The 277,261-nt window shown below is 40.6% G+C and overlaps 3 protein-coding genes and 2 non-coding genes across 6 annotated transcripts; 2 read left to right on the top strand and 3 right to left on the bottom strand.

The window, feature by feature from the left end:
• Positions 1-8,130: 8,130 nt before the first annotated feature.
• Positions 8,131-8,202, bottom strand: TRNAS-GGA (transfer RNA serine (anticodon GGA)). The gene has a single exon. It is a non-coding gene; the product is annotated as a tRNA-Ser (tRNA).
• Positions 8,203-42,592: 34,390 nt separating this feature from the next.
• On the top strand, positions 42,593-43,164 carry MPC1L (mitochondrial pyruvate carrier 1 like). Its single transcript, XM_052663771.1, is given in 2 exon segments — positions 42,593-42,653; positions 42,656-43,164. Coding segments are annotated over 2 exon segments (570 nt in total).
• A 3,322-nt stretch (positions 43,165-46,486) lies between these two features.
• Positions 46,487-73,818, bottom strand: CXHXorf38 (chromosome X CXorf38 homolog). Of its 2 annotated transcripts, XM_052663221.1 has the most exons (7): positions 73,581-73,818; positions 73,279-73,413; positions 66,794-66,913; positions 64,917-65,066; positions 63,352-63,525; positions 49,492-49,654; positions 46,487-49,052 (listed from the first exon to the last, which is right to left on the bottom strand). In XM_052663221.1, the coding sequence occupies exons 1-6, from the start codon at positions 73,794-73,796 to the stop codon at positions 49,493-49,495; spliced, it is 957 nt and encodes a 318-aa protein (XP_052519181.1). In that variant the 5' UTR covers positions 73,797-73,818; the 3' UTR covers positions 46,487-49,052; position 49,492. The 2 variants fall into 2 exon arrangements, with proteins under 2 accessions (XP_052519181.1, XP_052519184.1); XM_052663224.1 differs by lacking the exon at positions 73,279-73,413.
• A 3,848-nt stretch (positions 73,819-77,666) lies between these two features.
• On the bottom strand, positions 77,667-137,899 carry MED14 (mediator complex subunit 14). Its single transcript, XM_052663015.1, has 31 exons — positions 137,691-137,899; positions 133,660-133,686; positions 130,419-130,524; positions 124,602-124,775; positions 123,840-123,969; positions 123,247-123,375; positions 122,818-122,925; positions 121,936-122,068; positions 121,075-121,225; positions 120,465-120,576; positions 116,276-116,401; positions 113,911-113,989; positions 110,334-110,493; positions 107,163-107,357; positions 106,630-106,764; positions 103,800-103,876; positions 99,868-100,028; positions 99,611-99,757; positions 98,846-98,937; positions 97,953-98,105; positions 97,467-97,736; positions 94,076-94,216; positions 92,424-92,535; positions 89,531-89,662; positions 86,583-86,765; positions 85,465-85,700; positions 82,921-83,100; positions 82,718-82,825; positions 81,301-81,426; positions 80,838-81,030; positions 77,667-78,290 (listed from the first exon to the last, which is right to left on the bottom strand). Exons 1-31 carry the CDS (start codon positions 137,897-137,899, stop codon positions 78,217-78,219), a joined length of 4,359 nt encoding a protein of 1,452 aa, XP_052518975.1. The 3' UTR covers positions 77,667-78,216.
• A 17,874-nt stretch (positions 137,900-155,773) lies between these two features.
• Positions 155,774-155,846, top strand: TRNAE-UUC (transfer RNA glutamic acid (anticodon UUC)). Its single transcript has one exon. It is a non-coding gene; the product is annotated as a tRNA-Glu (tRNA).
• The last annotated feature ends 121,415 nt before the right edge of the window (positions 155,847-277,261 follow it).

Here is a 277,261-nt window from a genome sequence, read left to right as displayed (position 1 = left end):
TTTCCTATTTGGAACCAGTCTGTTGTTCCATGTCCAGTTCTAACTGTTGCTTCCTGACCTGCATATAGATTTCTCAAGGGGCAGGTCAGGTGGTCTGGTATTCCCATCTCTTGAAGAATTTTCCAGTTTGTGGTGATCCACACAAAGGCAATAAAGCAGAAACAGATGTTTTTCTGGAACTCTCTTGCTTTTTTGACGATCCAGTTGATGTTGGCAATTTGATCTCTGGTTCTTCTGCCTTTTCTAAAACCAGCTTGAACATCGGGGAGTTCACGGTTCACGTATTGCTGAAGCCTGGACTGGAGAATTTTGAGCATTACTTTACTAGCGTGTGAGATGAGTGCAATAAGTAACATAGTGGTAAAGAATCCAATTACCAATGCAGAAGACAAAAGAGGTGTGGGTTCAATCCCTGGTAGGGAAGATCCCCTGGAGTGGTAAATGGCAATCCACTCCAGTATTCTTGCCTGGGACAGAGGAACCTGGTGGGCTACAGTCCATGGGGTCGCAAAGAGTCAGACATGACTGAACATGCATACACGCACTTGCCGGGAATGCTCTCTGCCACTCCCAATGAAACTACACAACACTGTCAACCAGCTAAACTACAATGCAAAATTAAGTATTTAAATTGAAAAGCAACTACACTGAGCACATCAACTTTGATGGCTGCAACAAAAATGACAGAGAATAACAAGGGTCAGTGAGGCCATTGGAACCCTTGTACGCTGCTAGTAGGAATGTAAGACATTGAAGCCCACTTTGGAAAAATAGTCTGGCAGTTTTTCAAAAGACTAAAGATAGAGTTACATATGACCCAGTCATTCCACTCTTAGGGATCTACCCAAGAGAAATGAAAACATACAACCAAATAAAACAACCCAATCGAAAAATGGACAGAAAACCTTAACTGATATTTCTCCAAAGAAGATATACAGATGGCCAGCAGGCACATGAAAAGGTGCTCAATATCACTAATTATTAGAGAAACGTAAATCAAAACTACAGTGAAGGACTACCTCACACCTGTCAGTAATAACAAATGCTAGAGAGGGTGTGGAGAAAAGGGAACCTTCCCACACTGCTGGTGGGAATGCAAACTGGTACAACCATTATGGAAAACAGTGTCGAGGTTCCTAGAAAACTAAAAACAGAATTATCATATGACTCAGCACGCTCACTCCTGGGCATATACCCAGACAAAACTGTAATTCAAAAAGATACATGTGAGGAAATATTTGAACAGATTATAATCGAAAACTTCCCTAACATGGGAAAGGAAATAGAAACCCAAGTCCAGGAAGCACAGAGAGTCGCAACAAGAAACACACAACACACATATTGAACTAACAAAAACTAAATTCAAAGGGAAAATGTTAAAAGCAGCAAGTGAAAAGCAACAAATAACATACAAGGGAAACTTCATTAACTTATCAGCTGATTTTTCAGCAGAAACTCTGCAGTCCAGAAGAGAGTAGCAGCATACATTTAAAGTGATGAAAGGGAAAAAAACTACAACCAAGATTAGTCTAACCATCGAGGATATCATTCAGATTCAACAGAGAAATCAAAAGTTTTACAGACAAGCCAAAACTAAGAGAATTCAGTATCACAAAATCAGCTTTACAACAAATGCTAAAGGAACTTCTCTAGGCAGGATATATAAGAAAAAGACTTACAAAAACAAACCCAAAAGAATTAAGAAAATGGTAACAGGAACATACATACTGATAATTACTTTAAATGTAAATGGATTAAATGCTCCGACCAAATGACACAGGCTGGATGAATGGATACAAAAATAAGACCCCTATATATGCTGTTGACAAGGGACCCACTTCAGACCTAGGAACATATACAGACTGAAAGTGAGGGCATGGAAAAAGATATTCCATGCAAATGAAAATCAAAAGAAAGCTGGAGTAGCAATACTTATATCAGGCAAAACAGACCTCAAAATAAAGACTGTTAAAAGAGACAAGGAATGACACCACATAACAATTGTAAACATGCACCCAACATAAGGTAAATGCTAACAGCCATAAAGGGGAATCAACAGTAACACAAAAATAGTGCAGGACTTTAGCACTCCACTTACACCAATGGACAGAGCATCCAGAAAGAAAATTAATAAGGAAACACAAGTCTTAAATGACACACTACACCAGATAGACTTAATTGACACATATAAGACATTCCATCTGAAAGCAGCAGAATACACTTTCTTCTCAAGTGCACATGGAACATTCTCCAGGATTGATCACATCTTGGGTCACAAATCAAGACATGGTAAGTTTAAGAAAACTGAAATTGTATCAAGTATCTTTTCAGACCACACCACCATGAGATTAGAAATGAATTACAGGGAAAAAGGTAAAGCGTCTGCCTGCAATGTGGGAGACCTGGGTTCGATTCCTGGGTCGGGAAGATCCCTTGGAGAAGGAAATGGCAATCCATGCCAGCACTCTTGCCTGGAAAATCCCATGGATGGAGGAGCCTGATAGGCTACAGTCTATGGGGTCGCAAAGAGTTGGACACGACTGAGCAATTTCACTTTCACTTTCACAGGGGAAAAAAACTGTAAAAAACACAAATACATGGAGGCTAAGTAATATGCCACTAAATAACCAAGAGATCACTGAAGAAATCAAAGCGGAAATAAAAAACACATAGAAACAAATGACAATGAAAACACACAAAATCCATGAGATGTAGTAAAAGCAAATCTAAGAGGGAAGTTTATAGCAATAAAATTCTAAACAACAAAATCTCAAATTAACAACCTCAACTTACACTTAAGACAACTAGAGAAAGAAGTACAAACAAAACCCAAAGTTAGTAGAAGCAAAGAATTCATAAAAATCAAAGCAGAAATAGATGAAATTGAAACATAATATTGGCAAAGATCAACGAAACTAAAAGCTAGTTTTTTGAGAAGACAAAACTGATGAATGTTTAGCCAGACACATTAAGAAAAAACAGGAGAGAACTCAAATCACTAAAATTAGAAAGGTTGAAGGAGAAATTACAAGTGATACTGCAGAAATACAAAGGATCATTAAGAGTCTGAGTGAGTAAAAGTCACTCAGTCTTGTCCAGCTCTTTGCAACCCCATGGACTATACAGTCCATGGAATTCTCCAGGCTGGAATACTGGAGTGGGTAGCCTTTCCGTTCTCCAGGGAATCTTCCCAACCCAGGGATCAAACCCACGTCTCCCACATTACAGGTGGATTCACTTACAAGCAACTATGAGGCTTCCCAGATGGCTCAGCGGGTAAAGGATCCGCCTGCCAATGCAGAAGACGTAGGTTCGATTTCTGGGTTGGGAGGATCCCCTGGAGAAAGGAACTGCAACCCACTCCAGTATTCTTACCTGGAGAATCCCATGGACAGAGGGGCCTGGCAGGCTACACTCCAGGAGATCACAGAGTCAGACATGACTGAGTGACTGAGCAGGCATGCACAAGCAATAATATGTCACTAAAATGGATTAACTAGAAACAAAAGAAGGATGTCTAATTAGTCAACATAGCTTTGGAAGTCCTAGTCACATCAACAGAGAAGAAAAATAAATAAAAGGAATCCAAATTGGAAAAGAAGAAGTAAAACTGTTACTGTTTGCAGATGACATACTACACAGAAAATCCTGAAGAAGACACGAGAAAACTACTGCTGCTAATCAACGAATTTAGTAAAGTTGCAGGATACAAAATTAATGCACAGTAATTTCTTGCATTCCTATAGACTAGCAATAAACGCTCAGAAAGAGAAATTAAGGAAACAATCTCATTTATCACTGCAACAAAAAGAATAAAATACTTAGGAATAAACCTACCTAAGGAGGCAAAAAAATGTGCCCTGAGAAGACTATAAGATACCAATGAAAGAAATCAAAGAAGACACAAACAGATGGAGGGAGATACAGTGTTCTTGGATTGGAAGAGTCAATATTGTGAAAACGACAATAATTACTCAAAGCAAGCTACAGATTCAATGCAATCCCTATCAAATTACCAATGGCATTTTTCACAGAATAAGAACAAAAAACTGTACAATTTCTATGGAAACACAAAAGACCTAAAATAGCCAAAGCAATCTTGAGAAAGGAAAATAGAACTGGGGGAATCAGGCTTCCTGACTTCAGATTATACTATAAACCTACAGTCATCAAGACAATAGGGTGAAAAGTGAAAGTTGCTCAGTTGTGTCACACTCTTAGTGACCCCATGGACTATAGAGTCCATGGAATTCACCAGGCCAGAATACTAGAGTGGGTAGCCTTTCCCTTCTCCAGGGGCTCTTCCCAACTCAGAGACTGAACCCAGGTCTCCCGCATTGCAGGCGGATTCTTTACCAGCTGAGCCACCAGGAAGCCCAGAGACAACAGGGTACTGGCACAAAAACAGAAATATAGGTCAATGGGACAGGACAGAAAGCCCAGCGAATAAACCCATGCACCTATGGCCACTTCATCTTTGACAAAGGAGGCAAGAATATACAATGGAGAAAAGACAGCCTCTTCAATAAGTGGTGCTGGGAAAACTGGGCAGCTACATGTAAAAGAATGAAATTAGAACACTTCCTAAAACCATACACCAAAATAAACTCAAAATGGATTAAAGACCTAAATATAAGGCCAGACAGCATAAGACTTTTAAAGGAAAAACAAAGGCAGAACACTTTGGCATACGTTGCAGCAAGATCTTTTTTGACTCATCCCATAAAATTATGAAAATAAAACCAAAATAAACAAATGGGACCGAATTAAATTTAAAAGCTTTTGCACAGCAAAGAAAACCATCAACAGGATGAAAAGAAGACCCTCAGAATGGGACAAAATATTTCCAAATGAAGCAACTGACAAGGGGGTAATCTCTAAAATATACAAACAATTCATGCAGCTCAATATAAAAAAAAAATCCCAATCAAAAGATGGGTGGTAGCCCTAAATCAGGGCGTCCCAGGTGGCGAAGAACCCACCTGCCAATGCAGGAGATAAGAGACACAGGTTCAGTTCCCTGGGTCGGGAGGATCCCCTGAAGGAGGGCATGGCAACCCACTCCAGTGTTCTTGCCTGGCTGACAAACATATGAAAGATGCTTAACATCACTAATAGTCAGAGAAATGCAAATGAAAACTATAGTAAGTGGAGAAGGAAATGGTAACCTTCTCCAGTAATTTGCCTGGAAAATTCCATGGACAGAAGAGCCCAGCAGGCTACAGTCCATGGGATCACAAGAATCAGACATGACTAAAACACCACGACCACAGATGAAACCACGAAAAGCAAAAACCTTGGATAATAAAGTTTATTATCCAGTACTATTTACAATAGCTAGGACACAGAAGCAACCTAAATGTCCATGAACACATGACTAAAGAAGATGTGGTACACACACACACACACACACACACACACACAGGAATATTACACAGGCATGAAAAGGAACAAAACTGTGTCATTTGTAGAGACTGTATTGCCTTTTAAGTATAAAATGATTCTCCAAGAGAATAAATGAAGAAATAATTTTTCCCCAGAATTTGTCAGCATAAACTTAAAGTCTTAAGAATCTCAGGAATGAGAAAAAAAGTTAACACTAATTCCAAGTTTTCAGTTAGGACACAAAAGGTGATTTTACAGTCTCCTACGTGTTGTACTCCAATGGACTTACTCAAATGTTCTGGTTATCCTTCAACATTTCTTCTCAAAATTTTCTTCTAAAAATCTCACTGAAACCTTATCGAATCAAGTATAGCTGGAAACTCTATACATCTGCTTCCAGGTCACAAGTCGTTCAGAGTAGGTAGACTTCGGTCACAGTGAAGCATCTCCAACCACAGATTACTGGAAATGAAGGTGAATTGAGGGGTGTTCTATTTCACCCTCTTTCCCACGGGGACAGAGATAACCATAGCACTCACAGATGACCTTCAGGACTGACTGGTTGGCCAAGTGATTTTGCTACATACTTATTTAGCTTAAATGGCAAATGTCTTCACATCTATTTGTAAAGAAACATTTTTCATTCAGTATCTTTTACAATGTAACATGCACACATACACACAAAACCAATACCACCTATACCTCATTTAAGTAGTACAAATCCCAAATATTTCTTTAGAAGGAGAACTACCCATTGCAGGCCTTCTGTCTAAGGATTATAGAAGTTTGCCACCTACTGATCTTTCACTGAAGCACCTTGTCCTCCATGAAATGGAGATTGCTAATACAGTGTATGGAGTGACATACACTGACACGCACTGACATACGCTGTTAACATTCTGCAAGTATTTCCCAATAAAATGTTAAGTTCTTTAAAAAATAAAATTACAGTGACTTACTACCTCACACCAGCAGAATGGTCATCATCAAAAACTGAACAAACAATAAAGGCTTCAGAGAATGTGGAAAAAGAGAGCCCTCTTGGACTGTTGGTGAGACTGTAAACCTGTACAATCACTAAAGAGAATAGCAGAGAGGTTCCTCAAAAACTAAAACTAGAACTACCATGTGACCCAACCATCCCACTCTTGGGCATTTATCCAGGAAAAAACCCATAATTTCAAAATACATGAACCCCAATGTTCACTGCAGCACTATTTCCAATAGCTAGGACATGGGAGCAACCTAAATGTCCATGAACAGATGAATGGATAAAGACGATGTAGTATGCATATATATCAGTTCAGTTCAGTCGCTCAGTCGCGTCCGACTCTTTGCGACCCCATGAATCGCAGCACGCCAGGCCTCCCTGCCCATCACCAACTCCCGGAGTTCACTCAGACTCACGTCCATCGAGTCCGTGATGCCATCCAGCCATCTCATCCTCGGTCGTCCCCGTCTCCTCCTGCCCCCAATCCCTCCCAGCATCAGAATCTTTTCCAATGAGTCAACTCTTCGCATGAGGTGGCCAAAGTACTGGAGTTTCAGCTTTAGCATCATTTCTTCCAAAGAAATCCCAGCATTGATCTCCTTCAGAATGGACTGGTTGGGTCTCCTTGCAGTCCAAGGGACTCTCAAGAGTCTTCTCCAAACCACAGTTCAAAAGCATCAATTCTTCGGCGCTCAGCCTTCTTCACAGTCCAACACTCACATCCATACATGACTACTGGAAAAACCATAGCCTTGACTAGACGAACCTTAGTTGGCAAAGTAATGTCTCTGCTTTTAAATATGCTATCTAGGTTGGTCATAACTTTTCTTCCAAGGAGTAAGCATCTTTTAATTTCATGGCTGTAGTCACCACCTGCAGTGATTTTGGAGCCCCCAAAAATAAAGTCTGACACTGTTTCCCCATCTATCTATATCTATATCTTTATATATATATATATATATATATACACACACACACACACAGAAACACACACACAATGGAATAATACTCACTCATAAAAAGGAACAAAATTGTGCCATTTGTGGAGACTGTGGAAGGACCTAGAGTCTGTCATACAGAGTGAAGGCAAAAAGAGAAAAACAATTATTGTGTATTAATATATGCATATATAAAAAACATGTATTTCTGCTTTATTGACTATGCCAAAGCCTCTGACTGTGTAGATCACAATAAACTGTGGAAAATTCTGAAAGAGATGAGAATACCAGACCACCTGACCTGCCTCTTGAGAAACCTGTATGCAGGTCAGGAAGCAACAGTTAGAACTGGACATAGAACAACAGACTGGTTCCAAATTGGGAAAGGAGTACGTCAAGGCTGTATATTGTCACCCTGCTTATTTAACTTATATGCAGAGTACATCATGAGAAACGCTGGGCTGGAAGCACAAGCTGGAATGAAGATTGCCGGGAGAAATATCAATAACCTCAGATATGCAGATGACACCACCCTTATGGCAGAAAGCGAAGAAGAACTAAAGAGCCTCTTGATGAAAGTGAAAGCAGAGAGTGAAAAACTTGGCTTAAAGCTCAACATTCAGAAAACGAAGATCATGGCATCTGGTCCCATCACTTCATGGCAAATAGATGGGGAAACAGTGGAAACAGCAGCTGACTTTATTTTTCTGGGCTCCAAAATCACTGCAGATGGTGATTGCAGCCATGAAATTAAAAGACGCTTGCTCCTTGGAAGGAAAGTTATGACCAACCATACATTTCCTTCTCCAGGGGATCTTCCCGACCCAGGGATCGAACCCGGGTCTCCTGCATTCCAGGCAGATGCTTTAACCTCTGAGCTACCAGGGAAGCCCGTGACCAACCTAGATAGCATATTCAAAAGCAGAGACATTGCTTTGCCGACAAAGGTCCATCTAGTCAAGGTTACGGTTTTTCTAGTGGTCATGTATGGATGTGAGAGTTGGACTATGAAGAAAGCTGAGCACAGAAGAATTGATGCTTTTGAACTGTGGTTTGGAGAAGACTCTTGAGAGTCCCTTGGACTGCAAGGAGATCCAACCAGTCCATCCTAAAGGAGATCAGTCCTGAGTGTTCATTGGAGGGACTGATGTTGAAGCTGAAACTCCAATACTTTGGCCACCTGATGCGAACAGCTGACTCATTTGAAAAAAACCCTGACGCTGGGAAAGATTGAGGGCAGGAGGAGAAGGGGACGACAGAGAATGAGATAGTCGGATGGCATCACCGACTCAGTGGACATGGGTTTGGGTGGTCTCTGGGAGTTGGTGATGGACAGGGAGGCCTGGCGTGCTGCGGTTCATGGGGTCACAAAGAGTCAGACACGACTGAGCAACTAAACTGAATGCATATATGTGGAATCTGTACATGGTACAAATGAACCTATTTGCAAAGCAAAAATAGAGTCACAGGCAAAGAGAACAAATGTATGGACACTAAGGGGGAAGGGATAAATTGGGAGACTTGGATTGATACATATATGCTACTATGTATAAAATAAATATCTAATGAGAACGTACTGTCCAGCACAGGGGGAAAGGAAGGTGCAATCTATTTGCAGAACATACATTGTTGTTTAGTCGCTAAGTCACAGCCAACTCTTTTGCCACCCCACAGACTGCAGCCCACCAGGATCCTCTGTCCATGGGATTTCCCACACAAGAATACTGGAGTGGGTTTGCATTTCCTTCTCCAGGGGATCTTCCTGATCCAGGGATCAAACCCACATCTCCTGCATTGGCAGTCAGGTTCTTTACCACTGAGCCACCTGGGAAGCCCAAGACATATCAGGTTTAAAAATGTAGCATTTATAAGGTGCAAACAAATACTGTATGATTCCACTTAAAAGAGGTACCTAGAATAGTCAAATTGGTAAGAGTGAAAGTACATTGGTAGTTATCAGGGGCCTGGGGGTGAGGAGTTGGTTTAATGGGGATAGACTTTCAGTCTAGTAAGGTCAAAAACTTTGGAGATGGGGCGATGCTGAGAGTTGTACAATGTGAATGTATTTATTGCCACTGAACTGTACAATTAAATGTGGTTGAAATAGTATGTTTTATATTATGTGATGGCTTTTACCATAACAAAAAAACATTAAAAAAGATACATGGACCTCTATGTTCACAGAAGCACTAAGCTTGGAAACCTGAATGCCCATTGACAGAGGAATGGATAAAAAGAAGATGTGGTGCATATGTACAATAGAATATTACTCAGCCATAAAAAAGAATGAAATAATGCCATCTGCAGCAACATGAATTGACGTAGAGATTGTCATACTGAGTGAAGTGAGAAAAAAACCACCGTATTATGTCACTTATATGTGGACTCTAAAATGTGGCACAAATAAACTTATCTACAAACGGAAACAGACTCACAGACATAGGCTTGTGGTTGCCAAAGGGCAGGCGAGTGACACAGGGAAAGACTGGAAGTTTGGGGCTACAGATGTAAACTATTACATACAGGATGAATAAGGAGCAAGGTCCTCTGTGTAGCACAAGGAACGGATTCAATATTCTGTGACAAACCATAATGGAAAAGAGTTTTTAAAAAGAATGTCTATATGTGTATAACTGAGTCACTCTGCTATATAGTGGAGATTGGCACAACATTGTAAACGAAGTATACATACTGAAATTTAAAATTTTTCAAAAATAAAAAAATGAAAAAATTAAAAAACCTTGTACACAACTGTTCACAGCAGCACTATTCACGATAACCCAAAACTGGAAACAACCCAAATGTCCATCAGCTGATGAACAAATGAACAGATTGTGGTCTATCCCCATAGTATATGAGTGTTCCACCATAAAAAGGAATGACATACTGACACACACCACATGGACAAACCTTGAAAACATAATGGTAAGTGAAAGAAGCCAGATCAAAATGCCACATATATGAGATGTCCAGAATAGGCAACTCCTTAGAGTCAGGAAGGCATTGAGAGGTTGCCAGGGGCTCTAGGGAGGGGACACAGGAGGAACTATTAATGGGTATGGAGTTTCTTTTTGGTGTAATGAAAATGTTCTAGGATTGATTACCTCAATGCTGGCACAATCTGTGCGTATACTAAAAACCACTGTACATTTTAAATGGGTGCACTGTATTATATGTGAATTATACCACAATACAGCTGTTTATACTGTTGACAAGGCTGTGGGGTAACACACACTCTTGAACATTGTGAGAATGCACAATGGAAGGTGAATTGTCAGTATCTAACAAAACTAGATTTGTATTAATATTTAGCCTTTGACCCAGAAATACCATTTCTAGTGCCTTCCTCTTAAAACACACCAGTAACAACAAGAAAATACACAGGCATAAGGATACTCAGCATTACTCATGCTTACAAAATAGTAGAAACTACTCAAGTGTGCAAATCAAGGCTATTGGCTAAATAAATGATGATACACCCACAATACGGAGTACTATGTCGCTGTAGGAAGAGAGTGTGGATGATCTCTATGAGGTGGTGTGGGGTGGATTCCAGGGTCTACTTGTCTATATACACAAAAATATATAAATCATCCATTCCCATTTATTTAACAATGGGGAAAGAAGTAAATATGCATATATCTCCATACTTTTGCAAAAGGAAACAGGAAGGATGAACCAGAAAACAATTCACCTATAAGTTTAGGGGTGGATGTGAACAATATGGAATAAATCAAAAGGAAGCTGGCCCTTGCAGGGTATATCTTTGTGTATAGTTTAATGGTGAAAGGTCAGAAGAGAGAGCTTCTAGGGGCTCTCAGTGTCCATACATGGGCCAACTGGGGCATCAAATAAAGGTGACAGTAAAGGATTATTTCAAGGGATTAGATCTGGTAGACAGAGTGCCTGAAGCACGATGGACAGAAGCTCGTAACACGTACAAGAGGTGGTGACCAAAATCATCCCCAAGAAAAAAGAAATGTAAGAAAGCAAAGTGGTTGGTCTGAGGAGGCCTTGCAAGCAGCTGGGAAAAGAAGAGAAGCGAAAAGCAAAGAAGAAAGGAAAGGTATACCCAACTGAATGTAGAGTTCCAGAGAATAGCGAGGAGAAGAAAACACTCCTGAGTGAACAGTGCGAAGGAATAGAGGAAAACTATAGAATGGCAAAGACTAAAGAGCCCTTCAAAAAAACTTGAGGTGCAAAGGGAACATTTCATGCAAAAATGTGCACAATAAAGGAGAGAAACCACAAGGACCTAACAGAAGCAAAAGAAATTAAGAAGAGGTGGTAAGAATACACATAAGAACTACACAAGAAAGGTCTTCATGACCCGGATAACCACAATTGTGTGGTCACTCACCTAGAGCCAGATATCCTGGAGTGTGAAGTCAAATGGGCCTTAGGAAGCATCACTACGAAAAGGCTAGTGGAGGCAATGGAATTCAAGCTGAGCCATTTCAAATCCTAAAAGATGATGCTGTTGAAGTGCTGCATTCAATATGTCGGCAAATTTGGAAAACTCAGCAGTGGCTACAGGACTGGAAAAGGTTAATTTTCATTCTAATCCCAAAGAAAGGTAATGCCAAAGAATGTGCAAACTACTGTACAATGCAACCATTTAACATGCTAGCAAGGTAATTCTCAGAATTCAAGCTAGGCTTCAACAATACATGAACCGAGGACTTCCAGATGTACAAGCTGGAGTTAGAAAAGGCAGAGGAACCAGAGATCTTCAAATTGCCAACATCTGTTGGATCACAGAAAAAGTAACAGAATTCCAAAAACAACTACTTCTAAAAAAAAAAGAAAAGAAAAACAACTACTTCTGCTTCACTGACTACACTAAAGCCTTTGTGTGGATTACAACAAACTGTGGAAAATTCGTAGAGATGGGAATACCAGACCACCTTACCTGTCTCCTGAGAAATTTATATGCAGGACAAGAAGTAACAGTTATAATCAGACATGGGACAACAGACTGGTTCAAAATTCAGAAAAGAGTATGTCAAGGCTGAATATTGTCACCCTGCTTACTTAACATCTATGCAGAATACATTATGTGAAATGGGCTGGATGACTCACAAGATGGAATCGATTGCTGGGAGAAATATCAACAACCTCAGATATGCAGATGATACCACTCTAATGGCAGACAGTGAAGAGGAACTAAAAAGCCTCTTGATGGGAGTGAAAGCAGAGAGTTAAAAAGCTGGCTTAAAATTCAACATTCAAAAAACAAAGATCAGGGCACCCGGCCACATCACTTCATGGCAAGTAGATCGGGAAAAAATGGAAACAGTGACACATTTTCTTTTCTTGGGCTCCAAAATCACTGCTGATGGTGACTGCAGCCATGAAATTAAAAGACTCTTGCTACTTGGAAGAAAAGGTATGGGAAACCTAGACAGCATATTAAAAAAAGAGACATCACTTTGCCAACAAAGGTCTGTATAGTCAAAGCTATGGTTTTTCCAGTGGTCACGTACGGATGTGAGAGTTGGACCATAAAGAAGGCTAAGTGCTGAAGAATTGATGCTTTCAAACTGTGGTGCTGGAGGACTCTTGAGAGTCCCTTGGATAGAAAGGAGATCAAACCAGCCTATCCAAAAAGAAATCAACCCTGAATACTTATTGGAAGGACTGATGCTGAAGATCCAGTACCTTGGCCACCTGATGTGAATAGTGAACTCATTGGAAAAGACCCTCATGCTAGGAAAGATTGAGGGCAAGAGGAGAAGGGGGCAAGAGAGGATGAGATGGTTGGATGGCATCACCGATTCAGTGTACATGAGTACAGCTCAAGAACCTCCCTGAGATTCACCTCTAGGCTGTAGTCTCAGGATCTGGAAAAAATCTGACCCTGAAAATCTTAGAAAGCAAAGGCTCACATTCTTTTTGCAACAAAACCTGGAACCGGTACAAATTGAGGAAATATGAAAAATGGCCTCTGAATGGCACACTAAATTATAACACAATCCTCCAACTTGGTCTCTTTTGCTGTTCCTCATGCTCAAACCTTATAGCACTTCGTGTGAGTCTTTCTGTTGCCACCTTATCCCCTCACCTCCCTCTGGCTCTCCCTCTCTGTTAGATTTCTGAGCCCAGGACTTTCTCCTATAATCAAAAGCCTGGGAAAACGCTCCTAACATTCTAAAGAATCCCCTTCTCACTCCTCCTACCTCTTGGGGGCAGGGTTGGGGGGAGGGAGAAGAAAATGGGAAAGAAACCAAGCTTCCCCTCTTTCTGCAAGTTCCCTTACTCCTCCAAATTCTTCTGATCAAACTAAGATCCCACCTCCCCAGAGGAACAATCGCTGCTGGGACAACATCAGTCAGTCTGCCCCTGTCATCAGAGCCAATTTGAGCACTCTCTAAGTTAAATGTTATCTATGAAACTATGACTACAAAACAGAGAGATGACATTTTTGACATTGGATGGCCATGATATTCTTTAGACCCCGAAAAAAAAACTGGTTAAAATGAAATCTTTTTGAAATTGCAAAACTGGTTCTTTTTGCTATTGCAATTAGGAAAAAGCTGGTTTGTTAAAATCTCTTTTTCTTTTTTTAGCTCTGACCCAGCCTGAGAAAACAGAAACATACCTAGGAAAAAGCCTGAAGTTAACTCTTACCATGCCCTGAAATATACACCCCACTCTGCCTGAGACTCCAGCCATGAGCAAGTTAGCAAAACTTCAAGCCAAGGATAAAAAGGGGCAAAGAGACATGTTAAATCTCAAGCGGAAAACTGTGAGATCTCTGTCCAGATTTATGTATGTCACAGTGTGTGTCTGTATCTTTGGATAATATTGCTGAGGTTATTCTGTCAATGGGCTCTATTTAATATGCCTAAAGAAAAGTAAGCACTTACAAATCATACAATTCTTAAGTCAAGAAAAAAATCAAACTGAATGAATTTCAGGTTCATATGAACTGGAAAATATTCACTATTAAGTTAATACCTGGTATTAACGTTTATTTGTTAATCTAATGAACATAGACATTGTGAAGGTACTTTTAAGAAAATGCAAACGACCTAAGAGTTTTGGGTGATTTATGTTTACCCATCTACGGAATGCTTATATAAAGGACAGTCCATGCTGAAGGAAAGTAGGATATACGTTTTCACTAAAAAGGTATAAGAAATGAAATTACATTCTATTAAGGGAAAAGGAAGTTAAGTCTAAACTTACAGGTGCCTGTTCTCTGACTGAGCAAGTGATGTATTTACAGAAAGCATAAAAAATGTTTGTGGGACATGGACCCTGAGAAGAGAGCTTTGTGCATGGTACAAGTTTCTTAAGATGTTAAACTGCATTTGAAATCTTATTGTTACTTTGGCTAAGTGAATAACTATTGTTTCACAGTGAATATAAGCTGGTACCAAACTGGAATTTGGTTTTCTCTCCCTGTTAAAAGAATAAACTTTTCTTGGAATATGGCCTTTAATAACAGATTATGTAAATTTCTTCATCTTTAAGTGATTTATATTTGCTTTCGAAACTTACTGTTACTTTGGCAAAATGAGTATTATTTCACTATGATCTATGAAGACTGTGACACACATAGACAAAGCTCATTCTGCTCCTACAAAAATTAACCCCTCATCAACTCCTAAGTCAGGGAATTTAAAATGGATAAAGAATGGCTGTAAATCAAACAGTCAGGGCTATGAGAAATCCAAGATGGCTGTTTGGCTTTTCCTGGCTCCCTGACAAACCTCACTTTCATTTGATGCAATAAAGCCTTTCCTGGCTGCAGATTTGATGCTCTTACAATGAAAAAAAAAAGTTTAAAATGCTTCTTCCACTTGGATATATGTTCTACAATCTCCAGTGATCAAGGCACCCACCTCACTGGACAAATCATACAAGCATTAACAAAAACTTCACAAACTTCTTAAAAACTATCACTGTCATCCCCAATCATCAGGCAAGGACAACAGAACAAGATTAATTACATAGGATTAAATAAACTGCTAAATATGATTACCATTTTCATGACTTTTTTGTCTGACATACCACTGGCTTCTAGTCTTTGTTTTCAGATATAAAGAAGCTCTTCTCCTCAAACTACTTGTGGTCTAAAACAATTTGGCAATTTACACCTATGGGTAAAATTAAAACTTTTTTCTCTCTGCCTTATCCCTCTAGAAATTTGAGACACTTGAGCTCTGAATAACCTTATCAGGTAAATGAAAAGACTGTCTCCTGGCATATACAGAGATTTCAAAGTGTAGTAGGGACCTCTAGAAGAAAATATCCACCTTACAAAAACTCATGACAGGTGTACGGTGTCTATAGTCAATGGACCAAACTTATTTTAAAAAGAAATTAGTCTTGACTGTGTTTAATAAAAATGGGGGCAGAAAAATTTATGTTTCACTGAATATCAAATTCTAGTTTTGTTAATTTAAGGTCTGTGTTTACCAAGACTCGCTTCCCAGTTAGTCCCTTGCTGTTATGTTTTACTATTATAAGATCTAATTGAGTTGATAAAAGGACACTCTAAGGTTGTTTCTGAAGCCTAACTTCATAATCAATCTTTGGATAAAGATCAGGTGCCTCATGACCTACAACCAGGAGATGAACATCAGCCTACAGTCGTTCAACAAAGTCAGACAACATGGTATATACTGGGCTGCATCTCATAAAAGTTCTTAAATTCTTACTTGTGAACTTACTACTAGCATATTGTTTTCTTTTTTAAATTAATTGGAGGATAATTTCTTTACAATATCGTGGTGGTTTTTGCCATACATCGACATGAATCACCCACAGGTATACACGTGTCCCCCACGTCCTGAATCCCACCAGCATCTCCCTCCCCACCCCATCCCTCTGGGCTGTCCCAGAGCACTGGCTTTGGGTGCCCTGCTTCATGCATCGAGCTTGCACTGGCCATCTGTTTTACATATGGTAATAGACGTGTTTCAATGCTGTTCTCTCAAATCATCCTACCCTCCCCTTCTCCCACAGAGTCCAAAAGTCTGATCTTTACATCTGTGTCTCTTTTGCTGCCTCGCATATAGGATCATTGTTACCATCTTTCTAAATTCCATATATATGCGTTAGTATACTGTATTGGTATTTCTCTTTCTGGCTTACTTCACTCTGTATAATAGGCTCCAGTTTCATCCACCTCATTAGAACTGACTCAAATGCATTCTTTTTTATAGCTGAGTAATACTCCATTGTGTATATGTACCACAGCTTCCTTATCCATTCGTCTGCCAGTGCACATCTAGGCTGCTTCCACGTCCTGGCTATTGTGAGCAGTGCTAGCATCTTGTTTGCTATATTGCACAGTTTACAAAACTGTTGTCTCTTACATCACCAAACGTGTGACTGAGCCGCTAATAAACTGATGATATACAGTTCCATATGAGATCGGTCAATGATTGTAATAATGTTGACTCTAGATATGGGAAGAAGCAACACGAGGGAATATTTTCCTGGACTGTAAGAGACTAGCAAGGCAGATATGGTCCAGGACTTCTGTTCCTTTCACGGCCTAGCCCAGTAATGGCATACTGAGTGACCTATCGAAAATAAATCTTCACCAGACCTGAGCACTGCTACCACCGTGGGACAAAATGGACCATGAGTTGCCCCCAAAACCAAGGTCAAATCCATAGCCATGAAGGAGCCCTGCCGACTGGGAACTGGCACTTGCTGTTTGCCTCTACGGAGATAAAATCAGGAGCCACTGCAGCTACTGACCTTCAACAGCCCCTGAAAGCAGTTCAGGGTAGCGGTCACAACTGAGGCACTTTGTGCTCTGGGGAAAACTGGCAGAACAGGCCTTCAGATAATTAGATAAAGTTTTCATGAGTTTTCATGAGTCCCAATTCTTGCATCTTCGCACACCTAGAGAAACACCAACATCATGGGCCAATGTCTGATGCTAGTTCTCCTGACTAGCCCCTCTTCTAGGCCCCGTGGCAGCTTCTCTACTTCTATTTATCTCTGGGCCACGTTATCTCTAACCATCCTGATAAGTTTGTTTTTTTTTTTCTAGAAGACACCTCCAGATGCTGTTGCAAGAAGGATACCAGCTGGGTAACACATTGGAACAAGCGGCTTTGTCATTCTGTGGACTCTCAACTCCCTGAGCAGATGCACCCTGACAGGGAGCGGGCACTGGGACCCAGGACCCCACAATGCCCCTGTCCAGCAGGAAGAAGCCAGAGTGGTCTGTGCCCCTTACCCCAATGACCTGGGTCCCCACGTCCCAAGACCAGGATAGGCAGGTAGTTAGACATGAGCAGGGTGTTGGCCCATTCATAAGAAGAGGGACGAATGTTGAGTTCCTGCCCCCAAGGCCACAGGTGCAAGGCCTTGCACCAAGGCCACAGAAGCGGAGCCCAGAACCAAGGACACCTCTGAAACTGACTGAACCCCTTTGAGATCACTGAACCCCTTTGAAATCCCTGATCACTAACAAGCTTCCTGATTCCCAATTAGGTCTTAGGAGTCTTTGGAAGACTTGGGAAGGTGTCTTGGGAGGACTCCTACTCCAGTAAACACCCTAAGGCACCCCAACTAATCACCTAATGTCAACCATCCAGCAGGAATTTTGTCTTGAGGCTATAAAAATTGGCTATTAACTCACAAAAACTATCGACTCTCCCTGGCCTGTCAAGAGGATGGCTCACTGCACTCACGGTGCCCATGTTATCTCTGCTCTTTGTTCTTAATAAACTAACTCCCTTCTCAAATGCTCTGTGTCTGGAAGTTCTTTTCCAGCCCTGACTCAACAAATACTATCTACAATGATGAGAAGACTTTGGCTGGTTAGGCTCATCTGTTAAAATACAGGGAAACATACAGCAGGCCTAATTTCCCTGTGAGGAAAGGTAACTGCAGACCAGCATTACTGATGTTCTCTACTCCTAAAACTGTTTCATAACTATCTCTGCCAGGCAGGATTCTCTACATGTTTGTTCAGTTTTCACCTGGTATCCTTCTCGAGTCTCACCAAGCTGCATTGAAATGTCTTATTCTCCACTTGGGCCATTGATTCCAACAGTAAGAACCAACGAATATCTCCTGGGCACAAACCTTATACAAAGACTACATTTAGCTAGGCATCTACCAGCTGGGGTTCTACTAGGAAAGTCACTGAAAACTTTGTCTGTACCTCCATTTCTCTGCTTTAAAATAGCCCCCATGAACAGGAAGATCTTGTCTTCAATTTGGGCCACGTCCAGACAACACATCAGAGAAGGCAATGGCACCCCACTCCAGTACTCTTGCCTGGAAAATCCCATGGACGGAGGAGCCTGGTAGGCTGCAGTCCATGGGGTCGCTAAGAGTTGGACATGACTGAGCGACTTCACTTTCACTTTTCACTTTCATGCATTGGAGAAGGAAATGGCACCCCACTCCAGTGTTCTTGCCTGGAGCATCCCACAGACGGCGGAGCCTGGTGGGAGGCCGTCTATGGGGTCGCACAGAGTTGGACACAACTGAAGCGACTTAGCAGCAGCAGCAGACAACACATTGGAAACGCTTGTGGGGAGAAGGAGTATTTCATTTGGTGATACTTCCCTAGCCTAAGGGAACTTACAACACAGCTGGAAAGACAGAAACACATCAGACATTAAAGTGATTTGTGCAGAGGATTGATGTGAGCAAAGGAAATTTTAATCCTGGTCTACCATGAATTCCCTGTGTCACCATGGCACATGATACAATCTCTTGAACCTTCCTGTCTCATTTGTAAACTGAGAAGGCTGGACTGGATGATGATAATAATAACAGCTCAAATTCACTGAGCATTTCTTATATACCAGGTCCTATATTAAGTACTGACCATGGATTAACACACTGACACCTCACAATACTGCTGAGGTCGGTACCATTATCGCCCCTATTCTGCAGATAATCCATGAGATCCAATGTTCTATAATTATGTGGTTTCAAGTTAAAGATTATGGTGGACTGTATTTTCCAAAGGTGGCCCAAACAATAGTTCCCATTCCACGTGCTCTTCTTAGAAAGCATGACTTTGACACTCCTGCTTTAGAGAGGTCAGTCTATGTCCCCTCTCACTGAATCTGGGTGGGCTTTTGTCTGGAGAAAGTTATGTTATGGGACTTCTGAGAAGAGATCATAAAAGCCAATTAATACAGCTTATATTAGTTTTTAACTGCTGCACAACAGATTATCAGAAACAGTGGCTTAAAATAAGACATTTGATCATCAAAAAATCTATAAACAAATGTTGGAGAGGATGTGAAGAGAAGGAAACCCTTCTACATTAGTGGTGGGAATGTACATTGGTACAGTCACTATGGAGAACAGTATAGAGTTCCTTAAAAAACTAAAATATAGAGCTACCATATGACCCTGCAATTCAACTCCTAGCCATATAGTTGGAGAAAAATACGATCCAAAAGGATACATCCACCTCAGCATTCACTGCAGCACTGTTTACCACTGCCAAGACACAGAAGCAACCAAGACCCAGAGGAATGGATACAGAAAATGTGGTACATATATATACAATGGCATATTATTCATCTAATAAAAGAATGAAATAATACCATTTGCAACAACATGGATGGACCTAGACACTGTCATACTGAATGAAATCAGAAAAAGAAATACCTGCAGACTCTAAAGACAAATGATAGAAATGAACTTATTACAAAATAGAAACTGTAATACTGAGTGAAGTTAGTCAGACAAAGAGAAATATATGTGGAATCTAAAGACAAATGATAGAAATGAACTTATTTACAAAATAGAAACAAATTCATAGAATGAATTTATGGTTACTAGGGAAGGGTTGGGGGGAAGATATAGTTGTGGAGTTTGGGATTGATATGTACACACTGCTATATTTAAAATGGGTAACCAACAAGGACCTACTGTATAGCACAGGAAGGTCTATTCAATGTCATGTGCCAGACTGGATGGGAGGGACGTTTGGGGGAGAATGGATCCATGTATATGCATGGGTGGGCAACTCTGCAGTCCACCTGGAACTTAGGTGGTGTAGCAGTAAAGAATCCAGCTACCAAGGCAGGAGACGCGAGAGACGTGGGTTCAATCCGTGGGTCGCTAAGATCCCCTGGAGTAGGAAATAGGAACTCCCTTTAGTAATCTTGCCTGAAAAATTCCATGGACAGAGGAGCCTGGCGGGCTACAGTCCATGGGGTCTCAAAGAGTCAGACATGACTGAGCATCCACACACGCACTTGCCTGGAATACTCTTCCCCACCTCCAGTGAAACTATCACAACATTGTTAACTGGCTAAACTCCAATATAAAATTAAACATTTAATAAAGAAACTACACAGAGAACATCAATTAGGATGTCTGCAACAAAAATGACAGAGAATATCAAGTGTCAGTGAGGTTGTGGAGACACTGGAACCCAAATACATCACTGGTGGCAATGTAAGAAAGACACTGAAGCCCACTTTGGAAAAACAGTCTGGCAGCTTTCAAAAGACTAAACATAGAGTTACTTATGACCCAGTCATTTCACTCCTAGGGGTCTACCCAAGAGATGTGAAAACATACAACCACATAAAACAACCCAATCAAAAAGTGGGCAGAAAGCCTTAACAGACATTTCTTCAAAGAAGATATACAGATGTCAGTAGGCACATGAAAAGGTGCTCAACGTCACTAATTATTAGAGAAATGTAAATCAAAAGTACAATGAGGTACCACCTCACACCTGTCAGAATGGCCATCATTAAAAAGCCTACAAATAACAAATGTTGGAGACGGTGTGGAGAAAAGGGAACCCTCCTACACTGCTGATGGGAATGTAAACTGGCACAACCATTATGGAAAACAGTGTGGCATTTCCTCAGAAAACTAACAACAGAATTACCATATGATCTAGCAATCTCATTCCTGGGCATATACCCACACAAAACTATAATTCAAAAAAGATACCTGCAAGAAAACACTTGAAGACATTATAGTCAAAAACTTCCAAACATGAGAAAGGAAATAACCAGCCAAGTCCAGGAAGCACAGAGTCCCATACAGGATAAACCCGAGGAGAAACACGTGGACACACATATTAAACTAAAAAATATAAATTCAAAGAAAAAGCATTAAAAGCAGCAAGGGAAAAGTAACAAATAATATACAAGGGAAACCTCATTAGTTTATCAGCTGATGTTTCAGCAGAAACTCTGCAGTCCAGAAGAGAGTAGCAGCATACATTTAAAGTGGTGAAAAGGAAAAAACTACAACCAGGATTACCCTACCCAGCAAGGTTATTGTCCGGATTCAATAGAGAAATCAAAAGTTTTACAGATAAGCCAAAACTAAGAGAATTCAGTACCACAAAATCAGCTTTACAACAAATGCTAAAGGAACTTCTCCAGGCATGAAATATAAGAAAAAGACTTACAAAAACAAACTCAAGAGAATTAAGAAAATGGTAACAGGAACATATACTGTGATAATCATCTTAAATATAAATGAATTAAATGCTCCAACCAAATGGCACAGGCTGGCTGCATGGATACAAAAACAAGACCACTATATATGCTGTCTACAAGAGACCCACTTCAGATCTAGGAACACATACAGACTGAAAGTGAGGGCATGGAAAAAGATATTCCATGCAAATGGAGATCAAAAGAAAACTGGAGTAGCAATATTTATATCAGACATAATAGACCTTAAATTAAAGACTCTTGCAAGAGACAAGGAAGCACATTACATAATGATTAAGGAGAATCCAAGAAGATACAACAATTGTAAATACATATGCACCAAACATCAGAGCACCTCAATGCATAAGGCAAATTCTAACGGCCATAAAAGGGGAAATTGACAGCAACACAATAATAGTGGGGGACTTTAGCACTCCACTTACACCAATGGATAGATCATCAAGAAAGAAAGTTAATAAGGAAACACAAGTCTTAAATGACACACTAGACCAGATAGACTTAATTGATACATATAAGACATTCCATCCGACAGCAGTAGAATATACTTTCTTTTTAAGTGCACATAGAACATTCTGCAGCACAGATCACATCTTGGGTGAAAAATCAAGACATGGTAAATTTAAGAAGACTGAAAGCAGATCAAGCATCTTTTCAAACCATAATGCCATGAGATTAGACATCTATTACAGGGGAAAAAACTGTAAAAAAAAAAAAAAAAACCCACAAAAACATGAGGGCTACATGATATGCTACTAAATAACCAAGAGATCATGGAAGAAATCAAAGAGGAAATAAAAAATACATAGAAACAAATGACAATGAAAACACACACAAAACCTATGGGATGCAGTAAGAGCAATTCTAAGAGGGAAATTTATAGCTGCCTGAAGAAACATGAAAAATCTCAAATAAATGACCTAACCTTACACCTAAAGCAAGTAGAGAAAGAAGTACAAACAAAACCCAAAGTTACTAGAAGGGAAGAAATCGTAAAAATCAGAACAGAAATAAATGAAATAGAAACAAATAAAATAGGGGTAAAGATGAATGAAACTAAAAGCTGATTCTTTGAGAAGATAAACAAAATTGATAAACCTTTAGCCAGACTCATCAAGAAAAAATGGAAAAGGACACAATATATAAAACTATAAATGGAAAAGAAGAAATTACAACTGACATTGCAGAAATAGCATCATAAGGGACTACTTACAAGCAACTGTGAGGCTTCCCAGGCGGCTCAGTGTAAAGAATCTGCCTGCCAATGCAGGAGATGCGGGTTCAATCCCTGGGTTGGGAATATCCCCTGGAGAAGGGAATGGCAACCACTCCAGTATTCTTGCCCGGAAACTCCCATGGAAAGAGGGATCTGATAGGCTACTGAATGACTGAGCATGCATGGACAAGTAAGTATATGTCAATAAAATGGATAACCTGAAGGAAATGGACAAACTCTTAGAAACGTACAATCTTCCAACTGAACCAGTAAGAAACAGAAAATATGCACTGGCCAATCACAAGTATGAAATTGAAACTATGTTTAAAAATCTTCCAACAAACAAAAGTCCAGGACCAGATGGCATCACAGGTGAATTCTATCAAACACTTGGGGTAGAGCTGGGGAAAGGCAATTTTTAAAACGTACTTGTAAGTAAAACACAGAAGAACATTTAAGAAATCTCACCGTCTAGAGATAGCGGTGGCTTGGCGTTTTGCTCTTTATCTTGCTAGTGTTCTATCTGTATGCATTATGTCTGAGAAAGACATGGTCTCCAGACAGGCATGCTGCTGCTGCTGCTAAGTCACTTCAGTCGTGTCCGACTCTGTGCGACCCCATAGACGGCAGCCCACCAGGCTCCCCCATCCCTGGGATTCTCTAGGCAAGAACACTGGAGTGGGTTGCCATTTCCTTCTCCAATGCATGAAAGTGAAAAGTGAAAGTGAAGTCTCTCAGTCGTGTCCGACTCTTAGCGACCCTGTGGACTGCAGCCCACCAGGCTCCTCCATCCATGGGATTTTCCAGGCAGGAGTACTGGAGTGGGGTGCCATTGCCTTCTCCATAGAAGGGATATATTGTCCATGGTGTTTTGCCGTCTACTCTTTCACTTTATGTTGTGAACACTTCTCATTTCTTTTAAGTCTGCTTCTCCAGCAGGGTTTATAATGGATACTACACCTTCTCAGCTATTGCTCGTCACTTTTAACAGCTGCAATAGTAATCCTCAGTTAACGGAACAATGTCTATCTTTCTGCTGGACATTTAATTTTTTTTTAGGGTTTTTTTCCTTGTTCCTAATAATGCTTTGCTTTATTCCCCAAGTGTTCATTTATAATGTTCTAGGTACCAAGCATTCCTATTTTAGCACCCAAGAGAGAACAAGTGAACAAAAACAACCTCTGCCCTGAAGGTTCTTACAGTCCAGCTAGTATCTGTAGCTCGCCATTGTATGTATCTTCCTTTGTTTGTTGGGGTTCACTGTGCCCTGTGCTTTCTCCTATACCTGTCTGTTGTCCCCCACTCCAATTTCCTTCACTCTTCTGGACAGCAGCTTTGTCGTGTACAAGCTCAGTCTCAGTGAAAGGGAAGCCGTAGAATCTGCTTGCTTGTGAGATTAGAATTAGCCTTGGCTCAGACTGCTCCCGGTTTTCTAGTGAAATCCGCACGAGTCAGAATCTACGGGAAACAGCATGTGTATGCTTGGTTGACTGGGGGAGCTGTCAGGAAACATGTAACGCTAATTAAGGAATTTAGTCTGTTATTATTACAAAGACAGTGACTGAATGGTGTCTTTCTTGACCTGCTTTCTTGGCGGGGCCTCATGGGAAGCCCCGTGCAGCACGGGAGAGGCATGAAGAGGGTGTGACGTTGCATGCCTTTCCTGAGTCTTTGACCTTGGCAAATAACTTAGTCTCTTTGGGCCTCAGTTTACTCTTGTGCCTCTTAGAGTTGTTGCCAGATGTGGATCGGATGTGGGAGTTGCATTTGGAATGGGGTCTGGGAAGTGGTGATCACTCGAGAAAATGGAGACTGGTCTTGTTCCCATTGGACAGCATTTTGCATCACCCTGTGAGTGCCGGCTGTGGACAAGCTGTAGAGCAGATATTTGCCATTCTTTCTTCCTTTTTTTTTTTTTTTAATGGACCATTTTTTAAGTCTTTATTGAATTTTTTACAATGTTGTTTTGTTTTGTTTTGGGGGCCTTGTGCCGTGTGAGATCTTACCTCACCAGAGATTGAACCCACACCCTCTGCACTGGAAAGTGAAGTCTTAACCACTGGACCACCAGTAAAGTCCCTTGACATGCATTCTCATAGCAGATCAACATAGGCAGAATTCTGTCCATTTTTGCTTCATATATTTCGAGGCTCAGTTGTTAGTGAATATACATTTGTAACATCTTTCTGGAGAAGGCAATGACACCCCACTCCAGTACTCTTGCCTGGAAAATCTCATGGATGGAGGAGCCTGGAAGGCTGCAGTCCATGGGGTCGCTGAGGGTCAGACACGACTGAGCGACTTCACTTTCACTTTTCACCTTCATGCATTGGAGAAGGAAATGGCAACCCACTCCAGTGTTCTTGCCTGGAGAATCCCAGGGACAGTGGAGCCTGATGGGCTGCTGTCTCTGGGGTCACACAGAGTCGGACACAACTGAAGTGACTTAGCAGTAGCAGTAACATCCATCCTTCTGAAACTCTTCCAAAAAAATTGCAGAGGAAGGAACATTCCCAATCTTATTCTACAAGGCCACCATCACACTGATACCAAAGCCAGATTAAAATATCACAAAAAATTATAGACCAACATCACTGATGAACATGGATGCAAAAATCCTCAACAAAATACTAGCAAAAAGAATTCAACAACACAGTAAAAGGACCATAGAACCATGATCAAGTGGGATTTATCCCAGGGATGCAATAATTCTTCAATAAACACAAATCAGTGTGATACACTGTATTAATAAATTGAAGTATAAAAACCATATGATCGTGTCAACAGATGTAGAAAAAACTTTTGAAAAAATTCAGTACCCATTTAGACACTGAGGGAAACTACCTCGACATAATAAAGGCCATATACAACAAAAACAAAGGAAACATCATTCTCAATGGTGAAAAATTGAAAGCATATTCTTCAAGATCAGGAACAAGAGGATGTCCACTCTCATAACTATTATTCAAAAATAGTTGTGGAAGCACTAGCCAGGTCGGCAGATAAGAAAAGTAATGAAATCCAAATTGGGAAAGAAGTTGTAAAACTGTCACTGTTTGCAAATGACATACTATACATAGAAAATCCTGAAGATACCACCAGAACATTACTGGTACTAATCAACAAATTTAGTAAAGTTGTAGGATACAAAATTAATCCACAAAAATCTGTTGCATTCCTATACATTAGCAATGAATGATTGGAAAGAGAAATTAAGGAAACAATCCCATTTATCACTGCAACAAAAAGAATAAAATACCAAGGAATAGACTTACATTAAGGAGACAAAAGACCTGTACTGAGAAGACAATAAGATACTAATAAAAGAAATCAAAGATGACACAGATGGAGAAACATACCATGTTCTTGCAATGGAAAAATCAATATCGTCATGAAAATGACGATAACTACCCAAAGCAATAAACAGATTCAATGTAATCCCAATCAAATTACCAACAGCATTCTGCACAAAATTAAGACAAAAAAATCTCACAATTCATATGGATACACAAAAGACACCAAATAGCCACAGCAATCTTGAGAAAGGAAAATGCAACTAGAGGAATCAGGCTTCCTGACTTCAGATTATACTACAGACCTACAGTCATCAAGACAGTAGAGTACTGGCACAAAAACAGAAATACATATCAATGGAACAGAATGGAAAGCCCAGTGATCAACCCATGCACCTATGGTCACCTCATCTTTGACAACGGACACAAAAATACACCATGGAGAAAAGACAGCCTCTTCAATTAGAGGTGCGTGGAAAACTGGACAGCTACATGTAAAGCAACAAAATTAGAACACTTTCTAAAACCATACACAAAAAATAAACTCAAAATGGATTAAAGACCTAAATATAAGGCCCGACAGATAAGACTTCTACGGGAATACAAAGACAGAACACTCTTTAGTATAAATTCCAGCAAGATCTTTTTTGACCCACCCTACAGAATAATGAAAATAAAAACAATATAAACAAATGGAACCTAGTTAAACTTTAAAGTTTTGCACAGCAGAGGAAACCATCAACAAGACAAAATGATGACCCTCAGAAAGGTGCAAAGTACTTGCAAAGTAAGCAAATGAGAAGGGAGTAATCTTCAAAATATACAAACAGCTCATGTAGATCAATATTTTAAAAAAGCCAATCAAAAAATGGGTGGTATCCCTAAACATGCAGTTCTCCAAAGAAGACATACACATGAAAATATGCTTAACATCACTATTTATTAGAGAAATGTAAATCAGAACTACAGTGAGGTACCACCTGACACTGGTCTGAATGGCCATCATGAAAAAATCTACAAGAAATGAATGCAGCTGAGGGTGTGGAAAAAAGAGAACACTCCTGCACTGTTGGTGGGAATATTTATTTGTACAATCACTAAAGAGAACAGTATGGAGTTTCCTTAAAAAACTAAAAGTAGAACTACCACATGACCCAGCCATCCCATTCTTGGGCACATGCCTGAGAAAAACCACAATTCCAAAAGATGCACGGACCCCAGTGTTCACGGCAGTACTATTTACAAGAGCTAGGATATGGCAGAAAGTAGAGAAGAACAAAGGAGCCTCTTGATGAAAGTGAAAGACGAGAGTAAAAAAGTTGGCTTAAAATTCAACATTCAGAAACCTAAGATCATGGCATCCGGTCCCATAACTTCATGGCAAATAGATGGGGAAACAGTGGAAACAGTGGCTGACTTTAGTTTTTGGAGTTCCAAAATCACTGCAGATGGTGACTGCAGCCATGAAATTAAAAGACGCTTACTCCTTGGAAGAAAAGCTATGACAAACCTAGACAGTGTATTAAAAAGTAGAGACATCACTTTGCCAACATAGGTCCATCTAGTCAAAGCTACGGTTTTTCCAGTAATCATGTATCAATGTGAGGGTTGGACTATATAGAAAGCTGAGCACCGAAGAATTAATGCTTTTGAACTGTGGTGTTGGAGAAGACTCTTGAGAGTCCCTTGGACTGCAAGGAGATCCAACCAGTCTATCCTAAAGGAAATCCGTCCTGAACATTCATTGGAAGGACTGATGTTGAAGCTGAAACTCCAATACTCTGGCCACATGATACAAAGAACTGACTCATTTGAAAAGACCCTGGTGCTGGGAAAGATTGAAGGCAGGAGGAGAAAGGGACAACAGAGGATGAGACGGTTGGATGGCATCACCAACTCGATGGACATGTGTTTGAATAAGCTCCGGGAGCTGGTGATGGACAGGGAAGCCTGTGTGCTGCAGTCCATGGGGTTGCAAAGAGTTGGACATGACTGAGTGACTGAACTGAACTGAGGATATGGAACCAACCAGAATGTCCATGAAGAGATGAATGGATAAAGAAGATGTGGTACACAGATACAGTGGAATATTACTCAGCCATAAAAAGGAGCAAAATTGTGCCATCTGTAGAGACATGGATGGACCAAGAGCTTGTCATACAGAGTGAAGTAAGTCAGAAAAAACAACTATCTATCATATATTAATGCATATATGTGGAGTCTTAAAAAAATGGTACAAATGAACCTAACTGCAAAGCCAAAATAGAGACACAGATGTGGAGAAGAAACGTATGGACAACCAGAGGGGAAAATGGGGGCTGGGATAAATTCGGAGACTGGGATTGACATATATATGCTACTATATATAAAATAAATAAGTAATGAGAACCTAGTACACAGTACAGAGGGGAAAATGTACAATCTGTTTCAACACATAGGTTATTGTTGTTCTTTAGTTGCTAAGTCATGTCCCCATAGACTATAGCCCGCCAGGCTCCTCCGTCCATGAGATTCCCAGGCGAAAATACTAGAGGAGATTTCCATTTCCTTCTCCAAGGGATCTTCCCAACCAAGGGGTCAAACCCACATGTTGTGCTTTGGCAGGGGGGTTCTTTACCACTGAGCCACCTGGGAAGCCCAAGACATATATTAACTTTAAAAATGCAGTGTTTACTAGGTGCAGATAAATAGTTTGATTCCACTTATATGAGGTACTTAGAATAGTCAAATCATAGAGTCAGAAAGTACACTTGTAGATGTCAGGGGCCCTGGGGTGGGAAGTGAGAGTGGGGAGTGTTTAATGGGGACAGACTTTCAGTTTAGTGAGGTGAAAAATTTGGGAGATGGGTGATGTTGAGAATTGCACAACAACATGAATGTATTTCTTGCCACTGAGCTGGACAGTTAAATATGGTTAAAATACTATGATTTAGACCCAGATAATCATGATGATGTGATCACTAATCTAGAGCCAGACATCTTGGAATGTGAAGTCAAGTGGGCCTTAGAAAGCATCACTATGAACAAACCTAGTGGAGGTGATGGAATTCCAGTTGAGCTGTTTCAAATCCTGAATGATGATGCTGTGAAAGTGCTGCACTCAATATGCCAGCAACTTTGGAAAACTCAGCAGTGGCCACAGGACTGGAAAAGGTCCATTTTCATTCCAATCCCAAAGAAAGGCAATGCCAAAGAATGCTCAAACTACCACACAATTGCACTCATCTCACATGCTAGTAAAGTAATGCTCAAAATTCTCCAAGCCAGGCTTCAGCAATACATGAACTGTGAACTCTCTGATGTTCAAGCTGGTTTTAGAAAAGGCAGAGGAACCAGAGATCAAATGGCCAACATCCGCTAGATCATGGAAAAAGCAAGAGAGTTCCAGAAAAACATCTATTTCTGCTTTATTGACTATGCCAAAGCCTTTGACTGTGTGGATCACAATAAACTGTGGAAAATTCTGAAAGAGATGGGAATACCAGACCACCTAACCTGCCTCTTGAGAAATCTGTATGCAGGTCAGGAAGCAACAGTTAGAACTGGACATGGAACAACAGACTGGTTCCAAATAGGAAAAGGAGTACGTCAAGGCTGTATATTGTCACCCTGCTTATTGAACTTATATGCAGAGTACATTATGAGAAACGCTGGACTGGAAGAAGCACAAGCTGGAATCAAGATTGCCGGGAGAAATATCAATAACCTCAGATATGCAGATGACACCACCCTTATGGCAGAAAGTGAAGAGGAACTTAAAAGCCTCTTGATGAAAGTGAAAGAGGAGAGCGAAAAAGTTGGCTTAAAGCTCAACATTCAGAAAACCAAGATCATGGCATCTGGTCCCATCACTTCATGGCAAATAGATGGGGAAACAGTGGAAACAGTGTCAGACTTTATTTTTGGGGGCACCAAAATCACTGCAGATGGTGACTGCAGCCATGAAATTAAAAGATGCTTACTCCTCGGAAGAAAAGTTATGACCAACCTAGATAGTATATTCAAAAGCAGAGACATTACTTTGCCAACTAAGGTCCGTCTAGTCAAAGCTATGGTTTTTCCTGTGGTCATGTATGGATGTGAGAGTTGGACTGTGAAGAAGGCTGAGTGCCGAAGAATTGATGTGTTTAAACTGTGGTATTGGAGAAGACTCTTGAGAGTCCCTTGGACTGCAAGGAGATCCAACCAGTCCATTCTGAAGGAGATCAGCCCTGGGATTTCTTTGGAAGGAATGATGCTAAAGCTGAAACTCCAGTACTTTGACTACCTCATGCGAAGAGTTGACTCATTGGAAAAGACTCTGATGCTGGGAAGGATTGGGGGCAGGAAGAGAAGGGGACGACAGAGGATGAGATGGCTGGATGGCATCACAGACTCGACGAACGTGAGTCTGAGTGAACTCCAGGAGATGGTGATGGACAGGGAGGCCTGGCGTGCTGCAATTCATGGGGTCGCAAAGAGTCAGACACGACTGAGCAACCGAACTGAACTGAACTATGATTTATATTATGTGATTATTTTTACTACAATAGAAAACATTCAAAAAGATACACACACCCCTATATTCATAGGAATACTAACCATGGAAACAAGCTAGATGCCCACTGACAGATGAATGGATAAAGAAGACATGATGCATATATACAATGGAATATTATTCAGCCATAAAAAGAATGAAATAATGGCATTTGCAGCAACATGCATGGACACAGAGATTGTCATACTGAGTAAAGTAAGTCAAAAAGAGAAAAATATCCTATGATGTCACGTAAATGTGGAATCTAAAAGCTGGTACAAATGAACTTGTTGACAAAACATAAACAGACTCACAGACATAGAGAACAGACTTGTGTTTGCCAAAGGGGAGGGGATTAAGAGAGGGAAGGGTTAGGAGTTTGGGACTCCAGATGTAAGCAATTGCATATAGAATGAATAAGCAACAAGGCCCTAGTGTATAGCAAAAGGAAATGTATTCAACATTCAATGATAAACTGCAACAAAAAATAATTTGAAAAAGAATGCCTATATGTGTAAAACTGAGTCACTCTGCTGTACAGTGGAGATTGGCACCGCATTGAAAATCAAGTATACTTCAATTTAAATTTTTTCAAAAATAAAAATTTGAAACAGCCTTGTACACAAATGTTCACAGCAGCACTGTTCACAGTAACTGAAAAGTGGAAACAACCCCCATGTCCGTCAACTGCTGAACAGATGAACACAATGTGGTCTGTCCCCATACCAGAAGAGTGTTTCACCATAAAAAGGAAGGCAGCCCTGACAACAGAATGCTAAGCGAAAGAAGCCAGACCAAAGTGAGGTGTCCAGAACAGGCAACTCTTCAGAGTCAGGACGGAGAAGGCAATGGCACCCCACTCCAGTCCTCTTGCCTGGAAAATCCCATGGACAGAGAAGCCTGGTGGGCTGCAGTCCATGGGGTCGCTGAGGGTTGGACACGACTGAGCGACTTCATTTTACTTTTCACTTTCATGCATTGAAGAGGGAAATGACAACCCACTCCAGTGTTCTTGCCTGGAGAATCCCAGAGACAGGGGAGCCTGGTGGGCTGCCGTCTATGGGGTCGCAAGAGTGGGACACGACTTAAGCGGCTTAGCAGCAGCAGCAGAATCAGGAATGTGTCAGAAGGTTGTCAGAGGCGCTGGGGAGAGTATCAGGAAGGAGGAAGTACTAATGGGCATCGAGTTTCCTTTTGGGTGGCGAAAACGTTCTAGGATTGATGACCATGCCGATAGCACAGCTCTGAGCATATACTAAAAACCAGTGTACGTTTTAAAGGGGTGAATTGTATTATATGTGAACTATACCTCAATACAGCTGTTTATACACTGCTGACAAGGCTGTGGGGTAAAATACACTCTTGAACATTGTGAGAATGCACAATGGAAGGTGAATTGCCAGTATCTAACAAAACTAGATCTGTATTAACATCTAGCCTTTAACCCAGAAATACCATTTCTAGTGCCTTCCTCTTAAAATACACCAGTATTGGGGCTGGTGCACGGAGATGATCCAGAGAGATGATATGCGGTGGGAGGTGGGAGGGGGGATCAGGATTGGGAACTCATGTATACCCGTGGCGGATTCATGTCAATGTATGGCAAAACCAATACAGTATTGTAAAGTAGAATAAAGGAAAAATTAAATTAAAAAAAAATATATATATAAAATACACCAGTAACAACAAGAAAATACACAGACATAAGGTTATTCAGCATTACTCATACAATATGGCAGAAACTATGCAAGTGTGCAAATCAAAGCTATTGGCTAAATAAATGATGATACACCCACAATACGGAGTACTATGTAGCTGTAGTGGTGTGGGGTGGTTTCCAGGATACATTGTAACACAAAAAGTATATAAATCATCCATTCCCATTTGTTTAACAAAGGGGAAATAAGTAAATATGCATATATCTCCTTATGTTTGCAAAAGAAAACACAGAAAGGATGAACCGGAAAACGATGAAGTTTTCTACTTATAAGTTTGGGGGTGAGGGTGGACAACATGAACTAAATCAGAAGGAAGATGGCCCCTGTAGGGTATATCTTTGTGTGTATTTTAAAGTTGAAAGGTCAGAGGAGACAGCTTCAAGGGGCTCTCACTGCCCAAATGTGGGCCAACTGGGGCATCAAACAATGGAAACAGTGACAGACTTTATTATCTTGGGCTCCAAAACCACTGTTGACGGTGACTGCAGCCATGAAACTAAAAGACGCTTGCTCCTTGGAAGGAAAGCTATGACAAACCTAGACAGCATATTAAAAAGCAGAGACATAACTTTGCTGACAAAGGCCTGTATAGTCAAAGCTATGGTTTTTCCAGTAGTCTTTGTATGGATGTGAGTGTTGGACAATAAAGAAGACTGAGTGCCGAAGAATCGATGCTTTCGAACTGTGGTGTTGGAGAAGACTATTCAGAGTCCCCTGGACAGCAAAGAGATCAAACCAATTAATCCCAAAGGAAATCAATCCTGAATATTCACTGGAAGGACTGATGCTGAAGCTGAAACTCCAATACTTTGGCTACCTGATGTGAACAGTCAACTCATCAGAAAAGATCCTGATCCTGGGAAAGAATGAGGGCAAGAGGAGAAGGGGGCAACAGAGGATGAGATGTGTGGATGGCATCACCGACTCAATGGACATGAGTTTGAGCAAACTCCGGGACATAGTGAAAGACAGGGAAGCCTGGTGTGCTGCAGTTCATGGGGTTGCCAAGAGTTGGACACTACCTAGTGACTGAACAACAAAGGATTATAACCCAGTAAATAAAATATGAATCCGTGAGATCACTTTAATAATAAATAGGTAAGTATATAAATGGGCTTCCCATGTGGCATAAAGAACCCTCCTGCCAATGTAGGAGACATCAGGAGACCTGGGTTCCACCCCTGGGTCAAGAAGATTCACTAGAGGAGGGCATAGTAACCCACTCCAGTATTCTTGCCTAGAGAATCCTGTGGACAGGGGAGCCTGGTGGGCTATATAGTCCATGGGGCTGCAAAGAGTTGAACATGACTGAAGGGATTTAGCACATGGGCAAGTATATACCCCCCTTTGCCCCTCCCCAGGCTCACACGAGACTCCTGGCCAGTCTCTCTTCAGGGCCTAGGGCCCGCTTTGGCTCCTTACACTGACTGGCTGGCAACTTCTCCTCACTCCAGGTCCCCCATCACATCATCTCCCCAGCTTCATCTGCTGCAACAAACCCCTTCTTAAGCTCAGTGGCCTTGCTTCCCAGATAGAACCCTAAGGCTGGTTGATCTCAGGAAAGGGTATGTGAGAATTTTTTGCATTCTTGCAACGTTTTTTGTTAAGTGTGAAATATTTTCAAAATAATGTCTTAAAAAACTGAATTTTTCTAAGATTTACTTGAGGATGCTTTCAGTAAAAGGTTAATAACAGAAGGTTTTCATTTCTGGTGCCAAGACTAAGTATGAGTAACAGGCACTGTATATTTCCTATGACAGGACCCTGGGAATGAGGCCCTGGCAGGAGGGAGACGGGGGAGTCCTGCAGCCTTTTGCTTGTTTCACCACTGACCTGATCTGAGGACATAGGAATCAGGCAGAAATGAAACAGAAGATGACAAGGAAGCCATGGTCCACTGGGGGCTGGAACCAATGACCCCCTCCTGCCACTCGACCATAACGAGGGGACCAGACCAGAACACGGGGTGTTTTATAGCTAGAGAAGCTGAGCTATAACACACTTGATTGATATTTCTGAGTTACAGGAATACGCTGGGTAACCACCCAGCCTTCAGCCATTGTATTTACACATGGGGGAAAAGAAAAATAGCATAAGAAGGCAAAAGATTAGAATCAGGGCCACAGATGGCCTAATATTAATTTTTGCAGTAACTGAAAATAGCACAACCAATATATCCACCTACTGTCTTATTTATCCAGCTTTTCTGGAGGCACTATTCTATTTATTCCCTTTGGTAGAAGGTGAGAGCAAATAGTCCAAGGAAATCAGCATCAAATGTGGCCCCCAAATTTTATAAAATACCTAAATCATAAATGTTCAGTTTTAGGAATTCAGGAATATTCTCATGTTTTATAAATGTTGGCCAGCATGCCAGGCAGCTCTAAAGAAATACAATTTCTGATTTTTGTTTTAAACCATAAGACAGAAAATCATTTAAAAAATAATAAAATGTTGCCATCATGACTGTAATTCTTTTTTTTTGCCTGCACTGTGTGGCTTGCAGGATCTTAGTTCCCCGAGCAGGGATTGAACCTGGGCCGCTGCAGTGAGAGCACTGAGTCCTAACCACTGGACCACCAAGGAATTCCCACCCATGATAGTAATTCTTGATTCAGGCAGAATCATCAATGGATGCTAAAACTAGTAGTTAAATATTCGATGAGGAAATGGATATTTACATAGGCTCAAAGCATCTCCCCACAAATTATGAATTACAAAGGGGAAAATATTGTGTTTTTGAGAAATCTAGGGAACATCACTTCAGTCTCATGCGTCACCAGAACGCCACCTGTCTCACTAAAAACAGTCACGTGCCTCCTAAGGTGCCTTGCTGGGCATAGGACGTCATTTTTGTGGGGCTCCCAGGAAACATGAACTTCCTGCAGGCAGTCATGAAGAAACATGCAGTGAACCCAAACTGAGGGACATTCTAGGAAACAGCTGGCCTGTACTCTTCTCAAATGTCAAGGTCATGAACACTGGGGAAAGGCTGAAGAACTGTTGTAGATTACAAGAGATTACAGAGACAGCTGTCTTATTAACAGATTAACAGAGACAATTAAAAACAATGTGTGACCCTGCTCTGGATCCTGGACTAGAAACAGAAGATTGTTATACAGGACATTACTGGGACAATTGGCAAAATGAGAATAAGGATTGTAGATTACAGTACTATATCAATGGTAAACGCCTTGCTTTTGATGGGTGTATTGCGGTAATGTAAGAGAAACTCCATGAGCATCCAGATGCTTAGGAAATAGACACTGAAGTTCATCTGAAGTTCTTAGGGGCAAACAAAACCATAAAGCAAATGTGTCAAAATGTTAACAGCACTGGTAAGTCTTGGTAAAGGATATACATGAGGTCTTTTCACACTTTCTGCTTTGTTATTCTTGTTTTAAACTATTTTCACTTTTCTGTGAATTTCAGATTATTTCAGAATAAAAAATTTTAAAGAAAATAAAATCAAAAGGTGTGCTCTCCATGGCCCACCTCACTGGAACCCCCTGAGGAGTACCATGGGTCCAGGTCCTTAATGTCAAGGAAGACGGCAAGAGACCTATGACCTGGAATCTTTGTTGGAAGAAAGTATGCAATGGCGCGTTTTCAATAGACTGCAGAAAGGTAGAAAATCGATCTTAGTATTTGCCAGTCTTCTCCAATTGTCTTCCTTTCTTTTTTTTAATTATTAATTAATCTGGCTGCATTGGGTGTTAGTGGTGGAGTGCAGGCTCTGTAGGTGTGGCACACAGCCTTAGTTGCCGTGAAGCATGTAGGATCTTAGTTTGCTGACCAGGGATTGAACCAGTGTCCCCTGAATTGCAAGGTGGATTCTTAACCACTGGACCACCAGGGAAGTCCCCAGTGTTTTCCTTTGAAAGGTGATAGTGAACTTGCCCTCCACGTTCATGTGTCTCGAGGTGGAGCCACACAGGAGACCCTGAATGCTTTATGTTGGCAAGGCGGCACAGACTGTAGAAAAGCCACTTTCAATGATATTAATGATAATATTATCTACAATACTATCTACAATAATCATAAATCTTTAGCTGCTTTGTCTCGTCTATTAAAATACAGTGAAATATACAGCAAGTCTAACTTCTCTATGGGGAAAGGTAATCCCAGGACAGCATTACTGATATTCTCTCATTCTAAAACTGATCATTATCTTTGCTAGGTAGGATTCTCTACAGCTTTGTTCATTCCTTGCCCTGTATCTTTCTCAAGTCCACCCAAGTTGCATTACGATGTCTTACCCTCCATTTGGCTCATTCATTTCAACTGCAAAAACCAACAAATATCTTCCAGGCACAAACCTTATACAAAGACTATATTAAGCTAAGCATCTACCAACTGGGATTCTATTAGGGATGTCACTTAAACTTCGTCTCTATCTCCATTTCTCTGCTTTAAAATGCTCCCCGTGAATGGGCTTCCCTGATAGCTCAGTTGGTAAAGAATCCGCCTGCAATGCAGAAGATCCCGGTTCTATTCCTGGGTTGGAAAGATCCACTGGAGAAGGGATAGGCTACCCACTTCCAGTATTCTTGGGCTTCCCTTGTGGTTCAGCTGGTAAAGAATCCACCTGCAATGTGGAAGACCTGGCTTCGATCCCTGGGTTGGGAAGATCCCCTGAAGAAGGGAAAGGCTACCCACTCCACTATTCTGGCCTGGAGAATTCCATGGACTGTGTAGTCCATGGGGTCACAAAGAGTCGGAGACGACTGAGTGCCTTTCACAACACAAAACAACATGAACAGGCAGATCTTATCTTCTTCAGTTTGGGCCACATCCAGGTAATACAGTAGAAAGGTTTGTGGGGAGAAGGAATATTTCACTTGGTGATACTTCCCTGGTGGCCTAAGGGAACTTAGAACACAGTTGGAAAGACAGAAACACATCAGACGTTAAAGTGATCTGTGCAGAGCGTTGATGTGAGAAAAGGAAATTTCAATTCAGGTCTACCATGTGTCACCACGGCACATAACACAACCTCTTAAAGCTTCCTGCCTTATTTGTAAACTGAGAAGGCTGGACTGGATGATGATAACAATAACAGCTAAAATTCACTGAGCATTTCTTATATACCAGGTCCTATATTAAGTACTGACCATGGATTAACACACTGAAACCTCACAATACTGCTGAGGTCGGTACCATTATCGCCCCTATTTTACAGATAATCCATGAGATCCAATGTCCTATAATTATGTCATTTCAGGTTAAAAAATATGGTAGCAGTATTTTCCAAAGGTGGCCCCAACAATAGTTCCCATTCCACGTGCTCTTCTTAGAAAGTATGACTTCAACATTTCTGCCTTAGAGAGGTGGGTCTATGTTCCCTCTCCTTGAACCTGGGTGGGCTTTTGTCTGGAGAAAGTTACGTTATGGGACTTCTGAGAAGAGATCATAAAAGTCAATTAATATAGCTTATATTAGTTTTCTACTGCTGCACACAAGATTATCACATATTTAGTGGCTTAAAATAACAGCCATTTAATCATTAAAAAGTTTACAAACAACTATTTGCAAAAACAAAACAAACAACAAAAAACCTGCTAGAGAGGCTGTGGAGAGAAGGAAACTCTCCTACACTGTTGGTGGGAATGTAAATTGGTATGGCCACTATGGAGAACAGTATGGAGGTTCCATGAGAACTAAAAACAGAGGTATCATATGACCTTGCAATCCCACTCCTGGGCATATATCTGGAAAAAAAAAACATGATCCGAAAGGATACATGCACCCCAATGTTCACTGCAGCCCTGTTTACAAGAGCCAAGACATGGAAGCAACCTAAATGTCCATCCACACAGGAATGGATACAGAAGATGTGGTATATATATAAATGGAATATTCAGTTCAGTTCAGTTCAGTTCAGTTCAGTTGCTCAGTCGTGTCCGACTCTTTGCAACCCCATGAATCGCAGCACGCCAGGCCTCCCTGTCCATCACCATCTCCCGGAGTTCACTCAGACTCACGTCCATCGAGTCCGTGATGCCATCCAGCCATCTCATCCTCGGTCGTCCCCTTCTCCTCCTGCCCCCAATCCCTCCCAGCACCAGAGTCTTTTCCAATGAGTCAATATTACTCAGCCATTATAAAGAATGAAATAATGCCATTTGCAGCAGCGTGGAAGGACCTAGAGTGTCATATTGAATGAAGTCAGACAAAGAGAAATATCATATGACATCCCTGATATGTGGAATCTAAAAAGAAATGATATAAATGAACTTACTTACAAAATAGAAAGAGACTCACAGACTTGGAAAAAGAACTTATAGTTGCCCATTTGAGGAAGGGATAATTAGGGAGTTGGTAAGGTTATGTATACACTGCTATACTCAAAATGGGTAACCAACAAGAACCAGTTGCATAGCACATGGAACTTTACTCAATGCCATGTGCCTGCCTGGATGGGAGGGGGATGGGAAGAGAATGCGGATGTGCTTAGTCACTCAGTCATGTCCAACTCTGAAACCCCATGGACTATAGCCCACCAGGCTCCTCTGTCCATGGGGATAATCCAGGCAAGAATACCGGAGTAGGGGAGTGGGTTGCCATTTCCTTCGCCAGAATATCTTCCCGATCCAGGGATGGAACCTGCGTCTCTTGTCTCCTACACTGGCAGGCGGGTTCTTTACCACGACCGCCACCTGCATGGATATATGTGTGTGTATGACTGAGTTCCTTTGCTGTTCACCAGAAACTACTACAACATTTGTAATCGGCTACACCCCAATACAAAATAAAAAACCTCAAGTATGAAAAGAAAACCCCAGCCATTTACCCCAGCTCATAGTCTGTAGGTTGGGATTCTGGGCAGAGCATGGCTAGGCTCTCTGCTCAGGGTCTCACCAGGTGTGCGTGTTGTCGGAGGAATTCAGTTCCTTGTGGCTACAGGGCTCTGGTCTGCCTCTCCTCACTGGCAGCCAGCTGAGGATGCACTCAGCTCCTAGAGGCTGCCTACATTCCCTGCCAGGTGGCCATTCCGCGCTCCAAGTCGGCCAGAGAGACTCTCCCTCATGTCAAGTCCCACTCAGTTTCGATCTCTGGCTTTCTCTGTCTCTAACAGACCCAGATTCAAATGGCTCATATGAGACAGAAGACACTCAGAAGAGGAGGCGGCAATGTTGCCCCAGAGGCAGAGTCTGGAGTAATATGGCCACAAGCCTAGGTATGGAAGATGAAAGAGGCTGAAGTTTGGACTTTTAGCCTTCAGAACTGTGAGAAAATAAATTTCTGTTGTCTTAAGCCCAAAACAAAACACCTCATGTGATCAGATCAGGCCCGCTTAGAGAATCTCCCCATGTTAAGGTCAACTGATTTGGGACTTTAATCTTATCTTCAAATTCCCTTTCGTCATATAATCATGGGAATGATATTAAATCATATTCATGCATTCTGCCCACACTTGAGGGGAGATTATGTAAGATTATGCCTACAACACATCTTCTTAGGCACCAGGCTGTGAAGAAACAAGTGGCTTTAATAGTTCCAGCTGAGCTCCCAGTAACAACCAGTATCAACTTGCCTGCCTTGTTAGTGAATCATTTTGAAAGTGGATCTTCCAGCCCCAAGCTGAGCTGCCTCAGGTGGATCAGATAAGCTGGCTTTATTTAGTCTCACCCAAATTGAAAATATCTGAGTACAATAAAAGATTGTTGTTCTAAGCCACTATATTTTGGGATGATTTATTACACAGTAACAGGTAATCAAAACCAAATAGCAATCTATGGGAGATGATCTCCAAGTACCAACAGCTTCTAATGGACAAGGTGTGGCAACTTACATTTATTTTAGGACACTGGAGCATCTGGCAGTGTAGACCTAAAATGTCATTCCATTCATGGTTTGCTAATTTATTAATTCCAATTTATAATGAATTGACTCACACCAGTGTATCAGTCATCCGTATCTGGAAGCCCAGTACTTTAAAAGGGTTATATAAATATAATGCTGCTTTCCTTTTGAACAATGGTTATACTGTGTGTTTTAAAACTATATTTGTAAAACATCTGGGATGTAAATGAACACAGATAATGAATGTATTCATTTTTAAAAGTATAGCGGGCTCATTATAAATCACTGCATGTATGTTCACCTGCTAAGTCATGTTTGACTCTATGACTTCATGGACTGTAGCCAGCCAGGTTCCTCTGTCCAGGGGATTCTCCAGGCAAGAATACTGGAGTGGGTTGCCTCCTCCAAGGGATCTTTCCGACCCAGGATCAAACCAGTGTCTCCTGCATTGCAGGCAGATTCTTTACCACCGAGCCACCTGGGATGCCCTATAAATTACTACATAAGTACGGACTATACAGTCCGTGGAATTCTCCAGGCCAGAATACTGGAGTGGGTAGCCTTTCCCTTCTCAGGAGATCATCCCAACCCAGGGATCGAACCCAGGTCTCCCGCATTGCGGGCGGATTCTTTACCAACTGAGCTATCAGGGAAGCCCATAAAATGAAAGTCACTCAGTCGTGTCTGACTTTTTCCCACTGTATAGTCCATGGAATTCTTCAGGCCAGAATACTGGAGTGGGTATCCGTTCCTTTCTCCAGGGGATCTTCTCAATCTAGGGATCAAACCCAGGTCTCCGGTATTGCAGGAGGATTCTTTACCAGCTGAGCCACCAGGGAAGCCCATTAATATTTCAATGTATACTTAATTACTTTTCAACTCATCATTTTTACTGGAAAAAGTAGAAAACACTGGGAAGACCACCATCAGTTTTGTCATTAAGAATTTTCATCAATGGATATTAACTGTTAGGTGAAAGACTTGGGAGAACAGAATATTCATCCACTCTCAAAAGAGGCTCCAGAGAGGAGAGGAAAAGGTACCTTTATAATGGAGAAACCTGACAGGCAATTCCTTAACCACATGATCAAACTCAGTCACCAATGATGGAAACAAATGATATCAGGTGCCTCCCATTGTAATGCATTAAAGACAACCACACCTGTATAGTATTCTTACCAAAAAACATTCAATTTAAATTTAATTAAGATAAAACTGACTAATCCAAATTAAGGACATTCTGAAAAACCACTGACTTGTACTTTTCAAAAATATCACATCACAGAAGAAAAAAAAAGCTGGGGAACTCTTCTAGATTAAGGGAGGTTAATCTAAAAAATATAACTACATGCGAATCTTGAGTGGATCCTGAATTTTCCCCCTCCAACAAAAAAGAAAAAAACAGCCATAAAACTATTTAAATATGCACTGCTTATTAGATGATAATGCTGTACTAAATGTTAAGCATCTGAGCGGATTATTGTGGTTTGGAGAATGTCTGTGAAGAGCCAGACACTGAAATATATAGAGGTGAAATATTCGCAGGTAACTCAGGCAAATTGTACAGAGAAAATTCTGTACTTCAAGAATTTTACATCAACATCTAGTCAATGCAATGGCAACCCACTCCAGTACTCTTGCCTGGGAAATCCCATGGATGGAAGAGCCTGGTAGGCTATAGTCCATGGGGTCGCGAAGAGTTGGACACGACTGAGCGACTTTGCTTTCACTTTTCACTTTCATGCACTGGAGAAGGAAATGGCAACCCACTCCAGTGTTCTTGCCTGGAGAATCCCAGGGACGGGAGCCTGCTGGGCCACCGTCTATGGGGTCGCACAGAGTCGGACACGACTGATGTGACTTAGCAGCAGCAGTCAATGCAGTCCACAGACTAGAGAGAGCAAGCAGAGTTTCCCTTGTACCTGAGAAGTGGTAAGCTAGACCACCGTCTCCCCCGGCGGCACCTAGAGCACTGAAAGGTTTCAAGTGGCGGCAGCACACCACGGAGGGAAAGACAAGGTTATATGCGCATCTTTGCTTAAATCACTATTGCGCGCACAAACATGTGTGCACATTCTACACGCTTTACGGCAGTCACGCAAAGGCACGAAGGCGAGGCCCCACTTCCCGTTCCCAAAGACGGACATGACAGTGGCACGTGCCCTCTGGTGCACTTTACGGCAGAAACACAAAGTCACGAGGGCAGGCCACGCCTCTACCCGCAAAGGAACGCAGGACAGTGGCACGTGCAGTCTGGCATGCTTTACGGCTGTCGCGTGTAGGTGCGAGACTTGGGGCTAATGCAGCTTCAAGATAGGCTGAGGTTCCAGGTTCTACGCCCCACGTCAGTGTCGGTTAGCTGTCCGTTTGTTGGTGCTCACAAGCCTTAGCGATCATGGCAGCGGTGGTGGCTCTGTGCCGGAAGGCGATGGAGACCGTGAAGACTAAGGAGTTCCGAGATTACCTGACCAGCACTCACTTCTGGGGTCCAGTGGCCAACTGGGGCCTCCCGCTGGCTGCCTTCAGGGACATGAGGGCATCACCAGACATCATCAGTGGCCGCATGACGACTGCGCTCATCTTCTACTCGATGGCCTTTATGCGCTTCGCCTACCGTGTACAGCCTCGCAATTTGCTGCTGATGGCATGTCACGGCACCAACATGGTGGCACAGAGTATTCAGGCGGCCCGCTACCTGAATTACCACTATGGCGGTGGCACCCCGGCAACCACCACTGCTGCTGTCTCTGCCACCTCTACCGGCTCTGTGGATTCTTCTGCAGCTACCACCCCTGCAGCTGAAGACCCTATGGCTGACAGCAACTGCCCGGAGATCACCTGCTGTTATCTAGTGACCTGGGACCGTGATTGAGTGGCCTGATCGAATCTCTGCAGCTTCCATGCACTGAACTAATCTTCCTAAAGAAAAATTAAAAAGTTTGGTTTTGACTCTGAAACAGTGCAAATTTGATTGAAACCTGCAGTTCGGTTAATAAAACATGGCAAATAGCACAGAACTGACACTGTTGAGTATCATTTATTTCATGGAGAAATAAAATGGTTGTTAGAAGTTGAGGGTAGATTGGCTAGTCTTCCTCTACGCCGGGCCTGCAACTCGAGGGTTAATTTATGTAGGGGAGGAAGAGTGAATGAAAAACACTTCAAAGTATTGATTATTTTTAAAAAAAGCTCTCTTGAGAACATGTTTTTGGTACTTGTTTTGGGTGTTCAGGTTTAAATAAGGGTGCTTAGTAGAATATGACTTTAAAAACTTGATATAGCCACAATCTCTTTATACCAATAAATTCAAGGGCTATTTCTACTGAGGTAAATATTTCCAAGTGGGTTTAAATGAATTCAGTGATATCCAGCTTAGACTTTTAAGGTGTACTTAGCAAGAGACCATAGAATCTCTTGGTGACCGAGAACAATGCTAGAACCTTCCATGGAAACAAGATTAACAACTCTGAGGTCAGTGGCTATCAAACCGGAATTCTTGGTAAATAGAAAATAAAAACAAATCATAATCCTTTCCTCTTTTCCTCATGCCCCAAAATGGGGGAAATGGCAGTTTGTAAAACTGGTGAACTTACCACCCAGTGTTGCATGCTAGCGAGGGTTGGGGGTGAGGGTCAGTGGTCAACAGCATTAGCCCAGGGTATCCCTCTCTAGGAGGACTTCCTAAATGGCTTGGCGGTAAGGAATCCACCTGCCAGTGCAGGAGATGCAGAAGACATGGGTTTGATCCCTGGGTCAGGAAGATTCCCTGGAGAAGAAAATGGCAACTGACCCCAGTATTCTTGCCTGGGAATCCCATGGACCGAGGAGCCTGGCGGGCTACAGTAGTCCATGGGGTCTCAAAGAATCAGACATGACTAAGCACACACACATCCATGCTAGTCCATGGGGTCACAAAGAATTGGATATGACTAAGTGCATGCACGTGCACACACACACACACACACGCGCACACACCCAGGCTAGGAATCCTATGAGTGCTCAAGGATTTGCTTAAACCTGGGAGCGTGAGAAGGGAAAAAGATAAGGATGGGGTTGTGGGTGTGAGGCCATTACCTCTACAGCAGAGGCTGCCCTCTAGGATTTGATCCCAAATCCCCCAAATCCCTTGGGAGAATGCAGGAGGTTCCAAAGGGATCTACTGGGGAACCTCAATCAATGCAAGTGTTCAAAGGTGCTTACACCCTGCTTCCATCAAAGATTTCAAATGCAAAGACACTGAAAACAACTCTGAAAGCTTCTGAAGACATCAGGTTTTGGACAAGACAGGCCCAAGTTTACCTTCTGTGGCATCTAAGCAACAGTCCTCTTTGGAGGCAGTCTCTGCATTTCACATTTTGCATACAGGGTAAAAAACAAACTCTGCAAAATGACAGCGTATGAGTTATCTGATTCTGTGTAACAGATCACCCCCACACTTAGCTTAAAACAACAAATATCTCACACAGAGTTTTGGAGGGTCAGCTATCTGGGAGGGGCTTAAGTGCTTCTGGCTTGGTCTTTCAGCTGTCGGCTGGGGCTGCAGTCTCTGAAAACTTGCCTGGGGCTGGAGGATTCACTTCCAAGCTCATTCACACAGTTGTTTGCAGGAGGCTTCACTTCCTTGTCATGTGGGCCATAGGGCTGCTCACAACATGGCTTCCCCCAGAGAAGGTGTTTCAAGAGACAGAAAGTCCAAGATGGAAGTTGTAGACTTTTATAGCTTAACCTGGGAGGTGACATACTATCACTTCAGCTGTGTTTGCTTGGTCACATGGACCAACCTTGGTGCACTATGGGAAGAGAGCAGAAGGGTAGGGATAGCAGGAGGAAGGGATCATCAGGGGCCATCTTGGAGGCTGGCTACCACACGGTTCTGAAGTAAAAATTTTCATACCTTTCTGAAACTCAGTAGAAAGTAATAAATCATGCAAGATCATTGCCCACCTTCCCCAAGAGATGTCACAAAATGCTCAGTTTATAATTGTGCAATCATTACAAACAAGCATATATCATAGAGGATGGTTTTTGAGAAGCAGGAAAGAAGTCTCTGGAAGACATGGTAGCTTCTAATATTTCAGATAGTTCAGACATACCATAATAAAAAGCAGTTCTAAAAGTTCTGAAATGAATCATAACCTTGGTATCAAGATTTTTATTGAAACTTTAAAGGATTTTCCCCCTTCGCTCTCACGAGTAGAAATTAATATATTTCTAGATTTGTTTTACAAAATATATTTTGTAATTTGAGTATTGCATTTCAGTCAAGGGCCACTGTCTGTTGAAGACATATGAGAGCAGGGAGGTTTCTAATTAACCGGGTAAGGGGAAAGGGAGTAATCCCTGCTGATAATTTTCTGTTACTCTACATTTATAATTTAGAAGCCAAAACAGAGAAAAAAATCCCAAAGACTGCAATGCCTCCATTCTAATGCAAGGCTTCACTTACAGGATCTAATTTGTAGTACGCCCACCCAGCTCAGAGCTCCAAGCCTTTGTTGTCTAGGATATTAGTGTTTACAGCCATGTAAGTGATTAATACTTTAATAAAAACACACTCTTCAAATCATTAGGGTAATAATCATTTCATAATCCCCCCAAACTCTCAAACATAATCCTTTCTGTCCTTGACAATTTGACTTAAAACTGTCTACAGGTCTCTACCATTGCTTTATGAAGCAATAACATTTTCCAAATTGGCAGAGCTCTTGTTCCAGAAGTTTTCGTTACTGACACACTTCAGTTATTTCCCAGCATTGTGGTTTTGTATTGAGTTTAATACATAAACGTCTTTGTCTTGAGGTCTTCTGACTTTCCCGGCAAAGCCCAGGATAAAATCCAAAGAACTGCATTATCCTTGCAACTTGAATGCTACAACCATTTTGCTCCTCCAATTCTTTCAAAACTATTAACCTTATACCATGTACCAGGGAGAGGCCAGGTGCGCATAGCACTGCTGGACCCAAACAAGCCATCTGGAGATGAAACAGCGCTGTGTGGGAAGGAAGCCACTTCCTGGGCTTCTCCTGACCCTGACTACTCACAAATGCCCCTGGAGGGGGAGCTGACACCCACAATAATGTAGACCACAATATATTCCAGCAAATGTGACACATAGGTCTTGCAGCTTGAGTTTATGTCTATTATTTTGAAATACAAAACTTTAATGAAAAAATTTCAAAATACAGGAGTGCACGTTGTCATTCAAATTCCATATGGGAGTGTGCCAAGGACAGAAAAGCCAAATTTGACCCCAATTCTTCTCGCAGAGGTGACCTGGGAAAAAAGCTTGGGAAAAGCACACAGCTTTCCAGATCTCCGTTATCTGAAAGCGCCATAGTTTTATAGCATGCTATGCATTGTTATACATTCTGCTTTTCTATCTGTATGTCTTAGACATCATTTCCTATCAAAGCATGGCAGCCTTACCTCCTCCTTTTTTAACAGTTGTGCAATTCTCGGCAACATGGATGTGCTGTGATTATTTAACCGGTCCTCTCTCCATGGCCGCCTGCCAAGACTGCTGTGAACACCCTTCTGTGCACGCTCTGTGCCCTCGTACAGAGATCCAGAAGGTTGATGTTCCTGTACACACAGTTTGCTTTAAAGCCCCCTCTGGACGTGTCTTCTTATATTAAATGGTGGCCACACCTCGTGGGTCACAGGATCTTAGTCCCTCACACCAGGGATTGAACCTGGGGCTCATGCAGTGAAAGTACTGAGTCCTAACCACTGGACCACCAGGGAATTCCCTGAATTCATTCAATTCATCAGAGCAGACAATAAATCCAGTAAGATGAGAGCTCGCATACCATTGTCCATACTGTACAAATCTTCACTTTTGCATCTACTTCAGTGCCTGACATGTGGCTGACACTTGATAAATGTTTGTTTGGTAGATAAGGAAAAACTAAATAGATACAAGAGGAATGAAATGAAAGTATTCATAACCCAAAGTTCCTAAGGTGAGAAACCAGATCTTAAATTGGTTAGTGAGTCAATATTTGATTTGATCACAAGTTTTGTTACTTTATATCTAGAAACTATGAAACATTTCATGAAGTTTCTTAGTTTGGTTGGAGGGGGGGGTTCCAAGATGAAAGAAAATTGCCACTGTATTACTGAAGTCTTCTAAAGGTATTCCATGAAATAAAGGGAGAAAGAAAAAGCAAGATTAAAGACCAAATAGTAGCATGAAAGATGAAAGCAGGAAGTTACAGGCATATGTGCATTCATCCAGGTTTTACACAATTACATTCAATGCATTTTAATGTAAAAATACACCAAATATATCCCCTACCCCCATTCCCTAAAAATCACATCCTTGATGGGCAGCTGAGTAAGCAAAGGAGCAGGGCTTCACTTGGGCTCGGACTGGAAGCACTTTCTCCAGGCAGCAGGGAATGTGGCAAGTCTGTCCCTGAAGATCCAGGGGCAACATGGCCTAGCTCAGCACCGCTGTGCTTTTGTGCTTAGTCACTCAGCCATCTCCAACTCTTTGCGACCCCATGGACTATAGCCCACCAGGCTCCTCTTTCCATGGGGATTCTCTAGGCAAGAATACTAGAGTGGGTTGCCATTTCCTCCTCCAGGGGATCTTCCCAACCCAGGGATCAAACCCAGGTCTCCTGCACTGCAGGTGGATTCTTTACCATCTGAGCTACTAGGGAAGCCCAAGAATATTACAGTGGGTAGCCTATCCCTTCTCCAGGGGATCTTCCCAATCCAGGAATCAAACCTGGGTCTCCTGCATTGCAGGCAGATTCTTTACCAGCCGAGCTACAAGGGAAGCCCACTGGCTTTGAAGATGAGCAGACGTGGGGGAAGGTGAGGGTAAAGCTAATCCCACAGACTACTGCACACAACAGGACAGGGATTTGCAGTTCAAGAAACAAATAGGACAAAGCTGAAAGTGGATGACTTTTGGGGTAAGAGGAACAGAGTGAATCTGTGAAGTTGCTGAAAGAAAATGACGTCTTTGAACTTCCATAAGAATGTTCAAATTTCCTTCTTAAACCTCATAACAAAGGACCAATCTTGGTTAACAATGTAATGAATATTTATATCTATGAATACCTCTACACTATCAGCTGACCCTTTAGTTAAGGAATATTCATCAAGCACACACGGACCACACCCTGCACTCAGCACTTGGAATAACTGAACAGAAAGAGCTGTGATACCAGCCTGGGCCCTCCCCCTATGCTGTCAGTCAAGTTACTGTGTTCTCAGCCCAGCTCTCTGTCTTACTGTCTCAGGCTACCAGAAAGGGGAACTCACAGTTCTGTACTAACTGGAAATGCTGGCAAGAAGGAAGGATTTCTATCTCAACATCAATACATCACAGCCCACCTGTGGGCATCCTCACGACTGAGACTTTGAGGCAAGGGTGTGTGTTTACTGTTGAAGCAGTTAGAGTTTTAGGAGCAGAAAAGAATGTCACCTTTTAAAGAGCAACACAAAACGAAAAACAAAACCTGAAAAACAAACCACAACAAAAAAAAACCCTGGATGATACCAAGTTTGGTACAAGAGTATCTAATATTTTTTGGTTGGTACAGATAACACCACCAAGCTTGTGAATGTTAAAAAAAAATAATACTCCCAAAGAGTCAAAGGAAAGTCCAGGAGAAGACAATACAAATCCCTTTTTGTTTGAGTGGAGTACTCGGGAGAGTTTTTCCTTTTGCCCAGAAAAGGATGCCTGAGATGGAAGCCTGGGCAACTTTCATAGAACACGCCTGATCTTTGTGGAAGGTCGACCTAAAATAGAAGAGAACATTTAATTTTCTTCATGAGGGAAAAAAGTAAAACACTGAATACCATTACTTTAATGAGCTTTTCTTATGAAAAGTAACAAGTTGCCATTATTAACGTCACAGCTAAGAGCAAGGCATCACTGCTATCATTTTAGGACTGAAGCGCTTTTTGATTGTCATAAAGTTGATTCATGTCAGGCTAGCCGAATGACTTCAGGTATACTTGACTAAACAAAGCTGTCAGGGAGTTTATTTTGAATCAGTTCAGATGTGAGACCCATCAATTAGAAAGAGCACAAAGCTCCGTGTTCTTTCTTTCAAATAACAAGGACACAGTGAAACTTCAGATGAGACCATGTGTGCTATGGCCTTACCTAAGGGAACAGACATCAAAGAGACAAGGCCATTCAGTCCTTATTTAAATATCATATGCTTAAACTCACCTCAGGCCTTCCCTTCAGGTGTCTGTACCCCAGGTTCCTTTGAATCTGGTTTTAGATGCTGTTGACGGAGGCTGTCCAGCTTCTGCATATCTTCTGTCAGACCATTTCTAAGATCCTCATTGTTTCTTAGAAATTCTTTCACCACTTCCAGTTGGTTTAAGATCTGTATGAAGAAACCATACAATGCACAGCTTAGCTAATTTTATAGCAGACTTGAAATTCAGATGAAAAACTTAACTAGCTCCAAGACTGAGTCCTGCTCCTGTGTCTACCCATAGCTGGTTTGGGGACCATACAAGTGAGTGTTTACTTGCCTCCTTAAAAATTTTTGCTTTTAGGGGTTAATATCCAAAATATATAAAGAACTCATATGATTCAATAGCACAAAAACTACCCAAGTTAAAAATGGACAAAGGACCTAAACAGGCTTTTTCCCAAAGAAAACATACAAATGGCCAACAGGTACATGAAAAAGTGCTCAATAGCACTAATCATCAGCGAAATGCAAGTTAAAACCACAATGAGGTATCACCCCATACCTGTTAGAATGGTCATCCTCAAAAAGAGAGAACAGATGCTGGTGAAGGTGTGGAGAAAAGGGGTGCATGAGCACTGTTCATAAAAAAGTAAATTGGTGCACACACTTTGGAAAACAGTATGGAGGATCTTCAAAAAATTCAAAGAGGAACTACCATATGATTTAAAAAGGAACATACCATACGTTTAAGGTCAGGAGGGGCGGTGGTGAGGAGATACCCCTCGTCCAATGTAGGGAGCAGCGGCTGCGCTTTGCTGGAGCAGCCGTGAAGAGATATCCCATGTCCAAGGTAAGAGAAACCCAAGTAAGACGGTAGGTGTTGCAAGAGGGTATCAGAGGGCAGACGCACTGAAACCATAATCACAGATAACTAGCCAATCTGGTCACACTAGAACCATGGTCTTGTCTAACTCGATGAAACTAAGCCATGCCCATGGGGCCACCCAGGACGGGCGGGTCATGGTGGAGAGGTCTGTCAGAATGTGGTCCACTGGAGAAGGGAATGGCAAACCACTTCAGTATTCTTGCCTTGAGAACCCCATGAACAGTATGAAAAGGCAAAATAATAGGATACTGAAAGAGGAACTCCCCGGGTCAGTAGGTGCACAATATGCTACTGGAGATCAGTGGAAAAATAACTCCAGAAAGAATGAAGGGATGGAGCCAAAGCAAAAACAATACCCAGTTGTGGATGTGACTGGTGATAGAAGCAAGGTCCAATGCTGTAATGAGCAATATTGCATAGGAAACTGGAATGTCAGGTCCATGAATCAAGGCAAATTCGAAGTGGTCAAACAGGAGATAGTAAGAGTGAACGTCGACATTCTAGGAATCAGCAAACTAAAATGGACTGGAATGGGTGAATTTAAGTCAAATGACCATTATATCTACTACTGTGGGCAGGAATCCCTTAGAAGAAATGGAGTAGCCATCATGGTCAACAAAAGAGTCCGAAATGCAGTACTTGGATGCAATCTCAAAAACGACAGAATGATCTCTGTTCGTTTCCAAGGCAAACCATTCAATATCAGGGTAATCCAAGTCTATGCTCCAACCAGTAACGCTGAAGAAGCTGAAGTTGAACAGTTCTATGAAGACCTACAAGAACTTTTAGAACTAACACCCCAAAAAGATGTTCTTTTCATGATAGGGGACTGGAATGCAAAAGTAGGAAGTCAAGAAATACCTGGAGTAACAGGCAAATTTGGCCTTGGAATATGGAATGAAGCAGAGCAAACACTAATAGAGTCTTGCCAAGAAAACGCACTGATCATAGCAAACACCCTCTTCCAACAACACAAGAGAAGACTCTACACATGGACATCATCAGATGGTCAACACCGAAATCAGATTGATTATATTCTTTGCAGCCAAAGATGGAGAAGTTCTATACAGTCAACAAAAACAAGATCGGGAGCTGACTGCGGCTCAGATCATGAACTCCTTATTGCCAAATTCAGACTGAAATTGAAGAAAGTGGGGAAAACCACTAGACCATTCAGGTATGACCTAAATCAAATCCCTTATGATTATACAGTGGAAGTGAGAAATAGATTTAAGGGACTAGATCTGATAGAGTGCCTGATGAACTATGGAATGAGGTTCGTGACATTGTACAGGAGACAGAGATCAAGACCATCCCCATGGAAAAGAAATGCAAAAAAGCAAAATGGCTGTCTGGGGAGGCCTTACAAATAGCTGTGAAAAGAAGAGAAGCAAAAAGCAAAGGAGAAAAGGAAAGATATAAGCATCTGAATACAAAGTTCCAAAGAATAGCAAGAAGGGATAAGGAAGCCTTCCTCAGCGATCAATGCAAAGAAATAGAGGAAAAGAACAGAATGGGAAAGACTAGAGATCTCTTCAAGAAAATTAGAGATACCAAGGGGACATTTCATGCAAAGATGGGCTCGACAAAGGACAGAAATGGTATGGACCTAACAGAAGCAGAAGACATTAAGAAGAGGTGGCAAGAATACACAGAAGAACTGTACAAAAAAGATCTTCACATCCAAGATAATCACGATAGTGTGATCACTCATGTAAAGCCAGACATACTGGAATGTGAAGTCAAGTGGGCCTTAGAAAGCATCACTATGAACAAAGCTAGTGGAGGTGATGGAATTCCAGTTGAGCTATTTCAAATCCAGAAAGATGATGCTGTGAAAGTGCTGCACTCAATATGCCAGCAAATTTGGAAAACTCAGCAGTGGCCACAGGACTGGAAAAGGTCAGTTTTTCAGTCTAATCCCAAAGAAAGGCAATGCCAAAGAGGGTTCAAACTACCACACAATTGCACTCATCTCACACACTAGTAAAGTAATGCTCAAAATTCTCCAAGCCAGGCTTCAGCAAACATTAACCGTGAACTTCCAGATGTTCAAGCTGGTTTTAGAAAAGGCAGAGGAACCAGAGATCAAATGGCCAACATCTGCTGGATCATGGAAAAAGCAAGAGAGTTCCAGAAAAACATCTATTTCTGCTTTATTGACTATGCCAAAGCCTTTGACTGTGTGGATCACAATAAACTGTGGAAAATTCTGAAAGAGATGGGAAAACCAGACCACCTGACCTGCCTCTTGAGAAACCTATATGCAGGTCAGGAAGCAACAGTTGGAACTGGACATGGAACAACAGACTGGCTCCAAATAGGAAAAGGAGTACATCAAGGCTATATATTGTCACCCTGCTTATTTAAGTTATATGCAGAGTACATCACAAGAAATGATGTACAAGCTGGAATCAAGATTGCCAGGAGAAATATCAATAACCTCAGATATGCAGATGACACCACCCTTATGGCAGAAAGTGAAGAGGAACTAAAAAGCCTCTTGAGGAAAGTGAAAGAGGAGAGTGAAAAAGTTGGCTTCAAGCTCAACATTCAGAAAACAAAGATCATGGCATCTGGTCCCATCACTTCATGGCAAATAGATGGGGAAACAGTGGAAACAATGTCAGACTTTATTTTTGGGGGCTCCAAAACCACTGCAGATGGTGACTGCAGCCATGAAATTAAAAGACACTTGCTCCTTGGAAGAAAAGTTATGACCAACCTAGATAGCATATTCAAAAGCAGAGACATTACTTTGCCAACTAAGGTCCGTCTAGTCAAGGCTATGGTTTTTCCAGTGGTCATGTATGGATGTGAGAGTTGGACTGTGAAGAAAGCTGAGCGCCAAAGAATTGATGCTTTTGAACTGTGGTGTTGGAGAAAACTCTTGAGAGTCCCTTGGACTGCAAGGAGATCCAACCAATCCATTCTGAAGGAGATCAGCCCTGGGATTTCTTTGGAAGGAGAGCGAGGTGGGAGGGGGGTTCAGGATTGGGAACTCATGTACACCTGTGGCGGATTCATGTCAATGTATGGCAAAAGCAATACAGTATTGTAAAGTAAAATAAAGTAAAATTTTAAAAATAAATAAATAAATAAAAGAGACTGAAAATGCAAATAAATAAATAAAGCTGAAACTCCAATACTTTGGCCACCTCATGCGAAGAATTGACTCATTGGAAAAGACTCTGATGCTGGGAGGGATTGGGGGCAGGAGGCGAAGGGGACGACAGAGGATGAGATGGCTGGATGGCATCATGGACTCGATGAACCTGAGTCTGAGTGAACTCCGGGAGATGGTGATGGACAGGGAGGCCTGGCGTGCTGCAATTCATGGGGTCGCAAAGAGTTGGACACGACTGAGCGACTGAACTGAACTGAACTGAACCATATGATTTAGAAATTTGACCTCTGGGAAGGTATCTGAAGAAAATGAAAACATCATGCTGAAGAGATATCTACATCTACATGTTAATAGCAGCATAATTCACAATAGCTAAGACAAGGAAACAACTTGAGTGTCCATAAACTTATGAATGGATAAAGAAGTAATGGTATATATACACAATGGAATATTACTTGGCCATAAAAAGATGGAAATCCTATCATTTGAGACAACATGGATGGACCTGGAGGGCATTATGATAAGTTAAATAAGTCAAGCAGAGAGAGACAAACACTCCATGATCTCACTTATATGTGGAATCTAAAACAAAAACAAAAATATAAATTCTTAAGAAAAGAGAGCAGATTTGCAGTTACCAGAGGTGGGAATGGGTAAGTGAGTAAATCTTAAGTGATCTTACCACAAGGTAAAAAACATCTTTTTCCCTTTTTGGGGCATCTATATGAAATGATGTCATATAGGAAGTCCCCTAGAAAAAAACTTTTAAAGATTTTTTTTTTTGCTGTAAAACTTCCTGAATAGGTATATACCTATATGTGTGTGTTTATATACATATATAAATATACATATCTACATATGTATACATATACATATAAATATGATATATATGTATATAAAAAATAAAATGAAGCCCTTTCATTTTGAATTTTGTATCCATTTATTATAATTAAATATATATACACACATACATATGAGGGCTTCCCTGGAGGCTCAGTGGTAAAGAATCTACCTGTCAATGCAAGAGATGCACATACATACACATATATGTATGTACACACATACACAAATATATACACAAACACATATAAGTGTATACAGTCACACATATAGAGCTCTTTCATTTTGAATTTTGTACACATGTATGACTATTAAAGTCAGCCAAGGCTGTGGTCCTAGTGTGATTAGATTGACTAGTTTTCTGTGAGTATGGTTTCAGTGTGTGTTTCAGACTGGTTTCTAATAGGAAAAAGAGTACGTCAAGGCTGTATATTGTCACCCTGCTTATTTAACTTATATGCAGAGTACATCATGAGAAATGCTGGACTGGAAGAAACACAAGCTGGAATGAAGATTGCCGGGAGAAATATCGATAACCTCAGATATGCAGATGACACCACCCTTATGGCAGAAAGTGAAGAGGAACTAAAAAGCCTCTTGAGGAAAGTGAAAGAGTTGGCTTCAAGCTCAACATTCAGAAAATGAAGATCATGGCATCCGGTCCCATCACTTCATGGAAAATAGATGGGGAAACAGTGGAAACAGTGTCAGACTTTATTTTTTGGGTTCTAAAATCATTGCAGATGGTGACTGCAGCCATGAAATTAAAAGACGCTTATCTTCCCTGGTGACTCAGAGGTTAAAGCGTCTGCCTCCAATGCAGGAGACCCGGGTTCGATCCCTGGGTCGGGAAGATCCCCTGGAGAAGAAAATGGCAATCCACTCCAGTATTCTTGCCTGGAGAATCCCATGGACGGAGAAGCCTAGTAGGTTACAGTCCACGGGGTCGCAAAGAGTCGGATACGACTGAGTGACTTCACCTCACCTACTCCTTGGAAGAAAAGTTATGACCAACCTAGATAGCATATTCAAAAGCAGAGACATTACTTTGCCGACTAAGGTCCGTCTAGTCAAGGCTATGGTTTTTCCTGTGGTCATGTATGGGTGTGAGAGTTGGACTGCGAAGAAAGCTGAGTGCCGAAGAATTGATGCTTTTGAACTGTGGTGTTGGAGAAGACTCTTGAGAGTCCCTTGGACTGCAAGGAGATCCAACCAGTCCATTCTGAAGGAGATCAGCCCTGGGATTCCTTTGGAAGGACTGATGCTACAGCTGAAACTCCAGTACTTTGGCCACCTCATGCAAAGAGTTGACTCATTGGAAAAGACTGTGATGCTGGGAGGGATTGGGGGCAGGAGGAGAAGGGGATGACAGAGGATGAGACGGCTGGATGGCATCACTGACTCGATGGACATGAGTCTGGGTGAACTCCGTGAGTTGGTGATGGACAGGGAGGCCTGGCGTGCTGCGATTCATGGGGTCGCAAAGAGTCAGACATGACTGAGCGACTGAACTGAACTGATGACTATTAAAAATGTCTACATATGTACATTTATTACTATTCAGTATTTATAAAATATATATACCTATTCACTAGTAGTAAATATACTGGTATAAAATTCCAAATGAACACAGGGTACAAGGTAAAAAGTTGGTTCTCTTTCACATCCTGTCCCCAGTCACTCAGCTCCTCTTAGAGGTGACCACAGTGAAGTTTCTTGTATCTCTTCCAGAGATACTCCATGCATTTACATGTGAACACATGTATATGTGCACACATTTTTAAAATTCCAGTTTTACTGAGATGTAATGGGCACATATACATCTTACAAAAACACAAATGGCAGCATATTAGATGTTATGCAACTGATTTTTTTTCTGTATCAGAATATAAAGAGTGGCTTCATTTTTTTTAATGGCTAAACAGTTTTTTAGTTATGGATGTTTCATATTTTAACATATTATTTCAAGCCTTCTGCTAAGAGAAGTGCTGCTGTAGTAACTAACCTGGGACATGTGTCATTTTGCATAAAGTGACAGGTTACTTCTAGGATCGACTTTTAGAAGCAGAATGGAGTTTTAATTAATAAGAGTTTTGTTTTAATGTTAATAGATTTTGCCAAAACTGTCATCTCTAGAGGTTACAGCAATTTAAACTCCCATCAGTAACATACTTCCTGACATTTAAACTTAATAAAAGTATGTACTCTCAGAATAGTACCACAGACACGTTTTCACTCAGCTTATCCCAGGAGACCCTCAACTGGTCACTGTGCTTATCACAAAGAGGAAAGTTATTAACCTTTTGGGGGTATGGTGAATTTTTTTTTCAAATAAGGGACCCCTCAATTCCAAACTAGGTCAAGATGATCAAAAAGTGATGGAGTACCCTACTCCTAGCAGAGTGGTGGTTCTTAAATTTTAGAGATGTACCCAATTGATTCTGGTTCCGGACGCCTAGTGGAGAACACAAGCAGGCACCAGGTTATTGTGATGTGAGAGAATGAGAAAGTCAGATGCAGAATAATGGCTGCCAAAGATGGGAAGGAGGGGAAGACTGGCAGGGACTTGGGGCCAGGATGAACAGGGAACAAAGCTGAGGTCTTCAGGTAGGTTACTAAGTAGATGGGGATGTTCCCTTCAGCTGGAGCTGGGTTTTGTTTTGTTTTTTTCAATTTATTTTTATTTTTTGGCCAGGCATATGCGATCTCAGTTCCCTGACCAGGGAATGAACTCGAGGCCTTGCAGTGGAAGCTCAGAGTCTTAACCACTGAACCACCAGGAAGTCCTAGCTGGAACTGTTTATTACATGGCTAGAAACAAGCCTACAGCCCCTGAAAGACTGCTGTTGCTGTTGTTGTTTAGTCACTAAGTTGTGTCTAACTCTTCGTGACGCTATGGACTGTAGCCCACCAGGCTCCTCCGTCCATGCGATTTCTCAGGCAAGAATACAGGAGTGGGTTGCCATTTCCTCCTCCAGCAGATCTTTCTGACCCAGGGATCAAACTCTCCTCTCCTGCTTGGCAGGTGGATTCTTTACCACTGAGCCACCTGGGAAGCCCCGCCTGAAAGATGTGTGCTGTGCTTAGTCGCTCAGTCATGTCTGACTCTTTGCGACCCCATGGACTGCAGCTAGCCAGGCTCCTCTGTCCTCAGGAATTCTCCACGGAAGAATACATGCCCTCCAGGGCATCTTCCTGACTCAGGAATCGAATCGGGGTCTCTCACATTGCAGGAGGATTCTTTACCGGTGAGCCACCAGGGAAGCCCCTTAAATAAATTTGGAAACCATAAAGATGTGCAACGAAGCTTATATCAATGATGTTATTCACAGTGGACGTTAGTCACTGTGGGTACAGCACTGTTAGCGCTTTTTGCCTGTGCCAGGCATTCTAGATGCAGCCCAGGGTCCTTCCCATTACTGCATTCTCGTCAGATGCCTGAGACCATGCTGGCCTAGTCTCTGCACTAAGATGGACTGGGGTCCTCCCTCCCCAGAGACCTTCTCATTTGATGTCTTGAGAGCTATGATCCTTTATGCTGTTACCTCCTGACCCTCTCTGCTCTTGAAATGTGCTTCACAGAGGTGATTATTTTAGCTTGGGGGGAGGATAGAGTCAAAAGGAGTTTTTTTTAATTATTAAGAATGGGGAAGTCTTGTGCACCTTTATATGTTAAGTGGGAAGAGGAAGTAAAGGTGGAAAAACTAAGTACTAGAAAAGTATGGAATGCAGTTGGACAGACTTGGGTATTGAAACCCAGCTCTGTCACTTAACTAGCTGTGTGACTTTGGGCAAGACTTGACCTCTCTGAGCTTATTTCCATATATGCAAATATAGGATGACCATACATTTGCCAACCAGGATTCTTGCAAGGGTTAGATATAATCTACTAAAAGCACATCGCACTACATCTGGTACATTCCTTCCTTCAGACAATCATTTAACAAAAGTATCGTGAGAGTTAAATGGATAACTCGGAAGCTGGAATGAAGACTGCCAAGGGGAATTATCAACAACCTCAGATATGTAGATGATACTACTGTAATGGCAGAAAGCAAAGAGGAAGTAAAAAGCCTCTTGATGAGTGTGAAAGAAGAGAGTGAAAAAGCTGGCTTAAAAGTCAACATTGAAAAAACTAAGATGGATCCAGTCCCATCACTTCATGGCAAATAGATGGGGAAAAAGTGGAAGCAGTGACAGATTGTATTTTCTTGGGCTCCAAAATCATTGCGGTCAGTGACTGTAGCCATGAAATTAAAAGATGCTTGCTCCTTGGAAGAAAAGCTATGACAAACCCAGACAGTGTTATTAAAAAGTGGAGATACCACTTTGCCAACAAAGATCCATGCAGTCAAAGTTATGGTTTTTCCAACAGTCATGTACGGAAGTGAGAGGTGGACCATAAAGAAGGCTCAGTGCCAAAGAATTGATGCTTGTGAATTGTGCTGAAGACTCTTGAAAGTCCCTTGGACTACAAGATCAAACCAGTCAATCCTAAAGGAAACCAATTCTGAATGTTCATTAGAAGGACTGATGTGGAAGCTGAAACTCCAATATTTTGGCCACCTGATGCGAAGAGCTGACTCATCGGAGAGGACCCTGATGCTGAGAAAGAATGAGGGCAGAAGGAGAAGGGAGCGACAGAGGATGAGATGGTTGGATGGCATCACCGACTCAATGGACATGAATCTGAGCAAACTCCGGGAGACAGTGAAAGACAGGGAAGCCTGGCGTGCTGCAGTTCATGGGGTAGCAAAGAGTCAGACGTGACTGTGTGATTGAACAATTCTGAGCCTACTATGTGCCTGGTAGGCACTATTCTAGGCAAAAGATGGTTAATGAGTACTCTCAGCATGTAAGCCAAAACCCCTGCACTTGTCTTTGACGCCTTTCCTTCTCTCACACGCCATGTGTGCCCCCTCTTCTCATCACCTCTACTCTTCACCCTTCCACCCTGGCCCGAACTACCACCCTCTGACCAGGTAACTGTGGCAGCCTCCTAACATCTCCCTAGTTCCATCTTTGGTCCCCGGACAGCATTCTCTACATGGCAGCCAGTGTACTCCTTTTATTGTCCTGCAGCGTTGCTGCCATCTCAGGAGGAAGAGCCTGAGTCCACCCAATGGCTCACAAGGCTTCCCTTCTATCTGCTCCTACCACACTCCCCCTATGCTGCTCATATCGCCGTGCCCTCGGCCTGAATGCTCCTCCTCCAGATCTGCCACCTGTCACAGTCCAACACCTGTCCCCATTCGGCCACTCCTGATCCCCACACTCTGCTCCACACAGTCCTCCTCTTTCTAAATGCCCCATCATTACTTATTACATGGACCGTTTACCATCTGTCTCCCCCATGGGGACCTTTGTTTTGTTCACTGATGCACGCCAAGCTTCTAGAACTGTGCCTTGCACACGTCAGCACTCACTCATGAACTAAATCTGGACTTTAACGAATGGAGTGTCAATTACATCCTTTCCCCACCTGCCTCGACTGCATTCTGTTGCTGTCCTTTCTCCCCAAGCTTCCCTATGAAAGTGGCTCCCCCACCAGGGTTTAAAAAATCAGTAATGATTTTAAAGAACAAACACATGGACACAGAGGGGTAGGACTGACATATATACACTACGGTGTGTAAACCAGATGGCTGGCGGGGAGCTGCTGTATATAGCACAGGAAGCTCAGCTCGGTGCTCTGCGATGACCCAGAGGGACGGAAAAGGACAGTGGGGGTGGGAGGGAGGCTCAAGAGGGACAGCATATATATATACATAGAGCTGATTCACGTCATTGCACAGCAGAAACTAACACAACATGGCAAAGCAATTATTCTCCAATTTAAAAAAAACGATGTGCAAGGTCTTTACATGTTTGTTAGCCACTTATGGCGCTCGACGTTCTTTTGCTGAACTTTGAGCCCCCGAGATCCTAACAAAGCAGATGTGTGTGAAGGGCTCTTGGGTGGCACCTGCTGCTCCGATTTGCCTCTGAGGTGAACCACCCTAGCCCTGCAGCTCTAACGAACACCAGAAACATTCACCAAAAGAGTCCCATGCTCATAATACAACCACTGTCTTTCTTGATTCCTTACTGCACGTTTTCTCATATTTTAACATCTCAAATGAGATTGCACTTTACGATTCATAGCACGAGCTTGCGTGCTAAGTTGCTTCAGTCGTGTCCAGCTCTTTGCAACCCTATGGGCTATAGCCCTCTGGGCTCCTCTGTCCATGGGATTCTCCAGGCAAGAATGCTGGAGTGGGTTGCCATGTCCTCCTCTAGGGGTCTTCCTGACCCAGGGATCGAATCTGTCTCTTAGTCTCCTGCATTGGCAGGTAGGTTCTTTACCACTAGCACCACCTGGGAAGCCCACCATGTATCTTACAGTAAATGAGCAGCGTTTTTTTTCTTTGAAAGTAACTGAATCAGTGATGCGTCATGCAATTCATAGTGTTTTACAGTCACTGAAATTTGGTTTATCAAATCCTGACTTTGGAAACTAACCCGAAAGAATGTGAATAATCATACATGGTGCTAAAATTTCAAAAGAAGTCCTTTCCATGCATCGTGGATAGACAACCTGCAGCTTCTGAGATAATGTGCCAATCAAGCCAAACTTACATTGTGATCAATTGAAATATCAAAAGAAATGCCATGGTCTACTGAACAGAAAGCATGAAAAATGAGAATTTATCACCCCTATCTAGAGACTTTGGGACCCAGAGGACAAGTCAATTAACCCCAATTTCTTCTCTGTGAAATAGAGATAATGAGGGGTCAAAATTTCCAATTGCTAGCTCCTTGATGACATGACAGGAGACAGGATAACCACTGCGTGGCATGTGGGAAGGCAGGCTCAGGGTCAGAGGGGGGCAACCCCTGGGCCAGCCCTCATGCCCGAGCCCTGAGGCCTCTCACGCAGCAGCACATGCTCCTCAGGGTTGCTGTAAAGCAGCAAATTGCCAGGGTCCCTTCTTACTCTCAACTGGCAGAGACTCCTGGTTTCAGTGTGTTGCTACTGATGCATTTTGCTCTTTGTTACGCAAACAGGAAAAGAACTGCAGCTCCCTCAAGGAAGAAGACAGAATTTCTGATGACCTGGGGGTCCATGAGCCTGAGCGCCTGGTTTTCATCTGTTGGCCGACTTTGGGGGTTAGTTCTAATGGCATTTTCAAATAAAGCCAGATGAAACAGACGGATTTAGAAAATAGATTTCACAGTCTTACTCATCATCTTAAATACCTATTGTGTGCCACGGTGGGTGTGCCCCCAAACCAGTGGTATCCAGTCCCTGTGCCAAAGGAGTCCATCAAGCTGAGTGAAACACCTGGGTCAGGGTCGGGCGACTTAACAAAGGCACATGGACCAGTACCGAGCATGGCCTCAAAAAGGAAGTACATGCTTCAGACTAAAATATGCTGTGTTTTATACGAGAGCCTAGATGGAGGCGAGTTTGCGGGACGTGCGCGTGCTGTCACTTTAGTCACATCCGACTCTTTGTGACCCCACTGACTGTAGCCCACCAGGCTCCTCTGTCCATGGGATTCTCCAGGCAAGAATACCGGAGTGGGTTGCCATGCCCTTCTCTAGGGGATCTTCCTGACCCAGGGATTGAACTTGCGTCTCTGTCTCCCGCATTGGCAGGTAGGTTCTTCACCACTACAGCCACCTGGAAAGCACTTGGGGGAGAACAGATATAAGTATATGCATGGCTGAGTCCCTTTGCTATTCACCTGAAACTAGGATAACATTGTTAATTGGCTATATTCCAACACAAAATAAACAAGTTAAAAGAAAGTAAAGTTCAAAATCAGCCTATTAAAAAAATAAATAAAACACGCTGTGTTTAATGAGGTAATCAGCAAAACTTTCCTCGGACAAAGTGGAATGGACAGATAAAACGACCTGTCCAAGATCTCCTGGGAATCTGGAATTCTAATCCAGCAGGATATTTCTAAACCTTACAATTTAATTCTATTATTCTTAACTTTTTAAAATACCTTGCCTGTAACAAAGGAGATTCCTAGCTCCTGTACTTGAGACCCTCATTAGCCTGCAGTGTCCAGAGCTAGAAGCCTTGTTGATCCTTTAAACTTTGCCACCTCCTGCTGAGTCCAAGAAATCTCACCGGCAACTACAAGCCATCAGCTTTGCCCGGCAGTGCCTCCAGAACTTGGCTCCCTGTCCCCTGCACACCTCTAGCTTATGTCCTTTTTCTCTCATCCTCACACAACTGCAAGAGCCTCCTGGCTTGTTTTCAACCTCTGATTGCACTAAGACTTCACTTTGCAAAAGCCATGATCTAATCTGTTTCATTTACTCTCTCTTGCTTTAAAACCTCTGTCGGCTGCCAACTGCTTTGAGGGAATAAGGTCCAAACCTCTCAGTGCGGCACAGAAAACCTTTCAAAATGTGGCCTTGAGTTGCCAGACCACCCTCACACCTGACCACACCTCCCTCCTACACTGCTTTGTCACTGTCCAGCCCAGGCTAGTCTTTCATGCCTTGGCAAGTGCTGTTTCTTCTGCCAAGAACGCCCTTCTGCTCTTGCCAATTTTCCAAACTCTGATTTGATTCTTAGTCCCAGTGATGGACAAGGAGGTCTGGCTGCAGTCCATGGGGCTGCAAACAGTCGGACACGACTGAGTGACTGAACCACCACCACCACCACCACCACCACCCAGTGAAACAGCATCTCTCAGCAAAGCTGGTTTTGCAACCCCTCCTCCCCACCTTGACCTGCAGACACTCCCCAGAGCCTGAGGCTCAGGATTCCATGGTCACCCTTCCTGTAGTTTTCCACTCAGTGGCACATACTAGGCACCCAAATGTTTGCTGATCAAGTGAAAATATTTAAGGGTAACAGTATTTTATGCCAAAAGAATATTCATGTCTGGAAATTATTTGACTTTTCAATCAGAAACATAACCAGTGACAAGTTTAAATGAGCTACTCTTCCTCCCTGGGGCCTTTCTTTACTTTGTTTACTCACATAAAGGATATAGTGAGTTTTTGGTTTTGTATTTTTTTTACCTCTTCGGGCAACACCTCTTGTTCTTTTACTTGAAGATAGAGCTCTTGAAGTTTTTCCTTTAGTAATTCCATTTCTATCTCGTTTACTTGGCTCTCACTCAGGTAAACTCCTTTGTCACACCCATCTCGCTGATCTTCCTCAGGGATGTAAACAGCCCAGTCAGATGTCAACAGCTGTTGGGTTACCAAACAAATAGATGAACTGAATGGAAAATATATTTTTAAAAAAAGAGAGAGAGATTCCACTGGGTTACATAAATGTGAAAGGGAAAGTCACTCAAGTCATGTCCAACTCTTTGCAACCCCATGGACTATACAGGACTATACATTCTCCAGGCAAGAACACTGGAGTGGGTAGCCGTTTTCTTCTCCAGGGGATCGTCCCAACCCAGGAATTGAACCCAGGTCTCCCACATTGCAGGAGGATTCTTTACTGTCTGAGCCACCAGGGAAGCCCAAGAATACTGGAGTGGGTAGCCTATCCCTTCTCCAGGGGATTTTCCCGACCTAGGAATCGAATCCGGAGAAGGCAATGGCAACCCACTCCAGTACTCTTGCCTGGAAAACCCCATGGGTGGAGGAGCCTGGTGGGCTGCAGTCCGTGGGGTCGCTGAGAGTCGGACATGACTGAGCGACTTCACTTTCACTTTTCACTTTCATGCACTGGAGAAGGAAATGGCAATCCACTCCAGTGTTCTTGCCTGGAGAATCCCAGGGACAGGGGAGCCTGGTGGGCTGCCGTCTATGGGGTTGCACAGAGTTGGACGTGACTGAAGCGACTTTGCAGCAGCAGCAACAGGAATCAAATCAGGGTCTCCTGCATTGCAGGTGGATGCTTTACCAGCTGCCCTACCAAGGAAGAATTTATAATTAAACATTGTTGACTGGATCCATTCTAATATCATCCCGTGACCACAGAAAAGCTGCTCAGATGAATCACAATTCTGACTTCATGTCAACATGCTTACTTTCTAAAATTTTGTTTAAATCTAATAAGCTTTAAATCTAAATAAGTGACTGTGAACTGTAATATATGATGATCTTTTACTTCTATCTAGCTTGTTTCATTTTTTCTATTTCATATTCAATACTCCCACTTGATTTTGTTTCTATTTTCCAATTTCTCCATGTCTTTGTTTTTTGATATTTTTCTCAAGCTTTGGTATACATATATATAAATAATTTGTATAATATATATATTTTAAGAAAACATGAATTTTTGCCTAAAAACTTAATGACATTTTGATTCCACTTGTTTGACTTAGTATGAATAGAATGCTAGATTTCTAATTTAAAAAATAGATATGCAACAAGTAACAAAGGTTTACTGTATAGTACAGGGAACCACAGTCAATATCTTGTAATAACATATAATTGAAAATAATTTCAAAAATAACATACGTGTACATGTATAACTGAATCATCTTGCTGTGCACCTGAAACATTGTATGTCAACTATACTTCAATAAAAAATATATATTAAGAAAAATAAATAAATAAGTGACTGTGGCTTCTTTTACCTCCCCTTAGTTCTTTATACCAGAACTGCTAAATGTAATTTTTACCTGTTCTATTTGGGAGTATACTGCCACAATCTCTGGGATATTCTTGAATTCATTTAGAAAATTTTGGATCTTCATCTGAAAATCTCGTAGCCATACAGAAGATACTTTCATCTCTGAAGAATGCATGATCTCGTTACGACACTTAATCACCTACAGAAAGGCAAAAAAAAAAAGAGAGAGAGAGAGAGAAACCTTCAAAATCCAACAGTGGGGTACACTGAGATTTTGGAGCTCCAGAGAAAAATCACAGAAAGGCCTCATTCTAAAATCCACAAGTGTGTGGCCTGCAGGTGTTGCCAAGGCTTATTCAACCCCCTGTCATTTGAAGACTAAATTAATCAAGGTAAGAAATATAAACTAGAGTACAACTGTCCTGAGTCCTTGAACTCTTGGGTGAATCTCTCTTACACAATCCTCCAAATGCCCTAACTTAAAAACACCCGCCAGGGTTTTCATAGTGGTTCTGTGGTTAAGAATCAGCCTTGCAATGCAGGGGACACTGGTTCGATCCCTGGTCTGGGAAGATCCCACATGTGTCCATGGTGATGGGCATGGGCAGCTGAGCCCATGGCCTTACTACTGACCCTGCATTCTGGATCCCATGAGCTGCAACAACTGAGCCCATGCACCACAACTACTGAAGCCCCAGAGCCCACGCTCCACGAGAGGCCACCACAATGAGAAGCCCGCACACTGTAACTAGAGAGGAGCCCCTGCTTGCTGCAACTAGAGAAAAGCCCACACAGCAACGAAACCCCAGCAGAGCCAAAAATAAATACGCATTTTTTAAAACACCTGCCAAAGAGCAAGAGTATTGGCTACTGGCTCTGAAAATACCCAAAGGCTGAAGCAGACAATGCAAAACTCTTTTAATGTTAATATATAATTCCTGCCCAGTCTTCCACATTCCTGATGAAAAGCTATCAAAGGGGTCAGTTTTTTATTGTGACAGTTTTTGTCTTTGCTGATGGTAAAGGACTCTCAGTCCCTTTGGCCGCTGGCATGCTAGCAAAATATAATCTGTGTGTGCCATATACACTTTTTAATGATCCTCAGAGTAACAAATGCACCAGCGCTGTCCTCTGGTGAAACAGAGACAGCTGAAATCTCCCAGAGGATGTCTGACAAGCACAGTGATCTGTTCTGACACTGTTTATCTACTCATGTTTATATTTTCTTTAGGTCAAAGTAACTTGGTCTTTCAACTGTTTACACTTCCCTGGTGGCTCAGATGGTAAAAACCTGCCTGCAATTTGGGAGACCCAGGTTCAATCCCTGGGTCTGGAAGATCCCCTGGAGAAGGTAATGGCTACCCACTCCAGTATTGCCTGGGAAATTCCATGGACAGAGGAGCCTGGAGGCCTGTAGTCCATAGGGTTGCAAAGAGTCAGACACAACTGAATGACTAACACTTTTACTTTCAACTTGGTCTTTCAACTGTTAGCCAATGAGATTGAGAAGGGCAGGACTCAAATACTAGCATCTAATGGAGAGAATGATGCATTGCTCTGTATTTGTTTTTTTAATATGGAAAATTACTTTGCCTCAGTTTATGACAGAACAGGGAGGAGAAATTTGAGGTTTGCCAGTTTAGTGACACACAGTACAACGGCAAGTTGTTTAACAACTTGGGAAAGTTCAATCAGGGAGAGCTGAAGGGTCAGCTGCTTTCACACAGGGGTTCCAGACATCACAGCAGGTACATGTGACAAGAGCGCTGCTCACCTGCTCAGCAATGCCAACGGTGGACCCAAGTCTAACTCCTCTGTGCACCACTGTCTGGGGGAAAGACTGAGCTCCACCCACGTGGCTGCTTTAGCAACACAGGGTGTGGTTCCTGCTTGGCAGCATCTGCTTGGCAATGTGAGGGTTCTTACCTCTGTGACTTTTCTTCGATCAACCACGAAGTGATCGCAGGAGTTGATGAGATTCAGAAGAGCAACTGCGTCACATTCCTCAGGTCCTGTTTTGTCTGCCAGTCCTCGGGGCATGAAGGCCTGCAGCAGGGGAGGCCCAAGAGGCTCGTGAGTCTCCTCCAAGCCAGAGACATCTATCTACACGGGGCTAGTGGAACAAAAAACGTTATCTGCCTGTTCCCCCAAGGACAACTGAAACTCTCTTGCTGAAGTTAAATTAGAGCCTCATGAGTCCACAATGCAAGTCAGCAAACACTGCGGCAGCCAAGCCTCAGCCCAGGGCAGTAACTGAAGATCTGCTTTATCTGTCCCCCTGCTGGTAGAGACACTTCCACACCTGAGCTAACTGTCCTTTCTTAACGGCATATAATAAGCAGGAGGCAGGCGTAGGAAGCAGGCTTCCCCGGTGGCTCAGTGGTAAAAGAATCTGCCTGCAAGGCAGGAAACCAGGGTTCGATCCCTGGGCTGGGAAGATTCCCCTGGAGAAGAGAATGGCTACCCACTCCAGTGTTCTTGCCTGGAGAATTCCCATAAACAGAAGAGCCTGGCGGGCTACATTCCACAGCGGAGTGCAAAGAATCAGACAGGACTGAGCATGCAAAGAAAGAAAGGAGTAGAAAACACCCATTTATTCCCCCTTAAGTTTCAGTGGCTGAGTTGTTAAGATAATTTAAAACTAATACTTTGCTCCAAAGTGAAAGCTCAGTATGGTGGTAGAATGTGAAGAGTTTGGGCTTTGGAATGTGACAGAGCTGGGCTGCAAAACACTCTTCTGCCACTTGTCAACTGCGTGACCTTGGGCTAGTTATCTATCCTCAGATCTCTCATCAGTAAACGGGGGTAACTGTCCTCATCTACCTTGAAGGATGTTTTGAGAATTAAATGAGTCAATGCAGGTAAAGCACTTGCATGGTGCCTGGCACATCAGGATGCAGCTGCTGCTAAGTCACTTCAGTCGTGGCCGACTCTGTGTGACCCCATAGACGGCAGCCCATCAGGCTCCCCCGTCCCTGGGATTCTCCAGGCAAGAACACTGGAGTGGGTTGCCATTTCCCTCTCCAATGCATGAAAGGGAAAAGTGAAAGTGAAGTCGCTCGGTCGTGTCCGACTCTTCGCAATCCCATGGACTGCAGCCCACCAAGGTCCTCTGCCCATGGGATTTTCCATGCAAGAGTACTGGAGTGGAGTACCATTGCCTTCTCCGGGCACATGAGAATACACAGGCCACAAATGTTGGCAGTTATGATGCTGATGGTGTAAGGTAAGCAGAACCTACATAGGCATTACAGATGGAGTCCCAGGGTGTGAGATACTAGATACAACAGAACGGCCTCATTCTAGCATGATCTTGACTTTGGTAGGATTTTATGGTGTGGACCCACAAAATGGTGTTTTAACAAGGCTTGAGTATATTTCTTTCCTGAAATATTTCCAAATTTCTGTCTGAATGCACCAACTTTACCAAGCCACAAAAGAGTACATTCCTGCTAAGGGACTAAAAGAGATGACATATGAAAAATGACTCACGAGAAGAACTCTAAATAAAGAGACCTGCTGCCTTGACTACAAACACGTTTCTGTAGGCAGGCAGCCAGCCACTTCCTATAGTGCTGCTCATAGTGCTATTTTGAAAAAGGCATGTGGCCGGGGCCAACGCCCAGCAAGGAGAATCAGGGTTCTGCTCCTGATAGTGGTTGAATGACACACCCTGGCTTCATATGACTGAGAATTTGTATACTGTACACTACGTGAAAGTGTTAGTTGCTCAGTTGTGTCCGACTCTGCGACCTCCTGGACTGTAAGGGACTATAGCCCTCTAGGCTCCTCTGTCCATGGAATTCTCCAGGGTATCTTTCCAACCCAGGGATCGAACCCACATCTCCCACATCTCCTACACTGCAGGCGGATTCTTTACCATCTTAGCCACCAGGGAAGCCCCCATCACTGTCTCTATCTTAACAGACACTGCCATGTCCCAACCCACTGAAAGAAATTGATTATGGATGCTGCAAATGTTAACCAAAAACTTAACTAATGTATCACAGGCCAACTAATTTGAAGAAATGATGAAATGGAGAGGAAATGAAGAAAAGAAACATGGTTGAGAGGGCCATCCAAAGTGAGAGGGGCCTTAGCTGACTTAAGACCAGGCAGTTTCTCTTGCCCCTTACAAGGTATGTCCAGTCTGGCATTTTCTCACCAAAATAAACCCCATGAAGGTTTCTCCACATGAAGGTTTTATTCTAGTACTTTTTCCATTCTTCAGAACCAGAAGCCAATGAGGAGGCTCCACTGCCTCCTTGCTGCTGACATCTGTTTCTTAAAATGGCATTGATCACTGCTGCTTTCCAAATGTGACAGGCACAGGGTGAGAGACACACCTGACTGCCTCTCACTACCCACTCCTGAAGGGCTTCCCAGGAGGCACACTGCTAAAGAACCTGCCTGCCAATGCAGGAGACATAAGAGACCCGGGTTTGATCCCTGGGTTGGGAAGATCCCCCAGAGGAGGGCATGGCAACCCACTCCAACATTCTTGCCGGGAGAATCCCATGGACAGAGGAGCCTGGTGGGCTACAGTCTACGGGGTCACAAAGAGTCAGACATGATTTAACATGCATGCATGGACCCCCTTCTGTCTCCTCACTGAGTAGTTGGAGAAATAAACAGGGGCCAGAACATGCTGGGCCTTACTGGCCTTGACATGGAGTCTGGAGTTTATTCTAAGGACATCAGGAAGCCATCCAAGGATTCTGGGCAAGGGAAGAAAGTGATCTAATTCCCACATGAAGACTGCACATCCTCCATCAAGGGTGAACAGAGCAGCAGAGGCAGGCAGGTGGGAGGCTGGCAGGAGAAGAGGTCCAGAGCCATGACCTAGAAAGGGTGAGGAAGATTCCAAAAATAATCTGCAAGTACAAATATGAGGGGGAGAGGGGGGAAGAGATGAAGCAAGAATGATTGTAGGTGGTTGGTGGTGGAGCATGGGGACAGGCTGGGAGGGGGAGATGAAGAATCCTGCTTGAGAAGACAAAGTGCCCAGGAAGTGAGGAAGTGAAAGCGTCACGTAACAGAAATGGGCCTCCAGAGCACAGAAGACAGCAGAGAGCTGTTCTGTTGGCAGAAATGTAGTATTTAATATCTCACTCCACGGGCCTGGGCAATATCCACGAGGGGAGGAGAAGTGGGGAACAGAAGAGGCCCAAGGAAGGCTAACCGACATTCAGAAGGAGCCTGAGGAGGAAGAGTTGGGGGGACAGGAGGATACTCAGAGAGGAAGATGTCTCATGGCCGGGACGGTTTCAGGAAGAGGAGTGGCCGGCAGTGTGGCAGTGCTGAATGTCTGAGAGGTAGGAAGGAGGAAGCTGGAGAGCTGAAGGTCACATGTGCCCGACAAGACAGATGCAGTGGAGGGGCAGGGGCGGCAGAAGCCAGGGGGTAGTGGGTTGAAGAGTCAATGGGACTGGAGGAAAAGAGAATTAGGCATAATGCACTTTTTGAGAGGTTCTACTGGGAATACATATGGGAGGCAGTTAGAGAAATGGGGAGACAGCAGAAGGGAATGGATAAGGGGAGCTTTCATTTCCTTCTACAGTTTATTTTCCAAGTGTTTATTCAAATTTTTTTTAAAAGCAGCTTTACTAAGATGTAATTCATATACCATTATAATTCACCCACTTAAAAGTATACAGTTCTTTGCAATGACATGGATGGACTGTGAGGGCATTATGCTAAGTGAAATGTCACAGAAAGACAAATACCATATGATCTCACTATATCTGGAACCTAAAATAAACCCCCAAACCCGAGCTCACAGATGCAGAGAAGAGACTGGTGGTTGCCAGAGGTTGGAGAGGGTGGAGGAAGGGGGCAAAATGGGTGAAGCAAAAGTTACCAACTTCCAGTCTTAAAATAAGTAAGTCCTGGGGATGTAGTATTTGAAAGTTGCTAAGAGAACAGGTCTTAAAAGTTTGCATCAGAAGAAAAAAAGATTGTAACCACACATAGTAATGGATGTTAACTAGACTTATCATGATAACCATTTCACAAAGCATATATCAAATCATTATGTTGTATGCTTGAAACTACACCTCATTAAAAAAAATTAAGCATTTACAGTTCACTGGTTTTTGGTATATTCAAAGTTGTGCAACCATTGCCACAGTTGATTTTAGGACATTTTCATCACCCCCCAAAAGAAACCCTCTACCCATCAACTATTGCCCCCTCTTCTCCTCCAGGCCCTGGCAACACTAGTCTACTGTCTGCCGCTATAGATTTGCCTGTTCTAGACACTGCATATAAATGGAATCATACACTAACTATATGACTGGCTTCTTCCACTTAGCATGTTTTCAAGGTTCAAGAAAAGATAGGGCATGTATCAGTACTTCACCCTCTGCCCCCATTAGTATCTTTATGTTACAAATACTTAATTTCTTTTTATGGCTAAATAATATTCCATTGTCTGGACAGACCACATTTCACTTACCCGTTCATCAGTTGATGGACATTTGTGTTGTTTCAACCTCTTGGCTAGTGTGTATAGTACTACTTCTTTGAATATCTGTGCACAGGTTTTTGGGCAGCTGTATGTTTCAATTTCACTGGGTATGTGCCTAGGAATGGCACTGCTAAGTCATATAGTAACTCTTTAGTCATATAGTAACTCTATATTGAATCTCTTTTCTTTTAAAAAACTGAATAGACCAAGGCAATACTAAGACTATTTGGAGTAAGACTATAGGAGTAAGCTGGCAGGTCAGAAGAGTAGATAACTGGAGATTCAAAGTCGTTGGGCAGGTGGGAGGGGATAAGGTCCAACACTCAAGTGGAGGGACAGGGCAGTAAGAGGAGAGATGCCCTTCCTTCTTTGTAGCAGAAGGAAGAAGATGGTGCACACAGAGATAGGTTGGTAAGTCTGGCAGAAAGACGAGGAAGCACGTATCTGGGGCTATCCGTGAACTCCAGGAAGCGAGAGCAAGATTAGAAACTGGGATCGAGGGTGGAGGGAAGGGCAGTAACAGTAGTCTCTGGGAAAGAGGAGCCCAGGGAGAGACAGAGCCTGAGGGCAGGGTGTTGGGCGGGGGCTGGTGATTAAGAACTGAAATCGAAACTGATCAGCTCCCTTCGAGCTGAAGTAGATGATGCTGTCAGGAAGGCTGGAGTTGGGGCCTGGCCAATGCAGAGAAAGGAGAATAAAGGCCGAGAAAACTGCAAAGGACTAAACAGAATGATGGACCATGGAATCTGGGCTAGCCGAGGAGACAAAGGACGTGGGGAAGGCCAAGGCTGCTGGGGACTGGGAAAGCAGGGGAAACCTCAGAGCTGTGAACATTGTATAGGGACAAGGGAGATGGGGCGGGATATGTTAACAAGAGTGCTAAGAATAAGGAGGCTGCTGGACACCACAGCTCCCTGTGCTGACACGGCCCCAGATGTGAGCCTGCAAGTGGGAGGCTGAGGTGGATGAAATCAGAGGATGCTCAAGCGGGGAGTCTAGAAACTGAGAAGATGGGGTTTGACTAGGTCTGCGGGTGACAGCAGTGATGAGGGGAAAGAGTGGCAGAAACAGGTGGCAAGGGCTTCAAGTGGATTCTGAGGGCATGAAAGCAGCAGCTGAGGGACCTTCACTCTACACCAGTAAAGGGTAGAGTTTTAAGTCTTCTTCTCCAGGTAAAAGTAGAAGCTGGCAATTCTATGGCAGCAAGGAAAAAAAAAAGAGAGAGAGAGGAAGAGGGTGTAATGACTGCTCCGTGATAGCCAAAAGTCTGGGGGTCACTGATATAGTCCAATTTCCTCATTTTTGAGGTTAGGGAACAGAGGCTGGCCCAGGACTGCACTTCTGATTCCGGTTTCCCAGGCACCTCCAAAGGTGAATGCAGGTTCGGAGGTGACTTCAACAGGCCCCTCCCACCCCCTACTGGGCTTCTGGCAAATACCAAAAAGTCAAAAAAATTCCTCCATCTGCCCAGCTAGTGAGTCACAGCGCCAAGACCTGAAAGCAGGCCTAATAAACCCCCTTCTATCTTGCTGCCTACCCCAACCATCCTCCCCAAAGTTTTATGCCTTAGCTGCGCACTCATGGTCCTTTCTATCTTTGCCCCAACTTTCTTTGCTTTATTCTGCCATCTACATGGCACCCTACAGACAGAACAAGCAATTCAGGAAGCCTACTCTCATAAACGCCTTGCCTGCTCTTTCCTCTGTGCCTGTGTTCACACCTTGCCCCAGCCACACCTGTTGAAATCTTCTACTTCACCAAGCTGCGCTGGGTCCGATATAACAGCCCTGAACCACCTAGACACTAGATCAAAAGCCCAATCTCTCTCTGCATCCGCTTGTGAGGCTTCAGCTTCTATAGAGACCGGACAGAAGCCCCGGGCTCCAGGTAACGCCTACTTGGTAGGCCAACTCCTTCTACCCTCCCGACCGCAGATGCTTACCTTGGCCACCTCCCAGGCGTCGACCGGCCACAGGGCCGGCCGGCAGTTTCCCCAGTGGACGTCTCCATTTCTGTTGGTGTGATGTTTCAAAATCTCCCGTTTCCACTCTGCGCACACCTGACACTGAGGCTGAAACTACAGGGGGCGGCGGTGAGGAGGGGCCCGGGAGGGAGGGGCGGCATCTGGGCTTCGGAGCCTCGGGTAACGCGGTCGGTTCGGCTCCGGGGAGGGCACGAGATACTGCACCCAGGGAAGGGGACGGGGTGAGGGGCGACGGTCAAGACCGCGGGCCAGGTGCTCACCTGGCGGGCGCGAGGGCTGCACCGCGAGCCGCTGCTGCAGGCGGCGTGGGGACCCAGGCCGGGGGCGGCGGCGAGCAGGCTGCTGTGGAAGGCGAGCACCTCGCGGCCGACGAAGCCCTGCAAACAGCCGCGCAGCAGCAAAAGACAGTGGCCCGCTTTCACCCAGTTCTTATACTCGGCGCAGTTGAGGCGCACGGCCAGCTCAGAGAGCACCATGTCCAGACCTGGCCGGCGCGGCTACCGGGTGAGGGGCGGGGTGGACTGCCGTGCGCAGGCGCAGAAGCCTGGGAGCGCCGGAGGCAACAGAGGAGCCTGGGGCGTGGCCCCGCCCCCTTCCCGTGACTGGGTGTCCTAGTTTCCGGGGCAAGTCGGCCCCACCCCAGTCTTATAAGACAGCAGACACGTAAGTTCTTTGTCTGGTGCTTGCCCAGAAAGCCTCTACCTAAAACTGTCTCCCTCTTCTCTGTTCCCCGAAACTGAAACCTCACCAGGCCCGATTTTAGCTCCCTCTCCTTGAGCCTGTGCTCCAGTTCTCTTACTGTAAAGCTGTAGGCGGTGCTCGGGCTTCCCTGGTGGCTCAGATGGTAAAGCGTCTGCCTGCAACCTGGGAGACCTGGGTTCAATCCCTAGGTTGGGAAGATCCCCTGGAGAAGGAAATGGCAACCCACTCCAGTACTCTTGCCTGAAAAATCCCATGGACGGAGGAGCCTGGTAGGCTAGTCCATGGGGTTGACTGAGACTTCACTTTCACTTTCTAGACGGTGCTCAAGGCCCAGTTCTTGGATTACATATGTTCCTTGCGTTATATAGTTCTAGGAAGTTTACTTAACTGGATCCTAAACCTGCAGATTGACTGCAGCAAATCTGGACATTAGTTAAACTTGACCGCTGGCTGTCTGGACCGCGCACTTGTTTATGTGCCTGCTGTGTGCCAAGGTGACACAAAGCTCAAAAACTTCCGCCATTGGGCCACCTAGCAGAGGCAAACAGGACACCACATCACCTGGATTCTGGAGGGCTGCATCGTCCCAAGTGGGATGAGGACTTCTTCCACTATGGTTCTGAAGCATCGTTCTTAGATGATGATGATTTTGGTTATATGATAGCTGGAGCTCCTTGCATAGGGTAAGCTAAGTTCCAAATCAGTGCTGTAAGGGTCAGAAGGCAATGGCTTGTCAACTCTAAATGACAAGAAGTCATCTCAATTTTAGTTGCTTTTAGTGAGCTTCTTGACCTTGGAAAACATGTTAAAATTGCATGTAGTCAAAAGGCTCTGAGGGAAGAGTGTAAACGTTTGAAGTCTTCCCCTGACTTTGTTTCACAGCAAAGTGGCAGTGCTTGCTTTGACTCAAAATGCTGCTTCTTAGCTGTTTGATCTTAAGCAATGTTGATTTGATCTCAGCAAATTACTTCATTTCTCTGGGCCTCAGTTTATTCATCAGAAAAAGGAGGCCTACCCTGTTGGGTGGTTGTGACAAAGACACTGCAATAGTTAGAACAGTGCCTGGATATAGTAAGCTCTCAGTAAATATCATCTATTATTTTATATTGAGCTAAATGTGCCCTTTCGGTCAGTCATTCCTGGGCAAGATATTTTAACAAATCACTGGCTACCTGAAAATGGAGGCATTTTATAGAAAACTGTGAGCAGATCAGTCTCCTGGAATTGTGCAGCACACAATGCTGGCTAGCCTCTAATTTTCCCTTAAAAACCTCAATGTTAAATCCATCCCAAGTAAATTTAAAATCATTTCCTTAGACAAAGTGTCCATTCCCATTAAACCAAAGGAAGAGGGAAATTCCACAGGGTACAATGAAATATACATTAACGTTTTTCCTTTCTGTTCCTTAAATTACCTGAATATAAGTTCTCTTGTAGCTTCCTGTGTATGATTTTGTATCAGGAACACTTTGATGATACTAAATGATTAAAGTAAAATGTAATAGGTATTTCTTCTGGGGAAGAAACCATGAAAGGGATTTCTTTTTTATGTTGAAATTGGATACAAATTTATAGTGGCAAAATTTTATTTCTTGAAGTTATCAAATCAATCATGACCCAAAAAATGACTAACAAACCATTTAGTATCCTTGCTTTACAGGTTACTGTGCTAACTGCAACATAGTAAAGTTATTAGTGGAATTTAAATACAAAATCATGTATATTTTAGTTATGCCTGCACTTAGCTCACCTCGGTGTTAATTTTCAAACAAAAGGTTCAGCTCTTGCTATTAATAACTTGGTATGTTCTGGTAAAGTTTTTGCTTTCTTCCTAATTCTGAAAATACTTATACATTCTGAAATGGCATTTCAGCAGGTGGAAAAAAGATGTGGCAAATTAGGACCAATTTCTTTAAGGTTAAACCAGACTATTAGCCAAAACATATTCATGAAAATTAACTAAAGAGTTGTTAGTTCTCTGAAACTTGTATAAATTTCATTTATTACTGAAATTACTATAATCACATTGAAACACACTAAAAATCCAAACCATCAATTAGGAAAAACTCCTATGGGTATCCAGTCCCTTTGATTGAACTTGGTTAACAAAAGAGGTAAAAGACATAGTTTGTGATGAAACTTAAGATCCAAATGCTAAGCATTTTCAAGCTGTAATAATAAAGTATCAAGTATGATAGCAAAATTCTAATTCATGGATTTACTCTTAATAAGCATCAAAACCAAATTCTGTTCACTGACTCCTATCTTACTTTTGATTTGTACAATGCATTCAGAGATGAGTTATTAATAAGGAAAAAAGTATTCACTGAATGCATGTTAAAAATGCAATTAGTATTTCAAAACCACCCTTAAAAGGGAAACTCTTAATAAAATTATTTGAGACAATATTATCCTGCAGATAAAAATACATTTCTTGTATACACATGTATAATTCTACATGAAAGAAAGGATTCAACTCCAAATAGAAAAGAGCTGACCCTGGATAAAATCTCAGACTGCCAAACTGATGTGATTACCATTGTAAGTTGAACCAAATACAGAAGGATAAAAGCTAAGTTATGGGAAGGATACAAGTTTAGTCACCTGCTTCCACATAGTGGCAGAGTTGGGGGTGAAAAGCAGGAAATGAAGGCAGAAATAAGACATAGAAGAAAAGGCAAAGAAGGCCTCAACTCTGACCAGAAATGAATGGAGTCAAGCAAAGCTGAGGACAGATATAACTGCAATGAGATGCCTGAAACTAGAATTTGGTAATTGACAGTCACAGAAGCTCAATTAAATCATCTTAAAGTAGAATTAGACAAAAGCATCTAAAATTTCATGGAGAACAGTAGTACAGTGACCAGACAACTCAGCATGGTATTACCATTTTAAAAACTTTCCCAAATAACATCAAGTCTTCAGAAGACCTTTGCTTTGGATCATTCTCTTTGAAGCTTAAAAAAGTTCCCGACTGACTGGGAGAGGCAGTACATTGCTCCAAAAAGAAAACTGCTGAGATGGGTCAGTAACAGAACCCCCATTTGACCCTGGACAGACCCTGGGTCTTGGATTCTTCAAACTGAGTGGACTGTACCAGGTTTTTTCCAAGTAAAACATTTTATCATTTTGTTGACAATAAATTAAATTGGGATTGTTTAGAACCACCCCAGTTTTGGTGAGGAAGGCAAGGGGAAGAAGTTACTCAAGATAAAGAAACGTCACAGAAATTTCATGCAAGGGTCAGCATTCAAGTTCTTGGTTTCCTAATGAATGCTGTGTGCAGAAGTATCCTGTAAACTACATTTGCCTAACAGAAAAGTTCCCACATCCTCAGCAGAGAATGACTGCATTATTTGGAATCTTTGATTAATATGAACTACTCATTGTCTCTTCTCAAAGACTGAGTTCTTTTTTTTTAAACCCAAATCCTACACTGAAAGACAACCAAGGTGCTAAATGTTAACCACCAGTCAAGTTAAGAATGTTTGAAGAAAATAAATTAATCTTGAAACAAAGAAGCAGATGTTTTGGTCAAATTTCAGACATATATTATTAGAAATTAATTACTGGCCCCACTAGGTTAAAGATAAAGGGAGGCTGAGAAGTCTACAGAACTGATATACACACAAGTGAGTGTCACTGTTTTTTTTGTTTTGTTTTGTTTTTTTAAACCTAGTTTTATTAAATATTGCTTCCTTGGGGTGTGTTTATAACAACTCCCAGAACATTTTCATGTAAGGATTCAAAGCGGTCATATTAAAATACAGCTTCAATATAAAGTTTATCACAGTTTTACAGTATTCAAAAATGACAGACCTGCCTTAAAAAACAAAACGAAAAAATGACTATTACACCCAAAACATAAGAAAACAATTAAATAAACAAATTTGGCATTTCCGTAACTTTATAGTATAAAACAGAATATTAAACCTATTACTGGCAAACGGACACTGATATATTACCTAGTTTGAAACGTGTCCCATTTAAACACACTATACAAGTTAGCTATACAAAAGATTGATGGTCTTTTTGATGAAAGAAGTGCACCCTGAAAATTTTTGCCAGTTTAGAATATTTAGCTCTTAAAGTCAAAAAGTCCTTTTTTCTTTTTTAAACTGAAGGCTGAATTCAGATTTTTTTTTTGTTGTTTTGTTTCTTTTGTCAGCCTTCCTGGTTTAAAAACAATAGTGTCTATGGACGCCCACCAGGGGGCAGTGTAAGATTAGCCATTAAATCACGAACAGCTGCAAATATTGTGCATTCACCTGCAACAGAGAAAAATGGTCATTAGCTATTCGCAATACAGGAAAGATGATAACACACTGGTGGGGTAGGGGTAGTTAAATCTAAAATTAGTAAGAACTTTAAAGATCAAAACGAAAGACTAAATTTTAACTGCACAGGTTATAGGGGATTATAGGTGTTAAGTATTTATTAGATGATAACTTGGTTTGGGTTTTTTCATCATGAAGACATTTTGGGCAACTCCCAGTTAGATGTGAATTTAAGCTAATATGCCTAGAGTTTCTTTACAGAAACACTGGAGCATTGGATAAGCCTCTGAAGCTGGACTTCAAGGCTACTGATGACCTGGTTCTTGAAACTAATGAAAGATCTAGTTTTATATTTATGCATTAGTTACAACATCAATGATATCCTTCTGCTGTTACACTGAAGGCCAGGTAACACCTGTGATAGCACTGTCTTAACAGAATCTTCTGTGATGACAGAAATATTCTATATGTGTGCTGTGGCTACTGAGTACTTGTAATATAGCCAGTGACTGAGGAGCTGAATTTTATACTTTTTATCTGATTTTAATTAACTTAAATTTAAACAGCCAAATCTGGAGAGTGGCAGTTATACTGGACAGTGTAAGTCTGTGACATCTATTGGAGTTTTCCCCCAAATTTCAAGGAATTGATCAACTTCTAGAGTTCAATATTAAAATCAATTAATAAAGTGATTCCTCCTTCACCAGGGGAGGAAGTGATGAGTCTGGAAGGAGGGAAGGGAGGCTAAAATATGGCATACCAACAATCCAAAAACAAGATTTGTGCGTGTGGGGTGGGGGGGGGTGGGGGGGCGGATTGTAGGAGGTTAATGATTCATCCTCTCAATTTCTCCTTTGTTCCAAGAACCAAAGAGCCTATGCCTCTTACTTCTTGTATATGTAAATTAAAAATAGTTCAATACAGTTAACCAAAACCAGTTGTAAATACGATAAATCCCAAACCAGATCCTTTCCCTGGAGCATGGTCTAATGCTGAGAGGCTGTGAGTGAGGGAAGTGAAGACCTCAACTGAATAACGCCCCTCGGGCAAAGAGCAGGATGTGCAGTGACCCTGTGCAAGTCACTGCAACCTTCTCTCCAACCACTGGCAAATTAAGGTACAGAAAAAAAAAAACCCAAAGGTTTAACCAGGCCAAGATAAATAAAAGAAAACTACTTCCAAAATATCTCAACAATTTCTTAAATAAAAGAAGTTACATCTTTTTCTTTTTTTAATACACATTTTCATTATTGATAGGGAGAAAAGTTGTTTGATCCCAAACAGGATCAAAACATTTGCTCCTTTAAATTTTAAATTCCATGAGACATGATGGTCATCTGCTTGTGAAAGAATGGTGTTTGTGATCAAGGTTATATTGAAAATATAATGCATGCTTTGAAAATGCTGATAGCTTTAAACTTTGATACTGAAGGACGACCTATTTTGAGCTGAAAGAAGAGATAAGTCAAAGGATGAAAGCAGAAAATTATAAGAAGTGGAAGAAGCATTACAACAAAAGCAGCACACCCTTCTCTACTGCCCAGTGCATTCCTTATAAACTATACTTAGGTAGAACTTGTCTTTGTACATAATGTGGGGTAACAAATAGCTGAAAATGTAACTTCTCCCATGATCCTGTGTCTAGTAAAATTTTGACACTGTGGTAACTAAAAAATGTTTCAGAGAACAACTTCCCCTCATTTAAAAAAAATGAATTCTGTTATCATACTAATCTGAACAGAAAGATATAGAGGACTTCCTTAATATTAGATATAAGCAAAATGTACTTTAATTTCCTTAGTGTTAGAAACAAGCAGAATGGAAGATAAGTTCTCTTTGCTGAGCATTATGTTTTAATACCAAAAATTTAGCACTGCCAGGAGTTCCAGGTTAAGCATAGGCTACTCCAGTATTGAAGGGACCGTGTTTATCTGCCAGAATCATTCTGGTCTCCTCGAAAATGTTCCGTTTGAGAGCTTCACTGTGCACTTGGTGAAAAGGTTCACTTGCACCCACCTAACACTTATATAAGAAGCCCAAAAAGCAGGAAGCCATTTGTATCAGCTTTTATTCTTCACAAAACATTTAGGAGATACAGAAATTTGGATGATATTATTCTATTCATGACTGAACCATGAAATATGAGAAACCAACATGCATTTCAACTTGGTGACATACAGAGTGGCAGGTATCGATGGTGGGGCAGGAATTCACAGCCATGGAAAATTCTATCATCCTAACCTACGGCTTAGTAGCAATGTGTGCTATAAATACAAGCTTCTGGCATTAGCAACTGGGTCAGTCCTAATCACGAACAAAAATAAAGTCCAGGCAGCAGAGACGTGGACAAAACTGAAGAGCCAGTGAGAAAGGAAGAAAGCGACAGGCAGACATTAAGAGGGCCACGGCAACCACAGCTCTACTACTAGGATTGGAGGGGTGAGGTGGGTAAGGAAGAAGCAGAGGGGAGAAAGGGGGATCTCTCAGAAGAACGTTTATAACATATATGCAATAAAATATCATCTACTGGTCATGTACCTTGTCGTGGTGGGTTCATCTCTGCAAACCTCTTCAGAATGTTGCTGACCATCATGGGAGCAGCAACAGAAGAGTTCTGCTGCCTGGGAATGTCTGCCTGCTGGGTGGTACCTGAAGCCATGTCATAAATGATTGGAACTATAATACTAACAGGTTCTTGGGGAGGGACTGATGTCTTCTGAGTCAGCTGAAGCTGTTGACATACAACACATACAAAAGAAAATAAAAACACAGTAAGAAAACAAAATACTTACTGAAAATGATTCAAAGGTACAGTCATTTACTCAGATTAAAGATACAACAAGTAAAAGAAAATTAAATATAACAAATGAAATGACCAACAACTAAATACCATGATTAAGACGCAACTGTGTCACACAATTACCAGGATCAGTAAACTTCTTACTACAGAAACCAAGATTACATGAAGTCTAAACTCACACACACACCAGGTGGTACTTACAAAAAACAGCATTTTGGATTTCAGCACCACAGCAGGTGTCCCAGGAGGTGCAATTGGTGGTGCACTGGGAGGGATCGTCAGGCAAAACTGAACGTTCCATTTTAGCTGTGTTGCCTGGTCAGGAAACTATTTCGGAAAAAAAAAAAATCATGATAAAATCATATTAATGTTTAAAATTATACTGTAGTGTAGGAGCCTGAAACTGGAATTCTATACTCACTTATCAACAGATCGTGAAGTTGATAACCTGCATTTTTTCAAAGGAAATACACGTGAAGTTGCTAACTGAAGAGTCAAGCTCTCGGTTTATGAATATGTTCCCTTTCCTTTCCTCCCACTTCATTAATCCCCAAGGCCTGCGGGTTCTGCTTCCTTGTTGTCTCTGACACCCGTTCCCGCCTCTCTATTTTCACTGATGCCAAGGAGCTGAGGGATCCATAACTTCTCCCATGGCCCCTGTAACGGTCCCTTCTGGTGGCTGCCTCTCCCAGTCTACCCTTACAACACTGCCAGACAAATGTCCTAGAGCATAGTTCTGATTTAGCTTACAAATTCTCAGTGACACTCAGGGATCCATGCTGCCCCAAGCACCCCGACCCTGCCACCCAGGGACCAACACTGGCATTCAAGACACTTCCTAACTGGGGCCAATCTAGACTTTCCAGTCTCATTTCCACCTCCTTCCCTAAAAGCAACTGGTCAAACGGTATTACTCATTTTAAATTATATCTACTGGAGCTTTTTTAGTGACAATATTTACTCCTTTAAAAAAACTCAAATGGATTTTTTTTAACATAAATAATGTTTCCTATAGCCTATCAGAGCAGAAGCCAAATGCTGAGACTATTAGCAAAGAGACAGTGCCGTCCCAATATTAACGGTAAAACACCAACTGAAAAAAGGATTGAGGTATTTACAGTTACCCGAAGCAATGCTAGAAACATTAAAATGAAGGACTACTGTAAAACTGGAAAAATAAAATTAGCTTCCACCTGGATTCCAGCTATATAATTATATACTTTCATAGGAAAGAAGCGGCATTAAAAATTTCCCCAGAGAAAACAGCTTTTTCAATAAATGGTATTAGGCATGGGAGGATTACTTCATGATCTAAGAATAGGAAGAAGATATTAAATGTATTTGTTTTTGTAAGAGGGAAGTTGCTGGCAACTTAGGTTACCTATGGGGAAGAGGACTAGACAGCTGGACAAGGAAGGATGTGAAATTTCCCACTGTCTCACTGTAAACTCTAAAGATACAAGAGGATTGTATTACCTACCCAAAGACAAATAAAATTTAATTTAAAAATGTAAGAGGAAAATGCAGGTACATAATGGTGAAAACCAACATATGCTCTCCCACCAACTCCAACCTCCTCTGATTGACCTGGCCAGAAAAGTTTGTCTCTGTAACTTACCAGCTCTAGCTTCATAATATGCACACAGTCCCTGAGGATGTGTGTAGGAGCTCCTAACAGCTTGGTGAAAGCTATTAATGTATTGGCTTTAAATGGTGGTCCTGCAACCTATAAGGATAAATAAAGCAAGTTAAGTTACTCTTTATTCTACCTTGATTCTATTTCACTGAGTGTATTAAAATTATGCATTAAGAAACACATACTCTTGTTTCGAAGAATTTCTCCAAAACTTGAAGTTCATCAGGTTTCCACTGTCCTGCATTTTCGGGTGTCACTTTTAGCTGAAGTGTTTGGTTGGTTTTAGGACTAAGGGCTACTCTGCATTTCAGCGCATCAGTCTTAAACATGATCACCCCGGGTTCATTGGAATTTATCAGCTGTAGCTGCAAAAATAAGAAGCACGCATCAAATTAACATATGAGGCAATATGTAAGTCAAAGAGAAAATGTAATTATAAGTAGATAATTGTTTCAAAAGGAAAACAACTAAGTTGAGACCTGTTCCAAAATGAAGGTATCTAGGCCTTGAGCACCAGCAACTGCTACCTAACCACATGGCAGAGAGAGAGGTGATCAAACATTATGTGCCTCTTGATGGAAGAACATAACACCACCTATCAAATGCTCTTGAAAAACAACGAACTTGAGCCTGAATTCAGTAGTCAGATCCACAGGACTGATCGACATTACAAAAATATGGGGGTCAAAACAGCATGTCAGGTGATTCAAAAGGGATGTGATCACCAAGGTCCAGACTGTGAGAAATTCTAGAGGACAAATGATATGGCTTCTTCAACAAATAGATTATTTAATGAGAAATAGAGATTGAACCTATAATTTAAAAAGGACTTAAAAATGTGTATGGATTCTGACTCAAATGGTTAAAAACTGTGACAACTTGGGAAATACGGACACCAACCAGATGGTTGATTATAAAGAAACCATATTTATGATGAAATGGTATCAGGAATTTGCTGTCAAACAATCTGAGAGGAGGAGTTATAGATGAAATAATATTAATGTCAGTTCACTGTTGAAGATGGGTATGAGAACAGACAGGTTCATTGTATAAGAGAATTATGTATTCTCTCTACTTCTGTATATGCTTAAAATTGTCCACAATAAGTTTAAAAGAAACGGTCCATTAGAAAAAAAAAGAATAAAAAGTTCAATTACAAAATGTTAGATCTGGGTTGGGACGTTATGCTAGCCCAGGATTGGTAAATATAAGTTCTATGGTTTCTGCTGCAACCACTCAATGATGCCATCATACGTGAAAGCAGCCACAGGTAACAGGCAACTGAATGCGTGCGGCTGTGTTCCAATAAAACTTTACAAAGACAGATGGAGGGCAGGACTTTGCCCCTAAGGCACATAGTTTACTGACCTCTGCTCTATCATAATGTATTGATTATGCACATGAGCAAAATGAGGTTCAAAGGCTTTGTGGCAGAGGTGAGGCTAGATAAGGGGTCTGCTGAATACCATTTTAAATGCTAATTTATTCAACTTATGTTAAAACTTATTTCTTTCAAATTCAAATGTAAAGGTTGCAAAATAGCTTGGTGCCATCTGTGGAGAGGCTATTTTAAGCATTCACCATTCTGACTACCTCATTAACATAACTATTAATAACAATAAGTATTATAAATAATATATAACTGAATACCAAGACATTATGTAAAGAAAGGTTTTATATAAAGTTATCTCAGACTCCCACTACTGCCAGGAATTAGGTAGATACTACTATCTATTATCATCAAAAAAGTGAAAAAATTTGCCCAAGCTTAAACCAGCCAGTAGCATGTCCTGGCTACAAACTGGGGTAGCCTGATTCTAGAACTAGAATATTCCAGTTATAGTTCAACTCTGAACTGTATAGATTATATATATACAATTATTATTAGATATTATTCATATTAATATTTATAGTATTTTTATATAGTATATATTTATAATAAAATAGTGATCATATTATTATATAATTATAAATAAAATATATAATATTATATATACAACTCTGAACTATATATATTATAGATTCTAGAATAGTTCAACTCTGAACTATTTCCTAATGGTTATCACCACAGGATAGAAGTCTTTCTACAGGAGTTTGAAATCCATTCAATTGCTCATGTATTTATGAAGCAGCTTTCAGGGCTTTTTCCTGGTAGCTCAGCGGTAAAGAATCAGCTTGTCAATGCAGAAGACACAGGTTCAATCCCTGATGCAGGAAGATCCCACATGTCGCAGAGCAACTAAGCCCGTGTGCCACAACTATTGAGCCTGTGCTCTATGGCCTGGGAACCACAACTACTGAAGCCCACATGGGCTAGAGCCCATGCTCCACACACAGAAAAGCAGCTTTCATCCTTTTGTGATCATAAATAACTTCAGGATCACAGATTCAGAGTCAGCCTGCCTGCAGAAGCATTCCAGAAGGCAAGTAATTACTCATGTGCTATTCTCTGCCAAATCAGATCCTGGGTACACTTGTCTCATGGTATAGTGGAGATGTCTCTCCAGATTCATGTTAGCCACAGTACAGCTAATGATAGAATCAGCAACTTGTTAATATAAGAAGGTAAAGAAAACAGTGGATCCACTTTCAATGCTAGGGTGGGGAGAAAGCGTAATTCTAACGAGCTGGTTAAAGGAGGTGAGGGAACAGTTCAGACCCTATTCTGGGAGGCATCTGAGCATTGACTCAACAATCACCACTCAGGAATTCACCAGGTACCCACATACCGTTTCCTGCTGAATAATTCTTTGAAGGTGGCGTCTCATGATGACTGATCCAAGGAATCTCTCAAGCGGAGAACAAAGGTAACTGCCTGCCAGGCCGGGCACGAGGCCTGGCGTTGGAGAGGGCAGCAGCAAAATGTTCAAGGCACTGTGAGTGAGGATGGTAGGGATGGAGGCTGCCCAGGAGCGCTGAGGTAGTTTACGAGGTGGAGGCATGTTTGTTGGCATCGTTTGGGAACCTTTGGGGAAGGAAAACATCATTTTTTTTTTAAACAAACGCATACTACCTCACTGTTCCCCGTTTTGCTTTGCTTTTATATAGCAGTCTGTACTGTTTCTGTTACTCCTTGTGGTGTAACAATCACATATAAGCTTCTTACAGTTAACTTTCCTCCCTGCAGCCAGGTCCCTTGCAGTGTGACTTTATGGCAACTGCTTCAAGGAGTGATGTCTACTTCTTCACTTGTATTCTGGGCTCACCCTGTCAGTTGCTGTGGCCTACAGAAGGCACTGGAAGTGACACAGTGCCAGCTGTCGACCTAAGCTTTTACTCACTCTCTTGGAACCCTGTCCAGCCCAGGCGACCAAGCCCATATTAAGTATGAGACCACACGAAGCAGAGAGAAGCCAGGCCCCCGCCAACCCAGGAGCTGACCACAGATGCACAAGTGAGCCCAGCAGAGCCTGGAAGCTCATCCAGCTGGGCTCAGCCCAAACTGCCAACCTGCAGAACAGCAAGCTGACATATAATTGTTGCTTTAAGCCACAAAAAGTCATGCGGCAAAAGCTAATTAAGATATCTGTACAATTCTTCTGTAGTAATCTGCATAACTATGCCAGTTACCTTGAGGTTATCTTTCAAGGTCCAGTACTGCAGCTAAGTTAGCAGTCATAACAGAGATACAAGACTCTCCTCCAAATCTGGAGAAAACACTCCCCTTCTTCTGCCTAACTTTGCAAATTAACTATCGTTACAACCAACTTACTAAATGGATAAGTTTAAGTTGTTAAGTATCCTTATTAAGTCATGACTTTCAAATGTGAGGATGGGATAGGATGATTAAAATACGTCATTTGTTGGTTATCCTAAAAGCTCACATAAAAATGTTGATGACACTCACTTGTTCCAGCTCGAGGGGAATGAGAAGCATCTGGAACTGGAGAATGTAGTGATGGGTTGGCTGGTGACATCCCAGGCATGCGTGTCGCTGGTGAGGGGCCAGACACTTGAGGAGACCCTGGCCAGTTCCCTGCTCGGCCACTTGGTGACACCATAGTGTATGGAGAACTAGGGTCCAGGGTTCCTGCAAACAAGTAAACAAATGGTTTTCAAAACCTGTATTTTAATACCTGAAAAGTATTTGACAATATTCACGTGCTTATACCCTATGTAGTGATAATTTTATTTTTTCTTTCAGAAAGATATTTCACTAAAGCCTGATGGACATGGCACATTTGATCTCTACTTGGTGTAGTTTTTGTATTTTTTAACGTGATACAAAAATTAGGAACATTGAGAAAGGATAAAATTTACCTTTACATAAGGTTCAAGATGTATAATACATAACAGTCTCCATTAGACTATATAGGAAATACTATGGTTGAAAAGATAAAGAAAAAAAAACACCTCAAAGCTCCATTAAGGGCAGAAATCTTTTATTTTTAAACTAACCCTGACAAATTATGTTTTCAATCTATTCAGAGAAGGCTGAAGAGAGGGAATTTTCCATTTTCTTTATTTAGTAAAAGACACAGTAGCTAAGAAATGAACCAAGAATCAAGCTTTGAAAGCAGTGACTTCCTGAACAATATAAAATTAAAATTTCATCCTGCAGATACTTTTAACATAATTACACCCTTTTGTAACCATCATGAGAAATGCTGGGCTGGAAGAAGCACAAGCTGGAATCAAGATTGTCGGGAGAAATATCAATAACCTCAGATATGCAGATGACACCACCCTTATGGCAGAAAGTAAAGAGGAACTAAAAAGCCTCTTGATGAAAGTGAAAGAGGAGAGTGAAAAAGTTGGCTTAAAGCTCAATATTCAGAAAACGAAGATCATGGCATCTGGTCCCATCACTTCATGGGAAATAGATGGGGAAACAGCGTCAGACTTTATTTTTTGGGGTTCCAAAATCACTGCAGATGGTGACTGCAGCCATGAAATTAAAAGACGCTTACTCCTTGGAAGGAAAGTTATGACCAACAAAGATAGCATATTAAAAAGCAGAGACATTACTTTGCCAACAAAGGTCCGTCTAGTCAAGGCTATGGTTTTTCCAGTAGTCATGTGTGGATGTGAGAGTTGGACTGTGAAGAAAGTTGAGCGCCGAAGAATTGATGCTTTTGAACTGTGGTTCAAAAGAGAAGACTCTTGAGGGTCCCTTGGACTGCAAGGAGATCCAACCAGTCCATTCTAAAGGAGATCAGTCCTGGGTGTTCTTTGGAAGGAATGATGCTAAAGCTGAAACTCCCAATACTTTGGCCACCTCACGTGAAGAGTTGACTCACTGGAAAAGACCCTGACGCTGGGAGGGATTGGGAGCAGCAGGGGACGACAGAGGATGAGATGGCTGGATGGCATCACTGACTCGATGGACGTGAGTTTGGGTAAACTCCGGGAGTTGGTGATGGACAGGGAGGCCTGGCGTGCTGCAACTCATGGGGTCGCAAAGAGTCGAAGACGACTGAGCGACTGAACTGAACCGCACTTGTAACCAAATGACAAAATGAGAAAATACTACCATATATCAGAGAGTAAATGTTCCTTAATCTTACAAATTGGTAAGAAAAAACACAAGAATATAGGCAAAAGATATAAACTAGCAGGTGTAAAATAAGAGACATGAAAAGACTAATGAACATAAGAACTTCACTAATAATCAAAAAAAACACACACTGAACAGTAAGATGCCATTTTTTACTTATCAAAGTTACTGAGACTTCTTTAAAAATCACAATACCCTGTGCTGCCAATGATGCAGGAAAACAGACACTCTTGTACGATACTAGGGGAGATTGGCACAGCCTTTCAGGTGAGCAATCTGCAATGTTTCAAAAGCTTTAGAATTTCTCAAACCCTAGCAATTCCACTTCTAGGAACTTACCTAAGAAAGTAATCCTGTGAGCAGAGAAGATACCACTTTCAGTTGTGAAAAAATAGAAACATTCTAAACATATATTAGGAGAGCAGTTAAATCATGGTATGCCCAGACAAGGGGATACTATGAAGCCATTAGTATGATGATATAGAGTTTTTACTAACAGAAATGCTCCTGCAAATATTCATAGTAAAGAGTAGAATCACAGGTGCTACCCAGCTGTACAACCTGAGGAAGCTCTTTATGTTCAGAACTGGCACGGGATTCATGATACAGTTAAGTGACGAAAGTAAGGCACTGAACATGGTGTACAGTATGCTGCCATGTACATAAAAGAGAGGGAGAGACCACTCCACATAAAACATCTCGCCAAGAATTCATGAGAAATTAATAATGCCTTTGGGAAGAGGAACTAGGTGGTTTTGGTCAAAGGGAAGGGAAACACCTCACTGGCTACCTCTTCTTTATCTGAACAAATTCAAAATAGAAATTTTGAGTTAAAAAATTCAAGTCTCAAAGCAATACATATGATAGGGTCCCAATTTTTTTTGACGGGGTGGTGTTTGAGCAGAGAGACAAGAAGATGGGTAGAGAGCAAGCTACAGCAACAGAGATTCAGGCAAGCAGCAGGTACATGACAGGTCACGTGATGGGGGAAAGAGTTCAAAGCAGACAGACTAACTGGTAGATCTCTTGGTGGTGTTATTAGCAAAACCCTAGTGTTTTCATTTTTGGGGGGGCTGAGCCACGCAGCATGTGGGATCTTAGTTTTGAACCTGCGCCCCCTGCAGTGGAAGTGCAGAGTCCTAACCATTGGACTGCAGGGGAATTGCCAGGAAAAATATTTTCTTTTGCTATTCCCCCAATATGTAAGTGCTAATTTTGCAAAAAGAAAACTTTTACTTCACAAAAACTACTTTCACATCAAACTCTTATGCTCTAACGATTTCTATGTATGGACTCACCATGTGGACTAGCAAAACTGGCCCCTGGTCCTATTGAGATTCCATGCGAGGATGGGGGAGGAGTTGGAACAAATGATGCTGGTGATGGGGCTCTCAAAGCCCCACTCGGGGAGCTGGCAGCATGCAGATTTCCTAATAAAGGAAAATAATTATAGATGATCTTGCAGGACACATATTATGTCCTGACCAAGGACCCCGAGTTAAGACTATCTACAGACTAAAGAAACAAGTAATAAAGCTCCCAGAAGTAGCACAAAGAAAAACTGGAACAATTTCACCACTAAAAGAGAGATCAATTCCATGGGGCCCCAATTCTAGCTCTTACACTGACTAATTTTTTTAAAAAAAATATATGCAGTGTAGCAGTGCACTTTTTATTCATTCATTCAACAAGAAGGCATGAACATCAATGTCATGCCAAGCACTGTTGTAGGTACTGGGGATGCAGCAGTTAACAAGAAAGAAAAATTCTTGCCCTCATGGGAGCTTATATTCCAGCACAATGAGAAAGACAAATACATGTCAGGTTATGCTAAGTGCTATGGAGAAAAACAGGGCAACATAAGGGGGATCTATTGTGTGGTGGTGGAGGTAAGTGCTGCTTTTTATATAGAGCAACTTCTTCAAGAAGGGGCTATGTGGGCTGAGACATAAGTGAAGGATGAGGCATGAGGATATCCAGGGAATCACACACTGAAGGCAAACAGAGGAGCTAGTGCAAAGGCCCCAACAGTAGCAGCAGTTAAAAATAACAGGGGGAGGCCAGCGTGGCTGGAACAGCGTGAGCAAGGTGGGGAAGGGGAAATGGAAGACAATTAGGTCAGAGAGGTGGGAGGAGGGTCCCAGATTTCACAGGGACTTGTAGGCCGCTTTAAGGACTTAGGGTTTACCCTGAAAGAGATGGGAAGCCACTGCAGAGTTTGGAGCAGAGGAGTCATGACCTAACTTCTGTACCCCAAGGATCATTCTAGCTGCTACTGAAAAACAAGACTATAGGGCAGGGGGCAGGGAAACCAGTCAGAGGCAACTGCAATTACCTAGGTAAAGATGGTTAGTGACTCGGGAAAGGGTGAGGCCGAGACATTGAAAAGTGGTTAGGTTCTAGATAAAGTCTGAAGACAGAGCTGACAATATTTGGTAACTGACTGACTGTGGATGTGAGAGAAAGGAGTCCAAGACGACTCCTACAGCTTTGGCCCAAGTAACATGAAGGAAGAAGCTGCCACTTGCTGAAATGGGGTGTCTATGGGAGCAGTAGTGGGAATAGCTGGAGGGTGTTAGGAATTTAGTTTCAGCTGTACCGAGTTTCAGATGTTGGTTAAACATCTATCGATACATGGAAATGCTGAACAGATAGCTAGAAAATAATAGGACTCGAGTTTAGCAGAGTGGCCTAGATGGAGATATAAAAAACTGGGAGACATGAGCTTAAGGATGGTGTTTAGCCACAGGACAAACTTTAATTTAGAATTATGAAGGGCAGGGGCTATGACTACCAAAACTATGAATGCAACATTAAAATACTTGCTACATTACCATAATTATCCTCATACCAGCAGTTAGTTTTCAAATTCTCCACTATTATGTAAGAGAACTTCATATTTTTAATGTTATATAATACCTAATGCAGTATTAGTTCAATACAGTATGAATTCAATATTAACATATTTACATTCAAGAAATATGTTAACTGACTTGGTTAATCTTTAAGTATTATATTTACATCTAGCTGTGTAACCTGTACAAGTGACTTAACTTCTCCATGCCTCATTTTTCCTCTGTTAAATGTGAAATAATAGGACCTATCCCACGGGTTTGCTGTGGAGACTAAAGGGGTAAAGTACTTAGAACAGGGCCTGGTGCACAGGAAGCACTATAGAACTGTCTGCTACCATAATTATTTCAAAATAATCATCTCTCCTTCTATGCGAAACCAGTCTCAACTCACATCCTAGAAACCCCCTCCCCTCGGGTGCTGGGTCCCCGCTTCCCATTCTCTCCCTTGCTCCCCAGCTGCTCCTCCCTAGGCCCCCACACTGTCTACTGTTGGAACTTCACAGGGGCTGAGTCCCCCACCAGCTCAGCCTTTGGGAACCTTCAGTGACACAATGATCCAAGTCTTCATCGGGGGTGCCACCAATTCTGATGAGCAGGGAAGAGCTCATCTACCCCCAAATCTCATACCAGTCCTCCTTGCTAACTTGAGCTAGCAGGGTAAGCTTGAGGAGCAGGGCTGTTATTGGGCTCACTGCTGAATCCCCAGCACCCAGCAGCATTAGACACACAGCAAGTGCTTAAAACATACTGTTTTAACATTTCAGTTAAAAGTCTAAATCTGGCATTCTCCAGCAATTTTTACAGTGCACTTCATGAGGCTGCTCACAGAGCCATTTTGTTCGTACAAGCAGGTTGTGCCCTGCTTGACTCTGAGGGCGGGGCACCGTTCACATACACCGGGGCTCTGTCAGCTCCTTCTGTAAGGGAGCTTTTCTGTAAGCAGTCATCGCAGCAGGAAAGCAGTCCCACACACTACATACATGGGTGTGGTTGTGTTCCCATGAAACTATTTATAAAAGCAGGTGGTGGGTAGGACATGGCCCACAGGCCTGAGTGTGTCAACCTCTGACATAGATCACGCTGTGATTCCTGGAGTGGCACCATGAGTCTGGTTCCGGGTGACAACTCTGCCACTTAATTCAAACCTTTAAAAAGTGCTCCTGAATCACAAACACAGATTTCACAACCCTGCAATAATGAATGAAGAGCAAATATCTGGCCATAGACTAGCAAAGCAGTTCTCTCTGAAGTCTCAGGCTATATGTGTAGGATTTCTCACTGTATGTGTGTCTATTTGGGATTTGAAAGTTGCACATGACAAGAGTTAGTATCTTACCTGGAGACTGTGTATGCATCATAGAGGGAGACTGGTTGACTGTGCTGTGGTAAGATGTAGGGGGTGAAGTAAGAGGATAAGCACCTGATGATCCTGGCTGCTTTGGAAATGGCTGAAAAGAAGAAAATTCCTTGTTGGTAAAATGGCCAACCATGTAGCATATGTGGGCGTGGCTTTCCCCAATCAAGAGCTACAGTGTTAATTAACATTTACATGTCACTGGTTATCAAATAGGAAAGGTGAGGTGTGAAAATGCCCCAAATTCACACCAGTATTGCAAATTTTAAAAAGCGCCCTTTCAAAGTGTTTTAAAATAGCAACGTCCCCATTCCCAACTTTGCAGTACCACTACTTTATCCCTCAAGATCTTTTTTTGCTCATTTTATCTACCAAATCACTGATTTATCAGTATTATTTATCTACCATTTTACTGATTCTAAGATCAACTCCCCCCACATTTTAACATCTCTGAAATTATGGTATGTCTTCCAATTCATGGCATGCTGCAGTCGAACTAGCAGCGCTATTTCAGGCAGGACATAAAAACAGTGCACCTTACATTGGTGGCATTTTAGAGTCAGTGAAATATGATAGTTCAACCTGGTCCCTACTCACCTTCACCTTCATCTCCAGTAACAACAATCCTAGGACAACTCTTCCTAGTGTATTTTTTTAACTAGAGTATGAGTCACATACAACAAAGCACACAAATGCGTAGTCTGATGAGGGTTTATAAATGTAACTGCCACATAAGTCAAGATACTGATGGACATTACCAGAACCCCAGAGGCCTCCCTCCTTCCAAATCTCTTATCGCCTCCCAAAAGGTAAGCAGTACTCTGACTTCCATCACTCAAGCTTGGTTTTGCATCTCATCTAAATACTGAATATACTCATTAGTGTCTGGCTTCTTTTGTTCAACACTGTCAGTGAAAACCGTTGTTTTGCTGCATGGAGCAACAGCATTTTTCTTTTCTGTGAAGTATTTCTACGTATTCCAGTTTACTCACTCATTCTTCTGTTGTCGGTTATTTGGGTTGTTTGTAATTTTTTGCATAAATAATGTTGCTATGAACATTCTTGTATTCTCCGGCTGCATTTCCGTTGTGCATATACCCAAAGTAAAACTGTTAAATCACAGGCATGCATAATGTTCAGCTTTAGCACTCTGAATACTGCTAAACACCACTGCAAGGTAGCTGTACCATTTTATACACCTTCCAGTAGTAAGTGAGTGTTTCAGGGGTCCTGATACCAAATGTTGGCAAGGATTACTGATTTTTTTCCTTAAAGCCATTTTTGTGGGTATGGGGTATTAACTCACCATGGTTTTAATGTATAATTCTGTGGTGCCAATGACAATGTTCACCTTTTCTGTGCTTACTGGCCATTTGGACGTCATCTTTTATGACCTCATGGGTGATCACCCGACATTATTTTAAGTGCATGAGTCTACAGTTAGTGCTGTCTCTGGTACTATTTCCTTCCCTTCACTGGAAGCCTCCCCCTGTCTCCCTTTGTCATTATTTTTCATATGGCGATCTTGGGTCCACCAAGGACCTCCTCGCCTTTTAACACAGAAGAGCAGACGCCTGTAGAACCTGTTAAGTAACAGAAATGTGATGCCATGTGCAGTATCAGTTAGACATCACCTGTTGCTGCGGCGGTGGTTGGAGTTGTGAGATTAAAGAATCCATCATATCTCCTCCAATGGGAGAAGGGGGATTATCGTCCTCATTTACAGACCTTCTTCGAGCATCCTGATTGCTGTCAACAAACATATTCAGGAATGTCTATGGATATAAACAGGTAAAATTTAGATTATTTTACCTAACTTTAGTAAGATATTCTTAATCATTTAGCATGTGTCAATAGAAACAAACATATCATGTCCATCTCTGAAATACAAGTTTGACACATGGCCACCATCATTAGGCCAACCTAGAAGAGACAGTCATTGTTTTGAAGGAAAGAGGGAAAATTGAGGAAAATGGTTAAACACAACAATAAAAAAATCTAAGTGCTGTTATGTGAACAAAAGTTAAAGAAAGAAGTACATCCTGGTCAAAATATTTTATTAATTTCTGAATCAGAAATGTGGAAAAGAATAAAAAGTTGCATGGTAGGCATGTAAACAACTTCAATGACTTGGAAAATTTCCTGTTTGGTGAGAGTTCTCACTTTTTAAGCCAGCAAATATGAAAGAGGAAAACTGAATAAAGAAATGAAGCCATCTTTTTCCTTTTTATTTTATGTAACAATCTTGAACTATCAAGAATGGGATAAGCGTGTGTTTTATAGAGTATGTCATCAAAAATTAGGTGAGGCTACCAGAATTTGTGTCTCAATCACAGATTCTTTTTAATACCCTCTACCTGCCCAATCTTCAAAAATATAGATTATAAACTTATCAGAATTACTGAAAAGCTTTTAAAGGTACATAAGTCTGACTTCTAAGTAAAGGTAATAGATTATTCACAATACTGATTTCATCTTCTCTCAACAACCCCCTGAAACTCCTAAAAAATTTTTTTAAGCAAAAGTCACAAAGACAGAAAGAATGGGATAAGAGAGAAATAGCAACAAATTCTAGGAGGCTGCAGAACAGATGGCTGAATGGTAACTGAACTATCCAATGTGAGGAAGTCGTTTCCTAAGCAAGCAGTGGGGAAAGCCAAGAAGCAAAGCTATTTCCACCCAGATCTCCAAGATACACAGGAACTGACAGCATCAGACACCTCTGGAAATGAGAATGAAAGAGACTAAAAGCAGAAGGACTGGGTGATCATCTCTTTCCAAGACAGTGAAACCCTCCAGAGCCTCTGTCCTCCCAGTGAATGAAGCTGACCTCTACCACTTGGCAGAAGGTCTCTGATTTGCGGGGACTCTAGGATCAATTGAGAGCTGGGGTACCATATTAAAAACGAAGATTAAAGTTTCCATATTGAATGCTGAGAATCCCAGTTTCCTTCTCTTATTTGCCAAAAATTGGGAGCCAGTGCACAACAGCTATGCAGAGTTTTGATATTCTTCTCCTGGTCCTCACACTGGCCCAACAAAGAGATCTAAAGCTACTGACACTGGGAGCTACACCCAATGAAATGGCCCAAGCAGATCGTCCCGCAGTGAAGATCACAGTCAAGTGTCACCTTCAACAGAGGACAATGTAGCCATATAGAACAGATGTCATAAAATGAACTTTGAGAAACAAAGAGAGCTGTCGAATTTTTTCTAAAAAAGATGGCAAAAAAAGTTCTTGATGGAAACGAAAAAGTAAAAGGATTGGAGGGAAAATGAGGAAATCTCCTAGAAACAAAGAGATAAAAAAACAGAAAAGATAAGAAAATCAGAGGATATGTCCAGGATCCCCGACATCAGAATAGCGGGGGTACCAAAAAGAGCTCACAGAGAACACAAAGAAAAAGACTTGAGGAATAGCATAAGGAAGTTCCCTAGAACAAAAGGATGTAAGTTTCCAGACTGAAGGAGTCCACTTGTTCACATAAGGTTGAAGAAGTGGAATGGATTAAACGTCTCAATGGTCACAATAGAAGCTAGGGGACAGTGGAGCAATGCTTTCAAAATTCTTACAGAAAATGACTGCAATCTAGAATTCTACATCAAGCCCCTCCCTCAACTAGATGAGGTTAACTAAAGCCACTTGCCAACACACAAGGTCTCAAATTAACCTTCCGTGTATCTTCTCCAGGGAGCAACATAGAGTATTCCACCAAAACAATGAAGTAAACCAAGAAAAAAAAGTGGGGTTCAAGTTACAGGGCAAGCAACACAAGAGAAATGAAGGACTCTCCTGCTTCACCACCGTTTTTGCAGATCCCTAAATCAAAATTAGGCAAAAGGTCTGGAGCGTTTAGAGGTCAGAGACTGTGGAAGAGATGGCTTCAAGATGAAACTGATAAGGTATCTGATTTTTGAACAGACTGAGGGGAGAGTTACATACATGGGAGAGACTTTAAGGCTGTTAGTGGTAAATACAGAGAGAGCTAATAATTGTAATTAATTATGAATTTTAAAAAAATTAATAATTCCCAGGAAAATAAAATGTTGAGCAAGAAAGAAAAAGTAATCATAGTAAACTTGGTAGAATAGTGTTATAATATTCATAATAATGTGAACACTGAAAAATTGTCTAATTGAAACTGCTACCCTAACCATATTGCAAGGCTGGAGGAAAAGAAGGCAAATGTGTACTGAGAGTAGCCTGGAAAGTGGAAGGGGTATACAAGAAAGAGCTAAAAAAGAATTAAATCCTCATCTTCCATTAGAGTCAGATAATGCCCTTAACTAAGAAGTCAACAGGGGACAACAGAGGATGAGATGGCTGGATGGCATCACTGACTCGGTGGACATGAGTTTGAGTAAAGTCTGGGAGTTGGTGATGGACAGGGAGGCCTGGCGTGCTGCGATTCATGGGGTTGTAAAGAGTCTGACACGACTGAGCGACTGAACTGAAGAAGTCAACAAAGAGCAATGAAAGAATGCTATTTAGAGGTAAAGGTGTGAACTGTACAGAGTAGGAGAACAGCAAGAGTGGGATTAATTTTCAATATAAACTATTAGACTCTAAACTATAAGAACACACAATTGAGCTATCATACCAATATCTCCAGGGATTGTGGCCTAGGACTCTACATTAAAAAAAAAAAAAATTTCACAGTTGAACTGATGCTCAAAGCTTCTCAATATTCACTGATAAAGGCTACTTTTAAAGTTCCCAGAAACTCCAAATAGCGAACAGGACTCTCTTGAGTACCTTCCACCTTACTCATTACATTGTAAGGAAATAAAAGGACATTTTATCATTTCATATACATAGGCACAGAACTTCTAGCTCCTTCAGAACAAAGCTACAGAGATGATGAATTACTACTAGAAGTAGTTACTACTACAGGGAGTAGTAACATGGCTACTCATAAAATTTAAACAGGAAATTGATGCTTTCCCTCATTATTTCCCTCTCAAAGGAATTGTTTTAGGGATCCCATTTATATTTAGTAATTCTGCAACACTAAAGTCCATTACCTTGAGTCCTGGTGCAGGATAAAAACCTTCAACTAACTTGCTATTATCGAAAAGACTATAGGCCCCATCCCGTATTGCCACAACACCTCGACTTCGGCAGTATATATCAATGCAATACATGTTCCTGAAGGCCAGTCGGATGTGGGTGGACGACTGTGGTAGGATGGAGAAGCACTGGTAGGCAGTGTTGGTTCTCTGGGTCAAGCCCAACATCGGCACAGTGGGCAGTTTGTTGATGGCATTCAACGGTGCCTGAGTATCAAACAGTACCTACAAGGAACAAACACAGTGAGAGCAGCCAGTTTCTGTACAGATGCTAAAACCTCAGAATCTTCAAGGTAAAAATCATCACAATGAGACAATCTCCTTCTGGCACATTCGGTAAAAACGTTCATCATTAAAGATGAATTAAGTCCACATGATTTTTTGAGGAGTTTTATATGACACACAGAGTCTTATTTTTAAACAGAAAATAAAGTTAATTACCTGTAATAACTGAACCACATTTGGTGTTTTGTTGAACATTTCTTGAAGCTGATGGAGAATGGTATTGTGACAGTTACTGCATCCTGAGTTTGGACCCACAGTTCCCAAAGAAATGTGAAATTTCTGATGAATGGAATTCCACTGGATACTAATCTAAATCAAAAAGATTATGTTTCAGAAACCAAGAAAGGAAGATACAAGGAGAAGAAAAAATAATCTTTAAACACTAAGGCAAAATGCCAAAGATCTAAATAAGGTCTTTTTGGGAAGCAACTTGTTAAGATTAGACTCTGTAAATTCCGGATGTGCTGTCACTATGGATCAGTACATTCACTGAGCGTGTGTGTTAGCCCACTTCTACTAAATTTCTGATATTACTTTATGTGGAAGAGTTCAGAAAGAAACTAGATAGCTGAAATTTGTATACTAAATTTCTAGGACTTTACATATGGGGTGGGGGAAAAATAAGAACTACAGATTATGGGGAATACCTTCAAGATTAATATAGGATCAAATAATGTTAACAATCATGTGACTAAAAGCGTAGACATACCGTACTGTTCAAGACCATTTGTACATAATCTTCATTATAGTAATCACGCTGCTAAGTAGATTTGAAATCAGTGAAGAAAGAAACACAAATACCAAAAGTACATTACGTTGCCAAAACTCTTTATGAATACACACTCTTAAGAGGGTATAATTTTTGTTTTCAATTTTTAAGAGTTAACCATTACAAAATACTATAACAAAGTATTTAAAAATATCATTTTATCCCTAATTTTTACTTGTAGCCTCAATTATTTCAAGGAAGTTTTCATAACTATTGAGTTCTTGATTTTTTAAAAAGACTTACAAAAGGAACTTTAGTTTTAAGTAATTCATAAACTTACTGAACTTCCCTTGGTGGTTCCGTAACACAAGATAAGTTTTCGGTAATTATAAACACGAACTTCTGAGAAAATGTTTAGATGAGTGGGTATGTCTAAACAGAAAGAAAACAAAAAGGAATTTAAGATTATACATGCAAAACTTTAAAATATATATGTGAAAAAGAAGAGATCTTGGTAATATTATATGCCTAGATAGAAAGGTCTCTCTCTTTTTTTTAAACTAGGTTATAAAGAAAGAGAAATAAAACAAAAAAAGATCAACAGCATAAATAGTTAGTAGGCTCAAATTTCCATTTAGACAGACAGGGGCAGAGCTGGGCAGTGGGGGAGATGTACTGAAGCACAGTGGTTCAGGGGTTCCAATTCCAGCCCTGTCTTTTACTAGCTATGTGAACTTCAGCAAGTTTCTTAAGTCTCTGATTTGTTGTCTTCATTTCTGACACGAGGAATGGTAAATTACTTCCCTCATAGGGTTACTGTGAGGAATGAATGAGTTAATACAAGCAAAGTTGTTACTACATTTACGGCACCTAATAAATTCTCAATAAGCACTACTATAATCTTGTATACCTTTGTGTAAATATTTCTGAATATATACAAATTGTAACAGTAGCTGTCTCCTGGGGAAGGAAACTAAGTCGGAGGTAAAACAGAAAACTTTTGCCTCAGGATTTTTTTTTTTAACAATGTACATGTTTTACTTCCTCCAAAGGCATTGGCACAGGGAGGGATACCTGCCCTCCCCCACAAGATGATCACTTGTACCTGGTAGAGAACGTGCAAATTCCAACACACACTCATATAATCGTGCAATGCTATTCCAATCATTAAGGAACATTTCAACCACTTTTCTACCACCAACAGGTTCAGACAACAGGTTTTCATATGTCAGATAAACATGCCGGGATGGTCCTACAAGATTAAGAGAGAAGATTAATAGGAATCAATACTAAAAAAAAAAAAAAAACCCAAAAAAACAGAAATAGAAACATGCAAAGACAAAAGTGTGTGAAGCATCTCACCTTGTTCCCTGGTAGAAGTGCCATTAAGTGGGCAATTTGCAAACACTAGCTCTGCCACCCACGTGCGGTTATTTCTGCCTTGTAATCGGAAAGTGCAGTCAAGGAGAGAGCGGTCCAGAGCCTTTTGGGTTTCCTCATTTACACCCTTACAGGGAGGAATTCTGGTGATGAAAGATAGCATATGAAGTGTACTCCACATCACAGAAAGACAAAAGCACAATTTACACAATGACAGGCAGGGTATCACAGTAGAGCTTCAGTTCAAACTCTACTACGAGGTACCTTCTGCAAGAGGAGGAAGCAATTCACAGCAATTCACAACAATTAATAGCATTTAACCCACTTTCATTCCTATCAACGTGGATTAGGACTCTCATTTTAATGGTGATGTTTGCCTTTGTCGTTAATCTGGTTATTAGAAAAGACCACAATTTCTCAGAAAATCAAATATGCTGGCTTTCTACGAAATCTACCTAGAATATCCTCAAGGAAAAGTTAAGGAGAACAAAATATTTTAAGACCAGACTTTGAAGGCAGCATGATCTAGTGAAAAGGACAAGGCTCTGGAATCAGGCACCTGCATCCTAATTCTGGCTCAGCCACATTCACCCTCTCTGAATTTGTTTTGCAAGTATAAAATGAAGATACATAATTACCTTCTGGGTCACTGATTTTAAAACATGATGAAACATATATATAAAGTGCTTACAGTGGTTGGTTCAGCAGGTATTCAGATATGTTAAGTTTCTCCTTGCAGTAAAACCAAGTCTTAATCACTAACCACCATGACAAAATTTCAGGTTCATTATCTCCCCCGCCTAATTATTTCATTATTTCCCCTCCTCCACTGTAGAGGCAACTCATTGTGATGGAGCTATTCATGTATAAATTCATTTACCATACATACTGTCTCTTATATATACCACATATATAAGAGGAATGTATTAGCTTTGGTGTTTTAAAATACCCATCTATCTCTTCTCCTCTTGCAGCTTTATGAACTATTTTGTCATAAAACATTATGAGGTAATATATTTTAGCAGTTTTTTCAGTACTGGATGAAATAATGAGATAATATTTAATTACACACTATCCTTTAACTCATAGGAAAGAAAGAGGAGTTAATCAGATTTGATATAATTATTATCAAAATCTAAGGCAAAAAACAACAAACATAACTAGAAATATGGAATTTAGGTTCAGGCCTCTTAAAAACACCTAAAACAGGACTCCTCAATGTCAGCAATACTGACTTTCTGGGAGGGAGAATTCTTTGTTGTTGGGGGGCGGTTGTCCTGTGCAGCCTTGGCCTCTATCTACCAGGTGCCAGTAGCATCTCCCACCCCTTCTCAGTCAATAATAACCAAGAATATCTCCAAACATTGCTAAATGTTCCCTGGCAGGGAAAATTGTTCTGAGGTTGAGAACCACTGACCTAGAATAAACAATTTAAGAGAGCAAAAAGGGTGGAAAGTTTGCTCAAGAGCTCATAACCAGGCACTGCAAGCATGCTGCTCTCGAGACTTGTGTCATCTGTGTGGTGTGATCAAGGCTCTTTTGAATCTGCACAAGGCAACAGCTCCATGAACCAGAGCAGCCTAAGGTGTTTACCATGATATTTTCAGAAATACAGCAAGGAGACCTGCTCAACAGATTTTCATGGAGATAAGTTGAAGAACAGACTACATCTTTAGCAAAAGAGGAGAAAAATGTGCTCAGTTTTAAAGCTTTGGAGTATCTACTCATATTTCCACTTAATATGAAAATACCTAGGACTAAAAGCTTAAAAGTTTCTGAAGATTAAATGTATTAAAGCAATTACTTAATAATTAGATCTAGACCAGATTTTAATAAAATCATATTTAGACATTATTTTTTTCCTTCTTCACACCTATGAAGAAAATACCCCCAATAATGGACATCATGTGCCAGACAAACAGATCTCTTTATCTGTTTCTATATATTTTCCTAAGTTTTAAATAAAGAAAACAATAGCCAGGATATAGTAAAAACTTTCTTAAAAATTACTGTGAAAGGAAAATTTAAAAATATGAAGTGCTTTCTTTCTAGGTAAGGACTATAATGAATTCTCTTGAGCACAAGAAGAAAGGGGACTGAAATTTCTTTCATAAAAATGCTGAGAGCAGGACATTTTAAGATTGCTGTAAAACATGAAAAAATAAGAGAACACAAATGTTATCATCTATTAATCTGCAATTGTCAAGAAGAGTAAAAAGAAACACCCCATATTTTAGGCAGCAGTAATATAAAACCAAAGGCAAATAAACTAAAAGTATTACATTTCCTTTTGATGTCTATTGTAAAACCAGCTCGCTCTCTAGAAATCATTTTGTGGACATGGCACTATGGTAGCCAGGCAGGGCAGCTTTTCTAGTTCTTCAACTCTTTATCTAAAGTAAGCACCACGACACGTGGGTGGAGTGCATGCTATCTGCTAGACCTTCCCATCTTCCACAGGACAAACTGATTTGCAAGCAACAAACTGGTTACAAATTGATTCCTGCTGGCTCAAACTGCAGAGCCGTCATGTCTTGGTAGACAGAGAAATTCAATAAATAAAAATTGCTTCTGTGGTGTATATTATTAAGCAACATCTAAGAAACAATACAAATGCAAAAAAGAAAACTGCTTTCTGCACCAAAAAGGCTGACCTTTTAAAAATGGCATTTGAGCTTTGCAAGCCCATCCTGGTCAACTCATAAATCACACATGCTGCCTTAGTTTTCCCTCTAAGCATCCACTGGCCCCTAGTCCTCTACCCATTTAGAACCAAGCCCTCTGCACATCTCCTACCATGTACTTTTTCCCAGTGATCTAAGTTACTATCCCAGTTTAATTACTTCCACCTTGGTAGTGACTCATCTATTTCCCCTGCCCAGACCTGTCACCTGAGTTTGAGACACATCCTTGCCTGCCCAAAGAGATGTCTAGACACCTCAAACTTAGCAAAACCTCTTCAAACTCACATCTTCATTCCCTTGTCTCAATAAACACCACCACCGTCCATCATCTGCCCAAGATAAAACTAAGAGTCATCTCTGCCACCTTCTATTCTCTCTCTCTCTCTTTCAGTATCACTTATAAAGACTTCATCCCCTAAGTCTTTATGGAACTTGCCCTGGTCCAAGCTACCAACAACTCTGGTGTGAACCATTTCAGCAACTGGTTTTTCTACTTCAGTGTTGTTCCTCTCCCATTTATTCTCCATGTTGCTATCAGGGCGAGCTTTCAAAAAAAGAAAAAAAAAAACACCTATCGAATGATGTCAGTTTCTGCTTAAAACCATCTGATGGCCACTTACTGCCATTCGGATAAAGTGAATTCCTTAAGGACATTTACACCAAGGCCCTATAGGATCTGACCCTTCCTGTGTACATCTGCAGGCTCATCTCCCCTAATTCCTGCCATGCCCTACTTCTTTCAGTTCCAGGATGCCGAGCTTTCTCTCCCCTCTAAGCCTTCATTTTAGCAGTTACTCCTTCTGGTTGGGACACCCACTCCCAGTGTAGCTCCCTTTCCTCTGGCTAATTCTCACCTTTCCTTCAGTCCAGGTACAGCTGGTACTTCTGTGGGGATACCCTTCCTGATTTTCAAACTAGCCCAGATCCCCCTGCTATGTGAACCCACAGCATCCTGAAGGGCTCTATCAGAATTCAAGCCTGACACATATACTCAGAAAACATCTGCTGAATGAAGAAAGAAAGCCAGGGGAAGGACATCCTAAAATACCAACAGGTGCTGGATGCCCACTTCGCAGGTAAAAGAGAATCCTCTCCTAGACTGTGTAATTCCATACAGAAACCTGTGACATCCGCAGATTCTGAACTCTGCTTCATGCTGACTCGCAGGAGTAGCACTGGCGATATGGCTGCAGTGTGTGGCACCATATCAGACGCATGACAGGGACTTACTTCAGTAAGCGAATTGCGTGGCTGAAGCCATCACCTTCCATTTGCACTCCTTGATGTGGAATCTCCAGATTGGACAACTGGAAAGAGAAAGGTACAGTTATATGAGACCACTTTTCTAAGTACTATTGTCTCTCTTCTCATGGCATCTGTTCTAGAGTCGTGAGCATTGTCCCCCCTCATCTGATTTCCTGGGGAACTAAGTAAGACTGGTTTCCTTGCATGATGCAATTAACGTCTATCTGAAAACAAAGTATGAGTCATAGCCACATCTCATTTTTAATCACAAAAAGTATTTTTCAGTTTATAACTTTTCTGGAATACATTTTTTTAAATAACTATTTCCTCTGTGAAACTCGAAAAGAAAAGATTTTCAGTTGATGCATTTACCCAGAGACCCAGTCAGTGGAACTACAGGTTATTTGGGTATGCTGGGAAGTCATTCTAGTCACCTAGCAGAGGAACACACTTGCCTTCAAGCAGATATTTCCAGGTCTTCTCTGACAGACTATATATTTATATCCACCTTATCCCAGAAAGGATTTAAGGCAGCCTTAAGCATATCACTGAGCCCTGCTCTTTGGGCCTGGGAAGAGCAGAGGTGTAGAAAAACAGCTGCTGACCATGAACTAGGGCCCCAGATTCAAAAGACAGCAAAGTGTGGGAGAGCTCAAAAACACTGCCTCTGTTCTATGGATCACAAATATCAACATTCCTGCTAAGATCAGATTTAGTTATTCACATCTCAGTGTAAATTACCTTAAGCAGAAAATGTGCTTGCTTTTGCCTTTATCATCTTTTTCAATGAGAGAAGAGAAAGTTTTTAAGAGCTTAACTGAGTTCAATAGAGTACTACAGAATGTTGAATAGCCTACATGTGCAACAGGTACAGGAACACAGAGAAGGAGAAAAGAGGCCAATACGCTTACAGGTGTCTATATGGGCACTACAAAGACACAAGCTTTTGCAACTTCTGGCCTGTGGGTAATGAGGATGAGAGCAGACAATGACTGAGGCATTCCCCCTGGGTATCATGTAGCCTCCCATTCCACTGCAAGGGAGTAACTGAATGACATTCATGTAATCCACCCACGGGTTGTGCTTGGTCACTCAGTCATGTCCAGCTCTTTGCGACCCCATGGACTGTAGCCTGCCAGACTCCTCTTTCCATGGATTCTCCAGGCAAGAATACTGGAGTGGGTTGCCATGCCCTCCTCTAGGGGATCTTCCGAACCCACGGATTGAACCCAGGTCTCCCTCATTGCAGGCAGATTCTTTATTGTCTGAGCCATCAGGGAAGCCCAATCAATCCATGTAGCATGATGAAAAACCCCAACAACAGAGTCAAATAGTTGGAAGCACAGACACTGTAGGAGCTCTGGACAGTTTCCAGACAAGAGGACACTCATCAGGCTCACAGTTGTAGCAGCTGGGACATCGAGGACATGAGTTTCTACTTTAGTCACCTATTTCTGGGCTTGGATTTTCTGGGCTACTGCTGCTCCTCAGAATTTCACACCTTATTTTCTGCCTTTAGATCCTGAAGCCCTATAAAGCAGCAACTGGCATACCATAGCTCATGGGCCAAATCTAGCCACTGCCTGTTTTGGTAAATAAAGTTTTATTGGAACACAGCCACACTCATTTGTTTAAATATCAACTATGGCTGGTTCACACTACAACAGCAGAACTGAAGAGCTAAAAAAGAGATGGACTGATGCTGAAGCTCCAATACTTTGGCCACCTGATGCGAAGAGCTGACTCAGTCAAAAAGATCCTGATGCTGGGAAAGATTGAAAGCAAAAGGAGAAGGGGATGACAGAGGACAAGATGGTTGGATGGCATCACCATCTCAATGGACATGAGTTTGAGCAAACTCTAGGAGATGGCAAAGGACAGGGAAGACTGGCGTGCTGCAGTCCATGGGGTCGCAAAGAGTTGGACAAAACTTAGTGACTCAACAACAACAATAAATGACCCACAAGGCCTAAAATATTTACCATCTGCCCCTTGATAGAAAAAGTCTGCTGATTCCTGCTCTAAAGCATCAGAGTGTTTTCAACAAGTCTTCCCAAGACTATTATCATCAGCCTAACAAACAATCCACTTCCACATTTCTAGGTCTTTCCTTCATCACCAATAATTTACAGAAGGGAGGAGTCTTACAAAAAGTAAAACTTTAAACTAGAGGGAAATAATTAAGATTTTCATGTATTACTTTTTAATTGTTGCCAATCCTTGGCCAAAGCCCTTTTTGGAAATACAAAAATGCAGGTTCTGTTACCTCCCTTTCCTTTCATGCTTGGGGATCATGCTGAATATCACACAATTGTGTACTCTTGAAAGACACTAACTGGGGCTAAGTCTATTGCTTCTTCCATGGGAAAAAAGTAAAAACTTAGTTTAATACTCTTTCTGACCTGCTTCTCACAAAGGAACCCAGTTTTATTAGTAAGCAATATGTAGAGCTTCACCAACTGAAAAATAAGCAACCCCTTTAACTATTAACCATCTCTTTAAAAAAGGTAAATAATGCTCCTTCGAGGTATACAAGTAAGGTTCTCAAAAGTTGTCTTTATTTTTTTTTTTAACTTGGAAGAATTTACTTCCCATTTCCACAAAGAACAGAAGGCCTACAATTTGGAATCAGAGATAAGTAATTTAATAATTTCATGGTATACATGTATACCATGAGATGTTGTGATTTCAACCCCAACCCTCCCCAAATAAATAAGATCACAACCATCTGGTTCTCCTAATGGAATTCATGTAGCTTTAGCAAGGCATTTAAAACATTACTCTTTGGGTACCCAAAATTGTTCCAAAAAATTACCTCCAACCGAAGTCCTACAAATGGCATGTTTGTATCACACATAGCGACAAAGTGAGCTAGAACTTTATTGAAGGCACGCATTTCTCCTGATCGTTTGGTTTTCTTGGATTCTACCGGACATACATCATCAGACAACTAGAATTTAAGTGAAGAACACAAGTGGGTTAAAAAAAGAAAAAGTATGTGATGCAATCAGTTAAGCACTTGGACTACTATAACAAAAGTCAAAGTTAACCAAAACAAACCTTAATTCATTCAACAAATGTTTACTGAGCAAATACTGACCTAAACACTGGAAATTTAGTAGTAAATATTATGTACTTAACCAGCTGCCTTGTGGGAAAGAGTGTACAATTAATTATTAATTAAAGGAGAAGCATTTTCAAGAATGTGTAAACATTTGTTACCTAAACCTTATTGTTGACCAGCCTCTTAAAAACCATACTTAATTCTTTCCCATTTAAAAATAGTTAAAAGAGTACAGCAAAGTTAATAGACACAAACCCTGGGCTCATTTCTGTTTGTGAACGTACCTTGCGCTTGGTACTGGTTCTAGGCTGTTTCCCATTTTTTGTACGATAAACTGATTCCTGGAGGTTTTCCTTAAACTGCTGCAGCAAGAGGGCCATGAGAGGGCTGTCTTCACGATCCACTGCATTCACAGACAAGAAGTAGTACTTGTACGACAGTTGTGTGGGTTTGTTGGGAACTTCCAACATCTCTACAACCTAAAAAGGTCCAAATCAGAAATGAGACTCAGAGACATAACTAACTGTTAAGTGTTGAATATTTTCCTCCTTGTATCAAGTAGGGCTCAGAATTAAGGACAAATCAGTCATGATCTCAAAAAAAGCACTGCAATTAAATATGTAATTTGTTTTCTAAAAAACAGATCAGACTAAAGAACAATGATGAAAAAAAAATGACAACTGTATCTCATACTTGGAAGGATATAAAAATAAACCCTGATTTTTCAACTGAAATATACAGTCACTATGAGGATGAGGATAACAAGAACATGAACAATAGTTAATACCGATGGAGTTTATCATGCGCCACGTACTCTCCTAGTGAGTGAAGTAAGTGAAAGCTGCTCAGCTGTTTGAAAGTTGCTCTGACTCTTTTGGGACCCCATGGTCTATTCAGTTCATGAAATTCAGTTCATGAAATTCTTCAGACCAGAATACTGGGGTGGGTAGCCGTTCCCTTCTCCAGGGTATGAAATTCAGTTCATGGAATTCTTCAGACCAGAATACCGGGGTGGGTAGCCGTTCCCTTCTCCAGGGTATCTTCCCAATCCAGGAATCAAACCCAGGTCTCTCGCATTGGAGGCAGATTCTTTACCAGCTAAGCCACCAGGGAAGCCCTATTACTCTCCTAAGTACTTGACAGATGTTAACACATTTAATCCCAGTAACTCAATGAAGTAGGGATTCTTATCTTCACTTTTCTGATAAAGTTAGGCACAAAAAGCTTAGATTAATTGTCAAAGGTCTCAGCGCTAAGAAGTGACAGACTCACGCTTTGATCCTAGAAGTCTGGATCCAGAGACCTTGCTCTCACTATAGAGGCTTACTATTGTCAAGGTCTACCTAAAATTTAAGAAGAGTCCCCTAAATACTTGAGTGAAAGAAATAAATGCCACTGTACAGGGCTCTTGACCAACACACACTTATCTGTCTCTGTTCCTGTCTCTCTCCTCTCTCTACCCTACACCTCCCCACATAGTCTCTTCAGGAAATTGTTTGGCCAACACCTAAGAATCAACACTGAGGAAATGAATTAAAAGTAAAATGGAACTTCACCTAAGATATATGGACGGCAAATCAGCAGATGAAAAGATATTCAATATCATCAGTCATCAAGGCAGCGTAAATTAAGACTACAATAAGATACCACTACACATCTATCAGAATGGCTAACTTTAAAAAAAAAAAATCGCAATAACAAGTACTGGCAAGAATGCAGAGCAACTACAAATTCTCACGTATTGCTGGCAGGAATGCAAATGGTCTGGCCACTTTGGAGAACAGTTTAGCAGTTTCTTATAAAGCCAAACATACACTTAGTGTGTGACCCAACATTCCCACTTTTACTTATCCAAAAGAAATCACCAAAAAAATCTATATGCAAATACTTATAGCAGCTTTATTCACAACTGCCCAAAACTAGAAACAATGCAGATGGCCTTCGACGAGAGGCTAAACAAACTGTGATACATTCATACCACGGAACACTACTTAGCAATAAAAAGAATGAACTATTGTAAATACAACAATATGGATGAAAATCAAAGGCATTATGCCAAGTGAAAGAAACGACTGAAAGGCTAAACTGTAGAGACAAAAAACAGGTCAGTGGTCACTAGAGAGAGTAGATGGAAAGTCTGATTATAGAGAGGAAGCATGAAGAATTCTAGCAGGTGACGGATAGCTTTTGTGTCTTACTAAGATGGCAGTTACAAAACTGTATGCATTTATTAAACTCCAGACACTTAAAAGTCTGAATTTTTACTGTGTGTAAATTATATCTTAATAAAGCCAGCAAAAGTAAAATAGCAAAGACATTTAAGGGCAATAAGACTTTCCTCTATTCTTCTTAAAGGCTATGGTAGTTTTCACCACTATTATGTACTCCTAAGTGAGAAGGATGAAGCGTGATATACATTCAGTTTGGTCTAAACCATGTGAAACAAATTATTGCTTTATAATAAACCACTAGTTATTGAAACTGAAAGCCTGGCATTTTGTTGATACTAAATAAAGTCAGAAAATACATGTAGATCAGGCAGCACATGGAGAACTGAAACAACAATCCTGTCACATGCCAAATCCAGCTCCACAGCTGGGGCTTTACAATTCAGAAAACAGTGAATTCATATCAATGACAGACTTATTTGTCAACATAAGTAACCCTAACTTAAGATATATCAGGCTACACAGAGTACCTTTTGATGATAGTATCTTTTTAAAAGTACAGCTTAAAGCTTCAAAAAAATTCACTCCCATTGAATTAAGTTTTCCAAACACCTTAGAATCTTAGCCAAAAGTATCTACTTGGTGTACACAAAAACTTCTACATGCAGGAAATACATTTATGAAACATATGAGTACATATTTCAAGCTCTTGCAAATTTTAACCAGTTCAATAATCTGAAAGAAACTACTAGAAAAATCTAGAAAGGGTGAAAAAATGAGGGTTTTACTGTGTACTGAAAAGTACATGCAATCAACAAAATGGATACATATACCTTCAATTAAGGATGAGAAAATAAAGCTAATTTAGTCCATCATGTTTAAAAAGCAGCATTATGCAAGCTAACACTTGATTAAAACCAAACAAGTTTATCTGACACCAAAACATCTCCAAATCTTCACAATAGTTGCTTTCAAATTTTTTTTTTTACATAGAGGAGATGCCTAATTCCAAGCAGAAACTAGGCCTCACTATAGGACAGATCCTGGGTTGCGGGACGGGGCATACCTTATATTCCCCAAACCCGCCTAATCATTGTATTATTTCCTACAGATAAGATTTTCTCTCTGCCCCATCCCTACCAACTCTCCCCTCTCTTGGCTTCAGAATCATTATACAAAATTCAAATATCCAATAAAAAATACATTTGCAAATTAAACAATAAATGATTCAAGATACAAATAGAATTATTGAATTCAATCACCAAAATCACCCCTTTGCATACTTACAATGTAGTATTGTGGAAGACGGGTAAGTCTGACAAACAGCTTATTCTTAGAAAGGTTTCCTATGGGATGAGTTGAATAATTGGACAGCTGCAATGTTTCACTGGTTATTGTAGGCAGGTGTTTTATAGATTGTTTGCAACGCTGCTGTCCAAGCCAAAACCTTAGTTTAAAAGAGATCATCCACATCACAAAATCAGACTTCTGATTAACTGTGTGCTACTGTTTTACAAATAGATTATTAAAACCCACTAAAAAACCAATTAATATATGAAACTTAACTGAACTACTAAAAGGACATATGACCATAATGATGAATCATTTCTCTAATCTTGTACTGGACCACTAATTTTAGTTTAAAGAGTTTAAGCTGCAGTGTGAATGACCTTAATTAGTTATAAGGTAGAATCCACTAGTATTAAGGCTGAGAAAGTATCAGTTTATTATAGGAGATGAAAGATCTCCTGTGGTTTATAAGACAACACAAACTAATCTCAACATCTTTTATAAAATGCCTGAAGTGTTTATAAACCAAAATAGAACAATAAATAAATATAAAAGTATCTCATTTTCCTGGTTATCACTGGAGATCTCCAGTTCCAGTTTTTATCCTGCTCGTATAAAAGTGATGGGTATGTCTAGCAGGTGCCAGTAAGTGTTCATTACCTTCCTCTCTCAGTTAAGCCACTAGATTTCTTTGTTGCTTTTACTGTAGTACCCCTCTCATTCCTTTTATCTGGTTATCTATCCTAGAGACCAATATCATATTAACATGTGTAAAAGGTAAAATGATAGGTACACAAACTCACTGATCCACCATGAGACAACTAAAAAAGTAAGAATACACATTTAGAAGCTTTTCATAGCAATATAACAATGCCACAACATCCAAGCTCATGATCAGTTGGCTTGTCTTACATAACAGGGTACAGACCATTTTGGGTGCTGTTGCATTTGAGTGATGAGCTACGTGTGATACAAAGTGCGTGCTAGCTCTGTGCAGTAAGAAGAAGTGAAGTGAACTGAAGTCGCTCAGTCGTGTCCGACTCTTTGCGACTCCATGGACTGTAGCCTATCAGGCTCCTCCGTCCATGGGATTTTCCAGGCGAGAGTCCTGGAGTGGGTTGCCATTTCCTTCTCCAGGGGATCTTCCTGACCCAGGAATCGAACCCAGGTCTCCCGCATTGCGGGCAGACGCTTTACCGTCTGAGCCCCATAGTTAATGTGTAATATTTTAAAAACAGTTTGAAAACTATTACCCCAAAAATGTATAAAATCTGAAAACTGCTTTTTTATACTGAAAAACAAATTTAACTATAGCTTCACAGGATCAATTGCTAGAACTATTAATAAAGGAATGACGATAAATTTTTTAAATATACCAAAACATACTTCATTTTGGAAGACAGTTAAAAACAAATACCCTGAACTTGCCAAAATTGCTTTCAAATCTCTACTTCCAGTCTTATCAACATATTTTGTGAGACTGGTATCTCTACTATGTATGTTATTTTTAAAAAAACACAGAAACATTTAAGATAAACATTATCTCCTTTAATTATCATCACCAATCCAACTTAGATTAGTTACAACAAACCAGAAGCTCTTTTGCCACATTAAAAATTCTAAATATATTACAAGTATAATATATACAAATTATAAACATGAATAATAAATGCAAGATATTCTTTCAGAGCACATAAGGAATTGCTATTTCACTCAACTTTTTTGTTATGACTTTGTGGAACAGAAAGATTAAGTGATGAGTAACTTGTCTATACATGTGTACTTTCAATGAAAAACGTACAGATTTTGAATTTTTTATTATTTTTTGTTCTGACCTTATTTATTGCAATGCAATTTTATGACTGTTGACTCTAATAAAAAATTGGGGCTTATATTTTGAACATGTTTTTTCATCTCTTTTTTCCTAGATTTTGTTTTAAGTGAATATTATTTTAAAAATTAATCACATGAACAGATGCCCAATACTAATAGTCCCTAGAAAATATAAATTAAAACCACAGTCATACCTCGTCATACTCACTAGGGTGGCTATGGTCAAAGACAGTAACAAAGGCTGACAAGGATGTAGAGAAATGGAAACCCTCATACACTGTTTGATGTGACTGTAAAATGGTACAGTTACTTTGGAAACTAGTATGGTAGCTTCTTAAATAATTCCACTCCTAGTGGAATGCAAAGTGCACACATATATTTGCACATGAATACTCACAGCTGCATTATTCATAAGAGTCAAAAAGTGGAAGCAATTCAAATGTCCATCAAACGATGACTGAATAAATAAACGGTGGCCTAGTCATACCATGGAATGTTAGTTAAGCATAAAAAGGAATGAAGAATTGGTACATGCTTCAACATGGTTGAATCTGGAAACATTACGCTAAATCAAAGAAGCCAGTCACAGAAGACCACATACTTTATGATTCCATTTTTATGAAATGTTCAGAAGGGGAAAATCTACAAAAACAGAAAGCAGATTCATAGTTGCCTGGGGTGAGGCTGGGAATGGGGATTAACTGTAAATGAGCATCTTTTTGAGGCAATAGAAATGTTAAGTGTTCTGAGACTGGATTGTGGTTATGGCTGTTACAAAACTCAGTAAATTTATGACAAGACATTGAATGGTACACTTAAAACAATTGAGGTTTATGCTATGCAAATTTTATTTCAATAAAGTTATTTCAAAAAATTAATGTCCCATGATAGATTAGTGATAAACTGATCAAAGATCATCTGAGAGGCATTATAAGTGACAGACCTTTCCTATAAATAATGTAAGTTTAAGTACAGGTACATATTTGATAAGTTTAAAGCTTTAGGGACTTGATGTCTTTGGTTTTAGGCTATATTTCTACTAGCTGGAACTGCCCAACAACCTCAAATTATGCAAGATGTGAACTATTAAGACTTAAGTATTAAAATCCCACTGAACAGTCTGCCCCACCCCCACCACACCATTTGCCAGTTTGGTTTTAATCTCTGATATTTATTTTTATTCCTTGGAATTCTGTTTTACTGATTTGAAGAGTCTATTAGAGTTGCCATAATGATACCTTTGTGTACCAGGGTGGTAATGAAACCTCAAACAATTATCTCTAGCATCATTTTCAATTTTATTTAGTGTAGCAGTCTGAAGCATTCAAAGAATTCTGAGACAAACTGAATGAAGCAGACGACTACTCTGAAAGTATCAGCTGGTCGATTCATACCATGAAGATTATCCTAGGAAGAATCTACTGCACAGAACACTAGATACAATAAAATTCATTGTGTAAGTGATTTGCAGAGTGCTTATACAGGAGATAACATGACAAGGAATCAAAGTTGAGTGTCATGCCCTTCATACCTATATTTGCTTTCGAGAGGAATTTGATATGAAGCACTGCCATCTCAGACCTAATTCAAGAAAATTTAGATTCTAAGTACCAAAAGGGGCTCAAGTTTCACATCATAAATATTAAGGATAGTGGCTGACCAAGAATAATGATGGGGAAGAAAATGTATCTTGTCAAAGTAAGTTTCCATTTTTAGTTCTGAGCTAAATAAATAGCCTTACTTAAGTTGTTGAATCCAAGGAATGATCCGTTTCATATCATCATTCACAGACTTCTCCATGTCATCCAGTGTGGCTTGGTCTATAGCATAAAGTACTTCATTAATTAATGGCTTACACGAGACACAAGATATCCAGGTAACCCAAAATTTAAATGAAAGTTACTGTTTCAGGCAGAAAGTAGTGTTATTTTAAGTTAGAGAAAAGCTAAATGATAATGCATTATGAGGCATAAATTAATCTAATTTGTTTTCCGTCTTTAATTTTTAGGGAGAGTTATAGTTAAGATAATTAATAGCAAGTGTACATTAGCAGGAAGAATGAGTAACAAATACATTAAATTATTTGCCCATATTTTAATTACCCAAACTCTTAGTCTAGTTAGTTAACATTATAAATGTGTATGTATTTAAAACTCATAGTATCACTAGACTTAGAATTTTAAAAATTATAAAAACTATAAAACTTCATTAAAATGTTTATTTATTAAACACAAATGATCTCTGGCATAAGCAAGAGCTGTTGGTTGAAGATTAGCTTGCTAAATAAGCAAGAGCTGTTGGCTGAAGATTAGCTTGCTATATGTCACTTAGAATTTTTAATGACATGAGAAAATGCTAATAATAGAATGCTGAATAGAATGCTAGATTTCTAATTTAATAAAATAGATATGCAACAAGCAACAAAAGTTTACTGTATACACAGGGAACTATAGTCAATATCTCATATTAACCTATAATGGAAAATAATTTCAAAAATAATACATGTGTAAATGTATAACTAAATCACCTTGCTGTGCACCTGAAACACTAAGTCAACTATACTTCAATAAAATACTTATATTCAGAAAAGGAATGTTGAACAAAAAGCAAAATATAAAATGATTTCAACTAAAAACAAGTAGAGAAAAAATTAGAAGAGCACTGCTATGGGCTGAATTGTGTGCGTGCTCTGTCAGTCGTGTCTCACTCTGTGACCCCATGGACTGTAGCCTGCCGGGCTCTTCTGTCCATGAGATTTCCCAGGCAAGAATGCTGGAGTTGGTTGCCATTTCCTTCTCCAGGGGATCTTCCTGACTCAGGGATTGAATCTGCATCTCCTGCATTGGGAGGTGGATTCTTTACCACTGAGCCACCTGGGAAGTCCATGGACTTCCTCCCAAATTCATATGTTGAAGCCCTACCTCCTAATGTGATAGTGTTTAGAGGTGGAGCCTTTGGGAGATAATTAGGTTTGGATAAGGTCATGAGGGTGGGGCCCTCATATAAGATTAGTGCCCTTATAGAGACACCAGAGAGCTTGCTCTCTCTCTCTCTCTTCCTGCCATGTGAGGACACAGCAAGAAGGCTGACAACTATAAGCCAGGAAGAGAGCTCTTACCATAACTTGACCATGCTGGCAACCTTATCTCATACTTCCAATCTCCAAAACTGTGAGAAAATAAATTTCTGTTGTTTAAGTCACCCATTCTGTGGTTCTCTGTTATGGCAGCCTGAGCTAAGACAAGCATACATCCCTTAAAAACAATGATTACCAACAGGCAACTGTTCACTGCTTCTCTCATTTTTACACATTTAGTTTTTCTACTTATATGAGTATGTACTATTTTAATTATCAAGAAAACCATTAAAGTTTTGAAGAACAATTTCCTAACATGTCACTTATCATTTAGCCATCATAAATGTGATGTAATTCAAAGTAGTGAGGCCAGTTTTTCCCACGAGCAGTTCATAGAAAAATCTATCTTTATAGCCATGTAATATAACCAGAAAGGATTTTTATTTTCATAAATCTGGCTTAAAACTAATTTCAAATGGGAAATGTGCTAACATATTCAAGAATACTATATCATTAGCAACACAAAACCCCTAAGTTTCCAGTGTTTCATCATTTCAGAACACCAACTTGGTAACAGAAAATGCCAGAAATCAAATTTCAATTTCTATTGTGTTTAAGCCAGAAAAAAAAATTCTTTCCTCCAGGATTCTGTATTCAAGTCATCTTGAGACATTTATACTATCATAAATTTGTTCTTCAGTCACAAATGACATTAGATTGTAGTCTTCTCCATGACACCCAACTATTAGTGGTAAAACAGTTAATCTAAGAAAAGATCAGCCATCAACATTATTACTTTTACATAAGAGAAACAACATGAATGGACTTCATATTGGGAAGTTTAACTTCTTGTACAAGAGAGTTAAAATGGGCCCCAAGGAACAGACACCAGTCAGTTATTTCTTCCATATCTACTTTCTATATACTGTTTATACCACCCTTCCCAATACCTAATGGCAAAAATTTTTATTCTGCTTTTGTTAAAAATATTTTTCTTTATACTGAGTGAGTCTATCATTTAGTAACTTACCAAGTCCATAAAGCATCAACTGGAACATTCCAGAATGCAAATCGACAAAAATATGTAGACACTCTGAATTACCACAGGGCTCCAAGATGGGAACAACAAGAGCTGGAAGTGCAGTCTCTATGGAAGCTGCAAAATTAAAAATTAATTATATTTCTATCTGAATATTTCCCCCCCAAAAAATATATATATATTTCTCAGCAAGTAGAAACAAACCAACTACTGAAATGTTCTGAATGTTAGAGAAAAGACATAACTTTGCTAACCTAGATTAGTACTATTATGTCAATTAATAACTCAAAGGAAGAATGTAACCTACAAGGTGACCTGAAACAAACATACCCATCCCAAATACTATAGCCAAAAAAAAAACCCCTCCAAGATTCCTTTAGAAAGGTTAAAATAGCTAACGAAAATTTAACCTTATCAATGAGGTGTGTTCTAGCTTTGCTTTCAGTCAGTAATTACGAATAAGCTAATTTTAAGGATTTTCTTTTTGATATGTGTGCTTCATTGCTCAGTCGTGTCTTTGCAACCCCATGGACTGTAACCCACCAGGCTCCTCTGTCCATTCTCCAGGGGATTCTCCAGGCAAGAATACTGGAGTAGGTTGCCATGCCCTCCTCCAGGGAATCTTCCCAACCCAGGGATTGAACCCAGGTCTCCTGCATTGCAGGCGGATTCTTTACCATCTGAGCCACCAGGGAAGTCCCTTTTTGATATAGTGGGGGAAAAAAGTTGTTTGGTAAATAAAGTATATTTCATTCACAACCTAAATATTTTTAATGCCATTCTTCATAAAGAGATTTTTCTGGCAATTAGGGCCCATATATTTAAAAAACATTTGAAAGCTATTAAGCATTATTTATTATATAGGACAAAGTTTTTTCAAGTTATTTATGTACCTCATTTTCAAGTCACAGATAAAATAAGAACAGAGGCAAACTACTAAACACAAATTCCCAATACTCATTCTAGAGTTTCAAAGTATTTCCACCAGGCCCAATTAACTTTCTCCTTAATCTCACAAGTTAACATAACAAAATCCAGTAGGGAAGCAAAGTACCAAAAGCACACCCACCGTGTGCTAATCAGACTGATGACCTGCCAAAGGAATAGGCTCTCCTGGTTACCACATTCCTCTAGAACTACAGTGCAGAAGGCAGGCAGGCAGGGAGGAGAGTGGTAATGTAGGCTCAGCCTTTCACCAGGGTGACTTCTCTATGCTACTTCATTAAAGAAGGGCAAAGACATCTTCCTGTCTACACCATGGGTTCTCAGGAAGAAGCAATGACAAGCTTGTAAGGGTGCTTTGAAAAGCAAAGTGCTCAATAATATACATTATCTGTATTCCTTTCTGAACCAAAGGAAAAAACCAAAACCTCCCGCTATATAGTCTGCAACAAGTAAAATGGGAGGTGTTGCCATTGGTGCTGTCTATACAAATTACTAAAGCAAAAAAGATTGCAGGAAACATATTTAATCAGATGAAAACTAACTGCTTTCAAGTATATCTAATGTATTTGCATACAAGTCTTTAACATGCAGGTCCAGCTTAACTCTCACCTAAAACAAAAACAAAAAAACAGGACAGAAAGGCACAAACAGGAATTTCTTTTACAATATTCTATATTCAGATTAACGTGAAAAATTTTAAAAGTGCTTACAGACTTGAAGCAGACTTGCTGATTTTTAAAACACATCTGTATGTCTTAAATCCTAATAAGTTAGGAAGGTATTCTTTAAAGCAAAACTATTTTTAAAGTGTAGTAATAGAGTAAAACTAACTCTTGACAATTGGGATAACAATGATAATTTCAATCTAATTAACAAAATTAAATATTTTTGAAACAACAGGGAATCAGAGAAGAATACAGAGAACACAGTCCAAAAGATATTAATAGAAAATATGTTCATATGTATCTCTGAACATATTTTATGGTTACCAGTGTCTGTATTTTTCTTTACAGAAAATACTGATAAAATACGTTAAGGCCCTGAGCATTTAAAGGCTACAGGTTTTAACGGAGAAACTTATAAAGAAACAATTAAAGGCTGTGCAAGATAACCAGGCTGCACACTACTTTTTCCTGCAGCAGGAATATACACACATCTCCTCTTTCATTTCTCCCTGTTTACTGAGGACAAGAGGAATGGACCAATAGATAGTAATACAAAGTGGGAAAACTAAGAGAAGCAATTAAGCCCCATTAGGAATTGCTGTGTGTGGTTCACAGCTTCTGAAACTCATCTCGAGACCCTGAATCTGGCACTGACAGAGGACAACTCGAGGGAGAGCATCCTGGTTTCCTCGAGTCAGGTGATGCTGAGAAGGAGCCGCAGGACAAGTTACCTTTAGTGCCTTACATTGCCTTTTAAAAATTTCTCTCCCAAAGTCTTGCCTACTCTCCCCTAAGACTATCTCACCCCTATCTCCCACCCTCAAGAAACCACACACTACCCCTTGGGCTATGCAAAACCTGCAGTCTGTGCTCTCTCTAGCCCTTTCTTGAAATGCTCCATTCTCTGAGCGACTAATTTCCTCGCGTATCCTAGTGAGGAGCTGGAAGAAAAGACAGCTAATGAAGGGTTACTGCACGAAGAGATTCCCAGAACAGACTATGGCCCCTCGTCCCAGCAAAGGATCTGACTAAAGCATGCTTTCCCATCACAAAAGCGATCAAGTGAGGTTATGCTGTGTATAAATGCGTGAACGTGAATCAAAAAAAAAAAAAACAACTTAAAGCATATGTCCTAAAATGGTGAGTCAGCAGACCTTTTCCGCATTTCCAGAACTGCTCTGATTCAAGTAGGACTGAGGGGCCCAACCTCACATGCAAGATCCTCCCTCTCCTCCAAAACTTAAGTCTCCAAAGCACCCTTCTCTAACACTGAGGACTCAACAGACTCACGGGGCTTGAAAACCACTGCTATAGCACACTCCTACTAGAATCAGAGATTCAGGAAGAGCCTGGAGTAACACCCTCAAATACAGATGAGGAGAATGAGGCCCAGAGAATTTAAGTGACTTGTTCAAGAGCACATGAGCAGCTATACCAACATCTTCTGACTACTCAAGCAGTGATATTGCTACAAAGTGCCACTCAAGAAAAATCTTCACAACTTCCTTGAAAAACACACAAAATTATTCCCAGATAAACACATTTTCAGAGTTCAGTTTTCAAAGTAATTTAAATATCCCCCAGGCAATCATACTGAGCTTTTTTTTAACTTACTAAGCCTTGTTTACAGATGATACTAAAGTAAACCAGAGCCTATCAAAAGATCATAAACCCCAAATTTCTACAATCCCAATGATACTATTTTGAAAAAATTGAAATTAAAATTAGAAAAATTAAGACTGTGAAAATACTATGGGCACAAGGTAATACCACTCAAAAACAATTGGGGGTTGGGATAGTAAATGTTCTCATCATGATACTGGAAACTGTATTCCTGGAATGAAAACACTTACTTTCTAAATGACTGACCGTTCGTCTCCTAACGCTCTGAATATACTAGGTAATTAGAAGATTTTTCACTCTGTGTACACCTGTATTTCTTATTTTGAACTCTGTTGATATATTACCAATTTAAAAAAATTATTTTGAAGACATGGGATAAATTTAGCTTCATTTCAAGAGGCATATTTTATAAACACATTATAAATATTTGCAAAGCTGCCTTATTAACCTTTTAGAAGAAAAATTGGAAGCATGAGATTCATATTAAAATGTTAAGTTAGCTTCTGTTTCAATAGGGAAGTTTTAAGCAGAGTCAATATGCATACATTTCAAAAATAAGGTCAAGCTAAATGAGAAAGAAGTAAGGAGAAAATTAGGACAAGCTTGATAGATCATAAATTAAAAGGCAGAAATGCCCAGCTTTTACAACAAAATCAATACATCAGGGAAAAAAGTCATTTAAAAAAAGACTCTTCATAAAATAAAAGCAGATGCTAATTTAAACAAAAGAAAGCCATGCATGCTAAGTTGCTTCCCGTCAAGCTCCTCTGTCCATGGGATTCTCCCGGTAAGAACACTAGAGTGGGTTGCCATGCCCTCCCTCCAGGGGATCTTTCCTATCCAGGGATTGAACCCACATCTCTTTATGCCTCCTGCACTGGCAGCTGGATTCTTTACCGCTAGGGCCACCTGGAAAGCCCCAGAAATGTCAATTTAAAAGAACCTACAGTTTTCATTAGCATTGACGCCTCTAAGAATGGCCTTCAGTTCCTGAAGCTTCTGATGAGCTCGTGCATGGACACTGTCAATCAGGAGTTTTTCTATTGATAAATGATCAATCTGCATAAACAAGAACAGAATCGTTATGTACAATTCGAACATTTTTACTTTAAAAGTCTGAGAGTAGATTACTATGCTTCAAGATACTTCCTTTTAGAATCACAGTGATGAAGTGTTAACCGATAAAAGAAAGCAAACTTAAAACAATGGTACTGATAGCTTAAAGTCTATAGTTAACATCTGGCAAGTATAGATCAAGACACTGTTAATCATAGTTATTATAGTGATTAAACGGCAGATCTTAACAAAAATTAAAATGGTGATCTGATCTAAATTAAAAAATTTGAAAGAATATCTTAAAAATTATACCTTACCATATTAGATGTTAAAACAACCACAACAAACCTACCAGCATAACATTCATTTAAAATAAGTTTCATAAAGGGTTTTAGGAACCATTAGATATTTTAAAGCATTTATGCTAAAAGCTTAAGTAGAAATAAGTTACGTTATATTCATTTAATCAAGCCAATATTAAAATATATTGAGTTCTTTTACCTTCATGGCTCTTTCTACTAATTTGGAATCAGAAGCTGGCAAAGGAGGATCATGAAAAATCTGTAAAGGCTTGGAGGCATCATTCTCATCAATTTTAATTGTAACTTTGTGAACAGATGCTGTCCCTGTTTTTCTCCCAAGAACCTGTTGACTAAAGAGAAAAAGAATATTAAGAATTTTTTCCAACAATCTGTTAACTTCTGGAATAAAAGAGATTCTACTGTGCACCTTATCCGAAGTCTAGAACATGGCAGGCCCTCACTCTTTGTTGAGGGAATATTAATATTGGGAAGACAGCTATTCTGTAATCCAACACAATATGATCTACATTAAAAAAAATACACATAGAATTAAAAACACATATACACATTAAAAAAATCACCAAACAAAACAAACTGTCTCTAAGTGGTGCCTATTCACCTCTGATTCCTTTACAGAAAATGAAAACCAAGCAAAGTTCAAATGCAGAATAGAAGATTATAAGTCTGATAACTGACCTTCCCCAAAAGTTTGTAAAAAGGACAATTCAAAATATAACATTGTGACTGGCAAGGATTTTTAAAAAATGATACCCAGTAATTTAACCTACTGGTCTGTTAGTAATCTGGTTTGAAGCCAGAGTAATCTAATCTTTTAAGAATAGTAAGTTTTAGTACAAACAGACAAATATCTACATATTTAAAACATGCCATGTTCTAAGAAAGGTGCTAATTATGGATGTCCTATGTGGTTTATGATACCATGGGACCTTACCATACAAATTCAGATTGCTAGATATACAGAAAATCAGATGCATGAGAGAAAAGGAGAAACAAAGATTATTTACAGTCATTGCATGACCCCAGAATCAAGTTTACTTACTTCCAAACTGAGAGGGAGAGGCACTTTCCTGCATGATACCTTTCCACCTGTACAAGGTCTCCCCACCTCTCTCGGATTAACATTAGAGTTTGAGAATGTAGCACTTCCAACTGAAGTGATAAGCAGAAAGAATCTGATGGATCTCATTAAGCAAATCTAATTTATTACTACAACAGCCAAAGAAGTATAAGCAAACTTCATATAACAAACGCTCTATTCCCCAAAAGTTGACCATTTTATTTCTCCAGTGATGTATGTGTGCAATTTGGGACATAATTTTAGAAAAAGGCTTTACATTTAATTTTGAACCAATATAAACAAAACATAAGGTCCAGGTTACCCCTTAATTCATCATAGTTTAGAGAATATGGGTAGACCAAATAGTACTATTTTTTCTCTCCAAAGAGTACTATTTCTACCTCATTATTTAAAATTTTTACCTGCAAAGTCAAGAGTAAAATGAAAAGCTTTGTTCAAAAAAAAAAAAGATCTACCATTATTCTTTACACTGGCCAGTTCCCAAGCCCCATTTCCACCCTGAAAGGGTAAGGGAGAGAGTTTAAGCTGCTCCAGTTCAGGACTAGAGGCAAATGGAAACGTGTGTGCTGAGGGGTGTTGTTGTTTAGTCACTTAGTCGTGTCCGACTCTCGTGCGACCCCATGGACTGCAGCACACCAGTCTCCTCTGTCCATTGGATTTCCCAGGCAAGAATACTGGAGTGGGTTGCCATTTCCTCCTCCAGGGGATCCTTCTGACCCAGGGATGGAACCCACATCTCCCACACTGGCAGGTGAGTTCTTTACCACTGAGCCACCAGGGAAGTGTGTTGGCAGTGGAGGGATAATTCTTCACGAATACAGGGCTCAAATTTCAGAAGGATACGCAGGCAGTTGTACATGTCCTGAAGAGGTTTCTCATCAGCAAAGAGCCTAGATTGTACCAGTTGATGGATAAAGTTGATCTGCATACTATGAACCAAGGCTCGTCCATCTTCCATTGGCGGGAAAAAAGAAGGCAGTTATTCAGAAAAGTGTCCAGACTGTGTCATAGACCAACTAAGGAAAAGTATACTCACTAACGATAAGTTAAAAAAAAACCCTGAAATTATCTATGTATGAATATTACTGATTATACTATAGAAACACTGAAACCTTTGTGGTTAGTAGGGAGTTATGAGTATCGTAAAATCTGTTTCAAATTACAGGATAAATTGTTAAACACATGTATTATTCTGCAAGAATGTATCAATAACACAAAAACATCCAACATTTAAATCAATACTTATGATTTAAATCAGTATTTATGATTTACCTCCTGTTTCCTTATCCTCAACTAGAATTTCTAGCTTGAGAAGACGCCATGGAACATCAGGGTCATCTCCCATCACAGTCAAGGTGGCTTCAAATTCTCCTTCAACTCGAAACTTCACTCGGCCATTTGCTTTTAGAAGAAGAAGGAGAAGTCTACTTTGCTAGAAAATAAGCAGCCTCCTCCTGCTAACCTAGAATTTTTCAGTCTTGCTCACAAGAAATCTTAAATAGATTGAAGATTCTTTCATAAGTGTTCAAACAATTCAGTATTTCCTGCATTAACAGTAGCCAGCTTCCAGGTCATCAAGAAATCAAAGGCAACTCTTCTAAACATCAAGGAACAATACTGAGGCTCAACCCTAGGACCCAGGCTCTCCTCCAGCCCCAGGTGATCTTGCCCTCTTCTCAGCTTCAAATACCAGCACTGTATTTCCAGATACAGTGAAATGACATGGCACAAATTACAGTTTTAAACACCACCAAGATTGTAGGTAAAGACTTCATAATGATATTTTAAAAGATAAAACTCCCAAAAGCTGATTTTAAAAATATTCTAACAAGTCAATTCTTTAAAAATATATTCCAAGCACATACCAACTGTAAGATTTGCTAACTGAGGAGGAAGATCCGTGGTTACAAGCCGATGTCTAAGAATCTGGTTCAGCTGGTGAAGTGTAGCTTGTTTCTCAATTTTTGTAATTGGGTCTGGAGGAATAATTTTATCCTACAAAAGTGTTCAAGTGATTTAGAAATAATGTACAAAGAGACATAATTTTTACCTGCGCCTGCCCTAACACAGTACTTTCTTACCTTACCCGAGAGAATCTCAACACTCATTTCTGCAGTCTACATCCAATAATAATGACCATTACTATCATGTATTAGAGTGTCAATGATTCCACCAGTCGCCTGGCTAAGATAACAATGCAACACAATCTTCTTCATGCTCTATTTATGAAACCAACTTAATGTCACTAGATTTCTACCACTTCCTAGAAGTATAAAATACAATAGCACTGAGTGAATAAACAACTGCAACAGATTTTATAAAAGACACTTCCAAAAAGCAACAGTGTGCCCTATTTTCACATCTGAAATAGATGTCACCTTCACAATTCTGTTCACCCTCACCTAAATGAATACATAACTCATTTTGATAGCTACTCATGTTCTGGCTCCAATTTGTTTCAACATCTCCCCTCCCCCAAATTTTAATGAGAGAAAAAACAAACTACATGAAATATTTATTTTAAAACAGAGAACAGTTTTTTTTGGCGGGGGGGACTGGGCTACTTATTAATATTCTAGAATCTAATGCCAAAGCCTTCAATTTGGGGGGGATGGGAACACACTTACCCTGATGCAGGTTGGCAGCCGTGGATAAGACCCAGTAGTCAGTACATCAATAGCATATGGGATGGCAAAACTAGGCAGGCGTGCATGGACCAGGGCATCTCTAGCTAACGAGGCCAGGCGATCAGCAGTGTCCACAAACAGGATGGCTTGCTGGTCTAAGAAGCTTGAGATCATCTTTAAAGCAAAAGGTAATCGCATTAAGCTTCCTTGAAAACTAGCCACCTTTCACTTTATATATCATTTATTGATTCCAAAGTAAACCTTAAGAAATAATATAGCTTTTCCATACGTCAAAATATTTCATCAAAAAATTTTCCACTAATTTGAGGAAAGAAGAAATAGTTTTAAAAATCAGTAATTTTCTATCAATTTAAATAAAAGGTTTCCCAATTCATTTCTTCATCCTTAACATTACACATACATATGACAAGTCAGGGAAAATAAATAGAATGAAATGCTTTTTCTCTTACAGATTTCTAGAGTTGACTGGTAATAAAGTAGATATAAATGCATGGACTCCTGGACCCAGACTGCCTTGGTCTCAATTTTAATTCTGCAATTTATTAGCCCTGTAACCTTGGACAAGTTACTTTCTCTCTGTGCCTCCGTTTTTTCAATATAAAATGGAGATGGTTTTCTCCCTCTCATAAGGTTGTTCTGAGGATTAAGAGTTTATGCCTATGAAACCTTTAGAACAATGCCTAGAACATATAAAACACTCAGTAAACATTGCCCATTATGAGATCTAGGCCAACTTCATGCCCGATACAGAAAACCTTTCCATCAGTTCTCTACTCAATGCATTTCACAAGTGTGCCTAAGCTAACGAGTTCATCCAGAAGCTGAAAACTAATTCCTTTTGGAACAATATTTAAAAGTCTCTCATGTCTTTCAAATAGGGGAAGCCGCACTCTATCTTCAAGCTGAACATTGCAAACCATATCAATTAGTCTTCACATCTCCAAATTCCTGACTTACCATCCCTAGTCCACTGCTTGGAAATGGTCCAGTTTATCAGTGATCAACTTAAAATATGATATCCAGAATTAGTAACACATCAGGCTCACACAATGCCCTACATTTTCTCAGCATTCCCACACTTATTATCTGATTTTTACAACTCTAAGAAATAGACAAAAACAGTTAATTACCATCACCTTAGAGATGAAAAACTTGAGGCTGAGGTTTATACACTTGCTCAAAGATAGTCAATAATCAGAGAAGCTGGAACCAAAAACTTTTTTCTAACTCTTCAGTTAAGACCAGCACAGCCCTGTAGAAATGCTACCTTCCATGACTAGTAAAATGGGAGTCCTACAAATACCACCAACACTAACTTCTAACATCAGGAGCCATGACACTGTTACCACACAGCAACTTTGAAGTTAACTAAAAGGCCTTGATCTTCTGTGCATCAATCTCCTTCAAACAAGGTCCCCTTTCCCATCCTGAACCTGAAGCATGACTCTACTCTGATTTTAACATATTTAAAACCATTTTGAATCCTGCTTCTTTCAACTTCTGTTACTGTTACTTTCTGTTACTTCTGTTACTTTCAACTACTGTTAATCAGATTTAGGTCATCCCAAGTCTCCATTCACTCAGGACACTGTAAAAATGCTTAAGCCAAAGAATACTAAAGATTTCCCTCCAGGAAGATGTGCATCAACCCTCATGGGGTGTCACAGTTTATCCGGCCTACACTGCTCCACCTTAAATGTGGGTAATTAACGAAACTGTCTAAACGGCCCTGCTAGACTCAAACTAACCCAGCTGTATTTCTTTGACTTAGAAATCAAATTAATAAAAGTTAAGTTTTGAGTTACTTATTAAATAAGTGAATCCATATAGGTCCCTAATGATCACCATGTTCTTTTTTTTAAGTACTCACATACCAGCTTTTGATATGATTAATAATAAACTCCTTTATGGAGAAGGCAATGGCACCCCACTCCAGTACTCTCGTCTGGAAAATCCCACAGACAGAGGAGCCTGGTGGGCTGCAGTCCATGGGGTCGCTAAGAGTCGGAGACGACTGAGCGACTTCACTTTCACTTTTCACTTTCACGCATTGGAGAAGGAAATGGCAACCCACTCCAGTGTTCCTGCCTGGAGAATCCCAGGGACAGGAGAGCCTGGTGGGCTGCCGTCTATGGGGTCGCATAGAGTCGGACAAGACTGAAGCGACTTAGCAGCAGCAGCAGCAGCAGCAGCAGCAGCAAACTCTTTTAAAATTTTTAACTGAGCACCAAATAGACACTTCTCTAAGGAAAATATACAAATGACCAAAAGCACATGAAAAGATGTTCAATATCACTAGTCATCAGAGAAATGCAAACAAAAAACACAGTGAGGTGCCACTTCACACCTACTAGGATGGCTAGAACCAAAATGTCAGACAATAACAGGTGCTGGCATGGAGAAACTGGAACCCTCTTACATTGCTGATGGGAATGTAAAATGGTATAGACATTTTTGAAAATAGTCTGGCAGTTCCTCAAATGATTACTAAATGTAGTTACCATATGATCCAACCATTCCACTCCTAGGTATATACCCAAGAGAAATGAAAACACATGCCCACACAGGAACTTGTATATAAATGTTTATAGCAACACTATTCATAATAGCCCCAAACTGGAAACAACCTCAAAGTCCATTGATGGATGAATGATAAACAAAATGCAGTAGATCCATACAATTCAGCTATAAAAATGAAGTACGGATACACGGTACAATATGGAAGACCCTTGAAAACATTATGCTAAATGAAAGAAGACAATCACAAAAGACCATATATTATGATTCCATTTATATGTAAATATTCAGAAGAGGCATATCTATAGAGACAGCAGAGACTGCTTAGGGCTGGGGGGGGTACTTGGGGTGACAATTAAAGGGTAACAATTTGAAAATTATCTAAAACCAACTGTGGTGATGGTTGCACATACCTGTGAATATACCAAAACCCACTGAATTGTACACTTTTTTATTATTGTCTTTGGCCACACCACATAGTCTGTGGGATTTTAGTTTCCTGACCAGGGATCGAATCTGTGCCGCCTGCAGTGGAAGTGCAGAGCCCTAACAACTGGATCACCAGGAATTCTCAGAATTGTACGTAGCCTGTATGGTATGTGAATTGTACCTCAATATTGCTTTTAAAAAAGCTCAAGGAGAGAGATTTTTCTTTTTCTTAGCTAGAACATTATCCAGATTGTTTTACCATTAGTCAGAGTTCTATAAACCATGTATTTATGCATTCAGCTAGCAACTTAATGTGTCTGGCATGGCTAAAGATCATTATCTATTAAGAACCTCTAATGAGTCTAGTTAAATAATCATTAAGTTGAGAACACCAAATGTCAATATGTGAATAATCCTCTAATTCTCCAGTTTATGGACTTTATTCTTGACAAAAGCACAACGGTATCTACATTCAAAACAAAAATACTGAAACATTATGTATAAAGTTAAATATGAGACTTTATTCAGAATATGACTTACTGTGACAGCCAGTTCAAAAAACTAATAGGAAAATACTATGAATTAATGAAAGATGAATACAATATGGCTCAATATCAAAACCAAGAGTTTTAGATTTTGCTTGTATTATTTTATCAACATACAGCTCAGTAGTATCAAACAGGTAATTTAAAGACCCATGGTATAATAAGGGATTTAACACTGGATTTGAAAAATTGAACACTTGCATTTTATATACTTCAGTAATACCTAATTCTTCACTGAAAGTTTGAGTATCTTTAGGAAAAGATAACACCAAATTAACTAACTATTGAAAAGAAACCTTGGGACTTTTCAGAAATACTATACCATGCTTCTTCATTTTGGCCAAAATAGATTCATTAGGCTTGGTGCCCAAATTTCCAAAAACAATGAAACGAATTGTAAATTTTCTGATGAATAAGCTTAAAATAAGCCAGTTTATTCATCTTTATATTCATCTTTAAAAAAAAAAAGTATTCTTTGAATGATGCTTTACAGTGTACAAAAGACTTTCTGTCTACAAACTTTAATTTACCAAGCAAATCAATGGACAGATGAATAAATAAAAGGACTTTTCCCCCATTAAAAAAACTAAATATATTGTACAAGATACCCCCCTCTTTGACCAATGTTATATAGAAGGATGATATCAGCTTACTCCTAGAGACAAAGAAAATCTGTGGCTAGAAAACAGTCTTCTTTTAACTTTCAAAAAATATATTATTCTAGAATTTTAAGTTCTCAACTTCTTCATAACCTCTTTTCCTTTCACTTAGCAATTTTCACATAAGCTTCCTGTCTAATGATAGGGGAACTTAGTGAAACTGAAGATATCAAATGCACTGGATATCAAATGCACTAAAATTGAGGAGACATTTCAGAAAGTCATGGGCAGAAATACAACTGTGTTATAGATTTCTTTCTGAAGTGAAACTTTATGGAATATGCAAACCCTAATAAATCTGCAGATACAGTTACTATCAAAATATTTCAACTTAGCTTGACAGGTGCAAAAAATAAATTACCTCTACACTGAGTAGCTGATTTTATCTAGGAAACCTGGTAAATTCAGAATTTGAAAATGATCTGAATATAATTTATCCAGTGTAAGCTTTTTCTGAACTTGCACCTATAAAAACTGATAAAACTTTTAAATGTCATTACATACGACATGGGAATGGGAAAAAAGAATCTGAGCATCAATGTCAAGTTCACTTAGAGAACCTATCCACTTTTCCTACAGTGGCTAGAAGGCTACTTGACCTTGCAGAGCTGGATCTGGAGAACTGACTTCAATTAATGTGGATTAATACATGCTCTCATCATTTTAGCACTTTATTCACTTTTTTATAATTACTCTACCCTTTCCAATATGAACTCCTTAACCCTTCTTGAATACAGCTTAAAACTTTTGAGGGGAGTGTGTGTGGTGGCCATATTTTAGCATCTTTGGTAAACTTCACTACAGGTCATCCTTTTGAATTCAAAAAAGTGACCCAACAGTCAAAAGACCACGAGCTTCTTGAGGGCAGGGACTATGCCTTATTCGAGTCTCAATCCACCATGTCTTTATGCCTTGTGTGCAATAAACGTCTGGAGAATGAACAGATGAATAAACAAGTATGTTAGCTGTTCAGTCGTGTCTGACTCTTTGCGACTCCATAGACTGTAGTCCACCAGGCTCCCCTGTCCATGGAATTCTCCAGGCAAGAATACTGGAGCAGGTGGCCATGCCCTTCTCCAGGGGATCTTCCCAACCCAGGGACCAAACCTGGGTCTCCTGCTTTGCAGGTGGATTCTTTACTGTCTGAGCCACCAAGGAAGCCCCAGTGAATAAATAAAGGGACAGATAAATGCTATCGTCAGTTCTGTGGCCCTGAAAAAGCCATTTAACTTCTAGGAACCTTATTTCCTTAATTTCCTTATCTGTAAAATAAGAAGAGAATACAGACTCTGCCACTCTCAAAGGGTTGTCAGGAAATCAAGAGGCAAAATTTAGGGAATACTTTGTAAACTCTAAGAAATCATACAAATGTAAACTAACCATTTTCCCCCTTTACATCCAGTCTCATATTTAATGTCTCCAGATATGGTCTACTCTTTTTTTTCTGATTAGATGTCCATAAACAAAAAATAAGTTTCTACAGATATATACTATATATTATCATACAGAAATGGTTACTCACATAAGTAATGCCTCCGAAAACATATCAGCATATATGTTAGAATTAAAATTAGAAACTATGCCTATTACAAGTTAACATTTCAAAAAGTTATTTTATATAAAATTAAGTCGAAAGTTTAACTCACCGCACATTTTTCCACTTTGCCAGCATTATTAGCCCATTTTACTAAAGCTAATAGTCGAACAAAGAGTTGGCGTGTCCGGCTAGCAAACTGCACTATTTCTATTTTCCTTTAAAACAAAACAAAACAACTCTTAATGAATCAGCATATTTGAAGGAGTATTTCAAAATTAATTTCATCTGAGCTAAAATATGAATCAATCTGTTTACAACCATTACAATGAAAGAACCCACCTAAAATATTTATCTAAACATGAATTATTGTCACATTTTGTATACCACCTGCATATGCCTCATTTTCTACCTCAGAATAATAAATCCAATAGAATGCTTAGGCAATGAATCACATGCTATAATTAATTTTATACTACAATAAAAGTTGTTTACTAAAATATACTATATTCACAAATATAAAATTATTATATAAAAGTTAACTGGGTCACAAAGGGAACGAAATTATGCTTTGAAATCCAAGGAGTAAGCGTCTCTTAATTTTATGGCTGCAATCACCATCTGCAGTGATTTTGGAGCCCCCAAAAATAAAGTCTGACACTGTTTCCACTGTTTCCCCATCTATTTCCCAAGAAGTGATGGGACCAGATGCCATGATCTTAGTTTTCTGAATGTTGAACTTAAAGCCAACTTTTTCACTCTCTTTCACTTTCATCAAGAGGTTTAGTTCCTCTTCACTTTCTGCCATAAGGGTGGTATCATCTGCATATTTGAGGTTATTGATATTTCTCCCAGCAATCTTGATTCCAGATTGTGCTTCTTCCAGCCCAGCGTTTCTCATGATGCACTCTGCATAAAGTTATGACCAAACTAGATAGCATATTCAAAAGCAGAGATATTACTTTGCCAACAAAGGTCCATCTAGTCAAGACTATGGTTTTTCCAGTGGTCATGTATGGATGTGAGAGTTGGACTGTGAAGAAAGCTGAGCACCGAAGAATTGATGCTTTTGAACTGTGGTGCTGGAGAAGACTCTTGCGAGTCCCCTAGACTGCAAGGAGATCCAACCAGTCCATCCTAAAGGAAACCAGTCCTGGGTGTTCATTGGAAGGGCTGATGCTGAAGCTGAAACTCCAATACTTTGGCCACCTCATGCGAAGAGTTGACTCATCGGAAAAGACCCTGGTGCTGGGAGGGATTGGGGGCAGAAGGAGAAGGGGACGACAGAGGATGAGATGGCTGGATGGCATCACTGACTCGATGCACATGAGTTTGGATGAACTCTGGGAGTTGGTGATGGACAGGGAGGCCTGGCGTGCTGCGATTCATGGGGTCACAAAGAGTCGGACACGACTGAGTGACTGAACTGGACTGAACCTTTTTGGTAAGAGAAAGAAGTGAAAAATCCCTTACCAAAGCTTGAAACTGTATTATTTCTACAAAAGCAAGGGTCCTTTTCCCATTTGGCAGGAGCATGATTTAGAAAACTGAATAAAGAGCTTAACTACGCAACTCCTTACCAAACTAATTTCAGTGAAAAGCCTGGATATTAAATTATCCAAGCAAAGTTAAAGAAAGCACTAAAAATAAAAGCTAGGTCTGTCCATATCTATTTTCATGCTATATCCACTACAATGCTTTTTCTCCCAATAACAGTATTTTTATCTTTTCCTCATAAAGCCTTAAAAGCTTTACACCAAAAGCTTTATCTTGTCAATCAGCATGTTAGCTAGACCTTGCAACTTCATGTCGGCTACAAAACTGATAACACTACCTTTTATGATTTACCTTAAGACACACAAAAAAATATTCAACAGGTCAGGACTGATGACAGGCCCCAGAAAGACATCAACCTCCCTCCAAGTGGACTCTGACATATTAATCTTAGTACAGCTATCCAACAACCTACATATCCAACCCATACCTCTGCATCTTTGCAACAGTAACCCCATAATACAATGCACCAAAATGAAACCTTCTGCTGCAACATAATCCTGACTGAAGACCATAGAGTCTAGCTCCTATTAAGAGCATACATAGCCCACAAACAACCTGAAAAGCTTCCTGAAGATTCAGCCTGCAATAGGATTATTGGTGGTAGAGAAGAATCCAGGACACTGATACAATTATGAATCTTTGCCAGTGTCTGTGAAGGATTCTTAGAGATAAAACAAGCAGAGTACATCACAGGCAAGACTGGGACACAGCAGAAATGTTAAATGTACACTCACATCTGGCAGTCCCTCAGTGCTCTCTAACTCAGCAACAGCTTACAGAGGAAGTGAGGTCTCCTCTTCTCTCCCAAAGCAAACATATTTGTACACTATGAACTTCATTTGCCAGATGAGCTCCTCTACTGGAAAGGAGACATACCCCTTTGTAAACTACTTGTACATGTTTTTTTCCTTGACAACACGCTGTCTGGGGTGACAGGCAGCAAGAGTTGGTTCTCCAAGGCCCAGTTTCCCTTTCTACCCCAGAATGGACAGAACACATCCTGATTTTCATTTCCTTCCTTTAAAATGGACCAGCCAAACCATAACACAGGTATACTTCAAGGTAGAGGTCTCATTTACCTCTATCTTTTCGATCTCTGTCCAATTCTATCAAAAAGGTCATTGGGAGTGGGGGTGGGGGTGGGGGTGGGTGGAGCATAGCCACTAACAATGCTAAAATTCACCCAAGTGATTTGGTATTTAAAAAAACATCAACCAAGGAGCGTAAGTAGTACCAAAGACAGAGTCAAGTAGTCTATACTGTAGCCACAATTTAAATCTCCATCACCTGATATCTTTCAGACTTTATCTTGTTCCCTTGGACTGTGGAAACGAACTAGCATTTAGTTATGTCTTAAGCCCCAAACTCCAACTGAATCAAAATTCTCTTAACTATAAATCAGTAACAGCAGTAGGCAAATGTCCATTCTCTAAAGATATCTAATCAGATATCACTGCAGAAAGTGAGAAATGACCAACCAGCTATCTCCATTTAGTTCTCTATCTTCTGCATCTTTTTACCCCCTGAGGCACTTGACCTGGTCAGTTTCTAGAAGACAAGGTCCAGAGCTGGCCACATACCAAGAATTGTCAAGGATACAGAAATTACACTTCCAGGGACATCTTAAACAAATGATGTGAGAAGTCACCCTAGGCTCTCTGGGCCTAGGTTCCCAGTCCACAATCCTACTACCCATACCTACACATATCTCCCCCCATACTCTCTCTCACTCACATAAACTCACTCACTCACTCATAGATATATCAACACAGATTTAAGGTTTTTTTCATACTCACCTTTCCACATCAGATTTCCTTGGCAGCCTAAGAAGAAAAAAAAAGAAGTTGACTAAATATATGCACATCTTCATCAAAGTATGATTATGGCCTTTACTTTCACTCTATTAAAATACCTTAGCATTTCAGAAAAACTGGACAAATAGCCACTATAGGCTTGTGTGGCTCCACTCATAACTTTCGTAAGTTTTCAGTGATATAGCTACAAAGGAAAAACTAACAAAGAAACATTTCTCTCCATTCTTCAAAAGATACTGCGCGAACCTCAAACATTAAAAAAAAAAGCCCAAGTCTTATTAGCACACTATATCACAGAGAAGTCAAAGAAAATCTTCTTTTAAGACCAAATGGTCATGAATACAAGGTACTACTTAGTTGCGAGCCTCTCTATATTCAACAGAACCTTGCTTCCAAGCACCAATCCCTTCACGCTTTGTTATGGTGGGTTAAGCTAGGCATGGGAAAGGGCCAGTGTCAGCCAAGGGTTATACAGCAATTATGATGCCGCTTGGTGAGATGCATATGATTATTTTCAAACAGCTCCAGGAAAACCTTGATCTCTTTTTTGCTAGTTCTGCAGTACTGACAGCAAGCAACCAATGTCACCATTTTCCCTGATAAACTATACCATTTAACACCCTCATACCCACTGATGCTTAGAAAGGTCCTGATCTGCTTCCTGAATCACATTCTCCACGGTTCAAGATTCAACAGCCTGAACTCTAAAGCCTCCCCTACATCGGATCCATTTTTGAAGAACACACTGAGCCACTTAAGATGCTCTTTTCCCACTGACATGCCACAGGTGCAGAAAAACTAAAACCACCTCGAGAGATTCATGGTACAAGGAAGGGGAACTATTAAAATGAGCTCTGGCTTATAGTTACCTACAGTTCTTAGTGTATACAGTGGGATGGGAGCTCAAGTTATGATTCAAGTGACAAAAGAAACTGGGTAGGAGTTGGAAGGGCCAGCAGATCAGAGAATGAAACAAAAATTAAGGCCTTATTATGATAAGACTGTAAGTAAAAGCAGTTGCTGGCAAGTTCCTATGCCTGTGAAAGACTCAGAAGACACTCCTTGAGAACTCTCCCTGTCCTTAAGAGAGGAGAGATTGAGAACCACGGATGCTTGTGTGCACGTGAGAGAGAGAGGAAAAAAAAGAGAAGAGCAGAGTCTTCGGGGGCAGAAAGAACAGGAATCATTGTTTCAGCTCTTGCCCCTTGTCCCAGAGACCCTAAAAGGATCTTCTCCTGCCAGAGGTGGTATCTTTTCAGGGACAAAGGACAGGCTTTGCTGCCCGCATCCCCTTCTCCCCAGTTCCTCCTCATCTATTTAAAATTCCTTTATGGATGACAAGTCCACCACTTGGGGCAAGAGCCCGAAAGTGCAGTAAGTCACAAAAACCTTATTTACACCAAAGAGTGTAAGATTCTAGCATTTTCTGATTTCAATCAAAAAAAAAAAGTTTTAAAAAAGTAGAACCTAAATCTGTAAAAAAAAAAAAAAAAATCACAACAGAATGTAAACTCTAAGATAAGAGCATATACATGGGTGAGGGAAAGGCAGGAGGAAATGAACAAGCAAAAGAAAAAAATTTAGAAATCTGGGGCCAAAAACAAGCCACCTTTTTTACTTTCAATACTCCACAAACATCGAATGTGGCAGAAATAAGACTCAAAGTATACTTGAACACTGGTTTTATATTAATACACTAATCCTGACAATCTCTACCTGGAACAAGGGAAAATACATGATCTAGGAACTTATTCCTAAACCAATTTTGGTGACCACAAATCAAATGAGAAAAAAGTTATTTTATATACCTATGTATCAGGAACAACAGTGAATTTTCCCCTTAAATTCTCCATGGTCTACAATAGAGGAAACAGAGACAGCAACCCATCCCAGTATCTTGCCTGGGAAATCCCATGGACAGAGGAGCCTGGTGGGCTACAGTCCATGGGGTCGCAAAGAATTGGACACAACTTAGTGACTAAACAACAACTAAACAAAGGCGGTAAGGGAGAGAAGACACATCATGTAGGACCTTAAAGGTAGACCACAGTCTTGGTTTGCTCAATACAGTCCCAGTTTATGCCTGTTGCTCTGACATAGTTATTAATAGCACCACCTTTCATGTTCAAAAGCATCCTCATCTGGACCATAAACTTTATGATCACTCTATTGGTGACTATAAAAAGTTTTTTACTCTGAGATGGGGAACCATGGGAAAGTTGTGAGTAAAAATAAGTTTGAAAAGGATCATCCTGGGTATTTCATGAAGGAAAAACCACAGAGGGAGGGGCAAGGGTAGCAGCAGAGGTACCAGTTAGTCAACTACTACAGCAACAGGAGCAGAGGATTAACACTTGATGGAATGGTTGAAAAGTGGTGGGATTCTGAAGCCAGAGATGACAGAATTTACTGATGCGGGATTGGAAGAAAGAGGAGCCAGGAATTAACTCCAAAATTCCTGGCCTAAGCATCCAGAGGAAGAATAGAGAGAGTACTTAGTGAGATAGGAAAGGGTTTTTTTTGGGGGGGGGTCGGGGGAGGATTGAATGGAATCAGGAGTTTGGTTCTGGACTTGGTCCGCTGAAATGTCCACTAGGTACTTAAATGAAAGCATGTGGATAGAGTCTGCAGCTCAGTGGAGAGGTATGTGCTGGAGAGATAAGTGTAGGAATCATCCTCATATAAAGTGTGTAAGACTAAACCTATGTACTTATCCTACAGCAATAAATATTTCTCTTTTCATAACTAAGTGCTAAAACAGAATAACACAAGAATTTCTACAAATGTCCTATGGAAAGACAAATTATACAAATTACACACCACAGATAGCAGCAGTTTTCAACATTTTCCCATAGCTATACATGGGATGGGTACATGAGATTTTTCTCCTGGCTACTCAAATTCTTATATGAGAGCCAACAAGAAACGGTGCAGAGAAGTATACTACCACCATAATCTAATCATGACAGCTATTTAATTTCCTCATTAGACAGGGGTAGCCTTCTTTCCATCCCCCTCAATAAAGTATATCAAAATTCTCAGAATGTTTTACAGGAGTAAGTGGAACTTTTTTTAGTCATCTGCAGAAAAATATTTTAACAGTCTCTAGCAACAAATTACTGTGACACTTCACAGCCTCATACCTACATACAAATGTACTTCAACTGAATAATACACTGGAGTCTACTGAAAGATAAAAATGAATCTAACTGAAAACTAGTAAGTCTTACTTTCTCTGAAACTAGATTTTAAAAATGTTAAACAGTAATTCAACTATATATACCCCTAAATTTCAGTTTCTTTTCTTCACACACCTGAAAATCATTACAGTGTATTCTGATCCTATTCTGAAGGGATTAACACTCTAATCATATCCCAAGGCATTTTACTGCTAACTTGGTGATTTATAAACTCCCCTCATACCCCATGAGACAATAACAACAGGCTAGCCACCAAAAAAATCTTTACTTACACTACATGTGTTAAGACTTCAAACAGTCTCAAACATTCCAGGAAAACAAACTTGGAATCCAACATTTTGCATTATTTTACACACATCTCCTGAGTTCAAACTTTGTCAGAAGCAATTACAACCTACATTTAAAATGTACCGTAAGAGGCTGTAACACAATTTGTCTTTGGGAATTTTTTTAAACGCCCGAATAATATATATTCCTAAACCCTAAACTAGGAGTCTGGGCTAAAAAGCTTCCAACCAACAAATCAGTAAGGTTCAGCTGGCAAATCGAGCAAAAATTCCAAAGATGGGCTTTTCAGGGAAAGTCAAACAACGTGCATAATTTACAAGTCTCGGTTGCTTCATCTCCAGGACCCCAAATGGAAAGCTCCTCCTCCACCTCCGCTGGGCCCCAAGAGTTCAGAAATTCTAGACTTAAGCAGCCCAGCGGAGAGGAGAAAGCAGCAGCCTCTTGTGGAGAAGGAGGTGCGAACCTCTCAGCCGGTTGGGCGGGAAGCGGGGGCTGGGGAACAGGCGTGGATTTCGCGGCACTTACAGGTCCGTCAGCACCATGAGCTCCGAGTAGGCCCGGTGCAGCAGAAATTCGATGAGGGTGCTCAGCCGGTAGCCGGGGCTAGCCGCGGCCGCAGCGGCCGCTGCCACGGCGGCTCCGGGAGGAGGAGGCGCCGGGGCTGACGCGGGGCCGCCGCTGCCGCTGCCTCCGGGCGGGACCAGCTGGTGGTTCTCCAGCTGCACTGGGGCCATGGCGGCACAGGGCCGGGCTTGGCGCAGCGGTACAAGATGTGGCCCTCGAACCTCCCTCCCGGGCGCTCAGTCACCGCGCCTAAGTGGGCGCGGGCGGAGTCGCCGCCGCCGCCGCCTGCTACTGCCGAGCCGCCTCCGAACAGGAAGCCTTACGGCCGGCCGCAGAGGCCCGCCCCCATGTAGCGACAAGCCCGCCGGCTCCAGGGACTGGAGCGAGGGGCGGGGGGAGGGCGGGGAAGCGGGGCGGCAGCCGCAGAGAAGCAGCGCCACAGCAACCGTTCAGAGGCCGCTCGGCCAGGCAGCCGCAGCGTCCATATTGACCGCCCAAAGCGGAAGTCGTTAGGAAGAACGGAAGGGGAACCAAAGGGGGACTTCCGACAGCAACCTGTGCCTTTTCTCCCTGCGGTCGGGCGGGGGGACGTTGAGGGGCGCGTGGACGTTGAGGGGCGCGTGGGAGTGGGGCGGGGCTGGCGCGCGGGCGGGAAAAGCGGAAATGGGGGCTGCGCGCCGCCGGAAGTGAGTGTAAGGGCGGAGCCAGTGTTGTCATTGAGAACGTCAGCAGTTGCCCGGCCCTTGCCCTCGCCGCCCTTTGGAGTTTAAAAAGATCAGATTTGTGCTGAGGTGTCCATCAGCATTCCCCTGGTGGGTGCAGCCCGCCCGGGGAGGACACCCTATCCCAGATATTTGTGACCTGTGTTTCTGGACTCGAAAGGAAATTGTTACGGCTGAGCGCTTGTGACGTCTCAGATCTTTGCATCTCCCACAGTCTGCCCATGCGCCTTTCGTGGGATAGGAGACGTTTCCGTCATTTTTTTTTTTTAACTGTGGGAAAATATGCGAGAAAATATTATTGAGGGTAGAAGAAGAGCCACTGGCAGAATAACTTAACTTGAATGGAGTTGAATATATGCTGAGCTCATTAGCTACCTCCAAAACCTGGCAGTTCTACCGCAGAAACAGTCTTTACATCCTCTACCACTGATTCTCCCACTTGTTTCTTGTCCCTGCTCTTGAAGTAGCCGCCCTGCCTTCCAAGGACTTTTCAGTTCGTTTTCTATGCCCTACTGCCACATTTTCCCGCTCAAAATGCACGCTTAATATTTTGCTTTCTGATTTAAAGCTGTGATTCTCAACCTTGCCTGCACGTTAGAATCTGGGGGGAGATGGAGGAATGGGTGGCTTTAAAAAATACTTAGGCTCCTCTCCACATAGATTCGGCTTTAATTGGTCGGGGCTTCAGGATTTTTAAAAGCTTCCTAGGTAGTTTTAATGTGCACTGTTTAAAAGCGTCATTTGCCGCCACCCTTTTCAAATATCTTTTTGCAGAGTCTTGTCTATGACTCTTAGAAATAAGAGATGCACTTGCCATTTCCTAAGGTTAAAATACTCTCATTCTTGTCCACTTGTGTAATTCTTGGTCATTCTTGAAGACAATTCACCTGTTTTCTGAGGGTGTAATGTTAATCACTTGCTCCCTCTTTTGTGATCCTAAAGCACATTTACACAAACAGTACCATCCTGCTGCTGCTACTGCTGCTAAGTCACTTCAGTCGTGTCCGATTCTGTGCGACCCCATAGACGGCAGCCCACCAGGCTCCCCCATCCCTGGGATTCTCCAGGCAAGAACACTGGAGTGGGTTGCCATTTCCTTCTCCAATGCATGAAAGTGAAAAGTGAAAGTGAAGTCGCTCAGTCCTATCCGACTCTTAGCGACCCCATGGAATGCAGCCTACCAGGCTCCTCCATCCATAGAATTTTCCAGGCAAGAGTACTGGAGTGGGGTGCCATTGCCTTTTCCGAAGTACCATCCTAGTACTCATTAAAAGGCAGTAGGATCACTTACAGTCTCCACAGATACAGTTGCTGAAGGTAGATATTCTCCCTAAGATCCATCCCTATGCTGCTACCTTAGGAAACAAATTTTTTCTAAATTAGCTAGAATGGTATCATTTCTTTGGCAGTTGCTTTGTTTTGTTGAAGGTTCTTTTTCCTCTTTTGAAAACTGTTGACTTCAGCTAAAAAGCCCTGGTGGTCACATACACACAAAATGTACAAGATGGTCCTTCGTTCTCCAAAAAGTGAAAGTGTTAGTTGCTCAGTCCTGTCTCACTCTTTGCAACCCCATGGACTGTAGCCTGCCAGGCTCCTCTGTCCATGGGATTCTCCAGGCCAGAATACTGCACCAGGTAGCCGGCTGTTCCCTTCTCCAGGGGATCTTCCCAACCCAGGGATGATACCCAGGTCTCCTCCATTGCAGGGGGATTCTTTACCATCTGAGCCATCAGGGAAGCCCTTAGTTCTCCAGCCAAGTGTCAAACCCAAGCCCCCTGTACTGGCAGCACAGAGTCTTAACCATTGGACCACCAGGGAAGTCTCCAAGATGGTCCTTAAGGTCTTTTCTAACACATTCTGATTGTGTGATGTTAATAGGATTTTGAAGTCAAGTGGGCCTTAGAAAGCATCACTACAAACAAAGCTAGTGGAGGTGATGGAATTCCAGTTGAGCTATTTCAAATCCTGAAAGATTATGCTGTGAAAGTGCTGCACTCAATATGCCAGCAAATTTGGAAAACTCAGCAGTGGCCACAGGACTGGAAAAGGTCAGCTTTCTTTCCAATCCCAAAGAAAGGCAATGCCAAAGAATGCTCAAACTACCACACAATTGCACTCATCTCACACACTAGTAAAGTAATGCTCAAAATTCTCCAAGCCATGCTTCAGCAATACGTGAACCATGAACTTCCAGATGTTCAAGCTGGTTTCAGAAAAGGCAGAGGAACCAGAGATCAAATTGCCAACATCAACTGGATCGTCGAAAAACCAAGAGAGTTCCAGAAAAACATCCATTTCTGCTTTGTTGGCTAGGCCAAAGCCTTTGACTGTGTGGATCACAATAAACTGTAGAAAATTCTTCAAGGGATGGGAATACCAGACCACCTGACCTGCCTCTTGAGAAACCTATATGCAGGTCAGGAAGCAACAGTTAGAACTGGACATGGAATAACACGCTGGTTCCAAATAGGAAAAGGAGTATGTCAAGGCTGTATATTGTCACCCTGCTTATTTAACTTATATGCAGAGTACATCATGAGAAACGCTGGGCTGGAAGAAGCACAAGCTGGAATCAAGATTGCTGGGAGAAATATCAATAACCTCAGATATGCAGATGACACCACCCTTATGGCAGAAAGTGAAGAGGAACTAAAGAGCCTCTTGATGAAAGTGAAAGAGGAGAGTGAAAAAGTTGGCTTAAAGCTCAACATTCAGAAAACGAAGATCATGGCATCTGGTCCCATCACTTCATGGCAAATAGATGGGGAAACAGTGGAACCAGTGTCAGACTTTATTTTTCTGGGCTCCAAAATCACTGCAGATGGTGATTGCAGCCATGAAATTAAAAGACGCTTACTCCTTGGAAGGAAAGTTATGACCAACCTAGATAGCATATTCAAAAGCAGAGACATTGTTTTGCCAACAAAGGTCCGTCTAGTCAAGGCTATGGTTTTTCCAGTGGTCATGTATGGATGTGAGAGTTGGACTGTGAAGAAAGCTGAGTGCCGAAGAATTGATGCTTTTGAACTGTGGTATTGGAGAAGACTCTTGAGAGTCCCTTGGACTGCAAGGAGATCCAACCAGTCCATCCTAAAGGAGATCAGTCCTGGGTGTTCATTGGAAGGACTGATGCTAAAGCTGAAGCTCCAATACTTTGGCCACCTTATGTGAAGAGTTGACTCATTGGAAAAGACTCTGATGCTGGGAGGGATTGGGGGCAGGAGGAGAAGGGGACGACAGAGGATGAGATGGTTGGATGGCATCACTGACTCGATGGACATGAGTTTGAGTGAACTCTGGGAGATGGTGATAGACAGGGAGGCCTGGCGTGCTGTAATTCATGGGGTCACAAAGAGTCGGACATGACTGAGCGACTGAACTGAACTGAATAGGGTTTTAACTCGGTCTTATTGTCTATATTAAACACAATTATACACCATGCCTCTTTGTATTCATCCTATTTGGCAGTAAGATTCTACCTAGAGAAATTACAACCAATTTGCAAATTAAAAAATTAATGGGTGGATGGGGATTGTTTTAAAAAAGAGAAATATTCACCCATATTCATGAGGTTAGATTTTAATGAAATTTCTGTATATCTTTAATAATTGAAAAGTTCTAACAGAAAACAGGGTGAAAATACAGGAAAATAACTGTATTTTGCTTAAATTGTTGGCGATCTGGGAGGTATTTTAATGAAAACTCCTGAAAGTGATAGCCCATCTCCAAACCTTATTAGTATAGTCACAGGCAAATATAGAAGAAATGAGTAAGGAGAAGAGACAATATTAGCATGTTTGGCTGAGATACTAAATGAATGGTTCATATCCAAATCACTTTTGGAAATAGTGTAATTTAGGAAAAGACTCATGCTGGGAGGGATTGTGGGCAGGAGGAGAAGGGGACGACAGAGGATGGGATGGCTGGATGGCACCACTGACTCAATGGACGTGAGTCTGAGTGAACTCCAGGAGTTGGTGATGGACAGGGAGGCCTGGCGTGCTGCGATTCATGGGGTCGCAAAGAGTCAGACATGACTGAGCAACTGAACTGAACTGAACTGATCATTTTAAAGCCCACAATACAATGTTTGGCATTGTATTAATACTATAAGTGCCTAATTCTTTCATTCCCAATTTTCAATTGTTTCTGTACTTGGTCATCACCAGATTCTATCACACCTCAGATAAAACTATCTGAGAATTAGCAGATAAAATTCAGAACTAGCAGTATGATAGTTCCTTAGCTCTTAAGTCAACCTAAATGCTAGATCTTTCATGAACTCAATCTGATTTTAATAAAAAGAATAAATTGATTGCAAAATACAGAGAAAAAAGAGAACAGTTCCCTTTAAGCCCTTTTGATGGAAAATTGACAAATTGGTACATATACAGTTGACCCTTGAACAATGCAGTGGTTAGGGGTACAGGCCCTCCTTGTAGTCAAAAACCCATAATTTATATATAGTTTATAGTATAATTTATAGTCAGCCTTCTTTAACCAGAATTTCTCTTTATCTGTGGTACCTTGATATTCAACCTACCTCAGATCATGTAGTAACATTTATTGGAAACAAATCTGCATATAATGCAGTTTAAACCTGTGTTATTCAAAGGTCAACTGTAGTTTCACTCTGAAATATACAGCTGCCCCTCAGGCACAAAACATTGGGAAAAGAATTGATAAGTTTTTTTTTTTTTTCCTATGATATTATCATCAGTTCCTCCAAACAGAGAGCAAAAGCAGTAGCTGCATTCATTTAAGAGCTGCTCCATTCTCTGGTGGCTCAGATGGTAAAGTATCTGTCTGCAATGCAGGAGACCCAGGTTCGATCCCTGGGTCGGGAAGATCCCCTGGAGAAGGGAATGGCAGCCCACTGCAGTATTCTTGCCTGGAGAATCCCATGGCCAGAGGAGCCTGGCGGGCTACAGTTCATGGGGTCACAAAGAGTCAGACACAATTGAACGACTAACACTTTCACTTTCCATTCATAGTGAAGTTGAGGAAAGAAACTCACAATACTGTGAGTATGGTCTGATCAATCCAGAAAAAATGAGAACACTTTGATGGCTTTCCATATACATAGAAGAAAACCCAAACTTCTTAGTATGACCTTTAAAGCTATTAACACAGTAGTCTTTTCCTGCTTCTCCACCTCTGCCTCCTGCCTGTCTTTCCTTCACTCACTTCACTGTAAGCGCCCTGGGTGGGTCTAGTACATGCCATTCCCTAAGGTATTAGGGCTTTCCACTACTCCAGACACCTGAAACACTTGTTTCCCAGCTTTTCACGTGGCTGCCTTCTCCTCCTTCCAATATCAGCTTAAATGAGAAATCCTCAGAGAGGTCGCCCCTGACTGTATGATGATACAAGGAAGTTCATTGTATCAAGGAAGTTTGTAGAACTTCATTGCAACATTGTTTTTAGAAGCAAAAAAATATGAATAATCTTAACTGTCTCTCAGTAGGACAATAGATAAGTAAATTACTATGTTTCTACATAACTCTTCAATTGAATAAATTAGACCTATAGTTACCAACATGGAGACACCTCAAAAACAATATGGAATGAAAAAAGCTATCTTTTTTATACTATTCCTATTTTTCTAAGCACACAAAATACTCCATAATTTAATATATTGTAGACAAAGTAAAAAATGTAAATGAGGATAATAGACACCACCTTCAGGATAGTAATTACATCTAGGGAGGGGTAGGGACATGGTGATGCTTTATTGGTTATTAGCTATTAGTTATATCTAATGGGTTTCTTAGGCTTCCCAGGTAGCTCAGTGGTAAAGAATCCACCTGCCATGCAGGAGACCCAGGTTCGATCCCTGGGTCAGAAAGATTGTCTGGAGAAGGGAATGGCAACCAACTCCAGTATTCTTGCCTGGAGAATTCCATGGATAGAAGAGCCTGGCAGGCTACAGTTCATGGAGTTGTGAAGAGTCAGACATGACTGAGCAACTAACACACCCATACCCAATGGGTTTCTTGAAGACTGACCAAAAGGAAATGTGACAATATTAATATCTGTTAAATCTAGGGGTAGAGATATGATTGTTAATATATTCTATACTTTTCATTGGTTTTGAACTATTTCATAATTTTTAAAAGTTTAAAATGTTTCTATTAGTATTATTTACACAATCTGCCATAACAAACACCCCCCCCCCAAATATCAGTGATTTAGCACAGTAAGAGCTTATTTCTTATGCTCACAAAGTTCAGTAAAAATGTACCTGATGGAGAAGCTCTCCTCTAAGCAATTAACCCAGCAATACAGGCTCTTTTCATCTTTATAAGACAGGCTGGGATCTGGGACCCTTTGGTGCAATGCTTGGACCTGGACATACCTCTCCTCAAACAACAAAATACAAAGAAACTACATGGGACTAAAAACAACTGTGTGCATGCGCAGTTGGGACAAATTCTGGACCCCAGAGATAAAAAGAGACCAAACAACAACAACAACAACCAATGACCACTTTTGAGGAGCCTGGAGCACAAACTGGGTGTCAGGAGCAAAAGCATAGGAACCTTGCACACCACGTGAGAGATGGGCAGATCACCTAAGCCACCCCTCTGGCCAGCCCTGAACACACCCCTACCCTCACCCCATATAAGGAACAAGCTTGCCTCCACCACAGGTAGTGAGCAAGGAAAACTAGTTTGTTCTCACTCCCCTCTGCTACAGTAGGAGCTCCAGTAAAGCCGTGCCTGAATTTCTTGTCTAGCCTCGGATCAATTTTTGTTCATTGGGAAAGGCCAAGAACCCTGGTCTGTAACATTGAGAAAATCGCTCTAACCCAGAGATTTTTTTTTTTTTTAATATCCACCCACATTCCTTCAGCCAGAATTAGTCACATGGCTTGTTTAAAGCCCAAGGAGCTGGGAAATACAAGTCTACCTGTGTGCCTAGGAAGAAAATGAAATGGTTTAGTGGATAAATAGCATTGATTTTACCGCAATATTAACGTAGTCTTTTTTCTTAGAGCACAGCCTACTGTGGGCAAGAGTCCCATAGCAGAAATGAAGTCGCTCTTATAATCAACAAGAGTCCAAAATGCAGTGCTTGGGTGCAACCTCAAAAAAGACAGAATGATCTCAGTTCATTTCCAAGGCAAGCCATTCAACATCACAGTAATCCAAGTCTATGCCCCTACCACCAGTGCCAAAGAAGCTGAAGTTGATCAGTGCTGTGAAGACCTAGAAGACCTCCTAGAACTAACACCAAAAAGAGATACTCTGTTCATCATTGAGGATAAGAATGCAAAAGTAGGAAGTCATGAGATACCAGGAGTAACACGCAAGTTTGGCCTTGGAGAACAAATTGAAGCAGGACAAAGGCTAACTGAATTCTGCCAAGAGAATGCATTGGTCATAGCAAATACCCTTTTTCAACAGCACAAGAGATGACTTTAGCCACCAGGGAAGTAACCTGACTTTACACATGGACATCACCAAATGGCCAATACCAAAATCAAATTCATTATAGTCTTTGTAGCTGAAGATGGAGAAACTGTATACAGTAGCAAAAACAAGACCTGGAGCTGATGGTGGCTCAGATCATCAGCATCTCATAGCAAAATTCAGGCTTAAACTAAAGAAAGTAGGGAAAACCACTAGGCCAGACAGGTACAACTTCAATCAGATCCCCTATGAATGTGTAGTGGAGGTAATGAATAGATTGAAGGGATTAGATCTGGTAGACAGACTGACTGCCTGAAGAACCATGGACAGAGGTCTGTAATATTGTACAGGAGGCAGCGAACAGAACCCTCCCAAAGAAAAAGAAAAGCAAGAAGGCAAAGTGGCTATCCAAGGAGGCCTTGCAGATAGCTAAAGAAAGAAGAGAAGCAAAAAGCAAGGGAGAAAGGGGAAGGTATATCAAACTAAATGAAGATTTCCAAAGAACAGCACGGAGAGACAAGAAGGCCTTCTTCAATAAACAGTGTATAAAACTAGAAGAAAACAATAGAAGGGGAAAGACTAGAGATCTCTTCAGGAAAATTGGAGATATCAAGGGAACATTTTGCCCAAAGATGGGCACAATAAAGGACATAAATGGTAGAGACCTAGTAGACACTGAAGAGATTAAGAAGAGATGGAAAGAATACACAGAACTGTATAAAAAAGATCCAAATGAACTGGACTACTACAATGGTGTGGTCAGCCACCCAGAGCCAAACACTCTGGAAAGCAAAGTCAGGTGGGCCTTAGGAAGCACTGCTGTTAATAAAGCTAGTGGATGTAACAGAATTCCAGTAGAACTGTTCAAAATCGTAAAAGATGATGCCATCAAGGTGTTACATTCATTATGTCAGCAAGTCTGGAAGACCCAGCAGTGACCACAGGACTGGAAAAGGTCAATCCTCATCCCAATTCCCAGGAAGGATAGTACCAAAGAATGTGCTAACCATCCGACAATTGCACTCATCTCCCATGCTAGTAGTGTTAGTTGCTCAGTCATGTCCAACTCTCTGCAATCCCACAGACTGTAGCCCACCAGGATCCTCTATCCATGGAGTTCTCCAGGCAAGAATACTGGAATGGGTTGCCATTTCCTTCTCCAGGGGCCCATGCTAGTAAGGTCATGCTTAAAATCTTGCATGCTAGGCTGCAGCATTATGCAAACAAAGAACTTCCAGATGTCCACTCTGGGTTTAGAAAAGGAAGAAGAACCAGAGATCAAATTGCCAACATTTGCTGGATCACAGAGAAAGCTAGGGAATTCCGGAGAGACATCTATTTCTGTTTCATTGACTACACCAAAGCCTTTAACTGTATGGATCATAATAAACTATGGAAAGCTCTTAAAGAGATGGGAATACCAGACTATCTTGCCTGTCTCCTGAGAAACCTGTATGCAGGTCAAGAAGCAACAGTCAGAACCCTGTCAAGACAACTGATTAGTTCAAGATTGAGAAAGGAGTACAACAGGGCTGACTGCTGTCACCCTGTTTGTTTAATCTATATGCTGAGTACATCATAAGAAATGTGGGGCTGGATGAGTTACAAGCTGGAATCAAGATAGGCAGGAGAAACATCAACAACCTCAGATACCACTCTAATGGCAGAAAGTGAAGAGGAAATAAAGAGCCTCTTGATGAGGGCGAAGAAGGAGAGTGAAAGAGCCAGCTTAAGACTAAATATTAAGAAAACTAAGATCTAGGCATCTAGCCCCATTACTTCATGGCAAATAGAAGGGGAAAAGGTGGAAGTAGTGCCAGATTTCCTCTTCTTGGGCTCTAAAATCACTGTGGATGGTGACTGCGGTCATGAAGTCAGAAGACATTTGTTTCTTGGCAGGAAAGCCATGACAGACGTAGACAGTGTGTTGAAAAGCAGAGACATAACTCTGCTGACAAAGGTCCGTATAGTCAAGGCAATGGTCTTCCCAGTGGTCACATATGTTTGTGAAAGCTGGACCACAAAGAAGGTGGAGCCATGAAGAACTGATGCCTTTGAACTGTGGTGTTGGAAATGACTCCTGAGAGTCTCTTGGATAGCAAGGAGATCAAACCAGTCAGTCTTAAGGGAAATCAACTGAATATTTATTGGAAGGACTGATGCTGATGCTGAAACCCCAGTATTTTGGTCATCTGATGTGAACAGCTGACTCATTGCAAAAGTCCCTGATGCTGGGAAAGATTGAGGGCAGAAGGAGAAGAGGGCGTCAGAGGATGAGATGACTGGATGGCATCACCATAACAATGGACACGAATCTGGACAAACTTTGGGAGATGGTGAGGGACAGAGAGGCCTGGTATGCTGTGGTCCATGGGGTTGCAAAGAGTCGGACATGGCTGGGTGACTAAACAACAACATAGCCTCTGACATCAGACCACTTAGATTAAAATTCTAGCTTAACTTCTTATGATCTGAATGCTTTCCAGGAAGTTACTTCATTTCTCTGGGTTTCTCAGTTTCCTCATCCTCAGAGGATGATTATGAAGAATAAATGATGTTTATTCTTCTTAAAAAAATAAGTATTGAAGTATAATTGATTCACAATGTTGTGTTTAATTGCTGGTGTACAGCAAAGTGATTCAGTCATACATATATATATCTTGTTTCTCAGATTCTTTTCCATTATGGCTTATCACAGATATTGAATATAGTCCCCTGTGCTATACAGTAGGACCTTGTTGTTTATCCATCTTATATGCACTAGTTTGCATCTGCTAATCCCAAACTCCCAATCCATCCCTCCTGCCACTGTCTTGGCAACCATGAGTCTGTTTCTGTTTCATAGAAACCATTTGTGGTTTTTAAAAATTTTATTGAAAAATGACATTTATTCTTAATAACATTTGCAAAGGGCTTAAAATAGTCATTTATCTATAAATATTAGCTATTACCATTATCATCACCTAGGGGCAATAATGCTTGTGTTTGATTTTTCACCTAAATAACCCATGAACTTTCCATCTTCTGCCCTCAACTGACTCTCTCTCTAATATTCCCAGCACCTAGCATGTCTGGTTTCCATGAGTGAATAGAACAGGCATATTCCTTCATCTATACATTGTAATTTTACTTATATTATGTTAATCTTTTAAGATTAAGATTGACTTACATATTAATATATTTACATGTGAAATTAAGTGTCTAGGAGTTCTTTTTAAATAGTTCAGAAAAATAGTTGCAGGAGGTAGATGAAATAAGTTTGGCAGAATGTTGACAGTTATTAAAGCTGATGATGGATACATGGGAGTTCATTTTACTCTTTCTCTTGTTTTCAGTATGTGTAATAATATACACAATAAATTTGTTTAAAAAAAATTGAGAATGGGTAGTCAACGAAAGGCCTGGATCTTTTTTCTTCCCTAATGAACAACCTTTAATATATCTACTCAATTTTTTCAGATTTTAAGAACATTTTCTGTAACGTATAGAGTGTTTAAAACTAACTTTAAAAAAGAAAGCTACAATAAACTTCAATGATAACTGCTTATAAAAGAGATGAAAATGTCCAATATTTTAACAACTTTGGTTTCAGGTCCTGAAATAAGAATGTTTCCAAGGAGCTCTCAAAACACACACACACAAATATATAACCTGAAATTTTTCTAGCTACGTTAAAATTCAATATCTTTATTTTTTACCTCACGTAGTTACCTTTTTAAAATGTTTGTGGTGGGAACATTTAACATACCCTTCTTAGCAACTTTCAAGTATAGAATACATGTTAACTATAGTTTCCATGTTGCATATTAGACCTCCAGAACTGGGGATTTCCCTGGCAGTCCACTGGTTAAGACTCCCTGCTCCCTGGTCAGAGAGTTGAGATTCCACATGCCACAAGATGTGGCCAAAAAAGCAAAGAAAAGACACCTAGATTCCCCAGAACTTCAGTTCAGTTCAGTTCAGTCGCTCAGTCGTGTCCAACTCTTTGCGACCCCATGAATTGCAGCACGCCAGGCTGCCCTGTCCATCACCAACTCCCGGAGTCTACTCAAACTCACGCCCATCGAGTCAGTGATGCCATCCAGCCATCTCATCCTCTGTCATCCCCTTCTCCTCCTGCTCTCAATCCCTCCCAGCATCAGAGTCTTTTCCAATGAGTCAACTCTTTGCATGAGGTGGCCGAAATACTGGAGTTTCAGCTTTAGCATCATTCCTTCCAAAGAACACCCAAGACTGATCTCCTTTAGAATGGACTGGTTGGATCTCCTTGCAGTCCAAGGGACTCTCAAGAGTCTTCTCCAACACCACAGTTCAAAAGCATCAATTCTTTCCTGCTCAGCTTTCTTCACAGTCCAACTCTCACATCCAAACATGACTATTGGAAAAACCATAGCCTTGACTAGACGGACGTTTGTTGGCAAAACAATGTCTCTGCTTTTGAATATGCTATCTAGGTTGGTCATAACTTTCCTTCCAAGGAGTAAGCGTCTTTTAATTTCATGGCTGCAGTCACCATCTGCAGTAATTTTGGAGCCCAGAAAAATAAAATCTGACACTGTTTCCCCATCTATTTCCCAAGAAGTGATGGAACCAGATGCCATGATCTTAGTTTTCTAAATGTTGAGCTTTAAGCCAACTTTTTCACTCTCCTCTCTCACTTTCATCAAGAGGCTTTTTACTCCATCTTAAAACTGGAAGTTTGTACCATTTGAGCAACATCTCTCCATTTCCCCAATTCCCAGCCTCTGGCAACCACCAAGCTACTCTTTGTTTCTATGAATCTGGCTTTTCTAGATTCTATGTCTGAGATGGTATGGTACAGTTTTAAAAAGATGAGGGTGAAGGCAGTGACCTGCACAGTTAAAAAAAAAATCCATGTCTAACTTCACAATCACCCCTCTGTATATGCTGTTCTGCACCTGAGGATTCAACCAACTGTGGATTGTGTAATACATATCGTGTGTGTGTGTGTTAGTCACTCAGTTATGTCCGACTCTGCGACCCCATGGATTGTAGCTCTCCAGGCTCCTCTGTCCATGGACTTCTCCAGGCAAGAATACTGGAGTGGGTTGCCATTCCCTTCTCCAGGGGATCTTCCAAACCAAGGGATCAAACCCAGGTCTCCCGCATTGCAGGCAGATTCTTTGCCAGCTGAGCCACTAGGGAAGTGGGGGGGCGGGGGGGGGGGGAATTCATGTATAAGTGGGCCCGGGCAGTTCAAACCCATGTTGCTCAAGGATTCCCTGTATTTGCCTTTCTTTGTCTGGCTTATTTAACTTAGCATCTGCCTTCAAAGTTTTTTCCATGTTGTCACAAATGACAGGGTTTTCTTTTTTATATCTAAATAATATGCATTTGTGTATGTGTGTGTGTGTATTCCACATTTTATTTGTCTGTTGATGGACCCTTCAGAGGAAGAAATGGCAACCCATTCCAGTATTCTTGCCTGGAGAATTCCATGAACAGAAGAGGCTGGTGGGCTATAGTCTATGGAGTCAGAGTCATTAGACAGAACTGAGCAACTGAGCATAGGTTGCTTCCAGGTCTTGGCTCTTGAGAATAATACTGCAGTGAACACAGAGGGTGCAGATACCTCTTTGTAAAATTCAATATCTTTTATATAAATGATTTCTAGTGGGTGAACAAAGGAAAAAGAAAAAGAAGGGTATTATTAGAAATAGAAGCAGAAAGGAACCCGTTTAGAATGCAATTATATTCTTCATGAAGAGAGGAAAGTCTCCCCTGGCCTTGTTCTTCCTTTGTAATTAATAGGAAGAACCCCCAACCTGTGGATTGCAAGTAAACCTGGCATTCATAGGTACTGGAAGTAGATTACATGATCAGAATAAGCCTCAGCACAGCAACAGCAGAGACATCAGCATGGGAGCTCTGCTTCTCATGCCCTCAAGTCCCAGGGAGTGATTCAATGGGCTTGGATGGACATTCTGTGAGCAGTGAGTTGCATCACAGCTGAGGAACCCAAGGCCAAGGGCTAAATGCCCTAATTGCTATCAGCCAGATTGGAACAAGGTTACACTGGTGCCCATATGAGGGAGGAGCTGAGGTGTCCGACACACCCCAGGGGTCCAGCTTTCCCGAGGGTGTCGGGCAGAACTGAATAGTCCTGCTATTGTGCAGCTGTCCCGCACAGCAGAAAAGTTTTGATCCCACATTAGTTTTTTTTTTTCCTTTTCCTAGGACTCAGATGGGATGACAAAGCCAGCAGCAGGGTTATTGCCAATTGCAGCCGTTGCTTAACTCAGGAGGACCATGTCATTATTTTGTAATGCTGCAGCACTGGGTCTAGAGAATGGAGGAAGCATTAAATATTTCCACCCACCCCGCAAACTTCCTAGGGAACGGAAATATTCTTTCTTCAGGTACCAGGGTTATTGTCCTTTTTCCATGGGCACATTGTTCGTTTGTTCTAGGTCAGTAGCCACTATTTCTCCCTGGGGGCCAAAGACTTCTCTCTGAGTCATCTAGGAATGAAAGTGAAGTCGCTCAGTCACGTCCGACTTTTTGCAACCCGTGGACTGTAGTCCACCAAGCTCCTCTGTCCATGGGATTCTCCAGGTAAGAATACTGGAGTGGGTTGCCATTTTCCTTCCTCATCTAGGAGAGGGAACTACAATGGCCCCTAGAGGGAGCTACAATAGCCCACTCTATTCACCAGTGGAACTAAGCTAGCTTCTCCCTCGATTCCATCATTTTCATTAAATCAGACAAGACTGCTGTGCCTTCCCCTTCCATAGTTATGTCTTAGATCGCAGTTTGTGCCTGGTTTGGGGTGCTCATCTTTATCTGGGGTATTTTGGGTCTCAGCGTCATCACAGTCTACCACAGAGGGCCCCCAAGTAGTAAAACAAAGATGGTGGAGTCTTTCTTCCACTTGAGGCAGGAGGCAGATCGAAGTATCTTCTCAGCCATTCTCTGCAGTGGGAGGCTCATCGTGGGAGCTGTCATTCTGTCCATTGTCCATTGTCAGTCTGGAGCACCTACAGCACTCAGGCTTTGAATAGGTTCTTCCATGGTATTCCGTGGGATTTTTTTTTTAAAAAATCAGCCTCAGGGAAGTCTTTCCAGGTTGGCCATACTGTAGTCATTGGAACAGAGATTCAAAGTAGCAAGAAGGGAATGATTCTGTCCCAACTGAATGGTCTACGTGGCAGCCTGAAGCACGGGAGACAGCCTGGCTACTGCCATTCATTCTCACTCTCTTGTCACACAGACACACCAGCCATGTCTTTAACAGCTCCCCAGGCCATCAGCCAAAGCCATCTCAGGTCCCTCAGCACGATGGGTCAATAAAAACTGAATCTTTCAGGCTGGCTATGGGTTTATCCCTGTTGGTCTTAAGCGGATTCGGCTAGGACAATTTGGAGTTTCTATCAAGGTATGGCTGAGATACTGATTTATTTATTTGGCTGTGTCAAGTCTTAATTGCAGTACGTGGCATCTTCATTGTGACATGCGGGACCTTTTCGTTTTCACTGGGGCTCGCAGGCTTCCCTAGTTGTGGTGTGCAGACTGGTGTGCAGTTGTCCTGCAGCAGATGGGATCTTAGTTCTGCAACCAGGAATCGAATCCTTGTCCCCTTGCACTGGAAGGCGGACTCTCAACCACTGGACCACCAGGGAAGTCCTGAACCAGGAACTTTGACTCAGGAATTACGTGGACATCTGCAGCCCCTTGCCTCTCATCTACTTGAGGCATCTCTGTCCCTGATTACATGGGTTTTGCCCTGAATATGGACTCTGATGGTTTCTTTGTCCCTGTGGTATCAGAAGTGTTATTCACCTCCTGAAATTTAAGAGGTCTGATTAGACATTGGTGTCCTCTGGTAGAATCTAGCTTTTAACACCACCTTCTATTGTCTGTGTATCCACCATCTTGTCTGTTGCTTGTCTGAGAACTTATGAGAAATTGACTTTGGAAGAGATCTTTGTAAATATTCTGCCTTCCAGGAGACTGCTGATTCTTTCTGTCAGCAGTCGAGATGACTTAACCTTAGAGTTAAGGGCCCAAGTCATTCGTCAGAGATATTTTTATGTTTGACCAAGTGTCAGCCAGATTCTCGTGGGTTTGTTGGCTAATAAACTTATACTAATTACTGGCATAGCTTCATTAAGAACAATTTGGAATTGTCATGCCTACTTTGGGCAACTTTGACATGGATAAGATTGTTCATTTGAGAGGAGCTTTAAAATAAAGAGAGACCAAAAAAAAGAAAAAAAAATTCATGAGGAGACTGACTTGTCTAAAAGACAGAGACCATGTTATTTTTTTCCATACAAGTGTTAATAAGTACTAGCTTTTTAATAGTATGATGATAAAATTATCGAGGCCCCAGTAACATGCTAGAAAGGATGTGGAGAAAAGGGAACTCTCCTACATTCTTGGGAATGTAAATTGGTGCAGCCACTATGAAAAACAGTGGATGCTCCTTAAAAAACTGAGAATAGAGTTGACATATGATCCAGCAATCTCACTCCTGGGCATATATCCAGACAAAACTATGATTTGAAATGATACATACATCCCAATGTACCTAGAAGCACTATTTACAATAGCCAAGATATGGAAACAACCTAAATGCCCAAAGACAGATGAGTGGATAAAGATGTGGCGCACACACACACACACACACACACGAATATTACTCAGCCATAAAAAAGAATGAAATAATGCCATTTGTAGCAACATGGATGGACCTAGAGATTATCAAACTAAGTGAAGTCAGAAAGAGAAAGACAAATATCATATGATGTCATTGTATGTGGAATCTAAAATATGACACAAATGAACATATCTGTGAAAATTGAAACAGGCTCAGATATAAGAACAGACTTGTGGGTCCTGAGAGGTAGGGAGGTTGGGGGAGGGAAGGATATGAATTTGAGGTTAGCTATTATATATAGAATGGATAAACAACAATCTCCTACTGTATAGAAAAGGGAACTATATTCAATATCCTGTAATAAACCACAATGGAAAAAGAATATATATATATAACTGAATATATATATATATTTGTATAACTGAATCCCGTTGCTGTACAGTAGAAATGAATACATTGTAAATCAACTGTACGTCAAAAAAATTAAAGAAGACTATCAAGACCCCAAGCTATAGCTTAAAGCACCTCTAATACACACACGTGGTTGTGTGTATATGTTTGCATGTGTGCATCCTAAGTTGCTTCAGTCGTGTCTGACTCTGTGCAACCCCGTGGACTACAGCCCGCCAGGCTCCTCTGTCAGTGGGATTCTCTAGGCCAGAATACTGGAGTGGGTTGCCATGCCCTCCTCCAGGGGATCTTCCCGACCCAGGGATCGAACCCACATCTCTTATGTCTACTTGCCTTGGCAGGTGGGTTCCTTACCACTAGCGCCACCTGGGAAGCGCATGTGTGTATGACCATGTGTTAAAATGTGTGCTTAGCGGGGAGGATCCAGAGAGATGATATGGGGTGGGAGGTGGGAAGAGGGTTCAGGATTAGGAACTCATGTACACCCGTGATGGATTCATGTCAATGTATGGCAAAACCAATACAGTATTGTAAAGCAAAATAAAATTTAAATTTAAAAAAAAGTGTGCTTAGCTTTTACAATGATAATTTTATTCTAAAACTGGTTCCTTCTCTTTTATTTTTTCTCTTTATACTTTACATTTTTCTCTTCTCTCTTCCAATTTACCCTTATTCTTTTATATTATAAAACTGTTGTAAGTTAACAGAAGGTTCCAGTCCTATGGCTGATATATGAGCTTATTTTGCCACCTTAAAATTTATCAATATAATATAAAAAGTATATTCAGGGAAAATTATGTTGTTCTTGGCTTCAAAAGTTGGCTATGTAAAGTAGATAATAAAAAAATGATTAAGGCTATACTCAGTATAGGGGATTCCCTGATAGTCCAGTGGTTAGGACTCTGTACTTTCACTGCTGAGGGCACAGATTCAATCCCTGGTCAGGGAACTAAGATCCTACAAGCCATGCAGTGTGGCAAAAAAAAAAAAAAAAAAAGCTATACAGAGTATAATAATTACCTAAAATCAAATATGTGTACAAGAAAATGTTTTTTCTGATGATGGATTTGTCCGTTACTTAAGGAAATCATTAGTTTGTTAAAATAGTAATTTCAATGTCATATGTATTTTATTTAATATACTAACACTAATTATATCTTAAAATTAAAGTCATTAATCTTATTATCTATTTATATTGCTAGATATTTATATCCAAACACATTCATATAAAAGTACATTATGGAATGATGTCACTGAAAATTAGGGAGTAGGGAGCTCCAGGACTGTGTCCCTCCACAGAAGCAACCAATGAGCTGGCAAGAACAATCATTATCAACTTTTGCACAACTCTAGAATTTGGTCAAAAACACAACCACCAAAGAAAGACCTGGTGAAGACAAAATCTGCTGTATTGAAGAAAGAAAGCACAGTGGCATTTTAAACTGCCCACTTACAATCCCCCCTATCCCAGACTGGCAGCAGCCACAAGGACAGCAATCCACACCCCTGGCATACATTGCCAGTGCCTCAGGGAGCAATACGGAGTTGATTCTCAAATACTTGTGGTTGTGGGTTTAGACTTGCCTGGCAGCTCCCTAAAGGACCTGCACAAGACTCACCTTTGTTTTGCTCAACTGGGAGCATTCCCAGGCCTGGAGCAGCTTCTCAAACAGCTTTTACCAAAAGCATTTCAGGGCCCAAGTATTGGCAGTAGCAGCCCGGGACAAGAAATAGAACATAAAGCCTGGGAAGGAAGAGATTGGGAAAGGAGGTACACTAGAAAATAAGGACTTTTAAAAGCTCCTTCATATACTTGGAAATCAAGGAGGCCACATGCACGCCCAGGGATAGATGCATGCTAAAAAAAAAAAAAAAAAAAAAAAACCCCAAACCCTGAAAAGATCCTTAACTCTCACCTCTGGCTTGCCTTTAGGCTCTGTGCAAGCAGGATGTGAAGGCTAAGCAGAGTTGCAAAGGGCTTGGCTAAGCATTGAAGGAGTACCCTGACACTGAGCCAATTTGCAAAGACTAGGAGAAAGGGGATTTTTTTTTTTTCCTTCTCTCTTCCTCCTCCTTCTTCTCCTCTTTTTCTCCTCTCTAGGTCCTTAAGGAATCTGTCAAAACATTATCTGACCACAAAGCTAACAGAGCAGACGTAGGTGGCCACGTATGACAACACAGAATTTACAAAAATAGTTTAGAAAAGCAAGCAAACAACTAAATAGATCAATGGGATAGAGTTGAGAGTTCAGAAATGAATTTGTATATCTATGGCCAATTGATTTTTTATGAGTGCTGAGACCATTCAATGGGGGAAAGAACTGTGTCTCCAGTAAATGGAGCTGATATCCACACGCAATTGATTCAATGGGGGAAAGAATAGTGTGTCCAGTAAATGGAGCTAGATATCCACACGCAAAAGACTTAAATTGTTAAGAGGTACAAACTACTATGTATAAAATAAATAAGCTACAAAGATATACAGTGCAACACAGGCAATATCACCAATATATTATGGTAACTACAAATGGAATATAACCTTTAAAAACTGTGAATCACTATGTTGTATTTGTTGGTGTTCAGTCGCTAAGTCATGTTTAATGCTTTTGCCTGAAACTTACATATTATGGTACATCAAATATTCCTCAATTAAAATAAAGATGAAATTGGACCCTTTCCTTATACCACATACCAAAATTAACTCAAAATGGATCAAAGACATAAGCTATAAAACTCTTAGAACAAAACATAATAATAAAACTTCATGATCTTAGATTTGGCAATGGATCCTTAGACTTGACATGAAAAGCATAAGCAATAAAAAAAGTAGATAAATCGAACTTCATAAAAATAAGAAACTTCTGTGCATCAAAGGAAGCTATCAAGAAGTTGAAAATATATACAACTAACAGATGGGAGAAAATATTTGTGAATCATAAATCTCACAGGTATCTAGTATTCAGAATATATATACAACTCAACAAAAAACAAACAACAATTTTTAATATGTGCAAAGAATTTGAAAAGACATTTCTCTAAAGAATATATACAGGTGGCCAATAAGCACAAGACACTCAATATCATTAATCATTAGGGAAATTTAAGTCAAACTATTTTAAAGTGTACAATTCACAATGAGATGCCATTCACTCCTAGCAAGATGGCTGTTACTAAAACAGGATATAACAAGCATTGGTGAGGACGTGGATAGTGGGAATGTAAAATAGTGCACTACTGTGGAAAACAGTTCAGTTGGTCTTGCAAAGTTAAATGTATAATTAGCATATTAGCATATTGTTAGCATATTAATAATTCTACTATGTATATACTCAAAAACATTGAAAATGGGTATACAAAGAAATATTTGTACACAAATGTTCATAGCAGCACTGTTTCCAGTAGCTGAAAGACAGGAACAACCCAAATGTCTATCAAGGAACTTCTCTGGCCATCCAGCAGTTAGGACTCGGTGCTTCCACTGCAAGGGACACTGGTTTGATCCCTGGTTATTAAGGTTATTATCTATTACTGTGGTTTTAAAATGTATAACTGTATCTTGGTTTTTAAAATTATGACTTACATTAATGTCTTCTGTTTCCTGACAGTTGTTGATTTTGTCTTTCCCTTATCAGACCCTAAATAATCAAGCTGTTAAGATGTCTTTTGTGCCTGAACTATCTTCGTATTTCCTGGAATAGCCTCATAAAGATTTGCTTCTTCGCCTCATAAAAAAGAAAGATAATAGACATAGGTTTGTTTCAGCATTCTCCACATTTAAGTGAGTAATTCAAATTATTGTGAAAACTCTTTTGTTTCCCAAAGTTAAGATTGTGGGGGAGAAAGACGTGGAGGAAGCTAACACGTGAAAAAAGTTCAGTCTTCTTAGATCACTTACGTACAAGTTAGATAGAGTAGATACATTACAATGTGTACCTTTCAGGTTAAAGCAAATATCCTCATGTTCTAACACACAGACTTACACAGTAGTTGTCTACAAAGTTGAGTTTCTTCCTAGATTTCAATACCTTTGTTGATCGGGGACCATCCTGGTCAACTCTCAGATATAAATCAAAAACTACTGGAAGTTTGTCATTGTTCCTACTATCCATAATGTGTTCTTACTCCCAGGGTAGTTTTGACTATATCCTTACAAATTAATTATGTTAAACCCCAGAAGAGGATGGGGCTTCCTAGGTAGCACTAGTGGTAAACACCCTGCCTGCCAACACAGGAGACTTAAGAGACGTGGGTTCGATTTTTGGGTCGGAAAGATCTCCTGGAGGAGGGCATGGCAACCCACTCCAGTATTCTTGCCTGGAGAATCCCCTGGACAGAGGAGCCTGGCGGGCTACAGTCCATAGGGTCACGAAGAGTGGGACACGACTAAAGCAACTTACCATACAATGGTAGAAAGCAAAGAGGAACTAAACAGCTGTTCTCTTCCAGCCTGCTAGTGCTAGTGTTGATTAATATATAACACATTAGCCAGAAGTGTTCAGTCATATTACCAAGGCAGATATAATCTGACTAATTTTTAAACCTGTATTTGTTTAAAAGATATCACCAGGATTTTTTTAAGTCTCTCTTTTTAAAATTTATTTTTGGTCGCGCTGGGTCTTTGTCGCTGGTGCAGTCTTTTTCTAGTAGTGGCAAGCGGGGCTACTCTGTTTCGGTCTGTGGGCTTCTCATTGCCTTGGCTTCTCCCATTGTGGAGCATAGGCTCTAGGGCAAAGGGGCTTCAGTAGTTGAGGCGCAAGGGCTTAGATGCCCCAGGCGATATGGAATCTTTCTGGACCAGGGATCAAACCCATGTTCCCTGTGTGGGCAGGCAGTCTCCTATCCACCAGGGAAGTCCACCAAGGATGATTTTTGGGCATGTCCTACCTGCCTGTGCCATAATCCTGTGGAAACAGTTAAGGTGGGATAGATCCTATAGCCAAAGCCTCAAGCCTCTTTTAAATAGTTCCAAATAGATTTACGTGGGATGTAACTATGTTTGGCCATTATGTATCTATTTTTGAGACTCATCAGAGGTTATCAAAAACCCACAACTTGAACAACAACAAAAAGGTTACTTGATTTAGTTCTTTTCTACTTGGAAAAATCTTGATGTTCTCTCTAGCAATGGTGACATTCACTTCTCTAGAACTGTTACCAAGCATCTTTGGGAGATATTACATCTTACTCAAAATCTGCACTGACCGTATCACCTTCAGTCTTATATTCAACAGATGTGAGAAGAGTCTTTCCTATCTCCTCTAAAACAGTGGTTCTCAACCAGGGGCTAGCCCCACCCCCAGGGACAGTTGGCAATGTCTGCAGACGTTTGTGTTTGTCACAACTGGGGGCAGGGTGCTACTGGCATTGAGCAGGTAGAAGTCAGGGATGCTGTTCAACATCCTACAGTGCACAGAACAGCGCCCCCCGCCCCCCCCCCCCGCCACCACGCCAACAGCAGAGTTATGAGCCCAAAATGTCAATAGTGCTAAGGTTGAGAAACCTTGCTCTAAAACAAAGTCTTGAAGTCCATATGTATACGGAAGGCTGATTCATTTTGCTGTACAGTAGAAACTAACACAACATTGTAAAGCAACTATACTCCAATAAAAATTAATTTTAAAAATAAAACAAAGTCTTTACAATTTAAAACTCAGAGACTTTGACTTCTGAAAAAAGACATCCCTCCAACTTTGATGAGGACATTACCAGGTACTCTTAACTAACACAGCAGGGCTTCCCAGGTGGCACTACTGGTAAAGAGCCCGCCTGCCAATGCGGAAGAAACTAGAGTTGCAGGTCCAATCCCTGGATTCCCTGGAGAAGGGAATGGCAACCCACTCCAGTATTCTTGCCTGGAGAATCCCACAGACAGAGGAGCCTGGCGGGCTACAGTCCATGGGGCCGCAAAGAGTCAAACATGACTGAAGCACCTTAGCACACAACTAACACAACAGTAATACTCCAAGACATTGATCCTTGGACTCATGTCTCTCAAAGAGATATAAGCCACTCTTAAATGACTGGAAGACTGTATTGGCAGGAGACCTCAAACTAAAGATTCTTCTAAATCCTTCAGAAGCAGATGCCAGCATGAAGTAGACAGCTTTCGCCCAACATCCATAGCACAAGATAGGCTTTTTTCCCCTTCTTTGCCAGATTGAGATTATTGACTTCTTTAACTGTAATATCCATAGAGCCTACTCTTTTTTTTTTTTTGGCCATGCCACATGGCATGCAGGACCTTAGTTACCCAACCAGGGATTGAACCTGTATGCCCTGCGATGAGTCTTAACCACTGGACCGTCAGGGAAGTCCCTATAGGGCCAATTCTTAATATTGCTCTTTGAAACCTTACTTACTCCTCAGTAGAGCTCCTACACCTGGCTACAGTTTGCTCATGATTTGGCTAAAAACATACAATTAAACTAGCTGTTGAGTATGTACTCTATTTCCAACTTCCCTTGGTACAGATTTCTTGTGATAAACCAATTGGTTTCCTAGGTAATTGAACTCAACACTAAGTGACTATAGGTGGCAAAGACATTTCCTTTAAAAATGAGATAACTTAGCTAATACTCCCATCTCTAGCTCTGTCGACTCCAGATTGGGATAAGATCTGTTGTCTTAATTTAATTTGGATACCTTCTAACTTACAGGTATTCTTCAAATTCTGATGATAAAACCTTCTCTTAGTATCTACCTGTGTGTGTTACAGCATTCAAATGTGTGATCTTCAGAGTCTTAAATGCTACCATTCAGATACTGTCACAGAAATTGACTCCCCAATTCATCTTACAACGGAAGAAGTGAAAAGGACTGACTAATACAACTGCCCCAAAAGCCTTCCAATCAATGGAACTCAGACAGTGGTGCTGACTTGGATTTCACAACATAATGTCCTATGGATTGAATGTCATAGTCCTTGAGCAAAAGAAGGAACAGGAAAAGTCAAATTTAGTTCAGAAAGAGAAAGTAGGAATCTGCCCAGTCATTCATTAGGCTTGAGTAATACACAAAGTCAGTTGCACAGTTCACTGGAAATAATATTTCTCTCAAGAACATGTTGCAGATAGAAAATATCACAGTAACCATGCTGTTTGGGTGACTACTGCTGCCATACTCACTGAGAAATGTTGTTCTCTAAAATCATGGACTGTCAGAAACTTTGCCGTTTGAAATTGTATCTTCAGGAATAAAACATTGCACTCTTGCCTAGAGAATCTGAGTCACTTTGACCTAGACAAGCAGCTACAATTTCCATCCTAGATGAATAGCTTCAGATAGGGGTCCTGGTTTCAATATTCCACTTATATGTTAATCCAAGGGTTCACTTCACAGCATAGAGCTGATATTCAGCCTTTTACACACAGTCTTGCTTGGAACCTCCAAAACACTGCTTCATTTAAATGTCACCTAAATGCCACCCTGGGCTTCCTAGGTGGCTCACTGGGTAAAGAATCCACCTGCAATGCAGGAGATGTAGGAGACTTGAGTTCATTCCCTGGGTTGGGAAGAACCCCTGGAGGAGGGCATAGCAACTCACTCCAGTAGTCTTGCCTGGAGAATCCCATGGACAGAGGAGCCTGGCGGGCTACAGTCCATGGGGTCACAAAGAGTCAGACACAACTGAAACTACTGAGCATGCATGGATGTAAATGCCACCCTTCCCCCAGATTCCATAAAGACTGTCACTTTTCCTTCATTTGATGAGATGCCCCATGGTTCCTCTTGTGTGATCTCCCTTATTACAGTGATTCAATGAACCTGATTTGTTACCCTACAAACATGTCTTTGGTAATCTGATTGGCCTAACACAGGGTAAACCTCCTACTTCCACAGATGCCAAAATGGTAGACAATGAGAGGTGATAAATCAGAATAAAGCATTTTATTACTGCCTAGAAAACAAGCGGAGCATCAGCATAGTGGTACCAGTTCCTATGCCTCCAAGTCTCATTAGGCAATGAGCTAGGCTACACATATAGTGGATTAGGCTGCAATCCAGGGCCAAGGGCTCAGTACATTCTGTGGCAAGCATCAGACAAGCCAGCTCCCCTTTCTGCAGAGCAGTCATGTTTCGGTCTCCTTGACCAACTTAATACATGACTCTCTATGGAAACCATTCAGTATCCAGGGATGGTCAGGCTTTAGTGTGGAGGCACACTTAGCAAGGCCATTCTTGAGACCCATGCTAGACTAGGTCTTCCTAAACCAGTGGAAAGATTTGTACAGAATTCATTTTTTGCTTCAAAACAATTTAGCCCATTATTTCTAGACATTTCTGAAAGATAGAATGAGCCAAAGTGGGAAGGAAACTCCCACTTCTAAGCTAAAAGCAAAGTTTACAGGGAAAACAATGCTCCTGAAGAACATGTGAATACAACTTTGGTTTTTCTTTGATATTTATGAAAATTACTGCCAAAATTACTTCTTCCAAATGATACCAAAAGATTGCTCAATTAGGTACTACAGAGAGATTGGTAGCAGTAGAGCAACATAATCACTAAACCAAGGATTCAAAATAAGATTGTCAAGTATCACGAGGTAGTCCATTCTTCAGTAATCTCATTTATATATGTTTTCTTCATTTTTCAGAGGCTTTTTATTTTTTGCCAGCTCAGACACCCAGAAATGTATTTGTTATATTGAAACTTAGACTATGTTGAATCCAAACTATTTGACTTTGAGGACCACCAAGATACAAACATATCACATGGATGAATCTATACCTTGAAAGCTCATATCTGGGTAAGCATTTATCATCCCCTGGAATCACTGTATAACAATTTTCCAGTGCAGGAAAAAGTTACATTATGTTGCCTTATATTTGGAAGCAAAATAACATTTCTGTCATGCTGAATTTCCTATCAGTCAGTTATTTCCTCTTTATGGATATTGCACTCAATTATTCTAATGTTATAGGTCATTATTTAATGTCAAAGCATTTCTCTTTGACAACAGAACACTTTTCTAGATAGAACAAAAAACAGATTTAAGAGACCATGCAAAAACTTGTATTCATGAACACTGAAACCATCTGTTTCCGCTATGTAATTTTCACAGCCCATTTGCAGACTTTCCCATTTCTAGAGTGACCTTAGCCAAACACTAGATTAGCTTTCAAAATCACTAGGACTGTGGGCACTGATTTGAGAAAAATAGAATAAGTGCAACTCTGCCTGAGTAAAAACTAGCTATACTTAATTTTTTTTTAAATTCTCAAAGCCCCCATGTCTCCTGTTGTATCAGCTAGAAATGATTTTGGCTACAAGAACAGACAATGTGGCTAGCAGTGGACAGGAGTTCATTTTTGTTGCATAACAAGGTGACTGGAGATTTGTGGTTGCTGAGAATTAGTTGAGCGTATCAACTGTACCAGGATCCTTTGCTCCTTAACTTCATGGTCCCAACATGGTTGCTACAACTCCAGACATGGCATGAAGCAGAGGAAATAATGGTTCTGGGATATTTGTCCTTTTCATCATATAAAGCAAAGTTCTCCCAGAAGCCCTCTGACAGATTACTGTTTCTAGTTCAATAGTCAGAAACGGTAAAGCATGGCCACTACTGGCCGTGAGGGAGACTGGGAAACCAAGGCTTTTTGTAGCCTCTAGAATGGAGATCAGGAGAGAGCCAGTGCAGGTAGGAACAGACATTGGGTTAGCCTGTCAACACATATGAAACGCATTATAACTTCTGTGCTGTTCTATTCTACTCACTGGGACACAGGGGAGCAAAATGAAAGAAAAATCAAAGTAGTTCTGTCCCCCTGGACTTCATAATCTCATTTCACTTATTTTGCTAGAGCAGAGACCAAAGCCACTGTTCAAGCTTTAGTTACTAATATTTCCTTTAAGGTACTGTCTGACCTGACCCAGTTTAGCTTCCTGCCTGCATGCATTTGCTCATGCTGTTAGCTCAGCCTGAAGGGATCTCTTCCCCTGTCTACATATTAAACATTTCATTTCTTCTTCACCACCTGGCTCAAATATTCTTTCTCCCATGAAGTGTTCCCTAATCTCCCAACTGGTAATTCCCAAGATACATTACTGCTGCTGCTGCTAAGTCGCTTCAGTTGTGTCCGACTCTGTGCGACCCCCTGGGCTGCAGCCTATCAGGCTCCTCCGTCCATGGGATTTTCCAGGCAAGAGAACTGGAGTGGGTTGCCATTGCCTTCTTCCAAGATACATTAGTATTAATTTATCTGTGAGTTCCCAAGATACATTAGTATTGTCTAAACAAGAGCTTGAGTGTTTTACATAGGATATCTCAATCTTCATACGTTTACATAGGCTATCTCAACCCAATGAAATAGGTACTATTGTTATTTCCATCCTATGGTTGTGAAACCAAAGTTCAGATTAAGTAATTGGGTTAAGAGCACAAAGCGTGTAAGAGCTACTAGAGTGATGATTCAACCCGTTTCATCTGATGCTCAAATCCATTCTCTTCACAGTATGTCATAGCATTTTCTCTCCATAGCCACTGGCTGCAAGAGGATAAACTAAGATAGGGACAGCATCTTGCTGCTGCTGCTGCTGCTGCGTCACTTCAGTCGTGTCCGACTCTTTGTGACCCCATAGACAGCAGCCCACCAGGCTCCCCTGTACCTGGGATTCTCCAGGCAAGAACACTTGAGTGGGTTGCTATTTCGTTCTCCAATGTATGAAAGTGAAAAGGGAAAGTGAAGTTGCTCAGTCGTGTCCGACTCTCAGCGGCCCCATGGACTGCAGCCTACCAGGCTCCCCTGTCCATGGGATTTTCCAGGCAAGAGTACTGGAGTGGGGTGCCATTGCCTTTTCCAGGACAGCATCTTATTCACCTCTAATTAGCCTTCCCTCCCATACTCACCCACTGCCCTGGAATTCAGAGGTGTTCACAAAGTTATTGAATAAGTAAAGCTGAAGCCGCTGTCAAATTGGTGGCAAAACAGTACATTAGAAGATTAGAAATCAGTCTGGGTTCACATCCTGACTTACTTGAGTAAGTTATCTACCCTATACCACAATTTCCTCACCAGTAAAATAAGAATAATGACCCACTTCTCTGTCTTCATTAGGTTTAAATGAAGCACTTTGATGGGAAAAAACAAAATGTGTGCACTTGATGTGATCTAGCATTCTCAAGACTAATATCTTTCTTGAGCTCTAACAATATTTCATTATTTCTTCACTCCCTCCCTTCTTCTATCTCTGTTTTATCCATGTGGAATCATTATCACGTGCACCTTTAAACTTGTGGATCTATCATCCATGTCTCTTGGACTATCTCTTATACTTTTCATTTCATTGCCTCTGTGCACTCTAGTCTGGGAAAATCTCTTGGTTCAATTCCATCTGTGTTTAAGCCTGAAATTAAGCCAGTATACACCATTTAGGGCATTCTGTTCTGAGTCTTACTGGTTGGGTGAATATTCGGATTGTGTGATACCTATTCCATACTAGTGAACAAATAGTTTTATTATCATTCTTAGGTATGTTTGTTATTCTTTTTAGCCTATCTCTTGAGCTTTTATTTCAATGATCATAAATTTCATTTCTAAAAGCTCTCATTATCTTTTCCCTCATGCACATTTCTCCAGAATATCTCTGGGGATATTACACTTAATTTTAAAGTCTTCTTTGATTTGCTATGTTACCTGCTTCTTCCACTTGGGGAGTTCACTTTCTTTTGTGTCTGTTCTTGGTTTTGTGCTTGTATTTCTTTGAAGTGTTTTGTTATTCCACCTATGGATTTCTGTTCCATGTAACGAATCTGCCATTGCTAGTAATGAGGGGTTCTAAATAGGTCTCAACTATCTGAATTAATCTGTAACATCATACTTTCAGTACTAAGACATAGAAGTATTTTTGCATGAACCTTGTTCTGGCTATGTAATTACCAGCCATATGGGAGTGGGGCCTCCTTTATGAACAGGTGATGCTGCATGGGAAGCTTTGAGGGGAGGGAGTCGTTTGGAAAAATCAAAATCCCAGGGATATGCCTCTTCTGGGTTTGAAGTCCAAATTTATACTACCTACATGGTTTGGTGGGCTTCCCAGGTGGCGCTAGTGGTAAAGAACTCACCTGCCAATGTAGGAGACGTAGAGATGCAGGTTTGATCCCTGGGTCGGGAAGATTCCCTGGAGCAGGAAATGGCAATCCACTCCAGTATTCTTGCCTGGAGAATCCCATGGACAGAGGAGACTGGTGGGCTACAGTCCACAGGGTCACACAGAGTCACAACGACTGAGCGACTAAGCATGAGTGAACATGGTTTGGTAATCCCAAACTATAAAACAAACATCAAGAATTGCTCTCGGTCTAGGGATACCTCCTCAAGAACTTGACGTGCCACTTATTAGTTTGCTGCCTCTCGGCTCGAAATCTGCCTTTCTTGGCCCTGCTTTGTGAAACTGGACCTTATAAAACATTTCTTCTTTGCCAGAGAGTGTAATGTCAGGCTCTGTCAAGTGAGGGTGCTGGAGGAACAGCGTAAAACCCAGCAGAGGCCAGCACTCCTCTTTCCGGTCTGGTGTGTTTTTCTTTCCTGAATCTATGGTGCAACTGTCAGTGGTGTGCAGAAGATGCAGTGGTGCTCACCATTTAGCAATTTTCACCAGAATCCCAGCAAGTGGCATCCTTGTCAACAGGGTACAGGAGACCCAGTGGCATGCACCCCCAGTGAGCTTCCCTGGCACCCAAAAAGACAGCTATCTGCTCTCCAGCCCCAGCTCACTAGCAACCTGGCTTTCCAGGTGTGGACCAGCTCCAGCCTGTTGCAACTCAGAGGATTTTCCCACCATCCAATGGGCTGCACCCTTTCTGATGAGGTCTGAGTCTCAGCCTAGGGGTGGGGAAAGGGCAGTGTTCTTTTAAGCTTTTTCCATCCTTGTATCCTTTCCCTCAACTTTCTTCAGAGTTCTCTTTTACCTGTTTAGTAATCACCTTTAACTTGTTAGTAATTTTTTGTATTAATTATCTTCAAGTTACTGGTGTGGTTTATGTCTCCTCACTGGATGCTAATTGATATGCCTGGCAAAAGTAAATGCAAAGAACCCCAGCTGCATTGGATATACACAGAAAGAAAAAAAAACACCCCACCACTGTTGAGCTTATAATAAAAAAATTGTAAAGCTTCATAAGGAAACAATCCGTCATAAGTAGAAACCAGCAAACATAGTAAGCAGAAGGACTAAAGGTCCCAAACCAGAGATAATAGAATAAAATTTGAAAGAAAACATAAGATTGTTATATTTTAGATAACTAGAAATCTAAAAGAAGGATCAGAACACTAAGAACAAGACTCTATGAAAAAAGAACAGATAGATTAGGAAAAATAACCAGAGACATATAAAGATTAAAAAAATACAGGCACTGAAAACAATTTCATGGATGAATTAAAAAGCAAATTAAACACAGATAAAAAGAATAAATGAACTACGTAACAGATTTAAGGAGATGTTTCACAATTTTGTGATACAGTAACCTAAAGATGGAAGATATTTTCAAAAGTTGAAGAGACCTGGAAGATAAAATGTGTAAGAACTAGAGTGGTGTTTATACTATGCAACCTTTTGAGTAAGAAAGAGGAAAACAAAACTATGCGTTCATATTTTATTATGTTTTAATTAAAAAAAACTCAAAGGGTGGGCTTCCCTGGTGGCTCAATGGTAAAGAATCCGCCTGCAAAAGCAGGAGACACAGGTTCAATCCCTGTTCCGGGAAGATCCCACATTCCGTGGGCCAACTAAGCCGGTGTGCCACAACTACTGAGCCTGTGCTGAAGAGCCCAGGAGGCTCAATTACTGAGCCCTTGCACCGCAACTACTGAAGCCTGCTTGCCCTAGAGCCCATGTTCCACAACAAGAGAAGCCATCACAATGAGAAGCCTGTGCCACACAAGTAGAGAGAAGCAGGTGCAGCAATGAAGACCCAGTACAGCCAAAAATAAATAAAAACAATTATTAAAAAAAAAACTCAAAGGGTGCACCAAAAATGATAAAAAGGAGTACATCTGTATGAATGTGGTTGTGGTAACAATAGATGTGTGCGAGGGTGGGGCTGAGGCTTTTATTATTGCATTCATTTTATTTTTTACCCTCAAGCTAACATCTCACTTTATTCTTTTCCAGTTTCACTGAGACATAACAGACATACAGCTCTCTATAAGCTTACACTCAACAGCATAATGGTTTGACATTGTGAAATGATGGCCACCAAAAGTTTAGTGAACATTCACCATCTCATATAAATACAAAAAGAGAAAAAAAATGTTTTTTTCCCCTTGTGATGAGAACTCTTAGGACCTACTCTCTTAACTTTCAAATATACCGGAGAGCAGTGTTAAATATAGTTATCATGCTGTATATTACACCCCTAGTACTCATATATACATTTTATATTGGCGTAATTTACAAACCATGTGTGTTACTCCAGATCCTCTGAAAAGAAAAAGCCAAGATGGAATAGGATTTGCAAGAGATTGATTGGAGGAAAAGGGGAGGAAGCCCAGAAGGTAGGAAAGAATTTTCAGACCACATTGACAAAAAGGGAGGCTAGTGCAGACAGATTTTTAGACTGCAGTACAATTCTAAGAAAGGTTCAGCCAGGCTGATGAGGAGTCCTCAAGCCAAAGCAGCCCATCAGAGGAGTCACATGTCTTGCAGGAATTAGTATCCTTGCTGTGCTTAGTCACTGACTAGGAGCAGCCTATGTGAAATGCGCCCTCAGTGGCCTCCAGGCTAACGTGGTGGTGGATTCAGAGTGCAGCAGCTGAGGCCATCTGTCAATTACACTCCCATAGCAAGAGATCTGAGTGGCATATTTTCAAAGCCGCCATCCCATCTGATTAAATTTTGTACTCAAAGAAGGGCAAAATAAAGACATTTTCAGACAAAGATGAAAGGAGCTTATCACTCACAGACTGTCACCCTAAAAACCTCTGCAAGATTCACTCTGGGAAGAAATATGTTGAATCCTGAAGTTGAGTGTAGGATGCAGGAAGTGATGGTAAGCAAATTAATATGTGGGAAAGAAACTGGTAAAAATGCAGATAAATCTAAACAGCTATTGACTATTAAAAAACAAAGATGACAATAATGATTAATTTGGGTGTATTAAAAACAAGGTGGGGACTTCTCTGGTTCCGTGGTTAGGACTTCACCTTCCCATGCAAGGGATGTGGGTTCAATCCCTGGTTGGGGAACTAAGATCTCACATGCCTCAGGGCCAAAAAAACAGACATAAACAACAGAAGTAATATTGTAACAAATTCAATAAAGACTTAAACAATGGTCCACATCAAAAAAAACATTTTTTTTAAAGTAAGGTAGAATGAAAACACTGGCAATGCCACACATAAAAACGGAAGGGAACAATGGAGGTAGAGTATTTTAAGATCTACTCATCAGTCAGGATGTAATCAAGAAGAATTCATACAGGATTAGAGTGGGCCCCAAATTCAATGATTAGATTTGATGACTAGGAGAAAGGAAGGGGAGACTTAGATAGAGACATGCATAGAAGGCAGAAGGCCACGTGATGATGGTGATGGACATCAGAGTGATACAGCTGTAAGCCAAGGAACACCAAGAGTTACCAGGAGCTGCCATAAACTCGGGAAAGCTAGGGAGAGGAAGCGCTCTTCACTACAGTCTTCAGAGAGAGCGTGGCCCTGCCAAAACACCTTGATTTTGGAGTTCTAGCCTTCAAAACTGCAGGAGATTGCATTTCTGTTGTTTAAGCTAAGAAATGTGGGGTAATTTGTTATGGCAGCACTAGGAAACTAATACAGTGCCAAACTCTTCTCCAGAGTGGCTGCACCAGTTCGCATTCTCACTGCCAGTGTATGTGAGATCCAGTTTTTCTGCATCCTCACCAGCATGTGGTATTGTTGTTATACTTTATTGTAGCTCTTCTAATGATTTTGTAGTGATATCTCATTGTGGTTGAAATTTGTATTTCCCTAATGACTAATGAGGGCTTCCCTGGTGGCTCAGATGGTAAAGAATCTGCCTGCAATGTTGGAGACCTGGGTTTGATCCCTGGGTCGGGAAGATCCCCTGGAGAAGGGAATGGCCACCCAACCCACTTCAGTATTCTTGCCTAGAGAATCCCATGGACAGAGAAGCCTGGTAGGCTACAGTCCATGGAGTTGCAAAGAGTCAGACACAACTGAGCGACTGACACACACACACACACACACACACACACACACACGCAATGACGAATGATCTTGAACATTTTTCCATGTACTTGGTTGCCATCCATATCTCTTCCTTGGTGAAATATCTGTTCAGGTCTTTTGCCCATTTTATAACTGGATTTTTTCCCTACATTTTGAGAGTTTTTTTTTTTAATGTATTCTACAAAGAAAGCTTTTACCAGATATATGGTTTGCAAGTATTTTCAACCACACTGTAGCTTGTGCTTTCATCCTCTAGACAGAATATTTCACAGTACAAGTTTTTTAATTCTGATGATGTCCATTTTTTTCTTTTATGAACTGTGATTTTAGTGTTTTTTCTAAAACTCTTCGTCTAGTCTTGGGTCCTAAAGACGTTCTCCCATGTTTTCTTCTATTTCCAAGCGCTTTTAAATTTTATTTATTTATTTATTTTCCATACCATGTGGCATGTTGGATCTTACTTCCCTGACCAGGGACTGAACCCATATCCCCCCCAGTGGAAGTGCAGTCTGAACCACCAGGGAAGTCCTCTCTTATGTTTTCTTCTAAAAGTCTCATAGTTTTACGTTTAAACCCATGATCCATTTGGAATTAATTTTAGTATGCAGGGTGATGTTTAGGTCAAGGCTCATTTCTTTCTTTTTTCTACATACAAATGTCCAGTTGTTTCCAGCACAGTTTGTTAAAAAAGAGGCCTTTCCTTCATTGAATTGCTTTTGCACATTTGTCAAAAATCCATTGGCCATTTCAACAAATAATGTTGTGGAACCTGGATATTCAAACACAAAAGAATGAATTTGGACTGATACCTCACACCATATACAAAAAATTAACTCAAATTTATCAAAGACCTAAATGTAAGAGTTCTCTGTTGTTCAGATTGTATAATTTGTATAGATTTATCTTTGAGTTCACTGATTCTTTCCTCCATCCTCGCCAGTCTATTATAGAATCCTTCTAGCGAGTCATTTCTTTAATCGTACTTTCCAGTGATTTCTTTGTTTCTTTTTAAATATCTTCTATTTGTTTGCTGAGAATTTTTTTCATCTGTTTCAAGAGTGTTTGCAATGGCTCACTGAGGCATTTTTACAATTAAAACTTTAAAATCGTTATCAGATAATTCCAACATCTGAGTAATCTCAGTGTTTGTGTCTGTTGCGGCTGTCCTGGTTTTTGGTATGAAAAGTCATCTTTGATTGTACCCTGGGTATTTTGGGTATTATGTTGTGTGATTCTGGATCCTCCTTAATCACTCTTAGCAGGCAGTCCTGTTTAGGTATAGGGAATAAGTCTACCTTTTGTCCACTTATAAAATTGGTTTGTTTGTTTTCTTATTAATAAGTTGTAAGAGGACTTCATACATTCTGGACATACAAATCCTTTATCTGGATATGTGATCTACAAATATCTTTTCCCAATCTATGGCTTTTCTTTTCATCTGCTTAGTGGTGCTTAGTGGTGTTTCTTAGAAGTTCAAAAATTTTAAATTTTGATGGTGTTGAGTTTAGTAATTCATTCTTTTATGAATGATACTTTTGGGGTCATATCCAAGAAACCTTTTCCTAACCAAGGTCCTTAAGATTTTCTCCTGTTCTTTATTACAGATTTTATGTTACAGTACAGTGCAGTAAGTCGCTCAGCTGTGTTCAACTCTTTGCCAACCCATGAAGCTCGCCAGGATCATCCGTCCATGGGATTTTCCAGGCAAGAGTACTCAAGTGGGTTGCCATTTCCTTCTCCAGAGCATCTTCCCAACCCAGGGATCGAACCTGGGTCTCTTGCATTGTAGCCAGACGCTTTCCTGTCTGAGCCGCCAGGGAAGTCTTATGTTTATAATGTTAGTCTTACGTTAAGGTGTATGATCTAGTTTGAGTTTACATTTTTAGTATGGTGTGCATGTGGGTGTCCAAGTTCCCCAGTACCATTTGCTGAAAAGATCATCCTTCTCCTCATTGAAATGCCTAGCACCTTTGTCAAAAATCAACTGACCATATATAGATGATCTTATTTTCAAAGCAGAAATAGAGACATAGATGTAGAGATCAAACATATGGATACCAAGGGGGGAAAAAGAGGGGGCAGTGGGGTGAACTGGGTGATTGGGATGGACATATATACACTATTAATACTATGTATAAACTAGATAACTGTATAGCACAGGGAACTCTGCTCAGTGCTCTGTGGTGACCTAAATGGAAACGAAATCCAAAAAAAGGGGGATATATGGACATGTGTAGCTGATACATTTTGCTGTACAGAAGAAACTAACAACATTTTAAAGCAACTGTACTCCAATAAAAATTGATTAAAAAAGTTGCATGGACACATCTTTTAAAAAAATCAACAGACCATAAATATAAAAGTTTATTTCTAGATTCCCAATTCTTTTCCAGTGATCTATATGTCTGTCTCTATGCCAACACCTGAAATGCCAACACCATACTATATTAATAACTGCAGCCTTTTGAAATCGGGAAGTGAAAGTCTTGTACTCTGTTTTTGCTTTTTAAAAATTGTTTTGGGTATTCTAGGTCTATTCCATTTAATTTTAGGATCAGTATTAAGTCAGAAACTGTGACACAGATGGTTTCTCACTCACAGTAAAAGTAGAATCCAGTGTAGCTTCTTGCATTGGCTCCCCATGTGGCTGTTCTCTACAGGGCGACACAAATGAGGGTCAGATGTTTACCTGCCCATTCAGTGGGCTTCAGCACAGGGAAGGATCCCCTAAATTATGAGACTCTATATAAAATTTGTTGGCACATCTGCCCATCTTCCTCTTTAGAGAGGGAGGGGGAGACAGATGGACAGACAGAAAAAATGATTTCATCTTTATTCAGAATTGTAAACAAACCTTGGGGGAGGAGAGGGAGAGACCTCTAGATATATCACCTTGGAATATAAGCAAATCTGTCTCTCAGAGAGACATGTCTCTGGGCTCCCTTGGTGGCTCAGTGGTAAATAATCCACTTGCCAATGCGGGAGACATGGGTTTGATCCCTGATCTGGGAAGATCCCATATGCCAGGGAGCAACTAAGCCCGCACCCCACAGCTACGGAGCCTGTGCGCTAGAGCCTGGGAGCCGCAACTACTGAAGCCCGTGCACTCTAGAGCCTGTGCGCCGGAACTAGAGAAGCCACCGTAATGAGAGGCCCGTGCGGCGCAACTAGAGAGTATGCCCTGCTTGCCACAAATAGAGAGAAGCCCACACAGCCAAAAATAATTAACTAAAAAATTTATACTAGAAAAAGAAACATGTCTCTAAATCTCTAGCTTCTAAGGCCTTTGCTGTTCAAACATGTTCTTTACTCAGAAGACCTAACTGCAAAACTGTGAAATATCCCATGGAGAATTGTCTCCCAACAATCAATTTGCCGATTTATGGAAAAAAATAATCTGCTGGAATTTTGATTGGGATTATGTTTATCTACAGATCAGCTTAGGAAGAATTTCTGTATTAATAATATTGAGTCTAAAAAAAGAATACTGAGTCTTCCAATCCATGAACACATTTCTTCATTTATTTCAATCTTTCATTTCCCTCATTAGTGTCTTAAAATCTTCAGTGTACTTGTATTTATTTTGTTAAACTTATCCCTATGTTAAACTTGTCCCTAAGTACTTTATTACTTTTAATGGTATTGTGAATGAAATTGTTTTCTTTTTCTTTTTTGGGGAAATATAGTTGACATGCAACATTATGTTAGTTTTAGGTGAATGGAATTGGTTTCTTCATTTTACTTTGGTTTGTTTATTGCTTGTAAACAGTGATACAATTTATTTTTATATACTGATTTTGAATCCCGTGATTTTGCTCAACTTATTTATTAGTTCCAATAGTTTTTTATATGTGAATTCCTTAGGACTTTCTGCACACAAGTTCATGTCATCTACATGGAAGCAACCTAAATGTCCATCGACAGAGAAATGGATAAAGAAGATGTATATACGATAGAATACTACTCAGCCATTGAAAGGAATGAAGTAATGCCATTTGCAGCAACATGGATGGACCTAGAGAGTGTCATACTGAGTGAAGTAACTCAGGCAGAGAAGGAGAAATGTCATATGACATCCCTTATATGTGGAATCTAAAAAAAAAAAAGATACAAATGAACTTATTTACAAAACAGAAACATACTCACAAACTTAGAAAATGAGCTTATGGTTCCCCAGGAGGAGTAGGGGGAAGGGATAGTTAGGGAGTTTGGGAAGGTCATTTACACACTGCTATACTCAAAATGGATAACCAACAAGGACCTATTGTATAGCACACTGAATTCTACTCAATGTTATGTGCCAACCTGGATAGGACTGGGATTTGGGGGAGAATGGATACATGTATATGGATGGCTGAGCCCCTTTGCTGTTCACCTGAAACTACCACAACATTGTTGATCAGCTATACCCCCAAACAAAATTTCAAAGTTTCAATTTTGAAAAAAGAAAAGATCATGTCATCTGAGAATAAAGACAGTTTTATTTATTCATTTACAATCTGGATGCCTTTTGTTTTTCTTGCCTGATTTCACTGGCCAGAACTCCGGTACAATGCTGAAGTGGCAACAGTCAAGTGGCAAGAGTAGGCATTCTAGCTTTATTGCAGATCTTAACAGGAAACATCCACTCTTTTATCATTAAGTATGATGTTAACTGCAGGGTTTTTGTAGGTGTCTTTATCAGGCTGAGGAACTTCCCTTCTAGTCTAGGTTTGTTGAGAATTTGTATTATGAAGGTCAAATGCCTTTTTTAAAAAAAATATATCAATTGAGATGATCACATGGCTTCTGTCTCATTTCATGTTCATTTTCAAGTGAATTTGATTTTTTCTGAACTTTGAGAAGGGAGGTGTGGATTTATAAATTCATGGCTAGAGCTCTCTCCTGCTGTTTTTGAAAACTGTCCAAAACTATGGTGGCTTAATTTCTGAGATCTCCAGCCTCCATTCCCTCCTCTACTTTTTCTGGACCTTGCTGTAGATCCAAGTTACTCACTAGCCACTGGAATGTTACATCCTTTGCAGCTTTAGCTCCTGTCATTGTGTTGGCTCTAAAAGCTTTCAGTGAGTACCTGCAAGTTATATTGTTGTTCTCAGGTCAGTGGGAGGCTCTATTGCTTCCCTATGTTTCCCTTTGTACATAAGCTGATACTGTAAGTATTGTAGCTGTCACTAGTTTGTCCCTACTTGCTCATAGTTTGTTGGTTTTGGGGAGAGGAGAGGGGAATTCATCATCCAGTTTTATTGTATAAATAGCTCCTATTTAAAAAAGAAAGCTAGCAGCTAAATATACATAAAAATGGGAAACCAAAGAACAAAAGTGAAGTATGTCAACTCCTGGGACCAGTACTGTGACAGATGTGTATGTGTGTGTGTATGTGTGTGTGTGTGTGTGTGTGTGTTATATAATCCCTTTTGTTGGACCACATCTTCTGTGCACCAGGTGGCAGAAATAATTGGGAATAGACAGGGAATAAACAACAAAAAAGGTGACACTCTTCACCTCTACTATCTCAAATTGCTAATTTCTTTTTTAGCAATTTAATGAAAATCAGGTTACATTAGGGAGTGTGGAATTATATCTTACAAAGGTAGTTCTGAGTGGAGAAAAAAGGGAATTAATGAGCTGGTGCTTTGGTGTTGCAACAGATGTAACTTGAATCCTTCAAATAAAGATGTTTGAGGTTTTCATCATGGTGGGATAATGAGACCTGCTATTATACTATATTCTCTGTTCAAGGTGGGAAACCTTCAGACTGAATTTTACTTCCAACTGTCACCAGAAGACAAATAAGATAAGCAAATATTCATGACCTAAGGACAAGTGATTACTCAATCAAAGTCCAACAAATTTGAAACCAGTGAAAGTAGTCCAGAAGCTCTGGGTAGATACTTTTAAACCAAATAACTGTGCCTTTGATTATACCATAAGATGATTTATATATATAGAGATATAAATATCTAGATTCAAATTTAAAAATAAATATTTTAAAATCTGGCATGCTATGTGATTAGAATTCTCAGTGACTAAAACAGGGAATTTCCATTTTTAAAAAGGAAAATGTTTCAATGGGATATTTCAAACCCACCTCCACACACACTATTCTTATCCCAAGAATTTTATTTCTGTCGTTGTGCAACATTTTGAATTTCTCCACAAATAACTTTATACTTTTACTTTAAAGTCTATAAATGCTTAAAATCATGCATTTTAAACCTTAAAAGAACTCCTAGTTCACTTAATAACTTATGATACCAAAGTTTGGAATTGTAACTTTAATTTCTTTAGCTGAAAATAAATTTTTTCTAATTATTTTTTAAAATTACCAAAATAAAAGACTAAAGAGTAACAAGAAGCATTTATCTTGAATATTGAGACTTTGTAATAAAAAGTATGGGATATTCTTTTTTAGTCATTATAGTTTGTTGAGGAACCATAGACAGAAATTTACATATTTGCAAAATGTTTTTAAGGTACACTCATTTGAAAGCAAATCTTAATTTGAAAATCAATTGAGTTTCAAATATTTTTCCAACTACCTCCAACTGGATGCCATAATAACTGGTTATGCTTTAAAATTATAGGAAGAATGATTAAAGATTTTACTCAGGAAAATTAAAAATACGTTGCAAAGTGATAATGCCAAAATAATTTGAAAATTTAGCTTTTTACAGTTATAGTGCCCATTAAACACCATCGAGCAATTCTTATGTTTGAAGAACACAGATGCTAGTTCCAGAAGGCTCCTCTGCTTCCTCCTTCATCTTACAGCACAATTTATACGTGTTGTCAATGGAGAGAGAATAAGACTGTATATCTAATATTATCTGTATCTAAGAAATAATTTATTTTATTTAAGCCTGTTCAAAATTGAGCTAACCTTGAAAAAGAGATTAAGGTAAAAGATTCCTGGATATCAACCAGTGTCCCCAGGTTTTTAGGGCAGGGAGTCGGGGAAGAAGATGAATGACACAAGAAAGGAAAGAGATCACAAAGGAAATGCAGAGAGAAGAAAAAAGAACAAAACCAAACAAAATCCTGGCTTCTCTAAGAACTACAGTCTGGAGAAGACGGATGAGTCCACATTCACAACTCTTATAAATTCATTGTATGGGGATCTGGGACTTCTCTAGTAGCTCAGCTGGTAAAGAATCTGCCTGCAATGCAGGAAATCAAGGTTCGATTCCTGGGTGGGGAAGATCCCCTGGAGAAGGGATAGGCTACCCATTCCAGTATTCTTGGGCTTCCCTGGTGGCTCAGCTGGTAAAGAATCCGCCTGCAATGTGGAGACCTGGGTTTGATCCCTGGGTTGGGAAGATCCCCTGGAGGAGGAAATGGCAACCTACTCCAGTACTCTTGCCTGGAGAGTCCCCACGGACAGAGGAACCTGGTGGGCTACAGTCCATGGGGTCGCAAAGAATCAGACACGACTGAGCTACTAAGCACAGCACACAGCACATGGGGACCTGACAGACAATATTGCCTTTCATTTTGTTGTTGTTGTTCAGTTGCTAAAGTGTGTCTGACACTTTCCTGCCCCATGGACTGCAGCACACCAGGCCTCCCTGTCCCTCACTATATCCTGGAGTTTACCCAAGTTCATGTAGATTGAGTTGGTGATGCTATCCAACCAATATAATCTTTCATTATTTAGAGTTATAACTATTGATAGAGTCTAAATGTTGTGACTGAAGGATTTGGAAGGAATAAGCTTGTAGAATATATTTGCCCAGTGACCAGCATTATACTAAATGCATAAATCAGCCAATAGTTCCCTGGTGAAACACATTTAATTACAGTAGGCAACATATTTATTGAGCCCCTACAATGTGCCAGGGATGGTTCTAAACACTGAGACTAAACAGAAAACAAAACAGATAAAAATTCATACCTTCTTAACATTATATTCTGGTGGGGAAAAACAAATAAAAACAAGACAAATAAGTAAAGTGAGAGATATAAAGATATACACATAGGTACAAAAGGCCTTCTCTGGTGGCTCAGACAGTAAAGAACCTGTCTGCAATGCAGAAGACCCTGGTTTGATCCTTGGGTCGGGAAGATCCCCTGGAGGAGGAAATGGCTACCCACTCCAGGATTCTTGCCTGGAAAATCCCATGGACAGAGGAGTGTGGTGGGCTACAGTCCATGGGGTCACAAAGAGTCAGATAATGACTGTGCGACTAACACTTTCACACTTGCTTTAACACTTAACATAGGACATGACTGAGCGACTAATACACACATACACACATAGATACAAAAAGAGCTTATATCGGTGCTAAAGGGAAAATAAAAATGAATCCGGGAAGGGGGACAAAATGCCTTGGGCAGGGATGAAGATACGGAGATTAATAAGAAGGTGACATTAAATAATATCTGAAGAAAGTGAGGGAACCCGGTGAAAAAGAATTCCAGGCAGAAGGGAAGAGCAAATGCCAAGATGTTGAGACAGGAGCTTGTTGATATGTTGGATGAATTACAAGAAGGCCAGTGTAGCTTGAGCAAAATGAGGGGAAGAAAGAGAAATAAGAAATGAGTCACCTCTTAGAGTTTTTCCCTTGTGATGAGAACTTTTAAGATCTACTCTCTTAGCAACTTTCAAATATACGATACAGTATCATGAACTATGGCCACCAGGTTGTACATTAAATCCCCAGAGTTTATTTATTATATCACTGAAAGTCTGTACCTTTTCACCATCTTCACCCAATTCTTCCACCCCCAAGCTCCTGCCTCTAGCAACCACATATCTGATCTGCGTTTCTGTGTGTGTGGTTTCTTAGATTCTATCTATAAGTGAGATTATCTAGTACATGGTATATAATATACATAGAACTGACTTCTGTGGTCTGACCAAATGAATAAATGATGGATATTAGCTAACCACATCATGGTGGTCATGATCATGGTGTACACCTTAAATGTATACAATGTTATAGGTTGATTGAAGGCAGAAGGAGAAGAGGGTGACAGAGGATGAGATAGTTAGATGGCATCACCGATTCAATGGATGTGAACTTGGAGATAGTGAAGGACAGAGAGGCCTGGCGTGCTGCAGTCCATGGGGTTGCAAAGAGTCAGACACAGCTTGGCAACTGAACAACAAACACAACAATAGGTTAATTATATCTCAATAAACATGGAAAAAATAATGGCAGCACCAAGTGTGGGTGAGGATATGGAGAAACTGGATCTCTCATACATTGCTGGTGGAATGTAAAATGGTACAGCTACTCTGGAAAATAGTCTTGCAGTTTCTTTAAAGACATACACTTCTAATATGCCCCAGTGATCACACTTTCAGGTATTTATTCCAGAGAAACAAAAACTTAGGTCCACATCAAAGCCTGTATATGACTGTTCACAGCAGTTTTATTTGTAATAGGCTAAAATTGGAAACAGCCCAGATGTCTTTCACACATGATGTGAAGCAACTTTGGTACATCTGTGCCCTGGAGTGAAAGTGAAAGTGTTAGCTGCTCAGTTATGTCTGACTCTTTGCTACCCCATGGACTATAGCCCACCAGGCTCCTCTGTCCACGGAATTCTCCAGGCAAGATACTGGAATGGATGCCCATTGGCATTCCAGTTGCCAGTGCCCTTCTCCAGGGGATCTTCCCAACCCAGAAATCAAACGCACATCTCCTGCAGCTGCAGGCAGATTCTTTACCATCTGAGCCACCAGGGAAGCTGCCATGGAGTATTACTCAGCAATAAAAAGAAGTGACTACTTACTATATAGAAAATAGATAACTAATAAGGACCTACTGTATAGCACAGGGAACTCTACTCAATACTCTGTAATGATCTATATGGGAAAAGAATCTAAAAAAGAGTGGACATATATGTATGTGTAACTGAGTCACTTTGCTGTACAGCAGAAACACAACACTGCAAATCAACTATACTCCAATAAAAATTTTTTTCAAAAAATAGGAAATGTGATGAAAAGAAAAAGTGAGTACCAATACATGCAACAGCTTGGGTGAATCCTAAGGGCATTATATTGAGTGAACGTAAGCCAATTTCAAAAGCTCACATACTTTGTGATTTTATTCATATGAAGTTCTCTAGTGACGAAATTATAAAGATGGAGGACAAATTAGTGGTTTCAGGGATTCAAGTTGGTGGGGTGACTATAAAGGGTTAGCAAAAGGGTGTTCTTTCCAGTGACAGAAAGTTTCTGTATCTTGATTGCTGTGGTGGTTACACAAATCTAGGCATGTGAAAAAGTGACCCAGAACTACACACACATTGTACCAATGTCAGGTTACTGGTTTTGATATGATTCCACAGTTAGGGAAGATGTAACTATTGTGAGAACATGAGTGAAGGGTAGCTGGGATCTCTCTACACTATCACTGTAATTTCCTGTGAATCTATAATTACTTCAAAGGAAAAAGTTGAAAAACATAATTTAAAAAATCAACAAAAATAAAACTTTATTGAAAGACATTGAAGACCTAGAGAGACAGAGAGGTCAGAGAGGTCACTGAGGGCAGCTCATGCCCCACCCATTGTGAGGTCTTAGAACTTGACTCTGAGTGAGCTGAAGAGGTACTGGAAGTTTCAGAGGTAACATATCATCAGACTTATGCTTTACCAGGACCCTTCTGACTGCTGTGATGAGAACAGAATGAATCAAGAGGGTGTCCTTTCAAGATTAGAGAAATAACAGCTTCTTTGCAAGGGACATTGACAGGACAGTCCAGTAGAGAGGTGGGGAAACTGATGACGCAAAACAGAGAGAAATTATAACTTATCAGCAACTCAGCAAAACTAGCTAACTAGTCACCTTAAGCCAACAAAATCTATCTAACATACAATGTAATTTACTGATTTGTTATCCTTATTGTCTGTGGTCTAACCTCCACCCACTATAATGTAAGCTGTACAGGGACTTTTGTTTGTTTGCTTGCATATGCCAAGCATGTAATAGCTGCTCCATACAGTTTTTGCAGCATGAACATACTCTTACAGGTATAAAGAGTAAAAGGTTCTGTTGTATAAATACAAGAACTTGCTTTGGAGTGTAGGGCAGTGCTTGGGATGATGGGAAGAAATGAAAGAAACACAGAACTGCCAAGCCAGCCATTGGTATGATGCCATCCTGTAGGGACACAGAAAGACCTTGTCCTTTTATGCTTCATGTTTAGTTTTGAAATCCTTTTGTATCCAGAGTGAAATGTAGGGAAAGATTTTCATTCTCTATCACATGACTACCTGAAGTACACACTTGATAAATACAGTATGCTCCTTTTCAAGGGGCTCACTAGGCCAGCGATTCTGGTATTAGGCTATATAATTCCTGAAACAACCCCAATCCTGAGGTACACACACCGACCACTGTGAGAATCACTCTGAAAGATTAAATATTTTTATTTTCTTAAAGACTATTTTTAGGGAAGCATTAAAAATGGATTCATTTGGCCAGACCACAGCAGTCAGTTCTCCCAATTTTCTTTATACAATATGCTGAGTATTCTCTCTGACAGTAACGAAGGCCAGTGGAAAAAGGGCTTCTACTGTGGCACACTGACCCTCTTGTCCAGAGCATTCAAGTAAATGTCAGATTCTCTTCTCTAGTTTGGAAAAGTTAAGAAAGGGCGTATTCTCTAGAATACAAGTTATGATTTCTGACACTTACAAGGGTACCTTATTCGAAAACAATTCCGCTTGAATTGCTGTTTAAGGGCTGAAGCTCACATACTGCTTTGAGCTGAAGTGTTTATTGCTCAGCTAAGAAACTGGACATTATTGTAAGTGGTAAATCCATTTATCTCTCTGTAACAGAGAATAATCAACACGTGCCTTTCCTGTCCTCAAAGAAGCAGTTGTCATCCTCATAACCTAGTAAGTTATAACTGAACTCATTATCTCATTCACACAAGGCTGCCATTTTAATTTGTGGGAATTATTACCGTAAACACTTCTCTAAGTAGAATAGATGGAAGTTATATCTTTTTAAAGATTTTTTGGTCTCCATATTTTAGGGGAAAGTCAGTCTTGGATTTCTTGTGACAGAGATGAACTGAAATGATAGGTTACTGAGTTTTTTCAAATCAGCATACAATATTGCTGACATTTTTGTGTGCATACACTTCTGTGAATTCTAACACATCTATAGATCTGTGTAACCACCACCACAGTTAAGATACAGAACAACTACATCACACACCCCACCTGACTCCTTTTTGGTATCTTATTGTAGCAGAAGTTGTCAAACCACATCCAAGTCAAATCTGGCCTGTGGCCTATTTCTAAGGCCAGAACTTAAGAATGCTTTTTACATTTTTAAAGCATCGCAAAAAGAACAAAAGTAACAAACAAAAATAAAGAACATGGAACAGAGGCCATATGTGACCTACAAAGTCTAAAATTTACTATCTGTCCCTCTGCAGAAAACATTTTGTAGTCATGCTCTTGCCCTGCCCCTAGCCCTTGGAAGCCACTAACCTGCTCTTTGTCATTACAGTATTGTCTTTGAAAGATGTCATACAAATGGAATCACACAGTATGTAGCCTTTGGAGACTTTGGAGCACTATGCCTTTGAGATTCATCCATGTTGCTGCATTTGTTAATAGCTCTTTCCTTTATGTTGCTGCGTGCATGCGTGCTAAGTTGCTTCAGTTGCTTCCGACTCTTTGCAGCCGTGTAGACTGGAGCCCACCAGGCTCCTCTGCCTATGGGATTCTCCAGGCAAGAATACTAGAGTGGGTTTCCATGCCCTCCTTCAGGGGATATTCCCAACCAGGGATTGAATTCATGCCTCTTACATCTCCTGCATTGGCAGGAGGGTTCTTTACCACTAGGGCCACCTGGGAGGCTCTGAGTAGAATTCTATTGTATGGATATAACACCAGCTATTTATTCATTCACTCGTTGAGGGACATTTGGATTGTTTCCAGTTTGGGGCATTCATGAATAGAGCTGCTATGAACATTCATGTATATATTTTTCAGTGAAAATAAGTTTTCATTTCTCAAGGGAAATACCTAGGAGTGGGATTGTTGGGTCATATGGTAAGCATGTGTTTAACTTTATTAAAAAAAAAAAATTGCCAAACTGTTTTCCAGAGGGGCTGTACCATTTTGCATTCCAATGAGTAAAGTATGAGACCTCCAGTTGCTCTGCATCCTTTTTAGCACTTGGCATTGTCAGTATTTTTTATTGTAGCCATTCTAATAGATATATAGTGGTATTTCCTTGTGGTTTTAATAAGCATTTCGCCAATGGTTAATGATGTTGAATATCTTTATGTGCGTATTTGCCATCCATATATCCTCTTTGGTGTAGTGTTTGTTCAAGCCTTTGGCCATTAAAAAAAAAAAAAAAACTTTTTTATTATGAAATAGCTAAATTCATAGGATATTGCAGGTAGTACGGACAGGTCCCATGTAACTTTCACCCAGTTTTCCCAAATGGTTACATCTCACATAACTATAGCATAATATCAAACCCAGGAATTGACATTGGTATGATGTGTGTATATAGTTTGATGCCATATTGTCATCAATATGGTAGATTGATGTAGATTTGTATAGCCACCACTGCAAGGAAGATGCAGAGCTGCCCAATCACCACAAATATGTCCCTTGAGCTACCCCTTTATAGCCAGCCATGCACCTCCCCTCAAACATCCATAGCCCTGGCAACTGGTCATTTGTTTTCTATCTCTATACTTTTGTCACATTGCAAATGCTGTATAAATGGAATCATATATTATGTAACACTTTGAATTTGCCTTTTTTTAAAAGTGATACTCTCAAGATCTATCCAAATTATTGCCTGTAACAAGAGTTCATTGCTTTTCGTTGCAGAGTCATTATTCCATGGGCTTCCCAGGAGGCTCAGTGATAAAGAGTCTGCCTGCTAAGCAGGAGATGCGGGTTCAATCCCTGGGTCAGGAAGATAACCTGGAGAAGGAAATGGCAACCCACTCCAGTATTCTTGCCTGGGAAATCGCATAGACAGAGGAGCCTGATGGGCTACAGCCCACAGGGTCACAAAGAATTGGACACGACTTGGCAAGTAACTAACCAACAACCAACCAATTATTCCATGGTGTAGATGTACCATGGTATGTTTAGTCATTCGATTATTGAGGAACATTTTGGTTATTTTGAGCTTCTGACTACTGCAAATAATGCGGCTCTGATCATTTGTGTACAAGTTTGTGTGGACACAAATTTCCAAATCTCTGGGATAAATACCCAGGAGTGTGATTGCTGGGTTGTATTTCAAGTTTTGCCCATTAAAAAAAATTGGACTGTTTGTTTTCTTATTGTGTAGTTTTCAGAATTCTTTATTCATAATGGATACAAGTCCTTTACTTTTTAATGGGTCATATTTTCAGTGTCATGCCTAAGGAATCTTTGCCTAACCACTGACAATAACGATTTTCTCCTACTTTTCATTCTAAAAGGTTTATTGCTTTAGGTTAAGTTTTACTTTTAGATATGGGATCCATTTTGAATTAATTTGGTGATAAGGTGTAAGACTTCGATCCAGGTTCACTTTCTTTGCATGTGGATGTTCAATTGTTTTAATACCATTTGTTGAATAATCTGTTCTTTCTCCATTGAATTGCCCGACGTGGTATATCATACAATGCAATGTTGGTGGTGGTTTAGTCGCTAAGTCATGTCCGACTCTTGCAATCCCGTGGACTGTAGCCTGCCAGGCGAGGATACTGGAGTGGGTTGCCATTTCCTTTTCCAGAGGAGCTTCCTGACCTAGGAATTGAACCCAGGTCTCCTGCATTGCAGGCAGATTCTCTACTGACTGAGCTATGAGGGAACCCCTCAATGCAATGTTATTTAGCAGTTAAAAAAGAAGTGAAGTACTGATACAAGTTACAATAGGAATGAACCTTGAAACATTAAACTAAGGAGAGAAGTCAGTCACAGAAGACAACATATTGCATTCACTCCATTTATGTGAAATGTTTAGAATAGGCAAATCCATAGAGATAGAAAGTAGTAGATTGGTGATCACCTAGGGCTAGTGGGTTTGGGAGGAAATGAGGAGTGACCGATAATAGATACAGGGCTTCTTTTTGAGGGGATAAATTTTACAAGTGATTGTGGCAGTAGTTGCAGAACTTTGTTAAATATTGTACACTTTAAATGAACTGTATGGTATGTGAATAACATTTCAACAAAGCTGTTATAAAAACTTTTTTTTTGAAGAAATAAGAATGTTTGTGAAATCACTTAATGACAGAGCATAGCAACAAGCAAAATTGAGGATAATTGAGCAAAAAGTAAGTAGTTCCAGTCAATTTTAGAGTAGGGCAATAGTTACAGGTTGCTCAGAAAGCTATAAAGTGTTCAGTAAGTTCTGAACATAAATTTATTTAAAGGGATTCAAGTCTGTCATTGAGTGCTGGTAGGAGTGTAAATTGACATAACCTTTATGGAAAGCAACTTGTTGATGTATGTCAAGAGTTTTCTTTTAAACCTGAAGAATCTTTTGCCTAGCAATTCCACTTTGAGAAAATCTAAGAAAACAAAATACATTAAAAGATTTATGGGGGGGTGGGGGGTAGGAAAGGGATGGATTGGGAGACTGGGATTAGCATATGCAAATTGTTATACATAGAATGGATAAAAAAACAAAGTCCTACTGTATAGCATAGGGAACTATAGTCAATATCCTGTGATAAACCATAATAGAAAAGAATATGAAAAAGAATATATATATAAATATACATGCATAATAACTGAGTCACTTTGCTTTACAGCAATAATTAACACAACACTGTAATTTCACTATACTTCAATTAAAAACAAAACAAAAGCTCTGAATGGTAGAAGAAAAATGTATTGGAAGAAGATACAGATGGAATGATGTGGATGTTTAGAGAAGAATCATTTCAATGAAATATACACTAAATTTAAAAAAAGATTTATTAACACAGATAATACTAAAAGTTTAGAGATAAACAGAATGTGGGGAAGTATTATATACAACCATGCAATGAATATGGAGCAGTTATTGAAAAATCTTTTTTCTAACACCTTTATGGAGATGTAATTGATAGATGAGAAAGTGCATATATGTAAAGTATACAACTCGATAACTTTTGAGGTATATGTATCTATTAAAATATCACCTTAATAGGATAATGAACATGTTCATCACCCCCAAAAGTTTCCTCATCCCCCTCTTGCTCCTCACCAACCACCACCACCCACCAGGCAACCACTGATCTGTTTTCTGACCCTATAGATTAGCTTGCATTTTACAGAATTATATACAAGTGAAATTATACCACTGTGTACTTTTTTTGGCTTGGACCATTTCATTTAGAATAATTATTTTCATGATTCATCTGTGTCGTTGTGTGTTGCTGTGCTTAGTCGTTCAGTCGTGTCTGACTCTTTGCAACCCCGTGCGCCGTAGCCCACCAGGTTCCTCTGTCCATGGAATTTTCCAGGTAAGCACGCTGGAGTGGGTTGCCATTTCCTACTCCAGGGGATCTTCCCAACCCAGTTCTCCCTCATTGCAGGCGGATTCTTTACCCTCTGAGCCACTGTATCAATAGTTTATTCCTTTTGAATGGTGAGTAGTGATCCACTGTATGTATATACTACTTACTCATTCACCTATTGATGGCTAATTGGGTGGTTGTTTCAGTTCTTGGCTATTAAATAAAGCTGCCATGAAAATTCACATACAAGTCTTTCTGTTGATATATGCTTTCATTTCTCTTGGATAAACACCTAGAAGTGAAATATTAATATATATAGTAGGTGTATATGCAACCTATTGAGCAACTTCTAAATTGTTTTCCAAAGTGGTTATACATTTTATATTTCCAAGAGCAGTGTACACAAATTACAGTTCTTTCACATCCATATCAACTCTTGGCACAGTCAGTCAATTTTAGCCATTTTAAAAGGTGTGAGATAGTATTTCCTTGTGGTTTTAAATTCTAATTCCCAAATAACTAGCGATTTTGAATATTTTTTCATGTGCTTATTTGCTATTCATATATCTTCTTTGGTGAAGTATCTGTATAGTTTGCTCACTTTTATTTATTGGGTTGTTTGTTTTCTTATTATTGAGCTTTGAGTATTCTTTATATAATCTCAATACAAGCCCTTTATCACCTACATGACTTACAAATATTTTCTCCTAATATGTTGCTCATCTCTTCATTCTCTTAACAGCATCTTTTGAAAACGAAAAGCTGTATAATTGTAATGATATTCAATTTATCATTTTTTTTTCATGGACTGAGCTTTTGCTGCTGTATCAAGGAAATTTTTGTGTAAATCAAGACCATAGTTTTCTATTTTCTTCTAGACGTTATATAATTTTTACATTGAGGTCATTGATCTGTTTTGAATCCCTTTTTGTTGTCAGGTATGGATTCAGATACATTTTTATTTTGCATATGGATAGCCAGTTGTTCCAGCACAATTATTTTTTTAAATTATCCTTTCTTCACTGAATTGTTTTTGTACTTTTGTCATATGTGTGCAGGTTTATCTACTCCATTCCACTGACCTAATGGCCTAGCTTGATATCAATCCCATGGCATCTGGATTACTATAGCTTTATAATAAGATTCTGAAATCAATTAGTTTTAATCTAATTTTGTTCCTCTTTGTTGAAGTTATTTGGCTATCCTAGGTCCTTTGTATTTCTATGTGAAATGTAGGACCATCTTGTCAGTTTTGACCAAAAAGCCTGCTGAAATTTTGATTGGGATTGCATTTAGCCTATAGATCAATTTGGGGAGAATTGATATAATAGTATTAATCCTTATGACACATGAATGCAGTATATCTCTTCATTTATTTAGGTCTTGTTTAATTTCAGCAATGCTTTATAGTTTTTAGTATACTGATTTCCCACAACTTTTGTTAGATTTCCTGCTAAGTTTTTACTATTTTTTGATGCTAAATAGTATTTAAAATTTTAGTTTCTGATTGTTAATGGTACATAAAATACAATTGATTTTTGTATGTTGATCCAAACTTCCATTCCTGGTATAAACCCCCCTTGGTCATGGATATTGTTGGATTCAATTTGCTAAAATTTTGTTTAGAACTTTTGTATCTCTGCTCATAAGGGATATTGATCTTTAATTTTTCCTTTTTGTAAATGCTTTTATTAGGTTTTGCTATCAAGATAATGCCAGACTTATAGAATGAGCTGGGAAGTATTTCTTTTCTTCAGTTTTTTTGTAAGAGTTGCAAAGAATTGGTATTATTTCTTCCTTAAATGTTTCATAGAATTCACCAGTGACAATATCTAGGCCTAGTGTTTTCTTTGTAGAATCATTTTTAACTGAAAATTCTATTTATTTAATATAGTACTTTTAAAGTTTTTTGTTTTTTCCTGTGTGAACTCAAGAAAATCAATTTTGTTGCTCTCAAAGTAGCAGCTTAGGGTTTCATTTATTTTCTCTATCATTTTCCTGTTGTCTATTTCATTGATTTCTTCTCTAGTATTTATTATTTCCCTTTTTCTGGTTAGTTTGGGTTTAATTTGCTCTTCTTTTTCTAGTTTCTTAAGGTAGAAGTTAATGAACTGATTTGAGACCTGTCTTATTTTCCAATATAAGTATTTAATGCTATAAAACTTCCCCTAGGTACTGCTTTAGCAGCATCCTACAATTTTGATACACTGTGTTTCATTTTCATTTAATTAAAAAGGCTTTCTAATTTTCCTCTTGATTTCTTCTTTTACCCATGGGCTATTTAGATGTGTGTTGTTTAGCTTTCAAACACTTATAGATTTTTCAGATATTTTTGTTGTTGATTTTAATTTAAATTTCACTGTGCTTAGAGAAGATATTCGATATGATTAGACCCTTTTAAATTCACTGAGACTGATTTTATAGCACCTAATGTGTTCTATCCTGGTAAATGCTCCATATGCAATTGAGAAAAATATTTATTCTGCTGTTGTTAGATGGGATGTTCTATAAACATCACTTAGGTCAAATTATTTGATTGTGTTGTTCAAGTCTTCTATAGCTTTACAGCTCTTCTTTCTGCTTGCTCTATCAATTATTTACAGGGATTATTGAAATAAACTGTAACTGTGAAATTTACCTACTTCTCTACTCAGTTCTGTCAGACTTTGCCTCATATAGATTGAAAGTCTGTCATAAGGTATATGAATGTTTTAGATATGTTCTCCTGATGAATTGACCCCTTTATCAGTATGAAATGATCTTCTTTATCCGTGGTAGTATTCTCTGCTCTGAAATCTATTTTGTGTGATATTAATCTAGCTGCTCAAGCTTTCTTTTGATTCGTGTTAGTATTCATTTTCCATCATTTTACTTTTAATTCACTTGTGTTTTTATATTCAAAGTGCATTTTTAACTTGTACTCTTATGAGAAAATAATTTACAGACTAGAATATGAGTATTACAATTCCTTTTGCCTATAGCCTTACAGTTTCTAATGCATCATTTGCTAAAAGTACATATATCAGTTTCTTTTTAAAATTTGCACACATTAGAGCTCACTCTTAGAAATATACAGTTCTAATTAAAAGACGCTTACTCCTTGGAAGAAAACTTATGACCAACCTAGACAGCATATTGAAAAATAGAGATATTACTTTGCCAACAAAGGTCCATCTAGTCAAGGCTATGGTTTTTCCAGCGGTCATGTATGGATGTGAGAGTTGGACTGTGAAGAAGGCTGAGCACCAAAGAATTGATGCTTTTGTATTGTGGTATTGGAAAAGACTCTTGAGAGTCCCTTGGACTGCAAGGAGATCCAACCAGTCCATTCTAAAGGAGATCAGCCCTGGGATTTCTTTGGAAAGAATGATGCTAAAGCTGAAAGTCCAGTACTTTGGCCACCTCATGTGAAGAGTTGACTCATTGGAAAAGACTCTGATGCTGGGAGGGATTGGGGGCAGGAGGAGAAGGGGACAACCGAGGATGAGATGGCTGGATGGCATCACAGACTCAATGGACGTGAGTCTGAGTGAACTCTGGGAGTTGGTGATGGACAGAGAGGCCTGGCGTGCTGCGATTCATGGGGTCACATAGAGTCGGACATGACTGAGCGACTGAACTGAATTGAACTGATGGATTTCATATAGTTCAAATGCAGAGTCATGTATCTATCATCCCAGTACCATACAGAACAATCCATTCCCCCTAAAAGTTCCTCAGTGCATCCTCAACAACTCAAGTCTTCCCAGCCTTCAGTTCAGTTCAGTTGCTCAGTTGTGTCCGACACTTTGCAAACCCATGGACTGCAGCACTAGGTTCCCAGCCCTAGGCAACCACTAATTTGTCTTTTGTTCCTATAGTTTTGCCTTTCTTATAGTGTAATATAAATGGAATTATAGAGTATCTATAATATAAAGCCTTTTTGTCTGTCTTCTTTCACTTAGTAAAATGCACTTAAAATTCATCCATATTGATGAATGAATCAATAGCTCATTCCTTTTCATTGCTGAATAATATTCCATTGCATGGATGGACTGTAGTTTGTTTATCCATTCCCCTGATGAAAGACATCTTCATTGATTTCAGTTGTTAGCCATTATGAATAAAGTTACTATAAACCTTTGTGTATAGTATCTTGTGTGGATAAAATTTTTCAAATCACTTTACATGTTCAGTTCAGTTCAGTTGCTCAGTCATGTCTGACTCTTTGCAACCCCATGAACTGCAGCACGCCAGGCCTCCCTGTCCATCACCAACTCCCGGAGTCCACACAAACCCATGTCCATTGAGTCGGTGATGCCATCCAACCATCTCACCCTCTGTCGTCCCCTTCTCCTCCTGCCTTCAATCTTTCCCAGCATCAGGGTCTTTTCAAATGAGTCAGCTCTTCTCATCAGGTGGCCAAAGTATTGGAGTATGTATATGGGGCTAAAAAATTAAGCAAATCAATATGTCTAGATTTCTCACTGTCAGAGAGCAAAATTACAGACAAATGAGAAAGAAAGCAAGAATGAGTTACGTGATACTGGATTAGAGTCAGAGACGTAAGTATGAGCTGATATATATGTGTGCATGCTCAGTCACTCAGTTGTGTCCAATACTTTGTGACCCTTTGGACTGTGGCCCGCCAGGCTCCTCTGTCTATGGGGTTTTTCGGGCAAGAATACTGGAGTGGGTTGTCATTTCCTCCTCCAGGGGATCATCCTGACTCAGGGCTCGAACCTTCATCTCCTGAATTGCAGGTAGATTTCTTACCTACTTCCCCATCATATATTTATATATATGTATACATAGAGAGAAGTACACATATATGTATATATATAGTGAGAAATAATTATAGATATATGTGTATATGTGGGTTAGTATACATACATCTATTACTTAGCTCTGCTCACTGAGCAGGCCTAGAAGTGATGTTACCCAATAGCAACAAGCACATCCAGATCTTGGTTTCTCTTTTTAATAGTCCAGTTGTCTTTTTTTTTTAATATTAAATTTATTTTTTTTAATTGATGGACAATTGCTTTACAGAACTTTGTTGTTTTCTGTCAAACTTCGACATGAATCGGCCATGGGTATACATATATCCCCCTCCCTTTTGAACCTCCCTCCCAGCTCCCTCCCCATCCCACCCCTCTAGGTTGATACAGAGCCCCTGTTTGAGCTTCCTGAGCCATACAGCAAACAGACATAGAGAATAGAGAGAATAGACTTATGGACATGGGGAGTGGGGAGGAGAGGATGAGATGTATGGAAAGAGTAACATGGAAACTTACATTACCATATGTAAAATAGATTGCCAATGGGAATTTGCTGTATGGCTCAGATCTTGGTTTCTAAATACTGTGCTATTAAAAGAACCAGGGATCTTTACAAAAGTAGCTGATTTTAGGATCAGGGCAGAGAACATCTTGTAGTATTAGAAAATAAGGCAGTTTTCAAAAAAACAAAAAGATGAGCACTACATTGCTTACCTCTGCCTGCAAAAGAGAAAAGTAAACTGCCAATTTATTTTAGCTATTTTTTATTGAGTGTCTATCACTAGCAGATGTACACAATTCCTAAATGATGCACTCATATCCACATGGTGAGCACCATCTTCTCCCCCACACTCTTCTTCAGATGAGGCCAGTGTGAACGTGATGTAGAATACTGTGGACCACTAAGTTAGGGGTGCGTCTCATTCAGTCTTTCTGCCCACTTCCAAACATTCTTCCTGACAAATAGGAAGTACTTGGTAAAAATTTATTGACCTATTAGAGGCCTGGCTTAGTCTGGATTCATAACTCTCAGACTCCAGTCTCCAATTTGGTAAGGTTTGCCATGTTCTATAGACATTGCGGTTCCTGCTTGAAAATGGCAAACAAACCTTGCTTCATTTTCAAGGTAGAAGAATCATGAGGATACTTAAAATAGGAAAGGGCCATTGAAAACAGCAGATCAGGACAATTCCCAAAATGATAAAAGGTGGATGATGATAGAGGTAGAAGAAGAGATTCTGGGTCTATGTTTCCTAATTCAGCTCTCTGTGGTACATACATTTTATGTCTCTTACTCATCTTTCTTGCCCTTTGGAGTACAGATGCTCTGCCGCTTAAACATTGGTAAAATTATCATTTAAAATAAAGTGACCTACATAAATAAGTAATTATCATGGATTAATAAATAATAAGCAAAGAAAGGAAGAAGGAAAACACACACCTGCTCATGGGTTACACACAGTGAATCAATGGTGGTATTCTGCCAGATCACCAGAACAGGGGAAAACCATGAGGGAAGAGAGAGGAGTGAGATTCAGAATATGCCCAGAAAGGGTTCCCATAAATATTAGAGGAAGGAAGTCTTGCAAATCAGATAAATTTTCTCTGACTTTCAAAAATGCATTTTAAAATACCTGAAATTGCTGGTATCTAGCATCTAGACCCTGATGCTAGGAAAGATCGAAGGCAAAAGGAGAAGGGGGCAGCAGAGGATGAGATGTTAGATAGCATCACTAACAATGGACATGAGTCTGAGCAAGCTCCGGGAGATAGTGGGGGACAGAGGAGCCTGATGCGCTACAGTCCATGCAGTCGCAAAGAGTCAGACATGACGTCACGGCTGAACACCACCACAACCACCAAGCTCTCCTTCCAGACTGCGGGAGCTGTGTTAACCCCATTACAAACCTACAACCAAGGAAAAGAAAATTCTGTCGGACCTAGAGACCATGTTTCTAGGAAAGAGGACAGGAAGTAGTTCAGGCTATAGAATGAACTTCTCAGACAGCTTTTTCTTGGACCACAAGGTCAAGAATTCATAATCCTAACATTATGGGAGTATGTTTGGTTCCTAATTTGAAGACTATGTGGCAGATGATAGAATATTCAGAGGCAGCACGGTGGTCTGCAGGAATAGAGCCAGGAGAAATCACAGATTTTGACTTTCTGTCCTTGCTCTGCTTCTAACTTTGCTCATCACAACTTTGTCTCTTGCATTGTATCCTTGGGTCAGCGTATTTTTAAATTTTATTTTTATATGATGTTCTTTCCAGCTCTTTTTATTTTGAAAAATTTTAATCCTACAGAAAAAGTTGTAAAAATACTACAGTGAATACACATATATCCTCTACTTATATTCACCAGTTGTCAATCTTTTGCCAAATTTGTTTTCTCCCTAAGTATGTTTTTGTGTAAATGCTCACACACACCCAGACACACACTTTTTTTATGAATGATGCAAGAGATTTAAGTATAAGTTTCTGATATCTTGACATTTCACACATATATATTAATACTTCAAGCATATTTTTCTTAAGACATATGAGACATATGACATTCTTCTATGTAACTATAATATGTATATCACATTCAGGAAAAGTAGCACACTTAGGAAGTCTAACACTGATATACTCTTATTTAATATTCACTACAAAAAAAATAATAATATTCACTACAGCACTGTTTAAAATAGTCAAGACATGGATGCAACCTCAATGTCCATCAACAGAGGAATGGATGAAGAAGATGTGGTACACATATATCCAACGGAATATTACTCAGCCATAAAAAGAATGAAATCATGTTATTTGCAGCAACACTGAGGGACCTAGAGATTATCATACTAACTGAAGTAAAGCAAAGAAAGACAAATATCATATGATATCAGTTATATGTGGAATCTTTAAAAATGATACACATGAAATTATTTACAAAATAGAAACAGACTCACAGACTTAGAGGATGAACTTATGGTTGCCAGGGTAAATAATGGGCATAAGGGATAGTTAGGGAGTTTGGGGTCAACATATACACACTGCTATATTTAAAATGGATAACCAACAAGGTCTTACAGTATAGCACAGGGCACTCTGCTCAATGTTATGTGGCAGTCTGGATGGGAGGGGAGTTTGGGGGAGAATGGATACATGTATGAATATGGCTCAGTCCCTTTGCTGTCCACCTGAAACTATTACAACATTGTTAATTGGCTATACTCCAATATAATATAAAATAAAAAAATATTTTTAATGGACTCATTTACACACAGAAATAGACTTACAGACATAGAAAACAAACTTATGGTTGCCAAGGAGGATAGCAGGGGGCAGGGGCCTGGTGAATAGACAAATTAGGAGTTTGGGATTAACATATACATGCTACTATATATGGGGCTTCCCAGGTGCTGCTAGTGGTAAAGAATCTGCTTGCCAATGCAAGAGATGCGAGAGAAATGAGTTTGATCCCTGGGTTGGGAAGATCCTCTGGAGTAGGAAATGGCAACCCACTCCAGTATTCTTGGAAAATTCCATGGACAGAGGAGCCTGGTGGGCTACAGTCCACAGGGTTGCAAAGAGTCAGACACGACTGAGCACTACTATATATAAAATAGATAAAACAACAAGAACCTACCGCATAGCACAGAGAACTCTAGTCAGTATCTTGCAATAACCTATAATGGAAATAATCTGAAAAAGAATATACATATATATGACTGAATAATTTTGCTGTCTACCTGAAACTAGCACAGCACTGTGAATTAACTATACTTTAATTTTTTTTTTAATGGTTGTAAAACAAGAGAAAAGAGATATCATTGAAAACAGTCATTTCAGATGGACTGTGTAAGGATGAATGAGACAAGAATGCAAAAAACAATAAGACTATTTTAAAAGGTAGGTAATAATTCCAATAATGATTTTTATTTGTGTAAGGTAATCTAAGTGCATGACACCTAAGAATGTAAAAATTGATACTCAGAGAAATACCAAAAAGCTGTACTGAACATGTCCTCACCAGCACAGTAATAGATATTTTCCACATATAATCTAGGAAATGATTTGTATCATTTAACATAGATTTTAAGCCCCAAATTTATATTTATAGTAAAAACTTCTGCCTAAGTTTTTAATCTATTTGTATTTACAACTATTTTCAGATTTTATTTGATAAGATGAGGAGAAAAAATGAATGAAGAAAGAAAAAGGAAACACAAAGTGTTTTAATTAGAGAAAATCACTGGATTTCTGGTAGTTGAATTTATCATCTGAATGAGTCTTGGCATAAAGCATAGGTTTACAAGGGGATTTCTTTCATTCTCAGGGTTTCTGTGTGACACAAGCTATTAACAACTATGCAATACTTTCTACTCCCACTGAAAGTGAAAGTTGCTCAGTCGTGTCCATCTCTTTGCGACCCTATGGATTATACAGTCCATGGAATTCTCCAGGCAAGAATACTGGAGTGGGTAGCCTTTCCCTTCTCAAGGGGATCTTTCCAACCCAGGGATCGAACCCAGGTCTCCCACAAGAATACTGGAGTGGGTAGCCTATCCCTTCTCCAGCAGATCTTCCCAGCCCAGAAATTGAACCAGGATCTCCTGTATTGCAGGTGGATTCTTTACCAACTAAGCCATTAGGGAAGCCTAGAACCGAGCAGAGTAGGAGCTTTTATAAATTATTTTAAAATAAATAGTGGTTGTATATATAACCCACATGAAGCTGAGCTATATCATGCTCCAGTCTTAACATAGTGCTCTTTTCAAAGAGATGTCAGTTCAAAATTCAAGAAACAATTTCTAAAGAAATTTCCTTTTTTCTTTTTCTGATACAAATGAACTTAGTTACAAAACAGAAACAGACGAGACTTAGAGAAGGAACTTATGGTTACCAGGGGGAAGGGTGGGAGGAGTGATTGACATATATACACTGCTATATTTAAAATGAATAACCAACAGGACCTACTATATAGCACAGAGAACTCTGCTCAATATTCTATAATAACCTAAATGGGAAAAGAATTTGAAAAACAATAGATACTTGTATATGTGTAACTGAAGCACTTGGCAGTACACCTGAAACTAACACAACATTGTTAATCAAAGATACTCCAATATAAAATCAAAAAAAAATTTTAAGTAACTTAATTTCTAAAATTTTTTTAGCAATTTAAAATGCTTTCATTTTGAAGCTCTAAAAAAAAAACAAAAATATCTTACAATACACGCAAACTCAAAAACAAACAAACAAACAAAAACCCCAAATCTTAAGAGACAAAAAAGGAATCAATAATCTATTTTTCAAAGAGAAAGCAGGAGAAGCAAGAACTTTGGTCTCAGACAGACCTGGGCTTGAATTCTGGCTCCAGTACTCACTAATTATATGACTCAGGAAAATGACTTAACATTCCTGAGACCATTTTCTAATCTAATATCTCAGACAACACCTACCCTCTAGGGTCAGGGTATTAAAGGAGAACAGTATAAGTAAAAGAGATAATACACAATAGGAGCTCAATAAATGATGGCTGATATTCTCTTCCAGCACTGGCATATGTAATTTTCACATTGTTATAATCACCATCTAGCTACATTCTGTTTTCTTCCTCTTATAAAAATAAAACAGATTTGTCACATTAATAAATATCCTGAAAAAGCAATTTAATTTTTTAATGAAATAATTTTCAAGATTCCAAAGAGGGATTCTACTCCTATTACACAGGAATAGGAGATATTCCCCCCCCTTTTTTTTTTGAGGTATAGTTGACAAAAATCGTATTTAGGTGAGTGATTTGATGTTTTGATATACATGTTGTTGTTGTTCAGTCAACAAGTCATGTCCAACTCTTCAGAACCCCATGGACTATAGCATGCCAGGCTTCCCTGTATATGTTGATATACATATACTTCATAAAATAATAACCATAATCAAATTAACTAATATATCACCCCCCCATAGTAACCTTTTTTTTTCTGTGTGTGTGGTAAGAAAACGTAAGATCCACTCTTTTAGCAAATTTCAAGTATACAATACAGTATTGTTGACTATAATTCACATTACTATACATTAGATTATCAGAACTTATTCATCCTGAAACTTTATACCACGTGACCAGCATCTCCCCATCGCCCCCTCCATAGACCCTCTGGCAATCACCATTCTAGTCTCTGCTTCTACCAATTCAACTATTTTAGATTCCACATTTAAGTGAGATCATACAGTATTTGTTTTTCTGTGTCTGGCATATTTCACTCAGCATGTCTTCCAGGTTCATCCATGTTGATGCAAATGGAAGGATTTTCTTCTTTTTTTAAAGATGGATAATATTTGATCCTCTACGTACACACATCTTCTTTATCCATTCATCTGTTGATGGACATAGGTTGTTTTCATGCCTTGGCTATTGTGAATAATGCTGCAATGAACATAGGGGTGCAGATATCTCTTCAAGATAGTTGATTTCATTTCCTTTTGGTTTCTATCCAGAAGTGTGATTGCTGAACCATCAAGTAGTCCTAGATTTCATTTTTTGAGATACCTCCATGCTGTTTTCCACAATGGCAATACCAACTTGCGTTCCCACCAACAGTGCACAAGAATCCTCTCTTCTTCACATTATTGCCAACCCTTGCTATCTTTCGTTTTCTTAATAACTGCCATTGATGCTTTTGAACTGTGGTGCTGGAGAAGACTCTTGAGAGTCCCTTGGACCACACGGAGATCAAATCAGTCAATCCTAAAGGAAATCAGTCCTGAATATTTATTGGAAGGACTGATGCTGAGGCTGAAGGTGGCCAATTTGGCCACCTGGTGCAAAGAGCCGACTCATTAGAAAAGACCCTGATGCTGGGAAAGATTGAAGGCAGGAAGAGAAGGGGACGACAGAGGGTGAGATGGTTGGATGGCATCACCAACTCGATGGACATGAGTTTGAGTAATCTCCGGGAGTTGGTGATGGACAGGGAGGCCTGGCGTGCTGAAGTCCATGGGGTGGCAGAGAGTCGGACACGACTGAGGGACTGAACTGAACTAATCCTAACAGGTGTGAGGTGATATCTTACTACGGTTCTGATTTGTATTTCCCTGATGATTAGTAATGTTGAGAGCCTTTTATTGTACTGTTGGCCATTTGCCTGTCTTCTTTTGAGAAATGTCCGTTTATGTCCTTTGCCCATTAAGCTGCAGTGTTGTTTTGTCTTGCTATTGTGTTGTAGGATTTCCTTATATATTTTGAATATTAACTTCTTATCAAAGATGTGGTTTGTAAATACTTTCTCCTTTTTCACTCTCTTGTTTCCTTTGCTGTGAAGTTTTTAGTCTGATATAATCCCACTTATCTTTTTTTTTTTTTTGCTTTTGTTGCCTGTGTTTCCAGTGTCATAAAAAAAGTCATAGCCCAGATTGGTATCGAGAAGCTTTTTCACTATGCTTTCTGATAGCAGTTTCATGGTTTCAGGTCTTACATTTAAGCCTAACCCGTTTTGAGTTGATTTTTGTATATGGTGTGAAATAAGGGTCCAATTTCTTTCTTCTACATGGGGACATCCAGGTTTCACAGAACCATTCATGAAGAGACTATCCTTTCTCCATTGGGTGTTCTTAGCATCATTGTTGAATATAACGGACTGCAGATGCATGGATTTATTGGGGGGCTCTCAACACAGGAAAACTTATATTTTCCTCCTTTCACCTTCTCTTTCCATCCCCCAACCTCAGTATCTCACAGGCATGACAGAGATACCAAAGGGTCTCCCTGCAGAATCCTCCATCCTTTCTCAAACTCATTTAGAGGTGCTTTTGTCTCTTTCTGCCTCCTTGATCACCTTCCAACTCTCTTCACTTCTCTTCTGCTAATACCTGCTGCCCTTTTTGGTATAAACCAATTAAACTCATTCAAGTACCTATTACTTGTCCCCTTCACCCATTACTCAGACCTGGAGCCTAAAGCGGGTTAGGTTCTGGATAATTGCCCCACTCATATATATGTTACATATTAGTTATAGTTTAGTGCAGCTGCCAACATGTGCCTTATTTAATGCAGAATAAAAGTGAAAGTCTTATACTATATTTTGTATCCAAAATACTTTTCCATATACAAAAGTAAGTATTGAAGGAGGGGGATGTTTTGAAAATCCCCATGGAAACTTGACTTTCTGGTACCTTCCAAGGAATTGCTTTTCCTTCTAATGAAAAAGAGACTTTATTATATTTTTTTAAAATAATAAAAATAAAATGTATGTATTTATTACTAAATCAATCCCAAACTGGTCACCCTTTCCACTGAGAGATTTTACCATATTTGTGATCACTGTTTTAAAGCAACAACTGACAAATATTGGGGCTTCCTGGTGGCTCAGTGGTAAAGAATCCTTCTGCTAATGCAGGAGATGAAGGAGACGCAGGTTCAATCCCTGGGTTGGGAAGATCCCTTGGAGTAGGAAATGGCAACCCACTCCAGTATTCTTGCCTGGAGAATTCCATGGACAGAGGAGCCTGGCAGGCTACACCCCACTGGGTCGCCAAGAGTCGGACATGACTGAGCACTCGTGTGCTCTCACACCAAATACTGCTGTATCTTTCTATGGAGGTACCTACATGTTTGTACCCAGAATAAATAGCAACTACAAATCCCATGCTTATATTTCAGGATCCTAAGGGCAACCCCACTTCATCCTAATCTATGTAGAAAGTTTGTTTGTCTGTTTAAGGTTTAATTTTGAATTTTGCTTTCTTGCTTTTGTCCTGGGGAAAGTGACAGAAAGTCAGAGCACTCCTTCTGTCCCACAGGATCCTAGAAAAGATGGCCCAGAAATTCCCTGAAAAAAGACAATTACAGACCACACACATTCTCATCTAACCTTCTCTACCACGTATGTCCACTTATTTGTGTCAGTAAGTAGCACTAGCTGGGGACCAAGAACTATTTAAATGTTTAAATTTTCTTGGTCCAGAGAGTCTACAGAGTGCCATCTCAGTATTTTTTTCATGTTGCCACTAGGCTAAAATAAATACAATTTCCATCTATTAAGTAGTTGAATTCAAACAGCTTAATAGGTATTTTTATGTCCTAATGGTTTACTGGGCATTTGAAAAAATTAATTGAAAGAAAAAAGCATTTTTATTTCATTCTTACAAAACTGAAGCTGTGTGTCTCAGATTGGGACTTGAACCCATAGTCTTTTAACTGAGATCACAAGACTTAATGAAGTTCAGTTTCTTGATGTCTCATCACAAAAGAATTCAGTGAGAGACAAAGTGATAGGTAAGAAGTGGATTGACTCAGAGAGAAATACACTCCGCAGATGGAGTGTGGGCCATCTCAGAAGGTGAGAACCCCTGAAATATGGGAAATATGGAGGGGGGGGCGATTAGTTTTTATGGGATGGGTAATTCATAGTCTAATAAGAGGGAAGATTATTCTATTTCATGGAAAGGTCAGGGATTTCCAGGAATTAGGCCACTTCCCACTTTTGGGCCTTTTATGGTTAGCCTTAGAACTGTCGTGACACTGGTGGTCATGTTATTTAATGCTAATACATTATAATGAGCATATAACGAAGCTCATCATCCACTGGAAGTTGAATCTTCCACCATCTTGGAGCCAGTTGATTCTAACCAGTTTTTATCATGTCCTTTGGCTATATTGGGGCTTCCCAAGTGGTGCTAGTGGTAAAGAACTCACTTGCCAATGCAGGAGGTGTAAGAGACATGGGTTCGATCTCTGGGTTGGGAAGATTCCCTGGAGGAGGGCATGGCAACCCACTCCAGTATTCTTGTCTGGAGAACGCCATGGACAGAAGAGCTTGATGGGCTACAGTCCATAGGGTTGCACAGAACTGGATACGACTGAAGTGACTTAGTACACACATATGGCTATGTCATTCTTTTAAAGGTTGTGCCCTAAAAGGTTGTGTCCTATTTTGAAACTAGTTACCTACTAATGGGATGTGCATACCTGTTGGGCACTGCAGTTTCTCAAACCTTGAAATCTGACTGGACACCACCACAGTCATTTCTTGTTCCACATTCATTCTAATATGGTATTTGATTTTTTCATAGCAACAACGAAAACCCTGGCTTGGCAAGAGGTGATCAAAATGATAGAGTAGGAGGATGCTGAGTGCACCTCCGCCCCCCTGCTGCCCACAAACACATAAAAAAGATACCTACATGTAGAACAATTCTCACTGAAAACAAACTGGCAGAAAAGCTCTTCTACAACCAAGGCTGTAAAGAAAGATCCATGCAGAGTTGGGGAGGAAGGGAAGAGAAGCAGTCAGATTGGGACCCACACCTACAGGAGGAGACACCAAAAAGAAGGGTATATCATGGGCTTGGAGATCCTCCCTGGGGAATGGAGGGTTCAAATCACATGCTAGACACCCCAGCCCTGAGGTCCAACACGAGGAAGATGAGTTTCCTTGGTTGGTTTGAAAACCAGTGGGACTTACAGAAGGGCTGTAAGAAGCAGACTCTGCTTATAAAGTACATGCACACAAACTTGCCTATGCCTGAAACAAGATGGAGGAAGCAGACTGAAACTGCTTAGGACTCTGGCCAGTTTCCTGCGACCATCTCAGCATGTGCCCCAGACTCTCTAGCACGGGCACAGCTTCTCACTAGAGTAAAGGCTAGTGGGAAGGAGAATGCACCCTTAGGGGGCAAGAGCCAGTTCAGACCAGGCACAGCATCTGAACAGGGCAAGAGTGGCCATTAGTTCTGTAATGATAAGGTAGAGGGTCCCCAAGAAAGAGAAATATGGCTTTCTTGAAATGAGAAGGCATTTTTGGCTTAAGCCATTTTGTGATCTAATCCTGACCGCAATTCTTATCCTAGAACAGGTCTCAGTAATTAAGGATCTTAAGGGAACAAAAGAATGCAGAAATATTGCCTGTTATCAGACTAAGCGAAGTAACAATAGCAAAGATAATACATCAGTTGTAAAGACTCCCAGTTCTGTTTCAATGGTAAAGATCAGCCTGAAGCATTCAATCACCAGATCAACTGGAACCTAAGGGATGATGATGTAGACTTTTTCTGTCCCTTGTGACTTCAATCAACTAAAGTTTGTACTCTGTTGACCAACCAAACCCCTTCATGAATATGCATATACCCTTAGCTTAAAACTTCCCCAATTTTGCTGTTTAGGGAGACACTGCTTTGGGAAAGATCCCTGATGTTTTCCATATTTGCTACAGATAGTAATAAATCCTTCCTCCTCCTGATCTTTGGCTTGGTTGTGTCTTTTGGCTTGACACCCATCAAGAGGTGAACCCAGTGTTTGGTAACACTGGCATTTGCAGAGGTGGTAGATTGGGAGTTGTCACGAGCTCAGACTGGCATGCCAGGACCATCCCAGCATGCACTCTGGCCCACACCTACCTGCTCCAGCCCCTCTTGTTTACCGCTACTCCCCTCTGTGGACAAAGTGCTATTGCTGAGAGAGGGGAGACTGCACACATAGAGGGAAATAAACCAATTTGGAGTCAACCCTCAGGGCTTCTTCTCCAGCATCTCGTGACCTGACCCCATCCTCGATAGGGAGGTGATGGCCACTGAGCATAAAAGAAGCTCCTGTTCCTGGCTTGAGCCCCTCTATCTATCCTGTTCTACCTATTCTATCTATCCTGTTTTGTCTATTCTATCCTGTTCTACCCTCTATCTATCCTATATCTATCCTGGCTTGAGCCCCTCTATCTCTACCTCCACCTCCCGCCAAGGTGATAGTTGCCAGCATACCCTGGAGAAAGATGTGACCCACGCTCATGTCAGATCCAGATCTCCCACCAAAGTTACCCAGATAGCATAGGGACACTGCCACGCAAGGACACTCCTTCAGGACCAGGATACATAACTTTGACCTAATTTCATAGAGACAGAGAAAGCTAAAAAAAAAAAAAATGAGAGGACAGAGGAATTTGTTTCAAATGAAAGAACAACAACAAACTCTGAAAAAGCACCTAATGAAACAGATAAATAAATTATCAGATAAAGAGCTCGAAGCATTAATAATAAGAATGCTAACTGAATTTGAGAAAGGAATAGGTGAACACAATGAGACTTTTAACAAGGAATTAGAAAATACAACAAAAGAACCTGTTAGAGTTGCAGGATACAATAACTGAAATGAAAAACACACTAGAGGAATCAATAGCAGACTAGGTGATACACAAGAATGTATAAGTGATCTGGAAGATAGAATAATGGAAATCACTCAATCAGAACAACAAAAAGAAAAACAATTTTTTTTTAAATGAGAAGGATGTCTGAAACAACATCAAGTGCACTAACATTCACGTTATAGGGGTCCCAGAGGAGAAGAGAGAAAGGGGTTGAAAATGTATTTGACGAAATTATGGGTGAAAACTTCCTAAACCTGAAGAAGGAACCAGATATCCATGAACAGGAAGCACAGAGAGTCCCAGACAAGATGAACCCAAAGAGACCCACAGCAGGACATATCATAATTAAAATGGCAAAATTTAGATCGAATTCTAAAGGCACTAAGAGAAAAAGAGTCACGTACAAGGGCACTCCCCTAAGGCTATCAGTAGACTTTTCTGAGAAACTGCAGGACAGAAGGGAATGGCGTATTTTAAAAGTGCTGAAAGGGAAAAACCTTCAGCTGAAGATATGCCACCTAGCAAGGTTATCATTCAGAATTGAAGGAGAAATAAAGAACTTCCCAGACAAGCAAAAACTAAAAGGGTTCATCAGTACTAAACTGACCCAAAAGAACTGTTAAAAGGTTTTCTGCAATTGGAAAAGAAAAGGCTACAAGAAGAAGTAAGAATTTATAGGAAAGGAAAAATCCCACTGATAAAAGCAAATATACAGTAAAGGTTGGGGATCAACCTCTTTCAAATAAGTTACTATGAAGATTGAAAGAAAAAATTACCATTATTACAACAAACAGTAAAAGGATAAGTAGTAAGATGTAAAATATAACATCAAAGAAATATAAAATGTGGGTGAGAGGAATAAAAAATGTAGATCTTTTAGAATGTTTTTGAACTTAAATGACTATGTAAAACAAGTAGATACAGTTATCAGTCAACATATATGAACCCCATGTTACCCACAAATCAAAAACCTTCAATGGATACACAAAAACAAGAGAAAAAGGAATACAACACACCACTAAAAAAATCACCAAACCACAAGGGAAGACACTAAATGAGAAGAAAAGAGCATAGAACTACAAAAACAAGCAGAAAACAAGTGAAAAAGTACATACCTACCAATTATCACTTTAAAAGACAGTAGACTAAAGGTTTCAATCAAAAGACATAGGAAATGTCATATGATGTCACTTATATGTGGAATCTAAAATATGACAGAAATGAATCTATCTATGAGAAAGAAACAGACTCACAGACATAGAAAACAGACTTCTAGCTGCCAAGGGGGAGGGCTAGTAAGGGTGGGATAGATTAGGAGTTTGGGATTGGTAGATGCAAACTCTTATTTGTAAAATGGATAAATAACAGCGTCCTACTGTGTGGCACATGGTGGTGGTTTAGTCGCTCAGTCGTGTCCGACTCTTGCAACCCCATGGACTGTGTAGCCTCGCCAGGCAATTCTGTCCATGGGATTCTCCAGGCAAGAATACTAGAGTGGTTGCCATTTCCTTCTCCAGGGGATCTTCCTGACCCAGGGATCAAACCTGGGTCTCCTGCATTTCAGGCAGATTCTTTACCAACTGAGCTACAAGGAAAGCCTGAATGGCACAGGGAACAATATTCAATCAGTTCAGTTCAGTTCAGTCGCTCAGTCGTGTCCAACTATTCAATATCCTGTGACAAACCATAATAGAAAAGAATATGAAAAAAATGCATATGTATATAACTGAATCACTTTGCTGTAGGATACAAATTGATGCAACATTGTAAATAACTATACTTCCATAAAATAAATTTTAAAAAGATATATGGTAGCTGATTGGATTTTTAAAAAACAGATTCATCTATATGCTGCTTACAAGATACATTGTTGTTTAGTCACTAAGTTCTGTCCTACACTTTTTGCAACCCCATGGACTTTAGCCCACCAGACTCCTCTGTCTATGGGATTTCCCAGGCAAGAATACTGGAGTGGGTTGTCATTTCCTTTTCTAGGGGATCTTCCTGGGATCTTCCAGGGATCAAACTCGCATCTCCTGCATTGGCAGGTGGATTCTTTACTTCTGAGCCACCAGGGAAGGCCATAAGAATATAAGATTCTATATACTATATTTAAATTATTTTTAAAAACTCAAATGTATATACTGCATATCCATCTACTAATATATTAAATATATATAATATACACCCTGTGCCTTAGCCATAGCAACTACTATCAATTGATTCCTGTTTCCAGACTTTTTCTATATAAAGTAAGATGTTGAAAGCATTAAACATCTAGGTTGCATAAACTTTGTCACCAATGCTAAGCTTAACTTTTTTTTATTAACTCACTCCAAAGCCCCAAGGGGCTTCCCTGGTGGCTCAGAAGATAAAGAATCTATCTTCAATGCAAGAGACCCAGGTTCGATTCCTGGGTTGGGATGATCCCTTGGAGAATGAAATGGCTACCAGTGCACTCCAGTATTTTTGCCTGGAGAATTCCATGGACAGAGGAGCCTGGTGGGCTCCAGTCCATGGTGTCACGAAGAGTCGGACACAACACAAAGCCCCAAAGTGAAGTTATTGGGTCACCCAAAAAGTTCATTTGGTTTTAAGTAAAAATAAAAAGCATTTTTCATTTTCATCAAGAACTTTAGTGAACAACATATTCACTAACCGAACAAATTTTCTGACCAATGCAATAAAAGCCCTTTCTAGAAGTTTGTCTTCAACATATCATTCACCATATAAGCTGCCTTGGGTTACTTCTTCTTTCTCTGCTTCAAATGCTTGTTTCTTTTTGGATGAATAGTACAGTTAATCACTGGGAGGGCAGGAGCTTTATTCTCTGCCTCTTGCCAGAAAAGAAAGAAAATTCCAAGGCACCACATCCCAGAGTACAGCTCAAGCAGGATGAGGTAGTTTTCCAATGTATTCTTCTAAGTCTTCCCACCTCCCTCCATCTCGTTAGATAATCATTTCAGCTTGGCTAGTCTTTAACGCCTATTTTCCACTCCGGAGGTCACTGTGGGACACTTCCTATGCACACTGATGGTTTCTTGCATCTCTGCATTTTCTGGACCAGGAAGCACACTGAAAATGTCTGGATATTTTGAATTAACAACCCCAGGGCAATCCTTGGGACTTTAACTAAGAGGGTGAGAATTGATAAATACTCCAGCTTCCTTAACGCTCAGCAGAGCGGTTCTGAAGTATGTTGTACTTAGTGTCAAAGGGGCTCTGGCTGGATTGAGCCCCAGCTGCCTGCTCATTGACACACCCTTAATCGTTTTCCCTCCTTCTTATCTCACTTCCTCACTCTCACTGTGCTTCCTGGGGTCACCTCCCAAATAAGCTACTTGTCTCCAAATCTTTATCTCAGGGTCCTGTTTTGGAGGACTCTAAACGAAGGCAACCATAAAGAAATGTGATTGTCTACAACACTAGTTTACAGCTCTAAAGGGCAGAACTCACAACTAGTTTTGCCCTTATCTTGAGATGCCAAGATTAGTCAGGAAGTATGTAAAAAATATTGAAATTTATGAACAATTTCCTTTATTAAGTATGAGTAAGACTAAATTCAGGGTGCTGTGAAATGGTACCATTCTTACTGAGATTAAGTGTAAAGTCTGGGCAGGCCACTAGAGATTGGTCCTACCAGTGTCACCCATCCTGTTTCAGTGGAGAAATTCCTAGGTTTTCAGGAAAAAAAAGTTTTTCTTGAAGAATTTGTATTCAGCCTTTCAACAAGTATTCATTAAGTGCTGCTGCTGCTGCTGCTAAGTCGCTTCAGTCTGTCCAACTCTGTGCGACCCCATAGACGGCAGCCCACCAGGCTCCCCCGTCCCTGGGATTCTCCAGGCAAGAACACTGGACTGGGTTGCCACTTCCTTCTCCAACTCAGGAAAGTGAAAAGTCAAAGTAAAGGCGCTCAGTCGTGTCTGACTCTTAGCAACCCCATGGACTGCAGCCTATCAGGCTCCTCTGTCCATGGGATTTTCCAGGCAAGAGTACTGGAGTGGGGTGCCATCGCCTTCTCCGCATCAAGTGCTAGGATATATTAAAGACACTGGATATTGTATTGAAAGTATTAAGATTTGTATGTGGATAGTTGACAATTATTATACTTTAATCTAGAAACTTCAGTGGGATTTTTATAGTTAATTATCCTCTTTAAATGTCCTGAAAAAGAAATAGTAACTCTCATGGTTGGGCAGATACTGTAAATTGGCTTACTTAACACAAATTCCAGTGTTGGTAGTGTTTCGAGTATAATTTTCCCGTGGGGTATTTGCATATTTTTACTGAGTACATCGTCATGGCTGCCTTATTTCTGACGGACTTTTATCCAATCTTTTTCTGCGTGTTGTCTATAAAACTGTTGTCTATAACTAAGAACCTTGATTGAGAAAATTGTAAACATCAGGCTAGAAGAAGGTTGCTAAAGATACACACCCTGTTCTGGGCAAGAGGCATATACGCGAAAGCCCCTCTCAGAGGGGCTCAGAGGGCCATTTTTGTGTGTCTTGCATCAATGACCTCCACAGAGCATCCACTATGTACATGGGATGACTGGTCCCTTGGATGTCACCAGCTTCTTTCCTTGACCACTCTAGTGCCTATGAACAAAGTGGTTATGGTGGCGGTGTTGAAGGCTCTACATGGCCCCCCAACAACATGGATTTCCTTTCACTATGGCCAGTCTAGCTACTGTCACTGCTGAATGCCCAGACTTCCAGCAGCAGAAACCAATGCTGTGCACTCAAAACGGACGACTGCTCAGGGAGATTAGGCAGCCAACAGCATATGCTGTCAAACTTGACAATTTTTGCCAGTCTTTAGGTTAGAAATGCTATCTCTATAGAGTTTCAAATTGAATTTCTCTTACTATGAGTGAAGTTGTTTCTTTTTTCAATATTTAAGGGCTAGTTTCTTTTCTTTTTCTGTGAGTTAGCTGCACATATATCTTACCATTTTTTCTGTTGGGTTTTGTTGTTTTCATCTTAGTTTTAAGCTCATTACATGTTAAAGATGTTTACCCCTTGATTAAAACATAAGTTGCAAATGTTTTATTTTACCAATTCATTTGTCTTTTTACTTGTCTTTTTTTTCTGCATGCAAAACTTTTTTACTTTTATTTGATTAAATGTATCTATCTTTTTCCTTATTGCTTCTAAATTTTAAATTATAGTTACAAAAGTTTTCCCACTCTTAGGCTGCAAGGAATTCAGCCATATTTTCTCTTATTATTTGCATACTTTCATTTTTCACACTGAGAACTTTTATCTATATGGAATTTATCCAGTGTGAGGAATAAGTAAAATTTTATCTTTTCCCATATGACTAGTCAATTGTTCCAGTGCCACTTATTAGAAAATGTTTCTTTTCCTATGATTGAGATAAGCCTTTCCCATATACTAATTATTCATGTGAGCCTGTTTCTGGATTTTTAATATTCTATTGTATTTGTCCACTCATGTGCTGATTTCATGCTATTTTAATTATAAAAGCTTTATAATATGTCTTCATATTTGTTAGAGCTAGCTCTTTTCATTGCTTTTTTTATTAAGGGATATCTATTCCTGCTTATTTATTCTTCTAAATGAACTTGATAATCAACATTGCTGCTGCTGCTAAGTTGCTTCAGTCATGTCTGACTCTGTGTGACCCCATAGACAGCAGCCCACCAGGCTCCCCCATCCCTGGGATTCTCCAGGCAAGAACTCTGGAGTGGGTTGCCATTTCCTTCTCCAATGCATGAAAGTGAAAAGTAAAAGTGAAGTTGCTCAGTCGTGTCCTACTCTTTGCGACCCCATGGACTGCAGCCTACCAGGCTCCTCCGTCCATGGGATTTTCCAGGCAAGAGTATTGGAGTGGGGTGCCATTGCCTTCTCCACAACATTGCTAGCTCTAAGGAAAAAGACTGATGAAATTATATTGAGATTGTGTTGAATTTATAGATTAGCTTGTAAAGAATTCACATCTTCATGCTCTTACATTTTCCTATCAATGAACATGCCATGCCTTTGTACTCTTTGGATATTTTGGGAGTGTTTTATAGTTTCTTCATAAAGATTTCTCACATTTCTCATTATGTTTATGCCTAGGCACTTTACTTTTATTTTGCTATTATAAATGGTGTCTTCTCTTTCAGTATTTCTTCTAACTGGTTATTACTTGAGTGTGTGTGTGTTTGTATGTGTGTGTATAAAGGCTTTTGATCTTTGCAGGCTAAATTAATATCCTGCTATTTAAATGAATTTTCTTGTTTCTTCTAGTATTTTTTACTCTTTTGGGTTTTTCAGATATATAATATCAGCTGCCCCCCTAAAAGGATAGATTTTACCTCTTCCTTTCCCATTATTATGCCCTCTATTTGATTTTTACTCTCTAACTGCATTGGCTAATACCTCCAATGCAAGGTTGAAAACTCATGGAGACAATGGACCTCCTTGGCTTGGTCCTCTTTCACTTTAGCATGAAAGCTTCTATCATTTTCTTATTCAGTAAGATGTGGTCCTTTGGGAAAACAGGTGTGTGTATAAAATCATGTTGTGGCAATATCCACAAGGTCCTATTTTAGCCATACTCATCATGAAAAAAATGGAGATGAAATGAAAAAGGAGAAGTTATAACCAATACCACAGACGTAGTAAGAATCATAAGAGACTACTACAAAAAACTAAACACCAACAAAATGGACAACCTAGAAGAAATGGACAAATTCTTAGAAAGGTACAATCTCCCAAGGCTGAATTAGGAAGAAATAGAAAATATGAACATTATCAATTACCAGTCCTGAAATTGAATCTGTAATTAAAAGATTCCCAATGAACAAAAGTCCAAGTCCAGACAGCTTCACAGGTGAATTCTACTAAACATTTAAAGAAGAGCTAACACCTATCCTTCTGAAACTGTTCCAACAAATCACAGAGGAAGGAATACTTCTGAACTCATGCTATGAAGCTACCACCACCCTGATACCCAAACTACACAAAGATATCACAAAAAAAGAAAATTACAGGTACTTCCCTGGTGGTCCAGTGGTTAGAATCCACCTTGCAATGCACAGGACATGGGTTCAGTCCATTGTTGGGGAACTGAGATCCCATGTGCTACAGAGCCACTAAGCCGTGTACTGCAACTAGAGAATCCTGTGCTACAAAGAAATATCCTACATGATACAATTCAGATCCTGAGTGCTGCAACTAAGACCCAGGGCAGCCAAATAAATAAATAAACAGATAAATACTTTGTTTAAAAAGAAAATTACAGGCTAATATCACTGATGAACATAGATGTAGAACCGCATTAACAAATTGAAGAATGAAAGCCATATAGATAGCCTCAATAGATGCAGAAAAAGCTTTTGATAAAATTCAACATCCATTTAAGACTCTCCAGAAAGCGGGCATAGAGGGAACATGCCTCAACATAATAAAGGCCATATACAGCAAATCCACAGCTAATATTCATACTGAATGGTGAAAAGCTGAAAGCATTTCCTCTAAAATCAGGAACAAGATAAGGATGCCCACCCTTGCCGCTTTTATTCAGCATAGACTTAGAAGTGCTAGTCACAGCAATTAAAGAAAAAAGAAATAAAAAGAATCTAAATTGGTAAGGAAGAAGTAAAACTATCACTGTTTTCAGATGATATGATACTATACATAGAAAATCTTAAAGACACCACTGGAAAACTATTAAAGCTCATCAACAAATTTAGTAATGTTGCAGGATACAAAATTAATGTATGGAAATCTGTTGTACTTCTATACACAAGTGACAAAATATCAGAAAGAAAAATTAAGGAAACAATCCCATTTACACCAAAAAGAATAAAATGCCTAGGAATAAACCTATCTAAGGAGGCAAAAGATCTGTACTCCGAAAACTATAAGACACTGATGAAAAAAAACTGAAGACAACAGAGATGGAAAGATACACTGTGCTCTTGGATTGGAAGGGTCAATATTATTAAAATGACAATACTATCCACAGCGATCTACAGATTCAATGCAATTCCTATAAAAATATCAATGGCATTTTTCACAGAACTAGAACAAATAATTTAAACATTTATATGGAAACACAAAAGGCCCAAATAGCCAAAACAGTCCTGAGAAAGAAAAACAGAGCTGGAAGAATGATACTCCCTGATTTCAGACCATTATACAAAGCTTTAGTAATCAAAAGAGTATGGTATGGTCACAAAAACAGACACGAAATGGGGCAGGATAGACAGCCCAGAAATAAATGCATACAGTTATGGTCAATTAATCTTTGACAAACAAGGCAAGAATACACAGTGGAGAAAAGACAGTTTCTTCGATAAGTGGTGCTGTGAAAATTGGACAGCTACATGTGAAAGAATGAAATTAGAACATTTTCTCACATCATATACAAAAATAAACTGAAAATGAATTAAAGACTTAAATGGATGGAGAAGGAAATGGCAACCCACTCCAGTATTCTTGCCTGGGAAATTTCATGGACAGAGGGACATGGTGGGCTACAGTCCATGGAGTCACAAGAGTTGGACACAACTTAGCAAGAACCACCACCCCCCACCTCACTAAGCTTAATCATTTCTAGCTTTTGATTTAAATTGAAAGACATGTGAATCTTCCTTTGTCAGAATAGGGTTATTAATTGGCTTAATATCAATATTGTATCTCAGGGAATAAGGAAGCCCAAGGAGGGGGAGAAAGATGAGGGAACAGCCTGATCCATGGAACAGTCAGAACACAAACAGAATTTATCTATTCAGTTCAATCTCTTATATGAGCATGGTTCTTGGAGCCTCAAAAAAATTTCAATTGTAACATCAAAGATCACTGATCACAGATCACCATAACAACTATAACAATAATGAAAAAGTTTCAACTACTACAAGAATTACCAAAATGTGACCCAGAGATCTGAAGTAAGCAACTCCCCTGTTGAAAAAATGGTAAATGGTGCCAATAGATTGCTCAACACAAGGTTGCCACAAATCTTTAATTTGTGAGGGAAAAAAAGAGCAATACTTCCAAAGCACAATAAAATGAGGTATGCCTGTAACAAATTACCAATACATGCAACAAACTGAATGAATCTTTAAAATATTAAGCTTAATAAAAGGAGTCAGACACTAAAGAGTATACACTGATTTATTCCATTTGTATGAAGTCCTTTCCACAGTAATAGATACCAGATCAAGGGGCTCCTTCTAGGGCCGCTGACTTGATTGCTGGCACAAAAAAAAACACAACTTTTTAGGGTGAAAATGTTCTGTATCTTGATTGGGGGTTCACTTCTCAAAAATGATCAAAAGTGTATTAAAATCGGTGTACTTCACTGAATGTTAAGCCTCAATAAACTTTTCCAATAAAAAAAAAAAGACTTAAATGGAATACCTGACATCATAAAACTCCTAGAGGAAAACATAGGCAGAACACTCTGTGATGTAAATTGCAGTAATATTATGGATCATTTTGAGCATAACTGTCAATTCTTAAATGTATAAGTAGAACAGATAGGTCACATTATTTATGTAAAAAATGTCTGTTAGTAAAATATGACACATAATCATAGTAGCATCACAGGGAAGTGTTCCAGAATGTCTAACCTGGGAAATATATAACCCAAGGAGAGGAGTGTCACATGTGTCAATCACCAATTCAAAATGCACTATGATGTGGGGCAGGGGCAATATAGCATAGTGGCCCTCTGAATGAAAAAGGCCCAGAGTAGAATCCTAACTCTGCAATTCACTTTGTTATCTTGAACAAATTACTCAGCATCTCAGAGCCTTCATTTCCTTTTATGTAAACTCTGATAATGAGAGTAGCTACTTTAAGGATTATTGTGCTTTATGAGGTAATCATCCCAGAAGATTTAGTTCACAACTTGGCACAAAATAAATGTTCACTAAAGGGTAGCTATTATCATTAAGTGCCAAAATGAATAGTAAAGATAATAAACACCATGAGGGGTCTCTGGAGGAGGAGGGCACTTAAGCTGGTTCCATGAAAGCTGTGTAGGGTTTCAATAGACAGGGTTGAGGAAGAAAAAGAGGACTTTTTAGGTAGGAAGGAAAGGATTGCTAAAATTTAAAAGGTCATCTCAAAACAGTAATTGATTTTACTTTGTATTTTTTAAAAGGTCCCACTGCCTCTAAAAGCATCATTATTTAAAATTTGATTTGCTTTCCTCATTACATTTTGCAGAATACTTGAATATGAATAGCATGTTTTATTATGCATGTGAAAGAAAAACATTTTGAATCCAATTCCATGTTATCTTTAAGGCCCCCACTGATGCATCCTTTGTCTTTTTTTTTGTCTAGTTGCTATTTTGCACTTTAATTTGACCCTGTCTGTTATTTAGTTGCACCTATTACCAGAATGCTTGTTTAAACTAAATGTTTTGAAGTGTTTCCTATTCAGTATTTGATGAATGTTTATTACTGTAATTCATTGTTCAGAAAAATGTACCATATTCCACATCAGTCATTTCACTCCATTATCCATGGGGTCTAAACTATTTCACAGTCATTAAATGAATATGTTATTTGGGAATTAAATCAATGGAAAGAAAGGAAAAGGGCATCCAAAGGTTGTGAGGAGGGAAGGGAGACAGCAATGAGGCTTAGGAAGAGAACAGCTTTCCCTGCAAGCAGGAAATACATAAAAGTCCTCAGGCTTTCCCTTCTCCTTCCTCACACTGTCTCCCAGTCCACTAAATGTATTTCAAACTTGTATTAATCTCTCTTGCAGACTAGGGTGGGGAGTGTGGAGGGTGGTTGTACAAACATCTATAGAACATATTGTCTTCCCTTGTGTTGTCTAAGAAGACCCCCCCCCCCCAAGTCAAGAATTTGAGTGCCAGTTGTTTATTTGGGAGGTAAACCTAGAAAATATCAGTGTGGGAATGAGGAAGTGAGACAGGAAGGGGCAGGAAGCCAATAAAGGGTATGGTCTTGCCAAGAAGTTATCAGGGTCATTCATTCATTTATTTAAAATATAAGTGCTTCCTGGAGAAATTCCAGAAAAAAATATATAGCGACAAAATGTGAAGGGTCTGAGGTTCTGCCCTACTTGTAAGCTATTAAGTTAGCCTGCCACAGATTCATACTCATGGAAGCTGCCAGAAGATAGGGCTGGAGGCAAAGGAATGTGTCACTTGTGGCACACCTGGCAGCCCCTATATCTCACAGGACAAGGGAGAATGGCCCAGGTGGATGCTGCTTATACAGTATTTATCACCAAATTCCCATCCCCCGTTGGCTGGGGCTGTTCCTGGGACATTCATTCTGTGGCATTTCTGACCCACTGATCATTCCACCATACTTAGTTGCCAGAGCCAGTCCTGATCAAAATGTGGGGTTGGCTTTGATTGACAACCTCCCCTTCTTCAATCTTTCCCTAAGGTGATTCTGTCTCCATCTTCCCCAGGAGAAGATGCGTCCACACCTTCATATATCTTGATCTTTTGTTCCCAGTGAAGTCTGCCTTTGTGAACTCCTCATGGGGGCTTCCCAAGTGGCGCTAGCAGTAAAGAACCCCCCTGCCAATGCAGGAGATGTCAGAGAAGCAGGTTCCATCTCTGGGTCAAGAAGATGCCCTGGAGGAGGAAATGGCAACCTGCCCCAGTATTCTTGCCTGGAGAATCCCATGGACAGAGGAGCCTGGAGGGCTACAGTCCATAAGGTCACAAAGAGTCGGACACGACTGAAGCAACTTGGCACAATGCATGACACGACATCTGTACCAGGGAGGAAATGGCTGGCAGCAGTCATTTTAACCAGGGAACTGGGATGGAGTCTTAAAACTAAAGATATAAACACCCTATCTGTGGAGACTTGAGATATCAGATAGCAAATGGAGGAGGCTATGGGGAAAATGCCTACTTCACCAAAGCTGGGATTTCCTGGGTGATCCCCAGGTGGCCCAGGAAGGTCAGTGCCCTGCCCTGAGTGAAGTCTCCTAGTCATTGGGAACATGAGCCCTTGGACTTCCCTGTAGCCTCTTACTCTTCCTCCTGACTCAACTCTGTACTAAATCACTTTGATTTGCATGTATGTGTGGGGGTCCTAATAATCTTCCTAAATCTATATTTTGTCCATTTCCCTCTTCCTCCTCTCCCTACATGATAGATCAGTGGACTGAGAAACAAAATTCCCTTGTTTCAGATAGCTGGGTCATTGTGTGAACAAAGTACACAGAGGCTCCATTCTCCCTTATCCCAAAACACTCAAGTGAGAGGCCCTGCTCCCTTCTCCCATAATTCCCAGCCAGTGACATCAGAGGATACACAGCTCAATGTAGCTTACAGATTTGTAATCAGCAAGTACCACCCTCCAGGCCAAGGAGCACCATGGAGTGGGAAGAATCTCAAGGCCCTAAGAAACAAACACTGCCCCCTGGGACTTTGCTCCTTGTGTCCAAAGTTAACACTGCAGCTCACACTGCTGAACTCAATGTCTTTCCACTATTGCTGAGATCTATATGAATTTCAATCCCCCACCTTTCTTATCTTCAGGTTCCCTCTGCTGCTGCTGCTGCTGCTGCTGCTCCTAAGTTGCTTCAGTCGTGTCCGACTCTGTGCAACCCCATAGACGGCAGCCCGCCAGGCTCCCCCGTCCCTGGGATTCTCCAGGCAAGAACTCTGGAGTGGGTTGCCATTTCCTTCTCCAATGCCTTTTCATATCCATGAGATAATTATTTCGGGTATTTAGCAGATTGTTATTACTATTATTGCTGTTGTGGCTTATGATGTGGCTCATAAGCCACATGGTCATTGCAAACACCCTTTTCCAACAACACAAAAGAAGACTTTACACATGGACATCACCAGATGGTCAACACCAAAATCAGATTGATTATATTCTTGGCAGCCAAAGATGGAGAAGCTCTATACAGTCAACAAAAACAAGACTGGGAGCTGACTGTGGCTTAGATCATGAACTCCTTATCGCCAAATTCAGACTTAAATTGAACAAAGTGGGGAAAACCACTAGACCATTCAGGTATGACCTAAATCAAATCTCTTACGACTATACAGTGGAAGTGAGAAATAGATTTAAGGGACTAGATCTGATAGACACAGTGCCTGATGAACTATGGACGGAGGTTTGTGACATTTTACAGGAGACAGGAATCAAGACCATCCCCAAGAAAAAGAAATGCAAAAAACCAAAATGGCTGTCTGAGGAGGCCTTACAAATAGTTGTGAAAAGAAGAGAAGTGAAAGGCAAAGGAGAAAAGGAAAGATATAGGCATTTAAATGCAAAGTTCCAAAGAATAGCAAGAAGAGATAAGAAAGCCTTCCTCAGGGATCAATGCAAAGAAATAGAGGAAAACAACAGAATGGGAAAGACTAGAGATCTCTTCCAGAAAATTAGAGATAGCAAGGGGACATTTCATGCAAAGACGGGCTTGATAAAGGACAGAAATGGTATGGAACTAACAGAAGCAGAAGATATTAAGAAGAGGTGGCAAGAATACACAGAAGAACTGTATAAAAAAGATCTTCACAACCCAGATAATCATGATGGTGTGATCACTCACACTCACCTAGAGCCAGACATCCTGGAATGAGAAGTCAAGTGGACCTTAGGAAATATCACTATGAACAAAGCTAGTGGAGGTGACAGAATTCCAGTTGAGCTATTTCAAATCCTGAAAGATGATGCTGTGCAAGTGCTGCACTCAATATACCAGCAAATTTGGAAAACTCAGCAGTGGCCATAGGACTGGAAAAGGTCAGTTTTCATTCCAATCCCAATGAAAGGCAATGCCAAAGAATGCTCAAACTACTGCATAATTGCACTCACCTCACACGCTAGTAAATAATGCTCAAAATTCTCCAAGTCAGGCTTCAGCAATACATGAACCGTGAACTTCAAGATGTTTAAGGTGGTTTTAGAAAAGGCAGAGGAACCAGAGATTAAATTGCCAACATCTGCTGGATCATGGAAAAAGCAAGAGCGTTCCAGAAAAACATCTATTTCTGCTTTACGTGGATCACAATAAACTGTGGAAAATTCTGAAAGAGATGGGAATACCAGACCACCTGACCTACCTCTTGAGAAACCTGTATGCAGGTCAGGAAGCAACAGTTAGAACTGGACATGAGACAACAGACTGGTTCCAAATAGGAAAAAGAGTACATCAAGGTTGTATATTGTCACCCTGCTTATTTAACTTATGTGCAGAGTACATCATGAGAAATGCTGGCCTGGATGAAGCACAAGCTGGAATCAAGACTGCCGGGAGAAATATCAATAACCTCAGATATGCAGATGACACCACCCTTGTGGCAGAAAGTGAAGAAGAACTAAAGAGCCTCTTGATGAAAGTGAAAGAGGAGAGTGAAAAAGTTGGCTTCAAGCTCAACATTCAGAAAACTAAGATCATGGCATCTGGTCCCATCACTTCATGACAAATAGATGGGGAAACAGTGGAAACAGTGGCTGACTTTACTTTTTGGGCTTCAAAATCACTGCAGATGGTGACTGCAGCCATGAAATTAAAAGATGCTCACACCTTGGAAGGAAAGTTATGACCAACTTAGACAGCATATTAAAAAGCAGAGATATTACTTGGTCAACAAAGGTCCGTCTAGTCAAGGCTATGGTTTTTCCAGTGGTCATGTATGGATGTGAGAATTGGACTATAAAGAAAGCTGAGCGCCAAAGAATCGACGCTTTTGAACTGTGGTATTGGAGAAGACTCTTGAGAGTCCCTTGGACTGCAAGGAGATCCAACCAGTCCATCCTAAAGGAGATCAATCCTGGGTGTTCATTGCAGGGACTGATGTTGGAGCTGAAACTCCAATACTTTGGCCACCTTATGCGAAGAGCTGACTCATTTGAAAAGACCCTGATGCTGGGAAAGATTGAGGGCAGGAGGAGAAGGGGACGGCAGAGGATGAGATGGTTAGAAGGCATCACTGACTCAATGGACATGGGTTTGGGTGGACTTCGGGAGTTGGTGATGGACAGGGAAGCCTGGTGAGCTGCGGTTCATGGGGTCACAAAGAGTCAGACACGACTGAGCGACTGAACTGAACTGAACTGTGGTTTATAATTATTCAGAAGAAAATCCTATGGCTTCAGAAATATGTCCCCATCTTATGACATTTATGTTTTTCCAATTCGTGGTAATAGGGAAAAAAAGTGCAAAACGGAAGGTTAACAGATACTGATTTCACAGCACCCCTTGCAGTGGAAAAAGTCTACAGAAGAGGAGTTAATCCTCTTGGCAGACCTCAGCTGTGGTTCCCCAGAGCCAGGTTCAGAGGCAGAATTCCCTAGTCCAAACACCAGGTCGGTGATGCCTCCCTCCCATGAGAGCCTGGGACTCTAAATGAGTCATCATCTTTTTCTTCAGAAGTTAAATGCTTCAGTTAAAAGACAGAAAGAAGGGCTTTCCTGGTGGCCCAGTGGCAAGGCAGGAGACACAGGTTTGATCCCTGGTTTGGGAAGATTCCACATGCCATGGGGCAACTAAGCCCGTGCGCCACAACTACTGAGCCTGTGCTCTTGAGCCCACAATCCACAACCACTGTGCCCCACGTGCTGCAACTGCTGAAGCCCACATGCCCAGAGCCTGTGCTCCCCAACAAGAGAAGCCACCGCAATGAGAAGCCTGCACATCGCAACTAGAGAGTTTGACCCCGCTCCCCGCAACAAGGGAAAGCCAGTGAGCAGCAATGAAGACCCAGCACAGCCAAAAATAAATAAATAAACAATTTAAAAGGCAGAAAGAAAATTAACAGATGGAAACACCGAAGGTACAGCAACCCTAACCTACTGAGAGAAGTTTGAACTGTTTAGGAACTTGGACAATAGTGGTCTTTTACTTTGCCCCCTTTCTACCATCTCTGAGATGGAGAAGGTAGACATTTATTGAGTGAATCTGGGCTGTGGAGAAAGCCAGATCTGATCCCACATGAATTTGCTGATCAAAATTATCCTGTCTGGTTGTCTCCAGATAACTGTTAGGGCTTTCCTTGCGACTGCTTACACAGACATGGCTTTGTGGATTCAAGTCTCTCCTGCTGAGGTTGGGGCGGGGAAAGCAGAAGTAGGTATAGTCACTGGGCGCACACTTGGTTTCCCCTTTCATTCCTGCCTGCGGCCCCAGCCCCAACCACAGGCTATAGAGCCCAAGGGGATCACAGCAGAGTCAGTCCTCCAAAGCAGTCCTATTTGTTTTTGGCACAAACCACCTCTGAGATAAATGAACGAGAAAAGGTCTGACTGCCCCCAGCCATAAATTTCCCGCTCTGGCTTGTGACAAAAGAAAAAAAAAAAGACTCATAAATTTGTTTGTTAGTCTCTTCAGTCTACCTGGAATTAATTTTTGTGTGTGGTGTGAGATAACAGTCTGATTTCTTCTTTTTCCTTTTTACACACAGATATCCAGGTCTCTCAAATCGTTTATTGAAAAGCGCATCCTTTCTCCTCAATCTGGACTACCTCTTCTCTGTATCATGTCTATGACTGTGTAGACCTGTTTCTATTGTGTTACACTGGTCCCTGTCTGACTGTGAATCCTCAGCTCGGAATGTGACATGAGAGAAATAAACTTTGCTTTTTAAGCCTCTAAACTTTAGAGGCTCTGTTTGTTACAGCAGTAGGCCTTCCGTCATGAATACAGGAATTGGTACCATGAAAGAAGAGCACCGCTATAACAAAAACCTAAAATTTTCAGCATTTGCTTAATGCCTAGATAGCAAATGATGGAGAAATAAATAGAGCAGGCTAGAAAGCTGGGGTCCCCAAGACAGCGGGTATGACTATAACCCAGCAGGATCCTATGGGGGCCTTCCTGGGACAGACCCCTCCCCCATATCCTCTGCTTTAGCTCCTCTCTGAAGTATCTGGGTAATGGTATCTGATGCACATTTCCTGAGTTGTTTTACAGATGCTAAAATCACCACCTGGCAATTCCCTGGCAGCCCAGTGGTTAGGGACTCTACACTTTCACTGCCAAGGGCCCGGGGTTCAATCCTTCCCTAGGGAACTAAGATCCTGTAAGCCACTTGGTGAGGTCAAAATAAAACTTGTCTAATTAAAAATTATGAAACACCACCAAATGGAAGAAATTAACTTACTTGATGATCATCAGCACGTAGCCCCCAGATCTACTGGCATCTAAAGGATTGATAATGTTAACCCCTGTGACATGGCCCTGTTACCTCAGCATCAAATACCCTGCCTCACCTGGCCTTTAAAAATGTTTTGCCTTGGGATCCCTGCTGGATGCCCTGCAATAAATAAATGCTGCACTTTACTTCACCACAACCTGGTTTCAGTAGACTGACTACTCCGCACAGGCAAGCAGATCCAAGTTTGCTTGGGTGACACAGCTGTTACTCTGTTAACCTGGAAGGTGCACTGTCCGCCTACCAAGCCAGTAGCTCTAGGGTAAAAACTAGAATGCTAATGTGTAGTGGTTTCTCTTGGTTGCTTTAACAAGGAATTACAAGAAAAAGATGAAACAGCAAGTTTGCAAGCAGAGGTAGAAGGGAACAGAGAGAGTCATTATATTAAAAGCTTCACAGAATTGGAAAATTCAACTGCTCCTGGACCTAAGAGATCCATCTTTTCATCAAAGTTTATTTTAAGATTCATCAAGACCTCTATGTCAAACCTGAAGACAAACAATGGACCCAGTGGGGAGGCAAGGATCAGATTGTGGTCATCATTCCTCCTCTCAGCAAATCTATTGTTCCAGATGGCAACAAGTTAGCATACATTAAGAGATAAGAGGGGCGGAGATAATAAGGAAGCAAAGAATAAAGCAGGCCTAAGAATTCTGTCCAGAAAATTACTTTGGTTGCAGATACTTTCATGTGAAAGTGATTAGAAGCAAACTGAATAGAAATCTACTTTCATATTTCATTAGTTCTTTTTTTTCTTTCAGTTTTATTGAGATACTGTAGTCCCTTGGTTCCAGAATCCCCGTGAATAGCAAATTCCGTGGTTGCTCAGTATTAGTCGTTCAACTCTTTGTGACCCCATGGACTTCTCCAACCATGGAATTCTCCAGGCAAGAATACTGAAGTGGGTAGTCATTCCCTTCTCCAAGGGATCTTCCTGACCCGGGGATCGAACCTGAGTCTTCTGCATTGCAGGCAGATTCTTTACCATCTTAGCTTCCAAGTTCCTTCCATAAAGTGGTATAGCATTCACATATAACCTATTCATATTCCATATATTTTAAATCATCTCTAGGTTAATTATAATACCAAACAATGTAAAGGCTATGTAAAAAACTGCCTACATGTGGCAAATGAAAGTTTTCCTTTTTGGAACTTTCTTCCTTTTTTTTTTTTTTTGGCCGCACCACACAGCTTGCAGGGTCTCAGTTCCCTGACCAGGGTTTGAACCCAGACCACAGCAGTAAAAGCACCAATGCCTAACCACCAGACCACCAGGGAACTCCTCTGAATATTTTTGATCCTTAGTTGGTTGAAGCCATGGATGCACAACCCGGGGATACAGAGGGCTGACTGTATGCGGGGATAGCTCATTGTGATGTGCTTCACTTTATTGTGCTTTGCAGATCTTTTACAAATTGAAGTTTTGTGGCAACCTGCCTGCAAGGAGCAAATCTATCGGCACCATTTTCCAACATTTGTTCACTGTGTGTCTCAGTCACATTTTGGAAATTCTCACAATATTTCAAACTTTTTTTTTATTATTTCATTTATTATGGTGATCTGTGATCCCTGATCTTTGATGTTACTATTATAATTGTTTATGGGGGCCACAAACTGTGCCCATATAAGAAGGTGAACCTAATCAATAAATGACTGCTTCACTGACTGGCCATTCCAGTCTCTCAACCTCTCCTCTCCTCTCTATTCAACTCACAACTATTGAAATTAGACCAGTTAACAACCCTACAGTGTCCTCTAAGTGTTCATGTGAAAGGAAGCCTAGTACACCTCTCACTTTAAATCAAAATCTAGAAATAATTAAGCTTAGTGAGGAAGATACATTGAAAGCCAAGACAGCCCAAAAACTTGGCCTCTTGTGCCAAACAGTTCTGAATGCAAAGGACAAATTCTTGAGGAAAATTAACCTGTGGCTCCAGGGAACACACAAATGATAAGAAAGTGAAACAAGCTTATTGCTGATATGGAGAAAGTTCTAGTAGTCTGGATAGAAGATCAAACCAGCCCACAACATTCCCTTAAGCCAAAGCTTAATGCAGAGTAAGACCCTAACTCTCTTCAGTTCTATGAAGGCTGAGAGAGGTGAGGGAAGCTACAGAAAAGTGTAAAGCTAGCAGAGGTTGATTCATGAGGTTGAAGGAAGGAGGCTGTCTCCAGAACAACAAAGTACAAGGGGAAGCAGCAAGTGCTGATAGAGAAGCTGCAACAAGTTATCCAGAGATCTAAGATCATTCATGAAAGTGGTTACACTAAACAACAGATATTCAGTATGACAAAACAGCCTTCTGTTGGAAGAAGATGCCTTCTAGGACTTTCACAAGTACAGAAGTCCATGCCAGGCTTCAAAGCCTCAAAGGACAGGCTGACTCTCTTGTTAGGGGCTTAGGAAGCTGGTGCTTGAAGTTGCAGTCAATGCTCATTTGTGTTGTTGTTTAGTTGCTAAGTGGTGTCCGACTTGTTTATGACCCCACCAGGCTCCTCTGTCCATAGAATTCCCCAGTGGGTTGCCATTTCCTTCTCCAGGGAATCTTCCCCACTCAGGGATCAAACTCATGTCTTCTACATTGGCAGGTGTATTCTTTACCACTTAGCCACCTGGGGTTCATTTACCATTCCGGAAATCCTATGGCCTTTAAAAATTATGCTAAATCTATTCGGCCTCTGCCCTATAAATGGAACAACAACGCCTGGAGTACAGTACATCTTTTACAAGACAGTTTACTGAATATTTGAAGCCCGCTGTTGAGACCTACTGCTCAGAAAGAAAGATTTCTTTTAAAATGTAACTGCTCATTGATAATGTACCCAGCCACCCAAGAGTTCTGATGGAGATGTACAACAATATTAATTGTTTTTCACCTGCTAACACAACATACACTCTGTCACCCCTGGATGAAGGAATCATTTCAACTTTCAAGCCTTATTATTTATGAAATACATTTTACAAGGCTACAGTTGCCATAGATAGTGATTCTTCTGATGGGATCTAGGCAAAGTCAATTGGAAATCTTCTGGAAAACTATTCGAGATGCCATTAAGAACAAAAGATCAAAATATCACATTGACAGGAATTTGGGAGAAGTTGATTCCAGCCCTCATGGATGACTTTGAAGGATTCAAGACTTCAGTGGAGGAAGTAACAGCAGATGTGGTGGAAATAACAAAGAGAACTAGAATTAGAAGTGGAACCTGGGAAGGGAGGCTCACAAAGGAGGGGATATATATATATATATATATACATACACACACAAATATATACATAATTATGACTGATTCACATTGATGTATGGCAGAGACCACTACAAAATGGTAAAGCAATTATCCTCCAATTTAAAAAATGGATTGAGAGGGTCATGTACACATTGCTATATTCAAAATGGATAGCCAACAAGGACCTATTGCACAGCACATGAAACTCTAATTAATGTCATGTGCCATCCTGGATGGGAGGGGGGTTTGAAGGAGAGTGGATATATATGGCTGAGTCCCTTGTTGTTCACCCGAAACTATCACAACATTGTTGCTGCTGCTGCTAAGTCGCTTCAGTCGTGTCCGACTCTGTGCGACCCCATAGACGGCAGCCCACCAGGCTCCCTCGTCCCTGGGATTCTCCAGGCAAGAACACTGGAGTGGGTTGCCATTTCCTTCTCCAATGCATGAGAGTGAGAAGTGAAAGTGAAGTTGCTCAGTTGTGTCCGACTCTTAGCGACCCCATGGACTGCAGCCTACCAGGCTCCTCTGTCCATGGGATTTTCCAGGCTGGAGTGGGGTGCCACTGCCTTCTCAGTCACAACATTGTTACTCCAACACAAAATTAAAAGTTTCAATTTTGAAAAAACTAAAAAAGTGGAACCTGAAGATGTGCCTGAATTGCTGCAATCTTATGATAAAACTTGAACAGATGAGGAGTTGCTTTTCACAGATGAGCAAAGAAAGTGGTTTCTAGAGATGGGACCTATTCCTGGTGGATATGCTGTGAAGATTGTTAAGATGACAGCAAAGGATTTAGAATGTGACATAAACTTAGTTGATAAAGCAGTACCAGGATTTGAGAGGTTTGACTCCAATTTTGAAATAAGTTCTACTGTTGGTAAAATACTATCAAACAGCCTTGTATGCTACAGAGAAATCATTCATGAGAGGAAGAGTCAATCAATGTGACAAACTTCACTGTTGTCTTATTTTAAGAAATTGCCACAGCCACCCCCAGTCTTTAGCTACCACCATCTTGATCAATCAGCAGTCATCAACATCTAGACAATATCCTCCACCAGAGGGTGGATCTTAGCTCCCCAACCAGGGATAGAACTCGTGCCCCCTGCAGTGGAAGTGCGGAGTCTTAACCACTGGACTGCCAGGGAATGTGACTGTTACACACAATGGGAAGCCAAAAAATTCCTGTGACTTATTTATTGTGGTGGTCTGAAGCTGAACTCACAGTATCTATGAAGTATGCTTATAACTAACATACGGACTGTATAAGTTTAAAGTGTACAGAGGACTTCCCAGGTAGTCCAGTGGTTAAGAATCTGCCTGCCAGTGCAGGGGGTAGGGGTTGGATCTCTGATCCGGGAAGATTCCACATGCCATGGGGCAACAAAGCCCATGCAGTGCAATTGCTGAAGCCCATGCGCCCTAGAGCCCGTGCTCTGCAATAAGAAAAGGCACCGCAATGGGCAGCCCATGCACTGCAACTAGAGAGTAGCTCCATGTCCTGCAACTAGAGGAAAGTCATGTGCAGCAATGAAGACCCAGCACAAACTAAACAAATAAGTAAAAATAAATAAAATTATTAAAAAAAAGTGTACAGCATAATGATTTGACATACATATTGTGATATGATTACCATAGTAAATTTAGTTAACATCCATCATCTCACATAGATAGAAAGGAAAGAAGAAAATCTTTCTTTTAATGAGAATTTTTAGATTTACTCTCTTAGCAACTTTAAAAGTATACGATATAGCAGGGTTAACTGTAGTCATCATTTTGTACATTACATCCTCAGTACTTATCTATCTTACAACTGGAAGTTTGTACCTGCCAATCACCTTCATCCAATTTTCCCATACCCCACCCCATGAATCTGATAAGCACAAATCTGATCTTTTCTGAGTTTGGACCTTATTGTTTTGTTTTGATTTTTTAGATTCCATATATAAGTGAAATCATGCAGTATTTATCTTTCTCTGTCTGATTTATTTAACTTAGTATGGTAGGTCCATCCATATTGTCACAAATAGCAGGATTTCCTTCTTTTTATGCCCAGGTGATACTCCATTGTACACACACACACACACACATATATATATACCACATTTTCTTTATATATTCATCTGTTGATGGATACTTACATTGTTTCCATGTCTTGGCTGTTGTAAATAATACTGCTATGAACACTGAAGTGCTTGTGTCTCTTTGATTGTCAATTCTAAGACATGCTTTTTTAAAAAATAACATTTTAACATTCCATAAACCAGAAGTGTCTTACAATTGATAGTGAATTACAATCTGTTTGCCAAGCATCTGTCCTGATATGGCTGTAAATTGTGGAAACATGCAGGTATTTATCCATAGTAATTCATATTGCCATCACTTTGGTTGGGTTATATGCACTGTTGATACTGTATCTGCTAAGTTCAGTTGCCAATTAAAACATTTTCAAAATATTATCCCACTATTGGCCATTAACATGAAAAATTAGTGTATTTGCAAAAGGCATAGAACAGCAAGGCATAAATTTGATATTAATGAAGGCTCAAATTCTTAAGTTAGGATCAAGAAGTACCAGCATCAAAACTTTCAAAACAGGTGCCTATGACTTAAGAAATCCCAGTGACAACAGTAGAATGCTAACTAACGCAGCATTACCAACTTTCTAGATGACAAAGAGGATGGGAAAGTTTTGGGGAAAACTTGCAATAGCTAGAACCAGGTTATGAAAGTGATACAGCTCCCAAGAAAAGTATTTCTCCAACTTCCTCTTCATATGTGATCATGGGGAATAATGGACAAAGAAGAAACTCCCAGAGCACAAGGCCAGACTCCCTAGAGGATAACAAACATGGAAATTCTCCCCATCAGTAGAATCAGGGCAATCAGGCTAGTCAAGGAATTTAATGTACAGTTAGGGATGGAAGTCTTTGCATTACCTGCTAAATGGACATAATAATCACTATGGATCAATGACTATTTCAGTTGGTTTTTTAGTTGCTAAGTTGTGTCCGACTCTTGCAACCCCATGGACTGTAGCCTGCCAGGCTCCTCTGTCCACGGGATTCTCCAGGCAAGCATACTGGAATGGGTTGCCATTTCCTACTCCAGGGGATCTTGCCAACCCAGGAATTGAACCAGGGTCTCCTGCATTGCAGGCAGATTCTTTACTGACTGAGCTATGAGGGAAGCCTTATTTTCTAAGTAAGAGTTTCATTATAGTTACCTTCTTCCCATACCACCATCACTTATTGGGTAGGGAGGGAGCAAATAACTACTCTTTTTTGTTTATGTTTATAGAGACCATTGGGAGCTACACTCATTAAATTCCATTTTCCCTTTCTCCAAAACAACAGAGCCATAGTTATGATGTGGCTGCCTGGCATGGGACTGCATGGGACTGCATTTCCCCGTCTTCCTTGCAGCAAAAGGAAGCCATGGTGATATGAGAAATAGTTCACCAATGGAATGTGAGTAGTAATGGAACTTCAGCTTCCCTTACCTATAAGAAATTCTCTGACTCTGGGATTCTTCTCTTCCTCTCTGCTAGCTGCAATAGTAACTAGTGACCTTAGAAGCCATGGGTTGAAGATGCCAAAGTACATTACCAGCCTGAAACTTGGAACCACTATATAAAAAAGAAATAAACTTTATTCTTTAAATGAAGTTCCTAAATGCTGGCAACCTCTTTTTTTTAACAGCACATAGCCTTTAACCATAACTAACACACGTAATTTACAACTGTTTAAACCCACAATGAAGATTAAAAATAGTAGATAACTTCTGAATGTGTGAAAGAGTAAGTTGTTTTGTTTGGCTTGGGTTTTTTGTTCATTTGTTTGTTTTTAGTTTAGTTTAAGGGATTCCTAGCAAAAGGTTTAAAGACTCCTGCGACTGGTCATACTTGGTGGTCTGTTTCTTTACTTCCTAGTCTAACTCACCAACCTATGGTAGTCTTGATTCTTCTACCTCCAGAAAGAGGGGATGATGGTTCTAAAAAGGCGGATGTATTAATCACTTGTTCTACTCTCTAGAACCTCTGCTGCTGCTGCTGCTGCTAAGTCACTTCAGTCGTGTCCGACTCTGTGCAACCCCATAGATGGCAGCCCACCAGGCTCCCCCGTCCCTGGGATTCTCCAGGCAAGAACACTGGAGTGGGTTGCCATTTCCTTCTCCAATGCATGAAAGTGAGAAGTGAAAGTGAAGTCGCTCAGTCGTGTCCGACTCTGAGTGACCCCATGGACTGCAGCCCACCAGGCTCCTCCGTCCATGGGATTTTCCAGGAAAGAGTACTGGAGTGGGGTGCCATTATATATCTAATGTCTTCCCCACCCACAGTTTCTTCTAAGGGAAACTCCCCTCCCTTCACCTCCTGCTGTGAAACTTGCCCCATACTGTGTTCCATGTGACTCAGTGTACCCCATTTCCCTACCCCTGTTATGGTCATAACTGACTGAGCCAGGGTGGGCACCTGACCAGTGAGCCCAGGAACCACTGATGTAGCCTGGTCCCAAACACCAAATTGGTTCTAACATACTAGTTCTTTTTAGAAAATATGGGAAAAAAAATGGCAAAGGAAACAGAAGATGAGCACATGTCTAGAGAGAGACCATGAATTAGTTCCGGGACCATTCAGGGAAGAAAATAACTCAAGTTACAAAGAAGCAGGAGCTGTGCGTTGGCAGAAGCAAAGGAGTACAGAACAGAACTAAGCTCTATGGAATAGAGGAAACAAGTAAACCAGAAAAGGTATTTCTGTTTCACGTATGGTGTGCCAGTTGTCCTAGATATCTGCTCTCAGCTACACACACATGGGAATTCTGGATAAAATCAAACAAATATCCTTTAGAATGCATAGCTGAGATAAGATAATTAAATCTGGAAAGGGAAGAAGGAACAAAGTGAAAGCTAAAACCAAAGTGGTAAGCTCACACTGATGGAGAATTTATTGTTCTCAACAAATAAGAAGCATGGCAGGGATAAGAGATAAAGAACTCTCTCGGTGAAAGGATGGACCATCATTCTACCCACCAACAAAGGGATATCATGAGGACACTTGTCAATCTAAGGCTGACAATTGTCAGCACTCCCAAGTGGGACTTACATCAGCAGGGGAACAGAGATTAAATGTCTCCAATGTGGCTTCCCAGACACGTGGTACACCTTAGGTATACCAACTGTGTTTGAATAACCGAGTCTAGTCCTCATTTTGGGGAAGCTAGTCTGAGGGCAGTTGTCCAATCTGTTCCATTTGTCCACACCACCAGCTGAATGATATTTGTACCCCCCATGGAAAGAGTCGTGCCTATAAAGACGAAGTTGGGGAAAGCTATCTGAGGTGCTGACAGGTGTTTTGTGGGAGGTTTTAGCAGCTTGGGCCCGCTCTGGTGTTTTTGATAGACTTATCAGTAAGATTAAGGGCAATGGTGATCAAACTGTGGCCAGAGCTGACTAGCAGAAAACAGTAAACCCAGCAGTCAGTTAAAATATAAGTGTTAGTCGCTCAGTCGTGTCCAACTCTTTGCAACCCCATGGACTGTAGCCTGCCTGGCTCCTCTATCCACAGAATTCTCCAGGCAAGCATACTGGAATGGGTTGCCATTTCCTACTCCAGGGGATCTTGCCAACCCAGGGATCAAACCCAGGTCTCCTACATTGCAGATAGATTCTTTACCATCTAAGCCACCAGGGCTAGGGCCAAAATATAAAGTGTGAAGCCAAAACAGTTAAGGAGAGCCACACTGGGGACATTTTCCTTCATGAGGAAGCCTCCAGAGATGGTTCTAAAAGACGAAAGGTAATTAGCGTCCTTCCTTCCTCTGCTCATCTTGGCATCTGAGGCACTCCCTCCCCAAGTGCTGGTGTTGTTCTCCACAAAATTGATGTGGCTCATTTCAGCAGCCATAACTTCACATTTTTCCGATCATCTATCACTCATAAACAAACCTATGGTCCACAAAGATCAGGTGCAAGAGGGACAAGGGTTTTTTAAAAATAAAACTTAGACCTAGACTTCCCTGGTGGTCCAGTGGTTGAGAATCCACCTGGTGAGGCAGGGAACACGGGTTAGAGCCCTGGTCCGGGAAGATTCCAGATGCCACTGGACAACTAAGTTCGTGAGTCACAACTACTGAGCCTACATGCTGCAACCACTGAAGCCTGCACACCCTCGAGCCCGTACTCTGCAACAAGAGAAGCCACCGCAATGTGAAGCCCTCACACCACAACTAGAGATTAGCCCCCAATCGCCACAACTAGAGAAAGCCTGTGCACAGCTGCAAAGACCCAGCACAGCCATACATAAATATATGATTTTTAAAAAACATTAAAAAAACTTAGACCTATTATGTCCTCCTACTTTGGCCCATGTGGGTCACGGTAGGAAGGCTCAGTGAACAGTCTACTCAGTCACGTGGTCATTATCTTTATGATCTAGACCATGGCAGTGCAACAGAGAATCCAGATAGCTGAACCAAAATTGTTTCAGTCCTCTTGGCCCTTAATAGACTTAGTTGCCGTCCAAAGGAGTGTATCAACTAGGCTGGCTTGGGGTTGCCACTAGGGGAAAAAAGAAGCACCATGCCTAGAGATGATCAGGATGGAGTTCTAACTTTTCAAAAGTTGACCTTGGGTGCCTAAGAAGTGGGGCTTCCCAGGTGACACAGTGGTAAAGAACCTGCCTGCCAATGCAGATGTTAAGAGACAGGGGTTCCATCTCTGGGTCAGGAAGATCCCCTGGAGGAAGAAATGGCAACCCACTCCAGTATCGTTGCCTGGAGAATCCCATGGACAGAGGAGCCTGGTGGGTTACAGTCTGTGGGGTTGCAAAGAGTCGGAAACAACTGAGCACACACACATCTAAGAAGCAACTGGATGATCCCGTTTTGGGGCAAACTGCCCTCAGTGACCAAACTGCCTTACAAAGGTGTACAGACCAGGAAGAGGTCAGGGAAATAGAGTCAGAAACCTTTTTAAGTTGATTTTTAGGAGGCTGGTTAAAACCCTACCAGATGCCTGTGGGTGACAGAAGCATGGGGAGATAATGGAATACCTTGACAATCAGCCCATTGTATGTGGCTTTATCCACAAAAGGGGCATTATTGTCAGCCTGCAAATATCTGGGGAGCTGATCACATGACACAGGTTAGCTTCAAGGGCCACAGTGATTGGTTTGGACTCAGCTGATCAGACTGGAACTGCAGGACAGTAGCCTGAAAAAGAGTCAACATCAGTGAGTCCCCACTGATAGACCTGGGGTGGGGGGGTGTCAAAGGTCCAGTGTAAATCTTCTGGGACCAGATGGAGTCAGTGCCTCATGTAATGTAGCCTCTCTCATTGTGAGACAAATGGGTCAGCTTTTGACAAGCGTCATGAGACTGGCAGGAAGGGGCAGCCTCTGCCATAGAAGCAGATGTTTATTTTGTATGCAATCTGTGAGGGTGAATGTGTTGCCATGTCTGATCTAAACTGCAGTGGTGATCATCTGGGCAGTGTGGCCTTGATTAGCAGCTTGATTTTCAGATGGTCTCATCTGGCCTTTCCATGGGCATTGACATGAGTGACCCAGATGGTCTGATCAGAAGTCATGATTTGCTTCCACAGTATATGGCCACAAAGAGGGATGTCTTTGATCTATTGTTTTCCAAGTGGCAGACCAGGCAACTAGGCCATTGGCAATAGCCAAGAAGTCAGTGAAAACAGAACAAGGTCCATCAAAGGGAATATTGGTCAGAGCTATGAGAATGGCCTTGAGTTCTGCCCCACTAAGTGGAGCCATCTTCATATTTGGTTCTGTATGGCTGGTGGTAAAGTTGAACAGCTGCCGCATCCCAGCAGACACCACTGAGTTTCAGTTCGAACCATCAGTGAAACAGGCCCAGGCATTTAGGGAACTTCTGTGAGTCAAGGGTCCCATTAGCTTTATTTCCAGCAACAGAGTGGGGGATAAATTATCTCCCAAAGGGATAGCTGTCACTGTTTCCTTTAATGTTGAGATCCTGTTTGGGCCAGGCAGGCTACTTTCTTGAATATACCATTTCCTTTTTACAAGTGAAGCTTATTGGACCCATCCCACCTTATTAGTCATGGAAGTCAAGTTGACCTAATGGCAGTATCAGGTTGGAGAGTCACAAAGCCTCCATGGGTCAGGAGTTCAGTTTTTATAAGAGCCTAGGAGCAAATGAATAGCTATTAATACTTTTCTAAAGGGTTGTTTCTAGCAGCCATGTCAGGGAGGTGATTAGTCCAAAACCCCAAGGAGAATTTCTGGGGGGGAGGCTGCCTCTCTTTGCCAGAAACTTTAATCAGCAAAATCATCCATCATAATCATTAAATTTATAGGACCCTAAAGGTAGAATGCACACCATAGCTTGTAAGACAGCTTCAAACGTGGTCTGTTGGCATAAGCCCCATTCAAAGGATGCTGACTAGCAGTTTGGCTGATATAAAAAGCCACATAGCATGCCTTTATGAGCCACATACCATCTCCAGTACCCAAAGAGTCCCATGAGCTGCTGGGCTTCCTGTTTGGTTTAGAGGGCCAAAGAGGGAGCCATTTTTCCCTGATTGCCACAGGGATTGAGTTTTACAAATCCACTCATTTAGTCTCAAGAAACTTTATCCGGTGAGAAGGGCCCTGAATTTTTTCAGGTTTATCAGCCCCTCCTCCTGGTTACCTCCATGGTATGATAGCTTAACTGTCAAGGTCACTGAGCCTGAGGCTTTTGCCTTACCAATAAGGCATCATCCATATAGTAAAAGCTTTGGACATGGAAGGTAGAGGAACTTACGCTAAATCCTGACTCACCAACTGGTGGCAAGTGGCAGGGGAGCTTAGAGATATATCCCTGGGGGATACTATAAACATATATAGGAGGCCTTGCTACTTGAATGCGAATTGACCTTGCTCCTCAAATGTCAGTAAGATGGCACAGAACATGTTTGTGACATCTAAGACTGCATACCACCTGTCATCAGCCTGTGTAATGGATTCAGTTGCAATCACTATGTCTGAAACAGCCTGGGCTTTGGGAGCAACAGTTGAAATCAGTTGGTAATAATCTGCTATAAGCCTTTAACTTTTGTTAGTCTTTTTTTTTTTTTTAACTGGTCATTAAGGGCTGTCATTTTGAGATCTCTTATGTCTTTAGGTCTTTAATCAAGGCTGTGATTTCCCTTGCTCTTCCTGGGGGGTTTGTTAGCTTTTAGTGAATCATAAGAGCTAGACTGAAAAACTATTTATACCTCTACTATAGACTATATTTCTGTGTTTTCCCAAAATTTATATGTTGAAATCTAACCCCCAAGGTAATAGTTTTAGGAGGTAGGGCCTTTGGGAAGTGATTAGGTCATGAGGGTGGTGCCCTCATGAATGAAATAAGTGCCCTTATAAAAGAGACCTCAGAGAGCTCCCTTGCCCCTTCTTCCAGGTGAGGACACAGCAAGAAGATGATCATCTATGAACCAGAAAGTGGGTCCTCACCAGACAATGAATCTGTTAGCACCTTGATCTTGGACTTGCCAGACTTATTTGTGTTGTTTATAAATCACCCAGTCTGTATTATTCTGTTATAGCATCCTGAACTGACCAAGACAACTAGTGTTTCTGTCTATGCTGCTCTTCCCCCTGTAAAAAATCATCTCTGGCACTTATGGGATGAAGATATAACACACCAATTCCTACTATACATTCAGATGAGGAAGCAAAAGTGACAGTACATTAAATTGGCCTAATGGACCCCACTGATTAGATTTCCTTCCCCATTGTCAACCATGCCTAAATACTATTAGCTAGATCTGAGGGCCTTTTCCTTCCTCAGATCCGGTAGGATAGTGACTGGGCATCAGTATCCAATAGAGCCATAAGGGTTTGAATCCCTCACTTCTCCCAAATTCCCCTTCAGTGGGTGCATAAGGTTTTCAATTCCACTCAGGGTAAGTAAAATCTTGGCCCCAATTCTAAATCATTTTTTTCCTAAAAGTGGCCAAGTTTAGGGTATTGGAGGGAGAGACTGGGGACATAGAGGGAGGGAGTGGGTCTATGCTATTAAAGAAAAAGGGCTTTGCAGTTGAGCAGCATAGCAACAGCTCATGATGCAACCAAACAAACTTTACTGTTTTCAATCCGCCCAACACTTTACATCAAGCAGCAAAGTTCTTTATGGCTGACACCATTGATTTCAACTTTGGGGACCCCTTCACACTAGTTATAACCAGTGAGGCTTCCTGGCTGGAGCTAATGGGTTTGTACCTGCTGGATACAGGGGCTTGATTTGCATAACAGTGACCTTCTTTGAGGATTTCACCTTAATCCAGGGCTTTTGTTGCCCCATCACCAAGACAATATCTCTTACATTCTCACCTGGTTTCAACATGAGGCGAATTTTCCAGGGCAGTAGGGTTGACTGTAAGAATCTACCTAGCTTTGATTCAGTCAATTTCTCATTCTCCAGTGGGTCATCTTCACCAGAATTTTGAACCCAATCTCAGACAGTAAGAGCCTAAAGACTAGTCAATGCCTCATCTGTAGATTCCCATGGTAGTTTTTCTATTTGGAGGAAGTCTTCCTGGGAGGCCCAAAGTTCCTTATAGGAGCCAGAACCAACTGTAAAAACTTCTGAGACCTTTCACTGTCCTCTCCTAGTAGATCTAAGGCAGACATGATAGACCTCTGCCAGGGGGCTGAATCAGAAGATAGAACAGCTGTTGCCTTCTTCCTTGAGAAGCATTACTAGCCTCACTCCCTCATCTTCAAGTGAACCAGCCAAATTTCTAATACTTGGCCTGGTTTCTGTCCATAGTGTCCATGAATTCCCCTCCTTTCACACTTCTCTGCAACTGTTGTGTGAAAGAGGACAGAATCTTTTGCAAACTTTGGACAAATCTTAGTGCTGTTATGTTGTATATATATATACACCATGGAAAAAAAGTTTTAAATAAGACTGAATAAGAAAAACTAATCTAAGTAGAATTAAAGTGTATGTATCCTTCGGTAGAAGACAATTTCCCATAGGTTTCTCATGTTTATACACATCTTGCAAGTGAGGCAGTGACTATTTGTTTAGTTTAACGTAGTCTCACTTATCTGCTCCTGTTTCTGTTTCTGCTGTCATATTAAAAAAATCATTGTGAAGACCAACATCAAGGAAATTTCCCCCTATGTATTATTCTGGGAGTTTTATAGTTTGGGGTCTTACAACCAAGTCTTCAATCTATTTTGATTTTATTTTATGATGTAAGATTAATTAATCATAATTAATTAATTATATTTTAATTATAATATAATTTTATTATATGATGTAAGATAGCAGTCCGGTTTCATTCTTCTGTATGGAGATATCCAGATTTCCCAACAACATTTATTGAAGAGCCTATCCTTTCTCCATTATGTATTCTTGGTGCTCTTAGCAAAGATTAGTTGACCATGTATGTACGGGTTTATTTCTGGTTTCTCTATTTTGTCCCATTGGTCTATGTGTCTGTTTTTATGCCAGTACTATACTGTTTTAATTTCTGTGCTCTGTAATATAGTTTGAAATCAGGAAGTGTTATGCCCCTGGCTTTGTTCTTCTTTATCAGAATTCCTTTGGTTATTTAAAGTCTTTTGTGGTTCCATATGAATTTTAGGATTTTTTTATATTTCTGTGAAAAATGCGAATGGGATTTTGACAGGGATTACTCTAAATTTGTAGATTACTTTGGGAACCACATACATTTAACAATATTAAGTCTTCCAGGTGAAGTGGAGAATATGAGACCCCAAAATATGCTTCTTTGCACAAAAGAATTATTTTGACAGGTTATTGTCAAGAAACAGCAGACACAGGAGAAGTTCTGAAAAACAATTAGAAGCTATCTTTTTGTAAGGGACATTTAAATTTATAAAGGAAATTTCCATTTGTAAGTGTGTCTCCCTCTCTGTAACAGGAAAGGAGTAACAGCTCTAAATCACAGGAAATGCTCATCAATGGAGAAGGCATCTACTTAAAGCTGTAAACAAACTTACTCTCCTTTACTGTGTTTTTTCTGATATCCTCCCATAACTGGCTCCCTTGCCCTCCAACATCGTTCTTTTGCCTTTAACTGCAGATAATAATTAAGGTGATGTCTTGGGCCATTTCAGAGTTACTCATTTTTCCTGGGTATCTCCCAAGTAATAAGAGGTAAACATGTTATTAAACTTATGTTTTTCTCTTGTTAATGTCTTTAGTACTTCCCTGATGGACTACTAGTTAAGAATCCTCCTGCCAAAGCAGAGGACACAGGTTCAATCCCTAGTCTGAGAAGATTCCACATGCCACTGACAACTAAAGCCCAGTCTGGCAGTCAATATAGTCCATAGCGTCACAAAGAGTCAGACATGACTGAAGCAATTGAGCACACAAGAGGAAAACAAGCAGAAGTTTATTAGCATGGGTATCATGCACACACTGGGAACACTCAAAGACAGTATCTCAAAGGGGAGGTTAGAACTTGGCTTATATAATGTCAGAATAAAAGACCAATACCTTTCTAGAGATACAAGACAAAGGAGAAGGACTTTGAGTTTCTAGGGTGGCAAATTGTGGGAAGACAAATGCTTGGGGGAAACTAGTGGAAGATAAGGACTACTTAGGTTTTGTATGTAGATTCCTTTGGCCTTGTCTCTAGAATCGTCCGCAGTTATTAACTTTTCTCATTCTTGGGGGAGAAAAGAGAGGGGAGGGGGAAAGCCTCTTCAAATTTATATCCTGCTTTTAGGCAAATAGAGACCCTTTCATCTATCTGCTTCTTCTCAATTGCTTTAAACTCAAATTGATCCTTATGGCATAGTGGCATTATTTTGGAGTGGCATATTCTGCTATCCTTTAGCACTCAGCACTTATAATTGCCCTTCACATATTTTATTCCCCTGTACTTCATTCTGATGTCCTCAAGTGTATCTCCAGTACCTAGCCTGAAACACAGTGGGTGCTGACTTGAACTGCCTTAAAATTATTGCACTTCACCTTCGTTTGACAAATGCCAGAAAATGAGTGTCCAAAAAAAAACTATTCTCTGTCAACAGGTTCTAGAGGCCAAGGTCCCCAATACAGTCCTTTATTCATACATTTTTCATTTTGTATTGTATTTGTGTGCTTGAGAATTCATTGTTAATCTCTTGACAAACTGATTTACATTATAGCAAGTTGTATCCCCACTCTGAGATTATTTGCATTTAAAAGCAAAGGCTGAAAAGGAGAATTCCTATTGCCAGGGAGGAATTCCAAGTATCTGTTGCTGGCCAAAGAAGTGAATTTTTCTGAAGGGGCCAGAAACTGCTGGGGAAGGGTTGGAGGGGGGTGGGCTACCAAATCATGCCACAGAAGGAAGTGATTTTATTTTGATTGTAACTAGCAACAAGGGGTATCCTGAAGACCTGAACAGAGTTCTAAGATCTGAATTTGGAAAGAGAAGGCGAGTGACTGTACTAGCACTTAAAGAGTTAAAGAGAAATTATGCTTCTGCCAGCAGTTTCTGGGACTCTGTCCAAACAGCTTGCTGTCAGCAGCATCAGCCGGCAGGAACGCATAATCTTCCACCCTTTGGTTTCAGTGGGTAATATTAGCTTAAAAAACACTCCAGATTTTTCGTGTTCATGTGGTATAACTCACTTCAGACATGCCCCTTTCTCCAACAGTCACCTCCTACACTTCAGGAAATTTCTTTCTTTCTCTCCTTCTCCCTTTTCCCCCTCCCCCTCTCCTCTGCTTCCTCCCTCCCACTCTGTCTTTCTCTCCTCTCTCTCTTTTTTTCAATACAGCATCTAATTCAGGAAACCAACCAGCATCTCCCAGGAGAGAAAGGCAGCTTTTCAGACTGGAGAGTCGCTTTTCTTTCATTTACCATCATTCTTTGAGTTAAAGGAGTACAATGGCCTCGGGTTTTAACATTTCTGGAATCAAACGTACTACCTAATTCTTTCCTCCCCCCTTAAAAGGTCTTATTAAATTGATGGTCAACCAATGACATGGCATGTTAGGGTGGAGGGGAGACAAGCCACAAAAACGCCCTCACTGTCATTACTCTCATCCCGGTAAGAAGCATGTTACTTAGCTGAGGAGCAACCCCTCCCCCCATCTCTGCTGAAGAACAAAGCAAAAAGACATCTCATGCACTATACTGTAGTGTTATTTCAAATCAACAAAATTAATTATATGCAAAACTCCATGATGTATATAGAGCTGAATAATTCAGTTCAACTAAAGCGTATTGAGGCTTAAATGGAGCTACTAAGGTTACAAAGAATAAATCATGGCCTCAACTTTAAGTAGCTCAGTGTGGTCAGGGAGACAGTCTACAGATAATTATAAAACAGTATGGTAAGCACTGTAATAGGAGTTCAGAAGAAGAAGGAGTTCAGAAGAAGAAACAGTAAAAATTTTGTGGTGAATGGAACTTTAAGTTCTTTACAGAGAACTGCAGTAGCTTTCAAGCCCATTGTCTCATCCTACAGTAAGTAACACATGTTTTTAACTTATTTATTTTTTAAGTCAAGGATAATTGCTTTACAGAATTTTGTTGTTTTCAGTCAAACTTCAACATAGTAACACATTTTTATTGAAGATTTTTTTTTTTTTTCAATTGAAGTTTTTATTGAGGTAATTGTGGATCTGTTAGGGGAAGCACACTGATTGAAACTGCCCACCCTGGCCAGGCACCATAGTAACCATTTGCATGAGTTGTTTTATGACAGGAGATCCTGATAAGGAGTATGGAACTAATAATCCACCACCAACCGGAAGAGTTTGGGAAAGGTCTAAAGCAGACACCGCGTGTCCGTCCACTTCCCAGAATTGCTCTCATCCACCATCCACTTCCCAGAATCCATCTTAGTTGAGCGATGCATGTGCCACCAGGAAAGACTCTGAATTAGAATGATTGGCCAAAGACCACCCAGAAACTAATCCCATCACCATAAAACCCGAGACTACGAGCGGCAGAGCAGTTCTCCTGGGTTCCCTTACCCTACTGCTCTCCACCCGGGTGCCCTTTCCCAATAAAATCTCTTGCTTTGTCAGCACATGTGTCTCCTCAGACAATTCATTTCAGAGTGTTAGACAAGAGCCCAGTTTCGGGCCCTGGAAGGGGTCTGCCTTCCTGCAACAGATCCTCATGCAATTGTAAGAAATCATACAAAGAGATCCTGTGTATCCTTTGCCCAATTTCCACCAACAGCAATATTTTGGAAAACTGTATAATAATATCACAACTAGGATATTGATATAATCCCCTGATATTATTCCGATTTCCCCAGTCTCACTTTATTTGAGTGTGTGTAAGTTCTATACAATATGATCACCTGTGTAGGCTCATCTATCCACCACTACAGTCAAGATACTGAAGAGTCCCAACAAGGCTCCCTCCTCTGATTGCCCTTTTATAACCACACCCACCTCTCTCCCACTCCTGTCCCTGACTCCCTGAATCATTTGTTTGTTCTACATTTCTAAAATTTTGTCACTTCAAAAATATTCTATAAATGCAATCACACAGTATGTAACCTTCTGATATTGGCTTTTTATATTCAGCATAATTCTCTGGAGATTCAGCATGGTATGGAATACTACACAGTATGGAATTTCATAGTATGAAATATCACTATCTGTTTACCATTCATCAGTTGAAGAACACCTGGGCTGATTCTAGTTTTAGGCTGTTACAAATAAAGCTGTTATGAACATTCACATACAGGTTTTTGTATGGACACAAGTTTTCATTTCTCTGGGATAATGCTCAGGAGTGTAATTGCTGAGTTTTATGATAGTTGCATATTATGATAGTTGCATATTACTCAAGTAAAGTTGCATATTTAATTTTTTGAGAAACTGATAAACTGTTTTCCAGAATGCCTATACAATTTTACACTCCTGGGGCTTCCCTGGTGGCTCAGTGCTAAACAATCTGCTTGCCAATGCAGGAGACATGGGTTTGATCCCTAATCCAGGAAGATCCCATATGCCATGGAGCACCGCAGCCCGCACACCACAATTATCCAGCATGTACTCTAGAGCCTGAGAGCCCCAACTACTGAGCCCGGACGAGGGGCAGGAAACACAATTATCTGATGGGGATTCCAAAGTGTGATGAGAATTAAAAACCCTCAACCTACTGCACCTTAGAATGGCCATTTTCACTACTGAGTGAAAAGATCTTGCTTGAGAATGAAGCCTTAAGAGAGGACATGGGCATTAAGAGAAGGAGAGAAAGTCATTTTTCTGATGACATCATCTGAGGACCTGCACCCAGTCACACCTGAATGAAGTCAGTACATCTGCGTTTGCTCTTATGAGTCAATATACTGACTTTTTACAGAAACCAAGCTGAGTGAGGCTTCTGCCACTTGCCATCAAGGAGCATTGGTTAATAAAATAAAGCCCAGGGACTTCCCTGGCAGTCCAGTGGTTAAGACTTCACCTTCCAGTACAGCGGGTGCGGGTTCAATTCCTGATCAGGAAGCTAAGATCCCATATATCTTATGGCCAAAAAGCCAAAACATGAAACAGAAGCAATATTGTAACAAATTCAATAAAGACTTAAAACGGTCCACATCAAAAAAGATCTTTAAAAAAATAAAGACCAAATAACTAAAGAACAATAAAAGCCAACTCATATGCAGTGTTACACTGGATGGTACTGATCACAAAGACAATAGAAGTCCAGAGGCACAAGAGCTGGGAAGAAGTTAATGGAGGTAATTGGAGTTGGACTGGGTGTGATCCCTGTTGTGATAATAATGAAGCATCAAGGACTGGCACCTTATAGCAGTATGGTGTGCTATTATATGGTATGGCATGGTATAGAATCAGGAATATTACATAAGAAAGGAAGAAGGGTGGGCCAACAGAAATGCTAGCCTTTATCCTTTTTGAAGATTAAGAGGGCTGATGGAGGGGGTAGAAAATCAATGTGGTGCAAGACTGTTAGATTTAGACAGTCATCCAAGTCTACCCTAGCATCTGGGCTGAACACATTCTACTCTCTAGAGCAGTGGTTCTCAATTTGGTTGTCCATTAGAATCACTTGAAGAGCTTTAAAAAATCCAGATACCATATATACAATAGAATATTATTCAGGTATTTAAAAGGAGTGTGTGCTAAGTCGCTTTAGTCGTATCCGACTCTTTGCGACCACATGGACTGTAGCCTGCCAGGCTCCTCTGTACATGGGATTCTCCAAGCAAGAATACTGGAGTGGGTTGCCATGCCCTTCTACAGGGGATCTGCAAGACTCAGGGATCAAACCCATGTCTCTTATGTCTCCTGCATTGGCGGGTAAGTTCTTTACTGCTAGTGCCACCTGGGAAGTCCATTAAAAAGGAGGGAAGCCTGCTATTTGCAACAATATGGATGAAACTTGAGGGCATTATGCTAAGTGAAATAAGTCAGATAGAGAAAGATAAATACTGCATGATCCCACTTATACGTGGAATCTGAAAAATTCAAACTCATAGAAACAGAGTTGAATGGTGGTTACCAGGGGTTGAGGTGTGGGAGAAATGGGGAGGTATCTGTCCAAGGGCACAACTTTTCCATTTTAAGATAAGTTCTGGGGATCTAATGCACAGCAGAGTGACTAAAGTTTACAATACTGTATTATGTACTGCAAATTTGCCAGGAGAGTAGATCTTAAATGTTCTCACTGCAAAATTAAAAAATTATGAGGTGACGGATTTGTTAACTAACCTTCATATGGTGATTATTTCACAATATATACTTAAATCATTATATTGAACACTTTAACTTATACCGTGTTAAGGTGGCGCAGTGGTAAAGAACCTACCTGCCAATGTAGGAGATGCAAGACACACAGGTTTGATCCCTGGGTCAGGAAGATCCCCTGGAGGAAGGCATGGCAACCCACTCCAGGATTCTTGCCTGAAAAATCCCATGTACAGAGGAGCCTGGAGGGCTATAGTCCATGGGGTCACAAAGAGTCAGACACAACTGAGCGCACGCACGCACACACACACACACACACAAAGCTGGAAAAATTTCAGACAGCCAGGTCACACCCAGACCAAGTTAATCAGAATTAGTGGTATCAGCATTTTTAAAAACTCCGTTGGTGATTCTGCTGTGTAGCCAGGCTTGACAGCAAGTGCTCTGGGGCAGTACTTCTCCAACTTTAACGTGCATGTGAACCTTGTTTAGGTTTGGAGCAGCTCCAGAATTTAGGGTGCTAAGTATAGTTTAGGGCAATGGTGATGGTGGTGGGAAGGTTGTTCTTTCCAATTCATCTAGTCAGACTTCCCAGAAATAATCTGTGGACAGCTAAGTGTGGTGAGAGGTGACTGGGCTACATAATACCAGTTCTGATGCAGGATATAGGATGACCCACTGTCCTTGTTTGCCTGGGTCTCAGGGGTTTCCCAGGACACAGGGCTTTCAGTGCTAAAGCAGGAAGTTATAAGTAAATCGGGATGCTTAGTTACTCTACCCATCCCTGATGTTCTGGCCAGTGAAGTTCTAGCCTCCATCATGAACCTTTCTAACCAAATTGGCACCACAGGTAAAGTGGGGGCAAGCAGGACCAAAGAGGATGCTTTGGGGAGAGGAGAAGGGAATTGCTGGGTACATAATCCTCCCTGAGGCCATCAATAGATACAAGGGCAAGGGAAGGAGGACGAGCCCTCTGGCTTTGCCTGGCTCACAGGCATCTGTCCAGGAACAAGGAGGCCTGAAGACACAATAGTCTTTGATTTAACACAGAGAAGCTGCTCGGTAATTCAGGGAATTCAAACTAGAGTGCACACGAGAATTACCCAGGGAGCTCATTCAAAATGCAGACTTGGCCCCTCCTTTAGGAAATTTTCATTCAAAAGGTCGAAGGCCTTCAAACTGGTATCCCAAGTGATTCCATGCCACACTGTGAGAATCACTGATCCAAGTGGCCTGCTGGCTGGTAATTTGGTCTGTCAAAGAAAGCTTTCCTGACCGAGGGATGAGCTGATCCAAAAAGATTCAGCAGAACTGGTAGGTGATGGTAAAGCTTCACAAAACAGCAGGGTCACACAATTTCAGGAGTGAATTCTAGCAAATCTCTAAGGAACAGATAATTCTAATGTTTTTAGGGTTCCAGGCCATAGACAAAGAAGGAAATATCACTACTATTGATATTGATAAATATCAATTCTATTAATCAAACCTAGCAAAAATCACACAAAAAATAAAGCTGCAAACCCTTCTCACCCATGAATATCAATATGCTGCTTGTTGTTGTTTAATTACTAAGTCGTGTCTGACTCTTTTGCAACCCCAAGGACTGTTGCCTACCAGTTTCTTCTGTCCATGGGATTCTCCAGGCAAGAATACTGGAGTGGGTTGCCATTTCCTTCTCCAGGGGATCATCCCAACCCAGAGATTGAACTCATGTCTCCTGCATTGGCAGGTGGATTGCTTATCACTGAGCCACCAGGAAAGCCAAAATTAAAATCTGAAATAAAATATTGGCAAACAACCAGCATCATATTAAAAGAATAAATTACTGTCACCAAATAGGGTTTATACTAAGAATGCAAGGGTGGTTCAATGTGCACATTTATCACTATGATACAAAATATTAATAGAGCCAAAGAAAACTTCACATTCCTGTTTTTGTAAATCATGTAATAGCATTCTACTCAATGTTTTTTCTTTTTTAAGACCTGGGTGTTACCTGATCTACCAAACCATAAACTTGGACATGCAAGCGAGTGAGCTAAGTCACTTCAGTCATGTTCCGACTCTGTGCAACCCTGTGGACTGTAGACTGCAAGGCTCCTCTGTCCATGGAATTCTCCAGGCAAGAATACTGGAGTGGGGTGCCATTTCCTCCTATGGGGGATCTTCCTGACCCAGAGATCGAACCAGAGTTTCTTATGTCTCCTGCACTGGCAAGCGGGTTCTTTACCACTAGTGCCACCTGGGAAACCATAGACATGCTTAGCAGTTTTTGGTTATAAAACCAAAGTGGAATATGCAGAACCAGGCTCTAATAAGTTAGCGAATCAAGAGAATGCAAGCCGGTGGCTCAGACTCTCATGCTACTTATTTTTACTGCTACTCCGCCTCTCGTTCAGTTACACCTGTGCCCTCATGGCCTCTGTTCCCAATGATCTCTTGCATCTGCTTCCCAAATGGATCTGTATGGTATGCTGGCATCAGCCAGAAGTGAATGACTGCTGCACAACACCCCCATTCAGGAGTGGCCCTGAAAACGGTGATGAAGGCAAATCCACCCAGGAGGCAGAATGTTTACCTTGTTGGGACTTAGATGACTGGATCATAGGCAGTGACAACTGGGTTATCCAATTGGTCTAGGACTTTGAAGGGACAAGTTTGGGAAATTGGTGCCAAAGCTGTCTTGAGGGCAGGCATGTGGCTGAACTTCTGGGACTAAGCCCCAAATATGAAAGTTATCATACCCATGTATTAATAAATACCCACCAGATGTATGTACTGCAGAGGAAGCTCTCAACAGTTAGATGGACTGGACAACCCATCCCTGGATGTCAGCCAGCCTCTTCCTCCAGCTACCCTGCTGCTTACTCAATGATTTATGAAATCAGTGTCATAGCATCCACAACCCAGGCAGCAGAGGAGTGCCAAGTCTTTGATATGATGCCATTCCCTGAGAGGTCCAGGCTTGTGAAGCAGACATGAATGGGACTTGAAGTCTGGTGTCGGCCTGAGCCAGCTGAGCCCAGCCCAAATTGGCTGAACTACCAACCAACCCAGAGACCTGTGAGCAAGAAATAAAATGTTTGCTCTATTAAGACTCTGAGGTTATGGTGCTGTTTGTTATGCAGCAGAAACCTAATATGCTCCTTTTATTCATCTTCATTGAATTATCCTAATTGGATTGTGCCATCTGTTTCCTTTTATAATCCTGACTGAATCGTTCTTGCAAGATGACTCAAGACTGCACAGATCTCCAATTCAGACCTGTCTTCTCAGTTCTAAACCCATATATAGTTCATGGTCTGCTCCCTATCTCCTGTTATATATATCACAAAGTCACCTGAAACTCAACCCTCATTCCTCTATCACAAACCTAGTCCTCCATTTCACTCAGCAGCACCGCCCATTGAACAGAAACCTAGGAACTCTCCTGGACACCCACCTCGCTGGCAGCCCTGTACGCAAACCATCACCAAGCCATGTTAATTTAACCTGTTAAATATCTCTAAAATATGTTTGATTCTCTTTACCACAACCACCAGCACCACCCTAGCCTAAACCACCAACGCATGCTCAGTCACTCAGTCGTGTCCGACTCTTTGCAACCCCATGGCCTGTAGCCCGCCAGGCTCTCCTCTGTCCCTGGAATTTCCCAGGCAAGAATACTAGAATGGGTCGCCATTTCCTCCTCCAGGAGACCTTCCCGACCCAAGGATTGAAACTGCGTCTCTTGTGTCTCCTCACTGGCAGGTGATTCTTTACCACTGAGCTACCTGGGAAGTTCTAAACCATTAATACCTCTAACTTAAAATAAGTTTCTGAATCTTGGCTATTAAGTAACCATTAATAAATAAGTGGATAAAGAAGAGATGTGGTTTATACAGTGGAATACTATTCAGTCACAAAAATGAATGAAATCTTGCCATTTGCAACAACATGGACGGACCTGGAGGGTAGTACACTAAGCAAAATAAGTGAAATACTTATGATTTCACTTACATGTGGAATCTAAACAAACAATCAAAAGAACAAACAAAACAAAATAGAAATAGAGTAACAGATAACGAGAACAAACAGGTGGTTGCCAGAGAGGAGGGCAATGGGGGAAGGAGAGAAATAGGTGAGGGAGATTAAGAGGTATAATCTTCCAGTTACAAAATAAACAAGTCTCTAAGATGAAATGTACAGTGTGGGGAATATAGTCAATAATTAGGTAACTTCTTTGTATGGTGACAGATGGTAACTAGACTTATCCTGGCGATTATTTCGAAATGTATAGAAATATTGCATTGTGATATTGTTCACCAGGAACTAACATAGTGTTGCAGGTCAACTATACTTCAAACACAAACAAAACAAACTCATAAAGAGATCAGATCTGTGGTTACCAGAGGTGGGGAATGGAGGGAGGAGGATTAGAGGAAGGGAGTCAAAAGGTAATAAACTTTCAGTTATAAAATACATCAGTACAAAGAATATAATGTATCAATATAACATGATTAACATAATTAACACTGTTGCATATTATATGAAAATTAAGAGAGTAAATAGTAAGAGGGCTCATCACAAGGAAGAAAATTTCTATTTCTTTAACTGTGCATCTATATGAGATGATGGATGTCCACTAAACTTACTATGGTAATCATTTCATGATGTACCAAGTCAAATTATTATGCTATACACCTTAAACTTATATAGTGCTATATGTCAATTATATCTCAACAAAACTGGGGAAAAAAGGGGAGATATAGCATTATAAAGATGTCAGTTCTCTCTAATGTTATATATTTATTTAATAGGATCTCAATAAAAATGTTTTATTTTCATACGGAAGAATCTGATTGTAAAGACCTAATATGTGTGTTAATCGCTCAGTCATGTCCAACTCTTTGTGACCCCATGGACTGTCACCCTCCAGGCTTCTTGTCCATGGGATTTCCCAGGCAAGAGTAGTAGAAGTGGGTTACCATTTCCTTTTCCAGGGGATCTTCCTGACCCAGGGATTGAACCCAAGTCTCCTGCATTAACAGGCAGATTCTTCACTACTGAGCCACCTGGGAAGCCCCTGGTTCTCCATAGAGCAATCAAAAAGTTCTTTGAAAATTCCATTTCAATCACATACCATGCCCCAGTTGAAGACTTGCAGTGGTTTCCCATCACTTTCAGGATAGACAGCAGAGTATTAACCTAGGCCTCAAGGCTCCGTGTGGTATGGCTTTGGCTTGACTGCTTCATCCCATAACTCTAGTCTCTATTTGCTATAAGAGTTCACATGGCCTCCTTTATTTGCTACATACCTTCTTACCCCTTCTGTTCCTTTATCCTGTAAAGCTCCTTCTCCCCTCTGCCTTATTAACACCTGCTCTCGCTTCACACCTCAGCCCAAGCATCACCTCAAGGGAGCCCTTCCCCAAGTCTGGCTCCTAGCATGGCATATTTTACCTTTGTGCGATGGCTTGATTCATACTGATCACCTCTTCCCCCTACCCCTGCCTGACCCACCATAACGTGATCTTCAAGAGGGCAGAGGCCATGTCTGGTTTTGGTCATCGCTGTATTCCCAGAAGAGAGTCTGACACACCCTAGGGACTTGGCCTCGATTAATTCATTATTAACCATTTGATGGATCAGGTGTTGAGCTGAAACATCTCTATGGTTCATGTCAACTCTAAACTCTGGGCTTCCATTTCAGGTCCTGCCTGTGGGATAGAGGGGCAACAGGGCAAGCAGCCGACTAGGGTGAATTAGCAGTCTCTATGTAGTCAAAGGCACTGGTTAGAACTCGAAGAAGCCCTTTTCCTACTTCAAAGATCCTGCTAAGAACAACGTGGCAGGCGCCAGTACGGGACTGGCCAGACAGTTCTCAAGAAATGCTTGACACAGGCCAGAAAACCAAGTGTCAGAAATCCTGGAACAGAGGCTTTTGCCAGGAGGTTCCCTGCCTTGTTGAGCTGAGAGAGAGAGAGAGAGAGAGCTCTAAATGCCGCTGATTAATCACTGCCATTCCAGCACTCTGCTGCTGCTTCTTGTCAAGTCTTTACCCCTCCTCCGCCCCTTCTAGAAAGACCTCAAGTAACTGCTGTCTTGAAACTTCCTCAGATGGTTGGCTTGGCTAATGCCCAAATATCTCTCATTCCATACTGAGGTGTCCGCGAAGGAGGGAGGGGTAAGTTACTCTCCTAGATTTCGCATTGTATGATTCTGTTATTCTAAATCCCAAGGATTCCTTTTCCCTTTTAAAGAGTGAACTAGTGACACTTTGACAGCATGACCTGGACTCTATTCAGGAGAAAAGAGCTAGGAAATTGCATGTACATGAATCACCCTGCCACCGGGGGTGGAGGCAGTCCTTCAGTCCTTACCCCACGGCAAGAACTCTCTCCAAAGGTCAGATCATGCTCTGAATCCATACTCACCAGGCAGCCCACCATTTCCAAAAAAGCTGCTTCTGAGGCCCAGGAAGGAAGGCTTGGATGAGGGAGTCCGAACAATTTGACCCTTAGGAAGGAGTGTTGCTGTGGTTGTGAATAAAAAAATCCAACATCCTGTGTGAAAAGGAGGCGGGAAAGAGGAGTGAGTACATGGCTGGGTTCTGAGTTTGGCTAGTAGAAAAGGTATGTTTATTCATAAGATGAAATACTCTATAGCAGTGAAAAGGATGGCCCAGAGCCACACTATCAGCATGCACTCATTTTAATGTTTTAAATTATTGTATTATTATTTTTGGCCACCCCATGCAACATGCGGGGTTTCAGTTCCCTGACAAAGGGTTGAACCCGTGCCCCTTGCATTGGAAGTGCACAGTCTTAACCACAGGACCACCAGGGAAGTCCCAACATGGACTCATTTTTAAAACCTAAGTTTGGAGGGAAAAAGCAAGTTGCTGAAGCATACACAGAGGATGCACGCACACACACACATGTGCTGCCATTTATAAAATGTTAACATGCAAAAATATAAACATCATTTAGTTTAAATATATATATCCCCAATGATTTATAATAGGATATAACATATAGGATTTATAATATATATATGTGATATATATGTAATAAAAATATTAAAATACACATGGAAATGATAACTTCAAATTTGTGGTTGTCTTGGGGGTAGAGAGGCTGAGAGTGAGAAGGGGCATACAGAGGGGTCCGACTATACCTGACATATTTTATACTAAGTTAGATGTTTGTTATATTGTTCTGTATATCTTTTATATATCTGAAATATTCCAGGATGATTTTTTAACCTTAGCTGTGGTAAAATGCACAGGTATAAAATTTACCTTTTTTTAAAAATGTACCACCTTAACCATTTTAAAGTGTATAGTTCAACCAACTCCCCCAACTATTTTCATCTGGCAAAACTGAAACCCTATACCCATTAATAACAGCTCCCCATTCTCCCCTCCCCCAACCCACAGCAAGCACCAAGCCATTTTTGGTATCTATGAACTGGGCTATTCAAGGTCCCTCATGCAGTTGAAATTATACAGGATTTGTCCTTTTGTGGCTGGCTTATTTCATTTAGCACAATGTCCTCAAGGTTCATCCATGTAGCATGTGTCAGATTTCCTTCCTCTTAAAAGCTGAATATCCCAGTGTATGGCTATATCCCATTTTGTTTATCCATTCACCTATCTACTGACACTTGGGTCCTATGTTTTGGCTTTTGTGAGTAATAAGTGTACAAATGAACAAAATGAACAAGTATACAACTATCTCCTCGAGACACTGCTTTCCCTTTTTTGGGGTATATACCCAGAAGTGGAATTGTTGGCCATGAGGATTTTTTTTAAAGCAGAAAGAAACCTTAGGTTTCAGGGGGGCTTGAGGATAAAGTTCAACCCAGGGATCGAACCCAGGTCTCCCACATTGCAGGCAGATTATTTACCATCTGAGCCACCAGGGAAGCCCAAAGTTAAACCATGGACTTGCCTATTGATTGGGACGGTCTCTCAATTATGACCACCCAAGTTACCAGCGTCCCATGAGCAAAATCACTGCTAGATCCAGGGACTTTCCTCCTGATTTCAGCTGAAGCTATAAATACTCCCACTTCCGCCACGGCATCACTGCTGGGCCCACCCCCACACCTTTCCCTTCTTCTTTCTGACACTGCTGGGAAGCCCCTGCCTCTGCTTCTGGACATCGTCCAACTGCTTTTCCTGTCCTGCGCACTGTGGTCCCCCAAGCTGCAGGAAGCCCATTTCTGACTGCAAAGGGAGGAAAGAAGGCAGCTGCGTTTCTGTTCTCCCAAGTTGCAAATTAGAGTGGATTTTCACCAGGAAATAACACTCTCCAATAAATGGTTTCCCGATCATCATTAATACTACAGTCCCTCTTCCTTATGGGTGCCATGGGCTCCAGGGGCCTGCTTTGGGAACTGAAGTCATTTGTAACGAGCTGAGGAAAATCTGTTCTGAATTTTAAACAGATTCGCCAACAAATTTTTGGAACGACACCAATTTTTAAGTTGTCAGTTCTCTATGAAGCCCTCGGGGGCCAAGTGAAGTTTTCCTTTGCTAAAGGGAATGACTCCAAGGAACCGAGCTTGCTGATGGGTGAAGTAAGACAGGGGAACTTCAGGGGAACTCCAAAATAATTTCCCGGGAAACAAAATGACATCATGGCTCACCTGCCCAGTTCCCTGAATTCTTTAGAGTACCCACTTTACTCCAAAAAAAAAGCCTTTTTCTCTCCACAGCCCCACATGTTAAGCATGAATGGCACAACGATACACTCCAGTGATCTGATCATTTGCCACACAACGTGATTCCTAATTGCTTGAATAATACCACACAATGGAATCATTTCCTCCCCAGTAAAAACGATTTCTCTTTGCCTGAGTGATAATATCCTGTTGAAATATAATGCTGTTCCAGACAGTGACTACATAGTCCTTGGATAAAATGGTGAGTCAATAAATTTACAATGCACAGACAGTCTTTGCTCTGTTTCTTTGGAGAAGATCAGTTGTGTGACAAGAATGGAAATGGATTTTTCCATAAAGCTGGGATGCACTATCACATCTGTATTTGAACAGGCACACATGCCAGGCTGTTAATTTTAATGCCCCGATTTAATCCTCGTTATGTGCATCGCCAGACCCACAAAAGCTGCATTTTCTTTAGAAAGATAAACTGCCAGACATTTCTTGTCCAGTGGTCTATTGCGCCCACAGGTGCGGAGAGCTTCAGGAATACAGAGGAAAGACATGTGGTCTCTGTTCTTGATGAGTTTAGATGACAGGCAATTCTCAGTATTATAGTTCAGAGTGGAAAGAGTCAAACATGGGAGAGATGAGAAAAGGAAGGCCCAGAGAGGGGAACCGGCTTTCCCAAGGTTACAGAGTGGACTTGTTTAGGTGAAAACCCAGTCTGACTGCAGCCCTTCAGATGGGCACCATATACTTCCTCCAACTGCTGCTCCCTTTTTGGCCCCCGACTCTGGGAGGGAGCTGAGAGGCTGGTGGGGGGTGTTGCTCCACCGAGACTCAATATTTATGCCACCCTCTCTCCAAGAAGTCTTCTTGGGTAAGACTTCAAACTGTTTCAGATTCGACAAATACCACCCCCTGTGACCCTGACCTAGGCATATGTGCGTGTCCATGGCTGTTCCTAATAGCCCCAGATCGGAAACGACTCAAATGCCTACCAGCTGTAGAATGGACACTAAAATTGTGGAATATTTACACAGTGTGATGCTTCACAGCAGTGAGAATAAACTATCTCCAACTACATACAACAATATGATGAATCCCATAAACATAATGTTGAGCAAATAAAGCCAGGCACTAAAGGGCCCATACTGTATGATTCCATTTATGCAAAGAACAAAAAAAGTCAACACTAATCTACGCTTGCAGAGATCAGGAAGGTGGTTTTCTTTGGTTGGGGAGGGGGGCGTGGTAGTGACTAAAATGGAGTAAAAGGGCAGTCATAGGAGGCTAGTAATTTAATGTTCTGGTTTCTTTTTAAAAAAATATTATTTTTATTGGAATATAATTGCTTCACAATGTTGTGTTGGTTTCTGCTGTACAATGAAGTGAACCAGCTATATGTACACATGTATCCCCTTCCTCTCAGACCTCTCTGCCGCAGCCCCACCCTATGTCAGCCGTCTAGGTCATCACAGAGCACCGAGCAGAGCTCCCAGTGCTTTACAGCAGGTTCCCACTAGCTATCTGCTTTACACATGGCATATATGTCAATCTGGTTTCATGGGGATGTTCAGTTTGTGAAAATTCATCAAGTTGTAAACCTATTTGTGCACATTGGAACATGGACCTTGTATTTCCATAAGGGTTAAAAGAGAAGGCTCCAGCCTGACCCTTTATCCACCACGGCTCCCCCACACAGGTGTGCTGGCTGACTCCAACGCAGCCCGTTTGTCCCTCAGCTGCAGGCTGTCTTTAACTCAGGCTTCAGTCTAACCACAGGGAACACACTGCAACCTCTTTAAGGGGTCCCCTTAGTGACCCCCTCATGAAGCTGAAAGTTAGAGGGTAGCTCTCTCCTGCCCCCATCCCCCGGGGCAGGGAGAGGAGAGGGATACTCTAGCATGGCAACAGTCTTCCCCAAAGAATCCTGTTCACAAATCCTCCTTCCCTTTCCCCTCTCTTGAAGTCTTTATAATCACAATTATTGAGGGCATTCGATATTCTTAAAGCATGTCTTTTGTAAAGTCTGCCTCTGTGCGCCTGTCCACACTCATTTTGGATTATGATGTCTTCCATATCGGCACGTAGCAGCACCAGGAAGGTCCCATTTTGATATCATGTTCTGTAGGTAAAAAATAAATCCATCCACAATGATGACTTATTGCAGTCACGCAGTGCCTGAAGTTCATAAAGAGAATTCAGATCTATTACCTTGCTTAATTTTCACAGCAACCCTATGAGGCAGATGTCTTCATTACCTTCACGTTACAAGTGACAGCCTACATCTTTTTAAAGCCTTATGCGGGGCATTTCACATGAACCATTAGAAGTAGATATTATCCTCCAATGTCCAGAGATGTAAAACAACCTAACTCCAAAGCAAGTAAGAAATTTGGTGCAGTCACCCGAGGCCACACAGGTACTACATGAGGACATTGAGATCCCAGGTTAGGTGTTCTGGCTCGAGACTTGTTCTGTTTACCCCCATTGAGGGAAGACCAAGGTGGGAATGTGCTAGAAGTGAGCTTTGGAAGAGACAGGCTTGGGTTTGAATGGCAAGCCTACTACGTGATTTGAGTTATTTTACCTTTCTGGACTTCAGATGATACAGTCTGCTTCTGATGGTTCCTGTGTAAAATACCTAGCACAAGTCTCTGAAAAGATATTGGTTCCCTTCTCCCTTTGTACAAAGTTCTCCAGTCTAAGGTAGAATAGACGCACAAGGACAATTAACCAAAGAGAGGGAGTACTGGATCATTTGGTAATTCTATTTTTAGTTTTTTTAGGAACCCCATACTGTTTTCCACAGTGGCTGCACCAGTTTACACTTCCACCAACAGTGTATAGGGGTGTTCCCTTTTCTCCACCTCAACAGTATTTCTTGTGGTCTTTCTGATGATAGCCATTCTGACAGGTGTGAAGTGATATCTCTTCGTGGTTTTGATTTGCATTTTTTTGCTGATTAACAGTGTCAAGCATCTTTTCATGTGCCTGTTGGTCATCTGTATATCTTCTTTTGAAAAATGTCTATTCAGGTTGTCTGCCCATTTTCTAATCAGATTGTTTGATTTTTTTGATGTTGAGTTGTATGAACTATTTATATTTTCAGATAAATTTATGTTTATATTTTATATATAATTTATATTATATATATATTTTTTCTGGATATTAATCTCTTATGGGTCATACTCTTTGCAAATATTTTCTCACAGTTGGTAAGTTGTCTTTTTGTTTTGTCGATGGTTTCCTTTGCTGTGCTAAAGCTTTTAAGTTTAAGAAGGCCCCATTTGTTTATTTTTGCTTTTGTTTCCTTTGCCTTGGGGGACAGATCCCAAAAAATGATGCTATGATTTATGTCAGAGTGTTCTACCTATGTTTTCTTATTCTGCTCCTGAGTGTCTATGCAAAGAAAATGAAAAAACTCATTTGAAAATATACATGTATCCCAGTGTTTCTGTGCTCAGTCGCTCTATAGTGCCTGACTCTTTTGTGACCCTATGGATTATAGCCTGCCAGGCTCCTCCATCCGTGGAATTTTCCAGGCAGGAATACTGGAGTGGGTTGCTATTTCCTACTCCAGGGGATCTTCCTGACCTATGGATCAAACCCACGTCTCCTATACTGGCAGGCAGATTCTTTACCACTGCCACCTGGGAAGTTCTCATCCGAATGTTTATATTAATAGCAGTTTTATTTACAATTGCCAAGATATGGAAAGAACCTAAGTGTTGATTGACGGATGACTAGATAAAGAAGAGATGGTGTAGATATACAACAGAATATTATTCAGCCATCAAAAAGAATGAAATAATGCCATTTGCAGCAACATGGTTGAACTAGAGATTGTCATACTAAGCCGAGTAAGTCAGAAAGACAAATAGTCCATGATATATGTGGAATCCAAAAAAATAAAACAAACTAGTGAATATAAGAATAAAAGATTCACAGATATAGAGAACAAAGTAGTACCCATGGGGAGAGGGAGGGAAAACTAGTCAACAGATTCTCCCCACATTTAGCTGTTTTTAAGCATTTCTAGCATTGTTTTGTATTTGTGGTAGTTCTGAATAACCAAATATAACAGACACTGTTGGGTATCTATCCAAATCCATTTCTACTTCTGGAGTCACCTTCTATGGCCATGCACTCAGGGAAAGTAGCACCCCCCTACTCCAGACAATTAGGGTCATTTCATTCCTTTTGTCTGTAGTGGGTTTAGGCAAGGGTATATGGTCAAAATTTGGCCAATGAAATCTGAGAGGAAGTCTGCTGGGGAGAATCCTGGGAAAGTTTTTTTTTTTACTCTTAGAAAGGAAGACAAGACAGGAAACATTTCCTCTTTTTTTTTTTTTGCTATTCCACTCAATGCTATTTTGTGAGGATGTGATGCCTGAAGCTCCTGCAGCCATATTGTGATCATGAGACACAAATGCAAAGTGAAAGTCCAACATGATAAAGATAGGGAAACAGTAAGAAAAAAAAACAAACAAAGCTGAATCCTTGATAATGTTCTACCACTGAATTAAACAATTCCGGAACCACCTGCCTGACATAGTCTATGAGTTAATAAATTCCATTATTTTAAAGCCAATTTTAGCCAAGTATTTTCTCCTTGCAACCAAAAGCATTCTAACCAAAACAACAGTTTAATACTATATTGTTCTTTTTAATGTGATTAATACTCATTTATTAGATGATGTGGCCAAAAGATACCAACTAGAGGAGCAAGAACACAGGGTCTTAGGGCAGGAAAAGACAAATGAGGTGCTAGAAATAGGATGAATAGGTGGCAAAAAAGGATGGAAACATGGAGGGAAATTCTCTTCACCAGACTGGAGAAGGAGCTAAAAGAAAGCTATAAGGATGCTGTGCTGCGCTGTGCTTCGTCGCTCAGTCATGTCCGACTCTTTGTGACCCCATGGACTGTAGCCCGCCAGGCTCCTCTGTCCATAGGATTCTCCAGGCAAGAATACTGGAGTGGGCTGCCATTTCCTCCTCCAGGGGATCTTCCCAACCCAGGAATTAAATCCAGGCCTCCCGCATTGCAGGTGGATTCTTTACCGTCTGAGCCACCAGGGAAGCCCAAGAATCCTGGAGTGGGTAGCCTGTCCCTTCTCCAGGGGATCTTTCTGACCCAGGAATTGAATCGGGGTCTCTTGCATTGCAGGTGGATTCTTTACCAGCTGAGCTACCAGGGAAGCCCCATGGGTGCTACAGCAAAGTAAATTATGTGTAATATGTTTCTCTTCACATGCCAAGTTGAATGTATATTCTATGTATTAGACTTCTGCCACAGCAGAAGTGATACTCTTTCAATGTACAATCTCAAACCGGAAAAAACAAAACCCTGAGCATTAAAGCACAATCAACACTGTTTCTTATATTTGGTATTACTGAAATTACCTGCTTGGTTCTCCTTTCCTTTTTTTTCCTCCTTAATGAACCAGATAATTAGCGATGAATAGCTTTTAAAGAGGTTTAGATTTATCGGATGATCACCATGCCGCACGCTGCTAGGAGCTCTGTAAATACTGTTTATTTTAATCCTTACGGCAACTGTGGCAGATACCATTAGTTGCCTAGGTAACATCCATTTTGCCCTTCTTCCTATACTTCTCACAATGCTTGGATGAGAAGGCAAGAGGGTAGGAAAAGGGATACTCATAGCATAGCAACAGCCCTCTCCAAAGAATTTTCTTCACAAATCCCCCTTCCTTGTATGGCTCTGGTTTGTTCAGGATGATACTGTGCCCAGGTAAAACATATCACCTTTCTAGACTTCTTTGTTCAGGGAGGCCTGTGACAGAGTATTACACAATGAGAAGTAAGCAAGGTTGCTACTTGGGCCATTCAGGGAACCTTTTTTTTTTTTTAATTTTTCCAAAAAGCATCAAAATATGTATGCAAAGTTTGTATTTGCCACCTAGCAATGTCCATAGCGAGAGGATGCACTACATAGACCTGTGTTTATTAGAAATAATTGGACTGTTTGGAACTCCATGACCCAAATTTCATGGGCATATGTGTCGGCAGACTTACATATGCAAATTTTACAAGTATTTTTAAATCTGACAGTAATTTTAAAATCTGACAACAAATAGGTCAGATCAAATTCTGGCGCAGCCACTATGGAGAACAGTATGGAAGATGCTTAAAAAACTAAAAACGGAGTTGCTATATGATCCAGCAATCCCACTCCTGGTCGTATATCTGGAAAACTCTAATTTGAAAACATACATGCACCCTAATGTTCACAGCAGTACTATTCACAATAGCCAAAACATGGAAGCAGCTTAAGTGTCCATCGACTGACGACTGAATAAAGACGATGTGGTATACATATACACACAATGGAATTCTACTCAGCCATTGAGAAGAATGAAATAATGCCATTTGCAGCAACATGGATGGACCTAGAGATTATCATACTGAGCAAAGTAAATCAGACAGAGAGAGATACATTCATATGATATCACTTATATTTGGAATCAAAAAAAATAGTATAAATAAACTTATTTATGAATAAGAAATAGACTCACAGACATACAAAACAAACTATGGTTATCAGATGGGGTAGAGAGGGGAGGGGGAAAATTAGGAGTTTGGGATTAACATATGCACACTACTATATATAAAATAGAGAAGGACCTACTATATAGCATATGAAACTATATTCAATGTCATGTATTAAACTATAATAGAAAAGAATATAAAAAGAATATATATAAATAACTGAATTACTTTGCTATGTACTACAAACTAACACAACATTGCAAATTAGCTATAATTTAATTAAAATAAATTAATTTTTAAAAGATTCTATGCACAGGTGATTTAATAATGGTCAAAATAGCATCCTTGCCCTCCAGAGCCAAGACACAGGGCCAAGCATGGTTTGTGAGACAATTACTCACATATATTTCATTTTATAATGTGGACACTTTACAGTAATCAACCTGAGAGCAAGGACATTTTGGAAATAGTGCCAAAGAGCTGGTATGCCATTTTAGTCATTCACAAATGTAAAACTCCTTTAATTAAGCACAATATGGTTTTCATGTCCTTTCCTCAGATGCCGGTTCTTGCTTTTCACTTGATCATAAGTGAAGTGAAGTTGCTCAGTCGTGTCCGACTCTTTGCAACCCCATGGACAGTAGCCTACCAGGCTCCGCCATCCATGGGATTTTCCAGGCAAGAGTACTGGAGTGGGCTGCCATTTGACTTTCACTTGATCATAAACTTATTTTAATAGTAATTTAAACATATGAGGGCCTGGTTTCGCTTTTTGTAAAAAAATTAATTATCTCCTTGTTTTTTCAAATTGAGATAGAACTGACATATAACATTATATTATCTTCAGGTGTACAAGGAAAGCTTTTTAAAAGAAAGCCAACTCAGCTAGCTTTTCTCTTTTTGCCTTTTGTCCTTCACCATTCGTCCTAAAATATGGATGTGATCATCAGAGATGAAACAACCACCTAAAAACATGAAGACAAAAAGCCAAGCATGCTCGCACCCAAAATAAGGAGTCTGGGTGCCCATGGCAGTATGGAGATACTGTACTAATTCTGGACTGCCTTCTCCTAAACTTCTTCATTACAGAAGAAAAATATACTCCTGTTTGGTTGAACTTCTGTGGTCAAGTTTCTATTCCATGTAGCTAAATACATGGTAACTGATATAGTTGTATGCTGAAGTTAACCTTTTCGAAAATTGTGAAATTTATCATGCATAGAACAATTGAAATGTGCATATATAGGATTTAGAAATAAAGTAATTTCCCCCAGCTTCCTCCTGGAACCTGCTCTACTCTCCTCCCTGAGAGGGGACAACGACTCAGACTTCTTGTGGTGGCATTTTTCCAAGGTTGTTGTTACTCCCTTTAAAACACTAGTCTCTTGTTCTATTTTTTTTGAGAGTAAAGAGTTCCGTCCCCCAAAGTCCATTTTGACAATAAATAAGACTTTTTTTTCAGATATAGAAAAAAAAGCAAAATAGCTATTTGATATTGTTATAGATTATATTCCATATAAAATTATTACACCGTATTAGCTATTTTTCCTGTGCTGTACATTACTACCTTGTAACATCTACTTTATACCTACTGGTTTGTACCTCTCAATCCCACTCTCCCATTTAGCTAGAGCTCAGCTGGTAAAGAATCTGCCTGCAATGCAAGAGACCCCAGTTTGATTCCTGGGTCAGGAAAATCCCTTGGAGAAGGAACAGGCTGCCCAATCCAGTATTCTTGGGCTTCCCTGGTGGCTCAGACAGTGAAGTCTCCTCCTGCAATGTGGGAGACTTGGATTCGATTCCTGGGTAGGGAAGATCACATGGCAACCCACTCCAGTCTTCTTGCCTGGAGAATCCCATAGACAGAGGAGCCTGGCGGGCTATAGTCCATGGGGTGGCAAAGAGTCGGACACGACTGAGCAACTAAGTACAGCATAGCACTACCCCTTTAACCTCTGATAACCACCGGCCTATTCTCTGAATCTGTGAGTCTGTTTCTGCTTTGAATAAGCAGGTTGTTGTTGTTGTTCTTTTTTACAAAGCAAAACTCTATAGGGACAAAAGTTTGGGAGAGAAGGCAACAGCAAAATTTTAGAAGCAAGAAAGCCGATGGACAAGCACTGATTCAGCAGACTGGAAGAGGCTGACTCCTGTTTCTAAAGGAGGTTAGGGAGACCAAGAAGCAAGCTCATTTCTGCTGTGAAACTCCAGAAAGATCTGGGATTTGAAGGAAACCCATACCTCTGAAAGTGGGTTGTAAGTCGGACTAGAAACCAAAAGGTTTCATTGAACTTGTCTGTATCAGTCAGGCCCTAGTCAGGAGACAGAAACAGCACCAAGTATTTGAACAGGGGCTTCCCTGGTGCCTCAAATGGTAAAGAATCCACCTGCAATGCAGGAGACCCGGGGTTCGATCCCTGGGTCAGGAAGATCCCCTGGAGGAGGGCATGGCAACCCACTCCAGTATTCTTGCCTGGAGAATTCTATGAACAGAAGAGCCTGGTAGGCTACAGTCCATGGAGTCAGACACAACTAAGCGACTAACACTTTCACTTTCTTTCATTTGAACAGAAGGGATTTAATATAAAGAATTGTTAACTAGTCATAAAGTTATAAACTAGGTAGCTAAAAGGGTAAAAAGAAAACTCTAAGGTGTTATGGGAGCAGTAACTACAGGAAGCAGCTACCATTCCCAGGGCTGGAGGGGAAAAAGGAAAAAGGATGACACTTAGAGTCTAGAAGCTTGGAACAGGGGCTCATAGGACTGTGACCCAGACCCCTAAGAAGAAGTTGGTGTTCAGCTGGTGCTGGTGTCTCTGGTGTGGGGCCACGATGAGGCTGGTTCTGTGAGCACTGGAAAAATTGCAAACTCACTTCCTGTTGCTGGAGGAACTGCTGCTGAAGTGAAGACGCAGTGCTGGGTGCTGCTCACGGCCGTAGGAAGACAACTGGAAGTAGCTTGTTCCTCCTTTATCCCCCAGCCTTCTAGTTTCCCTCTGTTGCCCTCTACGGGAAGAGCCTAAGAAGGAACAGCTGGCAAAATGACCATGGTTGCAGAGTTTCAACCCCAGCATTGCAAAGCTGAGTACAGCAGGGCTGGGCTTAGAGCTAGGAGACAATAACATAGTAACCAGCAGTGCTGGTATTAGAAGCAAATTTAATCCCAGATCCTCAACCTCAGCAAAGGAACTGCAGCTCTCTCCATTCCAGCTGAATACTGAAGTATATTCTCTGGAGGGCAGAGGGTCTCTGGAATGGGGGATGTTAAGCATCGTTGAGAGTGGGGTCTACTGAACATCGGGACCTGTTCTCACTCTTCTCCCAAAGGACTTTCACCAAAAGTCAGAAAGATACATATTCTCCAGTCAGGAGATTGGGAGGTTCTTCTCTGAAAATCTGGCAGCCCAAGACAAAATCTAAATTACAGTGAAATTTATAATCAATAAGCCCAACCAAGTTCTCATCCAGTCAGGTTTTTAGGTTATAATCTTAAAAATGAGAGGACAGCCTAGGACTACCAGACATCTCAGGTAGCTCTCTAAGGTGCAAGACAGAGGCCAAAACATTGAGGAGAAAAAAGAACTTGGAGGAAACAGATACTATGCTGAAAGATACCATTGTTCAGTTCAGTTCAGTTCAGTTCAGTTCAGTCGCTCAGTCGTGTCCGACTCTTTGTGACCCCATGAATTGCAGCACGCCAGGCCTCCCTGGCCATCACCATCTCCCGGAGTTCACTCAGACTCATGTCCATCAAGTCCGTGATGCCATCTAGCCATCTCATCCTCAGTCATCCCCTTCTTCTCCTGCCTCCAATCCCTCCCAGCATCAGAGTCTTTTCCAATGAGTTAACTCCTCGCATGAGGTGGCCAGAGTACTGGAGCTTCAGCTTTAGCATCATTCCTTCCAAAGAAATCCCAGGGCTGATCTCCTTCAGAATGGACTGGTTGGATCTCCTTGCAGTCCAAGGGACTCTCAAGAGTCTTCTCCAACACCACAGTTCAAAAGCATCAATTCTTCAGCGCTCAGCCTTCTTCACAGTCCAACTCTCACATCCATACATGACCACAGGAAAAACCATAGCCTCGACTAGACAGACCTTAGTTGGCAAAGTAATGTCTCTGCTTTTGAATATGCTATCTAGGTTGGTCATAACTTTTCTTCCAAGGAGTAAGCGTCTTTTAATTTCATGGCTGCAGTCACCATCTGCAGTGATTTTGGAGCCCAAAAAAATAAAGTCTGACACTGTTTCCACTGTTTCCCCATCTATTTCCCATGAAGTGATGGGACCGGATGCAGTATCTAATATTTTCTGAAAGTTAGGGAAGATGTTGTTGTTTAGTTGCTAACTTGGTCCAACTCTTTTGGATTGTGTAGCCTGCCAGGCTCCTCTGTCCATGGGATTCTCCAGGCAAAAATACTGGAGTGGGTTGCCATTTCCTTCTCCAGGGGATCTTCCTGACCCAAGGATCCAACCCACGTCTCCTGAATTGGCTGGCAGATTCTTTACCACTGAGCCACCAGAGAAGATAATGTGACCAAATAAAAAGAAAACATTCAGAGAACAGGAACGAACCCTTAAAAATCAAAAATAGGATAGCAGAAATGAAAAACTCAACAGGAGGAATGGAAGTGAAAGCTGAGGAAATCTCCCAGAATGTGGAGCAAAAAGACAAATGAAAGATAGGAAATAAATGATTTTTAAACATTTTTAGATCAGTCAAGAAGTCCAACATGTGAAAAATATGAATTCCAGGGTGAGAACACATGGAAAACAAAGAGTAGAAATCAGCAAAGAAATAATTCAAGAAAATTTCTCTGAGTTAAAGGATCTGTTTCTAGATTGAAAGGGTTCACTGTGTATGAGTTGAGGAAAAAAAACCACAACTATACCACATGGGTGGTATGGCACATAACCATGAAATTTTAGAACACAGGAGACAAAAGAAAATATTCTATGAGCTGTAGGGGAAAAATTATTCACACCAGACTGGAGTCAACCTCAGGAAACTGTTAGAGACCTCAGCCTACTGCCCAGGTACTCTGGCAATAATTATATGCAACTATAATAAATATCTATCATATATTAATAATGATAAAGACCAAAGACTTTACATATGTCATTGCTTTTAATTTTATAACCATCCAACATTTTAAACTTGACTTCAATAACTATCCAAGAAGGTATCTGACTTGAATAAGTTCCCACCGCTATTAAGAGTTAATAACAATAGCTAACACATATTTATTGCTTACTGTGTGCCGGACTTCATGCTGTAACAGACACTGCGGATTGCCTGGCCAATAGCCATCCCACCCCTCCTGTACCTGCTAACAGAATCCTTATTTTGTTCAGGTATCTCTTCCTCAGGAAAAGGGACCTTATCTCCAGCATGATTGTGTAAGTCAGTCAGAGTGATCCTATTCCCCTTATGTCAGTGATAGATTGAATTAAAGGCAGGCTATGACCCAGCTCTGGCCAAAGATGCGGGAAGGAAAGTCAGTGAGCAATTTCTGGGAAAGGTTTTCTCATCTTTAAAAAGACACAAAAGAAGGAGATAGTTCTCTTCTGCTGCTGCATATGGTATTGTCTGGAGGAAACAGCAGCATGTATGGCAGCCATTTTATAACCATGCGGGGAGACACCCTAGGAAAGCCTGAAAGTTGATGTTGGAAGAGCACAAAGCTTGAAAGAACTTAACCAATCCTGAAACTTCTCAACAGTAACATTTGGAACCTAGAAGACAATGGAAACTTCAAAATGCCATGGAAAATTAATTTCAACCTATAATTCTATACCTGCAAAGCAATCAATTAATGTGGGGATAAATTAAAGACCTTTTCAGACAGGCAAAGTCACAAAAAGTTTACCTCCCATGCACCCAATTCTCAGAGGCTACTGGAACTGCTTCATCAAAAAAAGAGAGTGACTCAGGGACCAGGAAATAGGGGCTGCAACTCAAGAGAGGGGCAACAGGAGCTCCCAGGACGATACTGAAAGGAAACACCAGGACAGCAGCTGAGCCCCAGGGGCAGAAGACAATTAATATGTTCTAGATTAGGGTGAGTCAAATATCTCCAGGAAAGAGGTTTTCAAGAAGATGAAACTGATGGAATACTTGACGAATTTGAACATATTGAAAGGAGATGTAGACAATAAAGGAAGATTGAGGAGATGAATTCATCGTTAAGTGTGTAGGGAACAACACAGGTGAGAAAACCAGACAGCTATTAATTCCAGGAAGAAAAAAGTTGAGCCATCAAGGAAAAGTCATCATAGGGTACTACACAGCTTAGCCATGAATGATATTTACATATTATAATAATGTAAAGAATGAATATTGACTCAGCCAAATTGTGGTATATCTATATTGAGAGGCTTGAAGGCGGAAAGTGTAGCTGGATATAGTAAGCAAGGAGAGGGGAGTTCGTGAAAGAGCAAAAATATTTTTCAAATGAAAATATCAGTAGATAATGCTTACACTGCACAAAGCAAGAGCTGTCACCATAAGCATGTTATTTAGTGCTATGAAGGGAAATACCAAAAGAAAGAGTTACGAGAGAATCAAATGGCTGCCTTTGGGGAGTGAAACATGGAGGTGATGGTGAGAAGAGGACTGTTCTTTCTTTCATCATTAGCCTTGTACAACGGATTGTCTATTTGGGAATCTGAATAACTTTAGTAAAAATAAAAACTAGATTTAAAACTAAGAACCTCTCCCCCAGTTTTTTCAAGAAGCCAATTATTAACTCCAAGGCAAATAAGAGTTATTCAAGAGAAGAACACAAAATGTGCTCAGCTGTGAATATTAATTACATAATGTGCCAACTATGTTCTCCTCGCCTTCCAGATCCATCTACCCTCTCCACCTGCTCTGTGCCCAGCAGGCAGACCTCTGTCAACTCCACCAACAGGATCCCTCTGGCTTCCAGGAGGGTTTTGCCCCTGGAGAGCCCCAGCAGGACAGCAGAGGAGGGGCAGGGGGGCCGGTTGGGGATGTGTCACACCTGGCTGTCTTTCTAGAATGGTCACCTCCAGCTGGCTGCATGCTTTCACAATGGCTACAACTGTTATCAGGCAGCTCCCTCTATCCAGTCCTCACTCCCCAGGTTCTTTGGGGCCTAGGAGTGGTCATGGAACCCCCTCAGTTTTACCAGCCATATCCCTAGTGCTTTCCCTATACCATGCCTGTGCGTGCATGCTAAGTCACTTCAGTCATGTCTGACTCTTTGTGACCCTATGGACTATAACCCGCCAGGTTCCTCTGTCCGTGGGATTCTGCAGGCAAGAATACTGGAATGGGTTGCCACGCCCTCTTCCAGAGGATCTTCCTGACTCAGGGATCAAACCCAGGTCTCTTACATCTCCTGCATTAGCAGGCAGGTTCTTTACCACTAGAGCCATCTGGGAAGTCCCATACCATGCCTACACTTTTACAAATGGTTCCTTATTAAAGGAAAATGTGGAGGGGGGATAAATTAGGAGTTTGAGACTAACATACACACACTACTATATATAAAATAGGTAACTGACAAGGACCTACTGAACAGAGAACTATATTCAACATTTTGTAATAACTCATAAGGGAAAAGAATCTGAAATCTGATTCTTTAACTGAAACACTTTGCTGTACATTTGAAATGAACATAATATTATAAATCAACTATACTTCAATTAAAAAAATATATATGTGTCTAACCAAAAAATATATAAATAAGAAAAAAGTTTAATGGTACTTTATTAAACTTTTTTCCAATGACCCAATTTTGAGTGTGCCATCTGTTTCTTCCTAGAAGCCTAATACATACAACCATGGTAATATAAACAATGAATATTGACTTAATTTTTTAAAAGTTCATGATATATTGAGAGGTAAGGAGGGGATCCCCTTCAAGGATCACTGCCTTGTCATGGCGAAGGGGCTTGCATAACCTAAAGAAGCTATGAGCCATGCCGTGCAGGGCCACCCAAGATGGATGGGTCATAGCAGAGTTGTTGCTCAGTCGCTCAGTCATGTCCGACTCTTTGTGACCCCGTGGACTGCAGCACGCCAGGCCTCCCTGTCCTTCACCATCTTCCAGAGCTTGTTCAAACAAACTTATGGCTATGAACCACGCCGTGCAGGGCCATCCAAGACAGATGGATGATAGCCAAGAGTTCTGACAAAACGTGATCCACTGGAGGAGGGAAGGGCAAACCACCCCATTACACTTGCCGTGAGAATCTCATGAACTGTATAAAAGGCCAAAAAGATACGACACCAAAAGATAAGTCCCCCAGGTCTGAAAATGTCCCATATGCTACTGGGGAAGAGCAGAGGAGAATTACCAATAGCCCCAGAATGAATGAAGCGGCTGGGGCAAAGCAGGTACAACACTCTGCTGCGGATGTGTCTGGTGATGAAAGTAAAATCCAATGCTGCAAAGAACAGTATTGTATACGAACCTGGAATTTAGGTCCATGAATCAAGGAAAATTGGACATGGTCAAGCAGAAAATGGTAAGAATAAACACTGACATCCTAGTAATCAGCAAACTAAAATAGACAGGAATGAGTGAATTTAACTCATGACCATTACCATCTACTACAATGGGCCAGAATCGCATAGAAGAAATGGAGTAGACCTCATAATCAACAAGAGTCTGAAATACAGTACTTGGGTGCAACCTCAAAAATGACAGAATAATCTCAGTTCATTCCCAAGGCAAGCCATTCAACATCACAGTAATCCAAGTCTATGCCCCTACCACCAATGCCAAAGAAGCTGCAGTTGATCAGTTCCATGAAGACCTAGAAGATCTCCTAGAACTAACACCCAAAAAAGATGTTCTATTCATCACTGGGGATTAGATTGCAAAAGTAGGAAGTCAAGAGATATCTGGAGTAACAGGCAAGACTGGCCTTGGAGAACAGAATGAAGCAGGGCAAAGACTTACTGAACTCTGCCAAGAGAATGCATTAGTCATAGCAAATACCCTGTTTCAACAACACAAGAGATGACTTTACACATCGACAACAACAAATGGTCAATATTGAAATCAAATTGATTACATTCTTCATAGCCAAAGATGGATAAGCTGTATACAGTAAGCAAAAACAAGACCTGGAGCTGACTGTGGATCATATCATCAGCTTCTCATAGCAAAATTCAGGCTTGAACTGAAAGAACTGGGAAAAACACCAGGCCAGCCAGGTATGACTTAAATTAAATCCCATATGAATTTGCAGTACAGGTAAGAAATAGATCTAAAGGACTAGATCTAGCGAACAGTGTGCCTGAAGAACTACGGATGGAGGTCCATAATATTGTACAGAAGGCAGCGAACAAAACCCTCCCCGAGAAAAAGAAAAGCAAGAAGGCAAAGTGGCTATCCAAGGAGGCCTTACAAATAGTGGAAAAATGAAGAGATGTGAAAAGCAAGGGAAAGAGGGAAAGATATATCCAATTAAATGCAGAGTTTCAAAGAATAGCTAGAAGAGAGAAGGCCTTCTTCAATGAACAGTGCTTAATAACAGAAGAAAACAACAAAAGAGGAAGGACTAGAGATCTCTTCAGGAAAATTGGAAGCATCAAGGGAGCATTCCGCCCAAAGATGGGCACAATAAAGAATAAAAATTGTAGACACCTAGTAGATGCTGATGAGATCAAGATGAGATGGAAAGAATACACAGAAGATCTGTATAAAAAAGATCTTCATGAATTGGATTACTACAAAGTTGTGGTTAGTCACCCAGAGCCAGACATTCTGGTGTGCAAAGTCAAGTTGGCCTTAAGAAGCACTGATGTTAATAAAACTAGTGAATGTGATGAAATTCCAGCAGAACTATTCAAATCCCTAAAGGATGATGCCATCAAGGTTTTACATTCATTATGTCAGCAAATCTGGAAGATCCAGAAGTGACCACAGGACTGGAAAAGGTCAATCCTTATCCCAGTTCCCAAGAAGGGTAATACCAAAGACTGTGCTAACCATTAGACAATCACACTCATCACCCATGCTAGTAAGGTCATGCTTAAAATCTTGCATGCTAGGCTTCAGCATTACGTGAACCAAGAAATTCCAGATGTCCAAGCTGGGTTTAGAAAAGGAAGAGGAACCAGAGATCAAATTGCCAACATTCGCTGGATTATGGAGAAAGCAAGGGAATTTTAGAAAAACATCTATTTCTGTTTCATTGACTACGCTATAGCCTTTGACTGTGTGGATCATGACAAACTGCGGAAAGCTCTTAGAGGGATGGGAATACCAGATGATTTTATCTGTCTCCTGAGAAACCTGTATGAGGGTCAAGAAGCAACAGTTAGAACCCTGTAGGGAACAACTGATTGGATCAAGATTGAGAAAGGAGTACAACAGTGATGTCTGCTGTCACCCTGTTTGTTTAGCCTACACGCTGAGCACAGAGAAATGCTGGGCTGGATGAGTTACAGGCTGGAATCAAGATAGGCAGGAGAAACATCAACAACCTCAAATATGCAGGTGATACCACTCTAATGGCAGAAAGTGAAGAGGAACTAAAGAGCCTCTTGATGAGGGTGAAGGAGGAGAGTGAAAGAGTCGGCTTAAGACTAAATATTAAGAAAAAAAAAACTAAGATCAAAGCATCTGGCCCCATAACTGAATGGCAAATAGAAGGGGAAACGGTGGAAGTAGTGACAGCTTTCTTCTTCTTGGGTTCCAAAATCACGGAGGCTGCAGCCATGAAATCAGAAGAGGATTGCTTCTTGGCAGAAAAGCAATGACAAACCTAGACAGTGTTTTGAAAAGCAGAGACATAATTATGCTGACAAAGGTCCATATAGTCATGGCTATGGTCTTCCCAGTGGTCACGTTTGTGAGCTGGGCTGTAAAGAAGGCAGAGTGCCAAAGAAGTGAAGCCTTCGAACTGCAGTGCTGGAGAAGACTCTTGAAAGCCCCTTGAACAGCAAGATCAAACCAGTCAATCTTAAGGGCGATCAACCTTGAATATTCACTGGAAGGACTGATGCTGAAGCTGAAGCGCCAATATTTTGGTCATCTGATGTGAACAGACGACTCATTGGAAAAGTCTCTGATGCTAGGAAGGATCAAGGGCAGAAGGAAAAGAGGGCATCAAAGGATGAGATGGCTGGACAGCATCACCAATGCAACGAACATGAACTTGGGCAAACTCTGGGAGACGGTGAGGACAGGGAGGGCAGGCATGCTGCAATCCATGGGGTCGCAAAGAGTCAGACACCACTGACCAACTAAACAAGGAGGGGAAATATGTGCTTATTTGAAGAAGGTGTATGGAAGGGAGCTCTAAATCCCATTATCTAAAAGTGAAAAGATTTAAGAAACAGGAGAGTATGCATACTATTTAGAAATATGAAAATGAATCTCAGCAGAAATAGCAAAAAAAAAAAAAAAAAGAAAGAAAGAAAGAAAGAAAGAGTAAAGGAAGTGAAGACCTTTCTGATTTTTTATTTGAATACCTGAGGAATAGCTTTCAAAATTGTGTTTTTCAGACTATGATTTGAGACCCATTAGTAGGAATTGAAATCTATTTAGTATCAGTCAATTCTTTAATTAATTAGAACAGAGTAGAAATCATCAGCATTTTTTCACAAATAGTCAGAGTAGATATGGATTTGTTAAGCTGCTCAGTTTTATATTTCTGTGTGTGTGTGTGATATGAAATGCATTTGAGTTGGGCTCAGAAAAGCTTGAAAGTCACTATTTTAAAGAATGGTTGTTGAAAACAGGGCAGAGAAGTAAAAAACCCAACCCAGTAGGGTTAAAGGGCTATGTTATTCTCTGAAGACACAGTTACATTTTGAATAGCTGACAGCAGTAATAATTCACTACACTTACGTGAGGCCTTGCCAGGTTAACAGTTTCCCATGCAGCTCTTATTTTATTCACCCTGTGTGTTATAATGCTCTTGGCTCAACAGCTAATAAAGAAAGAAATTCAGAGCCTTTCTGTTGGAACAATTTATTGCTTTATCATGGAAGCCACTACATACAAAGAAATAGAATTGTTCAGAATGGGGCTGGGGGAATGCTGCAATTAAGGTATCAAGCAAGAATAAAAATTATATCCAATGCAGTAGGAAATGGGATGGAAATCCAGACCTATTTGCAAGGAACTGATACTTAAACTACCAGCCAGGTGATTCAGGGCTTAAGCTAACAGAATTCCTAGAATGTAGAAACAAAAACACCATCTCAGAGGAATCAATATCTAACTTTCATTTTGTTAGAGAGATGGAAAATGAGGTCCAGACTAGTGAAGTAAACTGGAAAAGTGTACTATTTTCAATCTAGGAAAGAAGAGTTTTGAGATTAAATCTTCAAGAAGGTACCATATTTTATCATATCTAGTTGAAACTCTGTATATAATTATGGTATTCCAACTATATTTATTCTATAATTTAAATACTTATAGAGCTTCCCTGGCGGTGCAGTGGTAAAGAATCTGCCTGCCAATGCAGGGGATGGAAGAGATGTGGATTCAATCCCTGGGTTGGGAAGATACTCTGGAGAAGGAAATGGCAACCCACTCCAGTATTCTTGCCTGGAGAATCCCATGGACAAAGGCACCTGGGGAGCTACAGTCCATGGGGTTAAAAAGAGTCGCCCACGACTGAGCCCAGCATAGCTAGCAGCTAGTAAAGCTCCTGACATATATCACACATATTTTTTTTGCATATGAAAACAATTATTTCAATTAAATTGTTTCATTAAAAAATTCTATAATGCCATTAAAAAAGGAAGAAAATAGAAACATATTTAACTGCCTTTAAAGACCAAGAAAACCTCTATATAAACACATATACGTTTCAAAGATTTCCACTGTTTTAACAATAGTGCATCAATAAATACTTACCCAATGTTAAACCAACTTTAACATCACTTTAGTTTCTAACATTGTCCACATCTCATATGTATTTATATGAATACGTACACTGGGAGGAAAATGAGGAACTAAACCACAATTTTTCCGCCAACTTGTGCAAGGTGAATAACAAGTGGTTAAAAAATCAATAGTTCCCATGCACCAGAATGTCCATCTGTTTGAGCTCCTCAGAGTTCTAAACACAAGTGCAAAATTTTAAATCATGAGAGTAAACCCTGACAAATGCTTTCAAGTCTCTTTTTTCACTGCAACAACTAGCTGTGAGTGGCTCATCAATTAAAAGTTGGCCCTCACAGAACAGCATGATGGCGTTGGTGAGCACAAGCTTCCTGCTGCTTCTGCATTCTCAGGTGGAGGGTGATAATGAACTGAAAAGGATGAAATGCAGGCTGCTTCTCCACCCACCATGCCCTTATGTCCAGCAGCACAGACTGAGAGAGTCCTGTGTGCCAGGAAGAGCCAAAGGAGGAGGAGATGGGAGTCTGCTCTCAAGGAATTTTAGGTCTTGTCGGGTCCTCATGAGACAACTAGAGCATGATATCAGATGGCATCTGATAAAGAGCTAAGTTGTGTACGGACTACCTTGGCAGTCCAGTGGTTAAGACTGTGTTTCCAGTGCCTCCACTGCAGGGGACGTGGTTGGGGAACCAAGATCCTACCTGTCGCACGTGGAATGGTGAAAAAATAAAAGCTAAGTTGTGTGGATTGAGAAGTAAGTTCAGCTAAAGAGATCTGTCACTGGTGCCATTCTATGTCTTGTCTGGAGAAGTCCTGTGGGCTGTTGAATAGAGTGAGGCTCTCATTTTCTAGAGTGCACTTGACCAGGCCACAAATGGACCTAAGGGCCAACATGTGCTTTTGAGCCCATTGCTGAAACCCACCAACCTTATAGCTGATCTCTTAGGATCTCAGCAACCTAGATGCCTGTCTGCCTTCAACTTGCCCATTTACCTCCAGAAAGCTGAGTTACAAGAAGTGAGGATCAGGAAAACCAAGTCCCACAGACAGCCCACAGGGTAACACAGAACCACACAGCAGGTGCATCAGGCAGGTCCTCTCTTGCACAATGTCCATTCTGATTGGTTAAACAAAAGAGAATGTATTGATGGACATTAGAGGTGCTTACAGGATCTCTAGGGCAGTGAGTCAGGCTCATAAGCAGGAATTATGCCATGAGACTGCTCCTGCTGTGGGGTCTGAGCACCACAGTTCACATGGCCAATGCTGGGCATGGGACCCTCCCACTAGGACCTCTGCCACTGCTGCACTGAAGGCTGGACATCCCTCCTTCAGGAGCTGCCATCCTTCTTATAATGGATTCTATGCCATGCCTCTGACTTTACTCTCTTCCAAATCAAAGGCTCTCACAGGAGCATCATTGTATACCCACACCCTGGCTGCAAGTCAGTCTGAGAAACCAAGGTTCTGCCTTCCAGCCTGGGAGGCAAAATATACAAAGTCCTCCATCCCAGGAACAGGGGAGCCTGGTGGGCTACCGTCTATGGGGTCGCAGAGTCGGACACGACTGGAACGACTTAGCAGTCCTAACATAGGGAGGGTGTGCAGAGGTGCCAGGCTACCAAAAGGCATGGAAAAAAAAAATGTTCATTTGTTAAGTGAGCCTTAGGCAGAATGTACACAGAGTTCCAGTCCCACGTTGTTGACGTCTCTACGCACTGCCTCAGTGACGTTTGAAATCTGGCATTTCCTATCCATTAGAAGAGCACAGTAGTTCTCTTCTTGATCTTTCAAGGTCATGGGATGCTTGTGCTGGTGGGGTCACCCAAGGCAGCAGCAACAGCAGCAAGCGAGAGCTAAAGGCAGACGCAGCTTAGGAAGTACCTCCTGACACACACACACAACACGAGTGACGCTCTGTGTGTCACAGAGGAAAATCCCGAATTGCAGATCAGATGTTCATTTGCCTGATAAACCACACACTAAATCAGGACTTCAGTTTTCTCTTCAAAGTTGGAACAGAAGGTCTCAGCAAGGATTAGCGGTTGTATTAGTTTTCTGTGGCTTTTGCAACAAACGGTCACATACTTGATGCCTTAAAACAATACACATTTAAGGACTTCCCTGGTGGTCCAATGGTTAAGACTCTGCACGTCCAGTGCAGGGGCTATGGGTTTGATCCCTGGCTGGGAAGGTTCTGCCGGTTTCCCTGGTGGCTCAGACAACAAAGAATCTGCCTGCAATTCAGGGGACCTGGGTTCAATCCCTGGGCTGGGAGGATCCCCTGGAGGAGGAAATGGCAACCCACTCCAGTATTCTTGCCTGGAGAATCCCATGGACAGAGGCACCTGGGGGGCTACAGTCCATAGGGTCACAAAGAGTCAGACATGACTGAAGGACTAACACTTTCACTTTCACTATCTGTGGGGAAATTCTGTATGACGCATGGCATGGCCAAAAAAAAAGAAAATAACCACATCCACATTTATTCTCTCATACTTCTGGAAGCCAGAAGTCTGAAATCAGTACTGCTGGACCAACATCAAGATGGAGGCAGTCCCACATTTACTCCAGAGGCTCTAGAGGAGAGTCCATTCCTTGGTTCTTCCAGCTTCTGTGGCCGTCAGCATTTCTTGGCTTGTGGCCACATCACTACAATATCTACCTCCATCTTCACACTGCTATGTGTGTGTGTGTGTGTGTGTGTGTGTGTGTGTATGTGTGTCTCCCTTTGCCCGTACCTCTTATAAGGATAGATATGATTGCATTTAGGGCCCACCTGGATAATATAGGATAATCACTTCATCGCAAGATCCTTAACTTAGCTTCTACACAGCAAAGGAAACCATTAACAAAACGAAAAGACAACCTGCTGAATGGGAAAAAAAAATTGCAAATGATATAACCAATAAGAGGTTAATATTTAAAAATATATAAACAGCTCATATAACCCAACATAAAAAAAACTTCCCCATTAAAAGATGGACAGCAGATCTGAATAAACATTCTTTTTCAAAGAAGACATATAGATGAACAACAGGCACATAAAAAGATGCTCAACATCGTTAATCATCAGAGAAATGCAAATCAAAACCACAATGAGGTATCACTCACACCTGTCAGAATGGCCATCATCACAAAGGCCACAAATAACAAATGTTAGCGAGGATGTAGAGAAAAGGGAACGCTAGTACACTGTTGGTGAGAATGTAAATTGGTGCAGCCACTCTGGAAAACAGTATGGAAGTTTCTCAAAAAGCTAAAAACAGAACTCCCATATGATCCAGTAATTCCATTCCTGGTTATAGATTCAAAAACCACAAAAACACTAGTTTAAAAAGATACATGCGCCCCAATGTTCACAGCATTGTTTATAATTACCAAGATACTGAAACAATGTATGTGTCCATAAACAGATGAATGGATAAAGAATATGTGGTATACACACACATACATATATATAATGGAATCATATATATGTGTATGTATGTGTATATATATATATATATATATATATATGAAAAGTCCCTGATGCTGGGAAAGATTGCGGGCAGAAGGAGAAGAGGGCATCAGAGGATGAGATGGCTGGATGGCATGAACTTGGGCAAACTCTGGGAGATGGCGAGGGACAGGAAGGCCTGGTGTGCTGCAGTCCGAGAGGTCCAAACAACAACATATATGTATATAATGGAATACTATCAGCCATGAAAAAGAACAAAATTTTGCCATTTGCAGCAACATGGCTAGATTTAAAGGGCATTATTCTTTGTGAAATAAGTTAAAGAACAAAACATCCTGTATGATATCACTTATACATGGAATCTAAAAAATACAACAAACTAGTGAACATAAAAAAGAAGCAGACTAACAGATAGGAAAACAAACTAGTGGTTACCAGTGGGGAGAGGGAAGCAGGGAGGGGCAATACAGGGGTAGGGAATTAAGCGTTACAAACTATTAGATGTGAAATAAACTACAAGGATATACTGCATAACATGGGAAATATAGCCAATATTTTATAACAATTATAAATGGAGTATAATCTTTTCTGGGAGGCCATGCCACATGGCATGCGGGATCTTAGTTCCCCAACCAGGGATCAAACCTGGGTCACCTGCAGTGGGGTCGCAGAGTCATAACCACTGGACCACCAGGAAAGTTCCTGGAGTATGACCTTTAAGACTGTGAATCACTATGTCGTATACCTGAAACTTGTGTACATCAACTATATCTCAATTTAAAAACAATTTTTTAAAGATCCTTTAACTTAAAATCACACTTGCAAAGACCCTTTTTGAAAATAAGGTAATGTTCACAGTTCTAGGGCTTAGGACCTGATATATTTGGGGAACATTGTTGAGCCTATGATGGTGGTAGAGGAGGGCTGTAGAAGACAAGACTGGAAGAATCAGGCAAGACCAGAGCTAATCAAATATATAGTTGTGTCCTCTCCTAAGTCATCTCAACCAACCTCAGGCAGCCTCAGAATCTAATAAAACTAAATGATCCCTGTCCCCAGACTTAGTTCTTAGAGTGATTAATTAATCCCTTTGACATGAAATTGTCTTCAAAGCCAACACAAGCAAAACCATTTGGAAAGTAAAACAAAGGTGGTTAGTTACAAACACCTCTTGACAACTATATTCACAAACCTCAGTTTGGTCTCTCATGTTGGTTCAGTAGTTACTTTAGACAACTGATTTTTTGCGGACTCAGCTGTAGCTAAATACAACTAGCACCACGGGCTGGCTTGTCTAGGATGCTAGGTGTGGCTCCTGCTTTGCCATCCTCGGGCTTCCCTGGTGGTTCAGATGGTAAAGAATCTGACTGCAATGCAAGAGACCTGGGTTTGATCCCTGGGTCAGAAAGACCCCCCTGGGGAAGGGAATGGTAACCCACTCCAGTATTTTCGCCTGGAGAAGTCCATGGGGTCACAAAGAGTCACTCACAGTTAAGCGACTAACACTTTCACCTTTCTGCCATCCCTAATGGCTTGACCTTGGGCAAGTTCTTTGCTTTCTGTGCCTGTTTTTTTTTTTTTTTTTTTTAATGTGGACCATTCTAAAAGTCTTTATGAAATTTGTTATAACATTGCTTCTGTTTTATATTTTGGCATTTTGGCCAGGAGGCATGTGGGAATCTTAGCTCCCTGACCAGGAATCAAACCCATACCCCCTGCATCAGAAGGTGAAGTCTTAACCACTGGACCAGCAGGGAAGAATCTGTGCCTGTTTTCTTGTCTCTAAAATAGGGATGATAAGGAGATTTAACCTCATGGAGTTGTCATAGGATTAAAATGAGACAGTGTGTATAAAGAATACTCAGCATACAGTAAGCACTGAATAAACATTAGCCCTTGTTGTTGCTTTTATAATTGTTATTATAGTTCTCATGCTGTTCTTGTGATGCAAATACAGTATATATGAGCCAAACCATATTAAAGGGACTTTTCAAAAGAGATGAAATGAGTTTACCAGTGACTAGCTACAAAAGGAGACACACACACATTTAATTCTGTTTAGTTGAATGGAACATAAAAGCCCAAAGTTACAGTGTCAAATAGACCTCAAATAAATTAAATGATTTTGTTGTTGTTCGTATGTCATAACAATGATTCAAACACAATGGCAGGAATTTTTCTCCAAGTAAAAGGTTTTTGCAGACCTCAAGATGTAGAGTCTGTCTTCCAGGCTTAACATAACTCTTTTCATAATTTTTTAAACATATCCATTTTCATGCAGGACAGCAGGGGCAGCTTTATTAACAATATTTATCCATTAAATAGTAAGTTATCCCAAATATCTAGGGCTACACATTTTTACTATAATCAGGTGGAATCAATAACCAAATACATAACTTGTGTTTCTGTTTATGTAGTCTCAAGAGTATTTATTTGTTTAATAAAGCCCACAGTGTAGCTGGTAATTGGAGATGTTGATTCAACCAGGTTCCCCTGTGCAAAACGCAAGGCTTATGCAATTTCATCTGACGTGTGAGTCACAAAAGCCCTTTTAAGCAAATTAATGGTCACTGATGGAAACAATTAGGAAGTACCAACAAAATTTCAATTAGTCATCTTATTAATTTTCTCCCTATTCTTGTCCTGCCATATTGCCATAGTGTCATAGTTTTTAAAATTTAATACAAGGCCTTTTATTTGATATGATTCTTGTTGACTGATGGTATAGTCTGACACATTTTAAAAATGGTAACATAGCCAAAGTTTCATTAAAGTCTGATTAGCATAATTAACATAAAACATAAAAAGTATTGGTTGCATTTCCACTCTCAAGCGCTTAGAAAAGCAGCTTATTAAGTTGAGAGAGTATAGGTAGAGAGACCATTTTAATATATTTTTGTCTTTATTATGGCTCCTTAAAATATGATTTATAAAATCTTATTTTCTAGTGAGCTCAGATTTGCAGATGGAAAGAGTAAGGATTCCTCTAAAATCAGGTAACAGATGCATCTAAGTTTGAGCACAGAGAATTTAAAAAAGCAAAGTCGGACTTTTAAAGCTAGTAGTATTTTTTTACTAGACATTTGGAGGGTGTTTCTCCCTCTAGAATAAAAGGGGAGGAGCTCTGATGTTTGGTAAAGAATGGAGAAATCCCAGATGGTGTTTATGATTCTGGAAGAGTTTTGCCCTTTAATGCTCTGGAAGAGTTTTGCCTCTTAAAAGATTCAATATAAGTTTAAATATACATTCTTGTCAAGCCCAGAGAGTTGGTGATTAACAACCATTACATCTTAGCGATTGCTTTTCATTTACATTTAAATGTTTATAGTCCTCTAATCTTTCATTCTCAGATTTTTCTACG

Source organism: Budorcas taxicolor, chromosome X (genome assembly GCF_023091745.1).
Source record: "Budorcas taxicolor isolate Tak-1 chromosome X, Takin1.1, whole genome shotgun sequence".
Taxonomy (NCBI): Eukaryota; Metazoa; Chordata; class Mammalia; order Artiodactyla; family Bovidae; genus Budorcas; species Budorcas taxicolor.
Note: the sequence above shows the minus strand (reverse complement) of the source record. Positions and strands in the feature narration are given on the sequence as shown.

Coding starts and splice junctions, on each gene's coding strand:
- CXHXorf38 (XM_052663221.1), bottom strand. CDS start 73,796: ATGGTGCTCTCTGAGCTGGCCGTGCGCCTCAACTGCGCCGAGTATAAG. Junction 63,526..64,916: donor TATACTCCCAAATAGAACAG/GTAAAAATTACA, acceptor GTAACCCAACAG/CTGTTGACATCTGACTGGGC. Junction 49,655..63,351: donor AAGAGGTGTTGCCCGAAGAG/GTAAAAAAAATA, acceptor TTCTTCATACAG/ATCTTAAACCAACTGGAAGT.
- MED14 (XM_052663015.1), bottom strand. CDS start 137,899: ATGGCCCCAGTGCAGCTGGAGAACCACCAGCTGGTCCCGCCCGGAGGC. Junction 133,687..137,690: donor CTCATGGTGCTGACGGACCT/GTAAGTGCCGCG, acceptor TTTTCTTCTTAG/GCTGCCAAGGAAATCTGATG. Junction 116,402..120,464: donor CGTCAATGCTAATGAAAACT/GTAGGTTCTTTT, acceptor TTAATTTTGCAG/CTTCCATAGAGACTGCACTT.